At 37.8% G+C, this 264,527-nt stretch overlaps 5 protein-coding genes and 1 long non-coding RNA gene across 8 annotated transcripts; 4 read left to right on the top strand and 2 right to left on the bottom strand.

The window, feature by feature from the left end:
* Nucleotides 1–38,428: 38,428 nt before the first annotated feature.
* On the top strand, nucleotides 38,429–56,254 carry rab4b (RAB4B, member RAS oncogene family). Its single transcript, XM_056262512.1, has 8 exons — nucleotides 38,429–38,608; nucleotides 47,281–47,361; nucleotides 49,176–49,290; nucleotides 49,380–49,442; nucleotides 52,934–53,088; nucleotides 53,561–53,656; nucleotides 55,378–55,555; nucleotides 56,071–56,254. Exons 1-7 carry the CDS (start codon nucleotides 38,593–38,595, stop codon nucleotides 55,491–55,493), a joined length of 642 nt encoding a protein of 213 aa, XP_056118487.1. The 5' UTR covers nucleotides 38,429–38,592; the 3' UTR covers nucleotides 55,494–55,555; nucleotides 56,071–56,254.
* A 5,349-nt stretch (nucleotides 56,255–61,603) lies between these two features.
* On the bottom strand, nucleotides 61,604–70,464 carry ap2s1 (adaptor related protein complex 2 subunit sigma 1). The gene is made up of 5 exons (XM_056262511.1): nucleotides 70,350–70,464; nucleotides 69,693–69,842; nucleotides 69,105–69,218; nucleotides 66,571–66,630; nucleotides 61,604–62,630 (listed from the first exon to the last, which is right to left on the bottom strand). Exons 1-5 carry the CDS (start codon nucleotides 70,350–70,352, stop codon nucleotides 62,529–62,531), a joined length of 429 nt encoding a protein of 142 aa, XP_056118486.1. The 5' UTR covers nucleotides 70,353–70,464; the 3' UTR covers nucleotides 61,604–62,528.
* Nucleotides 70,465–72,818: 2,354 nt separating this feature from the next.
* arhgap35a (Rho GTPase activating protein 35a) lies at nucleotides 72,819–150,322 on the top strand. Its single transcript, XM_056262510.1, has 7 exons — nucleotides 72,819–73,470; nucleotides 124,969–129,071; nucleotides 132,305–132,449; nucleotides 138,464–138,541; nucleotides 144,802–144,933; nucleotides 149,611–149,716; nucleotides 149,807–150,322. Exons 2-7 carry the CDS (start codon nucleotides 125,328–125,330, stop codon nucleotides 150,231–150,233), a joined length of 4,632 nt encoding a protein of 1,543 aa, XP_056118485.1. The 5' UTR covers nucleotides 72,819–73,470; nucleotides 124,969–125,327; the 3' UTR covers nucleotides 150,234–150,322.
* Nucleotides 150,323–150,335: 13 nt separating this feature from the next.
* Nucleotides 150,336–152,900, top strand: LOC130095739 (uncharacterized). The gene is made up of 2 exons (XR_008808156.1): nucleotides 150,336–150,496; nucleotides 150,529–152,900. It is a non-coding gene; the product is annotated as an uncharacterized LOC130095739 (long non-coding RNA).
* A 3,289-nt stretch (nucleotides 152,901–156,189) lies between these two features.
* npas1 (neuronal PAS domain protein 1) lies at nucleotides 156,190–241,150 on the top strand. 3 transcript variants are annotated; one of them, XM_056262508.1, is made up of 14 exons: nucleotides 156,190–156,208; nucleotides 160,176–160,291; nucleotides 189,828–189,968; nucleotides 203,068–203,243; nucleotides 206,710–206,948; nucleotides 220,130–220,197; nucleotides 221,910–221,999; nucleotides 232,788–232,962; nucleotides 234,577–234,689; nucleotides 235,940–236,136; nucleotides 236,777–236,883; nucleotides 237,449–237,596; nucleotides 238,907–239,019; nucleotides 239,111–241,150. In XM_056262508.1, the coding sequence occupies exons 4-14, from the start codon at nucleotides 203,149–203,151 to the stop codon at nucleotides 240,076–240,078; spliced, it is 2,313 nt and encodes a 770-aa protein (XP_056118483.1). In that variant the 5' UTR covers nucleotides 156,190–156,208; nucleotides 160,176–160,291; nucleotides 189,828–189,968; nucleotides 203,068–203,148; the 3' UTR covers nucleotides 240,079–241,150. The 3 variants fall into 3 exon arrangements, with proteins under 3 accessions (XP_056118483.1, XP_056118482.1, XP_056118484.1); XM_056262507.1 differs by lacking the exons at nucleotides 156,190–156,208; nucleotides 160,176–160,291; nucleotides 189,828–189,968 and adding an exon at nucleotides 192,827–193,102; XM_056262509.1 differs by lacking the exons at nucleotides 156,190–156,208; nucleotides 160,176–160,291; nucleotides 189,828–189,968 and adding an exon at nucleotides 193,411–193,539.
* Nucleotides 241,151–253,219: 12,069 nt separating this feature from the next.
* tmem160 (transmembrane protein 160) lies at nucleotides 253,220–256,652 on the bottom strand. Its single transcript, XM_056262539.1, has 4 exons — nucleotides 256,354–256,652; nucleotides 255,980–256,004; nucleotides 253,997–254,089; nucleotides 253,220–253,836 (listed from the first exon to the last, which is right to left on the bottom strand). The coding sequence occupies exons 1-4, from the start codon at nucleotides 256,576–256,578 to the stop codon at nucleotides 253,529–253,531; spliced, it is 651 nt and encodes a 216-aa protein (XP_056118514.1). The 5' UTR covers nucleotides 256,579–256,652; the 3' UTR covers nucleotides 253,220–253,528.
* Between the last annotated feature and the right edge of the window lie 7,875 nt (nucleotides 256,653–264,527).

The following is a 264,527-nucleotide window of genomic DNA, read 5'->3' as shown; positions in this document are numbered from 1 at the left end:
ATGTTGCGGGTCAATTTGACCCGTTTCGATTTTCAAGTTGTTGGAAATACTGGTTAACCTTTGTTTTTTTTCTTGATATTTTGTGACTTTTTCTCATTTATCATGATGAACATGCATGCAAAGTTTCAACATGCTGATGTGTTTTGACATATACAAACAAAATTACTGTTACGTTCGTGATGTTCGCGGGTCAATTTGACCCTCATAGACAGCCATTCTAAAGCAACTGTACAGACACAAAATAAAAACATTTATTTTCTGTATGTCAGGGCACTTCAACTCCAGTTCTAACGTGCAAGTGCATCTAAAAGTGCTCTAACCCTAACCAAACACACTTGAAAAAGCTAAAATTAGTGTTCAGAATTATTTGCAAATTACAGATGAAAATCTTTGTCAGACACAGATAATAAAATAAGCTCTCATTTCAATATTCAAAATATCTAAAATACCTAGCTTTTAACCAAAACTTAGGATTTTCAAAGGCAGCTTCACAGAGCCAAAAAATAAATAAAAAAAACATTTATTTAATGTATGTTTTTATTATGTTTGGTTTCTCACTTCCCAGTGAGTGAATAATGAAACTAGGAAAATAGGTCTTAGGAAACTAGGGAAAGTTAACTTAGGAAAATGAAAAAATTTCATTATACAGGAATTTTTTTTTTGTTCAGTTACGATGTTCAAAGGATAAAATGTAAAAAAAAATGTAAAAAAAAAAATATATGCAAAAAAAATCAGTATACTGTTTATTTTCCAATTTTGTCAAAACAAAACTGTTTTAAAAAAATGTTTTAAAAACATTTTCATAAATCATATTTTCAGATATAATGTTTTTGTAATGTTTGACAAATGTTGATATTAAAAGTTTACAGTTTGTATCTAAATCTTTGTTGTTTTTCATAGTGTGATTTTTGAGGAATTGTATTGAATCCAATTAGGGTCAATTTGACCCGCTCCATAAGGGGTGTACACAGAAATCGAACAGAACACAAGGGTTAAATCTGTCATTGCTTTTGAGAAGCTTTTTGAAAATGAGCCAGACTTGAGTGATTCTGTAGTGACTTAATGCTGATATGATTGTTTGATAAATTGCTCCATAGTTTCATTGGCAGGAGCTTTTGACTTCCTGCCATACAAGAGGCCATAAAAACCCTTTGCCACACAGACTCACACACGCAGGCACAATGTGTTTGTCTCTCACATGAGGCTGCTTTTCCCTGTCTTGTGTCAACACGGCCAGAGGGAGCTTCACATTCAACTTGCATATAGTCAAATTGTCAACGCAAAGGCCACTGCGAGGAAACCTCAATGATGTTTCTCTGCAGGGGCAGTTAAAAAAAAATCCTTCTGTACTATAATGATATAAATAACACACACACAAAAAAAAAATTTCATTTGAGCATTGTTTCCCTGTACAATATAATATTATAATTAGGGCTGTCAAATGATTAATCACGATTAATCACATCCAAAATAAAAGTTTTTTTACATAATATGTGGGTGCACTGTGTATAATTATTTTGTATATATATAAATACACACACATGCATGTATATTTAAGAAAAAAATATAATTTATATATAAAATATTTATATTTATATATAATATAAATTATATATAAATCTATATACAGTAGCTTATATACATGAAAATAGTTCTTAAATATATACAAGCATGTGTGTGTATTTATATATATAAAATAATTATACACAGTGCACCCACATATATTATGTAAAAAAACTTTTATTTTGGATGTGATTAATCACGATTAATCATTTGACAGCCCTAATTAGAATAGAATAGAATAGAATAGAATAGAATAGAATAGAATAGAATAGAATAGAATAGAATAGAATAGAATAGAATAGAATATAAGGTTGCATTCACACTACCACGACTACATTAGTTAATATGAAAATAAACTAACAATGAAAAAAAAAATTTAATCTTAGTTCATGTAAATTGGTTTAGTTTGTTGGGCATTTTCCTGGATTTCTTTGGTAATAACACTTAATTTGATTTGATCTCATGTTCTTTTTACTAAATAATAATATAGAGAAATAAAAATAGATGCTAATGAGAATTGTTGACATAAAGTAAGAATACAAAGCTGTAAAATAGATGTGGAAAGCATAACTCACATTTTTTGCTTTAAGTTTGATGAGAAATGATTGAGATCATATTCAGAACTTCAACTTTTGATCGCAGTCTTTATTTGAAATATTATTAATATCTATCTCTTCTAAAACTCCAGAGAAGACGCATGTATTTTTCTCAGGAGAAACACAAGAGAAGAAGCATTTCTTCTGATCTAATTAGTGTTTGGGAGAAACAAGTGAGATATTGATACAGAGCCCTTAAGGGACATGGTGAAGGAAGAAAATATGAGATGGGAGGAAAAATAATAAATCAATACTTTTGTGCTTTCTCGCAAATGTTTTGCGCTCACCCTTTGTGTTCCCTTGCAATAACTTTTGGTTCGCTCACAAAGAGCTCAAAAGTTTCTCAGTGCAACGCAAATCATTTTCTTTTCCATCACCATGTCATATTTTTCCATCAACATGTCCCTTTAGAGGCTTCGTATACTGAAGATATTTGATTTATGTTTTTTTGGGATAACATACAGCAAACCTAGACCAGTCCTTCTGATTGGCTCAATCAAGACATTATTCAGTTAATATTCAGTAGCCTACTAATACTTTACCTCTCCTTACCTCTCTCTCTCTCTCTCTCTCTCTCTCTCTCTCAGTCAGTTGTTAGTTTTCTTTCTCCATTGTTTGACAGTGCTAGGCTGTCTTTGATGTCCCACGTGATGACTGACAGCACCTCAGCCTCTGCAAAGTTCCCGATGCCCTCGAGACATTCCCCTCTGTTTGTGAAGCAGATAGTCGGGCAACAGGACTGCCTTTGTTGCACAAACCAAACCATTGATCATGTGTTGGTGTATTCTGAAACACGCAAACTAAACATTGACCAGCCACAAGTCCCTTTCTTATCATGGCCCTTTCACCCGAAGTGTGCTGTCACATGCTGGTTCATTCACAAAAGATATAGGCCTAAACTGATGAAAGAGTTACTCGGGATCTTGCGGTTTCAGTGAATCATTGGGTATCTCCCAGGTTTGAATGGGTAAATGTCGACAGCTCAACACTTGATTGAAAAAACGCTGTAATCATTCTACACTTGTAATTCCTCATAGTTTCTTAATTGTGTCCTTCCTAAAGTAAAATGTCCCATGTTAGATGTTTTGTGTACTGTGAGACGAAGACCATCATTGCGAGTGGGTCTGGAACTCTGTGTCCTTGGCACTGAATTACTTAAACGCAGGATTAGCTGTTCTTGATCAGAACCCATGGTTTATGACAAGTTCAGACCACAGTGGACTTTTTGTTACGTAAACGTGGACGTCTCCCTATGTGCGGCTCTTCATGCTGTTCTCGGTAACTGAGATTTATCTGTTTTTGAGATAACGCACGTAGAACTGCTTGACTTCACTCTTCACATCACAACAAGACGCAGATTAAACAAACTGTTGGTACCGGCAACAAGTACACACTTGTAATCTTCTGAGATCGTAGTGAAGTCGTCGTAATTCATTCTCTGTTATTTGTGAATTAAATATTCACAATTTCATATAACTTAATTATAAGTTCAGTAAAAGAATAAAAAAATTAAGAACATTTTCTTTTATTTATTTTAATTTTTTCACTTTTTTTAACATGAACATTGGTTGATATTCTGATGAGAAATATATTTTAAATAAATTCATGCTAAAATATAAGTATTGGTTACACAATAAGGTCAAATTTGGTTGTTTGCTCGTTCGTTCATATACTGTCATGGGTTGGTTTTGACGAGTGATTAAAAGATGGCTAATTCGTACGAATTCGTACGACCTCATTCGTACGAATTTGTATGATTTGTTTAAACCCACGTGATGGGTAGGTTTAGGGGCAGGGTTTAGGGGTAGGTCATTCGTACGAATTCATACGAATTGGGCAACTCGTCAAATATGTACGTTTTAGCAAAAATCGTACTAATTCGTACGACCTCACTCGTACGAATTAGTACGATTTTTGCTAAAACTATTACTATTACTATTACTAAAATTAGCCATCTTTTAATCACTCGTCAAATTCGGACGAATTGGTCGTGAGATAGCGTTGGTTGGTTTCACAATGAAGGAAGTAGAAGACAATTTTGCAGCAGTTTTACTTTATTATATATAAACAAAACACTCTGGCATAAGAAGCCACGGAAGAATTACGCAGGAGTAACACAAACTAACTCTAACTTTGAAGACACAATAAAAAGAGGCCGAAGAAATAAAACATGCGTTTTGACTGCTCATTTACACAATAACGGCATTTTGGTGGGCTGTAAAACGCAAACATTTTTAAAACAGGTTTCAAAGAGCATGTTTTTGAAAACAATGCTGTTTTTGTCTCCATGAAAAAAAAATTTGTGAAAATGGTGACATCATGCACATGCGTATTACGGGTTCAGTCTATAGCCACGAAGTGTTTCTGTGTTAATAGGGGATCATTTTGATAACGTTGTCGTCTGAAAAAACTTTTCTGTTTTTAGTACATCGTTGTCATGTAAACGTACCTTAAGAACTGAACAGAAGGTTTAAATACACAGACCACACGATGGAGTGAAACGAGACACAGGTGAATACAATGGGTTGCTATGGAAACAAATGATAACACATTAGGAAACAAGCGCTCTGTCAGAAACCGAATACTTACAGTACCGTACTATATAGTATGTGAAAAACGGTACACCAGTAGTATGTCTGAATACATAGTATTAAAAAAACAGTAGGAGAAAACTGTCCGGATGACCTACTACTTCCACCAAGATTCTGAAGTGTGCATTCGATGGACACTTTACTATCCCATGAGGCCACCGAAGGGGATTTATGAAAGGAAGTGACACAACTGTTTTAAAGTGACGCTGGTAGGTCACATGACAGTATAACAACATGGCAGATGTAGTACGTCCAGATTACATGCATAGTGCATACTACACACATTCACACTAGAGCGTACTAACGGTCGCAAAGGAAATTCAAATTCAAATGTTGTACCAACGCAATTTTGGACGCAGGGTATAGATCAAACTAAACAGGGACAAGGAACACTAAGGGTATGTTTAGACAACAACAATGTGCTAAAAATGAACAAGATTTTCCTTGGCGTTTTTCATGTATAGATGACAACGTTGTCAAAGTGATCCCCATTCACACGGATCTGTGAAAACGACTAAAAACGCTGTATTCTGCTGCCAGACCATATCGGTGATGTCACTTTGTAAAGAAACACTACGTGCCTCTAGACTGAACAATGAACGATAACGCTTTGCATTTTCAGGCCCCCAAATCTCTGTTTAAATGATTTACCTATAAGTAAACAAAAACATAACATAAATGTGTCACATATGTAGGCCTATTCTGATTTTATACAATATTAGACTTGCTAAGCACTTTTACACCTTTATAAGTAATTTATTGCTCATTATGTCCTGTCCTATCCTGTTACTTAATGTGTTTGTCAAAGTGCTTAGAGAAAAGATCTGATATTGTTCATTCACAGAGCAGTTTCACCAGCTACAAATTACAAGTGTCTTGTAATTTGAACATTCAAATTTCAAATTGTATTTGAATTTGAAAATAGCCTCATTATAGCATCTAATCTCAATATGATGATCTAGTGAAAGAACTACAACTGAAAAACAAAGCTCCTTCCTTGTGCCATCCCTCTTTTGATGCTAATGTGCTTGTCACTCTGTAAGAACTCTTAATTGGCTGTAGCCAGGAGCTCAGGTATGTAGTGAACTCACACTGAGGCCTTGTTTGCTCACATAGGTCAAATGGTAGGTGAACTGTGGTGGTGATTGATGAGGAACTCAATCCATGGTTGTTAAGTCCAATTGTGCTTCTGTGTGCGTGTATAATGTCTCAAATCTTCCATAGCACCCTCCGCAATGATGCTGCCCAACACGTTTTTGCCGTAACACACATCACCCCTCAAATGAGGTAGATAATCGTTTCCACTTTCAGCCCTTTATAGCTGCGGAAGCCATTAGCGCTGTCTGCTTGAGGCTCGGCAGTCTCACTAGGAGTCAGCAGCTAGTGACCCAGGTCCATAACTAGTGTCCTAGCCTTTTAAAACTTAAGAGAGAGGGGCGCTAACCTTTAACCTGCCTGCCTCACCTCCCACGGCCCGAGCTCCCCCCGCTCCAGGACAGGATGTGCCCTCACCGGTTGCATGGTTGGAGGCCCTTGGACGGAGACACTGTCCAGACAGAATGTCTGCTTTAAACATCAAGACTTCGTTAAGGAAAAGCAACAGTTTAGAGAGGTGTTTATGTTTGAACAGAGGATGTGTGAGTTAAAAGAAGATTTACAAGTATTAATAACATATTCATAATTTATGTGGGTCAGTAATGTGCCACTTGTTCATCTATAATTTTATTTCAAAAACTCATCAAAAATGCAATTCATGCATGCATTCATTTCTGTATTAAAATTAATTTCATTTCTTTGTGATTTATATATAGCCTGGGAAAACCCAGACAACTTCCGGCAAATTTATTTGCTCTGAAAGTTAGTCTGGCAAAAAGCTCATTCAAGCTCATTTCCAATCCGCCGAAATCGCAGCACCAATCAGAAACGTTGGGGCGGGCTTTACATGATGACGTCAGCGCTGGGATTTTGAAGCAGATTTTGTAGCCTACATTACAAAGATGGATGCCGCCGTCGAACATCACTCGTTCGAATCAGCTATCGCGTCTGTTTTAAGCGATTTGAACGTTTCCTTTTTGTTAAAAACCGAGCAAAGAACAACACTCGGAGTTCTCCGCCGCTCTGCATACGTCATCTCCTTCATCACTCTTGCTGCGTCCCAATTCGCATACTATCCGTCCTAAATAGTATTCGAAAATAGAATTAGTACGTCCTAAATCGTAGTATGTTGAAATGAGTGTCCCAAAGAGACCCGGATGGTCTACTATATCCGGTCAGAATACGAAGTGCAGATCGTTGCACACTCTAACGGCTGATATTGCCCACAACCCATCGCGCGTTGGACGAGGATTCGGTTAGAACTACAAAAACGAGTGAAAAGTGTTCAAAAACTACAGACATGGAGGACGCGCGAGTCCGACGGTTATGTAGAGACTAGAGAGGTTTAGATAAAGGGGTTTGAGTGATTAATTATCAGTATCTAACCTGACGAAAATGTATTTATTCAATGTTGTCCACATTATATTGCATCTGCAGCAGCATTGTGAACTTTTGCAAAGATACGTTTAGCCGATAACTTTTAAATGCATTAGGCCTATATTCAAATTCCAAACACATCAGAGTCTCGGCATTAAAAGACCCATGACTGGCAGATGAAAGTGCGACAACATTTCTCTCCGAAATGGTAAGTTATATTAGATTGAATGGAGGATTTTAACTGTGACGAGATGATTGACAGGGCAGTTTACGGTGACAGGATGCACGCGACAGATCTCTCCGACCGTTAAAGATGACGAAGTAGTATGTCCCAAAGCTTGCCTACTCTTTTGCTACACACTCAAAAGTATGTACTTTTTCTTCACAAAAAGAGTACATACTTTTAGGGCGTAGTATAAGTAGGCGAATTGGGACGCAGCATCTGATTGGTTTCAGGTCTATCCGCGACGTCCGTTGGTGACGCCCGTCTGGAAATGATTTGTCTATGACGCTTTGCCAGACCGTCCATAACTCAGTTACAACTGAGAATGGTCTGGTTTTAACCAGGCTAATATATATATATATATATATATATATATATATATATATATATATATATATATATATATATATAATTTTTAATCCATTTTAATTCTAGTTAAGGTTTTTGTAATTTTGCTGTGTGTTAAGAAATTTTTCTTTTCTTTTAGTTTATGTTAAATTTAAGTAACAAAACAAAAAAATATATTTTATGGGTTTAACTTTACTTGTTTTAGTAACAACAATTTAGTTAACAATAATAACCCTGGAATGAAATTCTGGAAAAGAAAAATATATTTAGTTGTTTGGCATAGTTTTTTTTTATTTCTTATGGGGAAAAATATGACTGCTTCGCTGCTTATTAATATTTAAAAACTTTTGTCTGCTAAATTAAAGTCATGACCAACATGCAGAAAAAAAATTCAATCCTAAAGAGAACCCCTGCAGACCCTCGTCATAACTGTGTGTAAAGTGCAATAAACTATATATGTGTGTGTGTGTGTGTGTGTGTGTGTGTGTGTTTGTGTGAAGTTGGTTTAGAGAATATGCGGAGTGGACAGAGTTTTAATTTAGTAAAAAGTGTGTTACTTTTGATTGTACAATAGCGTTTTAATAAGTTTACCATTTTTGGGTTATTACATAATTTCCATATACTTCCTTTTATGTTATTTCAGTTCTGATGAATTTACTATTATCTGTGAAATATAGTAGTAAAAAAAAATCAGCATGCGTGTCCAAATGTTTGACTGGAAGTGTACTGTAACTGCTGTAATTTTCAGATTGATGTTCTGTGGTTTGGTTTCTGGTTAGGGTGGACAGAGCAGATGAACAGAGTTGGTATTATTGTTCTGCTATCTCTCGTCCCAGTGCACACACACACAATCTCTCCTCCGCTCTTGAACCCTCCCACGTTCAGTTTCGCCTTTGAATGCTGCTAGTCATTGCCAGTACGGAACATATGAACAAAATCTCTTGTTCTCTTTGTTTGTCCATTATGCAACTGGTCGATGTGAATCCATATAATTCATTTGCTTTTAACTGCTCTCTTCTCTGACTGTTGACAGAGACATTAGTACAGAGAGAGAGAGAGAGAGAGAGAGAGAGAGAGAGAGAGAGAGAGAGAGAGAGAGAGAGAGAGAGAGAGACCTTTTCCATTCTAAGAGTGGGTGAATGTGTTCACATCAAAGAGCTCTACACTGCATTGTGCTCAGCGCTCTAAATGTCCTCTTTATCTTTAAGTTTCTATTGCATTCTTTAAAAGGGTTCCTAGAACATTTTTTTGAATCATTTAAAAGGAAGTACCCTTTTTCAAAGTCTTGATTTTTCTTTTGGGGTCTACTAAAATAGGTTTTCATGCTTAAATGTTCAAAAAAACACATTGTTTTTTCACATAATTTGCAGCACCTCTTGTCCCAGTCTGCCAGTAACGCTCTGTTTAGTTCCTGTCTCTATGAAGCCCCTCCTTCTGAAAAGCACACTGTGCTCTGATTTGTCGACCAGTGTGTTGTGATTGGTCAACCGTTTCGAGAAACGTCATGAAAAAAAATGTCAAATGTTGAAGTCAGACTGAATCACTGTGGATCTGATTAAAAATAACCTTTTTATTTTCAAGTTGCTCTGCAGAGCGGTGGGTGACACCGTCAGAAACAGCTCAATGTTTGATGGACTCTTATCGTTAGTTCTGATATTTAAGAATATATTTTGGGGGTTTTATGACTGATAGATTTTATCATAGGCTACTTACTCAGAAATCACTGATGTGTAAATGTGGGCATTTAATGGTGATTAGATAAAAATAAGAAAAAATAGGAAACTATAAGATTTTTTATATATATAATGTGTCATTACATAAGAGCAGCAAGTATAAATTGTGGAAGAGGTAAATATACACCATATAGTTTAAGTGTTCTGTTGTTTTTGTTGTTTTGTAATTTTGAGTTGAGTTTCTCTTTCTCATTACCCAAACTAATGCTTTTAGGCTGGTCTTATTTGGTGGATTACTTTCATTTCTCTAATTTTTGGAGAATAACGACCGGGTTATAAGGGTCAGGCACAGGGTCAGAGGAGGATCAGCACTAAAGAGAGATGAGGGGGAGGGAGAGAGACAGGCAGAGTTTATCCAATAAAGCAGAGAAAAGCCATTAAATACAGTGGAGGAATGTTTTACTCAGTCTGAGGTGTCTTTCTATGACTGTTTAAAGAGTAAATTCACCAAGAATTCAAATTCCGATATAACTTACTCACACTCTTGTTGTTCCACCCCGGTCTTTCTTCATTTGCAAATGTCCAGAGTGAATATTTTGAAAGGATGCATTGACCACGAGTTGATAGAAACATACATTATGCCTCATAATTGTGACTTTATTTCTTGTAACTTAAGTTTAAATCTTGCAATTGCTTTTTTCTCCATATTTGCGACTTTATAACACACAATGCGACTTACCTTTTGTGTCTTGTTGTGCTAAGTTTGAATATGTGTATGTGCCATTTAAGAACTGGGACAACAGAAAATGTTTAGCTTTTGGTCTGTTCCTTACACAAATCCTTTGTATGGCTTCAGAAGACTTGGAAGAGCACAATACATATTTTTTGTTTTGTTTTTTTTCTTTTGGGAGTTTGACAGAACCTCATAATGTGGTTTCATATGGAAAACAGCAGCATGAACATTCTTCAAAACGTCTTGTAAAAACGCTTGAAAAACGAGTGCGCTTTATTGTACTGAATGTGCACTTGTAGTGTACTTCAAATGTTAAAAGTAGATTTTTTTAAAGTAATTACAGGTAATATAATATTAATGGAATAAAAGACCACTTATTTTCAGGACTATTAAGTACAGATTTTTTTTAAAGCGTGCTTTGTAACAATGTCAAATGTAAAAGTCTTGCTTTAAAGTACATTTTAAATCATTATGTTTTAATAATCCTTGACATGCTTTTAAGAAGTACATATATTTTAATATGTTGACTACCATATTATGTAAAGTACTTAAATATAATTAATAACAGTATAGTGTTATTTGATATTACATTTGAAGTTAATATATTTTAAATGTACCGAAGCGCAACTTCATCATTACAAATGTGTAATTGTAAATATATTTAAATACACGACATAAAAGTTTCAGTGTAAATTAGATTAAAATATATTTAAATTTACCATAAATGATTGTCATGTTCAGCTAATTGCATTTAATATAATTGCATTTCAATTAATTAAAATTAACATGCAAGTAAGCGGCCAAAAATATTACATTAAGTTTTACTTATTTACTTCTTTAAAAGTATGCTAAAATGTACATCTTTTTCACAAGGCTTTCCACAGAAGAAAGTTTTATTTTTGTGTAAACAAACAAAAAAAACCCTGTAAGTTAATGATAGATAATGACAGATAATGATGTTTAAAGTCTTTCCAAACCAAAATTGTGTTTTTTTGCTTTCTCCTCAAAATATAAACCCAAGCACAAAATGTATGATTATAAGTGTTCTTGAATGTTCAGATCAAAGACTGAATTGCAAAATACTTTTAATAATGAGAAAAAAAACCTTCTTTGCTTTAATGTTTCTAATTATTTCTTGCAGGCGGCACTGAAAACATACTTAAGACAAGAACACGAATCCTGACAACATCGACGTGATCAGAGGAGGAATATTCGCCCCTCGTTCAGCTTGATAATTGTGCTCATTAGTGAGGAACTTCCTCATACAAGCACGTCTGGTGACCTTGGCCTCTGAAATGTAAAACAGAGCCCTTTTAAGAACAACTGGCCCCTCTGTCAGGAAAGTGCATCTCTACGTAAGTACGCATACAAGTGAGCTCATCGATACTCCATCTGACGTCAAACCAAACAATTACTAAGTGTCCACCTCACCACTCTCCTAAAAGTGTAAAATCTCAGGTCACCATCGGGCCTGAGCGATTTGACATGCATCCTGCTGTTTTAATAAAGCGCTTGAAGTTCAAGTACAGCAAGCGTGAAGTCAAATGAAAATGGCAGCGTCCTGACAGCAGCTGCAGTTAAAAAAAATCCAGGGTGGCCTGATTCCTCCTCCTGCTGCTGCTGAGTTCTCCAGCTGTCTGTGACTGTATGTTCGTTTTTCTTTAGATTACAGGCTTGCCTGACGGGCACAAACACCGTTTCAACTTTTGCCCTTCATTCTGACCTGACACTTAGTAATGTTAGTTATTTTTAGGAAACTTTAGGAAACTTAGTTATTTTGACATAGGCCTAATTATTATATTATATTATATTATATTATATTATATTATATTATATTATATTATATTATATTATATTATATTATATTATATTATATTATATTATATTATATTATATTATATTATATTATATTTTATTATATTATATTATATTATATTATATTAATTTATTATAATTTATTATAATTAATGACGGGCCATTGAATTATTAAAAAATAATGCAAACCCGAGGTGGTAATGCGGCCACAACGTGAACCGCGAAACACTTATACTATGGTTTTCCCCACCTCAAGGCAATGTTCAGATGATGTATTTCAAGACATTTGTTAGGTTTTGTCCTTAAAGGGGTCATATAATGGTACATGCACTTTTACAAGTTTATTGTACTGAAATGTGTGTTGGCAGTGCCTGTGCACAACCATCATAAAATGATAAAAATCCATCCAGTGTTTTTGTTTTAATCTCCTTATATGTTTTCCCCTGCCTCAAATTGAGCCGTTCGATTTTGTGACGTCACATGGTCGGAAGCCCCTCCCACGATTGTTGATTGACAGCATCGTTTCAACACAGACCCGCCCTCGCTCGTGAGAGCTGTCAATCATAGTCTGCGCGGAGCGGCGCGGTCATTGTTGATATGCTGGAGCACTGTCTATGAGCAGAATGGCGTCTAAGCGATTGTGGTGTTCTGTTCTTGGGTGTAATAACGAACACAGCAGTCGTTTTAATGTTCCAAAATCCGAACCGCTGAAGACGCAGTGGCTGAGTTTGTTTTCGAAGGGAATATTCCCCACGAGCAACGTCAATGCTCTCATGTTTGCGCGAATCATTTCTTACTGCTTTATAAACAAGGGTCAGGATGAGCTGGTTTTGCTAAGAAGCTGCTCATGAAAAAAGGATCGGTACCAGCTATTCGTGTTCCTGCTGAACCTCTAGAAGAACTGAAGTGAGTGTAATGTTTTATTAAACTTTATAAATTATATTTATATTAATCTTTGCAAATCGCCAGCTGCACGCTTCACAATGAATGCGTCTAAGGTTTAGGGTACATTACAGCATGTTTTCTATGTATGATGTTCTCAATATAATTCATAATCCCACGTTTATACTGAACAACGCGTTATGGTTGTTGTGTTACAAACGGTGTACACAGAACAGAGATGCGGGGTGAGCAAAGCTCATTATCATTTAAAGGCATATGCACTGAAACGGCGTGCTGAAAACAGAGCTGTTTTTGACCAGGTAAAATAAGTGTTTTCTTACAATACTAATGAGAATTTTTAATTAAAGTATATTACAAACTTTTAATTTAGACCCTAAAGAATCATACTAGCTTGTACAAAAATGGCATTATATGACCCCTTTAAAACGCTCTTGTGTATAGGAGTAATTCTTATACATATTATCCCACGGCTCTGCTGCTAATTCCAAAACATAATTTTAGAGCTAGTAAAATTGTGCCTCTCGACATTGTTCGACAGCAGCGTCTCTACTAATAGTGAAACTGTAAGTTTATCTGCTTCAAGAACAGCGCCGTTATTACCTCGCTATAAGAAATGTCATGCAGCTTTTATATTGCTAAACTATTTCACTGATAAAATCATCAGAGCAGCGCTGACAACACGTTTCTGTGCGAGTGTGTGTCCGTACTGAATGTGTGTTCGTTTGAGTGGGAGAGAGAGCGGTATGTGTTTTCCGTACATAATGAAACTTTCTTGAAACAATAAGCATTCTTGAAGCATTCAACTGCCCAACAGTATAAATTATATGATCGGACAGTCTATAGACATTGTTGGCAAATGTTTTGCCACTTGATAATGTTATAAAAAAAGTTATACTTTTTTTTACAATATCATTTTTTTGTATTATTATTATATTATGCATTTAAATGTACGTAATGCACTTTTATCATAGTTTCACAAATAATATTGTTGGCTTCTTTATGTTAAATTGCATAAGAATATTCCTCATTTGTAATTGGACAAAAGCATCTGCTAAATAAATAACTGTAGATTACAATAATATATCGTTTATTTTTTACAAAAAGAGGGACAAGTCAAAATTATTGCTTAAGGAATCTCCACAAAATTTTTGAAACTTTTAAAATCTAGTTCTAAATGAAGATGAAGGTGGATTGCGAATTGCTTCATAACTTTGTGCATGTCACAGCCTGAGTCACAGCCTCACCAAATCTACACTCTGTGTTAAATATAGTTGCATAACAGATCATGAGCCTCTACTTGCACATAATAAAGCTATGAGCTATGATACACCCAATAGTATGTGTGTAAAACCTTATGGAAGACATTTGACATCTTAATCATTCTTGTGGCTTGGCTGTTCTGCAGTGATCATGGTTTTGTGTCCCGGTGTAATTTGGTTGAGATTTTGCCCAGTGACTGAGTATATACAATACTTGAGCAGATGTCAGGGACAACCTTTATTTAAACTTCTTTTCTTTCTTTTGAAATGGCTGTTTCTATGTGCTGAAATAGCTTATCCAACAATAGAGGCACACCACTGTACATTTTACAGTTTATATTTAATAATCTGCCTTTCTGCTCCAGAAATATCTCTTCTGCTGTCTGTATGGATTCATTCAATGCTAGTACTGAACCTTTCTAATGCCATAGGGATTTCTATAGGCTACAATTAAACAGAAACCGCATTTTATAGTGATTTTTACCATGGTAAAGAAGATAAAATGACTATAATGCACGGGCCCACATGGTGCAAACATTGCTTGAAAAATAACAGTGTTGAAGCACGAGAATCAACACACACTTTGAATTATGCTTAAATACATAAATATTAAAATCAAATACATTAGAATCAGACACCAGTTGGAAGTGACTGACAAAATGGCTCAGAAAAGTGAAGAAGCCTATGCCACATGGTTTGATATTTTTATGTGGGACACAAGGGTCTAAATATTTTTGGGACCACTGTAAGTGTCCTATAAGTGACATGTGCAAACATTAACAGGTAAAAATAAAATAAAAACCTGCAGTTGGCCCCTATCAAAGGCATAAATGAAGCCCAGACAGAAGTATAGACTCCACACACAAATATAGACACATGTAAAAACAAACAAGGCTCTGAAGATAGAAAGTCTTGCCGACAGTCACAAATATCACAAATCACTCACACCACACCCCAAATTTAGACGCTCAGACATCCGTAGTAATAACTGCACTCTTTCTTTCACTCTCTCTTTAAATGTCTCTCAGGAACACGCAACTCTAACCTTAACCCAAGCCGCTAATATCCCTGCTGTGTACAAGCACTTTAACAGTTCATTTAAGTCTTATACACAAGCTTAACAAACAAAACACTCCGCTGTTTAGCTCCAGAACATTCAATGGACAAACCATGTAATGATCTAGCTGGAAAACAGTGTTTACTTATCAAATAATAAAGAGCTAGCTCTACGCTTGTAAAACCAGTGCTAAAGCAGATCGAAAACAAAAATGTTCTAAATCTCTATAAACACAAACATTAGGAGGAATGTCTAAGGTGCTCTTTACAGTAAAAGCAAGTAGTGAACGAACAAATGCTTCCAAGCTCCAAAAAAAGACACAAAAGCACCATAAAAGTATAAGATAAATAATCAATGTGTCTACTAAATATTAAAGTCTTCTGAAGCCATTCAATACATTTCTGTGATAAACAGACTAAAGTCTTTTTCACTAAAGAAGGGTACATTGGCTTTTTATAGTGCCACCATGTGGCTGATTCTCTCAAAATGTGGTATTGTGTTTCATCTAGACCCTGTATGTATTTGCCAGATTTCATAATGATTGGCCATTCACAATTTAAATTATTAGCTGCTGAAATTTTGATGGCCCTATAGACAGTCTGTTGACTATAAGGAACATTGCACCTACATGTAGACTAAGTGTCATTACAGTATTAGAGGAGTATTGGTAGACTGTATACCTGCTAACACTTTATTTTGATGAAAAATGTGTTGCAATTTGCCATGTGTCCATAGAATGCCATGCCTTTGCCTTAATTTGATTAATCAAAATTCTTTGTACAACTTTTTTGTCATGAGGGTCTCTTATTTCAAAGGGGCAGAACAATTTAGATGAAGAGTTACCTCATAAATCTCTTAAATTTGAGTTTAACATTCCCCTCACATCTCTGACCTGATGTCTTACTCTTCTCCACAACTTCTCCTCTACTACACCTCTACTGAGACTGTTCCAGACAGGACAGCCCTGTGCAGAACGGAGCAGATGTTTCTTTATGACCCCTTGACTCATGGGCCCCATCGGCTGCCAGCTGAGGAGTGACATCATTCAGGGATCTGGGCCCTGTTGATGGAAGCCCCCTTTTTCTTGGACACTTTATCGAGCTTAAGATTTGGGGGAAGGGAAGCTTCATAACTCTTGGCCACTGAAACAGATACATGCCATAAAGGCAGTCTGTCAGGCCTCGTGATAAATATCTGTTTCTCAGAATCAGTCCACTGCACTTTGAAGCACTAGCTGTGTGAGAAATGGAAGGTGGGAGAGGGTAGTGAAAGGGCGGGATATGGGATTAGTTTAGACAGAAGGCTCTTCATCAGCTGATAGCCTTGACTTTGCCCCATCAAACCGCTAAACAATCAGTTGGCTTCAAAGAGCAACAGCCCCATTCTTTATGGCCTGCTGTGGAAGTGGAGGCCTTGGACTTCCATCACCTTGATTGCAGGAGGCCTTTGCAGTGCAGTGTAGGGCAGTTTCGATTGTATTGTTTGGGTTCCAGCGATAAGAGTTTGTACATAATCCCAGCGAGTTAAGTTACAAAGAAGTTTCTATCTCCGTCCGCATTTTATTGTGCCGTTTAGAGTTCTTTCATTACAACTCCAAGGAACAAAGACTTGCAAGAGGAAACTCCACTGAAAAATAAAACGTGAATTATAATTTGTGTAGTTTCCGGACAAACTTCGACACACTCGATGAGCATGTCGGATTTGACTTCAGACTGCCACATGCAAGTCTCATAAACACAAGAAAGATGAGTGTGTGACCGAGAAGTGTGAAGGTGTGGTGGTGGGAAAAGAGGTGTGAGGTGCCACAAAACGAGTGTGAGAATAAACATTGCACTTCAACACTTGTTCTGTCGGCGGGGGACCGAGATCGTTCCTTACCTCACAGCAGAGTTGTCACTATTTTTAGTGGTGCTTGCTAAGGCTATTTCTAAACTTCTAACTTATGGTGTTTAAACTCAGCGTGCACAGATTGTGCTGCGGACATGAATGTTACATCAAATTGAAGGACTTGCTGAAGAAATGTTTGACTGGAAGTTGATAAAAAGTCCAATAGGCTTACACTGAAGTAAGAACCTGAGCCATATTTAGGAACGAGAATATCATAGAGGTTTGGGGTTGGACTCCTTTGAGTGCAGTAAGAACCCACTTAAAAAACCCAAGGATACCCTTGCAACCACATATACCATTGATAAATAGATAGCAAGTATGATTCACTGATAAGCCAAAAGTATATTGACCCCCAAAACAACATCCTTAAAAAGGCAACCAAGGAAGAGAAGCAGCTTCTCTGATCTGAGGTCAGTGTTGTTTTTGGCAGATCACTGAAGCTCTCCGATTTCAGTAGGACATCTGCTGCAGTACACACCATTAGAGACCCGTTGACCTCTTGTACAGTAAACCCTCCTGAACAACAAGTCTCTAACCTTCTGAGATTAGCTAAAGTTGCCCTGCAACCAGTTTCACACTTTGATTTAGTTGATCACTCAGAGACATCTTGGATATGATCTCTGATAACCACAGATTGTTGAGCTTGTAAAACTTGAAAGTGGCATTTTCAAAAGAAGTAGAAAAAATAGCAGAGATTGCATCCACAGGGTAAACAGACCGGAACAGGCATAGTATGTTATGGATTCCTTACTTTTTTTTCTCTTTATGTTGTCAGCCCTTGGCTGCATAGATGGTGACAACAGTCAACATTGATGTATATAGCTCAAACAGTAGAGCATAGTTCTAACAATGAAAGGTTCATGAGTTCAATTCCCAGGGAATGCATAAACTGATACAAAATGAAGTTCTTTCCCAACCCTGTCCCCCTCTCTCCTCTAACAATGCTTCCTGTCTAACCTTGCTCTGTTCTATCAAAATACAGGCAAAACAACCGATACAATGTACGCCCTGAATGCAATGTTGCTTTAGATAAAAGTGTCTGCATGTTAACTCTAGGTAGAGACAGGGAATGTCTTTAGTGGTACTTGCTAAGGATTTAAAACATAACCCTAACTTTAAGTGCTAAACTTCAAAGCATAACTTATCCTACAGCTTATCCAGCAGCACACAAATAAATTATATCTCAAATTGTGCAGCTTATTGAGTAGATGTGCAATTATGTTTCAGACCTCACCTGGAGGATGATACTGTAAGAACAGTGGAAAAACCCTAAAGCCTTATTTAAATAGCGACTAAGTCATTTCCGGAATATCACAGAGGTCTGGAGGTGGACTCTTATGACTTGGAGAACCTAGCAAATCCAACACCCTAGCATTGTGATTGCACGATGATAAAATACCCAAATCTATTTTTAGTATGTAAACAATCTGAATACAAATCAGGTGTCTATCCACTTACTACCCTAGGTAAGACAGAGTCTCACACTAGAGTTGTCTATAGTCAGAAACCTACCCCCTCTCACTTCACTCCCATGTAATTTAATCAACAGCTTTCCACTGTAGGCACACACACGTACAGCCACAAAAGCATACACACACTTACACACACACACACACACACACACACACACACACACACTGATTCCTGGGTTTCTATGAATGGTACACATTGAACCTGCTGTCTTTCCCTCTCTCTTTGAAGTGTGTGTTGAACTGAGCAGGTAAGTGGGTCTGGGTAACCTGATCTCCCCTCCTCTCTCCCAGGGGCTTTTTTTACCGCACCCACACACGGCTTCCATTGTTCGACGGCACGGATTTTTCCACATCCCACTGTTTCCTGGGCCCCTCCGCTACCTGCCGACACATTCCTGCATCCTGCCGTCAGCTTTCCCAGGCATCTCAGCATCTGATGAGACCACAAACATGGGACTGCCTCTATTGTTCACATGCAGACACATACCTAAACATTTTTGGGGAACTTTATTTTAGGAGGCCTTAATAACAATGATATGTTGTGAATGGGACACCAAACTCATCCAAAGCAACTTACACCGCATTAATGGTAGACATTTTAACCCGTTCTTGCACCCCCTGGGAATCAAACCAATGACTTTGGTGTTGCTAGTACAATGCTGTACTGTTTGAATGTCTGGGGCTTCACAAAAGGTCTGCTTTTACTAATTATTTGACATGTCGAATGGAAATGAACCAATGTCTAATCATGTAAGTAATTTGGAGTACCATATAATATCAAATAGTGCCATGGTATACAATGTACCATCTGATACCATAACTGTACCAAATTGTTTTTGAATTATCTTAATGTCTCTGTTAAAGAGTTAAAGAGTGTGTAAATTTCCTTTTATAAACAGTAAAACCTACCATGGGAACCAATTTGTGCACCTGTAACCACATAGCCCTGGAAGTTATGGCTTTCAGCTGAAGTGGAAGTCTCAGGTAATGGAGATTAACTGACAGAAAGCATTGAGTGAAATCCGGCAGCTTTATTAGGGCTCTTGTCGTGCTGTGAGCATTATATGGCAGGTGATAAATAGAGATTTAGAGGTGGTCAGCCGAGATTTACACATCTCAATCCATATCCTTCCTTCCAGCTAACACACTGCACTCCAAAACACCCAGCATAAATGCTCAGCTATAGAAATGAATACGTAAATCATAAAGTTATGTTGCTACTATATTTAATACAATAAAAATAAGATCACAAGGTATTCGCCAGCAGCAGAGTTGCCAGGTCCAAGAAAATTACCTCAAAAGGATTTAAAATAAATGTTTACTTTTAATTTATTCTATGTTTTACATGTTATTTGGTACACATTAAGAAAGGTATCCAGGTATTGGCTTTTGGTTTGCATTTGGTTTGCTTGACTGTACTTGGCCAGAACATAATGCAGTTGCTTTATTTTATTTCCACTTCTAGTAGCATTTACTTTCCACTGAATGAGTTCTAGCTGCTGGTTGTTGAAGGTTTGGTTCACCCCACTCTGACACACTGAACCTGATCTACCCACAGCCATGTAAACGGCCCCCTCTGTAAGGGAAGTAGGGACAGATGTCAGCATTTAGAGTCTGACTGCTTCTCCAACAGCACTTCATGAAGCCAGTGAGATCAATTACTCAGTTTAAGCAAGCAGACATTGTGTCAGTCCAAACCGTTGCTCACATCCACCACTCCCACAACACTAGCTACCCCCTGAAATTGGTCTATTCAGCCATGAGCACTGCACTGCTGATCAAGTCTCTCCCTGAGGCTGGAGGAGGGGTGAAGTTCCCCAGGGGTGCTCCCTTAAGCCAGACAGGGTGGTCCTGTTTAGCCTAACCTCTTTGGGTCTCTCAGGTCAAAGGTTCTGGCAGTGCTGTGTGGGAAACGTGCAGCGACGGTGGTTGTGGGAGGGGAGCTGGCCGCTCTACTTCCCCCATGCAACTGTAGTATGTTGGAGTATGAATGACTGCTGGAGTTTTTAGAAGGAACAAACTGAGACATTCATTGGTTGCTGCTATGGTTGGTGGTTTGGTGATGGTCCAACTGGACTAGCATAGCGATGCTATTCACTAGCAAAAATATTGTTTGTGAAACTGGTAAACCAGCATGGCCTTTTTCAAGCAGGTGGTTGACCAAGGAAGTCTTGCTGGTCAAAGGTTCTGTTTGCAATCTCCTTGGTTGAAATCCAAGGCCTTGAATGAGTAGGAAAAAGTTCAAGTCTAGCACCACTTTTCCTGCATAGCTCAAACAGTAGAACTTTGCATTAGTGATGCCAAGGTGAAGGGTTTGATTCCCAGGCACTGCACCAATGCACACCTTCAATTCAAGTTATTTTGGACAAAAGTGTCTGCCCAATGCATAAATGTGAACTTGAGTTCCCAAAAACTACCTGCATTGCTAATTACCTTACCTTTTTTGTTGTTGACCCTATGCATATACATTCTGCTTATTCACTGTGGCTTTCATTTGAAAAGTTCCAGGTATGGGCCACCTTTGATCACAGATTATTTCACAGTACAATTGGTGAGAAAAGCATGGAGGTCTTCATGAACTCTGGGCAGGTCCTCTGATGCTGGCAGGTGAGGATTTTATAAGGTATCTTTTGTAACATGTACTTACAGCTGCCAATAGGGCCCAATTTGAAGCTTGAACAATCAAAGGCCATGTCCCAAATGGCAGACTTCATGTGGACTTGTGGTTTCTCTACTGTGGACTCATTAGCATTTGTCTGTAAAGTCCACCAGAATATATATTCAAAATATGTGAGAACACACATTTGTACACTCCAGTGGATTTCTACCCATTCGTTTTTGTGGCATCATGTCACATAGATATCATGTGTGGACTCAAGAGTTGAAGATGGGATTTGGGACAGGAAAAAAAAACTACATAGAGGCCTCAGGTCATCCATTGGGAATATTCTGATGCTTCAATATCAGTCCTGTCTTCTCGTTAATGAGTCATCATCTTACTGGTATCAAAGGAGTGCTGAGTGAAGGTTTTCCATATGCTTACAGTATGGGGGGGGGGGGGGGGGGGTGTATCTGTGCTTTGAGTGTTGGCAGTCACCAATGTTGTTTTGTTTTGGGTTTGAGGAGCTAGAAGAACAGGTGAGTAGGCTCTTTGTTCTTGGGCTGATAAAACTTTCAACACATGTTGTAGTACTCCTCTTGCGCCTTAGGCAAGAAGTTTATGAACTGAAAATTAAGGCACAGCAGATGTACCAGGACTCCATTGCTCTCCGTAGTTTGACTTGATCTGTTTATATCAAATAAATCTATTGAATTATTCATTGACAGGACTTGAGAATTTCATGTACAGGTTTTAAGGAATAAACATAACATGACAGCGATTTGTTCTTTTGGTATATGGGTGCAAGTAAAAAAAAAAACTTTATTTTACATTGTCCTTGTTACATATATTACACGTACTGTAGTTATATCCGTAAATTATGCATAATTACATGCAACTACCCCTAAACCAAATCATATTCCCAACCTAACCCTATAAAGTAGTATTCATTAAAATGATTACTTAAATGTATAATTACACTCTAACAAGGACACGTTTAAATAAAGCGTTGTTTTGTGTGTTTTTTTTTTGCGTTTCTGCTTTCAAATCCTCTGGAATGCCTTGGTCCATGGGCGTTCACTGTATGTGCATTACATTAAATTTGTTTATTATTTTCTTTGGTAATCAACAGCATGACATATAGGTGCTATATATTGATTTGTATTGAACCTGAAAAGTTCCTTGAGAGCAAGTTTGATTCCTGTTCCATATTCCAGTTAAGCCCTGCCAACATTTTATGGTGGCGCCAAGGTATTGAACTTACATGGGTTTGTTCACGGGTTCCAAATTGGCCTTATTTTAATTAGGCCTAGTTTTTGTATTGTTCAAGTGACCATAATGTTCCAAATGCACCATTGTACCATTGGGTACATTTTCTTTTATTATAAAACAATGAAACAGACTAAACTTACAACTTGTGAATGTGCACACATGGCTGAGTTACAGTTGGGGGGAGAAGAAAGAGTCTTATTTGACTCTGAAAGGATTTGCTTCACTTCCAAATATCTTAAGACCTAAGACAAACAGATTACCCCAAAACACACACAGAGAAGCAACAAAAGAGAGGCAATGCCAGGCACATGATGACACAGGAACACGTTTTTTATTGCCTTGTTTTCAAGGAAAATGTATTGCTCCCTGTGCAAACAAACTTCCATGACCTCCCACTTTGATCTCAATGATGGAAAAAAGCAGTTTGGCATAGGACTGAGTTTTCCAGTGCTGATGTTGATTTTGTTGCTCACCTGGTGGTGGAGGATGAAGAAGGCACATGGTAAGAAAGGGAACATTGTGTGCATGTGATCAATTGTCAATTGTTTAAATGGGTAAAGTCAAAGAAAGGATGGTTGCAAAAAAATGAAGATGATTGCATGGGTTTGGCTCTCATGCACATCTTCAGGGTGTGGTGAGTTTCTATGAATGGAGGAGAATGAAACAGCAAATCTCAAGTAGAGGAAACTACAAAGAACCAAACGAAGAAGAAGAAAAAAAACAGAAATTCCTCAAATCGACAGCCTGCTTTTGCATCTGATAAAACCTCATGTAACTGGTGTATAGATTAAATGAACTAATTTAATAATTGATGGTCTTTACAATTCAGCTGAACAATGACACTATTTTCTTTTAGAGCTGCTACAGCCAAAATGAACTCATAATTGAATAATTTTCCAGTTATCACTGTGAAGCTGCTTTGAAACAATAAAGCACTGTATAAATAAAGGTGACTTGACTTGACTTGACTAGCTGAAAACCAGGCTCACCTCATCTAGAAATCTTATATACAAGACATCTTTGGTGGTCCATCTTTGCCATGTTCCAAACAAAAAAACATGAAAAATATCCTAGGTGCTGTACTTTCCAAAATATCAAAGTTAGGAATCAGATTTTACTACCGTTAAAAAAGCTTCTATGGCCTGAGGGATAAGCACCATCTGAGATGTATGCATTTAGACATTCCACTGGTAAGACTCAATCTGCTGTGGTCCAGCATGCTGGGGAGGCAAAACACATATAACACGGTGTCAAAATGAATAAAATCACCATTCAAGTGCATGTAGGAAACACATGATACACAACACAGAACATGTTGTGCTGAAAACAACACACTCTAAAAAAAAAACACTGAGTTAAAAATAATCCAAGTTTGGTTGTTTTTTGCCCAAGGGCTGCGTAAATATAGGACAGAACAGATGTTGGGCTAATTGTATCCAGCATAGGTTGATTCATTTTTACTATAATACTAGCTTATTTCTTACTTCATTCATGAATTAGTGTTTACAGATAACTTAAATCCTCGAAATTTTTGTAAATACTGCACACAACCACTGGTTTGGATTATAACTTCCTTTATTTTCGATTATATTTTACAGTATATCATAATTTATATAAATTTTGATATATAGGCTATTGCCCGCATTTAAACTCATTAACAAATATTAGAAGTAAAAATGAAACATTTAGAAGTAATTCAAGTGTGATCGACCGGTCTCAGGTTCAGCTAAAAACATGACTAATAACATTTTAAAATGAAAAAAATGCATCAGTCTGAACTTCAACCCGATTTCATGAGAAAGCGTTACTATTTAATTTTATTTTGAGCTGACAAATTTGTACAATGTGATTTGTAGGGAAATGATTTTTTGGAAAACGCACAAGCATGAGGGTCCAGCTGTAAACCTATTCGCCAGTTAGGCAACAAACTCTACAAACTATCTATATTTTGGTCCCAAAATTGCAAACCCATTTATCCAAAGCACCTTGTATTACATTTTATCAGCTCTTGCATTCCTTGGGAATCAAACCCGTGACCTTGGTGCTGTTGCTCCACATGCTCCACTGTTTAAGCTCGATGGACACAGTAGGCATAGCTTTGGGACTTGAAAGTAAATTATTATTTTTTTAAGGCTATTTTTTGCAAGACCACAGTTATAAGTCCAAAAGCTTAGAAAACTAATAGCACCTTTGAATAAGCCATACAATTTTAGGTCTTTGCACAGTTATGTCATCTCTTAATATGATCGTAATTGCCTTAGGAAGCATCATTATTTACTGTTAAATATTTAGTGGATAAGATCATAAAGCCATCTGTTGACACTTTTCATGGAGGACCATATGTCAGCAAGGGAGTAATTCATTACACATTTCTTTGCATCATACTGTGGATGTGCCTCTAGGGTCTCCATGAGGGTCCATCATGCTCTGCATGGGGTTAAGACTTATTTTGTCCAGCTATTGTGTCTGTCGTGAATGTGTTACAGACAATAGGAGATACTATATCCAACTGCGTGAAACAGTCGGCGAACAACTGTGGATGTAGAAAGAAGAAATTGAGCTAGCATGTGTGCGCCATCCCAAAGTCTGTTAATTATTTTTCCTACTCTCCCCCTTCCATTAGCTTCTGCTGAGTAACCATTCATTGAAGTTGTGTAATTGTGCAGCCTAATGGGCAACTGAGGCCATTTCTTTCATGCGAGCGGACACTAATAGAGATGTTGCAGTGGGTCGGGTTTGCAGTTTAGAGGGTGTGGACATCCACACCTAGCTTAGCCAAGGAGGGTCAGGCGGCAACTCACTCCAGCTCGTGTTCCTAATGATAGGCCTTTGCTTTCCATTGTGTCCCTGTCATCGCTGAAGCCCTCAGGCTGGGAAAACTAATCTAATCCCAGGTTTTCAAGGCCTGTAGCATTTAGCTTTATTAAATGAGGACTTGTTTTGGATTAATTTGTTCAACAATGACGGGAAACTCAAAAGCACATCACAGGAGAGGGGGGAAATATTTCAGCTAAAAAAGGGAGTTATGGCTAATTAAACAAATGGAAGGATGCAAGGCTTTATGCTAATTTTTGTTTGAGAGCACTTATGTCCCTAACTGAACATTTTTAAGGACAAAGTCGATATTAAGTGTTTTTAAAGAGTGTGTTGTTAATGTGTCTGAGTAAACAATACATAATACATCTTTTTTCATACTATTTTAAGTTAATCTGACCAGCGGCACAATCACTATGACCAACGATCACATCACTATGTAACACTATGCAGTATAGAAACGTTCGTAAAGCACCTACTATAAAAGCGAAGCTCACAGAAGACTCAATTGCTTCCAATGAAGTTTGGTGTTAGCATGTTGCTAAACTAACTAGCCTATGCACTCTGATAACAATAAAAATACATTTAGACTGAAATCTTTTATTGACACTTTTTATGCTGCCTCAAGTGTACCTGGGTGGGTAACAAAACAACTTAACAAAACAATTATATTGTGAACAATAAAACCAAATTACTACACCTTAATTCAAAATTATGAAAAATATTTATTTCCATCACTTATTTACATAAAGCAAACAGCACAAGTTAAGTGATTAACTTGCTAAATAATTCACTACAGACTTTCTGCTTACTGTTCTCTATACAGATTATTAGATATTTAATTATCTATTTTATAGATCAATGTTTCCAAAATGTTCAACTTCCCAACTTGGCACCTTTTAGAATTCAGAGTTTCCCAATTTTAGTCATTCATGTTATCCAAACTCGTGATATTTTTGATTCCACGTAATGCTCATCCGCCATCTTAGATTTTTTTAACTGAGTTTGTCACATTTCATACTGGGATTGGCTTCTCAGCGAGTCAGCGATGACACATACAGTATGTGACTTGACTTTCCCATTGGAACAGCCTTTTTGATGTATAGCCTGGCATGCCAGACCTACATCAGGGTGTTAGGTCTGGGTACTCACCATTGACAGGGCTCAATACGAGGGGTGGGATAAACGGTAGTCTTTCAAATTCCCTCTGCACGCAATAGGATAGTGCTACAACCAACCAGGGGTGAGTTTCCCAAAAGCATCGTTGGCCAACTATGATCGCAATTTCCATTGAACTCTATTGGTATCGGTGGAACTTGCGACCATGGTTGGCTTTGGGAAACACACCCCAGAGCAATGAAGAAGGTGACGTAGTCAGAGCGATCTCACACATCTTCACACAGAACACATCTTCCTTTTTTTAAAATGACTCAAGTGCCGTTCTTTGTTCATGTTTCAAAGAAAAGCTTAACTTTAAATCATCCTGAGTCGCGGCCAAAGCCGAATCGAAAAACAGCTGTTCGCCAGCAGCAGCAGCCATTCTGTGTTTTCAAGTAGCAGTGAACCGTCGCATCTCTGTCGTCATTATGTTAAGCCCGCCCGCCGACTCTATACACGATGTGATTGGCCTGACTAGAGTTTGGTTTTTCCAGCTCAAAAGTCAACGGAGAGTTGCTAGACTACACTGGCTGCAAAATAATTTTAGGGGACTCGGTAGGGGGAGTCTAGATTTCTAGGCTATTTTTGATGCCCCTAGTGCCTTAAAGCAACACTAAGTAAGATTTTTTACCTTAAAATAATGTTTCCAAAATCGTTTCCGTGGTTCATTAAGTCGTAACAGGGTGAAAGGCACTTCTGGATTCGCTTTGCGGTCTTATATCTGTTATAACCACGCTATGTAAGATTGCCAGATCGGGTCGCGTTTCTGTAGTTCTATGAGACATAAGAAAACTACAAATTTGACTTGCTTTACGTCAAGCGTTACAATAGTCGTTATTTTGTTTTTCTTCGTTTCTGATGTCGCAATACATCATACTTTCATGAAATCATGCAACATACTCTACCTTGTCTGTGGACATCGTTCATTCCAAAGCCGGTGCTGGATAAACAGCGAGCGTGCGTGCGACAGTAGGTTGCGGTAGGCTAAATTATTTACGACAGCGGTAATGGACAATTCCGCTTCCAACCTGTAGGGCGACCGCAGAGGAAAAGTTACTCGGTGTTGCTTTAAAAAGCTGCCTACCCATATTTTAGGGAACAAAGGTAATGTATTATAGATAACTAAAAGAAGAGGCGGTCAGTTAAAACACAGGTTAAAACATAGGCCTACATGAGGAACAAGCACACAAATGCACAGAAATAATAGGTCTAGCACAATGACACATCTGCAGTCACTATTATGTCTAATAACAGCAACACCACTGAGGCATAAACACAGTCATTGCCCAGAGGAGAAAAGAAGATAAAAAGGGAAGTGGGATAAGGAGGAACCACAAAGTAGACAATGTTCATGTGTCTTTGAATGGATAAGGGGATGTATAGAATAAATGCACAATCCGAGTGGTTAGGGAGGAGAAGGGGAACTACAAACACCACTCAGATTAAGAATAGAGAAGCTGTACTGCAGGTGTGCTGCACCTGGTATTATGTCATCAGTATTGTGTGGACTCAGGCCTCAGGACCTGTGTGAGACCTTTGTGACATAAAGCTTTCTTTCATTAGCCAGAACCTGAAGGGACATTCAGAAAGAGGTCAAGATTGTTGCTGCATTAATGCATGATACAGATGTGTATGTATTTGTCTAAAGTATCCTAAAATAACTTATAAATACAGACATTGGAGAGGTAACTTTTGTTTTATTTTATTCTTTAATTTACAGTACCGGTCAAAAGTTTGGAAACAATACTATTTTTTAATGTTTTTGAAAGAAATCTCTCATACTCATCAAGCCTGCATTAAATATGCATATATAATATGGTGAAATATTATTACAATTTAGAATATTGGTTTTCTATTTTAATATACTTTAAAATATAATTTATTTCTGTGATTAAAGCTGAATTTTCAGTATCATCACTCCAGTCTTCAGTGTCACATGAAATCATTCTAATATTTATTATCAATGTTGGAAACAGTTGTGCTGCTTAATATTTTTTGGAACCTGTTATACTTTTTTCAAGATTCGTTGATGAATAAAAAGTCAAAAAAAGAGAACAGAGAGTATTTATTTAAAAAAAAACTTTAACTCTATGTTTCTCAAAATTGACTTTGCTGACTCTATCGACTTTAAACAGGTGTAGGTCCGTCATTTTTTGTCTGATTAAAACAAATAATTTTGAAGGTGTTGTAATAGAGACAGAACAATAACTAATTTTTGAAAATTTGCAGGTTTCACGAGTCATGACTCATTTTACCAACACGGGTCACAAATAGAAAGAAAAAAAAATTCTATAAGGGTTAATTTTAGGAATATGAGATAAAATATCATTACCTCAGTATAAAAACAACAGAAGTCAAAGGAAAGTCCCACCATGATAGAAACGCAAATGTGTTTGAGTGTGGTGTGTACACGTGTGGAGGTGCAGGAAATGTCTGTGTGGATTAATGGACATCATTCCTCAAAGTCACTGACATCATCCTGACATCACTGAAGGCTATGCTGATTTCATTTGTCCTGATTCATGCTGGGACAAGCTGCAGTGGAGATCCGTGAACAGTGTCTTAGCTGCAGAGTTTCACCCCAAGCAGAAATAACCCAGGTGCATATAAACTAACAAACAGAAACTATATCTAACCGTCCTTCCAGCAAGCATTAGCATAAACAAACGGTGGTGGTCTAGAGCGGATTTTGAACTTTTCCTGTATTTTCTCTCAAAAACACCCCCTCCACTTCCCCCAGTTAACCTTTAGGGAACGTGCAGTTCGCGAGCGTCTGTACACCATGTTGCGCACGTAGCTGTCAGAGCTGTTGAGCAATGTGTTGAGAGATGTCAAATATTAGATTCTACATCACTGTCCATATGAAGACCTATATGGCAGATAATTAATGTTTGAAATGAAAGAAGTGCACTTTACAGTGAACAACACTGCACCCAGACGTGAATGTTAGTCCTGTTTGCTGTCAGCGCTCGGTTTTGATAACTTGCAACACAATCTCTTTCTCGCATGAATTCCGAACATTTCCCAATGACATCATTCACGGATTCCTCAACATGTTGCATCAAGTCGACTTTTCATACCGCCAAAACTTCATATTGCAGAAACGTGACAATTTTGATTGATGAGATTATTTATATAACTGATTTGTGTTGTTTCCAGACAGCATGGCTGACAATTTCCACTGTGCAATTAATATCTTGAAACCTTACTTAAGTGTTTTGAAAAATGTTGAGACTTGGAAGTGAAATTGCTTTATCATAAATCGCTCAGCTGCCTTATAATTTGCAGTTGTTTAATGGTGTGCTCACGTTCCTCTGGGTATTGTTGACTTGTGGAGTCGTTGACAATGCAGGAGAGGACTGATAAGAGAAACGCACTGTCATCAGTCATATCCCTTCCTTTAGTCACGCTCTTCCTCTTCTTTTGTGTTCTCAAGAGTAGTTTGTTTTTAGAACTTTTTTGGCACAAAATACAATGGAAGAAAAAGCATCTCTGTCATTTCCTTACCTTGGTCCAGGGTGTTTTAAAATAAATATTCTGTCATCATCTACTCACCCTTATGTCGCTCCAAACAAAGCTATCATATGTCTTCAACATCACACACATTATTGTTATGTGCAAATTAAAGGTACACTATGGGTGTATTCACACCTGCCTTGTTTGGTTCGAATGAATCGAACTCTAGTTCGTTTCCCCCCTTTGTGCGGACCTTTTGGGCAGGTGTGAATACAGCAATCGAACTCGGGTGCGGACCAAACAGCCGAACCGAGACCCAGCTGAAGAGGTGGTCTCGGTACGGTTCCAAACGAACTCTGGTACGGTTCGTTTACGGTGTGAACATGAACCGACCCAATTGCAAGAAAGCACTGCGCTGTGAACATAGCCCCTCTCTATGAATGAAAACTTTATACCTTATCCGTCTTCTGCGCAGTGCCACTGTCAGCATGTAGGCGCACATGAGAGCATGTTCTCTCTGCCGGAACCGTCTTGCAGCACATCGTCGTCTTCTCAAAATCCGAATTACAACATCGTATAGATGACATTGTGTCATATGATACTCATTAGTTTCTTCATATTGCGTTTGTACAGAATAACACAAAATTAGTAAAATAACAAATATTGCAGTAGGAAATATCTCCATGCTGAGCCTTTTTTGCACTTCCTGATTTCCCTACTTGAGAATCCTTGTCCAATGAATGGACGACCTTAGCACACGTGTGGTTTTGTTTACAAATTTTGGTTCACTTGCAAAAAGAGCAGTGTGAAAGCGAACCGTACCAAAAAAAAAAAAAAAAATTATTTGGTCCGGACCAAAGCAAGTGAACAATCGGACTTTCCTGGTGTGAATACACCCTTAGTAACGTTTGGCCCTTTGGTTAAAAAAACAAAACTGCATGCATTTTGCAGAAGAACATTGTTTTGGTTGTGCTTTGGCTCTGCGTGACTGTGAATGAATATGGTTATCCTACTACTCATAAAACATACACTACTAGACTTAAGAGATTTTAGACTTAATAGACATTACGTAATAGATATACACAGTACTTCCTTGAAAATAAATTCCAGCACAGCGCTACAAGAACCATATTGAAATGACCCTTCACAATAGATCATGCTTTACAATCAACTCTGTTAGAGAGCTACATATGGTAATTTATCTGTTAATTTATATGGTAAAATACCTTACTCAAAATGTCATCTATGGTTTGTTTTGACAACATTTCAAATCCCTCCGTTCTCGCCCATCTCCGAAAAGCCAAGCCGATGTTGATTCTTGTTTTATTACGAGCTCTGTCGTATTCTCTTTTTGCCAGCAGACTCTCCTCTGTTCTGTTTAAAACGATCGATTCCCCGGCGGATGGAGATTTAGATGCTCCATGTCAACCTTTCTTGCTCGTTGTAACAACTAACATCCCTCACACACCATACATCAAAGTAGCCGGAGCAACTTTTCTCTGTTTACGGATATGACGAGACACGCACGGACGAGTGACGTATATGTGCAATTTCCCGCGAAAACGATCCTGCCTGGTCCAAAATATAAACACTTATAATAGGCTTTCCATAGTGAATCTGGGTAAGATAAAAACACGTTTTGGAAAAAGGATTGATGGTGTATTGACTTTTGAACAAAACAAGTTACATTGTGCTCCTTTAATGTCACACTATTTCCCCATTAATTTGCATGTACATTTTTGTATTATTTATAACTTGTAAACTGGGAATTTTCTGAGCGCTTCTTCTTATACCACGTGACAAATTTTAGTCTCTTCGCCTAATTGTATGTATTCTTCCTCTCTTCACCCTTGACTTCTTTTTCATTTGTTTACTATACCAGGAAACCCATGTGAAATAACTCAGAGTGACTTGGCGGCGTGTTTCCAAAGCACTTGAAAAGAGGTAACAAGCAATAGCCAAAACATCTCGCAGGATGTATCTTTATATCCGCTCTTCCACTCTTGCATCCCAAGGCAGTGGAGCATGTCCCGCTGCAGACAGATAGCGCAGAGGAGCATGTGTGTGTATTTGGGGCTCTTGGGGATTTACACAGCTTCCAGCCATTAGCTCAATTCTGCTCACAGAAGGTCAGATAAAGATCAGAACCTGGAAGGGGGTCGATGTGCTCTTTCCAGTGGACATGACTTGGCTTGTTCCTCAGCCCTGACCGATCATCCCAGCTCCTTCAGGGCCCAGTTCACCCTTGTTGGCTTCTCCACACATAAACAATACACACAACGTGACGTTTGATCAGCCTGTTTCAGTTTGTTGAAGCCGAGACCCCTGAAGCTTGGCCATGGGCGTTTGGACATCTGGAGCAACGTCATTTTCCATTTGAAGCAAATTGGCTTCTTGTCAAAGTGAATCTGTAAACAGTTAACAGATAACACCCCATTCTTAAACCTAAACAGGCACATTATTCAGGTTTTATTGACTTCCAATGGCTGCATGACAGAGGGCACAGGAGAGACATAGCCTCCTCAAACATGCATTCAAATAAACTATTTTCTAAATGTAACTTAAAAAATAAACATATTGCAATAAAAGCAACATAATTATCTCATTCTAATCTATAATTTTCTAATTCATGTTACTTATTGATATTTCTTTTCATATTTTATTTGAATTTTTCTATCATGTGCAGTAGGCAAATTGACCCTTTGCTAAGTTTATCAACAACCACTTCCACAGGATAGATAGATAGATAGATAGATAGATAGATAGATAGATAGATAGATAGATAGATAGATAGATAGATAGATAGATAGATAGATAGATAGATAGATAGATAGATAGATAGATAGATAGATAGATAGATAGATAGATAGATAGATAGATAGGCTGATTTACACCAGAGGTATAACTTGAAATCACAATTATCCTTTATCCACCTATTTTTAAAAACATTGACGGATAATTAAAAATAAATCCTGTCATTTACAGATGAAAGATCTATTGTTATCGAATGGGGGTGGGGGGGTCGGGGGGGGGGGGCAGATTAAAAGTGGATGGATAAAAACAGAACATGTCAGTCAAAGTGATGGAAATTGATTTGCATAATCTTCTTCAGAAAGTTCCCTCACAGTGCCACAGTTGACTGTCAGTTCCTTTCTCTTGCTCGCATGCTCTAAATTAACATTCTAATACCACAAAGGCTAATTATGATTATGCTCTTGCATACATTCTAACCCCATTTGTGTTGAACAACACTGCCAACATATGTAACTATGTGCTACCACTGATAGTAATACCACTGATAGAGCCACACATTCATTTTCACGCTGTTTCAGCTTTTAACTGGACAACCAACTATATTATGAATGTTATATCATGCTTTTGTGTTTATTTAAGCCCTAAGGCCTAAAAGGCCTTGGTAAGATAAATGCTTTAAAAAAATTACAAATACATACTGCATTATCTATGGCCTTGTCCTTGAAATACAATGGGTCAAATGCATTTGTGCTATATTTTGCAAGAGAAAACAATTGAATGAAGTGCTTGCGTCAGTCTCCACTGTTGAAATCACTCTTTAAAAAGCATGCTCGTCTCTAAGGATTGTCCAGTCTCAGAAAACTGACCACAGATGGGTTAAAAACAGACACAAGATCCCGAGGAGAGGGTTTATTTATGCTTCTGCACACCATGTCTATTTTAACCCTTCTCTTTATTCTATATTGCAGAGTAGAAGAACATAGGGAGAAAGTGGGGAGAAAATACATTTAAAGAATACTTTGCCTTTTAGGTAATTTCTCCCTCGCAAAACGTGATTATTTTAGTTATTAGCCTGAAGAAGCCTTATAGAGGGAACTACAGCAAAAGCACTCAAAAAAAAAAAAAAAAAAAACTAAGCGACCACATGTTTCTCTACTTTACTATAGCTTAATATGCAGACAACTATAAACTAAAGGTAGGGTAGGCAATTTTGGAGAGGCGAGTGTAACCGATGTAGACCAGTAAGAGCTGTGCGTGTAAACCTCACTCCTCTGGCCTCAAGAGGCAAACTAACGACTGATGCTAGCAGCTGCGGTCTTTAGCGTCCTTGTTAGCATGCCTGTCTCCCACGCCTGAGACCACAGTTTAAATCCCGCTTGGAGCGGATCGAGTAGGACAGGTTACATTTGGTGCCGTGACCCGGGCTGGGAGTGAGGTTTATGGGGTGAGTTTAACGGATGTAGACCAGTAAGAGTTGTGTGTGTAAATCTCACTCCCCTGACCTCAAGAGGTGTGCTATAGCGGCTGCAGTCTTCAATGTCTGGTGTCTTCGATTATTTATTGCTATCAGGATGTGAAGAGAGTTTCAACCAGTATAACAAAAAGTGTTTATCAAAAAAAAAAAATCGCATACCCTCCTTTAAGCCATTTGAGTTTGAGATGAGGATATCTGTTTGGCCAACCAATGGTTGCGTGTTCACAATTAAAATAGTTATGTCCAAGTCTGTTTGATTATGCATATAGCACACTTCAGCTTTAAGAGAAACTTTAATAACTCCATCTAATTGTGTTCATGTAGAGAGAATTTGCTAAACAAAGAATCAGTGTAACCTGACTCTAGAAGGTGACTCGTTATCATGACCTGGAAAGTTTGGTGTTTTCACAGACTCTCAAATGTTGTTCACTGAAGCACTGAGTCCCGGTTTATCATTGACGAGTTTACTGGTAGTACACTTTTGTTTGTTTATTTTTTTTCTTAGATATACTGAATACAGGGGGCTTTTTTTTCCTGAAAATGACATGCTTAGAGGTTCATTTTTAAAAGTCCCGAACTCTGCCCTCCAATGGCCAATAGTGGATTAAATGGGAGATGAGGTTGCTTCAGATGATTTCTGAACTCTGATCTGGAGGGTCCAACCATGATTTTGAATAGATTTAGCCACACCCACAAAATTGTGAATAGAGTGCATTAGTGTCTGTCATAAATCAAGCCAACCATTTACAAGGCGAATCACAACATTACAAATTTGAATTTGTAGCAAAAAAGTGTTTGTACAAAAAGTACAATACGGCTTCAGTGAGGGAAATAACTACAATCCCATAAAGCTTTGCAAATGACATAATCAAATTCTAAATATTGAGAAATATAAAACTATTAATTTAAAGTTGTTGATTATGACAAACAATATATTTTAAGTTTATTGCAAAATATGCATATATATACAAATATTTAGTTTGACAGCATAGCGTGACCTTTACGACCTTTACGTAATTTGCGGTGCTTCAAGGAAATTGATGTTTCCTGCAAGCTCTTTTGCTGTGATTTTCTAGCTCCGATTCTCTAATAGGGTAATTTTCTGTACAGAATCATGAGTAATTTACACCACAAATTCAGATGTTAAACATGATTATTATAAAAAAATATGTTGGAAATAATGCAAACAGATGGTTTCAACAAAAGCATATACCATGGATTAACAACCTCTGAACTCGCCGTAGGTCTTATAAGTCATTGTTATTTCCCTGTATAGAGACAAGTTTTACTTCTGGAACCCGACTGTTGCACTCTATTGGAATTTGAATTGGAATGACAGAAAGAATGTACTGAAGTGCAATTCAAACAAATAACACAGACACACCAGTGGAATTTCATTTTAAAATAGCTGAAATACTTTTTCACATCCTACAGTTCTTCAAAAAAAGAAAAACATAAATTGTATATATATATCTTGCGGTTCCTTGCACAATACTGTTATCACTTCAAAACACATTTACCATATGCATGGTTTGTAAATTAATACAGTTTTACATTTGCATCACATAACCAGCTCCATATGTGTGGCTTTGCATGGTAAACTTTCTCAGTAGCTTGCGATGCAGAGCGCTTGCGTAGTCCCGCAAAACTCAATAAAAAAGCTCAAAGACTTGCACGAAGATTGCAACATAACATCACAAGCAACACAATATCATTAAATGATTAGAAATATGCATTTCAGTATTGGAGTATAGCATCCATATAGCAGAACAAAATGTCCACCACCTTGTTTTCAGATAACAACACAATGAAAATATATATTCTGCAAGCATGACAGGGCAAATCTGTCTCTGCAAAGATGTACAGCTTCTAGGCCTCATACTAAAAACTGGTCAGCTGCCACTAGAGCTCTGTGTCCTAAAAAATGTAAACAGATTATGTGTCTGTGTACGCCATAAAAGCCTTTATAATGTTCAGAGACACTTTTGGAATATTTTTGGAATGTTCTGCCTAATTATTCCATCAAACTAGGAAAAGCACCTTGCTGTCACTGTTTTTTTAACAACATAATTAAAACTAAGAATGCAATTTCACTTCAGAAACCCTCAACCTGACTCTTATCTACCTGAGAAGTACATTTGGGCTCTGCTTATTGCCGCTTGCAGCTATATGCCTAATTTATGTTTGCAGGTTTCACCCTCCCGCACATGTCCTGACATGTCTCTTCATTAACGCACTCAAACGCCAGAACAGGCTGACTGACCTGGTCCTAATCTTGTACTACTAACAGGTTTGTCCAAGGTCACAAACACGGAGAACTCGTAGTCTAAACAATGAAAGTGTTATGGTGTTACGGCCTAGTACGAGTACGGCAGAGCCTTCAGGCCATGAAGCATTGGGGGTCTGAAAAAAGAACCCCCTTTTTCTGCCTCTTTCATTCAAAGTTTAGACAATATTAGGAAAACATCCGTGCTCCATACGGCAGGCTCTCCCTCCTCCCTTTAATCTCTGAGCGAGAAAGACCTTTCAGAAAACATGCTGGGGAATCTGTCATGAGAGAACAAAGGCAGGGAGGAAATCATAGATAGTGGCAGAGGGATCTGTAATTTATCACCTGTGGGCCCTGGGCGGTCTGGCACGACAAGGGCTTTGAAGACGTTTGCATCGGGCCCCTCAAAGTGTGCATGAAGGAATGTGTGGACAGAAGAGAACAGACAATGACAGTCGCTTGTGCTTCAAAAAGAATGTAATCAGTAAAGCCAAAGACTAGCAACCTACACTTTTATTACGTTTTCATCAGAGGAAACTCTTAATACAAAAGTGACGCAAGCATATATCCTTGCTTGATTTATGCAATATGCATAAATTAAAGTATGTACACCGCCCGGCCAAAAAAAAGTTTGGATTTAAAAAGGCAAATGCTTAAGAGTCTATGATTGCAGTGATTGTGTTTTTAGCATGTTATAACATCACAACATTTATTTCCATCAAGAGGTGCATTGATTTTTGGTCAAGCTCTTGTATTGACAATGCAAGAGTCCAGCACTCTGTAAAGTCTCCTCCAGCACATCCCAAAGACTTTCAATGAGTTTAAGGTCTGGACTCAGAGGTGCCAATTCATGTGTGAATATTATTCTTTACGCTCCCTCCCAACCATTCTTTCACAGTTTGAGCCTGATGAATCTTGCCATTGTCATCCTGGAATATGGTCATGATGTGTCTTCCTACATGGTTGTTTAAGAAATTAAAAGCTACACACTCCATCAGTTAGGGTTAGAAGAACTGTTGTCAAACATATAACATGCTAGAAACATAATGATCACAGCAATAATGATACAATCATAGACTCTTAGCATTAAAATCCAAACTTTTTTGGGGGGTTGGCCACTGTCTTTTAAGCATTAATCACCATTTTTACAATTTTTTTTCACCATTTATAACCACATTTTAGCTTTTGTGCAGTTCCATTAAACAGTCTGGTGGTGTGATAAATGAGTTTTTCCACATGTAGTATACATTCACAACTACATGTCAAATTATTATACTAACCCAAAACCAAACCTAACAGTCTAGCCTACTAGAGATAGTTTCTTATAGTTAGCAGAATGTCTAAAGTGGACCATCGAAATGAAGTGAAACCCAATGTTATAGCTTTAGATAAAGTAGGCTATAGCAGCCAAGCATAGATAGCAAGCCACACTACACCATGGATCATCCCTACATACAATTCTCAAACAACATAGCCTACTTCTGACTGGAGTTTGACTGCCACCGTGTGTTCGTAGCCTACTATGAACTCTATTTAGGGTATATTTTGACTAGTATAATCTATTACGTTTTCAGATACTTGGCAATAAGAATAAGTTGGCTATAAGACAAAGTATAATTTACCACCTGGTTATTGCTCTGTTGCAGGTAAGCAGACGATTTTGTGGGACTCGTGGGAGAGCGATAACTTATTATTAAATTATATTGATATTAGATGAAAGGCTTTTTGTTGTATGTATGGTCATATGCTTTAACTCGCAAAAAAGTTTTATAAAATGTTAATTGTGACCGTTGTTCAGGGCACTCAACTTGTCCAGATTCGAGTAGCCTACATTAATTACTATAACACCTACAATTTTTAAATAATAGGCTATTTCCATTATAAAATCGAGTGCTTAACTAAAACTCTTCTTAACTCCGTATTTAACAATTAATTTAACATTTATTTATTTTGGACATGTTGTGGTGAAACATGACAGGTTTTTATATGACAAGGTCACGTCATGACATCACGTCAGTGTCGCGAGCACGTTGTGCACGCGCAGGTTTGTGTGTTGTTAAACAGGAAACGTTGAGAGGCGTTAGCAATTAGCCTGTTGGCTACCACCACTACACACAGAAACTAAAACACAGCAAAGCAGTTATCTGAAGAGGGAATAAAGAGTATCGTCTGCCCGGTTTATTGGTTTTATCGGTGCGACCGACATGTCAGAGACGTACGGTAATGACAGTTCAATTGTGTTGTTGTTGTTGTTGTTGTTAGTGCTTAGAGCTAATGAGTGCTGGCGCGTGCATGCGTGTGTGTTATCAACATTATCATAAGGGAATCGATTTCATACTCCAAACCTTTAATTTTTACGCCAATATTCACTAGTACGCAATATTATCATAGTATAACCTTAGTCTCGCAACTGTATTTCTGGCGTGGTCAGGCTGTGTGTAAATATGTGTTTATTAGTTAATTTAACGTTACACACTGTCAGATGGGCCTGTCAGATCAGCAGCACGCTTGAGGTTGTTGCACTGGTGATAGTGATGTCTAAAATTGTGTGTGTAAAAACTGACAAACTGATTGGATAATTGCTGATAATCCCAACAAAACCACATACACATCGCAGTATTTACTTAGAAGTGCTGTAAGCAATTTTGGGGGGAAATCCACACAATACTACATAAATAATATCCTTACTACCTGACAGATATTCTAGAGAAAAAACACCTGTCTTTGACAGTCTTGGTTCCTGTAAACACCAGTAAGGGTGTGGCACGTCTGATTATGACGAATTATATCAACATATGTGGTTGATCCTGGAACAACATTCCTGTCCGAAAATTTAAACAACCATATCCCAACCCCTAAACCTAACCCTGCTACTCATAAGTTATCCCTAAAATCATAGGGAAATGTTAGGTGAATAACACTGATGTAGAAGCACCTAACCCTTGTTGTAAGCCTAAACTTGACATAAACTGTAAACTTGTCCCTCAAATCTGATTGATAATGGAATAACATTCCATTGATCCAGGAATATGTTGGACTTGGTGAAATCAGGTTCTGCAAAAGTGAGTGGTGTGGTCTGCCATTTTTCTCCCAAACATAAGCATTCTCTGCCTGTTATTCGTTTAAAGTGATATGCTAAAATGGTTTTGTTGCCTGTGATTTTGATTCACTCTAGTGATTCGATTCATCCTTCAAGTATTTTATCATTTCGCAAACAAATTACTCCTTATTCGTACAGTGAAGTTACAACACCATCAGGTGAAAGAGTGAATGGTGAGATCTTTTGTGTTTCACTGAATAATCACTCAACTGATTCATTAAAAATTCTGCAGTGACCCCTCATAAAACCTCAACCCCTTTCTCTTTTTTGTTTTGAATGAGATTCACTGCCAATTTCGTCCAGGCAGTCAGAAAATCTTCGTTCAACATTTATTGTTTGTGTGTGTAGGTTGTTCATTAACGACATGTTTAGTTTGTTCGGTTAGACTAACGTTACTTCATGAACAAGATGTTTTGTTTGTTCAGTTCGTTCAAAAATGAGTCATTGAATAGTAGTAGTGAACAAGAATGATTTGTTCACTGAAAAGATTCGTTTAGAAACACTAATTACCTCACAAACACTCAATCATTTTGAATGTTTGGGTTTGCTGACATGCCTTTTTCAACACTTTATAGCTTGTATATTGTTTTATACAGATATCTTTAGGAGGTCAGATTTTGTAGAGTGTGTGGTCGAGTGTTTGACTTGGTCTGGTGGAAGTTAGCAAAATGGCTTTAATCTCTTAGCAGCTTTAGAAACTTGACATCTGTGGTTTGAGGATAGTCTGAATCTGTGCTGTGCTGACTTCCTTTATCAACAAGATCATGCATCATTGCTCTGCATGAACTGTGTTTAGTTCTGTTTCATTTTTACACACTGGTAGAACATCTCATATTCAAACAAGCACCACTTGTCCTTGTTGTGGTTAGCATTGATTGATCCATTGAAAATGGGAATGTTTACTACAGTAGATGTGTTTTTCTTCTTTAAATCCTAGAGTGTCACTCCACTAATGCTGATTATTTTATTTTATACGAAGGTTTTGCTTATATTTCCTTCTTAATAGACATCTATGCTCTTCTTCTTATCGGATAGTTCACCCAAAAATGGGTCATCATTTATTTACTCAGCCTCATGTTTTTCCAAACCTGTATGATTTCCGTGCTTCTGTGAAAAGAAGATATTTTGAAAAATGTTGTGGTGTTAAATTTGTCCATACAGTACATACTAGTCAATGTAACCAAAATTATTTGGTACCGACATTCTTCAAAATATCTTGTTTTATGTCCTACAGAAAAATGTAAGTCATAGAGGTTTGGAACGACATGAGGGTGAGTAGATTATGACAGAATTTTCATTTTTCGAGTAAACTACCCCTTTAATGATTTATCAGTGCATGATCTTCCAAAGAAAACACGTTTGTTTTTAATCTTCATAATCAATGGGTAATATCTTTTTCCATTTCTAAAAACCTAAAAGCCACCAAGCCTGTCACACCATGTCACAGCATGACCACTTTTTACGAATGGATAAAATCGATGGATAAAATCAAGTGTTGCCCTTTTATTTTTTCCACCATTGAATAGTTTCACTTAGAAATGCATAACATAAGTAAAATGTTTTGTGAAAGCAGTTTCCTGCTGACTTTTTTTGGTGCCCTAAAGTCCGTTTTGGATAGCACAGTGTTCTTTCTATTATCTACAGTATATTATGCACATTGTAATTTAAGCAAAAATTCTGTATATATGAAACGAAAGCAGTATGAAATAGTACTACATTTGCCGAAATAGTACTTCATTTGCCAAAATGTACAGTGTACAATAAAGCATACTACAAGGAATACTTTATCCCAGAATGCAGTGTGTTCCACTTGATTTTCCATTTCCAGTGTAATGAATACACCAGAAGACTTTTAACAGAGCATCACAGTCCCGCCCACAGCCCGAGAGAGCTTTGGTGCCGGAAGTAAATTTCCCATTCATTTCTCCCATTGACGTTTTGGAAAATCCGTATCTAAAGAGTTTTAGAGCATGTCTGAGGATAACCAGCTACGGCTGAACTCATAAGCATTCAACATATCATTTCAAGTGAAAAAAACGAAGAGAAAATCCCAAAAAAGTGAAAGGTACAAGACTGTGTACATATTTTCATTTCCGAGCGAAGGAACTATATTCATCCTATAAACCACCGCGCCTCACTGAAGTCGACATAAGCCACAACCGCGAAAGAGCCTTTTGAGCGACTTCCAAATCTGACGACGGCCACGTGAACTTTTTCCTCCAGTGAATTATATAGTGCATGTACAGGGAAACTCCTTTTCCTCGATTTACTGAAGCTTATATGTAAAACGCATTTGCAGCTGCACAGCTAACACATTGAGCATCTGGCTCGCTCATTGGCTGTGCTGCGGCAACTGCACATCCAATGGCGCGGGCGCCTCTGACGTGCGACCAATGAACTAGCCCTACGTCATTACACCATCTTCAGTCTTCAAAGACCTTCGCGGGGTTTAATACACGACTTCCACCAATCAGATGCATCACTGTGGGATTGTTCAGGATTGTGGGTAATGAAGTACTTATCCAAGACATCACGAATAAAAAGCATTTATCTTAAAACGAGGTTAGTGCCCCATGAACTTTTGCCGTTTATGAGCATATACAATCGCTTAGTACAGCCTTAGCTGGTTTTAAGTCTTCCATGTATGGTTACGTTTTTATGGCTTATACCCCGACTGTCAATGGAGAAATTGTATTGAATTCTTACTTCCGGCACCAGCTGTGGGCGGGACTGTGATGCTCTGTACAGCCTATCTCTTTCTCAACATGAAGATAGGACAGTATTGTGTATACTGTGCGGTATACAATAAGAGATACATTTATACTTTATTGCGAATGTAGCCACAAAGCATGTGTGGCTCCTTTAAATCACTGGTTGAAGACTTCAGAGATGTCTTTTATCTGATAATCGACTGATGTATTTGTGCTGTAGATCATAAAATATTCATGTAGGTAATGTGGATAGTTTCATGTTGCAGAAATCTCCCCCTCACTCACATCTCTCCTTTCTCTCCTCCAACCCCCCCATCAATCGCCTGTGAAACTGAGTCTGCTTCATTGTACTTGGCCTACAAATCACCTTTCCATGCTAATAAAGAAGGAGCATCTTGCCCTGGCACTGTAATTGCTCTTCTATGGCATATTGATATCCTTAGCCAATCTCTAGGGCCACACTTAATGACAATCCATTGCTCGCTCAGGAGACAATATGCAGAGATCTCTACTAGAATACTAGTGACTTCACTGTACCATTTGCCATCAGACCTAGTATGACTCAGCTGTCCCACTGTAACGGATCAAGGCCCAAAGCCACTGAAATGCTCTCTTATATTTCATAGAGTATTGACATTTTTGTCTATAATCTTTTTTAGATGGCATCTGACACGGTGTGTGTTACGCAACAACAACAAAAAACATGCAAAAAAGTAGTATGCTACTCCCTGTATTTAAGAAATTATATAGTAATAGTTTCACTGATATTAATTTATTTTTGTCCAACCATCAAAACCATCAAACTTTTATTTTAACAGAAAACCACAAGGAGTCCTTAAAGCTTCTCTTTTTTCTCATTACAAGTATGGAAACATGGTTGTGTAACACAAAGATGGTTGTGTGTAACAGCTCGTGGACGGATGAGCTGCTTGTGTTTTAAGAACACCGCACCGTGAATATGAATTAAATTGCAGCCATATCATGATTTCGGTTTTATTAAGATTAATTATGCAGCCCTACATGCATTTTGGAGTATGATGTTTCATTATTTCAACAAACTCTTACAGGAAGTGAAATGAGTCATTTGTTAACCAGATTATCTTCTTTGACGTAGTTTGCCTGGTTGCTGAGTATGGAGTTGACAATTACTTTGAAGTACCTTTGACCTGGATTTCATACTAGTGCTGTTCTGCATCTAAACTGGCTATTCATATTTTTAAATTTGGACCTGCTAATCAGTCCTCTTTAATATTTAATATCGCTTTTCAAAACCCTTTCACTTCCCCTAAAGTTCATTAAAGGGAACTGATACATCTTGCACATGACAAGTTCATCATTCAAAAGTATCAAAAATCTGATGTTTTCTGATGCAGGTGCTACTGTATCTGTTCTGTACAGACCGACTGTGAACATTTCGCCAATTGCTTTTCCATGAAGACAAGCTCAAGGTCATGTTGTCAGAGTACACACACTCACACCAGAAATAGCACCCATTAGCTGACTGTCTGAGTTCGGACCACTTCATTAAATATGATTAATTATGCCTAAAGAGTGATTGCAGAAGTCATTTATCCATTGAAGGTCCTTGCATGGTTTACCGTTTTCCGTTATGACTGAATATTCATGATAGATCTGTTCCGAAACCTTTCTGTCCTGTCTAAACATAATTTTAAGGCACTGGCTACGTTTACATGCAACCAAAATAATCTGTTAGTAGGCCTAATCGGATTGACGGCTCAATCGGACTGAAAAGCCTTCATGTACACACCTTAATCGATCCGATTGAGATAGATCCGAACAAAATTTCGATTGGATTGAAAGGGGTGGTTTATTCCTTTTCTAATCCGATCAAGAGAACATGTAGGCTAAACACTTGTTTGGATTGAAAACCGAAACTGAAAGGACTGCGCATGTGCAATGACGTAGAAATAGCGTAATGACGTATGACACGCTGAATGAGCTGTTCTTCCTGTTGAATAAAGTGTGTCATATAAATGAGTGTCCCGTCACCCTAAAATTGTCCTTTCACTGCGTCTGTGAAGTGGAGCAGGACAACGTCCCATCAGTCCTTGTTTCGGATTCTCATCCACAGACGTCTGGTTCTGGCCATTTTTACTGCGTGATAAATATGAACAGAGCGGCACAACCAACGCTATCTCGCGACTAATTCGTACGAATTCGTACGAGTGATTAAAAGGTGGCTAATTCGTACTAATTCATACGACCTCACTCGTACGAATTTGTACGATTTGTCTAAACCCACGTGATGGGTAGGTTTAGGGGCGGGGTCAGGGGTTGGTAATTCGTTCAAATTCATACGAATTTGGTAACTCGTAAAATATGTACGAATTAGCAAAAATCGTACGAATTTGTACGAGTGAGGTCGTATGAATTAGTACGAATTAGCCACCTCGTAAAATTCGTACGAATTGCCGTGAGATCGGGCTGGCACAACCGTTCATATGCTCATTGTCTCCAAATAAATATTAAGTCTGCTGTTCAAAACAAATAAAGAACCAATGTGGGAGAGTAGTTATCATGTGGAAACAGCAGGAAACTCTAAAAAATATATTCCGATTGGAAGCTTGTGACATATAAACGCGCACATCAACCCGATCACATGTTTAGCGTTCATGTAAACACTACATTCAGATTTATCAATCGGACTGAACTCAATCCGATTGAAACAAAAGTTGTGCGTGTAAACATAGCCATTGCGGGATCATGTTGTGAAAACTGTGCCTGAAGTTACACTGCAGCATCTTATATTAGATAGAATACTTTTTCTGTACAATACTGAAAATAATCTATTAAAATTAATCTAATCTACCATTTAAAAATTACATTTTATATTAATTAACTTTTTATTTTTGACTCTTTCCCTGCCATTTTTTTTAAGTTGCCAGTGATGGTTGCGAGTGTTTTTGATAATGTTCACAACTTTCATGGCCCCCAGAATATTTTATAATTTGAACATGCAATGTATCGAAAGAAAGAGCAGAGCAAAAAACAAACAAACAAAAAGACATTTTAGCTTCATGTGTTCTTTTTTATCAACACTTGAATGTGGATACATTTCATTAAAAACTAAAAGCTGAGAAAATGGTTGACTTATTTTGATCAGGAGATTCAATGCTTTCTGAAGATATAATAAATAAATATAATAAGTGATAACAATGAAATGGATTGCCAAAACATTTTGTCAATGGCAGGGAAAGAGTTAAATGTACTTTTAAGGGGCCATTTTGCTTCAGATTTGTGTGCTGCGTATTTTTAATGTACATGTGTTGCATCCAGAGTTTTGTTGACTGTAGACATCTTATTCTTGTAGAAATCAATGATTTTTTATGTCCATGACTATTGTGATGCTTTTGTCGACAGTTGATGTTTGTCCAAAACGCTCTGACATGCTTGTGAGAACATCATCAGTGAGAATATTCATGCTGTTTAGTTATGATTCATTGACATTTCCATACATCCTCCTCCTCTAACACTGAATCCGCTCCTGAAACCCTCCTCTGTTCCAGCTGTTAATCCTGTTATGGCTGTGTGCATGTCATACCCACACATGCAAATAGTTCTTTCTGTGTCCTCTTCCAACACAAAGAGCTTTTAGGACTGTTCTTGTCTCGCACTGATCAGCTCCTGAACCCTGCGGCCGCGGTCGTGACCCACTCTGACCTCGCTGAACTTCTGCACCACGCACACCCTCCGCGCACATTCTCCATTCAAAAAATCTATTGAGATTTGGGGACCTCTCTGATTGGTGGATCTTGGCTCCAGTTGGGTCGTTCAAACAATTCTACCATTATTGGCACTGCAACATATAACCTAACACAAAAGCTTGTGCTTTCTGTTTTTTTGCACGATGATAAATTGTATTAAATAATTAACTCCAAAATCATTAGACCATCAGCGAGAGAGCGACTTGCAACAACACTCATGGAAAGAATGTGTTTTTGTTTGGTTGGTAATTGCAGTCCATGTGTTTCTCTTCGAAACAAATCAGTGACTATGTCTATTGCTATCATGTCAATTGTGTCTTCAGTAAGGATTTGCATGCATTTCTTTGCAATTTAGTTGACACTATTTTATTGACATTGTATTGAACTGATGAATAGCCTATAAAAGCCTATTATGTAATGTAAGATGAGAATGATTTTAGATATAAAGTGATTGTGTTGGAGACGTGGTCAACCAGTATGTTGTTTAATGGCCGATGTCAATATCTAGAGAGCATTTTCCAGGCGGCATGGTGTGGAGTTTGAATGTCCTTGTGTCAGCGTGGGTTTCCTCCGGGTGTTCTGCTGTGGTTTCCCCCACGCAGTCCAAAGATATTCAGGTTTGGTGGATTGCCCAATTGCCGTAGGTGTGTGAGTGTGAGTGCCAAATGCGAGTGTGAGGCATAAAACCTGTGCCAAATCCAGTGTTTGTGTGTGCGGATCATTCCAATGAAGCAGACCCTGCAAATGAGCGGGACTAGCGCTAGGAAATATATTGTTGTCAATGTCCAATATAATTGCGGTATATCTCATATAGGCTAATTATAAATTATTTATGAGGTCAACTGATGTTTTTTTTATTTTTTTGTAGCCAATGCCAATCCAATTTCTAGAGATCAAGGTGGGAGATTATTATAAGTGTTAGACCAATACATTAGCAAAAATAATTCATTGGCCAATATTTGGCCAGTTTAGTATGCCTGTTTGGCTGATTAACAGAAGTCTGGACATGAGTGCACTTTTCTTTTCTTTTTTTGAGTGAAATTGTTTCAAATGCTAATGTTTTAAATCTTGCTTTCTAAAGTTAAGATGACTTTTATCAGATGCAGGTAGTCTCAAGCTAGCCAAATATTGGCCCAACAATACACTACCTATGAACATTACATTTCAAGATGGGTTTAATTGTTTGAAGAATACACGCCTCAATTAGACGGACATAATAATGAAGGAAATATTGAATTAAGGACATCAGGATGGCCCAGCGCTCTGAACGACATCTAAAACAGCCTTTTAAACATGTTCTCAGTGCAACACAACAGTGATATTGATTCTTTCTTTTTCTCCCCCTCTTGGTTTCAGATTTTCTGTTTAAGTTCCTGGTGATTGGCAGCGCTGGGACTGGAAAATCATGCCTCCTTCACCAGTTCATAGAGAACAAGTGTAAGCCCATATTAATGTCTCCCTCTCACAAAGACTTGAATTAAAACATGACCTTTAATTCGCAAAGCATTCAGCAGAGAGAAAGGTGGCCTTGAATGTTAATTCTTTGGAAACCAGAGTAGCTTTACATGCTTTTGAAACGTGGGCATGTTAAGCAATGAATGAAAATCATGTCAGTAAGCTTTAAAATTCCAATGCCAATCTTAATTTACAGAGTAAATGAAGAAAAGAGGCTGAAAAGTATGTCTTTGACATTGAATGAATTATGAATGACCCTGCCTTTAAGTTGTTTTCCAAGCCAGAAACAAGTGCATGTGTTATAATATGAAAATTCAATATTCATTGACTTTAGGAAGTCTACAGGGTTTGTGTCATCAATCAAATCAAATTTGACTTGAAATTATTTTAAGTAAATCTCAATTTGCAATGAAACACTCTGTTTCAGAGCTCATATCTTTTTAGGGATCCAGCAACACTTGTGGTGATGGTAACTTTTGGATCCCTCTTCATTGTTGCTCAATTTATTAAATCCACAAATTAAATTAGAATAATAAGACACAGTCTTAAGACACAGGCTGTTATCAATCAGATTAAATCAGTATCAACAAAATCCATCTTAGTGCTGCATCTGAAGTGGCATTTAGGTATATTTAGCCTACATAGATTGTTTAATGTAGCTCAGAAGTGGCATGAATGTGTTTACACGGCAATTACAGTTGCATAATGTTATTAGATTGTTTTAAATATAAATTTGGGTGATAACTATATGATATGTTACCAATAATCAAGAAATCATGCAGCCAATTGCAGTGTAAAGTGTCACAATTGCGCTGTTTAGATGCATTGTGGGAGTTGTAGTTTTTATTTTGATTGTATCATATCATGGATATCATCGATGCATGCAAGTATGCACCGATATGAACATTTTGGCCGATACGGATAACCGATAATTCTTTATATTTGAAAGCCGATAACAGATATATTGGTCAATAAATCTAAATCCACATTTTTATATAATTTTTGAGAGCCTGATTACAAAAATAAGTCTCACCATTAAAAACCATGTCTGTAGCACACAATTTTTCATTATAATTTTATGTAGCCTATATGACAGACTTGTGCAGCACGTTGCACTTAACTGTATTTTCTTTTTTGAAGTGATTCCAATCATATTTCAAGCAATTCAAAGCATCATGGTGAACAGTGTGCATCTAAAGTGTCTCAGCTGAAGGAAATAATACATTATGTATCGGCCAAATAACAATAACATTAAAAATGAACATATATCGGCTGATTCCGATATGGTGCCCGATATATCGTGCATCCCTACAAAAAAGTTTATTTTTTTCAGTCATGAACGTCGTAAATTTCAGTTGTAAATGCCACTAAAGAGCCCTGCCGTTCTAAACACCAACAAAAATACACAAGGTCGAATTTATTTTTATGACATAATTTCAGTCTAATTATATTAGAGCAGCTCATTTCAGCATGGATCGTTTTGTGAACACAATGTAAAACTGGCTTTTCAAAGAGGCTGTTATTGAAGGATGGGGGCGCTTAAACTATATTTGATCTGACAGCGGTGCAAACCCACAGCCCGTGAGTAAGAGCATGAAAGTGCTGTATCTTATTTCACATGCAAGGAGGACATTTACTTTAAAGTCTTGAAGGCACGACAGAAAACAATGCATTTCTCTTCGAGAAGATGGTCATGAAATATTTAATTCTGGCACAAAAAAATCTGGCATCCAAACTGTATGACCTCTTTAAGCAGTCCGTCAGATCTGCTTCTTACTGAGCATCTTCTGTCACAGTCAAACAGGACTCTAACCACACCATCGGCGTCGAGTTTGGCTCCAGGGTTGTCAACGTTGGCGGAAAAACGGTCAAACTGCAGATCTGGGACACGGCTGGGCAGGAGCGCTTCAGGTACTAACTGTGATTGGTTTGTTAGGATATCCTTACTGCTGTATGCTGACTCTGATTGGTGGAAGTCATTCAAGGCTTGTGTCTTACAGGTCAGTGACCCGCAGTTACTACCGTGGTGCAGCAGGGGCTCTTCTCGTTTATGACATCACAAGGTAAGGCCGTCGAAGCAGCGACACATTTTGTATTGGAATGAAAGGATTTTTAGCTATAGATAATGAACTATGATGATTTCTGCGATGCAGAATCATGGAATCCAGTCATACAAATGGAATTTACTGTATAAGACAAGTCATATCACAAGTATTGTGAATCACATAAATCACAAGGTTGAGCATTTCTTTTCTTTTGTATATTTGTTGTGTGTTTTGTAAGGTTGTTGTGCTTTGTGTTATATAATTCTGTTTGTTTTTAGGACCCCCTTGAAAATGAGATGTTACATCTCAAGGGGCTATCCTTACAATAAATTCAAGTAGGGCTGAACACTTATTCAAATCGCAATATGGAATATGTCTGTGAATATTAAGTCTGCATGGTCTGCGTGTCTCAGTGTGAATGAATGGTGTGGTTTCCGCTTATTTAACATACTCAAGCACACGTGATGCTTGTGATGTTTTCTTGACTTGATTTGAGAATTTGAGAAAAACTATTGTCATATCATCTACACACAGAAACTCAAATTCTGACAGAAATATTTTACTATTGTAAAGTAGAATGTACTTCTTAAAGTAATAATACTGGTACTAATAAAATTATTAACTTAACTAAAAAATAATCACACGTTTTTATTTCCATGTTTTAAATTTTACAATAAAGCTCTGTTGTGCAGCACTTTGATTGCTGAAAAAATAAAAGGTGTTACATTTTTTCATTTGATTACATTTTTAAGATTAATTAAATTGTTAATGTGTTATTATATGCCTTCATTTGATAACCACAATTTTTAACAAATTTGTATTAAATCATCAATCCAGAAAAAATAAAACAGAAAAAATGTCTGGAGGAAAAAAGTATAGGGCTGTAATTTAATAAATTAAGCTTTTATGAATTCAATTGACTAGACATGCTTTTTGACTATTTAAAATCAGTTAAACCATTGAAATGGAATCCTGAAAGGTAAAATGAAAAACACGAAATTTGAAAAAATAAAGGGAAATTTGAGAGGGGAATTTTTTATTATTTAGGGCCCTAATTTTATTTTTGTTGAACTTTTAAAACACTGTTGTTTTTTTTCCGATTGTCAAATATGTGAAAGTGAATGTGTTTTTTTTCTTTTGTCCTTTTTCACCTTTATAATGATCATGTTAGCTGATTAATAACGAGCGATGGGCCCATGTTAGTTTGCGGATCTGTCGGATTTACAGCATGTAAATTCATCCACTTCTCCCGAAACACTTGAAAGTAAATGGCTGGTCAACTGGGAGAAGAATAGAGTAAAATGTATAGTTACCTACACAGTTTGTATCTGATATTAATGAAACGCGTTATCAAATTATAATTGAAATGTATTTAACAAACTATTTTTTGCTGGTACATATGTGTATTTAAATGTCTGAAACATAAAATAAACAAAAACATAAAAACGGCAAAAAAAAATGTATCCAGAAAAATGTAAATGCGAGGGAAAAAATAAAAGAATTTGGTAAAAAATACAACGGAGGCAGATGGAGAGATTGACTATGGCGTAGAATTGGATCATCTCCAGGTTGCTATGCAGCTGTCATGGTAATAGAGACAAAGACAATGGAGTAATAATAAACACTGACAGCACTGTAATAAAATGTCATCTTCTGGCGAGTCCATTTGACGGAGTGTGAGCGCAGTGAGAGAGAGATGAACACAGTGATGGATTGTGTGTTTGATGAGGGTCATCCTTCAGCACTGAACTGCCATCACTGCAGACCGTAGACACTTAAACTGCTTTACACTCAAGCACAGATTTAACACGCTCTCTTTCGCCCGTCGCTGTGGCCACAGGCTAATGGTTGCCCTGGAGACCAGTGACTCAAACAAAACTAGATTCCCTGAAAGCTTGGCGAACGCACAGTAAAGAAATGTGGAGGGCATTATGAGTCATGTTTTGTCTCATCGTTTCTCAAAGCACTCAAAGGTCGTCACAGACATTGACTTCTGAGAAGCGGAGTTGAAGTACAGTGAAGTACGTTAAATCAGTGTTCGCTGTTATTCACTCACAAAGGCAGTTTCTGTGGGACTGATTATAAATGGTGGAAAGCAGGGTAAATATTGAATTAGTAACAGACCTGGCCATTCTCTCAAAGCCAACATGCTTCCTGGTATCTGCACAAATTATCTGTGCAGGTTATAAATATTTCTGTTCATAATTGTTATTAAAAATGTACCTCTGAAACCACTTTCCTTTTCATTGGACGTCACCTAAGCTGCACATGCTATTGGTTAATGTTCATCAATAGCTATTTAAGCATTGCTATAGGTAATAATTAATTTCTGAAATGTTGCCAAAGGTTATCAGTAATTTAATGCCTGGTAATGCAATAAAGATTATGGCAAAAATAGCAAAAAACTATAGATTTGAAAGCAAAGCACCACCATTTGGATACATTTAGCGCAGCCCCACAACAGTCCACTGCAAACTTAAGTGCGTTCACGCCAAGTCGTAATTACCTTAATTAGATTAGATTCCAACTTGTAAAAACTCGTAATAACAGCTTGTAAACTGGGAATTTTCAACTTGTACCAAGTGACCGCTGCAGATTCATTTGGCCATAGTCACACTTAATTCTCAGAACAATTTTTGTTTCACATTCTGATTTAAATTGGCCACTTTTTCACTATCCACCTGTTTCCTCTATCCACCTAACGCAGATTTAAATGTTCCAGTGTAATTTTGTCAAAGATTTAATAGACGGAGGCGAATCGTTATCATTTGGGAATAAGATTGTGTTGGTGTTTGAATTGAGATTGCGATCTTTTAATGATTAATTGTGCAGCTCTACTTTCAGGACTATAGATTTTGTGACTTGTGATATTTTCATTGGTTGACTATAAGCAAAATAACATTATCTTTGTTGCAAATTAGCAGAATTTGCAACAGCAGTGCTGAATAACTCGAATGAAGTAACAAATTATTAATTAATAATAAATCATCCAACTACTACAAGTAAATCAAACATTACCCAGATATATACAGTACACTCATTAAACGGTATGTCCTATATAAAAAATCTCAACTGCTGAATTGTTGTATTGTCAAAAAATGTATTAAAAGTTAGATATATATAGTACATACTACTTTACATGCATACATACAGTATACTCACTTAAAGCTATATAGCAAATTTCATCTGTTTATATTGTTGCAGAAATATAACTTATTTATTGCCCAGCGCTTTATGTAATGTTGTCCAAGTATGTCCAACTTTATCTTCATACATACAGTATGCTAGTGTAGGGCAATACATACTATTTAGCATATCTTAACTGCCTGATTGCTTGTATCATCGCAAAATCTAAACTATATTATCGCTCAGCTCTAATCTGCTAAGGCATGAAGATATTAAGACACTCTACATTAACGTTGACATCATGATTTTCTGTAAAGCTGTTTTTGACAGTGCGTATCTTTATGCGCTACATAATTTTGACACTGTCTTTATCTGTCTTCTAGTCGGGAAACCTACAATGCTCTAACTAACTGGCTGACGGACGCACGGACGCTGGCCAGCCCCAACATCGTCATCATCCTGTGCGGGAATAAGAAGGATCTGGATGCGGACCGTGAGGTCACCTTCCTAGAGGCGTCTCGTTTTGCCCAGGAGAACGGTTAGAGCTGCTCTTCATGCATACCACTTTTGTAACTGGGGTCTGAAAGTATTCATATTTTGCCTGTTTGTGCCTCACAGTGTGCCGCATCAATTTTCACTTGCTTCTGGCACCTGTTTGTCATGTGTCTAGAGAGATCTTGTTATATTCATAATTGTCCAAACAGATGTGCGCCGCTGCAGAGAGTCCGCTTCTCTTCCTCTCTGTTGGTGAGCGTTCAAACAGCAGGGTTTTTATGAGCGGCTCATTTACAAGCCCTTATGTATTGGTCACCGGAGTGCCGTAGAGATGTCTAAAGACCATAAGGTGGTTCTTGCTGATGATGCTGTTTACACTAAAGCACCCTTAATGAAACTGATGCTTAGCAAGCCTGATAACAGCTATCCAAATGGACCTTTACAACACTAAGACTTTTGCCGCATGATCAGAGGGTTGATTTTGATGTGTTCACCTGACTGTGTCCTCCACCCAGAGCTGATGTTTTTGGAGACGAGTGCTTTGACTGGGGAGAACGTAGAGGAAGCCTTTCTCAAATGTGCTCGCAACATCCTCAACAAGATTGAGTCAGGTAAGAGTTAAATGTGCTATTCATTTACTGACAAAATGCTTTTGTAAAGCTTTATTTCTTTCACCGTGAAAGAAATAAAGTTTAACTCTGCAAAGCCTGACATATGAAATAATAATCAGTCATAATATATATATATTTTTAAATTGCATGTGTGTGCAGTGCACTGCAGTTGAACCTCTCTCCTGGAAGTTCTTGATAATCCAGTAAATGGTTATTTGCAGAAATTTCCTTGCATGTGAGCCATTTTGATGCAAAGCGATGATGGCTACTCGTCTTTCTTTGGAGGGAACCATTGCTAACACAACTCAATAATTGGAAGCTCTTCTTCCCTCCTTTTATAGCAATCAGTCTGCACTTATAATCCAATCAGAATGATTGAGTTATTTCACCTGACTAGTACTTGTTCTCACATTCCCATGTGCTGGTCATCTTGAGCCAGGGCCAAAAACAGTGAAATTTGAGTTTTTGTGATAGTTTTTTTTTTTTTTTTTTTTTTTGGCCAATGAAGCTTTTTGCAATTATTTAAAAAGCATCTAATCACTCTACACAACAATCAAAAAATGATGTGAATCAGCACCACAACAACTGAAGTAGTTTTATTCAGAGACACAAACTAAGCAAATATATGCATTTTGATGTAGTTTGTGATATTTATATGACCAAAAAGTACATTCGGATTGTAATGTAAATCATAGCTAGGTTTCAAAAAGTGAAAAGTGAATCTTTTAAAGTTTGTAAAAAAAAAAAAAATAAGTGAATTAAGTGTGTTTCAGGTTGTTCGAGCAGATGATTGTGGTATTGGTAACCTAGTAACCAACAGTAAATAAAACGCCATCAACGGAAATTGCAAATTAGTCGCTTAAGTTTAATGTTCGCTACGTCAGAAATTATACGGCAAATGCGTTTCAATCTCGAATTATTCGCATTAACTCTTTTTTTTTTCTTTTCCGTCAAAAACCCCGTCAAGCAAGCCTAAAAACCTTTTTAAAAAAGGGATTCCAAAACATAATCCAATACAATACAATGATCACTGAAAAATGAACAGATAAAAGTTCCTCAAAGGCCTAATGTATTATATTTGATCTATTTTAACATGATTATTCAAAAAAATTCAGTATAGATAATCAACCAAGTTGCTTCAGTGCTCTTAGTGTTTATCTTGAAATATTACTAACAATATAAAAGTTTATATAAATATAAATTACATTTACTTCATAAAAATAGTAAAGATTACACAGCAAAAAGGCCTGAAGGTGGGCGGCTTTAGGGCCTGCTCACATATCGCGTCTTTTGCGCGCTCAAGTTCGTTATTTCAAATGTAGGCGCGCGGTATGCGCGCTCATAATGGAAGCGACGCGGTCGAGATAAAAACATCTCACCTTTTCAGAATGCCGCAAGCGCACCGTAGGTCACGTGACAAGAACCAACCGGAGCGCAACCGCCCTAGCGCTTTGGAAAACGGAGAACGCGGCGCGACGCGTTTTTTTAGGCGCTATATGTGAATGGCACCTTAGAATTATACTTAAAGGCCTCAAAACTAGTTTTTATGAATCAGATGACAGAAGTCAAGTCAAAATTTATTTATATAGCACCATTTAAACAGACAGGCTGACCAACAGAAGGCATGTACTAGTGTTTTGGGTCTTGTTTATATTTGGGAAGCCTTAGAAATGTGTACAGTAGGCTTTATAGGGTTAAATGTTGTGTTTGTGCCCGTACAGGCGAGTTGGACCCGGAGCGGATGGGTTCTGGGATCCAGTACGGTGACGCGTCCCTGCGGCAGCTCAGACAGCCCCGGGGCTCTGCCGCACAGACCAAGCAGCAGTGTAACTGTTAGGGGCCTGGACACCCTGACCGATACTTGTCATCAGACCATACACACACAACCTCCCCCCTCAGGTCAGTTCAGGGCTTCTGGGATTGGCAAAAAAAAATTTTTGACATGTTCTGACAATCAGTAATCATATGTACAGCAATGCACTTACAATGGAAGTCTATAGAGCAATACATTACACCAGGATAAATGTTAAAACACACACTCTTATGAAATTATTCTTTCAAGATGTAAACATATATGTTCATCAAGATCATCTACCTTAGACAGCTGACCTACAGTTAAAAAGGACTATAATAGAATATAACTGCCGTATATATTATAATACTACAAACGTTATATGTATGTAATACACTACCGTTCAAATGTTTGTGGTTAGTACGATTTTTTTTCACGTTTTTGCGCTTGGCAAGGCTGCATTTATTTAATCAAAAAAAGAGTAATTCAAATTACCGCTAATTCAAATGATAGTCTGGGGTAATTGACCATACATCAATAGAGCTTAAGTTCTGTTCAAATGTAAAAATCAGTGTGGAATGGATTGTACTGTTTTTAAACGTTGATTGACTCCTCCTTTCAGCTCCGGGTGTCTCTGGGTTTGTACGCCCCCACCCCCAAATGTGACCCTTCCACACCCAGACACATCTGGATCATTTGTTATGAAGTCCATCTGCAACCTTTGACCTCTGACCTCAGAAAGCTGTTCACCTAGGACAGATCTCCCTGGCTGCCTAGCGAGGGCCACGGGCAGTAGAGGTGAATCCCACTGTTGCGTGTGTGTGTGTTCTTACACACACACTTCCTTCTTGTGAGGTCAAACAGCCATCATCTAGACTTCACTAGACTGGGATAAACCAATCAACAACAGAAGTAACATCCCTAGGTCTTAAACTAGATATCGCTGAATCATTTTATACATTGTGACATATCAGACCTTTGTTGGATTGGTTCAATTGAATGTCCCCTTTTTGGTTTAGTTTCCATGTTCCCAAAAATGAAAAATGACCATATGTTTGCTCCATGCATGTTAGTCTGTATTTTTAACTGGAAAAATAATAATAATGAAGATTTCTATAATAATTTAGAGCCAAAAATTGGTCTTCTGTGAGAAAGTAAAGCTCATAAAACCCTTTACGCACTCAGATATTTACCCTGTTGCATTGGCCATGCATTTAAAGAGCTTCTGAAAGCTCAAAGAAGGTGAAACATCTGTTCAGATCTTGTAATTCGCTCAACACTATCTGGCGCATATCAGATGTTTACCGCCAACCCGCTCTGGCTTGGGTCGGAGGTTATCGTCTGACTCAACCTCACCCGTCATTTGCAGGGGCCGCTAATGGCTAAATCGTTTATTAAAATGTAGTACTACGACTCAATCAGGCTTTGTCCAAAAATTGCGTACAAATATCAATCATGAAAATGAAAATTTTGGGGTCTGTAATGGTTGAATCTCCCAAAGAACGTGTATGTCATATTTCACCCTGAAGCAAAAAGAAATCAATTAGAAATGGTTACCTAAGGTTACTTTAGGACAATTAAGATTTGGGGCATTTTGACTTCTTTTTTTTTTTGCGTGTCAATTAAGCACATTTTGTTTCCTTACTATAATGTGAAAAAATATATTATTAAATTCTAAAATAAATTATGCTGATTTTAAACCTGAAAAAAGATTTTTATTGCTTGATTATAGTAACGTGAATATGATTTTTAATGCTTAATTTTCAGATATAAATGTTACAGTGCATAAAAACAAAAATCATAATAGCAACATCTTATTTCATGTGATTTTTCGAATGAAACCGCTCCCAGGCACTTCTTTGTGAGATTCATCCCTTTCACTGTTGCGTTCGAGTCGTGTAATAAGTGAAACAAGGTATATTATTAGAACGGAAGACTATTTCAGTGCAGCTGCGACATAATTAATCTTACACTTGAACTAGTGCACATATTTTGGGTTCGCTGTTTGCCCTGGTTACCCATGACAGGGAGATCTAGAGGTGATGACCGGCACGGTGCCCCGTTCCCTCAGTGACATCATCATTATGCACCACAGACAGACCTGTTTTGATCTGTGTTTTAAGAACTGTCTATGTGATGTGTTTTTTTTCTTTCTTTCTTTTTCCCTCTGCAAGTGCACTTTTTTTGACTGTTTATATACTGTACCTATAGAATTGTAAAATTTATAGTAATTTAATGATATTAAATGAGAGAATATTCTTTGAGGAGTGATCATTCCTTACTAAAGAACAACTGAGACTAGTACGACCCCATTTCAGCGGCAAGGAGTCATCAGCTGTGGACAAGAACATGCTTTTAGTTGTAAATGTGGAGTGGGTCATCATATCTCTTAGTACAAACACAGCCTTAACTGACTAACCACATGATTGTTCTACACGATTCACATTTGGTCATGGCCGTCTCGCTCTCATAATTGTCCAAGCTCTTTAAAATGCACTTATTCTGTTACGTCCATTCTTTCCCCAATTTTACCAAAGGTTTTGTCTGATTTAAAACCACTTATATCCAACAAAATTGACTCAAATTAAAGGAATATTCACAGATACAAGTTAAGAGTTACAGGAATGTACTTCGATTCGGTTTGTAAAAAGTGGAAGGTTATGCACCTACAATGGAAGTCTATTTTTTTTCCCGTCTAAATAATTTTCTGATAATCAACACAGAACACAGTATTTGATGCTGTCCACTCAATTTATTTAACCTGGAATATTCATTTTAATATGGTGCCGATATTAGGGAGTACCAAACTGTTTCCTTGAAATTCGCATGCTTTGTATGGTCCCATTGAAATGTAGTACATGGTGTTAAGAAGAGGCGATCACGATAACTCTGAAATTTCGCGGGCAAAATCTGATCTGGAGTTTCATGAAGGGGTGGAAAGGTTCCTCGTGCAGATTTCGCTCGTGTTCAAGCTTTCTGAATTGTTTTGAAAGCGACTTCTGTGTGAGCTGTGCTTCAAAAGTCGCTACACTGTTTAAAATTTTGCAACGTTTTCAAATCGATCACGTACATTTTTAACTGCAAAATTTTGCTAATGTGACCGTACCTTTAAGCAGCTCTCTGTTGGTCATTGTGTCTCTTTTTTTTTTTACCAAATTGAACGATCAAAATCTGCGCGGTATGGAAGCTTGTTTCCGCCATTGAATCAAAAATAAAAAAGGTAATTGCGACTTTTTATCTCACAATTTTTACCTTTTTTTTTCACATCTCGTAATTCGGACTTTTTCTCTCAAAATGTCGTGATTTATAAACTTGTAATCGCGAGTTATATAGTCAAAATTGCGAGATATAAACGTGCAATTCTGACTTTTTTCCACGTAATTACAAGTTTATATCTCACAGTCCTGAGAAAAGAAGTCAAAATTGCAAGGAAAAAAGTCAAATGACAAATTTGTTGGAATTATCTTTTAAATTGTGTCATGGCGGAAACAAGCTTCCGTAGCGTGGCAGACCTTTTCGCCCTCACACAAAATTCCAGACTGGCAAAATTCAATCATTTTAATAGGAATTTGCACAGAGAAAATTTGTCAAGCATATGCAAATGTGATCGCTAAGGTGTGGTCGTGTTTACTAATGTTCAGCACATTTTTTGCAAGCAAAATCCAGTCATTTCAATAGGAATCCACACGATTTTTTTGGTCAATTTGACAATGGGTTCAAGTCGATCATGTGAATTCGGCATGTTGACCAACAGAAAGCTGTTTGGTTTAAAACTAGTGTCAAGAGCTGTGCTTCATACATGCTACACTAATAGTTTTTATTTATTTTTTGCCCACAAAATTTCGCCAAAATTTCACTAATGTGATGCAACTTCACTGTCTGAGCCAGGTGATTTTCGATGGCTTATGTATTGAAATTTGGTTGCATTTCGTAACCAAATATCATTATGGAGTGCATTTGAATAGTAGCTCAAAGTACTGCATATAACCAGTTGTTGCTTAGAAACTTGTGTGATTTGTTCATTCATAAATACTGTATATCTGGATCATGTATGCTGTAAATAAGATTTGAATTTGTCTATCGGAGTGTTTGGGGGGAGGGGTGCTTGTTGGTTTTAAAGATTAAGATTATAATTAAAGTTAGCTTGTTTTTTTATGTTGTGTAAGTTTTTTTTCTATTGTCTCTGTTTTGTGTGGGAGTGTGTGACAATGAGGAAAGTTGTTAGTTCAAATTATCTCTATTTCAAAGGTGACAGATGCATAAAAAGTGACATTCATAGGGAAATAAAATACTTCCAATCTGATCTTGTAAGAAAATGTAATCATTTTATGAGGTGATTTCGTTTGAATTCATACAATGCGATTCGCACCACCACTAATCTAACAGTCAGTAACTTGTAAGATCGTACAAATAACATACGAATTTACCACCAATCCAAATATAAATTGCCAATAGAATGCACTCTTAGAAGAAAAGGTTATATATCGACAGTAGGTTTATTTCAGGTGCTTCATGCAGTATATAGAACATTTTAGGGATTCCCAATCCCATCACCATTTTATGGACTTAGTTTTCAATTTAATTTTAATTCATTTCTGTTTCATTTTAATAAAAATGTTATGAATTAAGCAGCTAGTAAAAATACTTTATCACTAAAGTAAAATCTGAAATAACCCATTCAACTTTATGCAATCATTTTAAACATTTATCCTTATAAAGAACCTTTTTTGGCCTAAAAGGTTCTTTAAAAAAAGAGAGAAATTCCACATTCTCCACAAGACTTTTTTTCTCAGAGTGTTGCATATTCCAGCAGTTCAACAACAGAATCTGGTTTAGAGCATTAAAGACTAGTAAACATCTGGTCCACAATCTAGTTTTGATCAAACTTAAGAGTAAGCTGAAAAAAAAATCCCCCAATATTTAAATGTAATAAATTAGTATGTTTATTAGTGAATTATTTCTATCATTTTTAAATTTGATTTTTGATTTGTTGTACATTACAAATCAGTAGATAAAATAAACAATTGTCTCGTAATTATTATTTGATTATATTCTTGATTTATCTTGTTTTTTTTTAAAATGTTACCATTATTAATTTGACAATTACGTATTCATTTTACAGTTCTCCCATTCTAAGGTGCATTCATTTTCTCTTGAATGGAAATGATTAAATAATGTGGCTACAGTTACTTCACATGATCTTGTGTACAAATAATCCATTATAGAAATCACACAAAACTAAATTAAACACTGTATTTTATGGAGACATTTTAAAAAAAAAAAGATAAAATAAGGAATAAGCAAATAATTTAATAATTCAAAATGCATTATTTTAACAAAAAATTATTGCATATAAATTAAAATAATCATTATTACTTCTTTTATAATTATAGTATATATTATATTTATAAATTATATAAAATCATCTACATAATTTAATTTATATTCTAGGGTTCAATCTCATTGGAACTAAATTTGGTTACACAAAATGCTTCCATTTGTCAACATGAGTTAACAACATTAGTAGCCTAAACATGAACTAAAACGGCACAATACTTCTAAAGCATTTATTAATCGTAAAATCAAAATTTGTATCTGTTAAAAAGGCCGAGTATTTAATGGACCTGAGCCAACATGAACTAATAACATTAAACAGTTGTACTTTTATTAACTAACGTTAAGTAATGGATAATAACAAATGCATTGGTCATTGTTAGCTAATGCGTTAACTAATGGGACCTTATTGTAAAGTGTTACCAGTGAAGTTGCAAACGTAATCCCGCTCTTTTGCTGTCTGCCCTTCATCTCAACCGGAAGGATTGGACACGTCAAGCTCACTTTTTTTTTACCAACATACGCAGGTGTGAGCACGCGGTAATCCGTAGCCCTCGACTAAGTAGTGACCAATGCTCATAACTGTGCTAACTTTATCATTTATTGTATTATATTTATATTACCTGCACATATTCATGCAAGAACTGAACGCCAGTTCGCTTGAGGCAGAAATGCACCATTTCTGTTATCTGTGATGAGCGATGACCTCGTCAAATATTTGCTTAATCGTCAGTATCCGATAGATGGCAGTATAGTACATGCAAAAAAAGGTCTGATCAGCCTTCAACACAAACTCACTATATGTAATACACACATTTGAAGTCATATAAGTTGCTTTATTTCACCTTCATGGATATTTACACTGACAGAAACACACACGTGAGAGTAACACCAACTATCAGCTTTTCACTCTGCAATCTCACAGGGACAAATCGGCAGATCTAGAATACTTTGGACTAAAGCAGAAGGGACAATCAAAGAAACACAATATAAAACACAGGTACAAAATAAAGACGATTCTCCGACTGTAATGGGACGTTTCAAGGCTGAGCAGTTGCCATAGAGCTCTTGGCGAGAGGGAACCAGCGCCACAAAAGGGGAAATTAAAAGTAGACCATCTTTTGTCATTTCCCCCAGAGTTCCATTCTTCCACTCAGCCTTGTTCGCTAATCGCTGGCTCGGGTTCCCACAAAACCAAAAGACTTCAACGCAATTACAAAGAGCGGCGACTGAGACTTAAGATGCCTGGAATGATGGGTTAGTTCATACAATTACACTTAAAATAGATGCATATATAATGTATATGTACACAATACAAACAACCTTCACAGATTTTGACTTGATACACAGGACATTTCATTAATGTTTGGAGAGGGTTTGTTTGATAAAATCTAGTTTTATCATTGCTAGTAGTGCAGCCCATGGATCTTCTTGCAATTATAGAAGCGACGCTTCCGTGCCACGGCAGTTTTTGGCCAACATGATTATGTGTGTTAGTGTTAATGAACGGGCTTGGAGAGGTTGCCAGTCGGACACACTGAGATCTACTGTGCTGTAAAAATGGCTGAAGTATTCAATTCTGACTATGCCAAAGAATAATTAGGTCAATAACCAGGGAGGTTTTACAAATGCATAGCTGCTTTAAAAGTTATAGAACAGAATGGCCACATCCTTCATGGGGGATGTGAGATTTGAAGAAAAGATTTGAGTGAGACAGATAACATGGCTTGGCGATGAGCGAGGTCTTTACTCCAGAGACTGCAGCATGAGCAGCTGCTTCAGCACCTTCGTCTGGCTGGTCTCTCGGATCTCTCCTGCCAGAAACATCTCGTCCACCACCGTATAGACCTGAAACACAACAGCAACATTTAGTCATTCAAAAAAAAAAAGTAACCCTAACCCTCCTAATGCCCGGTCACACATTGTACGATTTTGGGCTGTCCCAGACGAAAGATGACCAATCGTGGCGATTTCTGTTGTACAGTGAAAAGACGACCGTTGTCACAGTGTTGCGACCAAAGACAGTGTCAGAAATTTAGCATGATCATCTCACAGTGTGTTTCCTGCTACACCAATAAAAATGCGTCATGAAATGTCGTATTGGTCAACACGATTCAATAGGTGTCATCGTCGTACAGTCTACATACATGTCATACCCAAATGTATTAGATCCATGTCGTACAGTGTGATTTAATGATCTTATAGGATTGCTGAAATCTGTAGCAGACATTAGGCCTCGAAATGATCAACATGATCAAAACTTTGCTGAAAAACCTGTTGTACACAATCTACTATACGCCTTCTGTTGTCTGATTGATACTTTAACAAGTAAAATTATTTTTACTATTCTAATTCTAATAACGTCCCCCTTCAGGTTGTGGTCAATGTTAGCCTGGGAAAACCCAGACAACTTCCGGAAAATTTAGATTTGCTCTGAAAGTTAGTCTGGCAAAGAGCTCATTCAAGCTCATTTCCAATCCGCCGAAATCGCGGCACCAATCAGAAACGTTGGGGCGGGCTTTACACGATGACGTCAGCGCTGGGATTTTGAAGCAGATTTTGTAGCCTACATTACAAAGATGGATGCCGCCGTCGAACATCACTCGTTCGAATCAGCTATCGCGTCTGTTTTAAGCGATTTGAACGTTTCCTTTTTGTTAAAAACCGAGCAAAGGACAACACTCGGAGTTCTCCGCCGCTCTGCATACGTCATCTCCTTCATCGCTCTGATTGGTTTTAGGTCTATCCGCGACGTCCGTTGGTGACGCCCCTCTGGAAATGATTTGTCTATGACGCTTTGCCAGACCATAACTCAGTTACAACTGAGAATGGTCTGGTTTTAACCAGGCTAGGTCAATGTATCTTTTTGCTCTGAAACCTTTGCTGATTTTTATTAGGTACATGTAAGAATAACTTTTATATTGTTAGGATAGGAATATTTCAAGATGAACACTTTTCCGGTATCCACAATTCATTTTTAGTAAAATTGTTCAAATGCGAGTATCAAATATGATCCATCAGGCTTTTGAGGAACGTTTATTTATCTCTCAATCATTATTGTATTGCATTGCATGATATGTTTTGCCTCTCCAAAAAAATCTACAGAGCTTTGATTATGAAAATCATCAAAAACAGAAAACCTTTTATGTGTTTTGGCCATTATATTACACAACAATGGCGTTTTGTGGGCCTGAAACTTTTGGAAACGGGTTTCAAAATGCAAGTTTTTGAAAATGATACCGTTATCCAGACTCTCACGGAGACTTCAGATGCCCCAACACCTGCGATGAGACGACTCGACGCCTGTGAAGAGACGACTCAACGCCGGCGATATGTTATGCCCTAAATTAATACATGATGATTAACTAACTATATTATTCTATGTACATTTCTGAAATGCACTTTCTGTAAAGCTGCTTTGAAACAATATGTATTGTGAAAAGCGCTATACAAATAAATTTGAATTGAATTGAATTGAATTGAAGTTATCGCATTACGTGTTCAGTCTATATAGGCATGTGCGAGTACTTGATAACCAAAACAACAATGGCGGACTACAGGACTGAAGTTACAGCACTGTAGAAGAATGCATAAGTGTGCAAGCGCAAAGTGTTTAATTACAAAGTGACATCACCAACTACTTAGCCTGGATGCCAGCCTGAACCCCGCCCACAACATTATTTGGTCGGGAAGTTCGGTCTGGACTCGATTCATTGAGGAGTAATTATGATCGGTTCAAAATTAGTCGGGCCAATCAAATTGCCTGGGCGGGCTTTATACGATGATGGACAGATGATCTGCAGGTACGTAATCATCACGTTATCAAAGAGCGCTTGGGTTGAACTGGTTTCCCTCAGAGATGACTGCAGCTGGAGAATTGAGATGTAGAGATCCCGCTATCGCGTCTGTTGTAAAAGAAATCGACAGCGCATTCATTTTAAAAAACGAACATAGAACTGCAATCAAGGCATTTGTCGATCGGAAAGATGTGTTTGCCGTCCTTCCTACGGGATTCAGCAAAAGTTTATTTTATCAGCTGGCTCCGATGGTCACTAAGAAGATGGGACGCAATGAAAACCCTGTGGTCGTTGTGGTTTCTCCTTTGGATGCACACTCGCACTCATGGAGGAGCAAGTAAAAGAAGCAACACTCATTATTTTACTACTACTTCCAGCGTGCGTGCAGTTGAGTTCTGTTGACAATTTGCATAGCTTACTGCTTTGCTCTGATTGGTTGTAGGTCTATCCAATTGAGTGCAGAGTTTTTTTTTTCCTGGTTCGGTTAAGACACGCATCATAATCAAAGCCCTATGGAGCAGTATCAGACTCACATTCTGACTAGAATATGAGTATGACGAAGTCAGGCTAACAACTACTGGCCTGGCAGCAGAATACAAAAGTTTAGTCATTTTCACGGATCTGTGTAATCGGGATCGTTTTGACAACGTTGTCATCTGTACGCGAAACTTCCATTCTTAGTGCATCATTGTTGTGTAAACGTACCCTAAGACAAATTATTGGGAGATAAAGAGTGACAGCTGTAATTTAGATGCATTTTATGCAAGTAATTTTAAATGCTACAAGATCTCATTGATTTACATTACAAGCAAATCATATTCAGAATTTCATCTTACTGCATATTCTTGCTGCTTATTGCATATTCTTGCTCAGTTTGGGCCTCTGAATAAAATTGAGGCTCCATATTCTCCTATATTATACTATATGAGCCATAAAATTGAGTCATATTGTTCCATTCCTGATATTTCTAATTATTATTTCATATGTCAGGCTTTACAGGGTTAAAAAAAATTCATGAGCGTGCCTTTAGTGTGGGTCAAACCGTTCACGCAGTAGGTGGAATTAAAAATACATCAGATAATTAGCTCAGCAGAAATCAAATGCAATTATCCAAGGCAACTTTTTTTTTATAATTACTTCTACTGGTGCTGAATGGATGTGGATGTTCTTAATTGTATGACACTTGTAATTATGCATTAAATAACTGTTGCCATGGAGCTGCATTGCTGCTGAAACGGAGAGCTAATTACATATTTTCCTCACACTAGTTTTTTTCCTGCTTGGGCTGTTTTTCTGCCAGTGAAGCTTCTCTAAATGGTCCTCTTAAAGAAACACTCCATGGATAGATGTAACCAAGCGTTTACCTTAACAATAAGGCCTCTGATTTGTTAAGGCAAGTCATGCTGCATCATGTCAGTCAAATGGTTTTGAAATAAATTAATACTTTTATTCACCAAGGATGCATTCGATTGATCAAAAGTGACTAAGACATTTATAATGTTACAAAAGATTTCTATTTCAAATAATGCGGTCCTTTTGAACTTTCTATTCATCAAAAAAATCGATTCAGAAAATTAAGCAGCAGCACAACTGTTCTTAACATTGATAATAATAATAAATATTTCTTGAGTGGCAAATTAGCATAGAAGAATGATTCCTGAAGGACCATGGGACACTGAAGACTGGAGTAATGATGTTGACAATTCAGCTTTAACATCACAGGAATAAATTACATTTTAAAATATACTGAAATAGCAAACATTTCTTTTAAATTGTAATAATATTTCACATTATTTCTATTTTTGCTCAAATAAATGCAGCTTTGGTGAGAATTAGAGACTTTCAAAAACATTTAAAAAAGCAAACTTTTGAACAGTAGTGAATAATAACATATAACTATGTATTTAAGATGCATTGTTTAAAATTTTTATATTTTTCATTTTTAGCTGTATTAGTGTAGTATTGGAATATTAGGTTAATCCTACACTTACCTTGTAGAAATTGAAGACCAGGTCTAATTCACACACATTGTGGAAATACTCATTCAAAACCTGTGGACGAAGAGAAATACAGATCAGTTCCAATCCAGAATCTACTCAGGATACAGTAAGCGATTTCTGAGAAACGCTGTTGAAAGTCGATGGGACTAGCCAGCACAACACACTTGTAGCCAATCAGCAGTAGGGGGGCGTGTCCACTCATGATGGGGGAGGAAAGAGAGAGAGAGAGAGATTTGAAGAAAGACTGTAGAAAGAGAGATGGCAGAGAGACATTACAAAAGAGAAAAGGCCAGAGGAATATCACTGGGAAAAGAAGAGTTATGATCAGGCAAGAGCTTTAGGACACACGTTTATATTAGAAAAGTTTTCTAGCGCTGGAGAGACTGAAGCTGTAAGACCTGAAAACGGACGCACAGTCGAGTTGTTTCTTCTCCATACATGAGTAACATTGGTTTTGCAGTTTCACAGAACCAAGATATGCTGTTGTTGTAATGTTAGCTGTAGTAACAGGACAGTTTTGAGGGGATCATTGTTTGACTGGAGCTGCTGACGACTAACAACCAACTCGTGCTTGTATATACAACTCATGTTCATTTCTTGTTCCTCCTTGTCGTTCATTCGCCATCTTTGCTTTATTTTTTGCAAAGCATTATTTTGCTTTACTTCAGCTATAATATAGAGACATCCTCTCTTGCATTGTGTGTTTTTTTTGGGGGGCGGAGCAATGAAGGGAGGGGTGTTTGAATGTGTTGGTTTAGGTTGATTTCAGATAATCGCTTAACCACAGCAGTCTCTCGTTCACCTCAATAAGTAGCAGAAAAACCAAGGCTGAGTAGCTGTTGAGTGTTTTAGGTTGGTGACCCAGGCGTTTGTTTGTTCTTAATCCTGTGTTATTCAGCAAAGTGGGCTGGTTTGGGCAGAAGTGATGTGGGGATATGTTGGGGGAGTTGTTTACAGTGAGGGTCAGAGGAAGTCCTAGAATTCCATGTCACAATGTTCTTGAACCCCTGGCCGCTGGTTTCCCTCACGGACACATTCCATTTGTCTCTCACACATGGAAAATTACACCCACAGAAGTGCTGCTCCAGTGCTCCTTTATTTACCTGGTGAGAGGTCTCGCTAAAGCTTGTTTGTGTTTAGTCTAATTATACGTGTGTTACATTAAATTGTATTTAGATTGGAAATGTTTACGGTAGAGGTTAACAGATAGACGTACAATATATTGAATATCATTTTGTTGAATATATAAAATTACATAATACCAATGTTTTTAATGTGCTTTTTAAAGTTACAGGATCGACACAGAATGCACATTTCAAAGTAGAACAACTGGCTGTATAGCATTGTTTTTCAGAGAAACAAGTATGTGAACTTAGCATGTTTCCTAAATATCTGCAAACCGTTCAGTTTCATGCCCACTTATTTGTGAGTGTTGAGATTTTTTTCTGATATAAATATCAACTGCAAAAACTACCAAACTCAAACCATGATGTGTGTCATCACTAGCATTTTAAATGCTATGAAATTTTTGTAAAATAATACCACTTCTGTGTTTATGATGTATTTGGGCACATAAAATGATTGTACCTGGTTTCCAATTAGTAAAAAAACTGTGGGGAAAACAAACATGCTTGATTAGTTTTAACTCAATTTTTTATTAATTTTTCTGCTTGCATTAACCATTTCGAATCCGTTTGAGCACTGTGGCTGTTTAGTCAAAATTATGGTTCTTCTGATTTAGGGGTAAATTACCCGTAAAGCCGTTTCAAAGCATATACATACATAAACAGCAATAATTTTTTTTATAGCTGTAACACCTTGACCTAAATATTTCTTAAGGGTCATGAATTATGAATCCTGTGCAGCATAATGAATTTAATGCTAAGGAAATGTGCTGCTGATTATACCATTTAGATGCTCAATTGAACACTTATTTATTTAAAATGTTATATTTTATTTAGTGGGAGAGGAAAAGGATCATTATATACAGAAGAGGCCAAAAAAATGGGGATATTTGTCTTTAATGAACCTACAAGTTGGATTAAACCAACAAAATATGAGGAAAATATTTTATATTTTTTAAACATTTTAAATATTAGGGAAAAACAAAACTTGGTGTTTATCCGACAAAATTGTTTGGCAAAAAAAGGCAAACAACAGCTACAGGTTTTATTTTACTATGCCAAAAAATGCATAGAAAACCAAAAAGCTCACAGGAAAAAGCATACATTGACAGTTATTAATATTTCGTTGGTTTTCTCTTGTTGTTCATAATGTCTTTGCATGACAGCCTGGCCAAAAATGATGTCCGCACAATTTGGCATGTTTCATTGCATTATCAAAAATAAAACAATTGACTCTAAGCACAACTACGCTATATGCTTACAAAATCTTTAACACATTTTTAATAATGTTTAAATTAAGAGTCAAGATGCAAATTTTTCTAGGCCGGGCATCACGTTTGGCCACCACTACTATATACAAGTTTATTTACAGACATTAAAATTAGCTTCAGTAAGATTTACCTCAACAAAGTTGTGAATAGCTTCCAGGTAAGCCAGGTTATTGTCTGTCACATCCACACAGATGCAGAAGTACAGGCCGGCGTACCGCCTGTAAATGATCTTGAAGTTTCTGAACTGCGGAGGAAAACAATGTATTACTAAGGCCAATAATATATAAACACATTTTGACTAATAATGATTTCAACATTTTCAACATTGATGCCCCTAAAAAATATGATCCCCTTGTGAGGAACTTCCTTTCTAAAGCATTAAGGCAACTATATAATATAGAAATGTAACAAACCTAGTAAGCATGATATCATAAAGACATGTTATTTGCTAAATCAAATAATTGGCTTTTATACTGTCATTTTACCCAAATCCAAAATTAAAGAAATTCTTTCTACCTGAAGAGAAACATTTTACTTAAAATGTATTTTTAACAGATCTTTTCACAGTAAATATTGTCTCAAAGTCATTCTGAAAACCCCTGGATCAGATCACACAGTTCCTTATGCAACATTACACACATTATCTAAATGTAATGGTCAGTAACTCATCTCTGAACCACAGCTAGTGTAAAAAAAACGTTAAAAGTAAGTATTGTACCTCTACAAAGTTGGTGTGTTTGGCATCACGGACTGTCACTACGGCGTGAACCTCTTCAATCAGCTTCTGCTTCTCATCATCATCGAACTGCATGTACCACTTGGCCAGCCTGGTCTTCCCTGCTCGATTCTGGATGAGGATAAAGCGGATCTGCAGAAGAAGAACAGGAGAAACGTTTAGACCTAATTCTCACAAATCATCCAATATCATTCAATAAAACTGAATGAGTCATGAATCTGACATCTAATGCTTGTTCGTATGTTTGTAGGCATAATGACCATGCATTTAAGAATTTTAATAGCTTAAGATGCATGAGTCACCATTATAAACGTATTATGCGTTATATTATTTAAAGGTATATGAGATGACATATAATAGACAGGTTATACAGAGTTTGCATCAAATAACTAGGCATGAGCATTTAGCTTCATTCATTCGGCGTTATTTCTATTCTGGCTCTGATTAGAGTAATGAAAGACTGGTTATTTTTGTCTCTTGGATATTATAGTCCATATATTATGTCTATATAATATGATTTATGACCTTGGTCGTGTTGTTATAATCGGAATATATACTAGCATGTTAGCCGAGAAGAACAGACAGTCAAACTACTCAAAATAATGATTTGAACAAGCAAAAATAGGCATCTGCACTTACCATTGTGCTCTGTATTTATCGTTCACGGTGACCTAAGTAATTTTAATCAATGTTTAATTGATTTAATTACGAGATAAAGCAGCTTCAGTCTGGGTTATGTTCTGTAGCCGCCCGCTATCTTCACCGGACAGGATGCGAGCAGAGGGCCGTTGGTGCTAGGAATGATGGGTAATGTAGTTCTGTCTGTTGGCTGTAAACATACATCGATGCCAAGAGAATGTGCTTGTTATACTACAATTACACTCGTACACCGGGGTTGAACTCTCGATGATGGCACATGACTAAAATTAAACAATTTAAGATGTTTGATAGGACTTTTGCGTTGGGATTAGTTACTAAATAGAGCCTAGGGCGCATGTGAATAATAATAGCGTGACATAATGTAAATGATAGCTTTTATGAACATTAATCGAGGGTGGTTCAAACTTTACAGAACCAGGGGAACCCAATATAAATAGCTAGACATTTTCTTTTAAAAAAGTGTGTAGGCTACCTATTAATGTGGACTACACACATTTTGACATTTGACATATTTCAAACATTTCTGTTTTTTTCATTGTTATTATTTTTAATGCTATATGTTTTTATACATCTAGGCTATTAATGGACCCCCACAGGACTTTCCCATATTCTTGACCTTAGCCAAATATTCTGGAATAAGTACTCATTATAAATACTAATTTTTGATAGAGATAATAGACTATAAGATTTGTTCATGTGAGATTAAAGAAAATGTTCCAAATGAACATTCATGAAGATATCGTTCATCAGACCACATTGATATATTTAGTAAACATAGATAGATAGATAGATAGATAGATAGATAGATAGATAGATAGATAGATAGATAGATAGATAGATAGATAGATAGACTGACAGATAGATTGAGATATTTTTAGTGTATATAGTGCAGTAAAAAATATATATTAAAAATATATAAAACAACATATTTTTCATTTCAGCATTTCTGTTTTCAAAAGCAATTACTTTTAAAGAAATATTTGGCTTTTAACATTTACTTTGTGTGTGTGTCTTACATGAAAAACAATAGCATCTGGACAATGGCCCCATGCAGTGTGAGTTCAGTCTGAACTCACTTCTCATTACTCGTTTCTTGCCATATTTTCTGGATACATCTTTAAAAAATGGAGGATCATATCTGTGTTACATCACCACACTTGTGTTCTGTGCTTCAGCTTGTTAAGGATATAAGTTTGTCTACTGCAGAACATTGTGGACAGGGTCTCTGCACATATTCAGAGGGGGGTTGGGGCTCTGATTGTTCAGAGATTGCACAACTGTGAGAGCGAGGAATGCGGCGGCCCTTGGGACTTAGAAATATTTCAGCTGCAGTCTAGAGGTGGGAGCAGAGACCTTTCACAGTTTCTTCACTTCACCAAAAACAGTTTGTTGTGAAAAGCTGCTGTTTTTTTTTTTTAAAACTAATGAACTGTGTCATGATAAATATACCATTATGAATAACTCCAAAAAAGCTTCTGTTTCTGTCATTTTAGAACCACATTTAGTTTTGTATTTATAAACAACAGAAAGCATGAGAGCTCTTTTATTTAACTTTTTAAGTGACTCTCTCTGATTGGACTCACATATGAATAATGATGGTGATAATAATGACTATTTACAGTGTAAAAACACATATGACAAACAATGTTATTTCAGCATTATTTATGTAGGCTACTATTACAGTTTTTACAAAATTTTTATTAGATTTTGTTGTCTTTCTTTTAAAAATATTTCTATTTAGGTTTAATTATTTTCAGGTTTTAATGTTTCGTTCAGTTACAGTTTTTATTTAATTTATTTTATTTTAATTCGTTTTTATTTATTTTAGTTTTAGTTTTAATTGCAGTGTTAAACTTAAACTTAAACGTATTTCAGTTAGTTACGAAGCCAACATTTTTTTCTCTATGTTGTTCATCTAATATTTATATTTTATTTTATTTTATTTCAGCATTATTTCAATTAACAAAAATGTTTTAAAAGTTGTATTTGTAGTTCAAATCGACAATAATTACCTTGGTGACAACTTGGTGAAAAACACTCTTATCCTGGGAACATAGTTCAGGCCTACATATTCTTGTATAGGCTACAACAGTGAAATTTAAGTTCAGTTTTAATCTTTTATTTAATTATTTATTTATTCATTTATTTTTATAAACCAACATATAACCAGACAAACCACATATTTCTGTATTTAGACATTTGATCCAAAGTTTTAGGTATATTTGCTTTTGACAACTCTCCCCGTACTCTTTTATATAGGCCTATATATAGCGAGAAAATTTGTCAATGACTAGAATATTATTTGTTTAAAAAGAAAAAAAGCAATAATAACACCATTCATAATTGCACTGGACAAGAGTAGTAAGTTACCCAGATTGTGTGTGCTGCGCGTTATCATAGTGTGTGTGAGCGCGCGCGCGCGCGTGTGTTCGGTAATCGTGTCCATGCGCGAGACTACAGAGGAGGGAGGAGAGACCGAGAACGGGAGAAGGGCCGCCATTATTGGGAAGCTGAAAAAACACATTAACACACACATTCACACACGCACCGTCACTGAATTTCGCCTTTATGCTGCGAGAAGTCCTTTTTTTCGCTGGAGACCTGCGCTGTTCTCCACAGACCGCGTGTTGACGGCTGAAAGGTGTGATAAACATGGACAACTCGAGATGTTTTGGACACAACAAAGGAAATTATAAGTGCTCAAAAACAACGTGGTGAACCCAAGGGAAGACACAACGATACAAAGCTGTTTTTCCCTCTCTCAAACTCTCTCTCTCTCCTTCAACGCCCCCAACCTTTCCAACAAGAAACAGTGATCTGATGTTTCATTCTGATTTTTCTTTGATGCTTTTACTTGTCTTTTGTGCTGCATTTGGGAAGAGAAACGCAAATCAGATTGTTGAAAACTTTCAGAATACGATCAGACATTGAACGAAGAGATTGTGCTGCGATCGGACGGCTGAAGAAGGGGAACGCCGATGTTTATGGGACTACTGCTGGACTATTTTTATTGTTATTCCTCATCTTGATGAATTTCTGAGCCGGTTACTGCTGCTGCAGATAAAGGAGTGAAAGAGAAGAGAGAGGGAGGCATGCTGTGGTATGTATGCGCCAGTCCTTTTCTTTTCCTTCATCTAGATTTCCTAATTCCAAGGGATCCTGTAAGCAAACTGGTTTGTGGCTATAAAAACTCTATTCTTTTGGGCTATTTTAATGTGTATAGAGGAAACTAGAGGGCTGTATGTAGATTTTTTTTTTAACTAAAAAGGTGATATTGTGTGATCGATCCGGAGTTTATTACATATTTCATTTGAACATGTTCACATATCAGTGCTCAGATACCAGTCTTACAGCTGTCAAGACAGTATATGTGGCGAATGTCTTTATGTTTTACATCTTTTAAAATAATTTTTATTACATTTAAGATCCACGTTATGATGGATCCGGGTTATGATAACGCCAATAACATCATAATCGTTGCTGGGTTTTATGTAAATCCAGATGGAAATGGTTGAAAGACTGTCTGAATGATGTTTGGCTTTCATATCTGATACACAACAATATTCTGATTTCATGAGAACAGAGTTTGGTCATATTCTGATTATGTAAGAATCATACAAACATTCGCATGAATAAATGGATTAAACCAAATTTAGTTTGAAAAACACATCCAGAATATCCAACATACATTTATAAATGATTTAATTCCTCACATGCCCACAATAATATAATTCCAGGTGATGTCAGATACAGTACCTTTTTACAATTAAAACAGTCTGATTTATATTTTGCAACAATACATTTTGTTACGTTTTTTATTGTTAAGGAAGTAGAATTAATGAGTAGAATACAACGACTGGAATAGGAAATGGAATGTGTAGTATTTCTATTAAAGAATGCACATGACTGCATTATACGAACCCATTTCAGAAAAATGCTTAATTAAAATATGCACTTTTTTTGACATAAGGAAGTATAGTTGAGTATAGATTTTGTCTCATTTTAACTTTTCTTTTTCGCAAGTGCTGGTTCTAAATTACATTTTGTGAAATATACAGTTTGTTTAGGAATATAAGATTTCGTTCGAATAAGCCTCTAGTTGGTGATGTTCCAAAAACAGCTGGTATTGACCAGGCTGGGGACCTGGTAGAGGTCCGACCCTGACCTATTGCACGGTAGTTCAGTTTATGACTTGGGTAGCTAAATACATACTGAAGTTTACATAACAGTGTGAATCTGTTATATTCATTTATCTTATATATCTGCTGAATTTACAGCAAATTGAGTGAGATATAACCCTGTCAGACCCCTGGGGTTTAAAACCCCAGATGTTTGTGTTTTGTCATAGGAACCAATTGCAAATTGTTAGGCATTAATCGGTCAAAATATATATTTACATATTTAATATTTAAAGTATTTATTTGAGTGATTTTGAGTTAGTATTGTCTGAAATAATGCTGCTATCATTCAATTGCATAACATAGCCTACACTTCTTTTAATCAGAAGTGTATATATTTAACAATAAGTGTAACAGTTATTGGCAAATGCAGATTTCATAATTACTATTTTTTTTAATAAATTGGCCTGGCTGATATTCTGAACTGTCAGTACTCATGATTAACTTATTTTAAGATTGCTCTTTATCTAACTTGAGTAAATTCCCCCGCCTAGACTTTATCTGGCACAGTCCACATTATTTGAAATGTTCCAGATTGATGTTTGTGTGCGTGATGAAGGTGTATATTTGTTTTACTGCTCAACTGTCACATGTGTAATAGATTAATCTGTGGCTCCTAGCTGGAACCCCTTCAGTGATGTGTTGCCTTCTTGCATTCAGGGGCATAATTTTTAAGCCCCCTTGACAATGTAATATCAGTTGAATCGGATTGTTATTTCTTCAGGCAAGACATGATTGTAGCACGGAAGATGCACAAGAATATCAGCGAGTGCGCAAGTCAGATGGTGTGGAATTTGTTGACGATGCTTGATTGAGTAAAAATGTGTCGGTGTTCCTCAGATAAAGTCATGCAGATGAAAGTTCATCAAATCAGGAATGAACGATAAGGGTTGGAATGTCTGTTCAGTCAAACCCTGGGGCCGTTTCCCATCGGAGTATTAGCAGAAAGGCTCGTTTCACTTATTATTCTACACTTTAACAAGATGTTTAAAGGGACAGTTCACATAAAATTTAAAATCTGTCATTTACTCGCGCTCGTGTCATTCTAAACCTGTATGACTTACTTACTTCTTTGGAACACAAAACAATATATTTTAGCACACTAATGGCAGGTCTCACTACAAATTTGGCAAATTAGTGGATAATTTGTGTGAAATCATATGATCTGTTTGTGCCTCGCTAACAGGTTCAAGGGTGGACACTGGACAGTCATTCTTTTTTTTTCTAAAAACCACACGTTTCCGTATTAAAATAGTATACATCATAAAATAGTTTGGATTTTTTTTTTTTGGAATGTTTTTTTTTTTTTTTTATCCATACAATGAAAGCCAATTGTATCCTAACATTTTTGGACGCCAGCGCTCTATAAAATAGCATATTTTTGTGTTTTGCAGAAGAAAGTCAGTCATACAGGTTTAGAATGACTTAAAATGAGTAAATTCCAGAATATGCCTATTTATTTTTGGGTGAAATATCCCTTTAAGAACCAGATTGATTAAACAGGGCAAATAAGCGCGAGAGCGCAATTCCAAAAAAGCGCTGATGGCATTGGAAAGATCTGCACGTGATCTAGAACACATTTCCATAATGACCATCACAATCTACCAAGAGCAGCGCAAATTAGCGTCTGGTTTAAGACATGCTTTTTTGGGGCGGTAAATAATGGCGCAAATATCAGTAAATTAACTAGCGCAAACCTAAGTAAATCACCTTGCGTGATTCATTTAAAAACTCTCTTCACATTCATTTTGCATCTGAAATGAAACTCCTACAAATGCATAAGGTCATCTGCAAAAATAACTGTGTCTGTGCCTTTTCAGCGCACATTTTTAACTCTGTCTTTTTAGTAAATCCTGACAGTAGTTGTTTTTTTTAACACCAATAGAGGGTTTGCACTGGAGCAAGCTGTGAGTAGTAAATCTGTCCCTAAGAGGTTTGTGCCAAATGATTTGTACAAATAGTAAGTGAACGAGACATTCTGATAATTTGCCTGATCATTCTGACCACTGTTGCCTGCTTGCCTTGTCCTAGCAACAGTGGTACTGTAAAAGTTCATACCTGTTATACTGCCTTCCTGTTACAAAGTCTGAACTTTAGAGACTCGAAATAGTTCAAGTGAGTGAGGCATGCATTCCTTCCTGTGTACTTTCATTTCTGAACGCAGACCCTGCGACCCCTCCGAGCCCCTTTGCTGAAATGTAGGAGGATTCAATGTAATCAAACTCTTTTGGCTTCGAGCACAACTGCCGTGTTTCTCCTCTGTAGCATGTGCTCTGACTCTGAGTGAAGGTTAATAGTTGAGGTTGTGGATGGTTCCACAATGTGAGTTTTTAAAGGGGTAGATCTCCCAAAAATGACTCATCTGTCATAATTTTCTCACCCTCATGCCTCTGTCCCAAAACCTGTATGACTACATGCTTTTATTTTATGGAAAGAGCAGCTTGGACATTCTGCTAGATAGCTACCACACAAGAATATTTGAAACAACACGAGGGTGTGTAAATGAGTTTTCAACGTGACTGCTTTGGAATTCAGTGCAGAAAAACTGTGATTTGTTGTCATGTCTCGTCTCCGTAATGTTGAACAGGTAGACAGAACTCGGAGAGATGCTGTGATTGCAATCTGTTGTAGGACCGGCTTTGCTTTCCCCGAAATTCACAAACATTTTGAGCCGACCGATGGAAACGCTAGATAAACGTAGTGGGCTTATGAGAGTTTAATCTCTCATTCCTCAGCCCTGTTCACGTTATCTCGCATATATATTTCAGCTGATGTGATCCAGTCACCATGTATGCAGTCCAGTTCTGAGACCATACACCTAAAGTGCTATTTTGGCATGATATTTAGACATGTGTAGTTGACATTAGTATTAGTAGGGACATTTGCTGGACAAGCACACCTCTAAATGCTTTCCACCTTTGCTAATATAAGTGTGATTTGCACAAACAGAGGTGCCTGTGATCCATCTAAGCCCCTTCGCTGCCTTCAGCGCTAGCCACTGTTCATCTGCCAAGTGCCTGGCCCGTAAGACCCGTCCACTTGCCAAATGTTGCAGAAAGGGTGATTGGTAATTTAATCCTCCTCGTTTATTTTTCCAGTTTCATTTTCTCCTTGAATTCAGCATGTCATGACTGAATAATTAGTTGTGCTTGCTAAGGCAAGCATCACTATCAGTATTGCTCATACTTAGGGTTGGGATTTAAACAAACCTCTTGCCTTAGCAACCACCCTGAAACCGTGTTGGGTGTATAGCGTTGCTACAAATAGCGAAGCTACATTTCTCGGCAGTTGCATCATTAGTTTTGAAAGGATGCAGGTTTTTAGTAGAACCCCTATTTTAATAATTAAGTAGTGCGATAGCTTTGATAAACTCATTTTCTCCAACAGTTTTTCCAAAATCAAGCTGTTTGTAATTAGAACAAAATAGTGTGATTCGAGAATGAATAATTTTTTGGGGTTCTTTCAGTTAGTTCTTTTCAACAAATCAAATGATTTTACATTTATGAACAACATATAGTTTAAATGTGCCCTGTGGCTTTTTTTGGATCCAGCTACTTTAAAAGTTAAACTTTTAGCTTAGCTAATTTTCTAGTCCAACGCTGCCCAAAACATCCCAATAACTGCATAGCAACATGCTAACAATGATTCTGAAGGTCTTTGTAATCGAATTACAACACCTTGGTGATAGTGATGCACCAAAATAACTTTTTTATTTTTCTGAAAACTGAAAATAACACTTCGGTAATTTAAATCATTGGGTAATTGAATACAGTATGATGTTCAGGTTGTTGTTCACATGTGATAAACCAGTCGTAGTAAATTTCTTAGGCCCTGTCCACACGGACACGGGTATTTTTATAACCGTGACTTTTTTTACGCGGTTTGGCCGTTCGTCCACACGACAACGCACTGAAACCGAACATTTTTGAAAACCCCTGCCAGGGTGAGGATTTTCAGAAACGCCGGTTACAGTGTTGTCGTGTAGACAGTGAAACCGGGGTTTTTGCCTTGCGACGTCAGAGTGTGCGCCGTTATCCGCTGTGTTTGACAACGTGGCCAACGTGGCTTTACGGTTAAGGTTTATATCGCCGCCTGCTGGCGTGGCATGCTCTTGACCGCGCTTGATAGCGTGTTTTTGCGTTTTCATGTAGACGGAGACCAAGCATGTGTGGACGGGATTTTTTTTTAAACGCTGTAGGAAAAACTCCGGTTATAAAAATACCCGTGTCCGTGTGGACAAGGCCTTAAACAACACAAAAATGTTCTGTATAGCTGTTTAAAATGTTGGTCGCGGTGAAGTGCGTCCACACAGCTGACATTTATACTGGTTGTACCTTATCAATTTTGTGTGTAGACACTGACACAGTCAAGTCGGTCAATGATTTAGGCCCTCAAACTATTTAGGTCGAAACAGAAAATTTAATTTTGTTTGCTTTTTTGGCTGAATATTCTTGCTTACGTTTACTACATGAGAGCCTATACTGCAACACCCTAGCATGTTGGTGGTAAGTTTTGCACGGTCAAGTGCCGCTTTGTAATGTAAAGATTTAGTCATAATACCGTTGATGTCCTTGTGTTACTTTACATTCTTAAATTGTTTATCGTAACCGGTATTCGGTTCAGTCATCTGCTGTCTTACAGAGGAATCTGAGCTTTATTTAGTCTGCCGAGTCTTTGTGTTTGTATGGAAAAACAAGCGGATGGCTTAAATGTGGTCGCTACAAGCATTGACTAACTGTGGCACTGTGACACAGTCTTAGCTTCCACAGTATTATGTTTCCCAGAATGACTTAAAAGTCATATTAATGTAGATAGTCATTGTTTTGAGGCGATTTGCAGGGCCCGGCAAGAATGAAATGTTTTTGAGTAGGTCTTTGTTTGATGTGGGGGGGAAAAGTGAGCATGAATTGAGTTGAGAATTGGGTTGTGTTTGATAAAGTAAAGAGCTAATAATAGCTGGTTTAGCAAGCATTCTCTAGATTACAACACTTCTGCTCTGAATTGCTGCCTTGTTTGAGGCTGGATTACAAGGAAAGGAAACTGGCATTTTCTAATGAGTATCTGAATTTTCATGAGGAAATCTTCTCCGAACACTCCCCCCCTTTGTTATTTTTCACAACATGAGGCATTTGATAGTGGGCAAAAACTAGGGAGTTTTTTTTTTTTACTCAGAAAACCCCAGTCGAGTCTAGATGTACTGGAATTGATAAGAAACTGACTCGCATTGGAAGCTCCATTTGCGAAATGAACACATTTTCGTGGGTTTTGAGGGGGTGGGGACCCTCGCTTCTACAATGGGCAACTATCTATTGTCAGAGAGTTTTGAATCGCCCGCTATAACACTTTGCAACAATGGGCTGTCGCTCTGTTTTAAAGAATAGTGTCCATGGTGATGAAGTTCCTGAATGTTTTTTTGGCATGACCTTTGCAGGGCTGAACACTAAGGATTTTTTCTACTGGCCCAGATGGGCCAGTGGTTCAAGTATTTACTTGCCAAGCCAAACTTTTTACTGGCCCCACCAATAAAAAGTAGTGCTGGGCAAGTTAACGCGTTATTATCGCGTTAACGCATTTATTAATTAATGCCGACAATTTTTTTATCGCGCGTTAACGCAGTTTTTTTTATTATTATTATTTTGAAAGTCCGTTGCTCACTGGCTCTGAATACACATAGGCCTACAGTCAAACCATGATCACAGGAGGGGTGGGATGTTGGTCAGCCAGCAAATAACCCACCCAAACAAGCAGTGGAGAGGCTTTGGCAGGTTCTCTCAGGTGAACAGAAAGGGAGACAGCGCCCCGCGAGTGAATGACAGGCGCTCTATGGATAGTAACCATGCAACGGCTTCTGTGCGCTACGCAGCTGTAGTCTTTTTAACTTAAATTAAAATTATACATAACTTTACCTGATAGGCCTGCGTTTAGTTTAGCGGGGATGCTCTGCCATGTGAATTCCCTCCTGTTGATGTCCTGATAACTATTTAGATTCTGGAAACTCACAAACAGCGAGCCAAGGATCAGTCTCTCTTCCAATGATTTGTGCTGCGCGTCGTGTACAAAAAGTTAGACAATTCAACTTCGGCAACGCGCGGGCGCGTGCGTGAGGCAAGCATGACCGCAACAGTTTCACAGGAACGCACCCGCTTGTCGCTGCACCTGTGCTCGACCACTTCACCTCACTCTAGGCTGATTTATACTTCTGCGTCGGACTTAAGCCGGAGCCTCTACGCTATAGACTACGCGTTGGTTTTCATTTATAAATCTGCGTCGTTGACGCGCAATTACACATGCAGAGGGAGAGTGTGAAACCCGGGGAGCGGTTCTAGCAATCACAGCGCTTGCAGTACGCGTAGAATTGACGTTACATTTTTGGAGAGATGCACGTCAGGGTACGCGCGCTACACAGCTACGGCGTGAGTTCGATGCAGAAGTATAAATTGGGCTTTACCTCTGTTTAATGTAATCTTACGTGGGAAACCATGGCATGCCATGACCAAACCTAAGCTGCTATCAGAGAAGTAACGTTGGTCGACTTATATCTGTAGTAGTGATCATGACCCTTTGACTACATAGACTGTTTCTGCTGCGGCCTGATTCAAGATACCTGTTCAAAAAAAAGAAAAAAAAAGAAAAGAAAACTGGACTCTTTTTAACAAGCTAGATAAAAGGTAATGCCCTGGCAGTGGCAAATAGCTTTGTTTAAATATTTGATTTGATTACGTTAATGTTTAAGTTGAGATTTACAAGAAATATTTTATTGATACTGTGTAAAGGGAATACTGCTGGTATAAAAGCACCTTATTTGTTTAAAGTTTTTGCAAACCACATGTTATTGCACTTTTGTAGCAGTACATTTAAATCAAAAGTGCGCAATACACTACTTTAGAATTCATTATTCAATATTGCGCGTAACAATGCGATTAATCGCGATTAATCGCAAGAAATCATGCGATTAATCGCGATTAAATTTTTTAATCGTTGCCCAGCACTAATAAAAAGTAATAAATAAATAAACTAAAATAGATTTAGTTGTTTTTCCACCGATGCAACATTGTTTTATAATAAATAAGGTTATGAAACCACAATTTTAGAGACCAGTGAAATTTCACAGTCCATACCACACCAAAAACTACTAGCCTAACTAATATAAAGTTTAAAACATTATTACAGACAAGTAAACAGTCAGAACAAATGAGAACAAAGTTAAGCGCTGATAGAACAAAGACGCTCTGAGATATGGCTTTCTGTGCGCGCGAAAAGAAAACCGTGTCAGACAGTGCGCGAGTACCGAACTGAGTTCTCTTTTGCATCTTCATGCACTTGAATGGTTTAAAATTACTTGAATTTTTAAATTTGCAAGACTTAAAAACAAAAGTGCAAATGATAAACTTTCATAACGATGCAGCAATTGCCCAATCGTGACCGTGACAATTCCGTAAACTGTCCCGAGGGTCTTTCACGCTGACCCCGGGTCGTCGAACGGTCGTTTTTGTTGAGCCTGGCTTTGCTATCTGCAGTTCTGCTTCAATTCCCTCACGTAGGCATCAAGAGTGTGTGCTGCAAATGTACAGAAGCTCTCAGGAAATTGTCTAGTAGCATTATACATTCATAAAGGAGCCTCCCAACCCTTTCCCCAGTGCCTGTTCCCAGAAACTGCATTGGCTCGTGCAGATCAGCATTGTACATTCTGTCAATAATCGGTCTCTCTGCGGTCTCCAGCCACTCCTGTGGCCTTGAGTGCAGCTCTCAGTGACTCAGCTTTTTACCTACAGATGAGAGCATCTGGGAAACGAGAGAGATGAACAGAAACCGAGCAAAGATGGCCCACAGGAAGAACTTTCTGTAACATTCAGGAATTTCACCTCCCACAGACATGGCAGACTCCCGCCAAACTGAAGCTATTTCTCCTTGCGTCTGTATTTCTGGGCTTTGGGTATGTGAGTGTTTGGTAGTTTTCCTTCACACCAAGGCAGAGAAATACGAGTGGATCGCCGCCACGGCCTCCTCCCACTCGCCTCAGATTTTGCTTTATGACATGTTTTAGTGTCTAGTGTTTGCTGTTGGTATTATTGGGAAGAAAACAGCTCGGCATATGATTTCCAAAAGAAGACCTCTCCTTCAGACTCCCTCCATTGTTTGATCATTTTTCAGCCTCCGTTTCCTCTGGAGTTGCCCTTGCAGTTTTTGTCGCTACAGTGCGATTGTTGGGATTCCCCGCTTTCCTTCGGCGGCGCTCCGTTTCCTGCAGGATGTCCACCAGAGATGCCCATGGTAGGGGGTAATTGAAAAAACAAGGAGAGGGTTAGTAGACGGCCGTATGAAAGGGCTTAGCTGGATGTCAGGCCTCTCTGTGGGGGATGAACATTATTACATACCACCATTCCTTCGGCTACAATTTGCTACCGGTCAACGGATCATCAAAATTAAAAACGTGTGCTTAGTTCGTTTGGCCACCGTTTCATGGGTCAGCGACGTGATGTTTGTCAGATCTATTAATTTATTCAAAAATATATTAAAATTGCAATTCACACAACCTATGATGACCATGTCGTAGTTATTAATAGCCTATATTATATTTCATAAAATCAAAGTCATTGTGATGCATTGTGATTAAGATATTTTTAAGATTTAACGGTGTCAACAAAAGAATATAATCTTGAAGAACACCTTTACCAAAGTACCAAAAGTAGTTTGGCTTAATTTACATTATTATAATCTCAAAATTTTACAGTATTTACTGTATGAAACTTTTGAACAATACTGTTCTTACTGTAAAACACACACACACACACACACACACACACACACACACACACACACACACACACACACACACACACACACACACACACACACACACACACACACACACACACACACACACATATATATATTTAGATGAGTACATTTACATGTACATGTATTCAGGTGTAAGGAAAATGTTATTGCATTCTCTCAAAAATAACCAATATTAAGATTACATTTATAAGAACGAACTTCTACGAAAACTAGATTTTTAAACGATTTTTCCTCTAGTACTTCATCGATCCTAATGAATGTGTGGTAGTAGTGCTCCAAACAGCACAGCAGGTGCTCGCAAGTGAACCGTGGCTGATTATGACTTCATCAGATAAAAAGAAATTACATTACATTTACCTTTTGGAAACTCTTTTATATCTTCGATTATGACTTGCGTTTCCACCTGCCAGGCAGAAATGGAGGGAGAGAGTCGTTGGAGTGTAACGTATAATTAGATATAGCAGGTTTAATCCCTGGAAGATGAGCAGTCATGAGAGAAGGGGGTTTAAAAATGCCAAAATGTGTGAACGAGTGAAGGCATGATGCTATCATGAGTTCTTGCTCTGGCCCTCTAATCTCGCTCCCCTCTTCCCACCTCTTTACGTCAGTGCTTAAACATCGGCGGGCGCCCAGGGTGCTAGAAGGCCAGCACCTTGTCAGAAGCTGTTAGATGAGGCTGTCTGCTCGCAGAAACTTCGTTACCACCGCAGTGGCCTTTAACACTGCCCAGCACTTACTGAGGGAATTCAGTCACCACAAGGGTGGAGTGAAGCAATTGGCCGTCTTGAAATGACCTCGGAGGCAGACAGTGTTTGAATGGAATTAGGGCTGGAAAGAGAAATGGCAGACACAACTGTTGCACACGTAAGTTACCAGTAACAACATTATATTAGTCAGCCCTTCATTAACTGACATATATTTAACGATGAAAATATGTGTAGAACTATTATATTCCTCACAAATCAATAAAGTTAATTTGTTACAATACTGGTTTCAGCTGTGGTGCAATAAAGGAATAGGTCACCCAAAACAACATTTCTCTCTCATTATGTACTTCCTCTCACGCCATTCCAAATCTGAAATGCTATTTTTTTTTCAGTGCTTAAATTTTTTGAGTGCTGAAGCATATTATCAATGAGTAATGTTTTTATATATATATATATATATATATATATATATATATATATATATATATATATATATAATAGGATGTGTGTGTGTGTGTATATATATATATATATATATATATATAGCAACACTAGTCAAATGGCATGACGACAGTGTGTCAAAGAGTTACTAGCTTAGGTCACTATCATTGGACATTCCTGTTTGAGGCGTGTCTTGCTGCGTTATGACAAACACATCTCCTTACATCATGCGATAAGAGAACCATCTGGGACCTTATTTTACTGGCCAGCTCTTTCCTTATCTGGCAACTGTGCCGGCCGCTCGCTCATGAGTAAGTGCTGCGATGCTTAAAGGTGCTGCGCCTGGTGTTATCGAGCGCCCCTGCAACGGCTTGTCATCTTGGTCACACTTAGCTAATGATGCCCGTGCTATCGCCGGCAAGGAGCTATAAAACAAGCAGCGTCATGGCTGGGAAGATGGATGAGATTCATATGAGACAGCGAGTCAAGTGCTTCTCAGGCTGGCGGAGAAGGGCCTTCACTTTATTTCAGCACTTCCATATGGCTTCTCACAAGAGGAAATAGATTTGTGTTTATTTAGTTCTACTTCCATATGTAATCTGTGCAATCTGGCTAGAAATGGAACCCTCCAGAGCTTTCGTATCATTACACAGCATAGTTTTTCGAAATGTTAGATGCTTTTGTACAGCAAAAGGTTGATTGGTTGCCTCTTTGGGGATCCGTCCCTGATACTTTTATCTCTAGCTCCACGTATAGCATTTAAAAAACGATTGTAGTCGGCCTCGGTGTCAAGCAGATGGCTTGTCAGGATCCAAGGCGACGCACAGGAACGTCACGACCTTTGCTTCAGGGACTACTAGAGCTCGAAGAACAATTACTTCAAATGTCAGGAGCACTCTCAACATCACTCCTACTGTAATAATAGTTATTAACTTTAAGACATGTGACGAGAGAGTTATTGCACCTTTTGTAAATCTATACGTAACTTGAATCAATTTTTAGGGCCTCGTTTTATGTTGGCTTGTAGGGATTGATCTTTATCTTGAGAATCAACTGAAGTGCGAGCAAAATTAAAAACGGTTCAGGGGGGAAATGAGTGTATATAAACCAAATAATTGCCCTAAGGCAAGATCCTGTTTTAGCGAAATCCAATATGAGAGTTAATGATTTGACATCCTGATCTTATGTTTATTCGAAATATACATTGATTTGAGTCATACTATGATTACTTCTTGTAATTTAACATTTATTTTTGGAGGGGCATAAGCCTAAAAATTTCAGGATGATACAAATGTCCTGATATAATGGAAAAAAACAACCTAAAAATAGGAACAAGGGTATAATAGGAAATTATACCATAAAAAACATGTAGGGTGTATGTCTAAGTCTTTTAAAATATTAAAAAATTATTTTTATGGCAAGGCAAGGTTTATTCAGGTTTTATAATGTCATGTGGTGCAACTCCCTAGAAGCAAAATGATATTTATGAATGAATATTTCATTATATTTGCAAAAAATATATTTAAAAAATTTAATTTGAAAATAATGATTCACTTGTATGGAAAATGTTAATACTTTATTTGGTGGTTACTAAGCTTTTATTTAGCTTTAATTTATATTTATTTCAGTTTTAGTAAAGCAATTTAACTTATTTTATTTGTTAGTTGCCAAGCCAGTTATTTTATTTCATGATTTTATTTCAGCTTTATTTCACAATTAATGAAAACGATATTTAATGGTTTTAGTTGTAGTTTTTTTTTTACTGGCGCCTGGCGGTTACACCACATTGCGTTAATGGTCAATTAATTGAAACTGATGTATGAAAATAGTTTTTTTTTAAACCATATGAATCCAACATGAATGCCTGTGTTGTAAGTTCGATTTCTAATCATTGACACTCTAATCTTTGACGCTCATTAACCCTAGAACTCAAAATATGGTCAGGATTTGCGGAGCAACATACTAGTTTGGTTATATGCTGTTGCCTGTTGTCAAGAGGCGCTATCTAAAAACGAAGAATGATAGTTTTTGTGGTTTTGATGGAACACCATGCTGAATTTCAGGGAAATGCAGGTACCATGTCAGGTTAAAGCGCATTAGCGGAGGAATGCTGTTGGTCCGGTACTGCCCTGCTCTTGTTGTTTTTCTACGCTGCATGTATGATATGAGAACTGAAATACGAGGGCACTGCAGAAGAGGGACGCCTGCTTTTTCTGTTGACATAACCGATCCAGATTGGATGAGTCACGATATGAACACTCTGAGACATGTTGTCAACATGCATTTCTCCTTATTACGTTTGTAACTAGCCTCCATGTAAGCCAAATAAACGAGGAAGTTTCAGAGAGAGAGCAAAAACACACTGTAATCTCGCATTTCCTGCAGTGTCCCATGGAGCAGGCTTCGTGCAAATCTACCCAAGCAAATCCAAGACCCCTGTTCTCTCTCTCTCTCTCTCTCCATCTCTCCCTCCATAGGGTCAGGGGTAAGAGGAACCCTGATCTGGCCCTCAGTGAGTAAGGGGTCCTTGGGAGAATTGAGTCTGCGTTGGGTTATTTGCAGTCCAGGAGGAAACTGGTCCTGGTGTTGTGTTTTTGTTTGTTGTTTTAAAAAAAAAAGACAGACACAGGATCTCTGCAGTTTTGCTTTGAGATCCTGTCTGGGCCCGGGGGGAGCGTGGGGCTTTTGTTTGTTAATCATTCCCTTTGGTGTGGGCATAGCTTGCAAAAATGTACCTTTGGCTTTGCTGCGATGCCTTGACCTTTGGAATGTCGACTGTAGCCGTCGTGCCAGATCTGGAAATCACCGCCCTGTGATGTCATCGCTCTGTTCCTCTGGCTGTGCAGCTGTTCTACACCCCACTTTGCCAATTATTAGTGGTATTTGCTAAGGCAAGCATCACTGTTTCTATTGCCCATACGCTAAGTGAAGATATAAGCATTGAAAACTTAGTCTCTCACCTCTGCCAATTTGAATCAATGATTCATGAGCTTCTTATCAGATTTTTTGTCCAATCAAATGCTCTCTAGAATCTGAAGCGTCCCGCCCCCTACATTATAAATAGAAGCTGCAGCTAAAATCAGTCACTTATTCACACATGTACTATTTTTTTATGTGGTGAATGGCACATAGTGCACTATATAGGGGATAGGGGATGATTTAGACAGTGTAAATATGCTTTCCATTGGGGCGAATGAAGTCTGGTTTCACGTTAGTGTCACGCAAACCGCCGTAGCAAGACACGATAGCACAGAGCGGATCATATGCGCGAGTCAGCCTAGACCACAAAACGTATCGGACCCATCTGAATTCTGCACAGAATGCTGTAATTTAAAGCAATATTGTGGAGATTGGGAGGAGAAACGGGCATTAGAAACAGCACTGACAAGTTGAGGAAATAACATCGATGCCATGCATCAACATAAATTGAAAGAAAATTAATAAATTATAAATGAAAAAACTCTACAAAATGGATAACAGAATCTGAATACGTTGTGATTGAGCTGTTTGATGATTCAGACGTAATCACTAACTTATTGAGAGTCTGATTAATCTCTGCCTCTTTCTTATTTATCTCTACTTATTTAGATTTTCTTCCATCCAATCAACAGCCAGTGAATAGAACCCCCTTTTTTTCAATAATCCGTTTACTCAGATGTCCATTAAAATATGGATCTGTTGGTACTTGTTACATCGCGACTTTAATCAGTAAAAACCTGAAAAACTACATATTTTAAAAACTAGCAGAGCTAACATCTTGCTATTTATTAATGTAATAAACTACTAGCTTCAAATTTTGCAGCAATGCTATCGCCTAACACTACCAGCTAGCAATTTAGCAACACGCTATTGATCACATAACACTGTAGCATCATGGCACTGAGCTGCGTGTGCAAGCGCCACTCACATTTACTTCACTTATTGGAGAATATATCCAAAGGCCTGGTTTCTGGTTGTTTTTTTTTTGTTAGAAACGACATGTCCAGATCTGTTTGTCAATGAGCGACTCTCTGCCCCAGGAAGAATTTGACATTGACTGGGGGAAAAAAAGAGAGGTAATCTCATGTATGCAGCGAGACAGAAATCCTGCACGCAGAGAGGATTGTGGAGACAGTTTTGACGGGCATTATGGGTACTTGACTACCTGCAGGGTGGAACAAGGAAACCAAACAAAGCAACGAACGTAAACGGGATCAAAAGAGGAAGAGGTGCGAGCGCAAGCGATTACAAACGGCAGATCTTCAGATCACACACTCAACAGTCTGGTGCTTTCCTGGAGGGAAACGCGAGAATAATGGTGTTCAGTTTAATCTCATCAGGTTTTTTTCGAGTTTGAATAGAAGAGGTAGCAGAGAGGCGGCCTGCGATTGGCCGTGTGAAAGCCGGGCACTGTCTAATCTCGCACAGATCTGGACTGATGGGCTTCAGGAGAATCGGTTTGGTAAATTACTGTTGCAGGGTAGGATAAATCCCCTCTTATCTGATGCTCTCTCTCTCCTTCTGTTTGGTTCTCGTGTCGTCAGTGCTGTGTTTTGCAGATGTGCTGCTTTTTTGAACAGGTTGACTAAAGGCCTGGCGGAGTGTGCGAGTCTTGCTTGGCGCTGGGAGCTGTGTCTTCATTGGCATAGGGCGAGGTTGATGAACTGTGCTCAGCGTCCATCCAGTGATCTGACAAATTGGCATAAGCCCTGATGCATGAATACTTGCAAATTATTACAGATCCTGTTTGCTTTCTCTTCTCCCCTCCCTTCCTCAATCTATTCCTACTCGTCCATCATCTCAAACACTTGTTTGCTCAGTATCTGGTGTCTTGTGATTTGTTGAGGGAGTCAATAAAATTAAGCTACTTTTTTTAAATGAATGAATTAATGAAAAAAAGTGAAAATGTCAGGGTGGTGTTAGTTTCAGCCTCAGGTGTGCTCTCACAACGTTGGATGAACATCTGATGCACAAAATGGGAAACACTTTGAGATTTTCTAAGTCGTGATCTTATTAGTTGAATTCTACAGGATTTCCGGGAGACGGGTGTCGCGTTCTTAAACGGTCCACCTGGAAACAAGTCTTTGTTACGTCAAACCCCCTAATTAAAGAAGAAAGCCATCGTGCTTTAAACTGTGACAATGTGTGCTTATCAGTATCAACTAAACGCTGGATGTGAAGTATGTGAAGTTCGCGGCGCCATTGTTGCGGTAAACATGCACAACGTTCTTAAATGAATAATTGATTAGCTGGACGGCGGTCTGTTATCGTAGGGACATCGAATCTACATTTTCAGGCCCCTAAACATGGGATGGTTGTTTTACATGTCAGTCAGACATCCTCTTGGGTGGTCTTTGGCCACTGAAAGCTGCGACGTTAATAATAATTATTAATATTTGAGAAATATTTGTCTTCTAAAGTCATGTGGTGTGACCAATATGGAATATAGACATCATAGAAAGGAACCAGGTGTCAAGGTTAACTGTCTTTTTAAAAAATCAGGTGATTTTAATATTGGACATTTGTCCATTGTTATGGGCAATACTCGTATATAGACGCAGACGGTGCAGTCATACACACAAAAACAAAACATAATGCAAATAATGCAATAAACATGAGCTAAATAACAGAAAATGTGCGAAAAAACAGTCTAATATACATTACTGATTACAAAAATAAGAAACCCAGTTATTCAGATAAAATATAATCATATGTGGTTTTTCACGCAGTGACTCTAATAATTATACAGGTTTTCTGTAAAAATTACAAACATGTTTTTCGTGTGTATTTTGTATATAAATGTTTTCACCACATGACATTTTATGAGCCATTCAATTTTAAATTTTCTTGAAATTGTCTTTAAAAACCCTATTAAAACCAACATGAACATTTTTAAGAACTAAAGATTTAAAATAAAGTTGAACATTTTTCCTTTTCTTTATCATGGGCACTCTTGTATGGCGTTGACTTGAAAATGTTTTTAGCTTATTTTAGTTCACACTGTGACTCCCCATCAGATTAAATGGGGGAAAACAGAGAGAATACTGAGTATAGGAAGTCTTTCAAATTTTTTGTGGATGAACCGGACAGACCGGTTTACAGGAAGCAGCTACTCCTGGTTTCAGCAGGGCTGGGTGATGTCAACAGTTATCGTCCAACTGTGAAACACTATGGGTTTTGCATTTGGGGGGGTCTCTGCATGCCTCGCCTCGCCTTGCCCCGCCTCAGAGCGAGGAATCTCACCTAGCGCTGCAAACGGGCTCCAAACCGATGACGAAGCACTGTCAATGAACATCAGCCGAGGCACAAAAATGCCATGCTTATGAGTCTGGGTTAAACTACGACAACTGGCGCAAGAGACGCCCCGTGCTTTCCCGCCTCTGCTGTCGCAAGGTGCACCTTTTACTGCCTCCCATTTAATTGCTCTAATTACAGACCTACTCTGCCTTGGGTCTTTTGAATTCACCTGTTGTTGTGTGTAAATACCACCTCAGTCTAGCGTTGCCATTAGTGCTCTGTGACGTCTTTGATACGTTAACTTCATTCAATACTGAAATGGCTGTGCGGCTCACGTACTCCAGGGCTCTATGATTTCCGCAATGCAGAAAACACAGACGTATTTGTGGAATCCAGTCATACAAATGGTATTACTGTGTAAGGCTGAGTCACTTCACCAGCATTTCATTATTTAATTTGATAAAACTATCATCATATCAATCTGGTGCTTTTTGAGAGTTTAAATTTAAGAGCTCCAACCCATATTCAGTGTACAAATAGAACAGAGTAAAACGATTTTTGTATTGAGTATAAAGTGGACTTTTTGAAGCGTCAAAGTAGTTGGTAGTTGCGTAGCTGTCAATGGAGGGACAGAAATCTCTAAAATTTCATCAAAAAGATCTTAATTGGTGTTTTGAAGATGAACAAAAGACTTAAGGGTTTGAAATGACATGAGGGCGAGTACATGGCAGAATTTTCATTTTTGGGTGAACAAACCCTTTAACTTGAAATATATTACTATTGTACAGTAGAATATGCTTTTCAAAGTAATAATAATACAGCTTTTTAAAACATTATTTATTTTTTCCAGAGGAAATATTACTGCTGAAATTGGTAAACTATAAAATGGAATTTGGTGGATAAATGTATCTTATTTGTTAAATTTAATAACTGTTATTGATTAGATTCAATTAAATGGTAAAATGGAATCCAGACAAATTCAAATGGGAAACATGAAAAAAACAAAAACCGATTTCTTAGGTCCCCACTAGTCTCTCAGCCAAGCGGCTTGATTCCTTGTTCTCTTTCTTTCTTAACACAGCATATCATAGCATAGAGGAGAACCTCCGGCACACAATGCGGCTCACATCTCCGCCTCGGAGGCACAAGCGTTCAGCCAAGTTGCGGCGTCCATTCCAGCTGGTTGTGTTGCGTGTGTCAAGCTAATCTTTGTGCAACAAAGGATGCGGAGAGGAGGAATTTGTGTCGTGCGCGGTAAGGGAAGAAAAGATTACGGGAGTGAAATCTTTTTAGCGTGTTGACAGATAAGGCTCATCCTTTCTGTGTAGTGGTGTTTAAGCCACTGTAAGCTGATTAATTAGTCATAATCTACGGGCCCCAGACTGAGGCGTAATGAAGTTAAGCGCCCAAATCACATCCCACTATTTCCCTGCGTGGAATTGGATGATGATGGAAGCGATAGATGGACAGTCTTTGAGAGTGTCTGGCCGATGGAGAGGATGTGCAGAATGAACGGAGCATGTGGGTGAAGTGCAGACAATTAGGAGGTATGAGCTTTGTTTCAGAGTGGAGTGTAGGAGGTCTGTGATTTCTCCTCGTTTTGGAAGGCATTAGTGATGCGCTAGCTCTCACAGTGCGGGACTGTTTGGCAATGGCAGGGCAGAGGGCCATGTTTTCCCAGACACTTCACCAGGGCTTTGCATGCATATTAACAATTTGTGTGTGAGAAGACAAATTTTAACCCTTAAAATGCACTTCATTGCTAGTTACTGGCATTTGGAAAATCAGCTGAGAGTGTTGGACCTGCAGAAGGACTGCAACGTCTAAAAAAAACTTCCATTTTAATTTATATTTGTCTTAAGAAATGCGCCAGTGAAGTATCTTAAAATAAAGATTAGAATGAATTTGTAAATGAAACATTTAAATAAAATGAAACAGTAAACAATAGCATTCTTAAGTTTTTATTTGAAATTTCTTCAATTGATATTTTGTTTTATTTTTTTAATTTTAATTTCATATTTACTTACAAGCATCATCTTATTTAAAAAAAAAATGTTTTTCTTCTGTTAAATTTTCAGTTTTTTTGGGTCACTAAACTTGAAAGCACTGTTTTCTACATAAAAAAAAAAACATAAGGCCCTTTTAGGACTGACATGGCATTAAAATTAATAATAATAATAAATTATATACATAAACATACATTGCTTAATAAAAGTATAGACTTCTAAAAAGAAAATCTTACTGACCCCAAACTTGTCAGAAAGCAACAACAACAATAAAAAGTTCTCCGCATTGTTCATTGGAAACATAATCGTCAGTATCGGCATTGGTCCTAAAGCAATATCAGTCAATTTCTAGACGCAATTTTCTAGCTGGAAAGTTTTTCCCTGCAGCAAGTGTTCTGTAAGTGCTTCAAGAGCTTCGTCTTTTACTGAATAAACTGCTAATAAACATTTCTAAATTCCTGAATTACTGATAAACAAGTAGCCTATCTGTTAATCCGTGGAAACTTTCACACCACCTTTAAGTTGCTGATCACAGCGAATAGATGTTTTTCTCAACGACCCCTGCGTGAACTGCAGCCAGTATCTGTTTCACCAGATTCCCTTCTTGGTTTCCTATTGTGCTTTTTATTCCTACTTTCCCTGTTCGTATCTCTCCCTCTCTATTTTCCTCTTTCGCTGACACACTATTGCTCCAGTTAGCTGCAGTTGACCCATCCCCCCTGAATTTTACCCACATTCCTCAGTTCCTGCAGCCTGGAGCCATCCCAGTGCCCTTGTATGTGCATAACCCTAGACTATGTGCTCGCTCACTGAGCAGTGGGGTGTGTGTATATGTGTAGATGTTCCACCCCTGAGACCCCAGGGTGATTTTTGTGCTTCTGGAATGCTCAGTCTCATGTAATGACATATACCAGGCCTATCAAATACTCTCCAGATCACTTAGAAAGTGTTATAGTGTGAATCCAGATTCTTTATTGGCTCACGCCTTTTGCAAACACCCGTATTTAGATGTGCTTGCTAAGGCAAGTGTCACTACTGCTATTGCTCATACTTATGGTTTTTAATATGATGACCATGTTTTTAATTTCTCAATTAAAATTCAATTTGCGATATTTTTGGTGATATATAAAAAAAAAATGATACCACAAAAGTTGTTTTACCCTGATATCAAATGTCAGGGTAAAACAACTTTTTAGATTTTATAATCAAGATTTATTTTTAAATTCTTATTAATATTTAAAATACTTTCTCCGCTAAATCAAAGTCATGTGGTACAACCGAAGAAAAAAAACATAAAAAAGGAAATTATATATATTATAGACTGGGCTCATGATGACTCGGTAAATCTCTTAAAATATCAGATAATCTGACTAGTTGCAAGTAATTATAGACCATTTTTAGTAATTACTATAGTAACTATGAAATGTGTAACAAGGACACTAAAATAAAGTGTTACCCAAAATTCTTATAGTTTTAGAATGACACAAGGGCGAGTGAGTGATGACAGAATTTTAATTTTTGGGCTCACTATCCTTCTAAATGAAGTTGTGTACACTAACATGTATTCAAGGTAAATTCAACTTTTTTTCTTTTCTTGGTTACACCACTTGACATTTTTATTATTATATAAACATTTCTTGAAAATAGTGTAAAAGTAATAAATTGCCACTTTTACAAGATTAAGATATTTATTTTTCTTTATCGTAGACACTCTTATTTACCATGACCCACAAAACTTTTGTCTGATTGGATGATAAAACAGGCATAGTCATAAAAATATTCATGATGCGTCATTACACACTGCTTTGCTTTTCGAAGTAATGGATAATTACATGCACCACAATTACGCTGTGCCATGTTAATCCCTGCACTGCGTTGTTTAATTATCTTACAACTCCTCTGTTATCAAGTTCATCTCCCTCAAGTTTCACAGGCTAATTTAGTAGAAGCAACAGACAAAGAAATGGTCTACGCGATCAGTGATGCTCAAAGTTCTTGTGTTATTGCAACCCCGGGTGGTTCAGTGAGGCAGGCCGTTTAATCGATAGGCCGCTGTAGGTTAGATGATGCCTTAATTCAGAACGTAAGTGGCCTTGGTTAATTGCAGCCATCCGTTTGGTTGTTACATCAGGGTCGTGCTCGGGCAAAGTGTTTGCTAAAGGTAAAATGAGCTCTTAATGTTAATGGCTCCTCTCTCCCCCGCTACTTCCTTCCTTTTCCTGAAACCTCAAATCACCAGCTTCGCTCTCTTTAACGGTCTGTCTGCTTTCTGTTGTGCTCTTTCTCACCTGAAGCTTTTGTTTGCAAGCCTGTCTGTCTCTTCAACCTGTTTCTTCTCTTTCCTACCCAAAGTTTCTTTGTGCCTGTTTTACTACAGGGAGTCTGGAAGTGTGATGGCTGGGTGGAAGTTGTTGATTAGACTCCAGAGTGCTCAGGGCTGTTTTTTTTGGCCGCGAATGGACTGCGGGCTTGGGAAGAGTCGTGGTTCAAAGAGAGCTTGGAGAAAGTGACCTCTTGTCTTGTCTCACAGAGCTTGAGGAATGAGCTGAATTTCCAAACGTCAAAACCGTATCATCCAGAAACAGAGCACCACGGTTCAAAATCAAAATAAAATTGTGTTTCTAAAAAAATGGTTTTATGTTTTTTTCTCATAAAGAATTCCTCAAACGTTACAGTCTGATTATGCCGGAGGAGTCATACTGTGTGTGTTTACAGTGCAGTTTTTGAAATATTAATATCAAAAAATGTTCTATTGCGATTAGAGTCCTGTCATCTCTCAGCGGTGTTCATGACCCTGAATGCCCTGTTTAATCAGAATTACAACATGTTTACTTGTCGCCCTGACCGCCGGCTCAGGTTAATATGTATTAGCTGGATCTACCCGCATGTGTGTGTGTGGGTTGGCCTTGACCAATTCGATCAAATATTCTCAGAGCAAACTTTGTGCAACACTGCAGCTCACATGCTAGCTAGTGCACTTTCATCTCAGCTGGGTTTTTAGAACGCGTGTCATGCTTGAGACCAAATAAATGCAAAAGACAAGTGCAATGGTCAAACACGACCATATAGGGCAGGGGTGTCCAATTTTGTTCCTGGAGACATATCTATGTGCAGTTCAAATCCAATCCTGATCCAACACACCTGTCTTTAAAGGGGAACTTGGCAACTATTTCAACTTAATAAAACCGTTTAGAAATCATTTGGGATGGTTAAATAACCTGTTCTGGAGAGAATGGTGACTTTCCCCGCTCCCCCCAGCATTCCCAGGCGGAAAACCAACCTTGCAAGTGCAACATGGGGACTAACGTCCCGGTAAGTTGGAAATAGGAAGTCTCGTGAGAAGCGAGAACGAGCGAGAAACACGAACTGCTTTATGGCAATTCTACATAATTCTATGATACTGTGTATGATGTATTACCCACCTCGGTAGACATAGCTCCACACGATAAAGTTGGCCGGCTCCGATAATAACAAATGCACATGAGCAGCGGTAGAAAGCGGGAAGAGGGTGCCGCAAGTGAGTTTTTTTTACAAGTATTGTGAAATATACGCCGCACAGCTGTAGGGGGAGCTCGATGAGAAAACATGCGACAACAAAAGTGAAAATGAGTGAAGAAATGGCTAAGGTTGCCAAGTGCTCCTGTAGATCTTAATTTGCCTTTGGCTAAGCCCCGCCCCCCTTAGTTACTGTTGCTATGTCCGACAAACAAACTTCATCTGGGCCCTGGTATCAACATGGCTTATGCTGTGACAGCTCTTCCTGCTGAAATTTTATCAAACTTTTATAAAGTGTAAAGTGTCCGATAGAAGTAGGCAAATAAAGTGTCCGATAGAAGTAGGCAAAAGGGGCTGCAATATACGTTCGAAGGCTATATTCACGACATACAGGTGAAACGCAAGGAACAACAAGGCATCCAAATAGAGGCCAAAGCATCAGAGTCAAAAAATGAACCACCGCAGATATCCTACTAATCGAGACGGAGGCTGGGACTAACAATATCAAGGAGCAACACTGTTCATGCAAAGCTGGGTAGGTCTCTATTCACTTCTATAATCGTTATTACAAAGCAAACGGACTACGCGAGTATAACGTTGTATTTATTAGCAGCGTGTGCTAGACGACACTTCGGTTTGGGAAGGGAAAAAAACAGACACCCCCCTCCAACCTCTCTGGGAAACGCGTATCTGTGTTACAAATGCCCCAGACACAACGTTTAACCATATTTTAGATAAAACTACGACGGTAATAGCCTGCCGAGACCAAAAATATGAGACGCCTGTGTTAAAGTCAATGGAGCGCTGTGAAAAAGTGTCGGACCTCTGTGGGAGCTCGTTCTTGGCTACGCTGTGATTGGTCAATCTACATTCTAGGGTGTGGCTTAGCCAAAGGCGAATTAGCTGGTTCAGTTGTGTTTGATCAGGGTTGGAGCAGGAAGGTAGGTCTCCAGGATCAGGATTGTTGGGCACCCCTGATCTAGAGCATGCTTACATATAAAAACAATCCAAAAGCGGTGCAATATAATGCAACGACGCAAGACGCAGGGCAGTGAAATTGATTTTTTTTTTTTAATAAGAGGTAGAGGAGCTAGCAGTGCCTCTGGGCCAAGGGAAACTCAAAAACGAGTAATTTAATTTGCACACTTTTAGGCCAAGAAATCGAGAAATTCAAGAAATCGCTTTTAGAACGCTGTGTCACTCCTGAGACGCTACAGAAGAAACGAGACAAGCACAATGGTCAACATGTCACATGTCCATCTAGAGCATGCTTGCATTGAAAACTATGGGAATGCAGTGCAGTGGAATGCATCAGCATGAGATGCAGGGCAGAGAAATGGAAAAAGTGCAAGGAAGAGACGCTGCACTTTAAAAATGCTGTGTCACTCCTGAGATGCTACAAAAGATGTGAGCACAAGGTGTAGAGACGACGAACTTTTAGAACGCATCGTTTCCCTGTGTGTTCATTTAATTGGGCTTCAAGTTACCAATGTTTACCATTTAATCCATTTTACAAGGTATAAATCCAAAATTTTACCTCCAAAATGAGCATTTCTGTACCTGGACGATGAACGTTGGATGACCAACGTTCAGACACTGTATCAGAATGGGACAGATCTACCAAAGTTTTGTTGGCCTAAAAGTGTGCAAATTAAATTACTCGTTTTTGAGTTTCCCTTGGCCCAGAGGTACTGCTAGCTCCTCTACCTCTTCTTCAATTCTCCCTTAACGTATCCCATCATCCCCTGGATTACTGTCCCTCGCCCAGACTCACTTAAAGACCACTACAAATCCCGCTAGCTCTGCTAAGCTGTACTTACCGTGTCTAGATTGTTTTTGCCCCACAGAACCTTCCCTGAACCGAGCCAAGATCAGCGCGGCGTCTCAGTCTGTACTCCTCCTCTATCCTCCCTAGATCTCCAGCTCTGTCCCAGAAATTGAATGGTGCTGCCGTTCATCGTTGCTGAGAACGATACGATGAATTGCCGTTTTGTCCCTACTACTCTCAATAGCTGTTGGCTCTAGCAGCAGACTTGGCAGGAGAAATCGTACCCTATTTTGATTATGGATGACAGTAAAAGACAAGCATAATGCATTAGCGCAGTTCCTTAAGGATCCCTTGAGGTCTCTTTTGCAGTTTTCTGTGCAGTTCATTTCCTGTTGAAATTAGAAGCGGGGTAGTTTTTTTGTTTTAAATTGCTAATAGCCTTTAGTTATGTGCACAACTTTATTACCAAAGCTAAAATGGTCAAATGAAACATTTGCCTTGTATTAAGCGGACTAGCATAACGTTAACTGGTTTAGAAAAGCTCTTTTTATTAAGTAGAACAAGATTTTTTTAAATGACAAAAAATATTTCATAACCAAATGCTAAAATGGTTCCGTTTACTACTAGTCTACTAGCTTATCATAGCATTAACTGCTTCAGGAAAGCTCATTTGACTATCTAGAAAACATCACATTATATTAACAGAGCTAAATGGTCTTATTATGCGTTTCCCTTTTTGTTTTCAGTTGGCCTTTTGATTAGCAGGCTAACAGCTTAGACTACTAACATAACATAGTGTTACCAGTTTCTAAAAAGCTCTTTTGATTAGCTAGAAAATTAATTATCACATCATATTACCAAAGCCTAACGGTCAATTTAAATATTTGCCTTTTGTATTTTCAATTGGGCTTCGGTCGGCAAGCTTACAGCCTGTTTAGCATAGTGGTATTTGGTTAAGCAAAGCACTTTTGATTAGCTAGAACAAGCTTTTTAAATTACATATTACATTATAATATTAAAATGTTCAAATTAAACATTTCTCTTTCTTAGTGTTGTCAATTAGCCTTCAGCTAACAAGCTAACAGCTCTGCCTACTAGCTTAAAGCTGCAGTCTGTAGCTTGTCCTCTTTGTCGCCATCTCTCTGTTCGAAATCTGTAACTGCAGTGATTCGCGGAATTATCATCTTTACGTGGGTTGTAAATCGGCATGAAACAGCGCGGATGAACACAGTGCTTTGAGGCGAGTGCTGCTGTCAGTCACCGCGCTGTGTGGATACTGTCATACAGAATCACAGATTCACTTTTTGAAAGTTTGACCAACATAAGAATTTTCATAAGAAAATGTCTTCTGAACAAGTAAGTAAAATCCATTTTTGTTCTGACCAACTAAGGGGGAAAAAGCATTCGACATGATAAGCTTCGTTAGATTTAATCAACGCGATCAACAGCAACCGTGCAAATTATAGCCTACTTTGTTCTCAAACTGTTCATGTTAACAACATCAGCATTGCGTGACTAATGTTAAATTTAATGTGTTTTATGGTTACCTGTGTAGTTCAGAATTCATATTCTCCATAATAGCAAAACGAGAAAGGCACAACAAAGGAAACTCCATAACTGTGTGAATTAAGAAAACGTACTGTTACACGATTGAACTATTGAAATGTCTTACTTGTTCAGCAGAAAAAAGCCGTCTCTTCTTCCGTTTTGAACCCCTTCAAAACACGGAGTTCACGCACTTTTCAAAAGCCCCGCCGATGTTTAAATCCTTGTGTTCGCATGAGACGGTTTCTTTCTCTTTCTCTAGCCACCTTAAATCCGAAGTACGAAGTCTTTTGGGTTTTATAACTGCTGAATCTCCAGTTGACACTGATGATTGTTGTTTGGATCTTTCTGGATGCCATAAGTTTAATCATGTAAAGTGCTGCGAGAAAAGCCTATACATCTAAACATCTCGTCACGCGCAGTATAGCCGGCTAGCCGAAACTCCTTCTTTATGTGTACAGGTGTGACGTCATGACGCAAAGACATGCTCGAATTTCCCGCGGAAACCCACCAGTACCACTGGAATTAAAATCATTATTACAAGCTTACCGTTTTGAATCTAGCTATGGCAAGCAGATAGTTTTGACCACTGGCACAATAAGTTTTTTTTAATATAATTATTTTGGATTATTTTTAACTTAAAAAAGTTACGGACTGAAGCTTTAACATAGTGGAAACAGGTTAAGAAAAGCTCTTTTGATTTGCCAGGGAAAGATATCACAATAGTGTGCTATGTTTTTTTTTAGCAGGCATTGAGGAAGTGAGATAGGATCTTGCCATAATGCATCACAGCTTTATAATTTGTTACATACTAGTCAGGAATTACCAGGAGGGACTTTTTCAATCTAGAGCATTTGATTGGACAAATATTTGTGCAGTGCAGAATGAGTCTTTAATATTGTTGGTGTTTTCCTGAAAGAAAGAAAAAAACTGTTTACTGAAGCGTTTAGTTGCTTAATGCTAATTTTGTCAACTTTTAGATGTATACCTATATAGCATGGATGTTTTCAAACTATCAGACAATGACTGAATGTCACAGAACTACAATTTTGATTTCTTTGAGCGCAATTTGTGAACGGCTGCAAGAAAATGTATGTCTTGCATTCGCTTTGGTCACTTAGCCGCAGAGCACAGCTTTGATATTTATGCTGCTTAGCTTTTGTCCGCGTCAGTCGCAGAACTGCTTTGTGCATCCTAGCTCCTGACGCGCGCGCGCGCGCACACACACACACACGTCCAATGATTGCCTACAGCGACGCGTCCTTTGCTATGCCCGAAACGCATCTCTCTTCTCTCATTCTGTCTCTTTTTCTGTCACTCACATACACATAGTTGAAAGAAAGAAGCCCTTATCTTCCTCACCAGAGACACTTCGTTCATGTGCCTGCATGCAAATGAATATATATTCAGTGTCCGCTCCGCTCACTTCCTCTCTCTCTCTCTCGCGCGCACACACACTCAGCCGGATAGAAAAGCATTAATGTCTGTGTGTGAGGAGGGAGGTGCTGTCAGGCAGACATGCCATGGCTGATAAATGCCGCGGCTGTGTTGTCACTGCAGTCAGGTTTGAGTTCTTTTGTGCTCGGCGTGTAGCGCCCGCACTTCACACAAAACAGACGCCCAGAACGCCGTGTGTGTGTGTGTGTGTGTTTGTGTTTTCCTCCGCACGTATTTGTTTATTTATGCCTGGGCAAGACCGTTTAGACAGAGCAATCATTCCGTCCTCCACCTCTAGCCACATTTCGCTCGATCAGATAAGACGTAAGGTTCATTTGCCTGTGAAAGTTTTTCCTTCCTCCACTTCCCTCCCTTTTCTTACTTCACACAACATTGAGATGTGAGGGCTCAGTTGTTCATAAAGCATGAAACACATTGTCTGCCTGTATTGTTCGGCGCGCTTCACTAGGTGATTTTTGTGATTATCTTTGGATGAGGTTATGAATCTGTAATTGTTTTGAGTCTTGTCTCGTTTGCAATATGTGAGGTTTGCATGTTAACGCAAGTACTTGCTGAATGCTTATTTTATTTTATGGAGAAGAAAGTGGGTCAATAAATAATTTTGCTGTTGCAAGATTTTGCTGAAGTATAGAAGGCTTTTTAATGTAAAGATTAAGTGTTTTGCTGTGACAACAACAAAGCTGCAGATGGATCTGTTTGGTGTTATGAGCGTTGCTATAGAAACAAATAATTTCTGAGTCTGAGGACGTGATCAGCCGAATCTCCATTCTGTCATCTTATGATTATGGTCATTCGCACACAGCATGAACTGTGGTACGCCTTAGAAATGTTTCACTCTCTCGTTAGTTTTAATCGAAAAATTATTTTTTTGTTTTTTTATGTGTGTATAAATAAATATACAGTGCAAAAGTTCAGAGTTCAAAAGTTTGAGGTCAGTAGGCCTACTTAAAAATAAAAAAACTTTTATTCCGCAAAGGTGCATTCAATTGATAAGAAAACTAGTAATGTTAACTGAATAATGTTTCATTTCCATTTAAAATAAATGCTGTTCTTTTGAACTTTCGCTTCATCAAAGAATCACCGTTTCCACAAAAATATTAAGCAGGACGACTGTTTTCAACATTGATAATAATAAGAAATGTTTCATGAGTAATCAACATATTAGAATGATTTCTGAAAGATCACGTGACACTGAAGAGGAAGACTGGAGTAATGATGCTGAAAATCCAGCTTTGACATCACTTTGAGGAAATAAAAAAACATTTCAAATTGTAATGGTATTTCACAATATCACTTTTTTGTGTATTTTTGATCAAATAAATGCAGCCTTGGTGAGAATAAGAGACTTTAAAAACTTTTGAGCAGCATTTTGTTTAAAAAAAAATGTTTTTAAAGATTTATTTTCTTAGGTTTTGCCTTTTAGAGAGAGAGAGACGGGATCAGGGAATAAAAGGTTTTCGAGGATACCACAAGGCTATCGTCGCCAACATATGTTTATTTTATTTAATAATTTTTAATTTCTTTATTTTATTTTATTGTTTGTCTGACAGACAAAAGTCTGATCACTTAAAAGCAAATCTGTCATCAACAAACAGCTTGCATTTAGTGATCATTTATGTTTCTACGTTTTATACTTAAGGCCCTTGCACACGGAGTCCGAAACTTTCGTCCGTCATAAAAAAAATTAGCCTAGAAATCTAGACGCACCCTAGCGGCAGCAAAAATTATTTTGCAGCAAAGTGTGGTCTAGCAACTCTCCATAGACTTTTGAGCTGGAAAAACCAAAAACTGGTCAGGCCAATCACATCGTGTATAGAGTCGGCGGGCGGGCTTAACATAATGACGACAGAGTTGTGACGGTTCCGCGTGATTTCCATAGGTACTTGAAAACAAAGAAGATGCTGCTGGCGAACAGCGGTCTTTCGAATCGGCTTTGGCCGCGACTCTGGATGATTTGGAGTTAAGAGAACGTCACTTAAGTCATTCTTAAAAAAGGAAGATGTGTTCAGAGTTTTGACGACCGGATACAGCAAAAGTTTAATATATCAACTAGCTCCGCTGGTGGGAAAACGCATGGGACTCACTCATCCACAGCCGTTCGTTGCTCTGGTTGGTTGTAGCGCTATCCTATTGCGTGCCGAGGGAATTTGAAAGACAACAGTTTATCCCGCCCCTCGGATTGAGGTATGCCAATTGTGAGTTCCCAGACCTAACATCTTGATGTAGGTCTGGCTTGCCGAGTAGGAGGTGTCTGCGGAACAAAAGTGGGTGTTTCTAAATTTGTGGGTGTTTTCACACTGGTGGGTGTTTATAAATCATGCAATGAAAATGATGCCCTTCTCCCGACCCCACCCCTAAGACCTACCCACACTGTGACGTGGGCAAATCAGGTAACGCGGTTGAAAACGCCCCTCTGTTTATGGCCTCGCCCCCTGATCTGGTAACTCCTATTACTGTCTGCAGAGACCTCTATTTGGGCTTGCCAGGCTAAAAAAAAATCGGATCGGGTTCGATTTTCTGCGTTTTTCGCATCTGTAGCAAGCAGTTTGAATGGTGTTTTGACAAGGCGCCTTTAGTCTCACAGGTTTAAAAAAAAGTATGATCATCAACAGTATTTTAACAGTGATGCTTTCCTTGGCAAACAGCATGTGTTGTTATTTGTACAAAATTTGTTTTTGAAAGTTTATATCTTGGAAATATAGATTTTGGTGTAATTCACCCTGGAAAGGTAATATTTAACTCAGGATTTCAGAAGACGCTGTGTTTTCACAATAATATTGTTATTGATATATAGCTCTCAAAAAATCCATATAGGTCGGACCCGTTTACACGTGTAGTTTAAGATTGATATGTGCCAACAACCACCATGATGGCGAAATAGGAGCAGGTATGTACACGCACATTTGAGTTGAGCGGTCGAACAGGATCAGCTGTGTGAAAATGGAGAAGCCCCTGAGGTATTCCTTACATCTCTCAGGAACACAGCAATGCTTGTGCTTTAGCCTTACAAACAGAGAGACTCTTCACTGAATCCTCTAGTTCCGCTTCACTAAACCACAAACACTGCAGAACACTGATAATGATAAACCATTGGCGGGCGTTTAAGAGGACTATTTCGGCGGATGCTGTTGTCTGTCTCACACAATTAGCTGAGTAATAGGGTGTGTTCTTGGGGCACGATAGGGTCACCTGAGTCAGATTAAGCTTGCACAGCAGCAGCAGAATCTGTAATGTGGATTTACTGATTCATAAAGAAAAATAACAGGCCTTCTTTTTGCAGTCACGAACATATGCAGTCACGTTTTTTTATTGCGATGTATAAATTCCGGACCATGGCACCTTCTAGTTAGCCATCTCGCTGCATACCGCCTACTAAAGTTTCAGTTCCCATTTTCAAAACTGTCTAGTCGGTGAGTTGTATGAACGACTAGGCCTAGTTGACTAATCGGCCTTAAGGGTGTCCTGTATAATCAGACTGTTTTTAGGTTGAGCTTATCGTGATCAGACACGTTTTTAGGGTGTGTTCACAACTTCACATACACTACCGTTGTGACTAGGAATGGTCTCGTGTTCATTAAGGCTTCATTTAGTTGATCAAAAATACAGTAAGAACAGTAATATTGTGTATATTTTAAAATGTAATTTATTCCTGTGATGGTAATTTTCAGCATTACTTCAGTGTCACTTGATCCTTCAGAAATCGTTCTAAATATGCTGATTTGCTGCTCAAGAAACATTGTTTATTATTATTATTATCAATGTTGAAAACAGTTGTGCTGCTTCATATTTCTGTGGAAATCGTGTTACTTTTGATCAATTTAATGCATCCCGGCTAAAAAAAATAAATTAATTTGTCCAAAAGAAAAAGAAAAAAAAGAAATCTTATTGATCCCAAACTTGTGATGTGTTCTTGTCTTCAAAAAAAGCTAGACATGGTGCAATGAAATGATAAAAATTAGACCTACTTCATGTTAAAAATGCATAGAGAAAGTTTAACAATGCAAACTGTCTAATAGCTTAAGCTCAGAACGCTAATTAAAATGCAGATGGTAAATATATATTTTTTAAAACAATGAATATACATAGGACACAAATATTTTAGTAGAAAAGGCAGCTTATTTTACATGAGTTATGCATATATTTATAATCTGTCTTTCACATCTTCCTCCATCTTTTTTAAAAATTTTAATATGAGCTCATTATAATGCATTATTGGGATATGTACTGTACAGTAATGCTATTGCGTATTATTTTGGCCAAACAATTTATCCTAAAAGGCAGCATAAGGTTGTCTTTTCGGTCTGTTTCCTTTAATTTAACCTTTGACTGTATTCCTCAGTAGAAAGTGTCTTACCTACCAAGCAGAGCTGTAAATGATAGGTGAGGCATTCATGATTTAATTGCATTTGTAAAACCTGTGTAAAAATGTCCTTGGCTTGTACCCTGAAATGCTATACAGGCCAGGGTGATGGAAAACCCTTCTTCCGCTTTACTGTAGTTTTATGGCATGAGTCAGTGTGCAGTCTTTTCAGACCACCAGAGTTTTTAAGTAAAGTGATGTTGAATAGAGTAATTACAGTTAGCTTGAGAAGCAAAAAGAAGCTTATCAGAGTATGTGGAGGAGTAGAATTGTTAATCAAGATTGAGTCTGCTGCTATATTCATAGAGCGTTTGAGTGGATAAATTGGACAAGCTCATAGGGGATAGATGGGCATTTGTTCAAAGAGATGTCTAAACATCAAGTGCTGCGTATTTAGTAGTGCTTTTATAAATGCAGACATCATTCATTTCCTCAAAGCCCTTAATCTTAACCCCTTCGCTGTCACCCCCCTTTTTGAGAATGGGGGTTAAAATGCACTATTCAAACTTAAATTGTTTGTAATTCAAGGATGCTTTGGAATATAGACCTAAGTTTTGTCTTGTTTTAAAGGAAACACTCATTCGTGAAAACACTTCAAAAAATTAAAGTATGAAAAGGTTATGGAAGTTTAAATTTACAGTAAATCAAATATACTGTACTATATATTTTTTATTTTATAAAAAATATATTGTACAAAATATTTTTTACTCTAAAATTACTATAAAATCAAAGCCATATATCTAACCAAGTTGTGTTCCAAATTTGAAGTTGATATCACAAAAATGGAAGTTCCCATGAAATTTTGTTTAGGCGTAGTACCAAAAATAGCCACCGGGTGACATGCATTCCGTTGAATTTAGTTGTATACATTCTGCCTTAACAAATTAATACATTTCTGTCCAAATATCAATTCTGTCACAAAATTTTGAATCTTGAGACTTAGACCTTTCTGACAATATGTGTTTTGTCAGGATTAGAAAAGGTTTTGATACATAAATTATGAAATATAATGATGCCCAAAAGGGGAGGTAAAATAATTTAGAGTACCGTTTCTATGGTAACGCAACGTTCAATTTCAAAACGAGTTTGTAAGCTTTCAAATGATACCTAATTTATGATAACTACTAAAATATGTGATGTAATAACAAAGGCGATAAAAAAAAGATATTATATTTTAGAGGATAATATATATTATACTTTTTAATTAAGAGGATAATATTATATTATAATTTTTTATTGAAAAGTACTAGATTATATGTTTTATTATGAACTTTTAGCATGAAACCAAAGTTTTCAATTTTTAAAGGTGTGTGCGTCAACTTCTTGTGACAAAGGTCAGAATTCCTGTTATGATGCAGATTTTTTTGAGGTGCACTCTTGTCAAAAATTCGTCGGTTTCTCTTCCTACATAATTTGTAGCAAAAAACAGCAGTAAAATATCTATTTAGGAGTCTTAGACCTTTCCAACCATATATAGTTTGTCATAATTAGATTAGGATTTAATAGTAATATAGGGAAGTAAAGTTAGGCGTCCCGTACACGGGACGGTGACAGTTATTAAGTATTAATAGTAGCGTAACTCGTCCCACACAGATTGCGCTATTAATACATCAAGTCAACCGACTTGTTGAAAAGAAGTGTGATGTTACTTGTGACCAGGCGATAAAACAATCCAGAATATTGAATAACTGTATTTAACCCATGGTAAAGACCTTAGCGACTGCATAGCCCACCCAAAACACTTTGCGTATTTTGCGCAGCCAAGCACTACTAATGTTTTCTTTTTGTCTGATTAATATGTGTAAAATACACTGGAAAAAAATGATGTAGGATTTACTTAAATCTTTTTTTTTTTTTTTTTTACTCAGGAATTGCTAGTAAATTTCCCAAATAATTACAAAAAAAAACGGTGTGTAAAACTGAAATTGCGAAGTAGAGAGACTAAATTTGTATTTTCTTGTAAAATGCACTCCAATAATTTTTGTTATATAAAAAAAAAAAAAAAAGAAGTTTTTACAGTGTGCCTGGCCATGAGAGAAATATTGTCAGTTATAAATCCCTCATAAAAAAATCACTCATTGATCATAGTTAGAGTTTTTCTTCATACATACTTCACAGGTCTGAGAAAACGTCATTCATTCACTACTTGTAGTCTTTTTGTGTTTTTTTTTATTCTTCCGGTGTAGCTTATTGATCGGATGCTCTTTTAAAAACCTGACTCAGTGGTTTTTCTTAATTTTAAACTCATGGATCGAACCGCTGAGAACAATTTCTGACTCAAAATATTGAACTGTACATTTGGAGATTTGGTTCTGAGAAATTCCTCTCTGTGGAAGCCTATATTTTGTCCATTTCCTTTAACCTTCACATTATTGTTGTGCCGTTTCTCTAAAGTTCCTCATTTGTGCAGCTGGATGCAGTAATGGATGAAAGTGCACTTAGGGCTCTGCTGCTCTTGTTCTCTACCCATTTCTGACATATTGTTTGCTCACAAAGTGCAGTCAGAGCGGTGGGTTATCTGGCCTAATTCGTTTATTCCTTTCTCTCCAGCCCTTACTTTTTTCTCCCTCGTCTGAGAGTAGATTTTTATCCAAGTCCACTCCATTCCTCTCTGGTGTACTGGGCATTATGAATTAACCCAGTTGAAGGTCGTTTTTGTCAGCTTGCCTTCCTGAGTCTCAAGAGCTTGAGTGTAATTTACGTTATCTCGCAGGAAAATCTAAGACCTGTCAAGTCGCCCTTTTGCCTCTTGTCAAAGCTTGTGTTAAATGCTTATATAGCACTCAAATATATCTCCATGATGAAAAAACTCAGCTGAATCAGTCAACAGATCACATGTGGGAATCAATAGATGTTAGGCGGGCTGAGGGAGAGGAAGACGGGGTATTGTTGGTTAACAAATGAAACCAGATTAATAGATTCATATCTAACATATCCAACAACAATGTTGGGCTGTCTTCACACTGAAATTTTAATTGATGGCCCCGATGCCGAAGACATTTTTCTCAATTCTCTAAATCTGTTTCAATGCCACAGCCAAAACTAGTATACTATTGAACATACTTCTTGTACCCTTCAGTCAGTAATAAAGAACAAAGAAATAAATTACAAGCAATAGATCAAGTTGGCAAGTAGAAAAAGCTATTTTAAAAGTTGAATAATATAAATGTAAATATACTTTATGTATGATAATACTTTTATCATACAACAAATTAAATTAAATCAATTGCGTGAAGCCTTCAGTGTGTAGTAAAAAAAGAGAAAAGAAACAAATTACAAGTAATAGATCAAAAAAGTTTATAAACCATACAACAAAGTTAAATTAAAGTAAAGCTTTCAGGTGATTATTCAAGACAAGTAAACAGTCTGTAATAAAATACAGGGGAAGAGTAAGATGCAAATAAAGTAAACAGTTCTTGAAGTTTTTGCAGGTATCTAACAGCAGTATTGGATGAAAGCGGTGTCTGTTTTTCAATGAAATTACTGTAACATTTGTAATAAGCAAACACTAATATTTTCAAAAGTGACCACATTCTTGTATCTGATTCGGTTCTTCTGTTACTACAGTGGACTACAGCCTACACTCTTAAAAATAAAGCTTCTTTATGGTTCTATGATTTTTAATCATACAATTACTATTGGTTTGCATTAATAAGGGCAGTAACTAATATTATTACATGTTTATTTATTAAAAAAATGCGCATTTGACAGTTAAGCACTGAGCTTGAGTTGAGATGCAGATCAAATTAACTTTTCTCGGCAACCGGAACAAGTACCCTAATTTTTATAGGGAAAAATGTAAATATAATTTTTAATGACTTTTTTTGGTCATAACATTTAAACTGGATAATATTTAGATATTTGAAGTGCTGGAAAAAAGTGTGAATAAATCATTTAAAAACATTCAATAGCTTTGTTATAATTAGCGTTACTACATTAAATCCAATGGTGAATGTTGGTGATTTGTAGACTGAAAAGCCTTTTATAGCTTCATGGCACAATGTTTCTCTTTTCCACTTCAGCGCAGAGAATCTATGGTTTATAACAGAGAATTCTGCACTGAATTTGAATGCTTCTCACTAGATCTTGCAGAGATGATATTAATACAAACGCTTTCTCAGTGGATCTCTCGCCGCTGTGTAGTAACATGTCGCGTGATCGAGACCAACCTGTTCTGAGCTCGCTCTGTGCCGTCTATTATTGCTCTGAGCTGATAAACTCTCCGCGCTGCGCAGCTTAAATGAGAAACGCGGTTTTGTTCCGCTTTCGTTTAATTTGCAGTTTTGATGTTTTTCATATGCAACAGAAATGACCGCTCTATCAGTTGCGCCAGTGCGACCTCTAACAAAATTTAGGCGTACCGGCAAGAAAAAAGGTTGCAAATGTGACCATGTGGTCGCAGTCTGGAGCCCTGGTGTAGTGAGTGATCATCTGAGGGTGGGAAAGATGTCTCAAATGCTCGTTGAATGAAGATTGGTTGTAAAGTGGCGGGAGGTGTGGTCAAGCTCGAGCCTGAGAGAGCCTGGGAAAAAAGTGTTGGCAGTGAGAGGCTGTGCCAGTCATGAGGTTGTGAAAATGCACATTGTGTGGGGGTGGAGATGAAAGCGGAGGATATCAGGAGCATGTTGAAGCAGAGCGAAGAAATTCAAACGGGAGAGCATCAGATTAACACAAGCTAAAGGTTGTCATTTACCTTTTTCGAACAGTCATATGCATGTGTGTTTGACGACTCCTCGTAGAACTACTCTGTCAGACGCCTCCGAGGTCCCTTCACAATCTGGCCAGCGGAGCCCGCGCTAACACTTTCAGCCTCCGTAGCCCTTCAAGCTGCTGTTTATTCTTCTGCTTGGCTGCACTGTTGGCAGAGGGTACCACTGTGCTGTGAATGTGTGAGGTTTTCTTGCGGACAGATAGTTTATTCTGCTGCTTTCATGCTGTTTGGGACTGGAACAGAACATTAGAGACATGTGGCCGTGTCCCCACCACCTGCAGTGAATCGGATGGTAATAGTCCACTACCTTGGATGAGGGATCGTGGGGTGCTTCAGTTTCTTGCAGAGTGTCTTAAATTGAACTCTAGTGGATTTTGACACCTTATGGTCGTGCAAACACTTCAGCACTTGACACTCATTTAGCCTACTGAAAATCTCGACATCCACCCTAGATCTCCTTTGTAAAACAAGTTGCGATGAACTATTCATGAATGCGTACTTTTTTTTGAGTCAAATCTTTTAAAATTAATTCAACTGACTCAATGATTAAAGGTATAGGCTAGTTCACCAAAACATTAAAATGCTGTGATCATTTACTCACCCACATGTCGATTCAAACCCATAAGTATATTTAGGCCTAGGCCTGAAACAGCCAATGAGGTTTTCTTTTTGCGTGTCACGCAAACACATTTGATCTTCAATTAAAACCAATGAGGTTTATTCTTGTGTGTCAAGCAGCTAACACTTTTAACAGCTCACTATATCAGACGATTATCAGTTTAAAGGGGGGAAAGTTTAGTATTTTTAGGTTGGTTTATGGTACTTTTCCTTTTGAAACTTAAAATCTACCATTTGCATTTTTCATTTTTAGGAAACTGTTCCCTAAATCTGCATAGTGTCATCAGAACCAAACCGAACAACTTGTCAGTGCTAAATTATATTTTCAGCTCGTGATTGCCTGTAAATATTTTAGTAGTTCTGTGATACTTAATGTGAAAATGATGGATTTCAGAGGAACTACTCTTAAGATCCCTGGGAATGCTAACAGATAGCCACATGTTGTTTGGTGTTGCTAGTGGCACTCTAAATTTAAATGTGTTGTTGGTGTAAATAGGCGTTTGGTTCTTCAGGTATATCCGATAGGCCCTTCACATTAAGTGCAAGGTTGGACATCTGCTGATCTGCTGTTCTGAGGAGTCTGAGGTTTCTGCCGCCCATGGCTGAGTCAGTGCAGGCAGGATGGGGCTAATGGCATTCCCCGTCTGAATGCCCATTTAAAATGGACGAGCAAGCACAAAACCCTCCAACCTCTGGCTGCCTCAGGGCTGTTTTTGCAACTGCCAAAGCAGAGGCGAGTCTGACCAAGGAAGAAAAACACACACATATTCCCTCTCTTGTTTGTGAACTCACTCACTCACATATACACTCTCTCTCTCTCTCTGTCTTTTTTGGCAATTAACTGTTTCCTTGGGTAACTGGTTTTGGCAAAACAGAAAGTGATGTATTACAGAAATGAATGAAAAAAAAAGAATGTTCCAAACATGTGAATTTCTTTCTTCTGTGTAACACAAAAGGAGAACTTTTGAACACTGTACAGGTCGTTCTTTTCAATGAAATAATAAATTCGGACCAAAGCTTTCAAGCTTCAGAAAGGATGCAAAAAAATATTTTTGAAATCTACTGAAGTCGTACAATAGGTTTTTGATTAACAGACTGAAACTTAAAGGGATAGTTCACCCATAAATGAAAATTCTTTCATTAATTATTCTCCCGCATGTCGTTCCAAACCCGTAAGACCTTTGTTCCTCTTCGGAACACAAATTAAGATATTTTTGATGAAATCCAAGAGCTTCCTGACCCCTCAATAGACTGAAATGTTATTACCACTTTCAAGGGCCAGAAAGGAAGTAAAGACATCGTTAAAATAGTCCATGTGACTAGTGGTTCAACCTGAATGTTATGAAGCGTTGAACAACTTTATTCAACAATTTAAACAATTTATTCTCTTCCTCTGATGCTCTTCACATGGTAATCACAGTGCAGCGCTTCCAGGTTCTACGTCAGAACGCCGCCTCAGTATTGGACCACGTGAACAGTGTCAGAGACTGACACTATTAATGACAGATTTTTCATTTTTGGGTGGACTAACCCTTTAAGTCGTTATTTTGACCTTGTAATTTGTAATCAAAATGCATAACCCAATCTTCCAATAAATCAACAGACTTCTTTCTGGTGACATATGCCGGACTTCACCAATCATTAAGTCTGCTTAACTTCTCTTCGACTGCAAGCTCGCATTCAGACCTACCTCTATCCGTTCAACAACTGATGCAGAGAACCAAGTCCCTCCCCACCCTACTTTTTATTTCTATTATCCGCTACACTTGGATGTACGTCACAATACTGATGATAAATATCTTGTTACTTGTTACTTTTCAATCTGTTCCTCACACAATGCTGACATATAGCTTCAGAAGACTTTGTTGCACATCAGCTTTTGGAGCTTGAAACCCTCAGAGCCTGTAATTGATGTAAAAGAATGACCAGTACATTCTTCAGTATTTTTCCTTTTTTGTTCCACAAAGGAAAGTCAGTCGTATGGAATTTGGAACAACATGTGAATGGAACAGAATTGAATTTTCATTTTAGAGTGAACTAATCCTTTAAAGAGACTGAAAGTATTTGATTGTTTTGGTCTTTTTTTGAGTTGCCCTTTCTGAACAAAACAAGCAGAAGAAAAATTTCACATCCATCCGCCACTGCTGCAAGCGCTAGTTACTGTGGCAACAAGTAAAAAGTCATTATCTCTAATTGACACCATGGCAGGTTCAGGTGTTTTCATAGTTTGCTTTCACTCTCTAGAGACTGAGTCAGATGGCTTGTGTTCGTTCGCTTAGCATTTGGTTTCCTTCTTGCTCCCTTCTACTTACTCTTGTCTTATCCTCTGCCTTGAGTTTGTTTTGTTAGTATTTAATGATTTTTTTCTGTCCTCTAATTCTCATGGGGAACTTCCGCCCCATGTTTTCCACAGTGTAATTAACCAGAAGGGGAAAGTGCACCATCATCTCCTGTTTTAGGTGCTAGCAGCATGTCTGGGCTTATATGAGAATTTTACAATGCTCTTTAAGTGAACATGCCCCATGAGTTAACCACTGTTGCTACCAAACCCAGTTAAGTCCCTGTCAGATCATTGTATTGTTCTTCTGTATAGTCCTTTCTCTCTTACTTTGTCTTGTTGGTTCACGTTGGTTGTGTCAGGATTGGAATTTATAGGTTTATTGCAATGCCATTAAAATGTAGATTACAATATTTAAGGCTCCTCTCTCTCTGGTTATCAGCAGAACTGCCAACTGACAGGAAGTACAAACTAAAACTGTAGCTTGAAAATGTGGTTGATAGTGTGCTTTAACAGGGCCTTGTCAGTCCGGGGAATAACAAGAAAACAATTGGTTTTTTTTTTTGTCAGTAATCATTTAAGAAATATTTCTCACACACACACAAAATGGCAATATTAGCTGTATGTCATCCAAAGGTTTTAGATCCAGTTACTGTCGTCTACTAAAGCTGCTCAGTTTTGTGGTCTGTGCGTGACCCAAATGCTGCTGTTTGCTATATATATATAAATATATAAACCTGTGGGTTAGTTATAAAACGATCCATTCGCCATGTTTATTAACTTTAGTCAGTCTTCAAGGTTACAGGCATTATTCATGACTATCGTGAGAATAGAAGAGATGCTTGACATTGGTTAGTCATTCATACAGATTATATTCTGTTCCTATAAAATGTTATATAAGAGTCACACCTGTTATTAAATACAGTTGTAAATCCCAAACACTAGCTGCATTTACACTCACCGGCCACTTTATTAGGTACACCTGTCCAACTGCTCGTTAACACTTAATTTCTAAGCAGCCAATCACATGGCGGCAACTCAGTGCATTTAGGCATGTAGACATGGTCAAGACAATCTCCTGCATTTCAAACCGAGCATCAGTATGGGGAAGAAAGTTGATTTGAGTGACTTTGAACGTGGCATGATTGTTGGTGCCAGAAGGGCTGGTCTGAGTATTTCAGAAACTGCTAATCTACTGGGATTTTCACGCACAACCATCTCTAGGGTTTACAGAGAATGGTCCGAAAAAGAAAAAACATCCAGTGAGCGGCAGTTCTGTGGGCGGAAATGCCTTGTTGATGCCAGAGGTCAGAGGAGAATGGCCAGACTGGTTCGAGCTGATAGAAGGGCAACAGTGACTGAAATAACCACTCGTTACAACCGAGGTATGCAGCAAAGCATTTGTGAAGCCACAACACGCACAACCTTGAGGCGGATGGGCTACAACAGCAGAAGACTCCACCGGGTACCACTCATCTCCACTACAAATAGGAAAAAGAGGCTACAATTTGCAAGAGCTCACCAAAATTGAACAGTTGAAGACTGGAAAAATGTTGCCTGGTCTGATGAGTCTCGATTTCTGTTGAGACATTCAGATGTTAGAGTCAGAATTTGGCGTAAACAGAATGAGAACATGGCACCATCATGCCTTGTTACCACTGTGCAGGCTGGTGGTGTAATGGTGTGGGGGATGTTTTCCTGGCACACTTTAGGCCCCTTAGTGCCAATTGGGCATCGTTTAAATGCCACGGCCTACCTGAGCATTGTTTCTGACCATGTCCATCCCTTTATGGCCACCATGTACCCATCCTCTGATGGCTACTTCCACCATGTCACAAAGCTCTAATCATTTCAAATTGGTTTCTTGAACATGACAATGAGTTCACTGTACTAAAATGGCCTCCACAGTCACCAGATCTCAACCCAATAGAGCATCTTTGGGATGTGGTGGAACGGGAGATTCGCATCATGGATGTGCAGCCGACAAATCTGCGGCAACTGTGTGATGCCATCATGTCAATATGGACCAAACTCCCTGAGGAATGCTTCCAGCACCTTGTTGAATCTATGCCACGAAGAATTGAGGCAGTTCTGAAGGCAAAAGGGGGTCCAACCCGTTACTAGCATGGGGTACCTAATAAAGTGGCCGGTGAGTGTACATGGACCCTAATAATCTGATTGTTATGGGACAAATAGCACAGTCAGAAAAAAATGTCTATGTAACCACGACAATCGGAATTAATTGGCTTAATCCGATTAAACATCATTTGGATTGTAAGGGGTGATTTAAACCTTTTCTAATCCGATCGAGAGGACATGTAAACACTTGATCGGATTGAAAACCGAAACTGGAAAGTACTGTGTGCATGTGCAATGATATAGAAATGTTGCAATGGTGTAATGACATAGAAATGTTGTAATGACATATGGCGTGTGGAACAAGCTTGTAGTTTTTGAATGAAGTGTGATAAACGACTGTCGTGTCATTCTAAAATTCTTCTTCCACTCATCGTCTGTGAAATGGAGCATGCAGGACAACATCCCACCAATCCTTGTTTCGGACTCTCATCCACAGACACCTTGTTTTGGGGACGCAGAAAGGGGCATTTTACTGCTTTATTAATCTAAGCAGCACGGCACAAAGCTTCATGTGCTCATCATTTCCTAATTAGGAACCGAAATAGATTAATATTATGTCTGCTCTTTAAAACAAAGAAAAGAAGCAATGTAGGAGAATGGTCAGTATGCGCAAACAGCGGGAAACTGTATTCTTGTGCATTAGTGCATGCATTGTGCGCATGCCAAAAAGTCAATTCCAATTTAAAGCTTGTGACATATAAATGCGCACATCGTCCCGATCACTTTATTTAGCGTTCATGTAAACACTATGATTCATCAATCAGAATTAATTCATTCCGATTGAAACAAAAGCTGACCATATAAATGTAGCTACTGGCTGTGAATGTAGCCATAGAAATGTAGGATTTCACACTTGAAGCTCTCACACAGCGGTCTTGTCATTTGTTTTAATTGGTGTCATAATCCAGCAGTGCAAGAACATATTTCTTGCCTACATCAAAGAAGAAAGTGTTTTATGTTATAGATTAATTTGAAGAGACCAGACTGGTTAATGAGTGAGTGCATATGTGTGTGTGTGTGTGTGTGTATTAGAGACTTTGACACTCACTATCATTGCAAGAGCAGATGGTACATTATAAGTGTAGCGTATGTGTGTGTAAGAACCATCTGTTTGAAATAGAGTAACCCTTCTGTGCTGGTCTCCCATAGGTTATGGTGTTTACATATTGCATAACACATATACAATATATCATTACACATGAACCAACAGGGTTCCCATGGTTATGGAAAATATCAGGGACTTTCAAGGCCTGGAAAAGTCATGGAATTAATTTCTTAGAGTATTTGAAGTCATGGAATCTCTGTAGACATTTCAATTAATCAGTCAAACCGGTTGACGAATCAGACCAGATTCAGCTAATCACTCTCAATTGGAATGATTCTTAAAATCCTTATCCAGTACTCACGAACAACTAGAAAGGTCATGGAGAAGTCGTGGAAATTCATTAGTCAAGAAGTGTGAAACAGGGTGCTACAACATGGATTCAGGTTTGACAGAGATTGTATCTAGGCTCTAGTTATGCAACATTAGATTTTTAACAAAACTAGTTTCAGTCAAGCAAAGTATCTGTCTTTGGTTCATGGTTTGAGAGTGATAAGGACTTTCATGGCTTGGCTGCCTCTTTTTGTAGCACCAGCCCCCAACACCTGTGCCTTAGCACAATTAACTAGCCAATTAGCCTGTAAATCTCTGCTGTTAGTGGGATAGATTGGCAGCTGGGAAGGGAGTGTTCAGCCCTGGAGGAAGGAGGCATTGTGTAATTACAATTGCCTCTTTGTGTGGTAGCGTTGTGTACATTTGCACCTGCCTGTTTATGCGAGTACTGAGGGTGTGTCTGTAGTACACATTTTAGTGTTTGAATGGATACAGTATAGTGTATATATTTTATTAGTCTTGGGGTATTAAATCCTGCTCCTGGAGGGTCACCTTTCTGTACACTTCAGCTGCAACCTGCTTTAACACACCTGGAAGTTTTTAGTAATCCTGAAGACCTTGATTAGCTGGTTCAGGTATGTTTAATAAAGGTTGGAGATTCTTCAGATTGATTACTCCTGGTCTTAAGGGGGCATTCACATTGCCAGCAGTAATACAAGTGACTGGAAGTGATTCATTTTCATTTGAGAGCACTAGATAAAGGTTTCGTGTTCCCTCTCAAGTGAGGGAAGCCACACAAATATACCCAAAAAGAACCAGTCCCCAACCAACACTGCCCATCTTAAACACCTGCTACAGCATCCTCAAGTTCAGATTTGGTCTTGCCAGAATTTTTTGGCCTGTTGGCAACTGTCCCAAAATGTAGGAAGAGAAGGCAAGAGTAAAATCATATTTAGAAGAGTGACTCCATGAGGGACTTTCAAATGAAGGTCGTCTGTTTTTGCGAAGGCTGCACAGTAGGTGTTGTGGACTGTGGAGGTTGGCGTGGACTACAGTGTCTGTCTGTGTGGCTGAAAAGAGGGAGCCCCTATCGCTGTCAAACCTGCCACCATGCCTGCTGATGTGAGGAATTAATAGCTGTCATCACGCGCGGCTCCCTGATGAGAAATATTTAGTCTTTATCGTGAGAGTCATGGTGTTAGAAAAGAGTTACAGCAGCTAACCTCAACTATTTCTCATTGCTCTACACTTTTTCCAATTTTTTCTCTGTTTTGTTGTTTTCCTTTCTCTTCAACCCTTCTTTTCTGACACTCGGACACATTCTTTCTTTATTTCTTTCTTCTCCCTACTAAGGGAAGCTGTCATTGGACATGATCACAATCTAGCTTCAATAAGAAATCCCCTGCTCACCTTGCCATTACAAGATTCTAGCACAAGCAAAACTCTGCAGCCAAAAGGTCATTTTTTTTAAAGTTGAGCAGAGGAGGATGATATTTGATGTGGTTAAACGAATTTTGACAGTGAAACCAGGCAGTGATAAGATCTAGGTCAGAGGTTTTATGGTTTCAATGGTTACTTTTTGTGTGTGTATATGTGGATGTGGTTAACTTCATTATATCATGCCTGAAAAGCTAGCAATCCTGGATGTGATGTAAAGATGCAAAGAGTGCTCTATTAATCCAGAGTAATCCAGTGTGCTTTGCATCCAAACCCTTGCCAGCCAGGGTGAGATTATAATCTTGGGTAGTGGCCTGGCTGTTTATGATGTACGAGCTTTGATTCATGGGCTTATCTGTGTTTCTGTTACTACAGTAGTGGTCAACTGACAAGTACTGACACAAAGGTGAACTGCCACTTTTGTTAATCAACAAAGTTGTATAGTATAGTTCAGACAAGAGGTTTTCAAACTATCCCTTGAGCGTCCTCCGCACTGCACGTTTTGGATGTCCCCCTTATTTAACCAGCTGAATTAGCTCATCTGCTGATTAGTAGAGTATCCATGACCTGAGCTGCGTGTGTCCAAAAAAAAAAATGCCGTGGAGCCTCTAGGTTTGAAATCCCTGGTTTAGACCAGGGGTAGCTAACCCTGCTCCTGGAGGGCTACCTTCCTGCAGACTTCAGTTCCAACTCTGCTCCAACACACCTGGCTGCCGTTTTCAAATAATCCCGAAGACCTTGATTATCTGGTTCTGACGTGTTTGATTAAGGTTGGAAAATGATCAAATATTAAATTGCCTGATGGGTGTATTGGTGTAACTAATGCACTGTGTATGTGATTGAAGCTGGTACATTTACGTTTAATGGGATTCATATGTATGACATGTCTTTTGCTTTTTGACATCCTGGTTGGTGTGCATTATGCCTATTGGATCACCTGTTTTATAGTAGCTGAGCAACATTTATTTTAGCCTCTCTGTTCTGGATATGGAGAATACGGTCTCTCCCTCTCCCTGGCCATTCTAGCTTAATATTTTACACATCTTCATTCCCCTTTGTTCATCCTCCCACCCTTGTATGAATCTCTCTCTTGCTCTCTCCACTGCAGCATTAGACTCTCTCCCCAAGCTGGAAGTGTTGTCCGTGCAAAGGCTCTGTTCCTCAGCGCCCCAGGCAGTGCTCTAATGGAGTCCAGGTCTCGAGAGGGATCAGGGTGGGGGGGAAATGGATGAGTAGACTATCTGCTCTTACGACCATATTAGTGGCGATTCGGTTGGAGGAATGAGTTTGCGGGGTGCATCAGTCAAACTAAACTGTGTTTACTCTGCTTTTGCCTTGATTTGTCACTTTTGCCAGCTCTGTCCGCCATAATTCTTTTATGAAGTGTGGCATTGACGAGGACATGTCGGAAATGGAAAGGGCCTGGGCACCAGCCCTGTGGGATACCGTATGAATGACCTCTCATTTTCTATGCTGCGTGGCTACAGTAAAGATAACACGCTAGAGAAGTGGAATGCTGTTTCATATAAATCTAATGCTGGACCAATATTTCTTCTCATAAATTTAGCGCTGTGGTACGTCATTAAGAATAATAAAAACACCAGCACCTTATTATTGCATGGTAATACTCTCTCAACAATAACCAACAAACAATATATCTCTGATTTACTGATGTTCAGCAACGTTTTCAATCTTGGCTTCTTTTGAAGGGAATATAAAAGTCCAATTGATCTATGAGAGTGTGTGTAAGTGGATGTTTACAGCTTGTCGGCCTAATTATGTGTGTGACTGTCTGTTTAGACAGGCTTCTTCAAAGTAGTTTGACAGGAAACAAATTGTAGTTTTCATTTCTGTTGGTATTAATTATAGTCTTTGAAATGGCTTTTGTCTGCTGCATTTTACTGTCCTAAGACACATTCAGAAGGGCTGTATTGTTCTCGAGTTTGATTGTGTTGACTATGGAGTTTTTCATTACTAGAGGCTGATGGGACTTAAACAATCAGTTAACAATGGGCTTTTTTTTCTTCAGAAATGGATGTTCTGGCTTCATCCAACATTCTAGTCTGTATTTTCATTGTCTTTTTAGTCTTGCTAACATATCAAAAGTCAGGGGGCTGAAAGTCAAAAAGCCTTTGTAGCACTCAAAAAATCATAAAGGTGTACTAAAAAATGTCTAGTCACTTCTCTTAAAACAGCGTGTTCTTATCTGATGCAACCATAACCTTAAGATCAGAAAGAAACAGTCATGCAAAGCTTTACAGTACATCTATTAGACTTTATTGTATGGATTCCTCCCTGTGATCAGTTTGGCTCCTGCCATTTTAACAGGATTCTTAGCTTATGTGCAGGTCAGGCCCAAGGCCAGAGGAATGTGATCTATTTTTAACAGTAGCCTAAAGCTCAGAAAACTTGTGGGGTTTAAACCTTAACTGTCCCTTAAAAGACTAAACTACTCTTTAAACAAGCTTTGGAATGCCCTGATCCCTTATTGTTGCCCCTGTCATTTAGTTAGCGGCAACCCACCGTTAACAGCAAGTGCGAACTTCGCACCCTTTTCACCCTACATGCTGTTTTTGGTTTAGTTAACGACCATCTCTCAGATGATCTTTCTTACGCCTGCCAGCCGGACCCCCTTCTCCCTTTTTCACACTTCTACTCTTTTATAGGCCATGTTTGAGGACAAGTCCAGGCATATCCTCATCTATTAGTGACTGTGTCCCAACATGAAAGATAGGGTGAAGTCCTCAAGCCTGCAGGCTACATGCTAGCCAAGCTTTGGCTTGATGGACCATATCATGTCTTATCCAAACATGGCAATGGATATGATTGTATCTAACCTCTGAGTGGTGGATTCTGGAACATCTGTCTTTGCCTTCTGCTAGATGATACTTTAGCATAGTGGTTCCCAATTATATGCAGACTTGCTATGGTTGTCTATAAGATTGTAGGGTGTTCCATTTTTATAAAAAAAAAAAAAAAAAAATTCAGAAGGCCACTATGTGCCCTCGATGCACACTTTTTTGAATTCACACTGATGCAGACTCATAGCGAGCAAAGGTGCAAGTATAGTACATTTTTATTAGACATTTAAGATATGTTTGTAGAATAGTCTGCACAATGATATGAGTGAAACCATGATATTAGGCCTCTGTGATTCACATTCGGTCTTATTAATTTCAGCTGAACTTGCCATGAGCTTGCACCTGCATAATGATAAAATGTTTCTTTATAAAAATAGACCAACTTGGTGGCACACCACCTATTAAAAAGAAGCCAAAAAAGATAAGGAATTAATTAAACCAGACCAAGGAGGATGGGTTAATAAAAATGAAAGATAAGCCAATGAATGTTTAAGAAATGCTTAGACTGTATAAGATTGAGAATTTTGAACAAGAAGGTTAGATGTTCTGCATGCGTCTTTGTTGTCTCCACCAATAAAGTCTAAGCTTTGGCATCTGGTACTCCGTGACTCGAGTGACTTTCTTGTAAAGAAGAGAAGACTTTTTCCACGACTCAAGTAGGAGGAGCATTATCACATTTTTATTGCTATGGTAGCCAAATCCAACTTGCATGTGAACATTTTCACTTTGGTTTCCTTTCTATTATAAATTGTAATTATTGCCAAATTTGAAGAGCAGAGCAATTGTTCGACAACTGTGCATTGACAGGAACAATTATTTAGTGCTTGAATGTCTGCTTGAAGTGCTTGAATGTTTATTAGTTGATTTTGTATCAACTATACTAGCCATCTGTTTTCATGTTTATGATGTCTATGATTTGTTTGTTGCTGCATTAGTCCATCAGTGGAAAAACACAGGCTGATTTGGCTCTCATCTTTAGTTGTTCTAATTTTATCTCGTTCACAGCACTAATAGCATGCTGAACATGGAAAGACAAAGCAATGCACAGAATTACACAGCTGGGACAGATCAGATGTGGCTCTTGTGCTGGCGGCAAAGTGAGTGTTTCAGAGAGCCAGGTCCTGAAGAGCTGAGGAATAATGAGCACTTTCTTAATTAGACTAATGACTTTTACAATTGGTCTTGAACCAGCAAGCATGGCATCACTTGTCATGTTGGTGACCCAACAGAATAGATGTACTGATATTTTTCTTTTGGTCCCAGAAGCCTGGAGTCACCACCTGGTTGTGCATGTGTATGTGTGTCTGTCAATGACACATGGGTCATTGCTGATCTGTATCCAGGCAGCTGTCATTGTTTTGTACTTGAGAGCTCTCAAGTGTTCCTCTGGTAAAATGAATTTTCAAGCATTCTCCACCACAAAATGCATTCTCGTATCTTCCTCGTTGTTACATCTTGGATATTTAATACGGAAAGCATTACCATGGGTCCCACTTATGGCAACCTGTTCTTGAGCATGATTACATGATTACCTGCCCTCTATCAGCATGGATGATATAATTATATGATATAATTACTCCCTCATAGCCTACTAACTGATAACTACATCTGATGGTCTCAGCGATGTCCTCATGATTCTGATTGGCTACAGAAAACTACAAAAAATAGAACAATTTAAGTCTCGTTGCATTGGATGAATATAATGACTAAAATCTAAAGACTATACAGAATACATTGTCAATGGCGATTTTCATTACTGTACTGCAGTGTATTTTTTTTTTACTTTTTGTTTTTATACATTAAAATAGTGTAATAATGTAAGTTATCATCATTTAATGGTAGTATAAGATTGTTTTCAGGAAATGGAAAAAACTTCTTGGAAAAAAATGGAAGAAAATCTTTTTAACAATTAAACGCTGTTGTTAAAGTTGATATTGTGGCTTTATATATGGTCAGACACTTGTATGTGTCATTAATATATTAACATTTTACCAAAATCAAGCTTAAATGGAGTTAAGAGGTTTTTGACCAGTCGATGTTGGACATATTTTGTCTGTCATTTAAAACGGTTGTATTTGAGATAGTAAGTGCATCGCATAACATTTTCATCATCTTACAGGTTATAACGTTTATTGTAACTATGTGGGTGCTCAGTTTTTTCTGTCATTTGGCAAAAATGTTGTTATAAAAGATGAAGTCTATGCACTGGCTATTTATGACAGTACTGGCTGTGACTTGACAACATGTTTAGTCACAAACTCTTTTTTTTAATCATTTTATATTTGTTAAATATAATATATAATGCAAACCCCACAGACAGACGCAAAGGGTGACAAGAAGTAATGATTTATAAAATAAAATATGAAATATGAAGATACAAGGTTTCTGCCCAACAGCAAGGATAATGCTATTATGTATTTTATAAAATATATCATTTTTTAGTAAATTATTTTCTATTAATTATGGTCTTGAATGATCTTTTGGGGTTCTGTGAGATTCTTGGGTCTTCCTCTGTGAGATACCTGGGTCCTGAGCAGTGCAAGTGTAATATTTAACATATAAAATCGAAATGATGTTTCCGAGCTGTTGTGTTAGGGGAGCTGGTCAGTGTTTAAACAAATGTTACACTGCCACACCCACAGCACTACATTGCTCAGTGGCTCTCCACCTTGTTTTTTACTGTAGTGGTGGAGTACAATGACAAATCCATCCTTGACATTTCAAACCCCTTTCTCTGGGTAAGCCAGCGTACCTCACTTTTGTGTTTGCTCTGTTGCAAGTGTCTATTGATTGCTGGCTAATCGTACTGAAGCAAAAGCTGAAAATGTTTCTGAGAGATGATCATGATTCCACTGGTCTTATCACCAATCCTACATTGAACGACATGCTAAGGCTCAAACTTTGATACCTTTTTCCATTCTATGAAATGTCATAAATTCAAATGCAGTGGTATAACTTGTACGTCTTGTGATTTCAAGAATGCTGGGCCAGTATAGAAGCTATTTCGCCAGAGCAAATGCACCACAGCAGAATCATTACATTTGGCCCAGACTGTGACAGTGACATCTGCAACTGCAATCATGTGTCACTTGTGATTGCTAGATGTAGTGCTTGAAGAGCTGTCGTCAGCACATTTACCTAGTCTTGCCTCCCAGGTGCTGCTGTTGATCTGGGAGATGGAGGTCTGTGGCACCTCTTCTGTAGTGCCTTGCCATGGCGTAGTTTTTAGATGACTCCCACTATGACAATCCGGTTATGTTCCAACTGAAGTGCCTTGATCTAAAAAGACAAATATATATATATATATATAAATATGTATAAATAATGATTGTATTTTCTAAACTAAAAGAAAAATAACTATTAACAGGTTGAGGATACTTTTTACACTTAACTCCATTTTGTGGAGTTCCATTCCATTATAGCCACGTCTTTTTTGGTTTGTCTCTGCATTTGGCAGGTTATTGGGGCTCTGAATTTCAAGAACAGTGTATTGTCATCTATTGTCCAGAGGGTTCTGTTCTCTTTCGTAGATTTCTACAGGCCTTGACTTAATTTGTTTTGGTATCCACAAGGTTTCACCCTGTTAATGGAGTTGTTAAAGTCTTTTTAAAAATTATTTTTGAGACTTTTTGAGATGATTTTTGTAAAGCAGCCAATATCCAGTGCTTCCTATTAAGGACGATTTGTGTTTCCCTGGTTGCCTAATTAAAACTGTATCTCTGAAGCACTTACAACAGCTTTCATCTATGTGTGTGTAAGTGTATATGTTCAGGGATTAGAATGTGATGCCTTATAGGGTTGAATCAATACAAAAAGTTTGACTTTGATATGTTACCAGCCTCTCTTATTCCTTGGAATTGATACCTTTATCATAACACATAAACAACCCTGTGCAACTTCTGAAATGAAATGGGGATGGGTTGTGCCATATTAATCAAATACTTTGTAACTTTTGCAGTCACACATCCCTTACTGTACTGTAGTTAATTTCCAACAGCCAATACAAAGTCATTCATTTTGATGCAAAAACGTATAGATTTATAGTCATATTTGATCAAACTTGAACAATATTCTTAGATGTTTCATAGATGAAAATGTAGTGGATTCATTGTTACTTTTTTCTTTATTTAAAGTATTTCTCTTGTAGTTATTTATTTGTTTATTTTTTTCAAAATCTAATTGTAATGTCTGTTTTATTTTTTGCAGGGTCAGATCCAGGCTGGGCAAACCTGAAACCTACAATATTTCTGTGTCAAAGTGCCCCTGAAGAGAGGAGATGGGCTGGAATATTACCACCTGCAGCACACCTGCCTAAGGGACTCCTCTCCCCCACCCTCAAACCCCAAGCCTCTGCCAAAATCATGAATGGCCAGATGACTGTGGATTTATAGTTTGATCAAGGGGATTGGACATACTGACCCTACATGGAAAAAAAACCCTAAAGCAACTTTCAGGATCGTTAGAAATAAATTATTTTCCAGGCCTGAAATCATTTGAATGGAACCTCAGCCCAGCAGCTTTCAAACTAGAGCTTCTGGGAATGGCAAGATGAGCGCTGTCATTCGATGATGATGGCAAAAAAACAAGATGCACGGGCACCAACCTACAACCTTGTTGTGGTAGGTTTGTCCGGAACTGAAAAGGAGAAGGGGCAATGTGGGGTAGGCAAGTCCTGCCTTTGTAATCGCTTTGTTCGCCCCAGTGCTGATGACTTTTATTTGGACCACACATCTGTTTTAAGCACAAGTGACTTTGGTGGTAGAGTGGTAAACAATGACCACTTCCTGTTTTGGGGCGAGGCGGTACGAATGTTGGAGGAGGGCGCTGAGTGTCGAATGCATGTGGTGGAACAGACGGAGTTTATTGATGACCAAACGTTCCAGCCACATCGAAGTACTGCCTTACAGCCCTATATCAAGCGGGCAGCTTCCAACAAACTGGCCTCTGCTGAGAAGCTTATGTATTTCTGCACAGATCAACTTGGACTAGAGCAAGACTTTGAGCAAAAGCAAATGCCTGAAGGCAAGCTTTTAGTGGATGGATTCTTACTCTGTGTAGATGTGAGCAGGGGTATGAACCGGAACTTTGATGACCAGATGAAGTTCGTCACCAATCTATATAACCAGCTAGCTAAGACCAAGAAGCCAGTTGTACTTGTGTTGAGCAAGTGTGATGAAGGGGTTGAGCGGTACATTAAAGACTCTCACACCTTTGCCTTGGCCAAGAAGAATTTGCAGGTTGTTGAGACTTCAGCACGCTCTAACGTCAATGTTGACCTTGCTTTCCTTACCTTGGTGCAGTTGATAGATAAGAGTAGAGGGAAGCCCAAGATCATTCCTTACTTTGAAGCCCTCAAGCAGCAGAGTCAGCAAATAGCATCCGCTAAGGACCGCTATGAGTGGCTGGTTAGCCGCATTGTGAAGAACCATAATGAAACATGGCCCAACACCAATCGTAGAATGCAGACATCACCTGAATACAAAGAGTATGTTTTCCTTGAGGGTACTTCCAAGGCCAAGAAACTATTCCAGCAACATGTACACAGACTCAAGCAAGAGCACATAGAAAAGCGGCGTAAAATATATCTTAGCACACTCCCACAGGCTCTCAACTCATTGGTTCCATGCCTGGAAGAGATTGATCACCTAAGCTGGTCAGGAGTACAGAAAGTTCTCGAGAATAAGCGGGAATTCTCCCACTGGTTTGTCATATTGGATGACACACCATGGGAAATAACACCACACATTGACAACATGGAGGATGAACGCATTCCCCAGGACCTTTTGGAAACCCCTGCAGCAGAGGCAATCTATGAGAGTCACTTAGAACACCTGCGCAACGAGCGAAAGAGAGCAGAAATGCGTTGGGAGTTCAAAGAGAAACTTGCGTCTTCGCCATTTGTTACACCTGGCAAACCCTGGGAGGAAGCTCGTAGCTTTATCATGAACGAGGAGTTTTATCAGTGGCTGGAGGAGTGTGAGTACCTTGATATCTATAACAAATACCAGAAGATTATTATTGATCAAGCCAAAGAGGACTTCCAAGAACTTTTACTGGAGTACTCTGAATTGTTCTATGAGCTTGAAGTTGATGCTAAGCCCAGTAAAGAAAAAATGGGTGCCATCCAAGAGGTTCTTGGAGAGGAGCAGAGGTTCAAGGCCCTCCAAAAGCTTCAGGCTGAGAGAGATGCCCTGGTGCTCAAGCATATCCATTTTGTATACCACCCAACTAAGGAAACCTGTCCTTGTAGTCCACATTGTGTGGATGGCAAAATTGAGCAACACTTAGCCCTTCGTTTTCCCACTCGATATTCCTTTGATGGGAGCTCAAAATCACAGTTTGGTGAGGGAAAGGTAGATAGAATTAATCTTGTAATTCTTGGCAAAGATGGACTTGCAAGAGAGTTAGCTAATGAGATCAGAGCACTGTGCACCAACGATGAACGGTACGTTCTAGATGGAAGGACATATGAACTGGCTCTTCGACCTATAGAAGGAAATGTACGCCTTCCAGTAAACTCCTTCCATACCCCCACTTTCACCCCACATGGTTGCATCTGCCTCTACAACTCAAAGGAATCCTTATCCTATGTTGTTGACAGTATTGAGAAATTACGAGAATCAACCATAGGCAGAAGGGACACTAATCTAGGTCAGCTTCCCTTGTCTCTCCTGTTGGTCACCAAAAGAGGTGTTGGTTCAATTTCTGACATTGGGGGTGAAACAGCACAAAGCCTCATCCAACACGGTCAACAAGTGGCTAGCAAATTTCAGTGCAGTTATTTAGAGCCTGCTTCCCCAGGTGTGGGCTATAGTCGCAATATAAATGAAAAACATTTAAACCAGATCCTCAAAGGTCTGTTAGACACACGAAGACCGTCAGTTAGTCTTGGCAGTAGCTCCCCACCCTTGTTGCCTGCACTTGCAGGTTTCAGAGACTCTCAGCAGAGCACAGAGGCTGACTTACGAATTGTAATGTGTCTAATGTGTGGAGATCCTTATGATGTTGACCAGCTTCTTTCCCCATTCTTTCTGCCCCAGCACTGTCGGCCCTCTTCCAATTTATCCAGTGGAACATCAGTTTTGTTGGATTTATCTATTGGTGGCCAAAGGCAAAGCATTGATCTTGCTGTTCTATCTTACCACTCATCTTTTTCCTTACGTAAAAGCAAATTGGTGCATGGTTACATAGCAGTGTACTCAGCCAAACGGAAGGCTTCCATGGAAACCCTTTGTGCCTTCCTTTGTGAGGTCCAAGACATTATCCCAGTACAGTTGCTTGCTGTTGCAGAGACTCAATCGGAACTCGCAGACTCTGAGGTTGTCCGAGAGCAGCTTGCCCAAGGGGAGGAACTGGCCCATGAAATTGATGCACGTTTCAGCTCTGTGATCTGTGGACCTGGTGGTGTGGTGGGAGGCTTGCATCGGATAGACCACTTCCAGCCATTCTTTAAGGAGGTATTGGAGAAAAAAACCATTGTAGAGGCAACACATATGTATGACAATGTTGCAGAGAATGTCACCAGTGAAAATGTTTCTTCACCTCGGTGTGGCTCTCCAAGCACCACGTTGCTGGATTCAGAGGATGACATTGAGCCCTCCCCACCTTATCCCACATTACGGGATGATGGCACCTTGACCCATGGTGGAGGTTTCAAGCTCCCTGATTTGGAGGGTGATGCCTTCTCGCTCATCTCTGACATCAACACTTTTGAAAACAAGCTTAACAACAAAGTCCCACCTCAGGTGCGACCAAAGCCCAATGTCACCTTTGACATTCCCAAATCCCAAAACATCAGTTCATACATGGACCTGGGCCTACATGGACCTAACAGGCGCTCATTAGTCACCTGGCCACCAGGAACTGAAGGTGGTTATGATCCATCTGACTATGCTGAGCCCATGGATGCAGTATCAAAGCCTCGTCCCACAGAGGAGGAGAATATTTATTCTGTACCACATGACAGCACACAGGGCAAGATCATCACTATTCGCAATGCAAACAAGAGTCATTCTAATGGTGCAGGAAATGGATCAGACAGCGAGGCTGATAGCAGTTCATTAGAGCGTAGACGAAAGCTGTCTGCTCTTGGAGTTAAACCTAGGCTGTATCGTGATCGCTCCAAACGACTTGGAAAGTTTAGCAGCTTCCGCACAAGCTTTATTGGCAGTGATGATGAGCTTGGAGGTCTCCCCAAGACTAAAGAGGATGAGCTTGGTGCACAGAAAGGGGACAGTTCCTTAAATGAAGAAGGCGAGGACCCAAAGAGGAGGAATATATTGAGAAGTCTTGGTAGAAGAACTACAAAGGTAAATTTTATGGTATTATTTTAAAACATATATTTTGGAATTATACTTCATGGTCTCATATATTGTAAAGATCACATTTACAGGCTAACTTTATACTTTAAGATGATCTCAATTGATTTAATTGATTCAAAATATTTGTTTATTAAATACATCATATTTTAAAAGTCAGTTTGGGCCCAACTACACTTTACACTGGATGTGAACTCAAGTATTGTGAGTGATTATCATAGCAATTGGTATTTTTAACTTTACCTTATTTCAGTGGTTGTTTTTCCACTTCTTTAGTAGAAACCGTGTGTTTTTAGATGAGATGAGCAAGATTTCCTGAGACACTACAATAGGCTACTAATAATTCATTAATAAAGGCTGTTTTCTTGTACAAAATTAAATATTTAAATATAAGTTAAATGTACAGTGTAAGACATGTAAAAAAGACAAGAGGCTAACAATGTCAAGATCAATATTTGTGCAGCCTGGCACGGTTTTTCACACTGCACGCGGATGCGGTCCGGCGATCCGTTCCAGGAGTGATGCGTATACAGCAGTGCAGAGATCGTTTAGCCACACACCGAGTCTATTTCTGCTGTGCTAACACAGATTGACATGGCAATGAATTTCATCATAAATGCATTTAATTAAATGAAATGTAGTAATCTCACCATAAATGCATTTAATTAAATACTACTATTTTTCTCAGTCATCTTTTTACTTTAAGACCGGGGTGTGTGTGAAATGGGTGTGTCACGTCTCTGGCATAGACTACAGTATTTAAAATAGCATGCATATGTATTAGTTATATTCTCAATTTAATTTACAGAGCAATCCCTGCAAAGTTTAGAGACTAAGATTAGTGTGTGTCTGGGTGGGGGGCGTGGCATCACGATGGTGGCTCTCCATCGTGATGTCGGTCAGCCATCATGATGGACGATGATATCGTCCATCGGCACAACCCTAATCCAGATACTTCCATATGAAATTAAAATGAACTCACAATACATACTTTAACTCTTAATGTCTTGAGAAATGCATTTTTGTGCTCACAACCCTTTAAATTGATTGTTCAGGTAAGATTTGAAATTTGAAAGATTATTTTACATTTTGAGGTATGGTGGTATGCATTGTTTCTTTTCTTGTTGAAAAGTCTTTGCTTAGCGAAAGACTTTGACCCATGCTCTAAATGCAAATTACAGGCTTGGTGCAGTAGCCTGATAGGCTGTGTTTTACTTAATTTTCAGAAAGTAAATCCACAGAGAGAAGACCCAGTTGTTTTATTTAATGTTTCATGGTTGCACAGACTTTGATCCTTTAGTTTATCTGGATGCCTGTGTGCCAAGCTTTGGTCAAGGTTGTTTTTTGGTTATACTGTGGTGCATGTCCATTAAATAGTGGTTTCTTTTAAAGAGTTTAAGTAAGACAAAGCAAAGAAATTAAGTCAAGTCAAACACTTTTTTTTAATGGCGGTTGAGTGCTGTTCACTTTATAGTTCCATCTACAGCATGGCCTTAACAATGCCTTGTAGGTTGCTTGCTTTCGATTTTAGAATTTTTGCTGGGAATACGACTAACGCCGTCACTCCCATAATACACTGTATTCACACAAGCAGAAATTTTAGTGACTGCTGTTCTCTTTGAGCATGTGACAGCCTAAGGGCATATGAAAGCATTGAGCCACCAGTTCTTCTCATTGAACAGCAGTGTCTTTATTATTTCGGTAGGGTTAGAATGAGGCCATTGGGTTAAATCACCTTGCTTGCATTAATTGCCTTATGGGACTGATCCATAAAGGAACCCATAAAAAAGCAGTAGCCTAGTAGCCCCAGGGATCTGTACTGGTTTAAGCTCTGTCCAACAAAGACTGTCCCTTTTTTGATGTTAAAGGAGTTAGAATAAGCCTTTCCTGTCTACTTTTTGTCTACTATGCCATCCGCACTTTTCTCTCTCTTTCTTAGTATGTTGGACTGCGAGGCCGGAAATGTTAACTCAGCCTTTTAAAATCTCCTCACCCAACAAGTGGAATGTTTTAAATTCCTGCGTCACCTAGTTCCATTTCTAATGCCCCCGTGACTTTGCACCAGTATCTGCAAAGCGAATGGTTACATGGTAGAGATACTAGGGGACTGGTTGCAATGAGAAGTTTCCCAAAACTGAATACTTTGTGCTCAGGTTAGTGAGGCATAAAACATAGTTAAACATTGTATCCATTCAAATTGTAACAGTGAAGTATCCTGTCATGTCTGAAGTTGCAAATGGGTGGAGTAGCAGTTATTAACATGATGTAACTGGTTTGCTTTGTGCGCCTTAGTCTGGGTTGCTGTGTGACCTGCATTGCAGGGTGAACGCATTACTTTTGCATAACATTGCCATCCCAGTAATACTCTCTGTGAACTGTAATTGGAGCACAGATTCTTTACAGAGAGCTTGGAGAGGGGAGGGTGGTAATTATGTAAACGTCTATTGAGAGGAGCCAGTAGGGATTTAGGTGAAATCTGAAAATGAGGAGAGGAGTGGGGAATGTAAGGAGATGTAAAAAAAAAAAAAAAAAGAGGGAGGCAAATGTGGCATGGTTCCTGAATGTGTGAAAAGCAGAGCTTTGACCTGCGGATGTACCAGGAAGCTGGGATGCCTTTTAGCTATGGAGCAGACAGACTTGGGCCTAATAATCGTCAGACACACTTGCCAACAAGCCATGATGCCCTGCTGCAGAGCATTATGGGAAGGCAGGAGTCGGGGAGGGAGGAATGAGCAGTGTGTTCACCTGCAGAACTCTAAACTCAAAAGTCAAATTCAAAGACATATACAATGTCACATTGCTGGAATAACGTGAATGATTTGACCATGTCTACGGTGGTCTTATGCACCCTGTCCCCAGTAAATATTTGGACACTTGTATGGCACTTAAAAACAAATGAATTTCATTGCATGAGTTACAAAATATAAAACCAAGTGGAAACTAATGATGGTAGACCTTTTCTCAAAACTAGTCATTTCACTTTTAATGAACTGGTATCAAGGTGATTTTAGCGGATATATGAAGTCAGTTCTCCTCAAGTTCAGAGTAACTACGTGTAACTACGTGAACTATGAACATGTTCCATTAACATTTGACAACCACGTTAAGATGTTAAAATACATTTTGTATGCAATTATGTGTGGCTCAAGTATGCGTGCATTGCACCTAGCTTAGCTCTTGTCATTTTACTACAAAACAAAATGTGTTCCTCTCCTGTCTTGCAGAAAACGCGGCCAAAGGGTCGTCAGTCATCATTGTCCAAACCTCCGGAGAGTAACTACTTTGGAGTTCCCTTGGCCAACGTTGTCTCGGCTGAGCGGCCCATTCCACTCTTTATCGAAAAGTGTATCCGTTACATTGAGATTACAGGTAAGTGGCACATAGGCAACATTTTGATGTTTTATCTTTACATCGGAGTGAGGTATTGGAATTAGCTAGATGCTAACTCTTGCATGCAAACATAAACAGTGTGACCCATTTTTATGAAATGGTAGTTGTGAACTGACAGCTGGTGAACTGTCTTCAACTCAAAATAATGTGCTTTCCCACTAACAGTGGAGTACATACATTTTACATTTGCACAAAATGTGTACAGATAGATAAACCTGCTTAAGAGTAATGGTAACAACAAATTATATGTACATTTCTGAAGCTAGTGGCTGTGGTCTTTAGCCTGCTTGTTAGTGTGCCTGCCTCCCATGCCTGTTGACGCTGGTTCAAATCCCACTCGGCATCCGGGTCAAGGCACCACTGCAAGTTATCCTAATAGCACAGTTGTAATGGTGCCATGACCTGGATGGGAGTGAGGTTTGCTGAGTTGAGTGTAATGAAGGCAAGCTAGTATGAGCTATGTGAGTAAACCTCACTCCCCTGTCCTCAAGAGGTGTGCTAGTAACTGATGCTAGAGGCTGACGTTAAATCCAACTCTGAGCAGTGTAAGTAGAAATCTTAGCTGATTTAATTTGATCTAGCTGGTGTCCCAGCTTGACTAGAAACCCCTTCGAAAACCAGCAAACCAAACCAGTCTAGCCAGACTGGGAGACCTATTAAGACCAACCTTAGGCTGGTTTGATGTTTTTGTCAACAGGGTATATACCTAACCTGTATGTTAAAATGAATTAATTTTAACATATTAAATGATCCCACAGAGCTTAGTATGCGAATAAGAGCCTCTTATATCTAGCATTATGGTAATGCTATGCATGTATGGAGGTATGTGCGCTTGTTAAGAGCGTAACTACGCAGCTGTGATTTGGGTCGGTAGCATTAGCGCCATTAGCTTCCAGGGATTAAGCTCATCAACTGAGAGCAAGTGCATGTGCTCCGGCCGTGTTTTCTGTAATGCTGAGTGTCGGAAAACACATCAGTATTCCCTCTGGGATGCATCAGTCCATCTGTAGTTTAGATAAACTCAACACTGCGCAACCTAGAAAACGTGACAAAAATGTGTTTCCTATCATTCTCTGTGGCAGCCCAAAATTAAAAAAATTCATAGCTATAGAATCCACTACATGCTCTTATGTATTATTACATGCATACTACTTGAAGTGTATGCATTTCAGAGCCCTGACCCTTGAAGAGAGCACTCGACCCCACCCTTTGGATCATGTGTGTGAACCACTAGGGGCAGAGTGGAGTCAATGGACCTGTCATTAATAGTTTTCTCAAGTCAGCTCCTGATCTTTGTTCCTCATTTCCTTTTCACCCCGCCCCTCTCCCACCTTTTTCATGTTCTGTTGTGTATGTGTGTAAGTTGCCAAGCCCCTTGCGGTAATTTTCTGCCTGATAACTCCCTCATTGAGATCGATATCACATAGCAGAAATGGTGAACAATCTTTCAGGCTCAGCTCTTTTTTTGTGCTCTGTGGGTGGAACTGCCTTTTACAACAGCCTACAGCGTGATTTGCTGATAGTACTCTCAGTGTGAACACAAGAGAATATGCACTCGCTCACTCAAAGTACCTTACCCATCAAAACAATACAACCTCACAACCTTATCAGAATCACACCGAATTGCTTTTACAAAGATTTTTGTAGAAAAATGTCAGTTTGACATGTCAAGCAAGTCCCTGCTAACAGCAGCGCTTAAGATCTGCTTAGTCATGCCGGCTCAGTCTTGTACATATAGCAACACTGTGTCTTTCACTGCTTCGTAAAATCTAAAATTACATTTAGCTGTATAAATTAGGGATGGGTCACGCCACGGTGGTCATGTAAAAACCAACTAGTTGGTTTATAAGGTCAGCTATTTAGATTGTTTGTTTATATATTAGTTTATAAACCGTATTAGTTTATAGCTTCAAGCATCATCAAATAAGTACAAATATTAATTAAATCACAAGTGGAAGGCTATGTGAAGATGAGTTATGTGAATGACATGCAAATTCTGATGAGCTTTTTGTGGATGTCTGCAAGTTCAGATTGCTTGGGAGCCTGGACTTGCCTAAAACAACATGCCTAATTATATAGGTTTACTTAAAGGGATAGTTCACCCAAAATGAAAATTTTGTCATCATTAACTCACCCTCAAGTTGTTCCAAACCTGTATGAATTTCTTTCGTCTGCTGAACACAAAATAAGACATTTTAAAGAATGTTTGTAACTAAACCGTTGTGGGGCACCATTGACTTCCATAGTATTGGGAAAAAAAAGTCAATGGTGCTCCACAGCTGTTCGGTTAGTTACTGGCATTCTTCAAAATATCGTATTTTGTGTTCAGCAGAAGAAATTAAGTATATAGACAGGCTGGAACAACTTGAGGGTGAGTAAATGATGACAGAATTGTCATTTTTGGGCGAACTATCCCTTTAAGAACGACTAGCTGTTCAAACCAATGTTGACTAACCAATTATCAAAGAACACTTTTCAGAATTTTGGGATTGGTTGTCTCTTATGCTCACCAAGGCTGCATTTATTTAATCAAAATCACTGCAAAATTTGTTAATAAATTAACTCAGGAATAAATAACATTTTAAAATGTGTTAATAGTTATCAAAGCTGAATTTCAAGCATCTTTACTCCAGTCTTCAGTCACATAATCCTTCAGAAATTATTCTAATATTGCTAATTTGCTGCTCAAGAAACATTTCTTCTTCTTATCAATGTTGACAACAGTTGTGCTGCTTAATATTTTTGTGGAAATGTTGATACACTTTTTCAGGATTCTTTGATGAATAGAAAGTTCAAAAGAACAGCATTTATTTGAAATGGAAATCTTTTATTATATTATCAATGTTTTTACTGTCACTTTTGATCAGTTCAATGCATCCTTGCTGAATAAAAGAAATAATGTCTTTGGAAAAACTAGTGCATGCCTAGTCTAAATCACTTATTTTTTTCAAAGCATAGTTCATCCAAAAACCATCCACTAATTCTGCATTATTTATTCACCCTCATATCGTTTCAAACCTGTTTTTCATTCTTTGTAACAAAGAAGGGGAGTTTTTGAAGAATATCCGACCCACTCTTTTCAGTATTATAAAGTGTACGGCTGGGTTGTCAAGTTCTAAAATGACCAAGTTTATTTATTTATGGAGAAGGATTCACATCCTTTTCTCCTATTTCTTCTTGTGTTTGATGGGGCAGAAATGAATGCACAGTCACAGCCTGTTACATAACCTCACTTTTATATAGTTTCTATAGGGATCCAATTTCTGTCCTTTCCGTTCTGCCCTCTGGACCAAAAATACTTGCATTCCTCTATTGTTCCTCTCATTTCCTGTTCATTCTTCTAGGTAAATCTGTCTCTCACTTACATCTCAACATTTAACTTCTCTTTCCTCTTTATCTCTTCTATCCTTCTCTTATCTGTCAGTCCTTTTCTCACTGTTGCAATGGGATGGTATGCAAAATGAGTGTTGGGTGTTTAAGGACCATGAGGTTTACCACAAAAACCTGAGCGTTGACAGCACCCGTTCCAGAATTAGTCCAGATAGAGTATAGGAACAGGAAATACAGTATATAGTCTCAGCCCACAGGTAACTTAGGAGACCCTATTTTTAATATAATTCTCATTATGTACAGTAGAAATAGTTGTAGTTCTAGAGAGGGAATATAGCAGGGAATGTGACAGCCGTTGGAGGAGGAGAAATGCTGAATTGGCTGAAACTGGCCCCCGGAGGATATGCTGAAGATGATGGCAGGAAGCGGCAGGAGTTTGTTTGGACATGTTGCGGGGTTAGCTGTGCATTAGTAGGGCTTGAAGCAAAAAGGTCATGGTGAGTCTCAGTTAGAGAAGCCCATGAGGCTCAAAGTGCTCTCCGTTTCTTAAAATGTCTTAACATGATGCTCTCTTTGACGTTGCTAATGGACTGGATGTTCAGTACGAAGGCCAAAAGATTGAGAGGGATGGACATTTAAAGGCATGAGAAAAATTATATAATAAACTGGAAATATGGTGACTTCCTTGTATTGTCCTTGACTGTCCTTCAGAGGATGTTTCCTTTCTCCCTCAAATATTCCTGTGGCTTCTGTTATGTATGGATACTTGGAAAGCTCATCTGAATGTAGTTTGGTCATTTTGATCAACTTGCCCTTAAATCATCGAAACATGCGAGTTTCTATTCTTGCAAGTTGTGAAGCACATAGATACATTAGCCTACTGGTAATAAAAAGCACATTCAGGGCTTTTCAATAAGGTTGATCTAGTAGCCTGGGGACAGAGTGAGAATTTCAGACCAGCTGATGAAACTGTCACTTGCCATTAATGGGCCACTTTTATGTTGTCACAAAATTTAACATGTATGTGTGCTTCATGCCTTGTGAATGGTTTTCTCTCATGTTAAACTGTTGTTGTAACAGTCTCTCTATATATTTTGATTTTAGTTGTATATCACAATTTCTTTTGTTTTCCTTAAATAGGCCTTGGAATGATTGGTAGACCAGCAGTGGGTTTATAAATTAGTGCATTTATAAGTTCTTTCTTAAATTGTAACGTAGAGTCCACACCCTAGAGGCTTAGTAACTTCTATCTAGATTGTAAATAACTGTACTTTATTCGATTGCACCATTTGTTCTTAATGCAGAGCGTAGGTCGTAAACTCTTCTTAAAGTAATGTGTTGTAAATGACGTTTACCCTTAGCGATCCAATAGCAGCCTTTAAGTTGTGTTGAAATGCCTTGAATTTCAGTTTATCCTTCATTCTAACTACTTTTGCCTCACATAAGTAAAAATAAGTTTCCATTAAATATAATGCATACCTAATCAGGATTTTCGTATTTTATATTTTTGTATATAAATGACATACAGAAACTGTATTTGAAATTTAATAAGGATCAATAAATATTAAATCCTGATATACAGTCAGGATTTAATATTGATTAAATCCTGATACAATTACATTTATTTATTATGATTTTATTTGACAAGCACAACCCGGACGATTGCACACAGCGGCGCTCTGTTTAGACGGGTTCGTGTTGAAGAGCCACTAACAAAGTAATATATTCACATGATATTCTCTCTCTTAAAATGTAAGCGAGTGTAAATGCCAGCAGCATTATCATACATGTCTAAATTATTGAAGTCTGTCAGGTAAAACAAGAGCTTATTGATGCAGTTCAGTCAGTCTGCTATTTTATTCCAACCGTTACTCCTGATGGGAGGATTTCGTAAATATTTAGTTTATACGCAGTATGCTTCAACTAAGTTTAATGGTGTAAAAAAACGGTGCAATATTTATTAGTGCGTAAGTTGTAACTTAGTGCCCATTTTCGTCAAAACTAGGCTACTTGCAACCAGTCCCAGGTGCATTGCGGCATTTTTAGATGTAAAAAGTAGAATTTTGTGATCAGCAAAAATCTATAACATAGTATGAAAGTTGATCTTTCATGAGTTTTACGGCCCTTTTCTCGCCTCTTTTCTTTTCCCCCCATGTTCTCATATTCTGCCGTAAACACACCCTTCCCTCTTTACACACATTTCCCTTCTTGCAGCTCTACAGAAAAGCTTTTATGGATAATTGATCGGGAGAGGTGAGGCAATCAATGCGGTCTGCCTCGGCAACGCGCCGACTCATTTCCGAGAGTGTCTCTCTGCGTCTCGCGCTGTCTTACTCTTTATCGATGTACTTGTTTTCTCTCTGCTTGTGTGAGATGGGCCAAGCTGAGCCGTCCTCTGGCATCTGCGGGGCACAAGACACAAGCTCCTCTCTGCCCGTGGCAGCGCTCATTCTTTATGTATGACTGATAAGTCAAAGAGTGAAGATCTGACAGTCGGAGTGTGGTTGCACAATTAGCAACCTCAGATATAAATTAAATATGTGAAATTCATTGTACATTCTGAGCTGGAGATAACGCCATTGTGGCTCTTATCAAACTCTGAGACTGTGTAAATTGAATGGAGTGCAAAACTCATTTATTAATGTCAACTCTCTCTCCCACAGGGTTGAGCACAGAGGGAATCTACAGGGTTAGTGGAAATAAGGCGGAGATGGAAAGCATGCAGCGGCAGTTTGACCAGGGTGAGTCACATGACTTGTCTCTTTAACTTTTTCTTTCAATCTCTCTTTTTTTCAGTTTGTGTTTAGTGTGCTTTGTTGGCATGACAAATATATATAAATAGCACAAAACTTAATTCTTTTATAAAAAAAAAAAAAAAAAATTGCCACCTCCAGCAATTTTGATAATTTTCACAAAAATGTCATGGGCCCCGAGAATATTTTGTATGAATATCTGAATATGCATAATATCAAAAGAAAGAACAGACCCTCTGCTTTTACACAACAGCAAAAAACATTTTATTCTAGCTTAATGCATTCTTGTTTTATCAATACTTGAATGTGGGCAGGTTTCATAAAAAACATTTTAAGCAAAAAGCTGATAAAAAAACATTTTTGTCAAAGACTACGTCTGGATGGGATTCAGAACTACGATCAAAACATAGATGGAGTAGATCGAGTCCATCAACACCCTCAAAGCTTCACAGTCCTATAGCTCATCCTGGGTCGACATTTCATTCAGTAACATTAGACAGTTTTGATTTAAATGTGGTTTAATGTTGATGATCACGTTATTTTACTTATGCATCTGCTTACATGTTTTTGCTTGTTTCTGCTTCTTTGCTTGTCTTTTAATTCTGTACTCTAGATTCTGTATTCTTTCAGAAGATGTGTAATAGCGTTCCCTATCGTACAACAGTGAAAACACAGAAAGCCGCAAATTTCCGTCAATGGCGGGGAAAGAGTTATTACTGTATGTGATAACATCGTAAATAATCCAGCACCAGTAACTATGTGATTGAAACTCCAAAACAGTAGGTGGCAGTGTTGCACCTTAAAGCTGGTTGATACCCGCCATAAAACAAAAAAAAGAAGAATGCCTACTTCCGTACTATATAGTAGGTGAAAAATGAGTATGTCAGAATTTCGAAGTAAGCATTCGATGAACTCTTTACTATGTGGAGAGGAGAAGTGAATAGCAAAGCGACACAACTGATGCCGTTGGCCACATGACAGCTACAACATAACGAATGTAGTCATTGCGAATTTCATTAATAGTGTATAGGATATACTCTTTTTTTTTTTTTTTTTTTTTTTTTTTTTTTTTTTAATGTATAATGGTCACAAAGCAAATTTCAAACCAAATGTAGTACCAACTATACAGCGTGTTTTCGGAGCTGTGTTTTTGTTGTATGCCGTGGGTTTCGTGATAACAGAAGTGGAATGTAGATGTAGAAGTTATGTGATTAAAAGAGCAAAAAGGAGGGCTAAGATACAAAATATCCTTGCAGTGCTACATATCATCGAGGCTAAGAACAAAATGTGCCAGGACTTCCTGTCCACTCTCCACTATACTAATCTAATAAGTATGGAAGCTTGTTTCTGCCACGGAATTAAAAAATAAGACTTTTTTTTCCCTCTAAATTTAGTGTTTATATCTTGCAATCTGTACTTTTATAACTTGCATGTGTGAGTTTATATCACACAATTCTGAGAAAATCTGTTGCTTGGTTACCATCTCATGGGCACTCAGTTCCACATAAAAGTCTTTTTGAGTTTTGTGTAATACTAGAGGGTAATACTATGTTTCTTTGATGTATAATGTGATATTACATCATAATATGTATGATTTACACAGTACATCAAAATAATATGGTACATGTCCATAAACCATTGTAATACCATGGTGCTGTTTGATACTTTCATTGTTACTGCAAAGAAAGTGCTCAAATGACTCAAAATTGCTTCGCTAACTTAAATCTAGTGAAGCTAAGAACATTACCAAACTATAATCAATGACACCCTCCACCTTCCTTCTCTCTTTCCCTCTCTTTTTCTGCTTGTCTGGCCCCCATTAACATCCACACTCTCACATTACCCTGCTGTTGTAGCAGCATAATCTAAAGACATCTCATGGATATCATAGTACATGCAGAACTCTGTTACTCATATTTGCCTTGGGGAAAAGTTTGAGTGCGACCAGTCATTGTAGACCCGACTGACCTCGCTGCTTTCAAAGAAATGGCTGCTATTCCTCGGTGCATGGATCACATTTCCGTCAATGAGCGCATTGTAGAGCAGATAAGCTCAATTAACCAGGACTGATCCACAGCTATTGATCCTGCAGTGCCCACCGAGGGCCATTACGAAAGCATAATGTCAGAGCGCATAGAGTATGCTTGTATTATGTGCATACTTGAGAAGAGGCAGCACAGCGTCTGTTTTTGCTTGTTAAGTCGTGGCTTGTGTATATATATATATATATATATGTGTGTGTGTGTGTAATATACTATAATAGAACAATGTAATGTCATGTACAATATATACTACCATTTTAAAAGTTTGGAGTCAATAGACGCGTTTCCACTGCCGGGCCAGGGCCGAGCCGTGCTAGTGCGTGCCAGAGCCAGTCGCGTTTCCACTGTCACTTCCGGGGCTTGATCGGGGCCTACTCGGGGCCTACTCGTCGAATACCTTGGGCCAAAGCGGGCCAGCTCGGGCTAGAGGCGTGGTCAAGGTAAAAGGCGGAGTTTATCGGTGTTATGGAACGTTATGATCTGAAGCAAGATGCACATTTTACTTTTTTTATATCGCGCAAAATAATCGCTGCTCGAAATGGTGAATCGCCTGTACTGGTCTGTCGAAGATACCAAAGCTCTTCTGAGCATTTGGGCAGAAGAAAGGGTTCAACGTCAATTTGATGGTGTGTGAAGAAACGAAGACGTTATAAAATACATCGATGCTGAACTTTCTAAGCTAAGCATTCAGCGAGCAACGCTTCAAGTTCAGGAAAAAAAAAAGTTGCGGGCGCAGTATTGTACAAAGCGATTCAAACGCACAATGGACAAAGCGGAGCTCAGAAAAGGACCTTTCCAAATTCCATGGTTCGACTTGATGGACAGTGTGCTGGGTCACCGTCCCTCTGTTAGTGGCGACTCGCGAGACAATCTGGACACTATTGCAGCCACGGCCGGTGAGTTAATATACATGCGATCTTCCTACCTTAAAAAATAAATAAATTCATAATACCCGCTGAAATGGGACGTTTGATCCAGAAAGGCGTGTTAGGGGCGGGGTTTAGGGTAGCGCTGCGGGGCTACTGGCCCGGCAGTGGAAACGCAAGCCCGGTGCTTGAGGCCCGAGGCCACTGGCTCGGCTCAGCTCGCTGTTAGCCCTGGCCCGGCCCTGGCCCGGCAGTGGAAACGCGGCTAATGATTATAAATTTAGGGTCCTATTCTCACTATTAACTATGACTTTTGCCTCAAACTCCTAATTACTGCTTATTAATAGTTATTAAGGAAGTAGTTACGTTTAGGTATTAGGTAAGATTAAGGGATGTAGAATGTTCATGCAGAATAAGGCGTTAATATGTGCTTTATAAGCACTGATAAACAGCCAATATACTAGTAATATGCATGCTAATAAGCAACTAGTTATAGTGAGAATTGAACCCTAAACTAAAGGGTTACCTAATACTTTTATTCAGGACACATTACATTGATCAAAAGGGACAGTAAAGACATTTATAATGTTACAAAAGATTTCTATTTCAAATAAATGCTGTTCGTTTGAACTTTCTATTCATCAAAGAATCCTGAAATCCATGATATTTAATTATCATCAACGTTTTTTGGACCGCAAATCAGCATATTACAATGATTTCTGAAAGATCACGTGACACTGAAGACTGGAGTAATGATGCTAAAAATTCAGCTTTGCTTCACAAGAGTAAATTACATTTTAAAATATTGTAATAGATTTTAAAATAATATTTAAAATATAGATTTTACAATAGAACACAGTAATATGGATATAATATAATATATTAATTTATTAATTTTTATAAATACTTTATTTTTAGAAGGTTATTTCTTTTTTTTAAAAGCTAATAGACATAGACAAATCTCTTGATTGTGGATGCATGTCGGTGTGTGTGTCACTACAGGACATCGTGTGTGTGTGTGTGTGTGTTTGGGTGTTTGCGCCGGAAGAGAAGGTCAGTTAATTACCAGCAGATTGGTTTGGGTAATGAACCGCGAGCGCACACGCTCCACTGATCTGGTCGGGCCCGGTTCGGATCGGCATGAGCTAATAGAAGGCGAAGGCTCGTGTCTAATCGATCAGAACCCCGCACAGCCAGGTGACAATACAATTACAGTGGAAATTACTGTGCAGGTATGTGCTCGACAGCATCTCAGACAACTCCAGTGAGCAGGTGGAGAAATGTCAGACGCTTCACAATCAGGGGCTACGCAGCCATTATCGATCTCTGATAAAATACAATCAGGATGTATAGAGTAACTGATCTGGGGTCAACTGGATTTAACACGCTAGACTGAAAGATTACAATAGTAATGCGCATGAGTGAAACGGGGAATGTTTTATAGCTTTATCTCTTCATCATATTGGTCTAAATTGTTTTGTTGTTTTAATCATCGCTTGTTTTGTTTGAATCTCATAACCTCTCACCCTCTCCCATGCACCAATTTCGCACCTGCACGCTAAGCACATATTCTCCAATGAGATACCCAGGATCAGCCGAGAGATTAAAAGATGCTTCCAGACAGCAAGAGTGATTTTAGGGACAGAAGATTTCAGGAAGACGCGTTGTGTGAATGACGGAGCTGCATTTTGGAAGAAGCTGACTGTAAAAGATGCTCATATGGTCCTGTGTCCTTGATCCCTCTGATTTTAAGAAACAGACTGTTTACATTTAATTCAGATCAAGTACTTTTATAATACCTAGAGAAATGTGTCCATTTGCCTTTACATTCATCTCAATGGCAGTTACTTGGCTGGGACGCATGGGCTTCGCTAGAGTTGGAAAAGATGGGACTGATTCCTGGGACTTTGAGTCCATAATGTATCTCGGGCTCAGAGTGACTCAAAATGATGGTGCTGGTCACATCTATAAATATATGAGTGTTTCTTCAAATATTGGCACTTTTGGCCCTGATAACTTTTTTGTTAGACGTTTTCCCATTTTCATAAGTTTTTTTGATAGTAATAAAATCCAAATCTATTGTTAAAATGCATTCTGTGATTGAAATGCCACTATAATTTTTTTTGGAAGAAAATGACTCCTTTGTCTTTCTAAGGCTAATTTAATAGCTAGCATTTAATTATAAATAAACACAATTAAAAACATTCACATTTTTTTTTTGCATAACTTGCATAGCTTAATTGGAAATGATGCACAACATTCTGCACCAATGACATTCATCTTGATTGCTAATATTCATCTCAAGCTGTTCACTGATGCTGTTTTTCTCCCTGCTAGGCAAATAAACTGCAAGTTTACAAACTGTTTTACCTAATAAACCATACCAAGTCAATTATACATATTATACACATGCAGTTTTTTCCCGTAATACTTTTATTTAGCAAGGATACATTATATTAATCAAAAGTGATGATAAAATTTGTACTGTACTGATGAAAATCAATACTGTTCTTTAGAACCTTCTTTTCATCAAAGAATCCTGATCAAAATCAAAATGTTTCCACAAAAATACTGTTTTCAACATTGATACGTTTCTTGAGCAGCAAATCAGCAGATGTATATGATTCCTGAAGGATCATGTGACACTGAAGACTGGAGTAATGATGCTGAAAATCCAGCTTTGAACACATGAAAAAAAATACATTTTGAAATATAGAAAACATTTATTTTAAATTGCAATAATATTTCATATTATTACGGTTTTTACTGTATGTTTGATCAAATAAATGCAGTCTTGAAGAGCATATGAGACTACTTTCAAAATACTTTAATAATATATATGATTGGTAGCTTTTGAATGGTAGTGTAAATCACACAGTGAATATTGAAAAGATTGGTTTATTACACTTTTTCTTTAAATTATCATAGTTTAACTGATAATTTATGTCTGATTAGCACAGTTTTTGACTGAATGTCTGGTACAAGGATAAAACAATAAAATCTGTGTGAAGTGTGAAAAGTAACAAAAACATTCACGTGGCTTTTATGCATAGGTATATAAGATGTTTAATGTGATCATATAACACACTGAAAGAAAAACCGCTGAAATCTGTTAGTTTTAATAAAAATCGACCCCTGGCACATAAAAAAGAAACACCCATATGAGAGATAATGTTCACTTAGCTGGTCACACCCTGAGAATGATCAGGGTGGACTTTTTTTTTTAGCTTGACTGTAATTTAACTACTTTAAATTGCAAGTAACTTGAGAAGCTGCAGTGATTCACCAAGTTCCATTTGAAAGTCTAACCAAAGTCTCTCTTTGTTTCTCTACATTATAGACCCTAACATTGACCTGATCGAGAAGGACTTGTCTGTGAACACAGTGGCTGGAGCAATGAAGAGCTTCTTCTCGGAGCTGCCCGATCCTCTGGTACCCTACAGTATGCAGGTGGAGCTGGTGGAGGCCTTCAGTGAGTATCAACACGAGAGAGAGCAGATAAAAGTGAAAGTGACATGACATTAAGGCCAAGTATGGTAACCCATGCTTGGAATTTGTCCTCTGCATTTAACCCATCCAAGTTAGTGCATACACATTAGGAGCTGTGAGTAATGAACACACACACACACACTGCAAACCGTGGACACACACACCCAGAACTGACTGTGGGCAGACATTTTTAGGTGCCTTGCTCAAGGTCACCTCAGTCATTTCCTGCCGGTATTGAGAATCGAACCCGCAACCTTCGGCTAATCTAACTAGAGATTAACTAACCAGTCTCTTGCTCTCTAACCATTAGGCCACGACTTCACCCTTCATAGGTCTGTACATGTAGACTCTCACAATCAATGCAAACACTGATACAGGGAAGATTTTCCATGGCCAGATGTTTACTGTCAGAAAACAATATGCTTGGTTGTAGTCCTCGGAGGTTAGTGTGCTCTGGAGATCTCCTCTGGTGAACCCGCTGTGAGTAGAAAGCTCTTGTTAGAGGGAGAAAAAGAAAAACAAGGGATAAACCAGTGAGTAGAATAGGATCTACTCTAAGAAACATGCTGGCAGAAATGGACTGAGTGCGTTTTCCTGTTGCGGCATTTTAGACTACTTTACACAAACACACTCACTCTCTCAGTGTGAAGTTCATACATTGTCTACTCCGGGCATTGCTCCAACCCAAAGTGACGAGACTTAAGCATAAGATTGCCGTTAGTCTTACACTCCAGACTGTTTCTCAATAAACAAGCCCTCTCAAGTACTACCATGCTTTAAATAGTTTCACAAACGGCTGGCCTGAATCAGCAGAAAACTAATCGCACCACCCAAACCTGCACTGGTGTAGTATAACACAAAAGATACATTTAGTATCCAATCATGATGTCGTGTCACTCAATTTGCAAGTGATATTTTGGTATGTAATTAAAAGATTGGTTTAGAAATTTGGTATACATAGAAAATAATCATAGTCAGTTGCATTTTTTTGTGTGTGTGTGTGTGTGTGTGTGTGTGTGTGTGTGCATTGAATCTGTCAAATGCCAACATAATTAGAGACCAAAATTCGAGCCGCAAAGAATTATACTTTTTTTTTTGATTTGTACGTTTTCTGATGAAAATATGAGGGGATAATTGCGTAATGCTATGGAGTGTTGTGGATGATTGCCTAAACGTTGCTGTTTGGTTGCTAATGTGATCTAACTGGTTTTTGATGTGCTGGACATGTTAAATGCCAAAGATTAAAGGGATATTTCCCCCAAAATTAAAAATGTCAGGGTTTGTTTTGTCTATACAACGGAAGACAATGGTAACCAAAACTTTTTCTTCAAAATCCTAATCCTATATCCAAAATCCTATATTTTATGTTCTGCAGAAGATGAGGGTGAGCAAATGATAACGAACCTTCATTTTTAGGTGGGGTTCGTTCAGTGGATTTGAACAAACTCCTAAACATACAATAAATACTTGCAATATTCAGTAATAGTGATGCTTTCCTTAGCAAACTCCTTTTAAGTAGTTTAAGCCCAAACTATAAGATTGGTTTAATGCAGGAACATTGAGAGTAAGAGTGAGGAGGGAGAGGACAGACGGCAGGTCACATGACTGCCGTGTCACTCTCCACAGGTGGTGGGCGGGGCTTTGCTCTTGTCCGTCTGTCACTGGACGCCGTGGCAACAGCCCAACAGGCTTGTTCTGTTTTAGTCTCTAAAGCACAGGAAGCACCTGCACTTCTTTAAGGCCTTCTGAATATTCTTTTGCTTTGTTGTTCTGCCATCTATTATACGTCTCGACGGGATATTGAATTAATGCTTTTTTTGATTGCCAGTGGCTTCGGATATTTATTCTGATTGATTAGATGATATTTGCATATTCAGTCTCAAATCAACAACGTCTAGGTAGGTTTTAATACTGATGTTTCGACATCACTGCACCTACTGCTAGTACTTGACGTCAAGATTTTGTTCAAATACCTAATGCTGAGTATTAAGCCCAAAGTTTACTTCAGTTTTGATGGGAGCACTTAGCATATGCGTACAGCTAAAAGCATAGCCTTATAAAGTAGGGATGCACCGATGTATCGGCCAATAATCTGTATCGGCTGATTAAAAGCAATTATTTTCACCATTGATTGTTTAAAAACAGCCATTGATCATGGCAGATTATATCCTTGGAGCAGAAAAACTGCAACTCGTACTGTGTGAAGGAAATTTCTCTTGTGTTGAATTTAGTGCTGTCAAAGTTAAAGCAAAATTAACACATTAACAGTTAAAAAAAATAGTGACGTTAAAGCAGGCTCTATGAATCACCCGTAGTTTGCCAGGTCCATTATTTGTAGAACGCCTCCCATCCACTAATCGCAAAGAGCGTTGTGGTTTACTTCTGATAAGAAACAGTCTTAGCTTTCAAATTATGTCAATTTTTATCACTAAATCCAAACAATAAATGGCGTTTTGACACTCTTAAATGTGACTTGACAGATTGCTGTAGGGCCTCAGTTCAAGTGGCAGCATGGAGCGAGTCTTTTCTTCCACTTTACTACGTTATAGCATGAAAAAACAGGCATGAACATTAAAAGTTATTAATGTGTGTCGAAAGATACAGGACAACTTGCTGAAAAGGATCATGTCTCATGTAATCGCTCAATCTGTGTTTCAACTCCGGAAAGACGCCAATAACAATGTCGCTTAACGTTGCATTTATCTCAGGAGAGTTTTCCAGTGTTCACCGTTTGTTAGTTACCTATAAATAGAGAGGAGCTTGTATAGTGTTAATTATAAATGTATCTTTGTATAAGTTTGTCACGAAGACAAGCGTTTATGAAAACTACCTTATCTATGTGCAACTGAGTTGTTTACAAACATTTGAGTTTTTATTTGAGTGTGTAATTATTATATCTGAAAAATAAATAGCAGTTGAATTGAATAGTTTGGGCTCTGTTGTTAATTTTAACCTCTAATATTATCATAATGTACCAAATGAGATGGTTCTCTTTATAGTTTACCGCATTAGTTGGGAGAGATTTTCTTTCTTAAGAAAATCAAACTAGCGGCATCGATAGATATCATTCTGAATAATCGGTCTTCATTGTGGACCAACTAATTAATGCATAATAATTCAAGGCGCATGCACAAACTGAGCATACAGATTTATAATGCATTTATAAAAATGTAAGTATGCATTTACTATGTCCGTCAGTTTTACTGCTTTTTAATGGTGCCCTCTTTGAACCGGTTTGGATGTATAGTCTATATATAAAAGAGTATTTTTATGTAAATCTTATTAATCAACATTAGTAATCGCAATTATAATATCAAGGGAAATAATCGACAATTATGATCGTCATAATCGTGCTGCCCTAATTTGCATTCACAAAAAAGTCTTGAGAGTAAATATAATTTTTAAGCTTGTTTTCGTAATTTTTTAAATATTTTATTCTGTTTGGAATCTATTCTAGAATTATTAATTCTTTCCAAAAATAGAGCTATTCAAGTCATCGAGTGAAATGTTTTTTTTTGTTTTTTTTTTGTGCAGCCTTATTAGCAACCATATAGCAACGCTCTGGCATCATGGTGGTTTTGCACATTTTCCTTGTAGTTACTGCAGTAATTCTGCATCTGGGGCCACAATGCATAATGCTGATGTGTGAGAGTGTGTAATGCTGACATCAGAGTGTGTGTGTGACCAGGGAGGAACACATCTGCCGTAGTGGTCACATGTTCTAACACAGGGCTCACAGCGTTAAGGGCTGATGTAAGCCGTTCTGACTCACCGCAACCATCAAGCTCGCTGCACCCAGGGTGTGTGTGTGTCTGTGTGTGACTGCACACACTACACAATTATTTCTGTACATGTACTGTTTGTGTGTGTGACACACTGTGCTTCATTTAACAATCCCTCAGTCACCCCAGATGAGACTGATGGGAAGTCTAGTACACACACACACACACACACACACACACACACACACCTTTTCACTGTTACTCCTCCCTAGAGTTGTTGTTTATTGATTTAGGTGGAGCATGTTGCTTCCTTTGTGCATATTAGAACTCATTATTCCTGAATTACTTCCTCAAGCATTGCTTCTAAGCAATCTGAGGTCCCAAAGCCAAATGTAGACAGTGTTTTAGGAAACAGCTTGGCGAATGCTGTGAAATCTGCAATTTGTGTAAAAATGTTGAAAATGAAATATGCTTTTTTACTTATATTCCCGGCCGCCATGCCATAGAAAGGGTCTTAATTGTTGATTCCAAAATGCATAAAATGTAATGAAACTAAAAGCTTCATTAGTGGAAATATTATGGAAACTGGGATGAAATCGTTAGTGTGTGACATGGCTAGATATGTTTATGGTCAATTGTTAATAATTCAAAACATATCTACTCATTCTTTCTCTAAAAAACATGGGATTTGTGCCTTTATTGCCTTACAGAAACTAATAGGAGATGATGTTTGCAATTGTTCCAGAAAGAACATTAAACAGACTGTTCTGGTCTTGATGGTCTTTAAACATTAAAGCCATTGTCAAGACTAACTCGTGTGTGTGTGTCTCGTCGCCCTCAAACTATTTGTGTGTTGTGGGACAAGTGAACACCTGTGAAGCATGAAGAAAATAAATGTGTTTGTGTCTCATTCTGTGTTCCCTCTCGGCCCCCTGCAGAAATCAATGATCGAGAGCATCGTCTCCACACCATGAAGGACGTGCTCCGCAGATTCCCTCGAGAAAACTACGACCTCTTCAAATACGTCATCACTCACCTGAACAAGTGAGAATGGGAGCCATCCCTAGGGCAACACACGATCAAACTCGCTCGCACAAACGTTTTCCATTCTCACCGTTTCTCTCTGTCTTTCAGGGTGAGTCAAAACCACCGCCTGAACCTGATGACCAGCGAGAATTTGTCCATCTGTTTCTGGCCGACGCTAATGCGGCCCGATTTCACCACCATGGACGCGCTGACGGCCACACGCACCTACCAGACAATCATCGAGACCTTTATCCACCAGTGTGCTTTCTTCCTCTACAATCAAGCCTTGGCCGACACACCCAGCGGCCTCCCCGGACAGCCCGCCTCTCCTAGCACCACCTTGTCTTCTGCCTCGTCCATACCAAGCTCTGCCTACTCCGCCTGTTACGCCCCACTACACCCCATAGCTCCACCCTTCAGCCACGGCCAACAGTCCCCGCCTCATTCCCCACCACACACCCCTCAATCCCCAATCCAGAGCCTGCTCCCTCCACTCCACCCGCATCACACCCCTACGGAACAACACACGCTGTGAACCTGCAGACGAGGAGGAGAACTTGGGGAGCACTGAATGAGATTAATTGAATGGGAGAAATTTTCGAGGAGATTGCACGGCTGTGCCTGACTTAGGAGAGGTCAAGAGTCCATGAGCTGCGTCGACCACACTTCCTCGCCCCCTTTCTGCATCATGCTTCTCCATAAATTGCAGCGGCGCTCTGTCCCTTTATGCTCCTCACACACACACATAACTGCACATGAAGTGTGGTACCCCCAAACTCCGATTTCTTATGGGTCCATGTGACGTAGATGGCGCACTCTTGCTGGTTCAGCGTTGTTTTTGTCAGCCAATGGGTTGCATGAACAAACTGGCTGAACCCCACCTCGTATTCGGGTGACCACTGTACGCAACCTAGTATGATTAAGGTTAAGCGGGCCAACAGGGTGGCCTATATATTCATTCAGCTTTCGACCATTGTTACTATCAAATTACGAAATAGAAATGCTTTTTTCTGATGCAGCAACACAACCACATTCCTACCCCTTATTTATCTCGTTTCGCTTGTAACAACCTTTTACAGTGGGACAAAAATCAAGACAAAACTAGAACTTGACTAACTGGATCTAGTTTTGCTGGGATGGATGTGTGTGGAATGCTTTTGCACAGCATTCTGGGATTTGAAGTCTTTTCCTCGCCTGTATCTCTTGTCACATGAGCGTCCAGAACATGCTGGAAGACTAATGCTTCTTTTATTGCAGAGTGTCCTCACAACCCTCGATTTCCTGTTCCACGGGGGTCTTCGACTTTGTTCAGTGTCTGTTCATTTGGGAGCTGTGTTATTTTTCTTATTACACGTTTGCAGGAAGTCCCTCCCTTCTAGCTCATGTTAGATTTGTGGACTATTTTTGTGCAAATGAATTGAGCGGTGACTTTTAAGGATGGGTTAGGTTGTGGTCCACCTGCATTTGGAGGGGAGGTATGCACTAAATCAAGAGTTACCTCACAATGTGAGTTATGGAAGGTAAAGGAAAGTTTGCACTAGAGGAGACGCTGTCTATCTGTACCTATTCAGATGGCAGCGTGTCAGTGAACTGGAAGCCTAGAGGAGGAAGATAGAGACGATAGTGGTATAGCTGGATGGAAATAATTGCTTTCAGGAAAGATAAAGTCTTTAGTGTTTGATATCAGAGAGGCCGATTTTATGCTGAATATGAGCTTGCAGTTTGTGGCTTTTTCAAGACTAACTAAATATCTGTACTTCTGAGTTGACCTCGGAAGGATGACATTGTTTATAAAATCCCCAAAGTTTTAAAAAGAAAGATTAGCGGAAGAAAACGCGGACATGGAAACAGGAAAGTTAACGTTGGTGGCTTGTGACTAGACTTTTCCCTTTGTCGGCTCTTGGAGCACAACACTACCACCCAGTGGACAAAGCAGGTATTGCATCGTAAATCTCAGCTCGTTTTCGTTCTAATGCTACATTTTTGTTTGTTTTACTAGAAAATGCTGGATGCATTTAAAGTCACAGATTCACTATGTAGCAAAAGAAAGACTAAAAAAAAGCAGAAATCAGTTGGCATTCAAGGAATGGTTTCTAACAATATTCCTCTGCACTTATACCTTGTTTACTCGCTCCAAATTAGATCATTTTCTATGACTTTTGTGTTGATTTGAACATGGTTTTCAAGTGGAACAGACATTGTGAAACTGTGAATCAGTCACGTTTATGGAGATAAACGAATGTATCCCACTACAGATTTCACTTCATTTTTGTGCATATCTCTCCCTGTAATACATGTTAACTCTCACCAACCAGTAAGTGAACCACAACTGCCCTGACCCCTTTTAACTTGTCAGTCAACATCTACGCTGACTTCTGATTGGCTGTGATGAGAAACTCTGCTTAAACACTACATCTTTTGCCCTCAGAGAGCAGAAGTAACGGTATATTTTGGGAAATCGGGAGCTGTGTGGCCTATACGCCCCTGGTACTTTGTGTATGAATGCTGCATTCTCTGTGTATTTTCAATGTATATTCTTTCAGAGGCAACTGTCCTTCGCAGCCAAAGACTGCAAAAAAAAAAGAAAAAAGAAAAAAAAAAGATGAATAAAAAAGGGCAGGGGAGACCTGAAAAACGAAAAGCGACATGACAAACGTGTATTAAAAATGTGATATTGGTTCAGCAATCAGATTTGGCTGCATCACTTTATTTTTTGTTTCATGTTATTTTTTCAACAATGGTGACAGATTGTCTGTTAAGTTAAAGGAGAAAGGAGCAAAACTATATTCAGAATGGTTTATTTGTACGTTAGGGGGTCTGACACTTTGCCCTATAGTCAATGGTGATAGAAAAGATTTTCTTTTTATGTTTTCTTTTAATAATTAAAAAATGAGACAAAACATTTTTTAACCGTTTTTTTTTTTTTTTGTGAATGGTGTAAAGGCCACAATGATGTAGTGCATGATTCAAGACCAGGTCAGGGAGAGGGCTCTACCACTCTCAGTATTATAAAAGGAAGAAAAAAATGAACAAAGAAAAAAAAATAGAATTGAAAAAATAATGAAATAAATGAAGTTAGATCAACAACAAAAAAACGTCATTATTTGCCAAGGAGTTGGTAATTGGTCTCAATGGGAATGGTGTATAAACAGTAAAGGCCTTCTGTGACCTGTATTATAGTTAATAAATCAATCTTGTAAAATCTGTCTCATGTCTTTATTTAATAGTTGCTGAATGTGCATAAATTCCATTACATCTGTGCTTTTTGGCCGCAAAACTTTCTCGTACTATAATGATCTATACACCAGAAGTTGGTGTACACATGTCAATCGTTTTCACTAATGTCTACAGAGAGAGAAACTTTATTCCGCAAGGATGCATTAAATTGATCAAATATGCATAAATATTAGGGATGCCAGCATTAACTCATGCAATTAATTCAAAATCCTTAATGTGTAATTTAATAGAAATAAATGACTAAAGCATGTATATATATATATATAGAGAGAGAGAGTAAAACTAATGTACGCGTTCCACGTTAATTGAACGTTAACGAAAGGGGCAGGGGCTCAAGATCCCTAATATATCCTCTAAGTTTGGTCTTTTCTTCTTCCCAATGTAACAAACTACTCACATTTTGATTGTTTAATAGAACCTGAAGTATCATTAAAAGCAAATATTGTACAAATATCCCCTCCGGTCATCACTTTTGGCCACTACTGTAAGCTATATACATATGTTTTTACCGTTATTATTTATGTGCGTCTTACCCTACTATTGTTATATCTTATTTATGCAGTCTGAATTTGTGATGTTGGTGCATTTGAGGAAGAATAATAAAATATGCATAATAAAATGTTTTTAAATGGTTTGTTAAATTTTGTTTAGCTGGACACTGATATCAATGCCTGACATAAATCACCCATAGCCCCATTGACTACTTTCTTTCCAGAGTATGTTGATCAACGTCTCACTTCAGAACAATATGGTCGTCCATACAGGGTTATACAAATGTCATTGGGAATCTGAGCTGTAAAGAATGAGTTCCCCAAGAAGAGTATGTAGTATTTCAGGGTAACCCTGTTATAACCTTTAAAGAGTGTGTTTATCAGACAGTTGAAATAGTTTATCTTTGAGGCTATTTCAACTTCTTAAAAGAGAAGTACACTTTTCTTCTTTTACAATAATAACTAGTAAAATCTTTAAAAGTTTCCTAAATGAATGAATGCAGTAGCCTATATTAGTTGAAAAGAATAGTCAAAATCATGACGTCAAAGGATTTATGTAAAAAACAAACAAAAAAAACAGGCCTAATCGGTGTTTAGATCTAGCTACTTTTCATCCTTGGTTAATTTTTATGATAGATAATATTTTATCTAATAATATAATAGTTTATTTAATAAGATCTCTCACAATAAAAGTAAGCTATGACATTTGCATTTGACATTTTTATTATTTACATCATCATTTTAAACAGTAGTTGCGTGTGGAGTTTCAGATGCAATGACAGAAACTGACCACTAGGTGTCTCGCTTGTTGAACTTTCAATACTGGACCTTTGACATTCTGTCCATTTGAATCATTCGGACCTCTGACTCACACCAACACCTGTAAACGCTGATGAGTAATTTTCATTAGAGATGCATATTCATCCTTTAATGTTCCAGCTCATTTTTGAGTTTTTAAAAGAATAAATGCTATGTAGGTTACACACATGCTGTGTAGAAATAATGTATGCAATTACTAAACACTTCATGTAAACGTCCTTATGTGATAGGCCTACGTGTGCTCATTTTTAGGATATAGAAAGATTCATTGTTTGATTATTATTTTGTCTCGGTAGATCAGAATTCTCGCCTACCACTTTCCGGAAAGTTTCAAAGTCTGAAGGTAAATATGTCCGGTTCGTCTTATGATCAGTCGAGGCACGTATCGCTGCTCATCCGTGTCTTTCCGAGTGTTGAATTCAGATGCGTCCGAATCCAAACGATTCATACCGCCACAGGTGGAGCATCGAAATCAACATACCAGCATCCCAAACACACCTCTAACTAGCATCCTAATTCTTACTTTATCCGTAATACTGCAAACAATAACGTTTGATTAGATACAAAAACAACAACAACAACCAAAAAAAAAAAAAAAAAAAAAAAATGCTTATTTGGATTTATCTGATGGTTTTAAACATCTAAGTTCAGTCTTAAATTTGAATACTGTGATTTTCCTTTTCCAAATTTCTAATAAATTCTAAAATCATCTTTCTCTCTAATGGTCAAGGTAGATTTTAAATCTGAAAGTTTTAACTGGGGGGACAAAAAATTGTGTTCATAAATATAAAATGTCCATACAAATAAAATATTTTTTATATATATTTGTTTTCCGTTTTATTAACTCCGTTTCATAATTGAATTAGTTAAACAATTCTGAAACAATAAATATAAAAACGTTGTTTTGGCCAACAGTGATGAATAGTAAAATGTGTGAAAACAACTAGGCTACTAACCCCTGGCTATCTCTCTTATTTCCAGAACAGCCAGGATAAGTCTGATTCCTCAGGTCCATGTTTGTCCTTAGACTACACATCGATTGTCCGGGTCACTGTGGGTGTTTCGATTCTGATACCTCGATTGATGGCAGGGCTGGGAGTAAGGATGCTGCTATTGATCATCTGATGGTCAAATTGATGAATCCCGCTGTAAATGGTGCTGGCACTATCAGCTGAAAACAGTCAAATTCAGCTAGCAACACCCAAGACTTGGATTCGTTTTTCTATTTTGCTTTCCAGTTACTGCATATAATTCCCTTTTTTAATTTTGTTTCCTTCTTCTTTCAAGCACACCAACTTTCATTTGGCATTTGTGGAAATTGTTATTATATTTTCAGTGTCCCCAAAATGTATTTGGACACCTTAAGGTGCATTCAACAGTTTAGAGCTCATTTAAAAAAAATACTTAGGAATATATTTTGTTTTTGAGAAGAATCATCTGAATGGTAGCCTTTAGATGAGATGAAGACTGCTGTAATTAGCCCTAGCACTTTAATACTAATGAGCTCATAGGCTATAGCTCAAAATAGTTGTCTTTAAAATGTTTTTTTTTTTTTAATTACTCGGTCGTTATTTCGCCATGTTATAACTTGTAATTAAGTTTTTATTTTTTACTTGTAATTACGTGAGCCGCGCGCGGCGTTTTACTAAACGTCAGAGAGAATCCTAAAGCTCATTGGCTGTAGTCTGTAGTCTTTAGGCGCGCTACGCTAGTAGCGAAGTGTTTTTGATGATGCGAAAATTAGACAAACGAAACACACTTATTATATTATGCTTCACCTGCGGAGACAACGGGAGAATCTGTACCTGTACGTCCGAAGAAGCAGAAAATGTCTGAAGCAAGAAAGAAAGACCGACGAACACAAAACAGGAGCGTAAACATCGGTATGAAGGTCGGTTGAAAGAACCGATGACGGAGAAAACCCTCAGTTGGAATGACCACGTTGCTTCTTTTTGATTGACAGGTAGGTTAATTAATTACTAGTAAGCTGTCTATAACTCATTATCATAAATTAAACAAAACTGAGACGATTCTGATCAGCGTCTATTGTGGACATTGTGGTATCGGTAACTTAAGCCTACTTAAAGTAGAACCGATGCTAGTTAGCCTACATGAGACAATAGCATTTATTTGAAAGAATGATGTAAACTGTAAATGTAGGCCTACTAGTCAAGTAAAAAAAAATGTCACAAAAAGACTTTTAAATACATATTGTGGTAGTTAAATGTTTGTGGAAAACGTTCTTACTAGGTAATGTGAAGAACTAAGTTAGCTAAGTTACACCTGTGGTTGATCTGAACTTGAGGAGAACATCATTTATCCATTAAAACTAACCTTGAAACCATTTGGTTTAAAGAAAAGCTTATAAAAGTGACATTAATACTGATTTTGAACTTTTGAACTTCGTTAGGCAAACAAAAAAGTGCAGAGTGCTGCTAGTTTGATTTGTTGTTCATTGGGTTTTGATATAAAACTTGGTAAAATGATTTCAGTGTGTGTATCAGTACTTTTTAAACATACATTTCCAGCACATATGAATAATACTGTGATATTGATAACCGTTATCATTTTGGTCACCATAATGGTGATATTAAACCGTTTCATCTCTTCTTAATATGTTTGTGGAAACCATGATACATTTTTACTTTGGATTCTTCAATGAATAGAAAGTTCAAAAGAACAGCATTTATTGGAAAACGGAAACCTTTTTTAACATTATAAATGTATTTACTATCACTTTTTAAAGTAGAGGTCTAATTTCTTTTTTAAAAAGTCTTTTAAAAAGTCCAAATCATTTGAATGGTATAGCTAATTTTTTAACCATTCAAATATTTTTTTGTGACCACTGTAAATTGTGTAATTTGGTTCCTGTTCTGATTAGGGAAAATAAGACAACTTATATATTTTTTACCTCTTGGAAATCAACTTTCTCTGATAGATTTAGTGCTCATGTCATGTGTTCAGTTCACTGGTTTTTGGCACTGAAGGCCAGACAGACTACAGGCAGACGGCTGATGCAGATTAGTTAGTCAGTTCATGGTTGAACTGATTGCATTTTCTGATGTGGAAAAGAAATGCAATTATTATTAAGTTTATTAGCAATGTGGTTGTTTTTTCCCCCTCTCTTGCTGTCTTTTTTCCGCTATGATTAATTATGCTGTTTAATTCTGAGATTCACCATAGCTCTCCTGTAATTTCCCCATGGTCTTCTTGTGCGCATGTGTTTTTTTCAGTCTCGTTTTGTAATGAGTCGTGAATTCAAGCGTCGAGTTCGGTTTCACCCCGGGGAGCGCGGAGTGAAGATGATTGCATTGACCATTCAGAATCAATATGGATGCCTGGCATGATCCTATAGCAAGTAGCGAGAAGTGAGTTAAGCACATCCAGTCTTCTCAGAGGCTGCTTTTTTTTCTTCTTCTCCAAGTTCAAACTTTGAGTAGCTCCGTCTTCCATAGAATATTGAATAAGGTTGCCATGGCATGGTGAGCACGCGCGAGCGGCTCCGTGCATTGAAGCGGCCCCTGCGAATCTTCCTGCCTGGCTTTCAGAAGCCCTTCATGCGCACTTGACAGTTCCAGGTTAGCTCCTCGCCTCTCCACTTGCGCTCCCAACGTTCCCCTAGAGGATAACGCCGAGATCCAGGCCTTTGAGCCCAAAACCCAGCCTTAATCCCTACCATCGATTGCCCTGAGAATTTCCTCCAGAGCACAGCGGGCATCCCAGCGCTCCAGCCCCGCTGCGGCCCAGTCAGCCTCCTCTCACACTCTGTCCATCTTCACCGGCGGAGTCTTGCTTGCTGTGACGGCTGAGCTAATTTCCTCTCTTTTCAGAGGTTAAAGAGGAAACCGGATTAACAGACCATAATGTGATCATTAGAAATCAGCATGATGATGGCGAGTGTCTAATATAAAGAAAAGGATTAAAAAAAAAGTGAATTGCATGTGGAAATGCACTATTCATGTTCATGTTGGTTTTCTAATGTAAAAAAAAAAAAAAACTTTATAGAATTTTCGCAAAAGTTTAAATTTGACGAGTCCAAAGATGTCATTTGTTTTAAGTTGTAAAAAAAAAGACTTCAAAAACATGAAAAGAAAACCTTTTGGGTATTAGTGTACATGTATAAACATGCATGTAATTTAAATAAAGCTATGGTTAGTTTTTGCTTGTTTATAAAATACATAAATATGCATTCAAATAGAAAAGAGTTAATGGGTTAGTTCACCCAAAAATGAAAACTATGTCATTAATGACTCACCCTCATGCCGTTCCAAGCCCGTAAGACCTTCGGAACACAGTTTAAGATATTTTACATTTAGTCCTGTCTCTCCATTGAAAATGTATACATGGTATACTGTCCTTGTCCAGAAAGGAAATAAAGACATCATCAAAGTAGTCCATGTGACATCAAGCATCAAAAATACATTTTGGTCCAAAAATAACAAAAACTACGACTTTATTCAGCATTGTATTCTCTTCCGGTTCTGTTGTCAATCCGCTTCAGTGACGCTGCTGACGTAAGACGCTGCTGACGTGTATCTGGTGCGTCCGTGGATTCGGGTTCAAATAAATATGGCTGGGCAAAAAAATGCAAGTCTTCCTCTGTGTCGAAATCCTTAGACATGTTTGCGAAGATTGTTTTGTTTACAGCGTGCGTCTCCCTCAGACTGTAAACGAAGCTCGGGCGCACCAGATAACACGTCAGCAGCGTCACTGAAGCGGATTGACAACAGAATATGCTGAATATAGTCGTAGTTTTTGTTATTTTTGGACCAAAATGTATTTTCGATGCTTCAAAACATTCTAACTAACCCACTGATGTCACATGGACTACTTTGATGAACGGAGGTCTTACGGGCTTGGAACGACATGAGGGTGAGTCATTAATGACACAATTTTCATTTTTGGGTGAACTAACCCTTTAATAGGTGTTGTATACATGGATTTCTCGGCAACGTCATCATTGCTTGCGCACGCAACCGGGAGGCAGAAAAAAGACGTGTTTCGTGTAGTAGGCTAGTAGCATAGTGGTTGTGTCTGTAACGTAAACAAGAGTAACGTAACTTATATAAAAGCAAATGCGGGCTTTCTTTACTGCTAACATTGGCTATTACATTACTAGCCTAACATGATAACATGATAATAAATACATATATCACAGTAACACTGCAAAATTAAAGACAGACAAACAGATCCAACTAAACAGATCCACGTTTTATTGAGTCAGCAGTTATTTACAAACAATAAGGAAAGCTTCAATACTTTAGGTTGTTGCAGTAGCGGACCAACTCACCAATCTGGGCACCCTGTCATGTTTGTAAACAGGAAACCCGTGTGTGTGAATCTTGAAACATCAAAAAAGTACTAATAAATTAGTACTTATTTAGGAGTCACACCACATAACTTGTATAACCTGAACTAACCCTGGCATGTCACAAAAAGGCCAAATTATTAAGATATTTTAAGAGACTTAATTGACCTTTACACACAGTCATGAAGGTCTGCAAGGTCTCTTAATGATATCATTTCCTTTTTTCTCTACATGTTTCTGCATGGTGGTTGCACCACATGACTTTGACTTAGTAGACAAATTTGTTTCCAAATGTTTATAATATTTTAACGAAACTTCTTCACTGCTTTTTTTGGTGTTCATCAGCTGACAAAAGCCACCATAAGAACCTATAAGACTAGTACAGTTCACACTTAGGTAGACTGTTTCTCTGATTTAATTTGATCTGAGTTTAGATAAGCTTATCGTAAAAGCATCTGTTGCACTAAACAAACACATTCAAACACATTTGTTTCCGGAATATCTACAATATTTTTATACACTTAAATTTGGCCCATGTGACTGTACCTTGCCCTAATTAAGTGTGCTCTCTACCGCACCCTCTCCTATAGCTGCCTTATTAATTTATGGTGCTGTTATGCAGGCTGCGTGGTGCTACTAATGAAGGCTTGTATGCAGATGAGGGGCTGAGGTCGTCTCTAGAGCAACGCTGCGCTGTCTAACCTGGTGACCTCTACCATGGCTTTCTGACTGCTACAGGTCAGTGGCAGCTGTCAATCACTCCACAGCAGACACACATGTAACGGTGGGGTCATGCAACAAACACCCTTAGATTTAAACTCTGGAGGCAACGTACAGCTGCAGATGAAAATGACAAACACGCACCTAATGATTTGATGAATAATAATAATTTAAAAAAAACACACACATACAAAACATGAACAAAAAATGCTAATGATAAGCACTTAAACACATTAACCATATGACACAACTACAAGGCCATCACTTGATGTCACAGGATCTGGGACAAAATCTTTATGGACCTGATGAGTACATAAATGTCTTTTTGTAAATAGTGCAAAGAAATTATACAATTTTTCAAGGTTATTATTATTTTTTACAAATATCATACATTTATAATGTAGCTCAAACAGTAATGCACAACAACAATAACAACGCCAAGGCCATGGGTTGATTCACATGGAAAGCAAGAACTGATAAAAATGTATACCTCAAATGCAATGTAAGTCGCTTTGGATAAAAATGTAAATACCATTAATAAATATTATTAATTAGAATTTATTAAGTCATCATTTTTGGGGAGTCACATCACATGACATTTTATAACCGGAACTAATCTTGCCTTGTGATAAAAAGGTCAATTTAGCTTATATTTTAAGAGACTTGATGATCTTGACTAAAAAAAAAGAAAAAAAAAAAGAAGCTTTTTTGGCAGCAAACACTTAATATGGGTTTGGTTCATACAGGGATAAAAAAGTAGGCCTACCCCATGTGTAAAATGAAATACTTTGCTGTATCTTTAATGCTGTGGGCCTAATTTTCTGCCAGATGTCCTGGACATTTTGTTCAGATACATGGCATCATGGATTCGATCAAATACCAACAGATAAAAAATCAAAACCTGACAACCTCTGCTAGAAATCTTGGTTTCACTTTATTTGGATGGTCTCTTCACATTCACTTGACTATAAGTAACATTGCACCTACATCTCTACTAACTCTCACTAGAGTGTTAGTAGAGTATTAGCAGTCTGGTAGGGTTATTGATAGAATAAGTTGACATGTAGTTGCAAAGTTACTTATAGTCAGTAGATTGTCTGTTGGAGGAGCATGATCACAATAAAGAGTTGGCAGATATTAAGCAGACAGTCTACTAATACTCTAATGAGAGTTAGTTGACATGTAGTTGCAAAGTTACTTATAGTCAACAGGATGTTCAAAAGGGACCATCAAAATAAAGTGTTACCGAAATCTTATAACGGGCCATGTTTGGATCTTCCAACAGGACAGTGATCCAAAAACAAACATCAAAATCAAAACAAAAATGGGTCACTGAGCACAAAACCAAGCATCTGCAATGGCCATCCCAGTCCCAGACCTGAACCCTATAGAAAATGAGTGGGGTGAACTGAAGAGAAGAAGCACAAACATGGATCTGGGAATCTGAAGGATCTAGAGAGATTCTGTATGGAGGAATGGTCTCTGATCTCTTGTCAGGTGTTCTCCAAACATCAGGTATTATAGGAGAAGACTCTGAGCTGTTATCTTGGAAAAAGAAGGATGCAAAAGTATTTGATAAAATGGGGCAAATAATTGTTCCCAACGTGTTTTGGAGAAAAACATTTATTTCATAATGCGATTTTCCCCCACTTTCAATTATTTTACTTCATTTAAAAAAATATATATATCAAAAGGATAAACAATGCAGATTTATTTTTTACAGCCATCTTTGATCATATTTACCAAGGGGGCAAATAATTCTGACCAGCACTGTGTATATATATATATATATATATATATATATATATATATATATATATATATATATATATATATATATATATATATATATATATATATCAGTATCTCACAAAAGTGAGTACACCCATCACGTTTCGGCAAACATTTATATCTTCTCAATGAACAATACTATAGAAATGAAACTTGGATATATTTTATAGTCAATGTGCTGCTTGTATAGCAGTATATATTTACTGTCCTCTGAAAATAACTCAACATACAGCCATTATTGTAAAAATAGCTGGCAACAAAAGTGAGTACACCCTACAAGGGCGAGAAAATGAAATATATATATATATATATATATATATATATAATTTTCTCATATCACATTAGTGCAGTTGTATCACCCTGACATTTTTATTGTATTCCCCGAAAAAATATCAAAATGAACATGATCATAGAAGAGGTGTATTTGAGTCATAGTACACATTGCATTTTACAAAAATAATTGTGACCCTTGTAATAATGTATATTCCCTGTATAAGCAATATTACTAGAAATTAGAATAATACATCCACTTTCAACCACTTCTGTCCTGATTTGTTCGAGTGGAGGGTCTATGGGCAAGTTTTTTTTTTTTTTTCAGATCTTTCGAACTAATGGACAAAATAAGCTTGCGCAATTTACATAAGAATGTGCCCAGAGACGACAGAAAACACATGGAGAGCAGTAGCTTTCGTTTCTGCTCTGACAGTCGCAAGACCAGCCGAACACAGTGAGTGTGTGTTAGAAATCAGGAATGGCGAGAGAACATTGTGCTTGGTTTGTTTTTCGACTTCAAACTAAACTTGGGTTTTCAGCCGACAAAGTTTAAATCTCGTCTGGCTAGCGCGTGTCCCATAATGTTTAAGCATTAGGTCAGTAGGCGGAGAGCAGGCTGTCTTTTGTGGCTGTTCGAACACATTCGACTACATGAGCGTTTACACTATGAAAGCAATGCGTTTTCGACTACCTCTGGAAGTGGTAGAAAGTGGACAAGGTCAAAACGTTTTAGACCCAGTTTACACCTGTATTTAGTGTCATCATCTTAAAACCAGATGTAAACAGGGCCAGAAACACTTTCACACTTCTAAAGTAACTCACCGTATACCTCTAACAGGCCACCATAGTACGTTGTGCATTTAATAGTGTGCATATGTGGTCTGTAATTTCTGTCAGTATATTTTTATAACTCGTCCAGTATGGTAAGTAAATGTGCATTTGTGTGTAAAATATGCATAAATGTTTGCGTGTCTGTTTATATCAGTCTCCATATCTCTATTAGCAGTGAAGTAGTACTGCACCCCTCATCTACAGCTCATATCTATGCAAAGCCGGGGTCCTGCCAATCAGTTGCCCTGGTGACACGGGGCTCCACCTCTCCAATTAGACCTGACAGGGCAGGATTAGGTGCTGGGCGGGCGCGCGGCGACCTGCCTGCGTGTCAATCACGCGCAAGGCATCCGCTCGGCTGTTTACTGTCAGATCCCATCTATGTCTGTCAGGCCGAGTGAGACGCCAGGGGAAGTGGAGGGAGAGAGAGATCTGATCAGAATTAACTATGCTTCCCCCTGCAGACTGTTCTTTTAATTCATGAAAGGGGGTGAGGAGAGAGAGGGGGGAGGAGAGCGCTTAAATCCTCGAGTTGCCCGCCTTCTCTATGTTAAGAGGTTCTGTATGATTGTGCAGTCTGTTTCGTTTCATTTTGACAGTCAACACAACACAAGAAACACACAGTCTTGATGTGTGATGCAAGCATTGCGGCACAAATATTAATTATCTACTGTATATATATATATATATATATATATATATATATATATATACAGAAAGATGTTTTTGACAGAAGAATGTACAAAAAGAATGTATTGTCGTCTGGTTTGTAGTGGTAAACTAAACACACACACACACACACACACACACACATACATATACACTCACCGGCCACTTTATTAGGTACACCTGTCCAACTGCTCGTTAACACTTAATTTCTAAGCAGCCAATCACATGGCGGCAACTCAGTGCATTTAGGCATGTAGACATGGTCAAGACAATCTCCTGCAGTTCAAACCGAGCATCAGTATGGGGAAGAAAGTTGATTTGAGTGACTTTGAACGTGGCATGATTGTTGGTGCCAGAAGGGCTGGTCTGAGTATTTCAGAAACTGCTAATCTACTGGGATTTTCACGCACAACCATCTCTAGGGTTTACAGAGAATGGTCCGAAAAAGAAAAAACATCCAGTGAGCGGCAGTTCTGTGGGCGGAAATGCCTTGTTGATGCCAGAGGTCAGAGGAGAATGGCCAGACTGGTTCGAGCTGATAGAAGGGCAACAGTGACTGAAATAACCACTCGTTACAACCGAGGTATGCAGCAAAGCATTTGTGAAGCCACAACACGCACAACCTTGAGGCGGATGGGCTACAACAGCAGAAGACTCCACCGGGTACCACTCATCTCCACTACAAATAGGAAAAAGAGGCTACAATTTGCAAGAGCTCACCAAAATTGAACAGTTGAAGACTGGAAAAATGTTGCCTGGTCTGATGAGTCTCGATTTCTGTTGAGACATTCAGATGTTAGAGTCAGAATTTGGCGTAAACAGAATGAGAACATGGAACCATCATGCCTTGTTACCACTGTGCAGGCTGGTGGTGGTGGTGTAATGGTGTGGGGGATGTTTTCCTGGCACACTTTAGGCCCCTTAGTGCCAATTGGGCATCGTTTAAATGCCACGGCCTACCTGAGCATTGTTTCTGACCATGTCCATCCCTTTATGGCCACCATGTACCCATCCTCTGATGGCTACTTCCACCATGTCACAAAGCTCTAATCATTTCAAATTGGTTTCTTGAACATGACAATGAGTTCACTGTACTAAAATGGCCTCCACAGTCACCAGATCTCAACCCAATAGAGCATCTTTGGGATGTGGTGGAACGGGAGATTCGCATCATGGATGTGCAGCCGACAAATCTGCGGCAACTGTGTGATGCCATCATGTCAATATGGACCAAACTCCCTGAGGAATGCTTCCAGCACCTTGTTGAATCTATGCCACGAAGAATTGAGGCAGTTCTGAAGGCAAAAGGGGGTCCAACCCGTTACTAGCATGGGGTACCTAATAAAGTGGCCGGTGAGTGTATACACACGTATGTGTGTGTGTATTACTATTTTATATTATATATTTTATAAACAAGTAAAACCTAACCATTGCTTTTTTTTTAAATTACATGCATATTTAAACATGTATGATGTAAAAAATGTATGTATTGATTAAAAAAAATGCAGTAAAAACAGTTAAATATTACAATTAAACTATTTTCTATGTGAATGAATATATTTTAAAATGTTTTATTTATTTCTGTGATGGGAAAGTTTAATTTTCTGCATCATCACATGATACTTCAGAAATCATTCACATCTGCTAATTTGCTGCTTAAAAACATTTCTTATTATTATCAATTTTGAAAACCATTGTGCTGCTTACATTTTTCAGGATTTTTGATGAATAGAAAGTTCAAAATGAACAGCATTTATTTGAAATGGAAATCTAACATAAAATATATATTTACTGTCACTTTTGAGCAGTTAAAAGCATCTTTAATGAGTATTATTAAAAAATAAAATATATAACATATCTTACTCACCCCAAACTTTTGAACAGTCTTGTACATTTTCTTGCAAAACTTTGAGATCAGAACAAACTACTTTAGATTGGCCATCACATGAAAAATATTTTACATAAGCTAAACCTTGTACCTCTTCTCACCAAAAAGCTAAATGTATCAATCGCAAACAGTGTTGAATGAGTTACGTGCCATTGGTGCCAAAGTTTAATACTTAAGGTTCAGAGTTTGTTCAAGTGAACAATAATAATAATTATGATGTTTGCCTTAACGAGTACCGTTAATAATGTCTTGCCTGCATATCCTTTCAGTCAACTTCTCAGAATTCCTGTCTCAGCATATATTTCTGAGCTTCCTCTCTCTGGAGGGAACGGCCAGCTGCCCCAGAGATGTGGTCCCGTGCCCCCCTAATCCCAGCGCTAGACCCAGGCAGACCCCCATCAGTGAGGATTAGAGACTGATCAGTGAGAGGGCAAACCCCGGGGCAACTGACACCATCACAGCAACCAATGAGAGCCACTAGGGAGCGTTGACACTGTAACCTGAAACGAACATGAAGAGAAAGACCTGCAAATACACACACATAGGATGGGACAGAGTGAAAGAATGAACTGGTTATTGACAAAAAAGATTGAAAGGCCCGAAGCGCATTTCTCCCAAGAATGTGAACGTACAATCCATTCCACACAAGCTCGATTTCACACATTATTGCATTCTTAAATTTGTCAGAATGCAATTCATTACGTATGTGTTGCAATGTCAGTGTTGACACAAGGGGCGCTAGTGGGAATTAACGTAAACCCATTATGTTCTCTGTGCTGTTCACATCCTCGGACTTGGAATTGTGCGTTTCTATGCCAAAACTATTAACGCCAAAATGTATCTGTATAATTTGAGTAATCAATAGGGAAAACCACTATATAACAAGTAACAATGGTTATGTAAATGCCTTATTAATAAAGTCAAGTCAAGTCATCTTCATTTTATATAGCGCTTTTAACAATGGATTGTTTCAAAGCAGCTTTACAGAGATAAACATATCATTTAAGGTAACAGATTGTTTTGGCGTTATAGCGGTTCTTGAATAATGTTACTTCCAGCTAAAGTTAACTTTGATTGATTCACCTCCGTCGAAATGATCAGACTTTAAACGCGAACCTGTGATTAACGCAGACGGCGTTCACATGCTCATTCAGAATTCTATAGTTATGTGCTTTTTAAAATATGTGCGCTGTGCGCAGGTTTGTAATTCATACAACCCAGCCTAAACAAACTACTTTTCTTGCCTAAAAATTTTGATACAGAATTTTGTTTTATTTTATCACTTCGGGGTACGCGAGCCGGAATTCACAACGCTTTATCTGTAGAGTGGGAAAGGGATCCTCCATAGGGAGAGGATAGTGGATACTTCAGCACTGCATTGTCATCGGGTCCAGGCAAAGCTCCCTCGTCAGATCTGGACACGGCCTGGATCCGGCAGGCTGCGGGAAAACCTCGGGATAAACAAAGACACTAATATTAGCGTAGATGCCATTCTTATGATGTAGCGAGTACATCAAGATTTAAGGGAAGTGTTCCCAGTTCCGGCTGACCTAATCTATGCAGCCTAACATTGAATTTATAGAAGTCTATAATGTATTATGTGTATGCTAGGTCAAAGAGATGTGTTTTTAGTCTAGCTTTGAACTGACAGAGTGTGTCTGCTTCCCGGACAATGGTAGGAAGACTGTTCCAAAGTTTTGGTGCTAAATAGGAAAAGGATCTACCGCCTGCAGTCGATTTAGATATTCTAGGTATTATCAACTGGCTGGAATTTTGAGATCGCAATAGATGTGAAGGACTATAATGCGTTAAGAGCTCGCTCAAGTACTGCGGAGCTAAACCATTTAGTGCTTTGTAGGTAATCAACAATATTTTAAAATTTATACGATGTTTAATAGGGAGCCAATGCAGTGTTGACAGAACCGGGCTAATATGGTCATATTTCCTGGTTCTGGTAAGAACTCGAGCTGCGGCGTTTTGAACTAGCTGTAGTTTGTTTATTAAGCGTGCAGGGCAACCACCCAGTAGAGCAGTACAATAATCTAGCCTTGAGGTCATGAACGCATGGACTAATTGTTCCGCATTTCCCAATGAGAGCATATGGCGTATTTTTGACAATAAACAATATTTATTTAGCAGAACATCAGAATTTTGTTCTAGGCACAATAATCTGTATTGTATGTCTTTCTTATTATTCTTGCATTATTAAGACGTTAACAAAAGTCAATTATAGAAATGATTAAACTGAATCTCTGAAAATCCAGAGATTACACAAAGTTGGAATCTTGTAGTTGTGGAAATTACGACATGGCGGGAACGCACCTTTTTAATACTATGTACTTGTAGGAAAGTAGTAGGAATGTCACTGTAGTATAAATGTCACTTACATTTATACGCAATCAAATAGATATAGAATATTTTTTTCCCACATTTGAAATGTGGTTTTCAGTCTAGCCAAAGTCATGAGCTTGGCGAGTGAGTCAGAAAGCGCATGCGGCAGGTTTTATCCCTCGGGATGTTCTGTTCGCTCCCATCTCCTGTTTGTTCAACGTTTGTTTGTCGGCCCCTTCCCTATCTAGCAATGTGTTTTGCATGTAATTGTTGGCTCCCAGTATGGCATATTTTCTCAGGCTTTCATTCAACAAAACAACTGTGGGTTGTGTCTGTTTCTTGGCCAGATATGTGATATTGTGGGCTCAAAGCCCCACTGCGGAGATTGTTTTTCATCCATCTCCCTAAACATAGTGTCATTTACTGCCGTTGGTGTGTGAATGGGTGAATGTGAGGCAATATGTAAAGCGCTTTGGTGGCCATTGGGTCTGTGAAAGCGATATATATATATATGCAGTCCATTTACCATTTAAAGTCTGTAGTTTTTTTTTTAGATGATAATAAATGAAAAGTGCATAGAATAACGTAAGCCAATTGAAGAGTGAATACCTCTGTGGTGTTTTCAAATATTGCTCTTTTTTTTTAGAACAATATGCCAAATTCTGTCTGAATCAATGCGTTTGTTGGGAGCAGGACTCCCTTTTTATAGAACATTGGAAGACATAGGAGTTTGGGCAGAAGTGTATATTAGAGTTTTTGGTCTCGGCAACTATTTTAACCAAGCAACCACCTATCAGGAACAATGGGTGCGTTTTCCGTACACTTTAAAAAAAAAAAAAAAAAAAAAAAAAATGGTGAAATTTATGTTAAGAACTGGCAGCTGTGATTGCCAGAACATTAGCAGAAAAATAAAAATACAGTAGCAACATTTTAGATTTAACGGATTTAACTTAATTTGACAGTTTAATTTTTTTTTTAGAAATGTATATAATTGAAGTGCTAAAATTAATTTTGTACCTTTATAATACACTGACAACCACCAAAAACACATGATGAATCAAAGTTAAATTCAGATTCAGACTCAGATTACTTTATTAGTCCCCAGGGGGGCAATTCAGTTTTACAGCCAACCCATCCATTAAGGGTTAAAGTTAAAAAGTACATTAGCACACAATGTATTTAATATAATGAAAAAAAATCATAATAAAATAAAATAAACAATAAATAAGTACTGCAGCAGTCATACATCCCCCTGTGTACAGATGCTTTCCATAACATCCACACATTTACACATGACCCAATCATTACACACACACACACACACACACACATTCACCTGCCAGTGACGAAGCAGAGCAGCCGAGTGCGAGAACCAGTTTTGTTGTAGTTATGTGTTTTCATTTAACCGTCTTGTATGTTGTTCATTTAACATAGCAGAGGGAATTAATTAGTTGGCATAGTGGTTAATTTTCCGTATTGGCACATAATACCGCCGACCTGACTGCATGGTAACAATTCCATTACTGAGTACATGATCTGGTTGGCACAATATCCTGTCTGCTTTCAGGACAACTCGTGTTTTCTAGAGAAAACAGAGATCTCTTAACTGGGTACCAGTGATTTTTGAGCATACCTTCTCAAAGTCGCCCAGGATCTTTTTGTCTTTCACAGATAGTCCATTAAACCAACACAGGAAAGAAAATGTTACTAGGCTCTCAATAAAACAATTCTTTTACAGACCCCAAAGCGTTAAGCTTCCTCAGTAGGTGTATTCTTTGGTTTGCTCGCTTAATAATGCTATCAGTGTTCTCACTGAATTTCAGTTGCGAGTCAAACACTGTGCCTAAGTACTTACACGTTTGGACTATTTGAACATTTTCATTATGTATTACACTCGGTTTTGTTTCGTCACTGTGCTTCCTAAAGTCTATGATTAATTCTTTAGTTTTTGACACATTTAAATCAAGGAAGCTATAATCACACCATCTGACAAATTCCGTAAGGGCACTGTTATGATCAGATGAAAGGTACAATCTGTTATTTTTTCGCCGTCAGAGGTCGCATTTTCCAAAACAATAACAAAGACGTAGCTCGATGACGCTATGAAGGAGAGTAGAACGATGGGAGATGTCGTTTACACCATCCAGAGATGTATGGAATTCACGAATCATATAAATTATATATCAGCTAATAAATGAGTTTTTGTATTACTTGTACGTTTGATCAAACTATTTTATGTCATCGTAATGAATGAGCTGCAAGGAACGTGAAATGTAATGCTATGAGCCTGTTTCTAATATGTGACTATTTGTCAAATGATTTGGTGGGTGCTGCGCAGATTTACACGTTTAACAAAATCGTACTAAAAGTACGTTTGAACAAACCCACAGTATTTGCAAATAATGGCTAAATATTTTTGTGCAGCACATACTCTATTTAATTTCACTGCCATAGACGTGGTCAACAGACTTGATAAAAAGCGTTACTGAAGTACAAACAAAGTGCAATATAACTGTATGTGTGCAATAAATAATATATATTTGCTTACCACCAGTCTATTAAAACACATGCGAGAGCAGAGTCTCTGTCAAGTCCAAGTTTGTCGCGAAGCTCTCTCCATCTCGGAAATGCCATGCCGATATTGATCCTTGTTTTATTTGTCCATTTGTCCCAAAGCCTGCTTGCCTCAGTTGATCTACGTTTACGTTTTTTTTGGGATTTTCTGTACTCGCCAACGCCAATCAATAATCGTGAACCATGATGACTGAACGACACAACAGCGGCGTATTGTATCATAGATATGTATACGTAGATCGCTCATTAGCGGCTTACGTATTGAAACGGACGTTAATGAGTCATCTATGTAGTAATGTATGGTTTCTACAAGCGGAAACCGAGGATAGCGCGGATATTACGTCATTGAAATGCGACAAGGACAAGGGACAAGCCATTATTTAAAACTGGAATTTCTCTGGATTTATAAATACTTGGGAACTTTAGGGATAATGTAAGTACATAACTGCATTAAATATATCACACTGTGCAAGTGTTTTTTGAATATTTTATTACAAAAATCTTACATATTGTACCTTTAATCACAAGTTGCTTTTCCACAAGCTCAGGTAAATGGTAATATATAGAAGGTGCACACAAACACCATCATGATACCATATACATAATACTAAAATCATCCAATAAACATTAATTTAACAACTTAATTTGTAACATAAAAACCTGATGAACTGGTAAAAAGAACAAAAACGATGGCATTAACAGGCTTTAACCGTTGCATTTGTACAGTCTTATACCGCTAAAATTACAAAAAAATTTTTACATGATGCATCATTGGAGAAATTAACAAGCTAGTCATGACTGTTTCCTGAAACGTGATAACTTTGTTGCATATCCGTCATTCAAACCACATTCGTTCGACAACATAGAACAGTCATTATTGACGTAATGCTGTTGGTGAACTAATAACTTCTGCTTATTAATCAGTGTGAGATCGAAATAATGTCAGAGTATTGCAGTAAATAACAAAAATGGCATCCGAGGACTACTTTCCTTCTGTTGACTTAACTAAAAGATGAAGAATTAAATTTGTATATAGAATGGAAGATGTAGCCTGCTTTACCGTATTTTGCTCAAGAGCATGATCTATGTAAGTCCACATGCCATACTAACAAGAACCTACTTGCCACAGGTTTGCGATGCTGTGTGTTTGTAAATGTTTGTTGGTAAGATAATTTTTAGTACATTTTACAAGAACATAGTCAGTCTTTCTACTTTCATGTGTAATTCAATGTGTTGCTTGACATTTTTTTTTAAATAATTTGAAACTTAGCAATTTCGGAAAATTGAAACAATTTTGAAAATTGTTTCAAAGTAAATCCTACAGAACATTTGTTGTCAGTGAAGTACTGTAGATGCACAGGGATGCCCTGGCAAACACCCACAACACCATAGCATCATGCCAGCAAGGAAACACACAGGAAATAACACTAATATTTTCTTCAAAAGTCTTTTTTTTTTGTTGCAGTTTGGTTCTGATAATGCCAACTTAAAAAGACACTTTAATAGTCCACACATTCATTTCAGTGATTCAAACTGTCCATGCATTTCCTATCCTTACAGATTGACAAAGCACAGCAAAATTGACTGGCCAGCATTTGTCTCCTGCTAACTGTTCTTTCCGGCACTCATATAGCTTTAGCTTTAGCTGAGCGTCTGATGCCGTATTTCTTTGTGTCTTCATTCTCTCACTCGGGCTGGTAGCGTTAGTCTGAGATAGGGCAATCAAGTTAATTGCCTTGTATATTGCTGAGCAGTCAGCCATGTCAATGCACATTCACAGCATATTACACATAACTGGCAATCACAGCTCATTCCCAACACAATACGGAGGGCACCGCTAATAATGACTCGAGCTGCGTCCTGTGCCCCATGCCATTTGCCCTGATAGCATGTGTTTATGGCAGAAAATATGAGCCTGGAAAGACTTGAGTATACATTTTGTATGCTTTGGAGTATCAATATGTGTGTGTGTGTGTGTATGTCTATGTGTCCAAAGCGCTCTGTGTGTTATGTGAAAATTTAAATGAACAATATTTTTAAGGTATTTGTTTTTGTTTTTTCTTGCTCAAGACACATGAGAGAATGTATTTAGAAAAAAATCTTTAATTGCATTTACATTCATTATTCAAATCTTAGGAAATTATGTTATGATTTAAATTGAATCATTCTGAATTTGCAAAAAAAAAAAATGCTTCTGAAATTCACTCAAAAGAGCCATTTGATCATGAATCAGACTTTTAAAACCCAATTTCATAAGACAAAGCAACTATTTTGGTGGCGTATTCATAAAATCTGTTTTGTAAGCATGCTTTTTAGAAAATAAAGAAAGAATGAAGGTTTTGTGAAAATGAATGTACAAATGAGATTGTAGGAACTCGCCACCAATACACCAAACCTTGAAATGATTGCGAATTTCCATGAGAGATTGTTAGGCATTATGACTTTTTTCATGAAATCAATATTTTGAGTGAATAACAACTTAAATGTCTATTTCTCAAACTAAGCTGTTGTTTGGCTTCAGAAGGTTTGAAATATTGTGCATGACTAATATAGGCCACTTTAAAATAAAACTTAAAAAAAAAATCTCTATTTGTGTTCCACAGAAGAAAGTAGGCCTAAGTTGTAAGGGTTTGTAACAAAAATAATTTTTGGATTATGATGGTGAGCACGCACACGCAGTCAAACTACGAAAGCGTCTCTGGTTTCGGTATGGTGGGACGGACACGAGACTGAGGAGATTCTTATTCGTCCGAGCATTTTGATGCCTTTAGTTTAATGGCTTTGGCACAGGAGGGGAAATCTGGGGGAAGTTGTCATCCATCATGATTTCAGATGTACTCTTTCTGATGATGCTGTGGTGCTGTGATTGATGTGCATCTGGAGAGAGAGAGAGATGAAAAGAACTGAGGTGTTTAATGGCGTTTCTGGCAGGTTAAGTTGTTTACTCTGATGTGCCGATGCTTGTGGCATTGATTAGTAGTGTTTGCTAAAGCCAGCATCACTATTACTGTTGCTCATACCTAAGGTCAGGAATTTTTCAGCCTAAGAGTGTTTTGTAAAAATTGTGGGTCAATGGCAAATAAGAGTCTATGTTAAAGAGAAGGAAAACTCGTTTAAAGAGGACCAATTATGATTTTTACAACAGCACTGATGAGCAAAAGCAGTGATGAGTCTAAAATCACTCCAAAGCTCCTTACATGATCTTGTACATTTATCTACCAAGGGCCTAGTTGATCGACTAGTCCAGGTAAAGAGGACTTGGGGGAACCGAAAATCAAAACTTCAGTTTTGCTCTCATTTAACTGTAAGAAGTTGTCTGCTAGCCAATACCTCATGTCAGCAAAGCAATTTGCTCCAAGCATACTGGAAAATAAAATTGTCAGCATTACAATAACACATGCCATATCTCTGACTGATTGAGCCCAGTGGAAGCATATACACAGAGAATAGCAAGGGTCCTAAAATCGACCCTTGAGGGACCCCACATAATCAAGGAGCTGATGTAGAGGAAAAATATTCCTAGATTAACAGAAAATGTCCTATCTTTTAGACAGGAGGCAGACCGCTGGAGGGTCGTGTCCTGAATGCCAACCATACACTGCAGACAATCTAAAATAATTTTGTGATCAATGGTGGGGAATGCGCAGCTGAGATCTAATAAAACTAAAACAACATGATCCTGAAAAGAAAAGATACAAAGACGCAAAAGATCCAAGAAAAGAAACATTTAATTATTTACCTTTAAAAATGCATATTTATATATAATAAAATTGAGTAAAACCTATTGTTCTTGAATTTCATTAAACACATTTGTGTACACAATTTAACGAATATCATGAATTATAAATATATCTTTGTCTTGTCATGAATTTTAACAGACTTATTGAGCTAAAATAAAACATTGTCAGACTACTGTTTTTCCTTAATTTCATTCTTTTATTTCTTCATTTGATACACAATTGAATCACCCAGACATTTTTACCCAAAAATGAATAATTATAATAAAAAAAATATATGAATTAATCATATTTATGTTTTTCACCTGGTGGATGATAAAACAGGCAAAAAAGTGCCATATACTTCAGAAAATGTGGAAAATCTTGCTTTAAATTCCTCCAATAACAGTCTTTTGTTGTTTTAAACCATTTGCATTACCTGAAGGTTTGATGTGTAACAGTCAGACAGCTCTGAGCTCTCCATAAAATTATCTGTGTGAGGGTTTTTTTTAAATGGAAAAGGATGAAGTCTTGATGAAGTCCCCCCGTGAGCTCATGTTTATGCTGTGGTGTGTAAGTTTGCTCATGGGTGAGCTCTTGTAATTGTGTCTGTGAGAGTACATTCATTTGTCTATGTCACTCTCCTCCCCTTAAGCGTGAAGATACACCCAATCCCATTCTTCAATTAACATGCTCTAGATATTCAAACGAGATTGGAGGGCCTTGACAATCAATGTCCAATTAGAAAGGGCCTTTCCATGTGTGTAGGACGGAGTGGGGTTTTAGGATAGAGTCATTAATTCACAGCAAATCACTGATTGTAGATGACTTTGGGACATCCTGATCAGAGATCCATGTGCGTGTTTCTTTCCATGCATGCTTTTGTGTTTCTAGATGTGCTTTTGAGATCAGTTGATCACTGGTGACTCGGCCAATTGCTCATTTTCCACCTTTAAAGGGATAGTTCAGTCCAAACCCATAAGATGTTTTTTCCATGGAACAATAAAGAAAATTCATAAAATGTCATACAATGACTTCAATACACATTCTATGATGAGCATGTTTTTAATTTCCAATTTTATTTTAATTCATTTTCATTTTGTTTTTGTGGGGCATAAATTTGCAAACACATGATTGAGACGTTGACAGTAGTTTGACAGTCTTATTACTAGGGGTGTAACGATACCCTTATGTCATGATTCGATACATATCATGATACGGTATTATTGCGATATTCCAAGACATATTAGCCTGGTTAAAACCAGACCATTCTCAGTTGTAACTGAGTTATGGTCTGGCAAAGCATCATAGACAAATCATTTCCAGAGGGGCGTCACCAACGGACGTCGCGGATAGACCTGAAACCAATCAGAGCGATGAAGGAGATGACGCAGAGCGGCGGAGAAACATCTCCGAATATTGTTCTTTGCTCAGTTTTTAACAAAAAGGAAACGTTCAAATCGCTTAAAACAGACGCGATAGCTGATTCGAACGAGTGTTGTTCGACGGCGGCATCCATCTTTGTAATGTAGGCTACAAAATCTGCTTCAAAATCCCAGCGCTGACGTCATCGTGTAAAGCCCGCCCCAACGTTTCTGATTGGTGCCTCGATTTCGACGGATTGGAAATGGGCTTGAATGAGCTCTTTGCCAGACTAACTTTCAGAGCAAATCTAAATTTGCCGGAAGTTGTCTGGGTTTTCCCAGGCTAAAGACATATAGTAAAAGGTTAAAGGGGTCATATAATGCCATTTTTGTACAAGCTAGTATGATTCTTTAGGGTGTAAATTAAAAGTTTGTAATATACTTTAATTAAAAATTGTCGCTCATTAGTATTGTAAGAAAACACTTATTTTACTTGGTCAAAAACAGCTCGCGTGTTTTCAGCACGCCGTTTCAGTGCATATGACTTTAAATGATAATGAGCTTTGCTCACCCCACCTCTCTGTTCTGTGTGTACACCGTTTGTAACACAATAACACAATAACCATAACGCTTTGTTCAGTATAAACGTGGGATTATGAATTATATTGAGAACATCATACATAGAAAACATGCCGTAATGTAGCCTACCCTAAGTGTAAACCTTAGACGCATTCATTGTGAAGCGTGCAGCTAGCGATTTGCAAAGATTAATGTAAATAAATATTAATATAAAGTTTAATAAAACGTTACAATCACTTCAGTTGTTCTAGAGGTTCAGCAGGAACACGAATAGCTGGTACCGATCCTTTTTTCATGAGCAGCTGCTTAGCAAAACCAGCTTTATACTGACCCTCGTTTATAAAGCAGTGAGAAATGATTCGCGCAAACATTAGAGCATTGACGTTGCTCGTGGGGAATATTCCCTTCGAAAACAAACTCAGCCACTGCGTCTTCAGCGGTTCGGATTTAGGAACATTAAAATGACTGCTGTGTTCGTTATTACACCCAAGAACAGAACACCACAATCGCTTAGACGCCATTCTGCGCATAGACAGTGCTCCAGCATATCAACAATGACCGCGCCGCTCCGCGCAGACTATGATTGACAGATCGCTCACGAGCGAGGGCGGGTCTGTGTTGAAACGCTGCTGTCAATCAACAATCGCGGGAGGGGCGTGCGACCTTGTGACGTCACACGCTCGAACGGCTCGATTTGAGACGGGAAAACATACAAGGAGATTAAAACAAAACCACTGGATGGATTTTTATCATTATAGGATGGTTGTGTACAGGCACTGCCAACACACATTTCAATCAACTTGTAAAAGTGCATGTACCATTATATGACCCCTTTAACAAAAAATGTACTGTTGATTTAAAATCCTAAATTTGGTATAACATTGAATAGAATGGTAAAGTAAATTAATAGGCTTGGACTTGGACAATGCACAGGACAATGGTGACACCAGAAAAAAGTATTCATGATTCTTAAGCTGAAAATACAGAATTATTTTAGACGAATATGCTTGCACTCTGTCACTGACTAGATCAATTTAAAATAATGTAGGCCACTTTTAACTGGTAACATAAGACATTTGGCATTATCAGGACCCAAAAATATTCCCCCATTGCATTATTATACATTATATTCAACATTTACAGACACTAAAACTCTGAAAACATGACTTGATAAACAATACATATTGTCACTATCCACGATACATATTGTTGCATTTTTGTATTGCGATATATTGTTACACACCTACTTATTACTATTGATTAGAAAGATAATATTTTTACAACTATTAATGTTATCATATCACAATCTTTACAAGTGCTCTCTAACTTTTGGACCATACTATACATTTGTCTTTGTATTGCTGTGTCTGACAGCAACAGAGGTGGGTAGAGTATCCAAAAACTGTACTCAAGTAAAAGTACAAGTACTTATAGAAATATTTACTCAAAGTAAAAGTAAAAGTAATAATCTTAAAAGTTACTTGAGTAAGAGTAAAAAAGTATCCAATGAAAAAACTACTCAAGTAGTTAGTTACTAGTTACTTTGGATCACATAGGCCTATATATATATATATATATATATATACTGTATATATAACATGATATTATTTAGATTTTTTTTTTTTCATTTAAATGACTATTATTATCATAATTAGATAAGCAATCTCTGCAACAAAAACAGAAGAGACAAACATTATTTCTGTATATCTGTATATTATATCTGTAGCCTGAAAACCATTGCCTGTCCTTTGGTTTGTATTATAGTAACTTATACAATTACATTTGGATTATTAGACAATGTCGGAATAAAGTGACTCTATGGAGTTTTGCATTCATATGTAAGGGGTGGGAACCATTGACACAGATTAGAAAGAGTTAAAACTCTTCACATGTGCTCGCAGTCATGTCATGCCCAACACAACCAACGATCAAATGCACGGATCTTCTTCTGTCTGTTCTCCAAAATGTATTTAAATGTAGGCTATATTTATGAAAGCATCTTTAAACTGGTTAACTGAGTCTAATAAGGCAGGCAAAGGCATTCGTTTTCAAGTCGAGTTCGCACGCCACTGCGCAATACACACACATTGTGTGTGTACAAACATTCATAAACTGGACGATGATAGCTTATTTAATGTATAACTATAAAGTAATGTATATGTCCAAAAAAAGGGTAATGTCATACTTTGTAGTAGTGCTATATGGCGTAATAATCTGTTTGGTTGTAAAATGTATTACCTGAATGAAATCGAATGTATCGTCGTGTGGAATAATTCATTCACAGACAGCTTACGAAGTAACATACGAAGATGTTCAACTAATAAAGATCTTCATCGCTGGCAAAAAATATGATGCATTTGCAGATTTACTTTCTAGACTGTACTGTAGACTGTGGACCGCCACTTCATTCAACGCTCTTGATGTTCTTAAATCTTCCTGTTACGACTCCGAGACGATTCAGTGCGTGAGGAAACTGAACAAATCATTCAAACTGATTCGCGAACCGATTTAGACAGATCTGCCCAACTTGTTTGATGAAGTCTTTGAACAGAATCGACTCAAAAGAGTGATTCATTTGTGAATTGAGCATCGCTCATGCCCAGAAAAAAGAGAGAGCGCGCGCTTAGAATAAACTACGCTTTTAGCTTTTAACAACATATTGCATTAAAATAAAGTAACGAGAGGAACGTCGCCCAACGTAACGAAGTAAAAGTACAGTTTTTTTCATTAGAAATGTACTCGAGTTATAGTAAAAGTACCCACAATTAAATCTACTCTTAAAAGTAAAAGTTTTCCAAAAAAATACTCAAGTAAATGTAACGAAGTAAATGTACTTTGTTACTACCCACCTCTGGACAGCAATCTTAGGTTTACTGGTAATTTGCCTATTTGTCGTTATCATCCTCCATAATGCCACCTCATTCACCCAGAGCTGCTCTGCTGAAATGACACGGGCTGAGACAGAGAGCTGGAAAGGGAGACAGAAGAAGGGAAAAGAGAGAGAAAGACAGAAAGCCCCTCTCACCGCTGCCAGGGGGCACACAGACAGTCCCTGCGTTACGGGAATGCTAATTATTTTGATTCGGCTTCCATTTTTTTATGGCTGTCTGGGAAGTTGACACGATCATTGGATATGGCATAGGCCCTGATGACTCGGGCACTGGCACATACAGCACAATGTGTGTGTGTTGGTGTGTGACCATCCCCTCCCCCTAGCAACACCCTCTTATAATAGATGACATCACATATGTTTGTGAGTCAGTTGCCATGGTTATAGCCTTGTTGCCCAGAGAAGGTCAGCGAGGGGCAGACATGGGTGACCTTTGTGACCTTTGCCGTCTGTGTTACTGCCATTCACCTCTAACGTTGCGCATCAACCTCTCCCTTCCCACTGGAGTTACCGACTATTATATATCTTACCTCTAATGTGATTGCACAAAATAAATGAATGAGATATTGTCAATCATCTTCAGTATATGCTGTATAAAAACTGATCCAGGCCTTTCGGGTCCAGCATCTCTGGCTCTTTGGTCATGCTGTATATGGACAGAAATGACTGCAGGGCCAAAAGGGTTGAAGTGTGATCTATTTAGATAACTTGCCCTTTTCTTTCCTTCGTCTGAAAGTCAGGGCTGATAAGCTTGAATGACAGTAAGTTAATATTTTATGTTTACAGTGGCCTTGGTTAAAAACCATTCTATTACCATTTAAATGTTTAGATGTGAAAAAAAAAAAAAAGTGTATAGCTTAATTCCAAAAAACATTATGGCCCTGCCCCTGCTTTAAAATGCTGTCTTGGTAGGCAGTTCACAATGTTGTTTGCATAATATGTATATTATATTATTATTATTTGAATATATTAGATATATCAGATTCAGTCTGGTTGAGTAGTGGCACTTTTTACTGTTTGCATCTCTTCTCCTGTCTGTTTGATCCAGACAGTCTGTGCATTAATGGTGGGTATTTTTTAGTGACTCTTTCTGCTAGTTACATTATTGGTGGCAAGTGACTATATAAATTAAATATTTGAATCATTTAGTCAAACGGATTTGTTCCAAAGAGCTGATTCGTTCAGGACTTAAACAGTTGACCAACTTTAAGAATGAGTCATTGAATAATTTACTCAACCAATTTCTTTTAAAACACTGAATCAATCAGAAACAAAAAAAAATACTTTTTTTATTAGTGAGTCACTGAATCCTTCACTTGATTCATTTAGGAATGACACAAGTGACTGACTAATGCCGAGTTCACAGTGCATGATTTTAGGCCCGATTTTCACTTTCACTTCCTTGCTGCTCCCCAATCATTTCCTCCTCCATATTTTCTTTTCTTTTTCTCCTTTTAAGCGCACAGACAATTTGGATCGCAAGCTTCTTGCGGGCTATCATTTCTAATAAAGCCTCAGTCTCAGGCACGCGTGATAGCGTTATTTCCTTATCACTTCTCATGTGTTTGGTTGTGAAACATAGTTTGCGGACCAGACAGTTGTCTGCGATTCTTCCTATTGTAAAGTCATGCAGTGTGAAACCCCCTGTCGGCGATCCATCGTGCAGTGTGCACACACACAGCAGAAACTGAATGCTACCCCAGATAATCATGCAGTGTGAAAAGAACAGTGATCTGACGAGTTTGAAAATCTTGCAGTGTGAACTCTGCATTAATGAATGAGGCATTGAAGATGAGTCATCTGGAGATTCAGTAGTCTTTCAGAAGATGCGTAACAGCGCCCCTTACCATATAACAGTGAAAACATGAGTAGAGATGTTCAATTTTATAATACAACCACAGATGATTACAAGAGAGCCCAACTACTAAGAATGATAAAGTTTCTACCTATTGATACTTACATTTTAAGTGTTTTAAATTATACTCACTCAGTCAAATGTATAATTATCAAATTATATACTTTATTTTTCAGAACGGGAGTAGTGTTTTAGGGCACAAATAATGGTGATTTTAACTAGGAAGAGCTGCTTTTTGAAAAGCTACTGAGAAATTGACTTAAGTTACGCCCCAACAAGAGGATAAGTTAAATCAGTCACTTACAGTCAATCAATTTTCTAGATGCATGTTATTGATCCTTGTATAATTTTCATTTAAAAAATAAAATTGATCTCATAATTTTTAATAAAAATGTCATTTTGCGGTGAAACAACTTTTCCAATCATTTAGTCCACTTAAACCCCACCCCTTTCTTACAATCGACTGCAAACTCGCGTTCAGATCTTCCTTCAACCAATCAACCATCGATGAATAGAAGTCCCCGATGTACAATTTTTTCTTTCCTTTTTGATAATTTGTTAACTCAGAGGTACATTACAATACATAAGAAAAGATCTGTTGCTACTTCCAGTTCATGGCGACTCCTTTTGAGGCAGGATTCCACCTTAATAGGCAACTGTCTCAGGAGTAAAACGAGGCAGCTCATTTTGAAACCACTTTAATGCTTATACAATTGCATGAATCTTGAAATCTGATATGATTGGTTTGGTGTTTCTCATCTCCCCAAACAAATGTTTTAAATTTAGTTACTGTTTCTTTGCAAAATGTGGAAAGGGCCATTTCTGTCTCTACCGCTTATTTAATTAAAATATTTTGTTGAATGTTTCTGATTCTCCTTTGCAATCCACACACAAGCCATTTATTAGTAATTCCAGTCTTGTTTATCCATGTCTCTCTCTTCGTTTCTCTCGGCCCGTGTCTCCTTGCTCATTCCTGTCTCCTCTTATCTGTTTTCTTTTCTTCCCCGTTTTCCTTTCACCCCCACCTTTTCCCTCAATCTCTCTCCCTCTCTCTCATTCATTCTCTTGCGCCTCTCCCTGTCCCTCTGTGGCTCACCGTGTCGTGTCCCTAATTTATTTATAATTAGTGCTCTTTGTCAGAATGCAGGGAGAATGTTAAAGTACAAGATGCTCTGGTCTGGGTACAAATGGGCCAGTGTCTTCCCTCTCTCTCTCTCTCTCTCTCTCTCTCTCTCTCTCTCTCTCTCTCTCTCTCTCTCTCTCTCTCTCTCTCTCTCTCTCTCTCTCTCTCTCTATCCACATCTCTGTTCTTCTTTTAAACTCTTCATCATTAGCCATATGAAGAAAGTCAGAGACTCATTCAAACAAAACATCTAAATACCTACTAAATGGAGTATTGTAATGTACACATTGTCAAATTAAAAGTGATAATTATTTACTCACCCTCATGTTGTCTGTATGATTTTTCCATGAGAGTAGATAGTGACCAGAAATCTGCCCAGCTGAAAAGGACCAAAAAAAAAAAATGCAGTTTTGGTGACTTTTCTGTGCATGTAGAATTTGAGACTGGAGCATTCAAGCTTCCAAAAAGATGCACAACCTTAATAAAGGTGTCATAGTGGTCCATACACTATATTACAAGTCTTCTCAGGCCAAACGATAGCTTTGTGGGACAAATTTAGGTCTCCTCAAAGCTGTTGACTGCTGTGAATAATGCTTCCAAAAAAGGCCTATATATTTAAGATTTATGTATTTTAATTGCATATAAAATTTCTATCCATTTAGATTACACAGGTTTAACATACACTAAATTTTGATGTAATGCAAATTTGTAAGAATGAAATTTATGTAGTTGTACTTATAAACCAAATGTGTTTTTAATGCACAATAACCAGGTGTATATTTATCATCAATAAGTCCAATTTATTATATGTAAACCATATACATTTTTACTAATTAATTCTTGCTTGTTCCACAGCTACCATGTTCATACTTTAATAACTGATTCAATTGAATTGTTTTCACAATGAATTAACAGATTTATGCGGATTCTAGGGAATTAAAATAAAGACATTTTAAAAATATTATTATTTAAATAAAATCAAAGAGATGCAAATACTTAATACTTACACAATCATTATTATTTTTTTTTAACGTTGAGTCAATAAATGTGAAAACGGAATTGAAAACGGAATTGAAAAGATTTTTTTGACTCAAATGGATGCTTTATTTATTAATTAGCCATTTTTAATGAACTCTCATGAATGTGTTGGAGAAAGCTAAGGCAGATGTCTGATCACACAAATTGCAAAAGTCTTGGAATATAGCACATGATTCGTATTGACCACTTTTATGATACATTATGGTGCCTTTTTTGAAGCTTGAAAGTTTTAGTCTGTATTCATATTTAATGGCATGAAAACATGAAACCGAGTTTTGACCTGAGTAAATAATGAATAATGACAATTTTCATTTTTGTGTAACCTAGTGCTTTAAAGTGCCCCTATTATGCTATTTTAAAGTTTCCTGTTGTTTTGGAGTCTCCTACAACAGTTTTACATGCATCAAAAGCATCGAGCAGAACGTTTCTCAGTGATACACTACTCAGTTTGAGGTACATTATGAGATGTTGCAACTATAATTCCTCACCATCAGCATTAACAAGTGCATGTCCATCTACAAACCGATTATTTTACTTGTAAGTTACTTATTTATTTACCGAGTATGTTTCAAATTTATTGCGGTGAACATGTGGAAACTGTATCAATAACAGTGCATTAGCCGGGCTCTAGCGTGAATGACTGATGTAACGGAAACGTTGGTAAAACAAATCTTGCTCCATGCTTAAACTTTCCTCAAAGTAGTGAGAACGACAGACAATCTGCATTGATAGACACAGTTTTAGCTAATAGTGGCCCACAACTGATTAGTAGAAGTATTTCAGTAAGACAGTAATAATGTGAGTTAGCCAGTTAGCAGGAGACCAACACAATATAAAACTCAAAACTAAGTATTTTGAACACCATCTTTCAAGAGCAAGCGGTTTGCACATCCTGCATTGAACTCAGAGATCTGAGAAGTCGTCAGTAAAATAAAGGGAACACAGCAAAAGTTTAGGATTATACTGCTGTGATATCTTGATAAAGATTAATTTTAACCACTGATTCTTCACATGCTCGTCCTTGGGCAGTGAAAAAAAAACTGGCTTTACCCTCACATTGTAGAGCACAGCGTCTTCTCGACATGATGCTGTCCAGTATCCACAGGAATCAGCTGCCGGTTTGAGGTTCAAGTTTTCCCTGGTGTCTGCGCGCGCAATAAGTGGGCGGGCAATATGCTAATGTTTCGTCTTGACGTCACAACGATACGGCTTATGACCTGTTTGAAAAAAGATTAATTTCATTGAATCAAGAGTCGACTCTTACTTTTGAAAGACAATAACTTTATATACGGTGCACTTTCAGAGTCAAAACTTCGCAGGATGTTTTCATTCACTTAGAGCTATGTTAAACACTACATGAAAGGTCATTTTCAACAATCCATAATAGGGGCACTTTAAGTAATTATACGAACAAGTGTTTCTTATGTTAGTGGAGAGTGAAAATGAAGACCCACTGTAGGTGGACATTTTTCAGGGAACATGTTTGGATGACCTTAACTTGCTGCACTAGCTTAGCTGACCTGATCTTGCCATTTTTTTGTCCTTGGACTGAGAGATCACTTGTACGAACTCCCTTCCCTCGTTCTGTGATCTTTCCATTTCCACCCGAGTGCCATATTCCCTGTCTATCCATCTCTTCCTCTAGCCCTTCTCCTCAATCCCCTCATCCCTCTCTCCCGCTCTCCGCTGCCCAAGGCAATGCCGTCCTGCAGGCTTTGATCACAGGGCCAGGGAGGAAATGGGAAGTGGGTCAGAAAGTTGTGCTGGAGACTGCAGGGAAACAAGGCTGGAATATCGAGTAGGTGAGCAGGGAGAGAGAGAGAGAGAGAGAGAGAGAGAGAGCGCTAGGAAGAGAGAGATAGAGACTGGGGAAGGGAGAGGGAGGAGGAGGACAGGAGACGTAGAGGACTCCGATCATGGAATCAAGAATTTAATCAACAGGAGAGGTGAGCCATTGCAGAAAAGGCAATGTCAACTTTAAAGTCCAAATGGACCCTGTTTACTCGTTCATACTCATTTCTGGTTTATTGTCCATCGTTTGTCTAGGCGTTAATTCCCAAAAATATGGTTTCATCAAAATGTAATTGGGTGTTTCTTCAGCTATTGGCATTTTGGCCCTGTGCACTTTTAGAAAATAAACTTTCTTAAAGGGGTATTCACCGCTGGCAAGATGATAAAAACATCAACACCCATAATGCACTTTTAATGTAGGCGCCCCTCTGTTGATCCGACTGTCCATTGCGGAAGTTTGATATGTACACTCTAAAAAATGCTGGGTTGTTTCAATCAACACATGTTTGGGTCAAATATGGACAAACCCAACCATTGGGTTTAGAAATGTAATTAAAAAATGTAATCCAATGGTTGGGTTTGCCCATATTTGACCCAAACATGGGTTGAAACATCCCAGATTTTTGATTTTTGATTTTTGGAGTGTAGTTTTAACAAAAGCCCAGGAGCTGTCAAACATCTGTTGGATGTTGCCAACAAATAAACAGGGATATCTGGGTGCAGGTAACACACATTACTAAATCATAATTCACACTTAAAAAAAATAAATAAAAAAAAATACAATTACATTTTAGTGGCAAATTATGCACTGGTGAAATATTGTGTGCATATTCATAATGAATATTATATTATGAATTAATATTCATAACTAAGCAATTAAATAGTATTAATTTTGTAGTTAATTAAATTAGTAATTAATATTTATCTAGATTTTTCATCAAGGTAAACCAAGATCACTGCAACTTTATTAAGGGTATAATTATGTGTTGCGTGTCATTAAAAAAAAATGAAGAAAATGTAAATAAATATTGAAAGGGTTTAAAAATGTATTTCACTCAAAGATAAAAAGCTTGAAAGAATATAGTATTTTAGGGTATTTTCAGATTCAAAATGTGGGTCTAGGAATAAAATCTATAAATAAAAGCCATTTGAAAAGTAAATATGTACCTGTATTTAAAAAAAAAACTTGATTTTCAATAAAATCAACCCCTAACACAGAAGTACCAAAAGTTGTGGAAACATAGAATAATTTACTCCACTTCTTCAACAATTTTCCTTTTTCCAAAAGCCATTTATTTATTAAATCAAGTTTTATTTAATTTTATTTCTAATCAATGAATATTCTGTTTCTGTTACATAAGCTAAATGTTTTATTCTTTTTTTTAAGAGTCCAAAATACAGTTGCTCAATCTATAACATTGAGGCTGTCCATGTTTTAGACGGGATCAGACATTCATGCATTTTTCCACCTCATTGAATTGCTCATATTATTAGTATTCTAAACAGCTAATTAATATTCCAGTATATCATTAAGCACTCCTGATGTCGTCAGCTCACCTGGGACGAGGATTGGGAGGAGGGGAAGGGTAGAGGAGGTCTGGCTGGTCAGGGAGAGGTACAGCAGGGCGTCCCACATGGGAGAGAGGGATTTGGGGATGAGTGAAAACTGAAGAGGCTTGGAGGATGAGGAAGGGAGGATGGAAGTAATTGGACCAAGGGGAGGCTACATTCAGACAAACACATTGCATTCCACATGAACACGCATTTAAATGCAAATACAAACACACATTAATGCATTCTCATATTCCACCCACAAAAGAGTGTTTCCACACACACATTTACACAGTGACATTTTTGCTGACACGGTTACTAACACACACACACACACACACACACACACACACACACACACACAGAACGAGACATGTTCTATAAGTGGACAAGGTAAATTAGAGAGGTAATTACTTTTTGTGCTGTCAGAGCTGAGAAAGGTTGAGAAATGCTGTATAAGACAGCTGTGGCTCACTGCTGAATAGAGAATGAGACTAAGACAGACAGATGGACAAGCTGATGGACAGGTCAGGTCAGAGTTGATCGGAATAAAATACTATCCAAATCACATTGGTTAAATGTTATAGGGGGTTGTTTTACAGACTCAAGTGTAATTAACATTTTAAATCTCACTTAAAAAAAAAAATCATTTTTGAAAAATTAAATTACACATATATAACACTATACTTTTTTGTTATATGACCTTGGCATTTAATTACAAAAATGTTTCTAATACAACAGCTGAGGGAATGATGGTCTATTTAACTTCTCTCTTCTGACTCCTCTAGTTAGTTTCTTATGGAAGCTTGATTCCGCCACAGAATAAAAAATAAAAAAAGTAATTGTGACTTTTTATCTCACAATTCTGACTTTTTTTCTCACAATTGCGTTATATAAACTCGCAACTGCAAGTTAGAAAGTCATAATTGCGTGATATAAACTGCAATTCAGAGATTAAAGTCCGTCTTTTTTCCGCTCAGAATTGGACTTTATAACTCGCAATTCCGGCAAAAGAAGTCAGAATTGTGAGATACGATTTTAATAATTAATTTCAATTCAATTCACATTTATTTGTATAGCGCTTTTCACAATACATATTGTTTCAAAGCAGCTTTACAGAAAATGCATGTCTACATTACAATTTGGAGTGATCTGTTATAAGAGGTGACTGTTTCCAAGTTACGTATTTCAGAAGTGTACATACACAAATCACACAGTTAGCTAATCATTTCACAATAATAATTTCATTTCATAATAAAAATATACATCACACATTTATTTTTGTTATTTTATTTAATCTTTGTTATTAAAAATAAGATGAGAGGCAAATTACGAACAACAAAACTAATGCAGGAACGGTACAAATGTAACAAACAGTGCTTTCAATTTTCAGGTAGAGTATGTCTATTTAACGTTATTTGTATTTGCATGTAAGAAATCAATTAATTGTAAAACTAAAACATTGCATTGTGTTCTCTGTATGAATTAAAAATACACGGATTATTATGAAAGCTACTAAGTTTATTCCGTCAAGTACGTGATTCTCTTTTTGTTTTGCTCTATCCTCTGCGCTTCCTTGTTCATCAATACGTCATGGGTCGGGTCAGGGGTCACTCTTCTGCCGGAACTCGACTTGCGTACGGCCATTGTCGGAAGCCATTGATTATAGTTTATAAAGTTGTAAATCTGGATATTTTTATTCACTTCAAAAGGCCTTTAGTAACCCCCTGGAGTAGTATGGATTACTTTTATAATGGATGGATGAGCTTTTTTTTAGCTTCAAAATCTAAGTTACTATTCACTTCCATTATAAAGCTTGGAAAAGCCTTGGAAAAAAGATTGTGTTTGGCTGAAAGACGAAAGTCATACACCTAGGATGGCTTGAGGGTGAGTAAATGATGGGATTTTTGGATGAACTAACCCTTTAAGGACATGGACCACAGCAGGTACATTATGCTGCTGGCACGTTGGGTGTGTTCACACTTGGCAAGTTTGATTGTATTAAAACGAACTCTGGTGTCATTGATCTGTTAGTTCTGTTCATTTGAATACTCTAAGTGTGAACGCTGCCATCCGAACCTTTTCAGGGGGTCTCGATCCATTTCCAAATGAACTTTGTTGATGTTCAACTAAAATATGAATGCAACATGGACCAAAGACATCTAAACGAACCAAAGACAGGACATGATGTTGCAAGATGCAACCCTAAAAAGCAGAGAATGCTCAAGGATACCTGGTTCCTCTCGTCATTGGAGCTACATTGCCCATTACAGTTCAGTACAGGTGTCAGAACTGCATCTTTTTGTAGCAGATCTTCATTTGTGCGTAACGGAGGAATTCTTGCCACTGTTTTGACACCTTTACACCATTCAGACATTTTAATGGATGCAGCATTTTTGAGCACAGGGGATTTAATATTTCATATTTTAATGGCATTTAAACACTTGCATCATGAGGCATTTTTGTGCTGGATATAGTGCTTCTGGTAGTTGAATGATGTTGAACTACATCAGATATACAGTATTCATGTGGGGGGAATAAAGATGATTTCTGTCATGCTGATGCCTAGACGTATACCCTCCTGAAGCATTTAATGCCTTATCAGTTCATCGCTAGTACCCACACCAGCTATAAATGCATGGCTTTGAGTCAGAGAATTCAAAGGCTCGTTCATCTGATGCTCCACATTTGAAAAATATTATCTGATAGAGCAGTAAGGTTCAAGATATAAAGCAGCTTCACATCAGAAAAAAACATCATAACTTAATCCCTTCATCTCAGTCTTTCAGGGGTGAACTGGGGTAAACTGTGTAAAACTTGCATTAACTACACCTGTTGGTCCTCTAATAGGACGGTGATTCTCAACTGGTTTGGCCATGGGACCCACTATTTCCCATGGTCATTAAGCCGCAACCCAAATTTTTAGGCATTTGAACCAAGCAAATGTATTTCTCTAAAATGATTAACACACACCTGTCCCACTTTACTTAACATTCACATACGTGTAAGAATTTCACTAACACTATAAGGATATTAAATAGCAGTCCCAAAATAGTTAGTAAGTTGGCACAATCCACCACTTTTATCAAAAATATAGATTTTGTGGTGTTTTGGGGTAAGGTTACAGAAACTACAGATACCATGGTAAATACACAATACTAATATGAACTGTTAATAAAATATATGGACAGTGATCCTGATGCATATACAGTGTGCTATATATATATTCTATATAATTAACATAATACTGTGTGTGTGTATATTTATATATATAATTTTTTTCTGTCCAGGTCATTTATCATGGATCAGTAATGGTGACGCACAGTTGTTCTATAGCAGAAGCCGATGCTAATACAGTGAGTGAATACTGGGCCTGTGCCAGGACTGAAATGGTCCAGGTGAGGACATCAGGAGAGGACACTGCACTGTGTGTGAGTATGTGTGGGTGTGAAATCATACAGACAATAACGCTCTCTGCGTTATAACACTGTCCGAATCTTTGCTTCAAGGACACTGGACAGTGGGTTTAGCTACTAACTCCTTAACACTGCTGTAGACTTTCTCTTTTACACTATTGGCTACAGTTTTCTGCTCATATCGTTTTTTTCATTCTCTCCTTTTGTTTTTCTAATAATAATCACGTCTGCGGACTGGGGTTTTGTTGTCTTGTGTATATGTCCTTAGCCACACTTAAAAAAAATTGTCTTCAGGGATGTCCTCAAAGGGAAAAATAAAGTAAAATTAAAGTTGGTCGGTATTAAAAAAAATATATTCTAAAACTGCACAAAAAAATTAGGCTTAGCATATTGTCATTACTATGCTTCGAAGGGAGTCTCAAGAGAACGCAGGTTATCCCGGTAAATATTGATATGAAAAATCGGGTACATTTAGTAATATAGCAGGTGAATTATGTATATGATGTATATTACGATGTTATGGTGAACTATATGCCTTTCTCCAATGACCTTCTAATTAGTTCAAAGCGTTTCTAAGGATGCTGAGTTTTAGAAGGAAACTGTCTGACTCTGAGATGGCGAACGGGAACATGGTTTGTGTAACATTAGCAACACACTTTTAGCTGTTTGATTACGTAGTCAAGCCAAAGGCTAATCATATCAATTACCGTTATGTGTCCAACATTGTACAAAACGCATCACTATTCTGATACATCGACTCGTAGAAGAGCCTGTATAATTCACTCTTCTTCTGAATCAGTTTCTGGTTCAAACATACAGTATACGGCTGAATTAAACCAATATTTCCACTTGCTATTTTGCAGCGTTTACTCCAGTAAAGTTGACTGAGTGGATCAGGTATTCTGAGCTGGTGTGATTGAATTTTGGTGATCAAAGATGGGTTTTAAGGGATAAAATCATTGATGACAGGGGGACTTTAAAAAATAAATAAAATTATATTTAGCTTAAAAAGATGAAGATCATTTTTTGACATTTGATATTGTCATGACATATTTCTTAAGAAAAATACTTTTGGGGTACAAAAATAGTGACAATCTAATGATAACAATGAGATTTATAAAAAAAACTCAAAAGTAAATGTTCCAGAAGTCATGAGATTGGGGTATAAAAATAATTTCTTATTTATTTTGATTTTGTGGTGAAATATGAACATGTTTTAATGAAATTTACCTTTATGATCAGATCTAACGGATTGCCAACTGGTGGTGAGTGATGCAATACCAAAAAAATGTATCAAATAAAATGTCATTTTGATAGTTTCAAGCCAATCATTTATTACAAAGGTCTAGGTCGTTTTTTTCTTTTTATCGTGCTTGTCAGGTTAGAAGCATTTTATTATTTGCATTTAGTACTGTTTTTAGGACACACAACCTTTAGGGGGGGGGGGGGGGGGGGATCCAATTTTTTTTTAAATGTTCTTCACAGTAAGAAAAAAAATGGTTCTTTTAAGAACTGTTCACTGAAAACTTATTTGGGGTACAAAAAAACAAAGTTCTTTTATGGCATCCCTGTAAAAAAAAAAACTTTTGGAACTTAATTTTATTTTAAGATTTCACAACAGAACAGACTTCTGATCTGACCCACCATTTGAGCCTTACTGGTCTATGGTCTGTCCTCATTCAGATAGCTGGCTAAATGTGTGTGTTTCTGTGACTGGATGTGTGTTTGACAACTTTTCAGTCGGCTGTTTAAACTTCTTCAATCTTCAATGATCTGGACTGTCCCACTGTCCTTTATTTCTCTCCCTCGCTCAGTCTTTCTCTGTCCCTCTCACTGACAATAGCAAATGTAAGAGTTCGCTTACTCATTTATTACGCACTTCTTTGTTTTCTTATTATCCTGTCGCCTCCGCATCAGTTTCTGCGTTTACAGCCGCACACATTCTTTTCTCCTCCTTCCGGAGCACTTACGCCAATTTCTGGCTTGACATAATCTGAAATGGTGCTTAAGTGAATTTATGTTGTGCTCAGTGCATTAACTTCTGCCGTTTTTGCCTTTATGTTACGGAGAGCTTTTGTGCAAGCGCACGGAGGAAAGCGAGAGAGAATGAGAATTTGAAACCCAGACCACGGACTAGACAGCCTATCAGTATTCAGCAGAGAAAGTGAGTGATGGAGAGAGAGAAACGGAGGAAAGAAAAGAGGAGGGGGTGATGTATCAATATTCTGAGTAGTGTTTGAGGGCAAGAAGAACGAACCGGGAAGGGGTGGGAGAGGGGCGCGGGTGCGCGAAACAGTCCGAGCAGGTTTATTCGCTTAGTGTTTGTTAGTGCGAGATGATATCGGTAGAGCAGTTACCTTGAGGACGGAAACTCAAGTGTGTGTTTGTCTGAGAGAAGTGGTGTTCAAGTCGAATGTGACGGAATCTTAGTCGAACGCTAGCCATAACTCCACTCTCCCTCTCTCTTTTTTACTCTGTGTGCTAATCAGCATTTGAAAGGCAGCTTTGACAGTGAGAAAGAAAAGTGAGGGCAGTGGGGAGGAGGGAGTGTAAACGAGAAAGGAACGAGAGAGAGACAGAGAGTGGTAGGGTCCGTACAAGCATTTCTTTTATATTTACCAGCGATTGAGGAGAGAGAGAGAGCGAGAGAGGGGGAGCGAGTGAAGAGACGACCGGTGCGTGCAGCTTTCCCAAGAGGAAATGAAAAGAAAAGAAGCTCAACGAGGAAAGAGAGAGAGCCAAAGCGGGGAGCACGCCAGAGAAGGAAACAGACCCGCATCCTCTAACTCCAGTCATATCTGAGACGATCCCGGTCGGAAAGTGAGGGAGGAGAGAGAGCGAGAGCACGGACGCTGCCGCCGTGCTCCCACAAACACACACACACACACACGCTCTTGCGGCAGCAGACCGCTTGTGTTCGCCTGCTCTTTTGTGCCAGCAGCTGGGATTGTTCTTGGCCCCGTCTGACCCCCTTGTCACCCCCCGAGTGAGTGTTTGTATGTGTGTGTGGGAGTGCGAGGGGTCCTGGAACGTGGACTGAGCGGAGGGGAGGGTCGCGGTTCGGACGGGTCCGAGACAACTGAAGAAGAAGAGGAGGAGGGATACATCTGCCCTCGAAACAGCTGCTCAGAGGTGGACATGCACATCAGGTGAGTCACGCAACTGCTCTTGACACACACATGTCAGACTGTCACATGTCTGACAGTTTTAAGATCCGAGCGGAGGGTTTCTCCTTTCCCCTCAAACTTGTTGATGGCTTCATGCAAGGAGGCTTGGCTTCCTGGGAAACTTTTCGGGAAAGACACTTTGCTCATAAGTACACTCGTCTTTTCCCCTTAATGACGGAGGTATTGGGAGCGGAGTGGGGGGAACGCTGGGGTTAATTGTGCGGACCACCTTGGCTCCTTCTCAAACATCATCTCTCACTTAATTAGTGGATTTTACAAGATTAGTGCGCTTTGCATTGACGGCGTGTTCTGTGGAAGGTAGTGAATGGTAGCGGCGAGGCGCTTGTGTTCTGTTATCTGATGTCTTTGGATTTAACAGCTTCTTCTAAATGACTGGATTTGTATTAGAAATGAAAGGGGTGGGTAAATATTAACCTTTTCCTTCATCAGTCAGTTTGGGCTTAGCATGGGGATTATTAAAGAAACGAAATTGCTATTGTAATGTGTTTTAATTCAGTTCTGCTTGTTTTTTTAAATGATAGTGCTAAGTAAAAAAAAATTATAATTAATATTGTAACAACAAATGTTATTATAATGATCATTTTAATAAGGATGATACAAATTTGTCACAATGCGATTCCTAATTTGTCGCACATCCTTGGATTCTTTTAATATTGGCAACATTACAATGTTAATGTTATACATTGCATGTGGATATAATTAAATATTACAGTAATAATAATGACAAAGTGTATTTTCAAGTAGGTCCAGAAAATAATTTCACTTTAAATGTGTAAATTATTATTACTCAGTAGTTACCGTGTACTTACTTAAGTGTAACATATTGTTTTTCAGCTAGATTCCTTCATGAACAGAAAGTTCATACTGTTAGTGTGTCGCATGGCTATGCTGGACAATTGGAATTATAGGACAGGAATTATTTTGACACTTTCACACTTACTATGGCAGCCTAACCAGGAAGAAAATCAAAAAGTGAGTGAAAAACTTTCCTGGGACTTTAGTTTTAAAAGGTGGTGGAAGTTTGTTTGCCGTTTCCTTCTCATCGTTTTGCTTTGGTTGAGTGTTTTCGATCAAAAGCTTCATATTAGTCTGGAAATCTACCTGTTGCTCATCAAATGTATTTGTTTTTGAACACAAGTGAAAATGAGCAGTTGTTGAAGCTTTAAGCAGCTTTAGGTCTACCTGACCTGCCTGTTAAAAAATACTTTCATTGGTGCAATGTAATAGTCAGAATGATTCAGCCATAATATATTTTTCACTTAAATAAAAGTAGTTTATTTAGATGTTACTACATATCGCAATTTGGTTACCTTTTTTTTTTTATTGCTTATCCTGACGAGGATAAATTTGTTGTAGTTTTGACTCTGGCTGGACAGTGTTTTCTGAAGAAAACGTTACGTTACAGTGTTAGTATAATTTAACAGTTAGTGTGATAGTATTAATCAAAGACACAAAAATGGCCATTTTATTGAAAGCGAGCCGCCCTGTTAGTAAAGCATGCACATCCAAAGGCTATATCCGCATATGCGCAAGACATTTGGGGCATCTTGGAAATGAGCGTGAATTGAAATTTGATAGAAGTTATGCAGGTATGTACAAGAGAGCTATAGGACCATAAAAGCCGTCACACACAAACACACACACACACACACACACACACACGCACTCTCAGAGCGGGACAGACAGGCCTGGTGACAGACAGTGTCAGGAAGGTGTCAGTGAGAAGCTGTTGGTGTCACACTTGGTTGACCTGATCTGTGGTCAGGCTGTCCACTGCAGCCCGTTGTGACTCCTTACATAACCACTTCCTGCCACTCACACCCAGCTCTGCAGGGACGCGCTCGGATATTTATATACTCAACATACAGACACACACACATCAATATGGCCTTATAAACACACACACACACAGACAGACACACAAACAAACAAGCAAGAGCCCCTGTCGATATACAGACCCTTCAGTCTTCTGCAGGCAGAGAGATATGATCTTATTCACTGATTTTGACCTTCTGCATCCTTAAAATTTTCTCTTACCATCCATAATCTGTACACAAGCATCACACAAGTGTCAGAGATTGTCTAACGACAGTCATGTATTGTCGATATATTTGAAACTAAATGAGTGAATCTCATGAAAACACTTTTAGGCCATTTTTCACCTCAAAATAAATAAGAATAAAATAAAATAAAAAATAATCAATATAAAATGGTTTATAAATATATATTACAGTACAGTAAACTTCTGCATCAAAGTACCAAGAGTTTTGGGGATATGTGATTTAAGATTATTTTCACCACAAAAAAAAAAGTGTTTTTACAATAATTTACATCAGCAATAATTAAAGTACAACAAATCATGTATACACAATTATGTATATATTATATTTGCATTGCAGTAACCTTGGGGAAATATGATTAATTGCAGTTAAAATATTGCATCATTTCAATAATTGTATCTTATAATAAAGAGAATATCATTTCTTACTTTTTTCTTTTAATTTTAGGATGAAATATGACCCAGACATGTTCATGAAAGGTTTTATGCGATTCACACTCACATCCTGCAGTTGTCTGTGTCGAAAAAAGCAAGAAACATGCATAGACTATATACATTTTATATACATATCATTAAATATATCCTGCATAGTGCAAAATTCTTACTAGTGTGCAAATGGTGTTGTACTTTGCCAATGAAATGGGATGTTTTAATGCTCTGATGTGTCTGCACATCTACTAGACTTCTCTCTGACACTCTCTCTGTGGATATTTGACCCTGTGTGTTTTCAGGACCTGTTCCCTGCCTGAGGGGTGAATACTGTGCGTTTCAGATATACATTGTGTATTTTTTTTTAGCAGTATTCAGTTATTCTGAAATGCATTTTTTTCCCATTCATTTGAAAAGTTATAGAACTGTGCACATCCACCCCGAGTTAATCAAATCTAGATTATTTAGTCAGGTTCTTATTGAAATCTCTCGACATATGCTGTCATATCTAGAAACTCTGGAAGAGACACGTGATGATTACTGGAGTCGTTTGTCACTGTTGAATGATTGCTTAGTTGGTCCTTGAGAAAAGCAAACCAATTATTGATGTTTTGCTCTCAATCTTTTAATCCCTTATAGTCACTATTTTTCCATTTAAAAACGAAACGCAACATTTCTCTTCATGCGAGATGCAAGATCTCAGGGGCCATTACAGTATCCTTTACGCTTTCCGTTTTACCGTTGCAGGTCAGAGGCGGGTAGGGTCAGTTTGATCTAATCAAATGGGGTATTGATTCCATTTGATAATTAATGGGCTAGGTGAAGATGAAGATGCAGCCTCCAGCTCTGAGGATTTGAGAAGAACCTTGGACTGGGAGTGATGGGAAGCCGCCAAGGTCAGCGGCAAACCACAAGAGTGCAGAGCAAGAGAGGTCCAGTTAAATGAGATAGGGAGAGAGAAATGCTGTTGACCAGAGCTGATTTATCAGCGTTCGAAGAAAATGAGACAACATCAGACTTCCTAATGCTGAACTTCAAATGCAGAGAGATGTGAAGAGAAATTAGTATTCTGCTGAAACAGCTCCATATATTGATGGAAAACTACATGCAGTATAGATGTTGCAGTATAGACAGCACTTCAAAGATGGTGTGTTAATAATTCTAAAAGCAAATATAATTGCATGTTACATGCTACAACATCATTTTTGCAGTTATCCCTATTAAACGGTCATTTGAAATGCTCTTTATAGGTTCATCAAAGACAGGGAGGAGGTAAATTATGGACATTTTCTTTTATGCTTGACTCCAGGTTAATCTTTTAAAGTCGACTTTGGTTCTCAGATGTATTTTAGTGGCACATGGCTGACGTTGTCTTTGCAACTTTTGCAACCCTTCCAGAAATAAAGTGTTTTGGCAAACGTCTGGTGAAGATTGCTGCAAATTTGCCACTAATCAAGTCCAAGTTCACCGGAAAATAAACAAGTTTTTACTAAAGAACAAACTGGACGCATTGAAAACCAACACATTGAACTATTTAAAGAAGTGAAATTGGATGTTTGGGTAACATGACGCTGTCAACATTAAGTAAATGAAATACAGAAGGTATCAATTCTCTTTTCATATTGCTTTTGTAGAATAAAATGCATCCTAGGTGCACTCAAAGGACAGGAAGACAGCATATGAGCAAAAACAACATTAGAAAACAATTGAAAATGAATATTCTAAGTTTAAAAACAACCATATAAAATGGCTACTTTAGTCTCTGGATGAAAAAATATGTAGTAACTGCTATGCTATGAAACGGCTGTTCACCAGCTACTGCGTTTATCAGACGTTTTTGACCAGGAATGGTAAGTAAAGCTATTGGTGCACAAAATGGAAATGAACATATCGTAAACGTAATTTCGAGTCAATAATTGCAACTTTAAACAACTACATAACTAAAGTAAAACTTACTGAAATGTACTTTAAATAATGACAATTTTCTCATCACCTTTAGATCGTTACAAGCCGTATCACTTTCTTTCCACTGAGAAACATAAAAGCAGAAATTTTGAACATTTTATGAATTGTTTTCCATGCATTTACAATAAAATTAGATGTTTGAAATGGATGAAAGTTTTCCAACTTTGAAAAAAGACGCAAAAGTCTTTTGAAGCCATTCAACAAATGATTCTCACATGAAAGCTGTCATATGGCTTGAGAAGACTTTTGACTTAAGGCACAAGTTGTCTGGATTTATTATAATTTTTTTGATCCATTTATTGTGCTTTTTTGAAGCATGAAAGCTTCAGTCACCATTCATCGTAATTGCATGGAAAAGAATGACCAGTCCATTATTCATAATTTCTCCTTTTGTGTTCTACAGTAGAAAGTAATTCATTTGTAATGACGTGAGGCAAGTAATGACCAAACTGTCAGTTTTGGGTAGTGCTAGTACTTTGAAATTTTATCGTCAATTGTCAATCCCTTAGTGTCCGATTAAAGTCTGGAAATCTGTGTGACGTGACCGGCCCCACCACAGCTGTTTGCTGTTTAGATTTATTAAGAGAAAAAGAGGGAAAGGAAACGGGTGCCAGGAAAGTGAGAGAGAAAGTGCCCGATGGCCACATACAGGAATTGTTTTCTTCTTCTGTCAAAGGCATTCAAAGGTCAAAGTCACCAGAGTCACCCTGCATTACAAAAAATGAATAATCCAGAATGTTCCAGAGGTCCTTCACGCATCCTCATACCACTGCATGTGACATTTAAAACGGAATGGCAGTGTTATATCTGGCCTGGAAATGTGGGACCAATAAATGTTGTGCGAGAGAAAAGAGAGGGAGTTTGTGTGTGCATGAAAGAGAGTTGGTAATAGACGTGGTGTATTGTCTCCGTGCAGATTGGCTTAAATGTGCTCATTTTCCCCATTTGGCAGCTCCATAGGGAGGGGCGGAGTGCACTAACGAACCTCTGACAGCTGGAGGCCCTAATTAACGATCCCCTCTGAAAACAAACAGCCACAGGCTCCGCCAAACACACACCCAGGCTTGGTTTGCTCCCGCACCCCGGCCTGAGCCAAATCCCACCGCATACAAGCCATACATGCAGTTAGGATGCACGTCATTGTTGCTATTGGAACAACATTAGTATTAAAAAGTGAAAATTCTGTAATTTTACTCATCCTGTCATTCCAAAACATTGTTATCGTTAATTAAAAACTATTTTCTAAACATCGGTAATTTATATAAAGTTGAAATAAAATAAAATATTAGCTGAATGAAAAACTGAATAATCCATTTCTATTTCAGTTTTTTTCTATTCGGAATACAGAATTTCTTAAACTTAGTATTAAAATTACTAAAACTGAAACAAAAATATTTTTACTTTTTTTTCTCACAATTGCGATATATAAAATCACAATTGCGAGTTATAAAGTCAGAATTGCGAGATATAAACTCACAATTGCGAGTTATAAAGTCAGAATTGCGAGATATAAAGTCACAATTGCGAGTTATAAAGTCAGAATTGCGAGATATAAAGTCACAATTGCGAGTTATAAAGTCAGAATTGCGAGATATAAAGTCACAATTGCGAGTTATAAAGTCAGAATTGCGAGATATAAAGTCACAATTGCGAGTTATAAAGTCAGAACTGTGAGATATAAAGTCACAATTGCGAGTTATAAAGTCAGAATTGCGAGATATAAAGTCACAATTGCGAGTTATAAAGTCAGAATTGCGAGATATAAAGTCACAATTGCGAGTTATAAAGTCAGAATTGCGAGATATAAAGTCACAATTGCGAGTTATAAAGTCAGAATTGCGAGATATAAAGTCACAATTGCGAGTTATAAAGTCAGAATTGCGAGATATAAAGTCACAATTGCGAGTTATAAAGTCAGAACTGTGAGATATAAAGTCGCAATTTTGAGAAAAAAAGTCAGAATTGCGAGATAAAATATTGCAATTACCTTTTATATTTTTTATTCTGTGGCGGAAACAAGCTTCCATAGTAACGGCATACATTGCATTCTTCGTATACGTATATATTACTTATACAGTTCATGCATTCCCAGAGAAGCAAAGCGATGACCTTGGTGTTGCTAGCATTGTTAAAACTGCTGTACTGTTTGAGCTATAGGAAACTGTTTTAGACCAGCTTTCAAGGCACAATAGTAATCTTGGCAATGAACAGCGAATGTCTCTCGTTCTCAGTCTAGTAGATGTGATGCTCTTTACTTTATAGTTGACTTTCAGAGCAGAACGAGACCTTCTCTGATGCCATTGTACGTTTGCGAAGGGCATGAATGCCGGCACACCTCACATCAAGGTTACGGAGTTAATTGAACAATTACGGTGGACAGGACCTCCATTATGTGTGTAGAGATAGTGAGGATGCTGAGCGAGATCCTGCACGCGATTAGATGAAGCATGATAGGCTAAAGACCAGCAATCACTATGTGTGTGTGGTACAGTTGCTAATGCTAATTGCACTCTTTCACTTGTAAACGTTTTGTTTGTCCATGTGTGCTTCTGATATGTGGCAAATTTTGAGCAAATGATGTATTACATACAATTTATCAGCCATTTTTAGTTCACACGCTTCATTTAGGTATCAACTTTGTCTCAAAAATGTTTTTTAAGAACTATAAATAAATATGGAACATGCTCGGGTCAGATTGGTGAGAAATGCTTGTGTTTGAGGTTGGTATCTTGCAAATCTAAACACATTTTCAGACCTTGTTGTGATCTTATCTGAAACACTACACTGTAATAAGTTATGTTTTAAAGGTGGTGAATAAAACATGATTGGAAAATGTTTTACAAGAAAATACTATTTTAGTCTTTTTACTTAAGCATTTCATGTTTAATTTGATGTTACTTTCCCTTTCTTTGTAATTGTTTGTTACATTTACTAGAAATTTTTGAGTGATAATTGTTTGTACACCAATTGTTTTTCACTGTACGATTTATTCTGAAACAATTTTCACTAGTAAATTTAAAAAATAATTACAAAAAGCAAGTAACAGTGAAATTTTAAAGTAGAAAGACTGAAATAGTGTTTTCTTAAATTTTGAACATAATTTTTTTACAGTGTACACCTATTTTTTTTTCCAGTGTGTAGAGGAGACATATCGATTGGGAAGCGGGAGACAAAAGTCTTGCAAAAGTCTCCATTTGCTCTCCATTATATCTCATTTAAACAATTTAGACATTGAAGAGATGTCATGTGATTTTTCTTTCCTATGGGCAACAGAACATGTTCAAAGTGATGTATGATGGCTGTTAGCACATTAAAGCACATCTCATACAGTCTCGCCAGCGCATGACTAAGCTGTTGTGAGCCATGATGATGTTGCTAGTGCCTGTCATGGGATCACCTGAAATTAACGGGGCTTTATACAAGTTCGTGTCATGTCAGAGGTGGCATCGACCCATATGATGAATCCGCTGATGTTGTGCTTGTTGTGTGAGTGTGTGTACCGTGCCAGGTCAGGTCAGAGGGGAAGTGTAGGGCTGTGGCATGTAGCCAGTATGACTGTGTTGTGATTTACTCAGAGCTGGCCAGCGGGCATCTCACGCCTGTGGGTATGGCATCATGCTGCTGGAGGGCAAGCTGGCCCTTTAAATGTCATAGAGATGGGGCCAGGACAAGCACTGCGGCCAAACAGCCCTGGAAACTCATGGAATTGTGTGTGTGTGTGTGTGTGTTTGTTAATTGGGTTTTGCTGTACGGCCATGTTGGATTTAAAGAGAGAAAGTTGTTGTTGCTCTACATTTTGGAACATTAATAACATTGTATATCCAACCTAACCCGGATATATACAGTACAGGTAACTGACGTTAAGCGGTATGTACTATATAGCGTATCTCAACTACCTGATTGCTTGTATTGTTGTAAAATGTAAATTATATTATCTCCCAGTTCTAATCTGCTTAAATGCAACTATAAGGCATGTATAAAAGAAATATATTTGGTGTTATTTGATAAACCATCGCAAATACACAAATCTCAGTGGCTGTTTGAAAACACTTTCTTTATTCTCCATGACAAGTTGGGGGTCAGAAACGGAAAGTTCGGCAGAGCTTTGTTTGCCGAAGAAACCGGGGAATACCGATTAAGCACCATCTACTGCCAGAGAGTAAATTTGCATTTTGATTCAGCACGTTTTAAAAAAAATTTACACATTGGTTTACGAACAGACAAATCACATGCAAAAATCAGACAAAAGTTTCATTAATAACATACATGCTTGTGTGAAGAGGTCTTCAGTCTTGAGTAACTGACAATATTGGGTCTCATTCATGAAACACGAGCAGAACGAATTTTTGTGTAAATCGTGTGTAAAGTGGTTCTGGCGTAAATTTTCGGATTCATTAAAATGTTCGTATTTTCCAAATGTTAGTTGGTACACAAGAAATCTACACCTGCTCCCAGCCACGCGTAAATAGTGCGCTTAACACCCGAACGTTTTGCTCATTAATAAGGCTGCATTTTAATTCACCTTAATCGGGTACATATTTGCACAGCATTTTGAAAAAATATTATATATAGTAATTACATACGGTTTTTCTTATTATGAGAGCCAGTAATTGCATATGCGATGGTGGTCCTTCTCCAGTTTGAATACTATTTTTCCGAAGTGAACTAATTTGTTTTTTGCTCTCAAGCTTAATGTCGAACCATTTTCTTCTCACTTCTGGGAATGTTGGATTAACAGATGAAACTCCATTAACTGCATCTGTAATATGCTGCCAAGCTTCCTTTTTTTTAGGACCCGATACGCCACTATGTACGCTTGAAAATAAAATGTGGCGTTTTGAATCAACTTCTGATAATAAAACTTCAATTTCTGCATCTGAGAATTTTTTTTTTCATTCGTATTCATGTCATAATATGATGCCCATATAGTTGTCAGTCGGATTTAATGGGCGGGATTTATGGTAATTGAGAATGAACGTGCACGCGCATCCCATTTACGACTGATTGGAATTCATTAACACACACACACATTTCACTATCACATCTGACGTTTACGAAGTATTTGTGAATCAGGAGAAGAGTTTTCGGGAAGGTCTCTTTACGCGCAAATCACTCGGATATTTACTCGTATATTTACAAATGTTTCATGAATGAGACCCATTGTGTTTAAAATGTAAGTTAATTAATAATAAAATCGTCTGAAGCTTATTTTGAAATGACACTCTTGCATGAGATATTGCGTAAATATGTAATGTACTAAATGTCAGTGAAGTATAGGCCTATACTCTAATGTATTTATTATAATAATAGTAAACAGTGTTTTTTCAACCACCAACCACCCAGATTACTGTGCTAAAAAACACTCCGAACACATTAGTATTATCATATCTTCACACTGAAACAAATCATGTCATCTAGTTAGCATCATTATAGTTTATTTCAATACTTATTTGACTGTTCTTTTGTCTTTCAGCTCTTCTGTTGGGGGTCTCGGACTGACATAGCCTCGGCCAATCATAGCCTGAGTTAGAGGTGGCGGCCCATAGGGGGCGTGATGGCGGCCATGCCGTTCGTCAGCGAGGGAAAGTGTGTGAGTGTGGAGTGGGATTTCTTACAGGGACTACTCGCCAAACCACCCACCTTACCCTGGTGAGGATAAACAAACACACACACTCACACACCTTGATGAAGAATTTTCCTGAACACACAGCTAACAATCAATTTCTCTTTCAAGCTTTTGCTTTTGCCACGGCTCAATGTAAGCCCTTGGTTTGGATCTATTAGCATGAGATTAACTAAATTTTAGTAGAATTATTAATGTCCGCTCAGCTGTGGAGGATATAAAACTAAACAGAATCAATGGCTCCGTATTGATTGAACCCTCCAGGGTCGTTTTACTACAACGATGAGATGTTCTAGCTTGGAGAAATTTTACTTGGAACAATACGGTTTATACACCAATAAATCTCACAGGGCCAAAACACTGATCGAATGACTTAACATGACACATTCAGTATAGTGATATTCTGTAGACCTGGGGCCTATACCATGAAGCCGGTTCAGGTGGCTAGCCCGATGTGTTTCAGTTTAGTTTGCACCAACCCTGGGTTTTAGGCACCATGAAAGTGGTTTGGCTTTTAGCAGTGTTCATCGCCATAGTAACTTACGCTCCACGGCTAACCTGGTCCGGGGCAGGTTATGTTCCAGGTAAAAGGGTTGCAAACCGTACTTGGATCAATCAGCTGTGAGCAAAGTGACACATGTCTGATGATGCGATAAAGTCACTCCACCTGTTTCCACTCCAAAGTAAAGATCACTACACAGCAATTGATTTTTAAAGACAAAATCGTCCGGCTTTTAGTAATGCTTATTTAGAATAATAATTTTGTATGATTTAGATATTATTTATGTAATTATTGTACCCTTAATCGATCACACATGTACAATTTTAGTTTAACAATTATTATTACGCACAGTTTAATTGAATAAATATTTAAAGGTAGTATAAATACGCTTTAGAATCAATAGATAAATCTATAAAATGACTACATGTGTGAGCTTAAATGTTACATTTTCTCTACCTTTATCAAATGTATAAACTAACTTCACAACTTTTACTTGCACTGATATAGCAAGCCTTTTTATTTTAGTTGTCCTCTTTCATAGACAGCTATTTTCTTCTTGCTGTGTAAATTGTTTAAATTTTTTATATTTTTCAATCTCGTAATATTCTGTAGTGAATTCTCTTGCGAGAAATTAATCTCAGTTTCACTCTTTCTCAGCTTGTGATTGGTTGTTCGCTACTGATGTCACACCTAAACTCCTAAACTCAGGATCTAAGCCTGAGTTGACAGAGAAAGTTGATGATCAGCATCATGGTACCAACAAAGCCTGGTTGGATTGGTTTAGTTTTGTCAACTCAAAACTAATCCTGTAACCCTGAGTTTGTTCAACTACCATCATGGTACAGGCCCCAGGAGTTCAAACTCAAGCTTTAAACTTTTCCAATCCTTGAGCTTTTATTTTCGATAGAATACTGCTGAATAGCTGTGAACTTCTGCCCACAAAAATGTTGGAAATTATACAAATATGTAAGTAGAGTGAACCTAGAGCAGGTTTGCGTTCCCCAAATGCACATGCAGAGATGGACTTCGCTGCATTTACTGTGCCGGGATGCTCTCAGACGATGAATAAACCAGATCATGTTTATTTGCATGCCGCCCTTCGCTTTGAAACACGCAGCGCATCAGACTATACAGTCATTTAATTAAATCGCAGCCTTTGATTTGATAATCACACTAAGCTCTATCGAGATTATCGTGCAACCCCATTATTTAAATTTTACATTGGATATAATTTTTATTCGTTTTTATCAATTCTCAAACCCTCTGCCGTTCCCTCGCACACACATATAGGTCATAAACTATTGTTAAAAAGCTGAATCAAATAAGTTTGCTGATTTACACACTCCTTCCCTTAAAACACAACACAGTCTTGTCTAAACAAATAAATTAGTGCTTTTTCAATTTGAGGAACTGACTCTTTTGTGTGCGCTTTTTGGCAGTTCCCTTTTATTCTGTGGGTCCCCCTCTTCACACAAACACACACACACATTTTTCCACGCCATCCCTCGCTCCCGTGCTGATGCTGCCCTGCATCTGCAGGATGAATGAGAATCAATGTCACAGACACAGAAAGAGAGCGAGCGAGGCGCGTTCGGCTCAGTCTTTCAGTGCAGTCACAAATTGTAGAGTCGCCGTGACAACATAATTCCTCCACTCAGGCCCCATTGAGAGCGAGTCGATATCCAATCAGAGCGACAGCTACCTGGGCCTGTCTCCGCGACAGCCCCTCCCTCCATTGATCCCTCAATCAAGACTGGGGCTCACCACCCAGGAGGGAGCCTGGGAAAGAGACGCAGCGACTGGATTTGGGATGGACGCTGGTGCATGACTTCTGATGTAAGATCAGGCCTCCTACCGGCTACAGTGAACCTGATCATAGGTCAGTCATCACACTCTGAGGCGCTTGGAAAAAGTGAGGAGCGCAGCTGATGGAATCAGAAAAGATCCAGAGTGACACCTTGTTGCTTATTGTCGATCTCCAGTGAGGTTTCTGCTGGAAATGACATCACACGACCTTAATAAAGTTGGCATGAAATGAAAATCTATTTTCTAAATGCTTGTTAGTAATCAAAAAGATGTGACTTCGATCTTCCGGATAAAACAACAGACTTCTTTATGGTGACGTATGCGGGACTTCTCCAATCATTTAGTCCACTTAAACTCCACCCCTTTTCTTACACTCGAACGCAAGCTCGCATTCAGATCTGCCTTCATCCAATCAACCGATGTCTTTTGAAGAGGATTGTAGATACTAAATCTCTTTTGAAATGACATTTTAATGATATTTATATATTGTTATTATTGTATGTTAATATTTTCTTCTTTCTTAGTCTCCACTTTTGACTATCCATGTGTAAGACTGCCCTTGTGTACCTTCTTTCCATTATGATATGTCCACACCATGGACGCATCTAGACAAATCAAGGACCTGGCCTTGGACACACTTATACACTAAATTTGAATATCAAAACTCTCTTACTCATTCTTATATTTCTAATATGCCATATATGAGTACTTGAGTTCTATGATTGGATGGACTGGACCTTGTGGATGATTTTGCTTTATCTTGTCTTTAAATATGACCCTCTATTCCTTAATGAACTTGAGAATGTTATGGTATTACACTGGCGCTGTGTCTACTTGATAATTCTCCTGAGATATCTTGCTTTCAACTGATGACTGATAGCTTTAGATAGTCTACCTAAAAACGAATCTAACATTGTAATCAATATTTATCACTATATATTGCTTTTATAAAATCTGAGTTTCTTATTTTTGGTTAATGCCTGCAACCGTATCGCACCCTTGATGTTATGCGCAATAAAACATACTGTAGTTGAACAACACTAACTTGCCTTCACCACCCTGTACATTATCATACTGTAGTTGAACAACACTAACTTGCCTTCACCACCCTGTACATTATCATTGTGTATTGACTGTCTTCTTTCTCCTTCTCTTCCTCTCTGTCCTGTCTTGTTTTTCACCAGCTTGCAGAATTTGAGGAAGGAGAAGTCTCGCAATGCAGCTCGTTCTCGGCGGGGTAAAGAGAACTTTGAGTTCTTCGAGCTGGCGAAGATGCTTCCCCTCCCCGGGGCGATTACCAGCCAGCTGGACAAGGCCTCCATCATCCGCCTCACCATCAGTTACCTGCACATGAGACACTTTGCCAGCCAGGGAGACCCACCCTGGAGCCCTCTAATGGAGGGAGAGAACAACTGCAACAAGGGTAAGCGTGATCATTACACCTAGAGAATGTGAAAGTTTAGATTGGCTACTTAATATGCCAAAGAAATTAGTATGGACAAACAGGTTTGAGTTTTTCAATCCTGTTACCAGAATTTGGGACATATATAGGTTGAAATATATTTTATTTTTTTTATTTTTTTTTATTAATAATTTAATAATGAATTAATATAGTAATATATATATATATATATAAAAACAGTAACAAGGTTATAACCCAAATTAATCTCAGTATTGGCAGTATTGTTTTTTGTAGTTGTTAAACTTGTATGATAAAACGTATAATGCTAACTTATATTTCACATAAATGACACACAATATTGCAATATTGGCAATTTTTCAATATTGCTTCATAAACATACAGATTTAAATGATAAAATACCTGTTTATGAAGCGATATTGAAAAAAAATGACCACAAATATTTTTCTTTAATTTATGTTAAACATAATCTCATAATTTTAATCATGCAAGTTATTTTATAATTATTTATTATTTCTAATTCATATTTTTTGTAATTATTTTATATATTTAATAATTATATATTTTATAATATAAAATTAATCTATCAGTATTGGCAACTAGTTTGGGACCGGTTGTTGGTTTGTGTTTGTTAAACTTTGTATGACAATTATTTATTTCTTTTAAATTAGGCCTACAATTTCACATAACTTTAAGAAAAATACTTTTGGTCATTTTTTCCAGTTTTGCTTCGTAAACGGGTGTTTTCCTTTTTTAGAATATTTGAAACCACAGGCCTGATTGTCTCAGAGACCCCAGGTACACAAAAAAGATGAGCGATGAGAAACTGTAAGATCCTCACTACATCTCACATATTTTGAGGTTGAGATATATGAGGCTTTCATCGACAGCATGAACCCTGACGGCGATTTGTATTTGAGGTGCCATTAACAGAGGAGATGACTTGGAGTGAACCACAACAAAACTCAATTCGAACATGACAGTGGCGGCCTGTCGATGAATACAAATGCGTTATTAATTTAAATGATGAATTTAAATGGAATAGGCTATTATTGTCTTATAGGTCGCTTGTGTACGTCACTTGGGACACTCGCGTCGAAAACTGCCGGAGAAGCAGAGAGAGCGCTTACACATGCACACACAGAACGACACACACACAGAAAAGTAATTGAGATTGCGCCACAAGAGTAATCACTCGCAGTCATGCGGAGTTAAACACGGCTCATCTGAAATAATGCGTTTGCTAGTTCACTGCCAACTTATTGCAGCATACAAACTGTATACGGATTGTAGGAGCAAAATCCACTGTCAAAGGCGTCATCGAGATACATATTCCTTTCTTATGTCTCTTTTCTGAGGGAGGCTCGCTCTGTCATTTGAGTTTTATTTGAGAGCAGGGTCATTTGGCTTCTCAAATACGCTCAGTCATTCATTACGTCCTCTGATAGGTTCATCTCAATTGTGAAGTGAACAATAGATCTAACAGCCAATTAGCCGCTGCCTGTGTGGAAGCCGGCGGGGATGAACAAAAGAGCCAGAGCCAGAGCTGAAGCTTGTTAACAAGTGGCCAGACCAAGGAAGTCTGTTTCTGAGAGATGGTCCTTTTGTAGCCCGCCTGCGAGCCTCATTATACCTGCCGCATCAAAGCGATTCGGTCCTGTTAAAATACCTGGGCGAATGTCTCTCTCTCTGCTTGCTGTTTTTGTCTGTCGGTCTCTATATTCAGTTTCAAAGCCTAGTGAGAAGCTTTGCTGTCTGCTGTCTACTGTGACTTACTAGGAGCGTGCAACAGTCAATCCTTTAAAAATGTAGTAAACTACCACCAAAATGTGGTTAATTACACTATTTAAGGGAGATTTTGATTTTTTCAAATGTATATTACCACTAATTGACATAAACTATATAATCTGATTATATATTAATAGCAGGGTTATCTGATAACAGATGAATTTATAATTAAAATATCAAAACTAGCAAACGGACTAATTAATATTAACGAGTACACTGCTGCTCAAAGGCCAGTACGATTTTATTTGGAAGAAATTAGTACTTTTATTCAGCAAGGACGTATTAAATAGATCAAAAGTGACAGAAAAGACATTTGTAATGTTACATAATATGTATATTTCAAATAAATGCTGTTCTTCGAACTTTGTTCATCAAAGAATCTTGAAAAATAAGAAGTAGTAAAAGTGTTTTCCACATTGATGATGATCAGAAATGTTTCTTGAGCATCAAATCAGCATTAGAATGATTTCTGAAGGATCATGTGACACTGAAGACTGGAGTAATAATGCTGAAAATTGTTTGCTCACAGGAGTAAATTACATTTTTAAAGTGTATTTAAAAAATTCAGCTTTGCCATCTCATAAATAAATTACATTTATAAATGTAGAAAAAATTTCAGCTTTGCCATCACAGGAATAAATTACATTTTAAATATATATTTGAATAGAAAACCTTTATTTTAAATGGTAATAATATTTCACAATATTACCGTTTTTACTGAATTTCTGATCAAATAAATGCAGAAGAGACTTCTTTCAAAAAAATTTAAAAAAAACTTACAGACCCCAAATTTGTGTAAATATAGTAATGAATAGCATATTTTTTTTATATAAATATTTTACTGCACGCAAAATAAAAAAGCTGCGGAAGGAACTGGATTGTTTATTGTGTTCCAAACCAGGATCATTTCCATGTTGGCCCAGGCTGGTTTATACTGGTTAGAGCAGCTAAACTAGTCAGCTGGTCCACCAGCACTCCCACTTCCCATGCTACCAGCATCCCTTGCTGGTCCCAGCATGCAAAACATACCTTATGCTGGATTTTTCTAAAAATGTAGCATCATTTCACACCAGCACTGTGTTCAATATAGACAGCAACTCATGTGACAAACACATAGAGCTCAATCCTCACGAGAAATGCACGGTGAGTTCACAAGAGGTTCGTGTGATGCCTTAAAGTGCTGTCTAGATAGGCAGCTCAGTAGATTTTGGAACAGAGCTAATGTCCCTCACACACCCACTCAATCAAATGCTTAGTATAACAGGATAGAAAGAAAAAACACACAAAGGGTAGAAGAAATTATCTGTGTGATTTGTAATTACAGAAATTAACTATATAACGAGGAGAGTGTAATTACAAGGGTTGTCTAATTGCTATTATTACTGAAGGGAAACAACTAGGCTACAATTAGGTGTGTGGATGTGTGTGTATTTGTGTTTGTGTAGTAGATAAACATACCTATGAGGAAGTGAACAGGGCCAGACTGATATAGGTGTGTGTGGTAGTGTGTAGACACAAATGCCACCTGAGAGTTGATGAATGTATGAGAAACCAAAGTATATGATACAGACAAGAGTCTCACATGATCGTCACACTTATCTACTGCAACAGATTGCTGAAGTAAGGCAAACCGTCCTTTTATAATACATTAGCCCACAATCAGGAACTAAAGTTCTGTTTTAAAAGAAATAAATGTCTTTAGAAACTACATGCCGTACAGTCAGCTGTAGTATAAAGGTTATTTGTGAATACCCACCACAGTATTAATAAAAAAACTGTACAGGATGATTTACTGTACAGGGCAGGGTTACTATAGTTAACTAAAACTATTAAAATTAATTTAAATAAAATAAACAAATATATATATTAGAAAAAAAAAACAGAAATGTTACTTTGGCAACTAACTGAAATAAAATAAGTTAAAGTACTAAAATTACTAAAACTAATATAAAAATAAATGAAAGCTAAATAGAAATAAAAAAAAACAAAAATTATTAAAAATGACAAAAGCACATGAACTTAAACTAAAATAATTGAATAAATGTCTTAATGTTAGTAAAAAGTAGAAAAATAAATGCTCATCTTTGCTCGCTTTTTTGACAGTATTTTGAGTAAAACGGCTCTATATTTAGCGAAGCACATACAAAAGACCTGAATATAAAATATCAATTTACAGAATATGGAAGTTTGTTGCACATAACCCTCATTGATATGGCCAGTCAAGCCAAAGAAGGCAGGCTTTACTGTTCACATAAACAGCGCAAATTCAAGTGCAACGGTTTTAACGGTGAAAGATGCGTTGAAGGATTATATGTTTGTTTCGGAGCATTTTATTTAGTAAACGAGGCACAGTGTAACGGAGGTTTCACAAAGAAACGTTTGTTGACCTGACAGCACCTGCATCAAAAACCATAGTAAATGATTTCATAATGCTTAGTCTGTAAATGGCGGTTTTATATGGATAATGTTTTCAAAACACTTACTCACATGCGATAGCGAGTGGCCGTTGATACTGTTTCCTATGCAATGATGTTAGCCAATCATAACAGTGGCCTTTTACTGACAAGCTTTAAACTGATCATTTCAGACAAGAGGGTATCTGTTTTATTTTTAAATTATTTTATTAGCATTATAAGTGAACCTCAAGGTACATATTCAAATAAAATAAAAAAATACATGTCATGTCCCCTTTGAAAAATATATATTATTTGCCAATAGTTCAAATATATTACTTAATGAATTCTAGTTCTTTTACTGTTCACTTTCTTTCTCTTTACTCCCTTAAAACACTTTAAACCCTTTAATCATTTAATTCCTTTAGACATACTTACAGCTTAGAGTTTTTTAAATAAGCCACAATAATAATAAACTTAATTTACGTAGCCATTTGCACTAAAAAGAAAGACAATATTGTAAATTAAAAATAGCAAAATGCTATTTTAGCACATTCAGCTCCTGTTTAAAATGAGTGGGTACGACGCAGGTTTTCACACTGAAATAGCGGCAGCTGTTCAGTGAATGTGTCCTGGTGACGCCGTTTGCTGGAATGAGCTGAGCCGGTACGGCCATGATGCATATCTCAAACTGCAGTGCAGGAATGTGAGTCCGGGTCGGGCTCCTCTCAGGGCGGACGCTGACGGCGGGTGCGAGTGCCGTGAAGCGGGGGAGGGGAGGCTGTGCGCGCTGGTGGGGGGGTGGTATGGCTTTTGTCTGCTTCCCACGTTTCAAAACCAGGACTGAAAAATGAATAGACAGAGGAAAATCAATTGCATGACCTTCACACAGGGCGAGAGTGAAAGAGGGAGGAAGAGAGAGGGAAAGAGACGGGGAGGGCGAGACGAGGAGTAATGGAGGGACGATGAGGGACAAGAGGAAAAGTAAAATGGCTGTGACACAAAAAAAGTGATATTTTATCTCTCTTTATGAGCTTGTGCGTATGCATGTGTTGTGTGTGTGTGTGTGTGTATGTGCGTGTGAGTGTGTAGTTGTACAGGATCTGCAGGGGAATGACAGTCTTTATGGATAATGGGGTGATTAAACCTTTTATGTCTGACCGTCAGACCTATGGCCCTTAAAAGGATACATGCACATATATTATCCCGCAGTGCATGCGGATCAGCAGATCAAGTACAAAACAAGCGGCTCCAGTTCCAAACTGTTTTTGCACCGTTTGTTATTAGTTAGTGGCATTTGCTAAGTCAAGCATGACTATTACTGTTGCTCATATTTAGGGTCAACCTTAAGTATTAAACTCTGGTGCATAACTCATCCATAACCATTTGTTCTGCAGACCTGAATGATATCTCGCATCATCCAGCTTATTGAAGACAGTCCATTTTGGTGCATCCCTAATGCCTGCTACAGACTGTGCGATTTCGGCAATCCTATAGTATAAGATCATTACAAATCACACTGTTTGACATGGATCTAATAAACTTGGGTACGACATGTATGTAGACTGAGGAATAAAACATCATCAGCATGAGCTACTGTAGTGGTAAACAAATAGAGCAAGATGAATCACACTGTGGCTATTGTGTTTTTTTTATGTGCGCTGAAAAATAGAGAAGGAAAACGAAAGAGGAGAATATGGATGCGGTCATGGCTAGGGGCTAGTCATCTTTGGGCCGTGACAACAGCCGTCTTTGAACTTATCTCACTGTACGACGTACGACCACTGTTTAGGAGCCACGACCACAGAAATCGCCACGATTGGTCATCTTTCGTTTGGGACAGCACAAAATCTTACAACGTGTACCGGGCATAAGAGGGGGATAACATTGGAATATGTGTAGGTGGAAGACTGACATATGCCGAAGACACGACATTACTGCCTGAAACAAAGGAAGATATGGAAGTCAGAGATGGGACTAGAACTAAACATGAAAACCAAGATCATGCCAACTGATAACATTGATAAATTTGAGCTTGACAGAGAAGAAATCCAGATTGTTTCGAGTATGAACCTTTTAGGTGCCCTTGTGACCACTGATTTAGTCGAAGATTGACTTATTCGAAATATGGTGCTGGAGAACAATCCTGCATGAGCCTTGGACAGCAAGACGGACCAACAAGTCAATCATAGAGGAAATGCTCCAACCAGAAATGCCACTCGAAGTATAAACGATGAAACCGTGTCTGTCGTACTTTGGTCACACATTTCGAAGGGAAAGATCACTGGAAAAGGATATCATGATTGGAAAGAGCGAGGGTTCAAGGTGCAGAGGAAAACTGTTTACACCCTGGTTTTGGTCGATTGGATCACAAGTGGACGAGGGAAACATTCTCGTTTACACCTGGTGTTTTTAACCTGTCTCTTTTGTCCACTTTCAACCACTTCTGTCCTGATTTTTTCAAGGGGAGGGTCTATGGGTGGGTAAATGTATGGACTTTTTCAGATCGTTCGATCTAATTGACGGAATAACCTCGACGCGACCAGAGACGACGGAAAACACACGTAGAGCAGCAGCTTTGGTTTCTGCTCTGACAGCCGCAAGGCCAGCCGAACACAGTGAGTGTGTGTTATAAATCAGGAATGGTGAGAGAACATTGTGCTTGATACATTTTTAGTCCTTAAACCAATTTTGGGTCTTCAGTTGACAAAGTTTAAATCTCGTCTGGCTAGCGCGTGTCCCATAATGTTTAAGCATTAGGTCAGCAGGCAGTCTTTTGTTAACCTGGCCCTAGCCAGATGAATTTCGCTCCGCCTAGCTTCACTCACATCCATCTGGAACCTCTTCCATTGAGAGTGATTTCTCCAACCAACTTTATGGTTTAGCCAATCAGGACGCAGGGCGGGAGTTTCATAGATGTGACGTAGTGGAGAAGCGACCGTGAGACTGTTTTGATTCAGACAACAATGGCGGCTCGCATCGAGGAAACAAGCGTTAACATTGATGCTGCTATTTCATCCGTGTTGTCCAATCTACCTAATATTGTTTCATTAAAAGAACATCAGAGAACGGCTCTTAAGGCTTTTTTTTTTCACGGGTTGGCTTCCGTGTGAGTGGTTGAAATAGCACGTCGATAAAGATGACAGACAAGTGGCTTATCCAATCATATGCAAGGATTTTTGATAAGGCCCAGCCTTCTGAAACGCCATTTCAATGGATCGGTTCCAGATGGATGAGTGAAGCTAGGTGGAGCGAAATTCATCTGGCTAGGGCCAGGTTAGTCTTTTGTGGCTGTTCGAATGCATTCAACTACAAGAGCGTTGCAACTCCTAGTGGTCTAACCCTACCCCAGACCTAAACCTACCCATAACTATATTGATGCTAAAGGGTGCCATGTGCGTTGGATTTAGACGAAATGTCAAAAGTGTCAGTTTATGACGCCTTGGGATGAGAATGCATTGGTATTTAGCGTCTTCCTCTTCCACTGATCCGATCGACCAAAATGCATCTTAATACCAGGTGTAAACCGAGTCAAAGACGTGGATGGATGCGATTACAACAACTACAGGACGGACGCTGGAGGATTTCGTCAGACTAGCACAAAACCAAATCATTTTTAATTATTTCGATTATTAAGTCACCAAGACTCGAATCCGAGCTGATGGGACATAACCAATATTTTAAATACAATTTAATTAGTTTTTTTTAAAAACAAGAATAAACTTAATTAATTTAACATTATTATATTACACATATTTGTTTTTCAATTAAAATGATCATGTCAGTCACACCAGCAAAGATAGGATTGTGGGCTTGCTTTCCAGTAAAAATGTCTAAACATCGTTAAAACAAGATTCATTTACTTAAAATGTTCTTGTTTTAAATGAAATAAAATAAATAAATAAAAAATAATTTAATATAGTTTTAAATACATTTTGGGAGTTTTATTATTAAAAGAAGAAAGACTCTTTTGATATTTTATTTGCATGTTCTTTTGATATATTCTTTGTTGTATTATATTTCACAATTTTGCTTCTCGTGTACATGTATCATATTTTAAAGATGTTTGGATGTTTTTAATGTGAAACAAGACAAAAGCAAAAGCTTTTTATGATTCAATAATGTGGTGCTGAGTTTTGGCAAGCACCGATCACATTGTCTTCAGATATTGTAAAAATGCAGCTATTATTGTAACTGTAAAGATGAAATGTTGTCAGCTTAGATCAGCGCTGCAATGTTTATACAGTTTTGGAATTCAGATTAAGTTCTGACTCACACACATTTCCTTTTGTCCAGGTCTCGCACTCTCTGTGACACAGTCTTTTTTTTTACTTTCACAGCGTCTCTCTCTTTCTCCTTTTCACTCGTTTCTCTTACTCTCCCTCCTGCCAGCTCTCTATGTCTGTCTGTCTCTCCTATTTTCAAGCATTTAAAGCACTGAGGGCTTTTAAAGGACGTTAATTGCACTCAAATTATGTTCGACCGTGCTAGGAGAGGTAACAGCTTAGAAAGAGGGAGAGCGAGAGAGGGAGGGATGGCAGAGTGAAATGATAATTGCAGCGGAGAGGGACATTGCGACTGGAGACGCGTTCTCTGCCTCTTTTCGTCTGTCTGAGAGTCATTCCTCCTGTCTCATACGTGAGGTTAGAGGTGGGGGAGCACAGAACGCTTTACATCCACAGCCCTGTAAAAAAGTTGCTAGGCGATCGGCCTACGATTCCCATCAGCCAACTGGACTGAGCAAGCGAACATGGAATGAAAGGCCAACCTTGCAGTTTCCATAGTAACCTTCGAACTTTGTTAAAAGGTTGTCAGCTTGAAGGAGGGGGAGAAGGAAAAGAGGAAATAAATGAAAGAGTCAAAATGAGCTGAGTGTGGAGGAGAAGAAAGTCAAATGACTTTAGTTATTTCATTCATTATTGTGCTTCAACGTCCCAAAGACCCTCAAAGCTGACCCACGAGTCAAGCTGGAATTAACATGAACCTGTTATCACGCAGAGATTTCTCATTCTCAGTTAGGATTCATGTTTAAAAACTTGCTCTGAAATGTTTCTCTAAAAATTCCATAAGGAAAATAAAAATGTACTAAATGAGATGAAAGCTGACAGAATTGAAGAAATAGAAGAAAATGATTTGCCTTGTTTTCTAGTCAAAATTATTGACATTATTGTGTAAGATGATAAAACATTTGTTCAAATTAAATATTGAGAATCTTTCATATTTAATGTAACACAATTTTGAGAGGTTTATGCTTAAAACAATTTAGAACAAAGTTTAAATCAATAAATGCCTTGAAAACAAGTATTTCCTAAAGTTGTAAATTGTAATTGTTTATAATTGTAATATTTAAATCTTGTCTTATTAATTGCAAGATTTAATTTGTGTGTGTGTATATGTATGTATATATATATACAAGATATTTTATATATATATATATATATATACATAAGTTAAATATATAATATTTTAAATAAATATAAATAAATGTTATATATGTTGAAAGATACATCCTACGGATGCGCTGGGACGCATCATCAGTGAAACTCTAGATGGCGCAGGCAACTTTTTTGGTAGCGATCACATGAGCTGCAGCTCAACATTCAAATACCGGTAGTGTTGCTGTTAACAGTCTGCAGCGCGCTTCCAGACACCCTCCACCTTCCCCAGCTCCACCTGTATAGATCTGATACGGGGGTTAATTCCTGTATGTTACATGTGCAGTAGCAGCAGCATGTCTTACTTGCTCACAGCAATCTCTGTGAATGTAATGGCAGTAGCAAGTCTCGGTACTTGCACTGCAGCAGCGTAGCAGATCTATTCCCCCCAAGACCAAATACATTAACATTGCCATATCCATTACCATGCCAATCTCTATTACCATGCCAATCTCTCAGAGAGTTGTCATGACAGAATTGTAATCATTAAAATATACACATGAAAAAAGACAAATCATTTAAGTATCCAATACCAACAGATTTGCTTTATCAAATAGATCCTCTGGACCCCCAGTCTGAGGAACATCACCATCATTCTCATCCTCTGCCCTATTGGGCCCGGTTCGACTTCGCATTAGCCTCTGCTGTTGCGACTGACTTTGGGAAATGAGGGCCGACTATTGTCCATCCATCAGGCAGTATGGCTTCTGTCAGGCCCTGCCCTATAACTCGACTGCATCACTCACAGCCCTGTGGGAAGACCCACGGTGTTTGGATGAGGGGGGTTGCTTAACTATTCAGTCGTCAACACGCATGTGACCCCCAAAGACGAACAAGCAGTGCTCTGTGTACCCACAAGTACTGAGTGGTGATCCCGCTTTCTGCGCCAGACCCCCTTTTCAGGCCTCTGAATGGGACAGACTCATTGATATTCCTGTGAGGGGACCCCATTCTTAAAGTGCCACTGAGTGTTGGGGTGTGTAGTTTGGGTGCAGGGACTCATCTATGTGTGATATTTTCAGTGAGTTCTAATGTTTAAAGAATTGTTACCAAAAAATAAATAACTAAAACGGTCATAATTGATTCACATTTATGTCATTATACACTTTTATTTTTCTTCAGTGGAAGTCAAAAGGAGCTATTTTGTGAAATGTTCTGGCTGCTCTTTTTCCACATGAAAATAAAAGGGGACAAGGGCTGTTTCAAAAATGACAAAAAAGCACCATAATAAGTATCATAAAAGTGGTCCATATAACTATATTAAATTATATTAAATTGTGATTGCGTTTTTTGCGTATTAAGGAGTTACAAAAGAGAGGAAGATTATCAAATGAGTAATAATGACAGTCATACAGATTTGGATTCCCTTGTGAAAGAGAAGTGTGCTTAATTTTATTGAATGTGCACTTGTAGTGCACAATTTAAAAAGTGCACTTTACATCAAATGCAAAGTTTTACTTTAAAGTACGTTTTAAATATTTTTTTTAATATTTTGTTGTGCTTAAAAGAAGTCCACTGATTTTGATGTGTTGACTAACATACTAAAGCACAATTACTTGATTTGAATTTGATCTATAGTGTGTTATAATTCAAAATTAATTTATTGTAAATGTATTGGAATTGCAACATTAGCCCCTCCCTTTTTCAGCACTGCGCAGTTTGTATTTCCACAGCATGAAGGTAAGATCTTACGGATTTATGAATGAACCACTCGTTTTAAAAACTTCCCGGTCTACTAATTTTTATTTTGACATCTGCTTCAAACATATCAAACAATACTTTGTTAACTCGACAATAAGTAAACCCACCAGCTAATTACTCTTCGACAGCGATGCCATACAAAGCTTCTGCAAAAAAACAGAAGGTCAAAACACAACATTCGAAAGATTTTGCGTGTTTGTTTCTCTGGCACATAAGGTCTATAAATGTGTCATTACAGATATTTTTAAATAATTAACATACAAGTTTACATAGAACATTAAAGTTTATTTTAGTTGACCATAAATGTTTATCAGTACATTTGACAGTAAACACATTTCAACGATCAAAGAAATAATTATTAAATTATATGAAAAGATGTACTTAAGTCCTACTTAAGCAAGTAAAAAAAGCACTTTAAAGTTAAGTTAATTGCATTTAATACAAATTTAAACTATAATACATTGCACGTAACTTGCAGTTGATTGTCCGGAAGGGTAAAATTTACGGTTATTTTCATCAGTTACGGCTACAGTTAGATCTAACATTCTGTCCGCTTTAAATCAGACACAGAGATAAAGTAGTGCGTAAGATTACATTTATTTGAATTAATTATTGAAAAAGGGAGAGAGAGATTCACACATCCATCTGTTCAGCATCTCTCTCTCTATTAGGCTAGAAAACAAAGCTGTGATTTTAATTACTTCCATATAGTGATGTAACCCCCTCGTTGCTAAGAAATATAATGTAGTGATTCAGTAGCGAAGCTATTATTACTGAAAGTTAAACTGAATTGGAACTACCTGTGCATTAAACTGTATTATTGCACACCTTCCAGCCAATCAGAATCCAGTATTCATACAGACCATGGTATAATTCATATTATTTCATAGTATTTCATTTCAGTAGTAATTACTCTTTCTAAGAGGCTAATTCTTTGAGTGTGTTAAAGTGCACCTGTTTTTCACAAGGGTTGACAAGAGGGTGAAAGTGGCATTTTAGGTGTAAAAGACCTTTCATTTCAGTATCTGTTCACGTCGCTTTTCTGAAGGTGTGTATTTTGTCAGGCGAACACTTGTATTGTGGCAGGAGTACCACGGGAAAAAGGTTTATAGAAGTGAGCTCACAGTCCGTCTTCCGTTTAGTAGCAACTCAGACAAACGCTGTCATCCTCTCAAAACACTTATTGATTGCCACAAGCATCCCAGCCGCGCACACACACACACACACACACACGTCCTGCTGTGAGTGCAGGGAATTTCAACTGGGCTTCCACAGCGGAAGATCAGAGCGAGGCATGTTTAAAATGCACCACGAATGTCATTTGTGTGATTTGTAAATTTGTTTGTTTTGTGATGACAGGCGGCCCAGGATGCAGTTGTGCGCTGAGGATGAATTAGCATGTCTCTGTCTGTGTTATCAGCCCAATAAACCTCAGCGGCTCTGACGCTCGCTGTCTTTGATAGTCTCTCTGAAATACCAGTAAAGAACTGGAAGGGTGTATTAACAGCTGCTTAATGCTATTATCAGCTGTTTCCTCCTGTAGTAACCAAAGAGTGTGACTGTCAAGATGTGTTTGAGAATATTGTTCTGCTTTGTTTTGTTAAAGAGCTTGGAACTCTTCTTTATGCTTATGAATATGTTTGAGAATATCATCACAGTAATACCATTTAAAAGTTACATTTAAGACTAAATTAAGTGATTTATTGATCTGTTTCAAGTTGTTGTGGGTGTCATTGTATTAATATAGATAATATTATTTTGTAGTTCATTGTACATTTATCCTGTTTTTAGAAATGGCAGACGATTGGCTTTAAACAGCTTCTAAAACACGTGATTGCATGTTTTTGTTTTTGTTTTTTTTACGCAGTACGAAGAACAAGTCATTCGTTGGTCACTGACATATTTGAACAGCACATGGGAGCTCATCTACTGCAGGTAAATATGACTCATTTAAATAAAATAAATATGTAAATATGAGTTTCATTTATGTGCGTTTACAGATATCAATGTTTTCATCTTTTTACAGTATGTTACAATTAAATTATTATTTGCTGCTTAATATTTTTGTGGAAACTGTTTACAACACTATTCAAATAAATGCTGAAATTTTCATTTGATTTTATGATCAGCATATTAGAATGATTTCTGAAGGAACATGTGACACTGAAGACTGGAGTAATGATGCTGAAAATTCAGCTTTACCATCACAGGAATAAATTACTTTTTAAAACATATTTTAAATGGTAATAATATTTCACAATATTACAGTTTTTACAGTATCTAATGCTGCATTTCCTAATGCAACTCCATTCATGCATGCATAAATGTCTTGTTGTGTCAGAACTGGTTTGAGGTCGCTTTTGTAAATATGTCTTGTTTAAAATTATGAGCAATATGCCATCAGTAATGGAATTTGGCTGTCTGACTTTAAAAAAAGAAGAAGAAAAAGAGACTTTTTTTATTATTATTAGAAGGGTTACCTTGAGAAAAAAGTCAAATGTTCAAAGAGGGGCGGCGCTGATAGAAATCAAATTAAAACTTCTAAAAATCCTTATGATTCTTTGTCTCGTCCTCTGTCAGTAATAACTAGATAATTGCGCTTTATTTCCGCCATTCCCGTCATTCCGGTCCACTCTCATTTGCATAGTGAACTCGTCACTTGCATAAATTACCGCTGCAACAACATCCGTCGTTCTCAACTAAAGTGCCCACTCTGCCTCACTCGTGCCTGTGTGTGATTACAATTAATATTATTCTTTAAATTAGTCCTTTAATTGGGTGACTGTATGCTTTTTATCTGTCAAGCGCTGTTCTGGTGTACCAGTTTATTTTGAAGTCAGGGGAAGCTGTTGTGGTTTCTGTCTAAATCAATTTGATACTTCCCTTATGTCTACAGCCATAGACTTGATTCCATAAAAATCTTGAGATTTGTTCAGCAGTATTGATTCTGTTGGTTCAGGGTTTATTTGTTGGTTAGTTTTAGTTTAAGTTTGAAGTGTTACACCACTGAAGTGTTAAACGACATCTCAAACAGCATTCACAACCAATTTTACATCCGTAAGGTGACATTTCTAAGTGAAAGATGATAACTAAAGAGGGGAAAAAACTTGATTTTATCCTTTAGGCATTGCATCATGAAAAGTGGTGTCTATATGTAAAAAATAATAAAATAAATTTAAAATAAGTGGGTCTGATGACATCAGCTGAAGAAGAAAGTCATTTCAACTTGATTGATTTCATATTAAACATCAGATATTCTGACTGGCTGTGATTGTGTAGTGTTGTGCAAAACTTACTTTTAGGTAGGACAGTCAATCCTTGTGAAAAAGTAGTTTGCTTAATTGTATTGCATGTGGACTTATAGTGTACTTCAAATCTTAAAAGCATTTTTTTTTTTGAAAATCTATAAATGCAGATAATACAATATTAATAAAATAAGTTCACTTAAGTGTACTTAGAGTACATTTTCATGACTTAACACACTTGAGTGCACTGTGTAATAATGTCAAATTAAGTTTTATAGTACATTTTAAATGTTTGAATAATCTTTTGTCAGGCTTTAAAGAAGTACACTTATTTTGATGTGTTGAGTAACATACTAAAGTACATGTAAAGTTTCAGCTACAGATGTGTTTTTCTCTTTGCAGTCTCTGGATGGATTTGTGTTCGTGGTCAGTCAAGAAGGCAGATTTCTGTATATCTCAGAGACTGTGTCCATCTACCTTGGCCTTTCACAGGTGAGACGGAAATGCTTACACATTGTAGCGTTCTTTATGCTTGGGCTGTTCATTTAATGTGTTCATTTAGTGCAACTAATTATTTTGGTAACACTTCAATGTCGTTTATGTCTATGTGGGTTTTAAAAAAAAATGCTTTTAAGACAAACCATGTGAAAATAAATAAACTGTCTGCACACTTGAATCCTTTAAAGCAATTTTAATCGCCAAGCTTTCGGTCACAAGACCATCCTCAGGGCCTCCAAACGCCTTTAAAAGACAAACCATGTGCAAATTCATAAGTCAACACCATTGCTGAGTATTTTCTCCTTAAAACAGCAGTGGACCAAAGACAGTCTCAAAAACATTGTTTCCTACCGCCACAAACATGTAATTAATCTCGTCAACGTGCGGAGTGGGGCTTTTCCACAGTGAGCACAAGAACATCTTTAAGAAGGGACAAATCGGGTACATTTAGCAATATAGCAGGTGAATTATATATAAGATGTATATTTCGATGTTATGATGAACTACATGCTTTTCTCCACCGACGTTCAGTTGTTCAAAGCATTTTAAGGATGCTGATTTTTAGAAGGCAGCTGATTGATTCTGAGATGGCGAACGGGAACATGGTTTGTGTAACATTAGCAACACACTTTTAGCTGTTTCATAATGTAGTCAAGCCAAAGGCTAATCATGTCAATTACCGTTATGTGTCCGACGTATAGAGCAATACATAAAACACATTAACATTCTGATACATCGACTTACAGACGAGTCTGTATAATTCACTCTTCCATTTCTTCTTCTGAATCAGCTTCTTGTTCAAACATATACGGCTGAATCAAACCAATATTTCCACTTGGCACTTTGTGTCGGTACAACAGACCGAGTGGATCAGGTATTCTGAGCTGCTTTGAGCGGAGGCGGGGACTAATATGCATATTCATTGATCCATGTACTATATGAAGCAAGGGTACAAGAGTTGCATTCAAGCTATTTTAAGCCATGTCATTTTGATTATCGAAGATTAGTTTTAAGGGATACAATTATTGACTGCAGGGGGACTTTAAAAATGAATATACATAATACATTTTAGTATTGTTTTTTTGTAAAAATAGATGAGGCGCTTTTTGTGTGAAAGATCAATATGCATCTAACTTGGACAAATATTGAATATGCAGTTATTGTTATAACTATTGTGTAACTAATTCGATTGAAAACGGAAATCGGTTGACAGCCCTAGTTTATGCTATTAAACCCCAGCGATATACTTTCATCTGTGTTCATCTATGGTTGTGTTTTTTGCGTATTGTGAATTTCCCTGTGTCCCTGTGCTCATTTCTCCCGCTCTCTTCCTCTCTCTCGCCTCTCCAGGTGCTTTCTCTCTGTTGATTGCCTGTGGCCTCTTGTACAGGGAATGTTAAGTCCTGCCATTTCACCCAGATGCATAAATAATAACAGTAATTACTCGCACAGCAATCAAAGCGTCGCTCCAGCGAGCCGGGGTCTGTCTCGGGAACAAATCGATAGACATCTTAAAAGCCCCATTGATTGTGTGGCAAAAAAGAATACACACACACAAACACACTTTCGGATGGGTCTGAGGGGGGATGGGAAGACAGATAGTGAGTTTAGGAGGGAAAATAGATGTGAATGAGTTTGGTTGGTTGAGGAAAACAAGTGGAATTGTGAGTGGTCAACCCTTTTATGGGCGTCTTGCTGTTTCATTATTGACGAATTCTGATTCCTGAATACCTGCACAAGCAGGAGGCATAGTTTTCAATGCTCACTGCTTACAAGGAACTACCTTCTAAAGGTGCATCACATTAGCATATTTTTAGTGAAATTTCACAGGCAAAAAAAGGTCCATTGTCTAATGTCAACAGTGTAGCGATGTATGAAGCACAGCTCACACAGAAGTCTCTTTTAAACCAAGCAGTTTTCTGTTGGTCAACACACCGAATGCATCTGAAACTTTCAGCCTCACACCTTTAGGCAGCGTCCAAATTGAAAAAATTAATTCATACATGACTTATTTTGGAACAGTTCACAGAAAAAAAAAAAACCAATGCCACACAAAATACTAGTACTACAATGTGATACTTACATGAAGCGCACAAGACATGCAACTCTTTGACGATAGCTATCGATGTAAAACGCATAAAAAATACATAGCAGACAAAAGTAATGTATATAGTAGGGGTGTGACGGAATACCGAAGTCACGGTTTTTGGGGTCACGGTTCGATACGAGTTCAGTACAACAGGAAAAATCTTTTAATAATAATAATAATAAACTTTATTTTATATAGTGCCTTTAAAAGTAGCATTCTCAAAGCACATAAAAATAATGAAATTAGAAAGATACACAACAGTCTAGGCAGTAAAAACTAAACAAGCAATAAAAATAGAAGGCCGATATAATAACAAACACAGCAATCACACGAATCACATAAAAGCCACCCTAAAAAAGTAAGTTTTAAGGGACGATTTAAAAACTCTAAGGGATACTGCATTCCTAATCTCAGAGGGCAGGGAATTCCACAATTTAGGAGCCAAAGAAGAAAAAGCCCGATCACCCATAGTTTTTAGCCGTGTTGTTTGGACAGTTAAAAGACCAGCTTCAGAAGATCGTAAAGCACGTGTAGGACTGTAGGGGGTTAAGAGCTCACACAAATATTGAGGGGCCAAGTTATTCAAGGCCTTATAGGTGAGCATGAGAATTTTAAAATCAATACGAGAACTAACAGGAAGCCAGTGCAATTTTTCCAGGATTGGTGTAATGTCCTCCCTTGCACTGGTCCCAGTCAGAACTTTTCATTTATTCTGACCAGACAGTAGTGCAAATTACAGTTTGTTCCACCTAGCGGCATTTAGTCCCCTCTGAGGTAGTTGGTACAGTACAGCCTCCTTTAGTGTATTAAGGACTAAAAATAAAATAAGGAATTGTTGATTTGTTACTCTAATTGATAGATTGACCAGTGATGCACGGTAAAATGCAACAGCTGTTTTTAAACGTATTCAAAATGTAAAAAAAAATGTAAGCATAAGGTCAAAAGGTGTTTAAAATCACGAGAAACATCAATTCAGTCAAGTGTGCTTTTACGTGTCTTAAAAAAGGTGGTTGCTAACAAGTGTTTGAGACATTAAATGCCATCAGCCAAACAGGTAAACTTATCTACTCACTAGTCTGCACTCTTGCAAACTATTACTGCTCAAACTTTTAGTGAAAATGTGTTTTTATATATATATTTTTTTTTTAAATAGAGACTGAAAGAGTTGTCGGAAGCTTAGTGGTATTGACGTTGAAGTCGAGCAACCGCGGTATAGTTTGTTTATAGTCTTAAGCCTTATTTCTGGCAGTTGTATTTAGGCTTAATTTGTATATATTTTATTAAATTGATTTTTGGGAGCAGCAGTGGCAATGTTGGCAAAAGGATTTTTGTTGATTCTTTAGTGTAGTTCTTTATCTGATCATGCACCTGCTTAAAGTTTTTGGATGTGCGTATATTATTATTTAGAATTCATTTGCGAAAATTGTCTTGATGGACAAAACGTGTCAGTATCATAAACTTTTGTTGATCACAGAGCTTCTTTTTTTGCGATAATCCTAAAGCAATAGAAAAATCCTATTGGGTTGCTGTCGAGGGAACCAGTGTGATGCTAACTTCCAGGTTGGTCTACAAAAATATGCCATCACTGCAGCACTCTATTGTTGTCTGGTCGAGTTTACACGGCCACGGTCCTTCACACCGGCCTCTGTCTGGGTCTCTAAAGGTCAACACAGGAGGAAATACATTAACTGTAAGCACAAGACCCCACTTGTTACCTTGTGTCAGAGGTCATGACACGCCATCATAGATAGAGCCATCCATTCTGGTTAATCCTTGTGACCTCTTGAAAAGACAGTAGGGTTCCTTAGGCGGATTACCAGGGTCAGGAACCTTGAAAGCGGTATGATACGCCTGCCTCCAGACTGCTTGCCCTACAGAAGCCAAAGCTTCAGGCCTAGATGGAGGTCTAGGAGCTTAGCCTCTCGTCTCCTCTCCACGGCCAGAGCCACAGCATCTGGGAAATATTGAGGGGCGTATGGGGTGGGAAATTGATCCTAGGCTGATTAGTATGCAGACCCATCACCTTGCCTCCTCCCCATCTCTTCCTCCTCCTCGTCCTCTTCTCTTGCTCCTCTCCCATCAGTCAGGAGCAGACTGAGAGAGTGTTGTGGACAACTGCCCGGACGCCTCATACATATTAAATCCCAGCTATTATTTATATCATGTCTTTTCTCTTGCTCTTTCCCACTCTCTCTCTCTCTCTCTCCCTCTCTCTCTTCTTAACCCTCTTCTTAACACTTACCAACAACCTTTTCTCACTTCTTCTATTTCTCATTCCTCTTTCAACATCCCTCTGGTTCTTTGAGGAGCCTTTCTACTGATGTCTGATTTTCAAACAAATTCTTTTGGGTTCTTGTTATGGTTGTTAGGATGTTAATTTTATACAGGTAATTATGAAATGATCAAATATAAGGATCTATATAAAAAATACACACACACACACACACACACACACACACACACACACACACACACACACACACATATATATATATATATATATATATATATATTAACTCTTTCCCCGCCAGCATTTTGATCATTTTCACAAGTTTAATGGCCCCCAGAATATTTTGTTGTATGAATATCAAAACATGCAATATATCAAAAGAAAGAGCCTCTTCTTATTAACAAAAAAAAGCCCTGTTTTATTCTAGCTTCATGGGTTCTTTTTTATCAACACTTGAATGTGGGTAAGTTTCATAAAAAAGGAACATTTTGAGCAAAAAGCTGAGAAAATCATAGACCACGTCTAGATTGTATTCAGAACGATAATCAAAACTGATGGAGTAGATCGAGTCTATCAACACCCTCAAAGCTTAAACAGTCCTATATCTCATCCTGGGTCGACACTTCATTCAGTAACATTGTTTTGCCGTTTTGATTTATAGGCTGTTTAATGTTGATGATTGCATTATTTTACATATGCATCTGCATATGCTATCGCTTGTTTCTGCTTCTTCACGTGTTTTGATCTGGAGTTGGGCTTCCTTGCCGCTGGTTGATTTTTGGGCTATTTTTGATTGGCCATTGGGCTAGTTTTGTTGCGCAGACCTGGCAAATCTGGTCATTGTACAGTACATCGACATGACAATAAGTGCGTCCTACTTGCCATATATCATTAGAAAATGTCATCTGGACAAGCAAGTAATACATCTGCCGCAATTGTTCTGACCAAATGAAAACGTAAATGTTTTAAAATAAAGCACTTTACTGACGTTTAGATCTAACTGCTCAGTCAGATCAGATCACACATTGCAAGTTATCTAGCTACCTATTGAGCCCCTGAAATGTCTTACCTGTTCAGCAGAAAAAGCCATCTCTGCATCAGTCTTCAATCCCTTCAGATCTATGACGTTTTATATATTATATTTTTACATATTATTATTATTATTATTATATATATTTCTGTGTTGTACCATGAGCACGACTGTGTCAAGATAAACACAGTTACGCTTAAAAGTCACATGCATTCTAGTCCATTTCTCTGCATCTAGCTGATTTTGAATGCAAGAACGTGTCCAGTGAGCGGCCCCTGACACGCTACTACAGGCCACCACACAGGCAACAGCACAGAATAAGCAAGGAGCCGTTCACACAGGACGTGTTTTTGTTTTCAAAAACAGCAAGATGGAGAGCAACAAAATGGAATATAATGCAGGTGTCTTGAGATTTACTTTTTCAAGCTTCACTGTTTTGACATGACATAACCTCTTAAAAATGCAATGAAATGGATACCATGGGCCATTTTAAATGAATTCAAATTAAAAGATACATTTTGAAATAAAATAAAATCTCAGTAAGATGGACAATGTTTTTATATATAAAAAGAAATATACAGTCGTGCTCAGAATTAATGGCACCCCTGGTAAATATGATCAAAACTGGCTGTAAAAAATAAATCTGCGTCGTTTATCCTTTTGATCTTTCATTAAAAAAATTGCCAAAAATCTAACCTTTCAGTGAAGTAAAAGAATTGAAAGTGGGCGGGAAATCACATTATGAAATAAATGTTTTTCTCCAAAACACGTTGGCCACACTTATTGGCACCCTTTTATACTTTTTGCGATCTCCTTTTGACAAGATAACAGCTCTGAATTTTCTCCTATAATGCCTGATGAGTTTGGAGAAAATCTGACAAGAGATCAGAGACCATTCCTCCATACAGAATCTCTCCAGATCCTGCAGATTCCCAGATCCATGTTAGTGGTGCTGCTTTTCTTCAGTTCACTCCACTCATCAGGTCAGGCCAGGGAACTGGGGCCGTCATGGCAAAAGCTTCATTTTGTGCTCTATAACAAATTTTTGTGTTGATTTTGATGTTTGTTTTGGATCGTTGTCCTGATGGAAGATCCAACCACGGCCCATTATAAGATTTCTAGCAGAAGGCGTCAGGTTTTGATTTTTTATCTGTTGATATTTGATAGAATCCACGATGCCATGTATCTGAACAAGAAGTCCAGGACCTCCAGCAGAAAAATATGCCCACAGCATTAAAGATCCTACGGTTTATTAAATTGTACACATGGGGTACTTTTTATCCTTGTGTGCACCAAACCCATCTAGCGTGTTTGCTGCCAAAAAGCTCTTTTTTTAGCTTCATCTGACCACAGAAGCCTGTGCCGTTTGAAGTTCCAGTCGTGTCTGACAACTGAATTTGCTGGAGTTTGTTCTTGGATGAGCGAGGAGGATTTTTCTCGAAACCCTCCCAAACAACATGTGGTGATGTAGGGGTTGTTTGATTTTTTTTTTTTTTTAATAGGCTTTCTGACCCCCAAGACTCAACTAATCTCTGCAATTCTCCATCTGTGATCCTTGAAGAGTCTTTGGCCACTCAAACTTTCCTCCTCACAGTGCATTAAGACAATATAGACACGCGTCCTCTTCCTGGCAGATTCGTAACGTCTTTAGTTGATTGGAACTTCCTAATTATTGCCCTGATGGTCAAAATGGGGATTTTCAACTCTTTAGCTATTTTCTTACAGCCACTTTCTTTTTTTTTTGATGCTCAAAAATCTTTTGCTGCACATATTACACTATATTCTTTGGTTTTACTCATTGTAGTGGATGATTAAGGGAATTTGGCCTCAGTGTTTCCTCATATTTAAACTCCTGTGAAACAAGAAGTCATGGCTGGACAATTTCATGTTCCTAGTCCTCCTGGTGTGCTTAAAAAGGTAAATATTAATGGGAATATACTTCAGAGATATTTTACGCGTAAAAAATTCTAGGGGTACCAATAATTGTGGCCAACGTGTTTTGGAGAAAAACATTTATTTCATAATGTGATTTTCCCCCCCACTTTCAATTATTTTACTTCACTTTTTTCAGATTTTTGGCCATTTTTTGACGGAAAGATCAGAAGGATAAACTATGCAGATTTATTTTTTACAGCCAGTTTTGATCATATTTACCAGGGGTACCATTAATTCTGAGCACGACTGTATCAATGAATATTGCAGGTTAAATTCAAGAGAATTTTGGGACAGTGTTGACAGTGAAAGTGTTTTTAAAAAACTGGTTCCTTGAAACTAATTGTCCAAATGACCAGATTAATTGCAGTAAATAAGACTTGGCAATGCTATTCTAGTCCCGCTATAATCTATAGTGCATGCTTTTTCCACAGTTACATTCATTCTTACAGACCCAGTGTCCTCCAGTGGATCATTTTAACTGAGATTTCCCAAAAGCTCCCTCATGCACCTTTGGTGTCTACTTGCTTCCAAAAATCTGAGATCCCATCAGCGCCACTCCAACAAGCTAAACAACCCTCTCCAAGGCATTGTGGACCAGATTAAGTTCTCCAAGCCAGACCACCTGTCTGCTGGATTTACCTCCACCTTTACCTCTCAATTAGCCGACACAGGCTTAAAACCCCAGACTCTTCTCAATTCATCCCTCAACTGATCCCCAATTACACAGCCCCGCTTTTCATCCACCGTCTCCTTTCTGCTCTTCCCTCTGTTTGCATGCAACCTGCCTTGCACACACACATTAGTGTCCTTGACGGCCAGCGGAAAATCCTTTAAAATCCCTCCGTAAATGGATCTAATCCCATAATAAATGGCTGTGTCCCACAGACAAGGGTGTGAGGGAGAAACCGGCCTTTTATCAGGATACTGTAGAATGAAATCTGACCCACACAGATGACTTTTTTTAATAGATCCAGGAGTCGCAGAAATGCAAATTACACAATTTTTAACCCTTACTAGTTAAGTAAGGTGTTAAAGGAATACTGTAAAAAACTGTTATCTTGTACTCATCTTCTGAATCCAATCTTGTATGCCATTTTCTTTTGTGCAACACAAAATGATCTGTTTTGCAGAATGTCCAGGCTGCTCTTTTTTTAAACAAAGAAAGGTCCCCCCCCCCCCAAAAGTAACAGAAGTCCATATAATCCTTCCTATATTCTTCTAAAGCCTTACATTTAAAATAAATGTTTTTTAAACATTTTAAATAAATTCATATACATTTTTTTTTTCTGTCACTGCTGTCAAATCTTCTTCATGCTTGCAATAATAATAATTAAAAAATCACATTATGTAGTATAGGACAGTGATTCTCAACTAGGGGGCCTCAGCAAACTTCCAAAGCGTGCCTCTAAATAACTTGATTTAAAAAAATGTAATTTATTCTACCTGCTGCTTTTTACAAATTGTATAAGAAACTCAAAACAGTTGAGCTTCATAAAACTTAAGACACCAACCATGTATAGATTTAACAATGTTATAGAAATTAAATGATATAGTGATTCAAATCCATTTTCCTCTTTCTGTGGAACACAAAAGCATGTCCAAGCTGCTCTTTAACATGCTAGCAAAAGTTGAAAGGGGACCAAGATGGTTCAAAAAGTCCAATGGAAAAAGAGAGGCATTGAAATAAGTTAAAGCAAATACAAATCAAGATATTTCTTAGTTTTTCTTTGAAGAGCCAGGATTCCTACTTTCTTGGAAAACCTGGATAATGGATATATTATGTAGCCTAATTTTAAAAGTGTGATTTCTAGACCTGGTGAATTAATACAATCTTAAAAATCCATGGGCATTTTTATAATGAATATTTATTTTTCGAGTTAAGTCAAACTCTAAGCATTTTAGCATGTAGAAATTGACTAAAGGTATATTTTAAAATCCTCATCCTTAGATGTTATCCATTAAATCATGAACAACTGGAAGAGCTGTGCAAATTCGTTGTTTTAAAAAGAGTGGGAAGCTTAACCCTTTCACACGTAAGTTTAAAATATTCTAACTGACCCCCCAGCGTGAGTTTTTCAAGGCGACCGTTATTTAGAACCTGTCACTTTAATGTTTCCATGGTGACGCGTCATTTCTTGTCACGTGACACAGCGCAATCACAACACAGAGCTGAATGAGTGATGATCTGCTTTTATGTCTTTTTTCCTTTTCTATTCAAAATATTCACAAATGTATTAGCTACAGCATGACACACTGATATTCCGATTGTCAAATATGTGCAAGTGGATGTGTTTTGTTGTTTAAACATATTTATAACGATCGCGTTAGTTGAGCTGTATGCACGATGGGCGGCGCCATGTTAGTTTGTTTCACAGTTCAGAGAATCGGACCTGTTGTTTCTCACGAAATACATGAAAGTAAGTGGCCGGTGAACTAGGAGAAGAATAGGGTAAAATGTAAAGCTACTTACACAATGTGTATCTGATATGAATAAAACGTTTTGTCTTATTATAATGGAAATGATTATTGTTGCCGTTTCCATAGACATCAGTGTCTATTTTACTAATTCAAAATCACTGTTTTGCTAGTACTTATGTGTATTTAAATGTCTGAAACCTAAAATAAACATTATGTGGTTTAAAATACTCAATAGTTGTGATATATGACAGCACTGAGTGCGTCTGTCTCTGGCTCAGCGCCAGCCAACGCGCGAAAGCACGTTTGAATTTAGCAGTTGATCACGTGATGCACTGACCGTTCTAATCACACCGGTGTGATCGTACGCTCCAGGGACCAGCCAAGACTGATCACACCGGTGTGATCGTACGCGTCAAAGGGAATGAAAAATTATTCTGTAAATTAGGAATGTTGGGCCCTTAAATATTGTAGTGAACAATGGGGGGCCTTGGAGTCAAAAAGATCTTGACCATCTTGTTCCCTTTTCCACTTTTATTTGCATGGTAAAGAGCAGCTTGGACATGCTTTTGTGTTCCACGGGAGAAGGAAAACGGATTTGAATGACATGAGGGTGAATAAATGATGACAGAACTTCTTTTTTTTTTTGTCTCTCAACTATTCCTTTAAGAATGATTTGTAGGTTTTTCTTTTGTTCATTTTTATAACATTAAGTCTATTCATGGTTGGTGATTTAAGTTTTATGAAGCTCGCCAGTTTTGAGTTTCTTATATGTTCTGTAAAATGCACCAGGTAGAATATTCATTCGAGGTTATGGTACACTATAATTAATGTTTTATGTGTAGCGTTGCTTTTATCTCTCTCTGATGTTTGCTTCCCCAGTGTAAGGGTTTAGGAATATGTGTGTGCTTTATACTTGCGCATTACATATGTAGGAATAGCTATAGACGATCTTTTTTCTTTTTTTCAAGGTCTTATTGGTTGTTAGCCAATATGTTGTGATCTATGTCATGTTTCTTAAATGAATGTTACTCTGTATTGATCTGTGTGCATGTGTATGTACGTGTGTATCTGCCTGCTCAGGTGGAGTTGACTGGCAGTAGCGTGTTCGATTACATCCACCCTGCGGATCATGTCGAGATGGCAGAACGTCTTGGCATTAGGCCACACCTCCGAGCCGAGGCAGGCTGTCAAACGTCCCATGAGAGTGCTTCAAGCTCCGCCTCCGCATCCTCACTGGCTGGCACTCCAGAACCAGGTAACCCTCCTTTAGAGGTCTAGCTTTATTTAACTTACATTTTTCCTCAATAGTTTGGCATTTATGGAGACTCTTAAAGTATACGGTAACTTTCAGAACTCAAATCATGCAATGAAAAATGCGCAGCAGTAACTTTTTGTCGTCAATAAGATACATACATTTTAACACATGATCACCCACATACACTATTCAGTGTTGGCACACCAAAACCCATCAGATCTTGTGCTGATCCTGGGTAGAAGACCAGCTGTTCTGCAGCAGAGTGCTGTTTCTCATTGTCAAGAGGGTATTTGCATAGAAGGCTTAAAGCGTAGCAGCAAAAAACACTTATTTAATTCTAAGGGTCAGAGAGAGGGTGGAAAAGGACCATGAAAAACTAAAATATCACTGCTTTGGGTGCTAAAAACCTTGACAAACATTATAAGTGGACCACAGGAAAAAATAAAATTATAGTTCTTTCCTGCATATTTATCAACATTGGTTGTTCTGAGCTTCACCAAGATGAACTCATGAAAAAACATAACTGATTATGTTTTGGCAAATTCATATAAATTTGTACGAATTGAGTTATTTTAACACTAAAAATATACATTTTTTAAATAGAAGAAAAAAAAAACTAATCATGAAGGTCCACCCCTAACCTTAAAAGGGTTAGTTCATCCAAAAATGATGTCATTAATTTCTCACCCTCATGTCGTTCCAAACCTGTAAGACTTTCGTTCATCTTCAGTACACAAATAAAGATCTTTTTAATGAAATCTGAGAGTTTCCTGTCCCTCCATTGACAGCTACGCAACTACCACTTTGACGCTTCAAAAAGTTCATAAAGAGATCGTTAAACTAACCCATATGAATTGAGCGGTTTAGTCACTTTCTGAAGAGAATCAATTGCTTTATATGATGAACAGATTTAATTTAGGCTTTCAGTCACATATAAATATTCATCAACTCGCACATCAGTTGTGGTAAACGGCAGCATGTTTGCTTAGAAGTGCGAGAACCAATGAGGTTCATTCTCGTGTTACGCAGCACGTTTGAGCTTCAGCAAGAACCAATGAGGTTCATTCTCGCGCGTCAAGAATGTTCGGTTGCGCTTCTCTTTATGTTTGCTGATCAATGTTTATATGTGAAAAAAAGACTAAATTAAACCTGTTCATCTTATAAAGCGATCGAGTCTCTTCAGAAAATTTGGACTAAACCACTCAATTCATATGGATTAGTTTTACGATCTATGAGCTTTTTGAAGCTTCAAAATATTAGTTGCGTAGCTGTCAATGGAGGGACAGAAAGCTCTCAGATTTCATTAAAAAGATCTTTATTTGTGTTCTGAAGATGAATGAAAGTCTTACAGGTTTGGAATGACATGAGGGTGAGTACATGATTACAATTTTCATATTTGGGTGAACTAACACTTTAACCCTCACTGGAGCATAAGCAGGTCGTACAAATAAGATCGTAAAAATGAAAACAAATTCGCCAAAACATAGACTAGTTAGGATTTGACATGAGAGTGTGCTGGCTGTCCAGCTGCTAATTGTTGTTGTCATATCAGATCTGTGGACTGTGAAATATTGTTCAAAGGTTCATCTTTGTGTTGTGTGTTTTCCCCTGTAGCTCCATCCAGCCCCTGTTCTCCAGTTAGAGAGTTTTCAGAACGTGGCTTCTTCATCCGGATGAAATCCACCCTCACCAAGCGTGGCCTCCATGTTAAATCCTCAGGCTATAAAGTGAGTCCTTCATGTGGAACATGTTACATTTGTAAAATGTACAACAAAAGGATTTTCTTGTGTAGTCTTAAGGCCTGTTCACACCAAGACTAATGTTTTGTGCGAAAATTCAGTGCGATTAAACATCTCAATTGGAATAAACGACTGTTAATGCGTCTGTTCAGAATGGTGCGAACATTCGCATCCCATCAAAGCGAGAGGATTTTTTTACAAAGAGGCGTTCTAATATCTTTTCCATCGCACTTTGAAACTGGAAAAACTGGACAACCAATAAGATTTGTGCTTTTGGTCACATGCCCAGAGCTGCTGCTGTTGCTTAAAACTATGGCTGTCTGAAATCGCCCCTTATACCCTCATTCACTATTCCCCACATTACTCCACTAAAATAGACTACTTGATGGAGTGAATGAAAAAGAGTGAGTGAATTCGGATACTGAATGCCGGAAGGGCTGCCGCTTTTGCATAGTTTGTGCTTGCTGTTTAATAATCAGTTGAAACTTAGCAAACTGGAAGCTCCAGTAGTAATGAAAACATTTATATTGAACTCTGTTATGGTAACTAACTATGTATAAAACGTAATTAAACAATTTAATAATCAATAAAAGAAGGAATTGGATGCATGGATGATTCAGCTGCGGCGCCAACTTTTGGTCAGAACCGGGAAGTCATTCGCCGCACGACTCTCACAGTGCATTATGGGTATTTTCTAGCTGTTGAGTGTACATCGGTTGTACACTCGTTATTGCGGTGCATTGTTGGATTAAATGAGTGCACTCGATAACGTCCACTATGGTTTCGGACACCACTACAAATGGGTGTCCCTTCAAATAGTGCCCTATTAAAGTTTATAGGGGGCAATTTCGGACACAGCCTATGACTTTTGTACCATATTTTACATATATAAAGTCGCACGGGTCAAAATTGCATTGTTAAAAGAAAAAAAGTACAGATAAGTCACAACGGTGTTTGTCACATTTTAAAATCAAATTTAAGTTCCCCTTAACTCATGAATATATTTTTTATTCTTGTTCTGTATACCGTTAAATATAAAATGTTAAGTATAAAATAAAAATTATAGTGGCATTCAAACAACATATATTATAAACACCAAACCTAAACGAATTTAAAGCGAAACTGAATGTGAGGAGAGAAACAACACTGTTTGATTAGAATATTAGCATTTAATACTTTTTATGAGTGTTTGAATGATTTCATAAACTGAACTGCTCATTTAATTCCGGTGAATTCAGGTGATTCATGTGACAGGTCGGATTCGGTGTCGGCCAGCCCTGGTGCCAGGCTCCCCCCGCCCCTTGCATCGGCCAATGGGATTGGTTGCCCTGGCGCACACGCTTCCGCCCTCCACGCTGAATGAGGTGCGCATGGAAAGTAACATGTTTGTCTTCCGCGTCAACATGGACCTGCAGATCAGCTACTGCGAGAACAGGTAACCTCCCAGCATGCCTTTCAGTCTCAATTACATTATCTCTAGCTAGTAGCTACCTTTGCCAGAGTGTTTTGCCCAAAATTATTGTAAATAATAATATGTACCATATTTTATTGCATTAACACTGTGTCCCAAGCCTGTGGAATAGAATTGCACTACATTGCCGAAAGTATGTTTGAAAATAAAAATGTGCACTCAAAATTCAACTTTTTCAGTGTCTGTGAAGCAAGCTGACATTTAATACAGTAAACGATAGCACTTTATTTTACAGTCCTGTTCCGCATTATTATAGTAATTGCAATAACTGGGTAATAACTAGGTACTAACCCTGAACCCATGTAGTTACCTTATATTACCCTGTACTTTGGAGTAAGTACACGTGCTGTAAAATAAGGTGAAACAAAGGAAACATTTAATAAATCTGCCATAATAAATGTAAGTAAGTGTTGCAAAGGCCAATTCACATTGACATCAACTGTTGGCGTCTGTCCGAGCTTGTTTTCGCTGTTTGGACATGTTGAATCGTCACTTGTCGGGTCGTGGAATGTCTGAGAAGTGACGTACTGTATTGAGGTATGGTCGGTGTCTGTCGGTGCAGTGTGAATTGGCCTTTATATGTGTCCTTGTGTGGGTTTTGTAGGATTTCAGAGTATATGGACCTGAGCCCAGCTGAGGTGGTTGGCCAAACCTGCTACAACTTTATCCATGCGGAAGACCTGGACACCATCAGACTGAGCCATGAAGACTGTAAGCCTTCAAGCCTTCGGATTTGTGCTAGCTTTTTTTCACCTCCCAATCCAGCAAATATTTATATTTGCAATCCTGGGTTTGATCTTGATAAACTAAAATAGCTTATTACACAGCTCTCTCAAATTTCTTTTCTTTTCATCATTTTCTTTTATATTTATTTTATTATAATTTGTAAGTACGCATTTCATGTCATGAACTTGATCACGCTTTTGGGTTTTATCTTGTGAATATGACCAACAAACTGTTATCCTTTACCTGTAATGTACTGTAGGACAATAAGGAAATATGAAGATCTTTTGTGAGGGTGGCAGCATAAAATGAATGGAGAAAGAAAATAATGTTTGTTTGAACAGGTCAACATTTAAAGAACAGTTGTATCTGTTTTGACAGTTTAAGAGCCTGAAGCTGTTGTTTACATTTTGACAACATCGCCCCCTAGCCAAATAAACAAATTGTGTAACTCTTCTCCACTTCCAGGTTTAAGAAATGTATTGTGGTTTTTAGATATTCAAACCTAATATTTAATGTGACTCCTTTACTAACTCTTTTCCTTCTCTCTTAGTGCTGCGGAAAGGGCAGGTTGTGACGGGGTATTATCGGTGGCTGCAGAAGAGAGGAGGCTATCTGTGGATTCAGTCCTGTGCCACCGTGTCCATTAACCACAAAGCGCCCCATGAGCGTAACGTCATCTGGGTCAACTATGTGCTCAGGTCAGCTTCCTAGTGACCTTATGTGTTTGTGTTTTTGAGTGTTGCGGTTCAGTATAAAAAATATGTTAATGTAATGAGAGTTTCCACAGTGGCTCTTGTAAACGCTCTTCCTCTCCATCTGTCTACAGTAATCTTCATCACACAAGTGCACACACGTTCAAAGAAGTCAGACAAAAACAAGAAAAAAATTGGCTGAATTTCAGTGATAATTGGACTGGTGATATATAATTACACCAAATGGATGTCAAAATTTTCTGGCTGAATGGTGTTTTAGTTAATTAGCTTTGTAATTACGATAGCTAATTAACTTCTATAGCACCCTGCTGGAGTCATGTTCAGAAGGGCTTTTCTGGTGTGTGTGTGTGTGTGCGCGTGTTGGAAGCGTTATCACGAGTGAGTACCTCTCATTCCACGCTGTTATTCTCTGTGAGGAGGAAACTCTATTATAGTTATGTTCCAAAATCTTCCTAACCGTCATGAAACCTGTGACTGATTTGGAACTTTCTACATAGTGAGCAAAGGTCATTTATTGGCACAAAACCAAGTTCTCATGCACAGCACGAGACTCGGTTATGTTTACAATTTATCCCAATAGATTTTTGCATAAGCATATGTTCCTAAGCCAACAATGATTTAAGTATAAAATACAAAACACAAATTTTGGGTCAAATACAACTATTTTATATTTATCTGTCTGCCATCTTGGATAATTTTTTCACTGATTTTGTTGCAAAACATTTTCGGATTCCCTTCTCAATATCACTGTCATATTTACAGAGCACAATTAAAAACAACAGTTGACCAATTGTGCTGTATGATGATTTCAAAAAAGGAAGACAAATGCTGGACCATACATAAACTACAACAAGATGAGGAAAAAAATACAACATATAAACACACTGTGTAACAGGTTGATACATGAGATGCTGTCTTAGAATTTGACAAACAAGTCATTTTAAAGTTGGAGAAAAAAAATGAAATGTATGCATGCATGGGTGAATCATTCACAATAAGATCATGTCATGCCTAGTTTAATACTGTTGCCTGTCTGTTGGAAAAGCCTTTGTGTCGGGAGTGTCTATATGATGCCTTAAAGCGCTGCCTAGGTAGGCAGCTAACCTACATTTTGGAACAGGCACTATATAAGGTACCAGTACCTCATATAGTGCAACCTCCTGTTGTGTGATTCAGCCATACTAAATGATTGGAGAATCACTGTTAACCTGTGGCACAGGGTTTAGCATTTAGACTGTCAAATGTGTAAAGCTCCCTAAGGTAAACTGCTTGCACTCTTTTATCTGTATTTTCAGTCGAACAGAGCTGGCAGACATGCCTCTGGACTTATCACAACTCCCAGAAAGCCTGAGGGCAGAACGGCTTCAAGCAAGCTCCTCCCCACGTGACACCTCTCCAAAGGCACAAGGTATGCCCTTAGCCCCACACACAATTATCTATCCATACACTGGTAAAAAGCAACTCAACAGCCCGAATCAGCAGACTTGTGTTTTCTCCAGGCTCCACGGCGACACAGCCATTGAAAGGCAGGTCCGAGACAGACCACAAAGGGAAGGAACCCTTTTCGCACACTGCTGCCAGCCAATCAGAGAGCACCAGGAAGAGATCGCACCAGTCTGACCCTGAAAGTGGTCCTCCCGAGGCGAGGAGGCGGATTGAAGTGTTTCGTCAGAGAGAAGACAGCCCATGTACCTCCTCGGACCAAGCCAGCGACAGCGAAGTGGAAGAGGACGATGAGAGAGTGAGCGAGTGGGACCACAACCCCACCAGCAAACGGGTGAAGAGCGAAGAGGGGGCACTGAAACAAGGCAATGGGGCCAACGGAGCAGGAAAGATCCACAACGGCCGCGCTGTGATCCAGCATCTTAAGAGCGTGGTGGCCAGTTCTGGGTCGAATATTAAGACTGAACAAGAAGTGATAGGAACAACTCTAGGTGCAGGTTCTGGGAGGCGCTGGAGCCAACCTCAGCACAGCAGTGTAGGAACCAATGGGAGCAGTCCACCTTCCCAACCTCCAAACTCCACCCCGACAGAAGCTCCACCCAAGGGTCTGTTCAACCCCCCGTCCCCGACTCTGTCTCCACCCATCTTAGCCTCGTCCCTGCCGAGAGATGAACGGTCCATCCACGGGGGGCGCGCTCCAGACTTCGAGCTCCTGCAGAGACTGACTGCGAGTGGGGCTGCGGGACGTGTGCTCTTTCACCCCCTGGCTCTTGGCCCACAGGGGCCTCAGAGTCTCTACGCTCCCAGCACCATCCGCTACGCCCCACCTGAGATGCCTACAGCTCACGCTGACGGGCACCACTCGGACCACGTGGTCAAAACTCCCGCTTTCTTTCCCCACCTGCAAAGGATCGCGTCTCTGCCTCCTTTTAGCGGCTTTTCTCCAGCCGAACCCACCTTTCCTCCAACTCTGCCATTCTGTATGAACGGACTGAGGGGGGCGGCAGGAACAGACGAGGATTGAGGGAGAAAGACAGAAAAAAATATGTAAAGGAGAGGCGGAAGAGATTGTAAAGGACGGCACAACATTGAGAGAGGAACTACAGAAGAACTTGAGGTTTGTCAAACAGTCTTCCCAGAATCCTCTCCGGACTTTCCTGCTACTTTGTTAGTGTGTCTTCCTCTCTCTGGACAAGCAGTCAAAGCCATACTGAACATATGAAGGACATCATGCAACTTACACAGAGGGGCCATCATTGAGGCCCGAACCATTGGGAATATACAGGACCGTCATTGGGTAGGAGGCTCTTTGATGCGGAGCGCGTTGCTCGTACTACTAACCTTTTTGGCCCCCAGGACATGGGCCCACCTATATATATATTTTCCAAGTCCCAATGAATTTAAGAAACCACACAGGAATATGCAAGTATGGACTAAAGTAGCATGGCGGAAATTCCCAAATAAGACATTCCTAAGGAAACAATACATAAGAAAGCACAGTCCACAGGTCCTTGACTGACAGAGGGATCGCAGTGAAAATAAAGATTAGAACTTTTGAACAGTGTAGAATTTTCATTTTTGTAAAAAAAAAAAGAATTGTCTTTAAACATCTAAAAAGAATCACTTGAAAAAATGATAAATTCAAGGTCATAGCCATATATAGACAACACCGAGTTGAAAGACTTCATACGTGCAAAGGCCCCAAAAGATGTTTTTTTTTCTTTTCCCACAAGTCATGAGCAAATATCATGGCCTAATCTTCCTATAAGAAATTTGGGGGCTTTTGGGGGGTTGTGGGCGGGGTGGGTGTGGTTAAGTGTGTCTATTTGTCATGTATCATGTCCAAGCACTTATAGTATATTGTTGCATACACGTAGCACTTCATCCATGGCCAGACATTCTAGTTCTAAACCCACAGGAATTACGTTTACAGCTTTTGTGGCAGAAATGTGAAGATTCTGGGAACCGAAGTGTGTAGAACATTGCCTGTTATATAAAGGTGTAATGTTTTATTTAAAAAAAAAAAAGTAAAATGCTGATTGGAAGAATATCACAAACCCTATTAAACCCAAGTCACATTTCACTCAAAAAAAAAAGAAATTATATTTTGCTTGACATGATTTTGTGACATTTTAATGTGAATTAAGCATATTCTCATTACTGTAGTGCAAAAAAGTATAATTTTTTTTACTGTAATACAGTAAAAATTTGTATTACAGTAATGATAAACTAATGAAAATCACCAATGAGAATAATGAAAATTACAAATTATCATTCCCTCGGGTCATTTTGACCCCAAAATCATTTAAAAAATGTTTTTACAATTGAGTGTTCATTGGAGGGATCCACTTGAACCATGAATGCACACAAAAAAATTATTCGAGGAGTTTGTGGTTGTAACAAAAAAAGAGTAACAAATCCTTCCCTCGCAGGTCAATTCGAACCCCTTAGGAATGAATGGAATGCGAGGAATGCTCCAGTATACATAGAAAAACTTAAAAAATGCTCAAAATTAAAACTAAATGCTAAAACGTTTCCAAAAATGATTTAATAATGTCTACATTTGAAAGCATTCTGAAGAGATACACTCAAGAACTGACTTTAGGACCCAGCGGAACAGCTCATTTGCTCCATATAGTGATATAAGGCCGTCGAGTTGCTAAGAGTCATGAAATATCATGTTATATAATATATTTTTTTCCACAAGTGGTCAGCAAAGACACCAAAATTGACCCAATGTGAGATATTTTGAGCTGATCTGAGTTTATGCATGTTTTTAAAAAAAAGTTATTTTCAATTTAAGTTGAAAGAATGCGAAGAATGTACTTAAATATATTATTTATTGATAAAAACCTAATTTAAATGTACATCAAATAAAAAATCTCCCAAAAACAATTCTTTAAAAAATAAAATAAGCTTTCTGGACAAAAAAAAAGGTATAATTTTAGGGCTTCGGGTCATTTTGACCCGCGAGGGAAGGATTTGTTACAGAATGCGCGGAGAGGATAATACCGCAAGGAACGTGTTCCTAAAAATAGGCTTTGTAATAAAACCTAATGAAATATGCTAATTTTCTACTTGCAAAATATACTTTTTTTTTTGTCTTTTGAGTTTGGGATTAAATGTGACCTGGACATTGTAGGATTTTCCCCTCTATGTAAAGCTGAGGCACAGGAGCTCTGTTCCCAAATCTAGTAGCATTGCAATGCATCTTACGGGCTCCTCATGTGAGGCTGTTCCATAGACAGTAAAACTAAGATACCTTATTTTGACCAGATTCTAAGATAGCGTCTCATTTCATTGTGGATCCCAGAATACATTGCAGCAATATTTGTGCATACAGTATATACTGTATGTGTTATTTGTACCCATTAAAGAACTGTTTGCAACATGCAAACATCAAATTATTGGAATCAATGTCGAGGCAGTTCACTAGATAATGGAACAGAGTCAGGGTGCCAAACTACGGAAGCGTTTTGCATTCACTTGAGGGGAAAAAAATTTACTCTGTTTTTTCTGAATTAACGAGTTAATTATCTTAGAATTATGAGATAATTTTTCATGGAAAAAAGTTTTTGCTCTGTTTTTCTGAATTAACGAGTTAATTATCTCAGAATTACGAGATATTTTTTCATGAAAAAAAGTTTTTGCTCTGTTTTTCTGAATTAACGAGTTAATATCTCAGAATTATGAGATACATTTTTCTTGAAAAACATTTTTTTTTCACTCTGTTTTTATGAATTAATGAGTTACTCATAATTTTGAGATAATTAAGTCATTAATTCAGAAAAACAGAGCAAAATCCTTTTTCCATTAAAAATTATCTCGTAATTCTGAGATAATTAACTCGTTAATTCAGAAAAACAGAGCAAAAACTTTTTTCCATGAAAAAATATCTTGTAATTCTGAGATAATTAACTCGTTAATTCAGAAAAACAGAGTAGATTTTTTTCCTCAAGTGAATGCAATACCAAACAACAAGGTCTATGTACTTTACAGGCATAATTATAATATCCTAATTAAAAAAAATAAAAAATTAAACCGATTTAGTACTTTATAAACCCATAATATGCCTGTTTAATTTTTACAAAAATGTGACTAAAGATCCATTTCACAAGGAAGGATAGATTTCAGTTCCTTTCAGATTGCAGTCACTAAAATTGTTTAATGAAGAAAAATATGGATGTTGTAAGTGGACCACAAAAACAATATCAAGTTCTGGTAACTCATGAAACCACACCGAAGATAACTAATTACAAGAGGGCAGATACAAGCTTCACCATGTGAACATTTTTCTTGGTTTTTCAATTTCTTGTGTATGCGGGTTTCTCTGCCCATGCAGTATTCCCAGATATGATGATTTTCAGTAGCATTAAATGATATGAAATGGTTTTTATTTGTATTTGTGATTGTGTATGAATGTGTAAATAGTTGAGAGTGAGAATCAGTCGTGAAACATCAGCACATGAGTTGGTGTTTCTTTAACCTTTGCCATCACTGTGACTCTAACTTCTTTATGATCAAATGTTTGTGAAAATACAGCGCCATGAGCATTGAATGAAAATGATACACTGTAAAAAAAATGATTATTATGATAATCCAAACCACAATAATAAACTCTATTCCAATAATGGAGCATTTCTCTGTGCCATGTCATTTTGTTCTCTGCATATTTGAACCCGACCCGTCAATATGCGTCAAGTTTGATGTCAATGTCACCAAATGCCAGTGGTTCATGAATAAAGAAATTAAAAGGGGGTTGGGACGACACGAGGGTGAATAAATGATGGCAGTTGAAACAAAAAGTCAAATTCTGTTATTATTTACTGATGTTCCAAATTCATGACTCCTTTTCATTACACAAAAGGATCATTTGTGACAAATTTGTACTGGTTGCTCAATTTCCATATTTTGGTCACTCTTTTTACAATGAAGGGGGACTAAGACATCCAAGCTTCAAAAAAGCACCACAAAGGTCATAAAGTGTTCCAGTTTCGTGAACCAGATCAAACAATTCATTAAAAAAATATTTGACTCAAAAGAATCATTTGTTCACAACTCATACATCACTATTTTTGCACCAAGGAGAAGGATTTTAAGAGTTTTAGAGAACAACCACAACCTAAATTTCACTCTGATTCTTACACAAAGCAATCATATAGCTTCAGAAGACTGGGAATATAGTACTTTAGTCATGGACCACTTTCATGGTACTTTTACATTCTTTTTGAAGCTTTGAAAGTCCTTATTCACTGTAAATGAATAAAAAAGTTCCACTAGCTTAGGCCTACTGTTCAAAATGTAAGCTTTTGTGTTTCAAAAAAAGAAAGTAAGTACAGGTTTAGAACGACATAAAATGATGAATTCTTTTCCGAGAGAAATATCCCTTTTAAGGCTGTCCCACTTGGCATGTTTGGTTCAATTAAAACAAACTCTGGTGTGATTACTCTGTTTGTGTGGTTCATTTGAATAACTGAACGCTGAAATATGAGCCTTGGTCCACTTTCAAACGAACTCTTCTGCGGTTGAACTGAAATATGAATACAACAGACTAAATGTAACCTCTCCAGTTCTACTCGGTGCGTTTCCCAAAAGCATCCTAAGCCAACTATGGTCGCAAGTTCCATTGATCTCCGTTGGTAACTTGCGACCAGCTGCTTTTGGGAAACGCACAGCAGAGAGGGATTCGAACTGGAGTTTCTGGCATGGGAAGCGAGCGCACTAACAAGGATGCTAAAGACTGCAGTGTCGGTCACTAGTGCGCCTCTCGGGGCCAAGGGAGTGAGGTTTACCCGCACAGCTCTTACTAACTGGCCTCCAATACACTCAACTCCCATATGGGTCACGGCACCAATGTATAGTGATGGGCGCTTCTGAAACGCTGCTCCATGAAGCTTCGAAACGTATCAAACTGCCAAAGTCACGTGATTTCAATAAACGAGGCTTCATTGTCATAACTGGTTCGAAACGTTTCGAAATTTCAATGGTTCACCCGTGGGGTTAGGTGGAGTGATCTCTGTGAACCCATGAATCATGCGGATTCACTGAGATCGCCTCCCTCCCAGTGGCGAACCATTGAAATACTCTATGGTTTTTACATGATGATCAGTTTTATACATTTGTTCATTTTAATGAGATATTTGGATAATTAAAAGGAATAATAGTAGTTAATAGTCTCTTACTGGCCAATTTAGCCAAGACACTTATATTTAATGATATAAGATGATTAGTTAATTGCATTTGAAAAAATATATTTTTAATCAAACATTTGCAAATGGTTGGTAAAAGCTGTTTTTATGCATATTTTGGTCTGAATTGTAATTGTAAAAGTTTTAATTGTAAATAAATTTTATGGTTAGAAAATTGTATATTTGAATGTTTTGTATTATACTCTGCCAAGGGACTACGGGCGGAAAATAGCACTTGTGCTACAACCTGGCACAATGCATCTCTCTTTGTTTTTAAACAAGGTTAATGTTAACTTGTGCATTGTCCCTATTTAAATAAAATGAATCTGAAAATGAATCTGAATTTTTGTTGCATTTACACTGTTTTGACCAGCAGGCGTCACCAGCATTGTGGTGTTTGGAACGCTTCGAAACAGTGAATCATTTTGCGAAGTAATTGTTTAAATTGTCTCAAAGCTTCGAAAAGCTTCATCGTTTCTCCCATCACTACCAATATAACCCCTCCGGTTCTTCTCGCACCGCTCCAAGCGGGATTAGAACCGACGTTTCCGGCATGGGAGGCGGGCCCACTAACAAGGATGCTAAAGACCGCAGCCTCTAGCATCAGTTGCTAACGCACCTGTTGAGATCAGGGGAGTGAGGTTTACCTGCACAGCTCTTACTAAAGCTGGCCAACGTTACACTCACCCCCCTAAACCTCACTCCCACCCGGGTCACGGCACCAATGTAACCCCTCCGGTTCTACTCGCCCCAAGCCCCACTCGTGTCTCCGGCATGGGAGGCAGGCGCACTATCAAGGACGCTAAAGACCGCAGTCTGTATGCGTTAGACGCAGTGTGAACACACCCTAAGAATAGCATGAAAAATACAATAGCGAAAAAAGTACACCAGTTGCATGCTTGGAAACTTTCAAATATTTGAAGTCTCTGTCTTGAATGACGTGAAGGGGGTTGCTTTTGGATTTGAAAAGTGAACATTCAAAAGGGATTAACAATCGGCTATTATCTTGTGTAAATTTTGTAATCCACACCGGTCCATGTTAACAAGTTCAAAAGAAGAGGAAAAGAAAGGAAAGATGAAAGAACATGGATCGGATTGATGTGATAAGCTGCTTTAACAACAGCTCCCTCTGGGAGCACATGTAAGCTACCCAACTCTGTCAACTCTTCCGCTCCGCTCACAATAAAGCCTTTTGATTGGCGTTCATCATAATCCGTGTACAGATTCATAACTCTGGCTCCGTGTCTTTGAAGCGGAGTCGGTGAGCGGCCCGCTGTCAGAGTAATAGGCCGGAGGGTCGAGACAAAGGCAGACGCTGTGATTGAAACGTGGAGCGTGCTGGTGTTAGCGATGGTGTTGTGTTGTTTCAAGAAACCCCAGGGAGGGGCTCTGACATTGAAGACGGGTTAAAACCTGTTTTACATTCAAGTGGCAGGCCTCAGTTCATTAGTGTGAGGATCATTCCCTCTTGACGACTAAAGGAATTGCATACTAAAGAAGCCGAGTTGTTGGGAAGAAAAGGCGAATGGCCGGGCCGTGTGCGTGCGCATACGATAACTCGACTGTGACCCGAAGTTTCTCCTCTAAAATATCCTCCACGGCCATCTCTTAAGAGCAGACGGACGTATAAACAGGAATTAGTTCTCTTTTATGGGTCATTTTGGCAATAAATAGGGGGAACTTTGCGGTTTTCGGTGATCTTGTGTTGCAAATGGACATGTTAAGACAATAACAAATGAAGTTCGATTTAACACACCGGTTCCACATGATGGAGATGCAGCTCTGTGCGATTATGAACTCAGTTCGTGTAACGCAGGTGTGTGAAGTCTGGCTTGTGGGGATGTGTTTGGGCGCTGTGCCCTTTAGCCGTGTGGCGGCCCCTGTAGATGCCCTGAATGTGAAGCAGAGCTGCGTGCGCTGAGGGAGAGACAGACAGACCGCGGGCCAACTGCACTGAAACACGCACGGAATCAGTAACTAACGAACTGCACCAAAACACCAGAGAACGAGGACGAGTTGGAGAATAGGCAAGAAAAACATGGACTACGTCAGACATACTTCATTTGTTCTTGAGCCCTCAATGTTGGGGAGTAAATAACTAAATGCAGTCACACAACAAGTGTGACTACATTTATTAGTAGTCTTATAGTAGCGCAGCGGCTTTCTAAACAGCTTTTTGATTAAAGCATGAAACTGAAGTTGCGAGAGTGTTTTCTTCTCTATTTTGACGTATATGTGATTGAAATGGCTTCTTAAGTGACATAAATGTAGGGCGGGACTTGATTTTGTCCATGGGCAACTGATTAGATGGTTGTGGTTTGCTATTGGTCGATCTCATGTGAGTGACAGGTTGCCCCGCCCTCTCGCCAGTAAACACATCTATCTATCTATCTATCATCTATCTATCTATCTATCTATCTATCTATCTATCTATCTATCTATCTATCTATCTATCTATCTATCTATCCATTTATCTATCTATCTTTCATCTATCTACTTATCATCCATCCATCCATCTATCGATCTCTCTATCTATCTACCTATCATCTATCTATCTATCTATCTATCTATCTATCTATCTATCTATCTATCTATCTATCTATCTATCTATCTATCTATCATCTATCTATCTATCTACCTATCATCCATCTATCTATCTATCTATCATCCATTTATCTATCTATCTTTGATCTATCTATCTACCTATCATCCATCCATTCATCAATCTATCTCTCTATCTATCTACCTATCATCTATCTATCTATCTACCTATCATCTATCTATCTATCTATCTATCTATCTATCTATCTATCTACCTATCATCTATCTATCTATCTATCATCCATTTATCTATCTATCTATCTATCTATAGTATCTATCTATATACAGTATCTATATATCTATCTATCTATCTATCTACCTATCATCTATCTATCATCCATTTATCTATCTATCTATCTTTCATCTATCTATCATCTATCTATCTATCTAACTACCTATCATCTATCTATCTATCTATCTATCTATCTATCTATCTATCTATCTATCTATCTATCTATCTATCTATCTATCTATCTATCTATCATCTACACTATATAGCCAAAAGTATTGGGACATCTGCCTTTACATGCACATGAAATTTAATAAAATCTGCAATTGCTGTTATTCGCGGAATTATCAACTTTACGTGGGTTGTGCCTCGGCACAGCGCAGATGAACACAATGTTTGAGGACAGTGCGGCTGTCAATCACCGCGCCGGTGTGGATACTGGCATTCAAAATCACAGATTATTCTTTTTGGAAGTATGACCAACATAATAATTTTCACCGGAAAAGTAACATGATTAAGTCTAGTTAACAATGATTAAATCTAACAATCGCTTATCATATCACATAAAACCGTGCAAATTATACTTTGTTCTTAAATTGTTAATGTTAACAACATCAGCATTGCGTGACTACATTTAATGGCCTTTCGATATTTATCCTCGTTTTCGCATGGGTCCGGTTGCAGTCTCTTTTTTTCTTTAGCCACTCCGAAGTCTTTTGCATTTTACAGCGGGTGAATCTCTAGTTGTCACTGGTGATTGTCGTTCGAACCTTTCTGGATCCGCCATCAAATTGATAAGTTTAATTATCGAGTGCTGTGAGAAAAGACTATAAATCTCCACCTCCAGCATCCTCACACGCAATGTAGCCTACTAGCCGAGACTCTTCTTTATGTGTACAGATGTGACGTAATGACTCAATATAGCCTACTAGCCGAGACTCTTCTTTATGTGTACAGATGTGACGTAATGACTCAATATAGCCTACTAGCCGAGACTCTTCTTTATGTGTACAGATGTGACGTAATGACTCAATATAGCCTACTAGGCGAGACTCCTTCTTTATGTGTACAGATGTGACGTAATGACGCAAAGACATGCTCGAATTTCCCGCGTAAATCCACCAGTACCACTGGAATTAAAAAACATCATTACAAGCTTACCGCTTTGAATCGAGCTAAGGCAAGCAGATAGTGTTGAACACTGCTGGTTATGTAGTTGCTCAAAGATTTATTTTGGATCATTTTTAATCCAAAAAAGCTACGGACTGCACCTTTAAAAATGATATGTTTGTTTTGCTGGTAATTGTCATTTACCTACAGAAACAATTTCTTTAAAATAGTTGCTGGACTGTAAACTATACTTTAAATAGTGTGTCGATAAAGCTACAGCTTCTGCAACACTGTCAGCTTGTTAACCTCTAAAGGCCACTAACATGACATTTCCACCTTGTGCAGCACTGAATTCACGCCACCTTAAGCATCAAACCTGTCCTTCTCAGAAATTGCGGGAGACAAATGTGCTTGCATAGTCCCCGTTTATGTACATATTCATAGACTAATTATGTACTGTAAATAGCACTGAAGGTCATGCATAAACAAATAGTCTGTAACCAGTGATAAACACTCCCAATCAACATACAATGAATGTCATTGGTTTTTAAGGTGCACATTTATAGAATGTTCTGCATTTCACATTAACATAAATATGCATTAAAAAAAAACACTGGTGAAAAACAGCAGAAATGCACGACAGAGGGGGAATTATGAACATCAGCCAATCAGGCTTCAGGTTCAAAGCCACATAGAAAAGACAATCTACCTGATAGCCTACTAAAAACCTCAATAAAACGAAAACCTGACAAAATTCTAAATGTTTTCCGAAAATTACAAAACACGACCATGCAGCAACAATACTTATATGCCGACAGATAATTAAGTGCCATAATTTCTCTGAGGACTCATACAAGGTCTTTGATAACAACAACAGCCACAGTGACAAGAAATCAACAACGACAAAAAAAAAAAAAAAAAAACTTTTTGGATGACAATAATGAAATTATATAATTAAATAAATGCGCATCCCTTTGAAGATGTACAAACAGAAGTGGAACGACTAATGAAAGAAGCAGCGCACATGTTTCCGAGTCCCCGGCGCCATTAACAAACCGCACACGCGTGCAGATCAACACGTCTGTCTGTTTACCGTGAATCCCTTCCTCCAGAGACGCCACCTGCCCTTGATATCGCACACAACCTCCACTCACGTTTTGTTTGAACTTTTTACCATTTAACAACTTTTTGTCATTACAATTTCACAGTTGTAATTAATTAACCCCTAGCGTGATGGAAGTCTACGGGGCAAAACACTCAATACAATAAACATTAGGCTAAACACATTGTACAAAAAAAAACAAAAAAAAAGTTAATGCCTTAAATCTTTAAGTAGCCTACAATCAAATTGGCTGTATAAGTCATTTACACTAAAATTTCATCTAACTGACTCAAAAAATTTAAAATTGCTTAACTTATTACTTATTAGTTAAAGTGATGTAATTTTGTCCATTGATCATGATTTTTTTTTTTTAAGAGTAGGCTACTGTTTGAAAAGAATAACCACAAAACTTAAACATTATACAGTATATCAAATAATTTACTAACATTATCTGTGCAATATGGAATATTTAATCTCCTGTCAAAACCATGTGGACATTTTTGTGGACATTCATGTGGACAAATTCAATATGCGATTCTTTCACTCTAGTGTCATGTTTAGAAAATTTATATTTACGTTTTATGCGATTGTATTTCAAAATTGTGTATTTTAGTGTTTATATTAGTTAAGTGTCTTGCCCCACTAGAGCTGCTAATGTTGTCTACAACTATTAATAGTTTATTTTTTTTAATTGAAATAAAGCTGAAATAAAATAAAATATAAATATTGGTAACACTTTACAATAAGGTCTCATTTGTTAACATTAAGCATGAACTAACATGAACTAATGAGCAATACATTTTTGCAGTATTTATTAACCTTTGTTAATATTAGGCCTACGCTATAAAAATTTTCATGTTAGTTCACAGTACATTAATGTTAAGAGATACAATCTCTGTTTAAAATTGTATTAGTAAATTTTGAGGTTACGTTTACACGACAACAATGTAGCCTACTAAAAATGAAAACGTTTTTTTCCCATTTTTCACTTAGGCCTAGCCTACAGACGTTGTTGTCAAAACGATCCCCGTTCACATGGATCTGCGAAAACAACTAAAAACGCTGTATTCTGCTGCCAGACCAGTAGTTGGCGATATCACCTTGTAAAGAAACACTACGAGCCGGCTAGACTAAACACGTAGGCTATTACGCATGCGCATGATGTTATCTTTTTCACAAATGTGTGTTTTTGGAGGTTTACATGGAGACAATACGTTATCATTTTCCCAAAATGTCGTTGTCATGTAAATAAACAGGCAAAGTTTTCAGTTTTCAGTCAAAAACGATGTCGTGTAAATGGCCCCTAACTTTGCGGGTTTTTTTTTTTGCGAACAGACGACAATGTTGTCACAATGATCTGTGAAAATTATTAAAAACGCTGTATTTTGCTGCCAGACCAGTAGTTGTCGATGTCACTTCGTAAAAAAACACTACGCGCCTCTAGATTGAGCATGTAATGGTAATACGCATGTGCATGACACCATCGTTTACACAAATTCTGTAGTTTACACGGAGACGACTATCGTTTAAAAAACCTTCCGTTTTCAGGTCCCCAAAACACCACTGTCGTGTAAATGAATGGCCAAAACACATAAAACGTTTTCCGTTTTTAGTCGAAAACAGTGTCGTGTAAATAGCCTCTAAAAATAATAAAAAATTTGAAAGGCTGTTCTGGCAACTAACTGAAATAAGATTAAAGTACCTAAAATGGAAATATAAGTTAAATAGAAATATTTAAAAACAAACAATTAAAAAATTACAAAACCACATAATGGATCTACTAAAACTTAAACAATAAATCAATAAATATGAAAAAGCTCATTCAAAATATGATTAAATAGTAATAGTTTATAAATAATACGAAAATAACACTGCTCCATAGACTTCTATTGTAAATACATTACTGAAGAAGTGCAATTTACAGTACTTTTAATTTAACTAGTTTTGACCTGAATCACTCCTTTAGCACCACTAATAGTTTATCCAAAATAACAGACAAGAAAAATTACCAATTGACAACAATTTAATCTGCTATAGGACATTTTGGATGACATTGTTGAATTATTCCTTGAAGGTAAGATGTGTACATTTGCTTTTAACATGAAAAAAAAAAACCTGGATTTAAACATATAGAGTTGACTGATTCTAAGTGTGCGCCGATTAAATGTACAGTAAACATACACACTCCAGTAGAGTGAATCTCTATATATGAGCACGTGTGGTCCACACACACACACCTGACAGTGACAACACATCTCACCTCATCGGATTATCGACGCACCAAAGACAGGAACTGCTAATAACAGTATATACTTTGGATTCATGCATAATAAAAGAAAAGTCGTGCTTTCATCTCCATTGAGAGAAAGCCATGCGTTGGAAGATGAAGTCTAGAAGTTCTTGTCAAATCTACAAGGAGTGATTTTATTGAGTAAGACTAAAGCAGGAAATCTGAAGGGAATTGTGAGAGACGTCAGGTAATCATTTTCAAATAAATCTCAAAGAATACAATGGAAAAATGCAGCATAATAAAAAAAAACTGCCATGTACCATGAAAAAAACAGCTCTTATATTCTAAAAGCTGGAATACTTTACAGTAAGGTTCAGTTTGATAGCATTATTTAATGCAAAAATTGAACAATATTGTCACAGCATTTATTAACCTTGATTAATGTTACAAATACATTTTTAAAGTCAAAATTATAGATATTTATATTTAAATTATAGATATAAATGAAAACATTGTAATTGTTATACATTATAAATGAACATGAACTAATGTATTATCAAAAAGAACAATAGAATATTTATAAACGAATGCTGTATAGTTATCATCAGTCGCTTAATGCATTAACTAATGCTAGAAAATCAAACCTTATTGTAAAGTGTTACCAAACAAATATCAGAACTTTTATTTCTAAATTACATCACTATATAATATAGTGAAGATGCCGATTTATTACAGTTGAACAACCAAGATGCTGAACTAGTTGTCCGGTAAGTGCTAGTTAAGAAATTAACTTTTATTTTAATGTTCCAGCACTCATAACCAACAAAAATATTACAGAGGAAAAATGTGAATTTATGTCCCTTTGTAAGCAGTGGGTCAATAACGTTGGTCGAAGCCACGACTCCACACCGACCTGAACCCAGTGTTGCCTTTTGTCTTAAAGCAGTTTATGAATACAGAACTCTGGCTCTGGGTCAGTGTAAAAGGCATTTCAACTCAAAGTCTCCTCTCATCTCACTTGTCTTTGCCTTTTTCTTCAGGACCTCGTCTCTCGCTCCGGGCTCTGCACTCGGAGCACTCCACGCCTTCATCTCCCCCGTGCTCTTCCTCTTCCTCATCCTCGTCGTGAATGATCTCCACCTCCAGGCGGCCGATGTAGAGCGATACGGCACACAGCCAGAAGAGGGCAGCGCTGGACACCACAGCCGTGTGGAGCAGCACAGCGGGCAGAGAGAGGAGCATGATCCTCCTCAGAGTCAGAAGACTGACCACGTATGACGCTCCACCGAACGACACACACACTCCGCCCAGGATGAAGAACGCTGCGGGACAAAAGGGACAAACCTTTCAGAACAGGAAAAGGATTTAGGTCTGAGTCAGACAAGATGTTACTCACACTCGCACACAAACAGAGAGGGGAAAGACTGAGAGCATGCATAAACACAACAAAACAGAGGGACTGAGAAGAAAGAGATGTAGTACCATATCCAGCCTCTCGGCCCACATCACTCTGTACAAACGCAATAACGCCGATCCCTGTTGACAGGAGACCATTCCGGAACCAGGACAGAAATCCTGCAAAAAGTAAATGAATAAAATTGCTTATCTGCCTAGATGCCTAAATATCTAAAACATTCATTCAACACTTTTGTATAGAGTCAAACATTCAGGTTCTAGAAGTAAAAATCTCCCATTCATTTTTTTTTTCTCAACAGAACAACAGATTTTTAACGATAACTCCCTAAATGTTAAAGACAGATCTACTGTGAGCTATGAGGTTGTTATTTTCAATGGTATATGCTTTTGTTGAAACCATCAGCCCGCATTATAGAGCTGCACGATTCTGGACAAAATGAGAATCACCAATTTTTTATTTTTTTCAAATAGACAACTAAACAAAATAACATGTAATTTACTGGGGTTCTGACATAATATTAATTGCTGTAGTCTATTTAAAAACGTTTCATTTATTTGAATGAAATTATTTTATTTACTTGAATAAAAATCGGTTTGAATAAATGTTCCAACGACTCACTCGTAAAGACTTGATTCATTACAGGATGAATCAGTGTTTTTGAATGAATCTCTTGAATGACTGATTCACTGACAAGAAACACAACAGTCTGTCGCCACTTACTCGCAAAACATGTAATCAATACAATCGTTATTTGAAGCATCAAGTTACTTTCAAAAGGTGACTAGCTCTATTTTGATTTTGATTATTTACATCAGTGTATATATCTGAATTATAAACTTTTATCCCGGTACTTCTGTCATAATAATGATACGGTGTTGTTGAAAAGACTGTTTCTGAAGCTTTTTCACACCTAAACATGATAACTGCTCTCTCTGGCAGCGCCAACACAGATCTGATGTTCCGGTGTGGTTTTGACACAGGAACATTAATTGTCAGATCGCATGGGTGTTTGAATCGAGATCGCAATTCGCAATCTTTTAACTACGGAAGTCCTGGTAAAAAGCTATATTACCCATGATTCTGCAGAGAAATCTCCACTAATTAGAGAATTAGAGAGTGCAACAGTCAGGTTCCAGAAGTAAAAACTTAATTCTTCGCATATGCATATTTTGCAATAAACATATATATATATATATATTGCTTCAAATAAAAGTATGTAATGTTATGTCCTTGTAGGGAAAGTAAGGAAGACTTTTTTTTTTAATCCCTATGGGAAAAACACTTCCAGAACCAAGGTCTCTGAAAAAGTGGTCAGGCACTGTTGCACTTTATAACAACAGCACAAATTTTGGTTGGTAAAGGAATAGTTTACCCAAAAAATGAACGTTCTTGCATCATTTACTCACCCTCATGTCATTCCAAAACCGTATGTCTGTCTGTGTCTTCCATTCAACGCAAAATGAAAAATATAAATAATCTGCTTGCTGCTGTTTTCCATGAAATTACAATGAATTGAAAACCTCACGCTTCAAAAAAGGATGCAAAAAAATACCATACAAGTATAAGAAGTCTAAATGACTTCAGAAGACTTGGAATAAATTGCACTAGAGCTTTGTGTGAGAAAATACCAAATTTTAACATGTTATTCACTGATGAACTTTTTATCTTTTTCTTGATCATTGAATCAGTGAGTTGAACATCATGGTTTTATGAAATGGATCAAGCAATTAATTAGAAAAAGACCTGACTCTAAATAATGATTTGTTCGCAAATAGGACGTAAAATGACATTGAAAAGAACTTGTCCATCACAACAAGTTATCAGGCAACTTCAGAAGATCAAGTATAATGCAGACTTTATTCACACTTTTTGTTATTTTGGAGCTTAGCAGTCCCGAGTGCACTAATAGTACAGTTCAACATTAATAATAGCCAAACTATTCTACTAAAAAGTCGCACAGAAGAGAACAGTCATATTTAGTAAAATCATGAGGGTGAGTAAATGGATTATTTTCTGTCAATGGGCCTAATTTGGACAGATGATCTCACCTGTTTCATGAGACTTCCGCAGCATCTAGAAAATAAAATAAAGTAATATAAGAGTTTATACACAGATCATTCGGTATTTATGCCAATAAAAATAAGACATTTTATAAAATATGGTATTATAATGTAACATTAAACCAAGGTAATGCCATGGTTTTTGGACACGACACCATGTTTAATAACACGATTTTGTACGAGTACCATTGTAGAACCATATTCTTTGGATTAGCATGTGAATAAAATGGTGCATTAATAACATCATTGTATACTACTTCTAGTGTACCAGAGTACCACCAGTACTTTTCGTAATTAGTAATATATAAATTAAACGTCTAAAGTGAGAGCATCAGGAGGAGTGAGTGAGTGTTAGTGTTTACCAGCGCGTCGGCTTTATCTAGTTCAGTGATGATGTACTGTTGCTGTTGCTCCACTGCTCGTGTTCTGTTCAGCGGGGGTTTCTCCATCGCACGGCGCGCGCTCCCCCGGTGAAGCGCGCGCGCTGGAGTCCACGCGTACTGAAGCAGCGGCCGCCGCGCGACCTGCGAGAACGGGCACACAAGACGGGACAACCGCTTGCACGTTAACCAACTTATGGAAGCCATCGTTTACAATGGACTGGGAAAACCCAAAACACGACCTTTACGCAACCTCTGAACTCTGACACTGCCGGTGAGTGTGTGTAAAGACTCAAGCCTCGTGCTCGCAGGAGTGCGCGTGGAATTCAGTGGCGCCATCTATCATTACTTCCTCGTCATATGATGTTATTTATGTATTATAATGAGTTCGTATTTAATGTCCCTGATTCGTTTAGTTACATCTCTTTGTTACGCAGTACTATATTTTAAAATGTATATTTTTAAGGGGTTTTAAAGGTAAAATCGTAGGAAGATGCAGTTGATGTTGTGTCCACAAGATGGCGGCAAAACACAACAAATCTTGTGCTGTTCTTCATGTCATAAGTATGACTTTTTTATTTATTTATCATAGTTTCCCCTTTTTATCTCATAATTATGATTTACCAAAGCATGATTTTTTCTTATGTGGCGGAAATGCGCTTCCATGGTATTTTGACCAGTAACAAACTCAAAGTTGTCCAAAATGGCATATATATATATATATATACATACACCAAGCACTGTAGCCTATATATATATATATATATATATATATATATATATATATAGGCTACAGTGCTTGGTAGATTACTTACAAATTGTAATCCATTACTAAATACAAATTACATGGTGAAAACTGTAGTTAGTAAAGTAATCATTACCGTACACATTTTAAGTAATATAATCTGACTACTTTTTGATTACTTTTAGACTACTTTTGACCTTACTTTTAGCCTTAACTTGTTTATCACATAGATGGAAATGGGATAAAACAAAGAGAGAGAAAAAATATGTTAAACATTTGTCATCCACAAAATTAAGTGCATTAAACAATACATTACACCAGTTTCCCTAACTGGGGTTTGTGAAGGAACGGCAGGAGGTTCGTGATTTGATGAAAAGGTGATAATTAATTAAATCATAAGTAAAATCTTAAAATAAAAACAATCAAAGTAAAGCACAAACAAGTTTTATTTTGTATGCTGTGTAGCCTTTAACTTGTGTACTTACACAAAACTGTAAGACTCTCTGAACATAAAAAAGCAATAGGCTGTTTAAGAAATTACCATTTAAAAGATGAAAAAGAAGAATTAGTGAATCAGTAAATTCTGACTAATTTACTGTCATATTGTTAATAATAAGTAATCATGTAATCAGTAAAAATGTTACTGTGTTCTGATTTAAAAAAATGAATATAATTTCATTACAAATAAATAATTTTTGGAATCTGATTAGATTACATATAATCCGTTACTACCCAGCATCTCTATATTTTGGTGGAAACTTAAGAGATTTTTGCAAATAACTAGCAAACAAAGTCTTGCAAAATGTTTTGCTTACATAAGTCACACTTAAAATATGTATAAAATTGGAGAATCCAGGTTGTATAATGTAAAAAATGATGATCAATAAGTTATGACAACATATGTTTTGACACTGCTTTACTTTTCATTTTAGTCGGTTTAATGTAATTTAAGTTGAAATGACTTAAACATCCAAGCTAATTGCACTTAAATATGTAAGTCAGCATTTTATTTTTACACTGATAGCAACTTGGTAGCTAGTTTCCTGTTGGTCTTTTCCTGTTGGTGTTTTATTAGCTATAGTTAACCAATCAACCACACAATACCTGTTTGACCACCTTAAGATGGTATAACTAGCTGGTAGAAACTACGTAAGTTTAGTTGTGGCAAAACGCTTTTTAAAATTCAAAATACTTTCTAAGCGAGGCCACTGTATTGTCCTGATTTGATAGTAAGTGTAAGTGTATAAAGTCATTTAAAGTGTGTGCTGCTGTTGTTTATAGCACATGTATGCTTGTGTTTGAGTGGCCTCTTCCGGCCTCCTCTCTCCCAGCGCAGAGGCCTTTTGTCTTGATGTGATCCTCTGGGATCGTGCGTCGCCACGCCTCAACAACCTGATGGTCATATAGCGTGAGGAGCGCAGAGAGGAAGGAGGGGGTCAGAGGAAAGACGGGACGGTGTGTGTATTTGTATGGACGTGTGTGAAGAATGCCTTAAGGAAAGGGCCGCCTTTGATATAAACAGTAACTAAGCTCGCGTTGTCACGCTATGATGCTGTTCCTCATGAAGACTGCAGACTTTTTCTTGTCAAGGCATGTTTTATTATGGCTGGCAATTTAATATGTTCATTAAGTGTGCATGTGCACACGGACCGACATTTAAACAATGATCTGAGTGCTAAAACTCAATTGCAAAGTAGATTGACTTCTAAAGGCATTCAATGCTTCATCTTCCTCAGTAATGTATACTTTGCATTTTCTTCATTTGAGGGCTTTTCTCAGTTATTGTTGTACAGTCATTAAAGGGATAGTTCACCCAAAAATGTTCCAAACCTGTAAAAATGTCTATGTTCTGCTGAACACACACATTCTTCAAAATATCTTCCTTTGTGTTCAGCTGAATTATTTATTTATTTATTTATTTTTACAAGTTTGGAACAACTTGAGGGTGAGTAAATGATGATTTTTGGGTGAACTACCTTTAAATGGTTAATAAATGTAACATTAATAACATAAAAGTTTGAAATGTTTGGATCATCAAATTTTTTTCACTTTATTCAGCAAGGGCACATTAAATTGATCAAAAGTGTCAGAAAAGACATGTATTATGTTCTATTTTAAAAGTGATTTTAGTTTTGATCTTTCTATTCATCAGATAATCCTGGGAAAAAAATCCACAAATATATGAAGCAGCACAATAATTTTCAACAATGTTTCTTGAGCAGCAAATCATCATATTAGAATGATTTCTGAAGGATCATGTGACTCTGAAGACTGGAGTAATGATGCCTAAAAGTTAGCTTTACATCACAGGAATAAATTACTTTTCACATTTCATAACATATTCATCAATAAAAAAGTTATTTAAAAATTTTAATAATATTTAATTCACAATATTACTGTATAATACTTGTTTCAAAAATCGTACCGACCCCATACTTTTGAATGGTATACAGTCTATGTGCCATAACTGCTGTATTACTTATGTCATTATGCATTAAAAAGTGTTATATTATTATAATAAATTACATTGTTTATAATATATATTTAATTGTATATTGAACTCTATTAGGTTATAATGACTAGACATGTGAAAATAATATATAAGCAAATAGCCAGCAAAAACCAAAAGTATATTATATAAGGTCATCATTTAAAAAAAAAAAAAAACTTATTAACAAAAAATTGTATGTAAAATAATTATAGGTAACACTTTATTTTAAGGTGACGTAGTTCCGTTACTACATGTACTTATAGAAATAACAATAAATAACAAATAACAATAAATTATGCATAATTACAAGTAATTAACCAAACCCTAATTGTATCTCTATAGTAAGTACAGTACAGTAAGTAGTTCATTAATATTACTCAGTACTTATTTAAGTACTACGTCACCTGAAAATAAAGTGTAACCTAATTATAATAATAAAACGATTCGAAAAATGGTAGATGTTCAGTTAATCTCGTCTGGAGGCATATGTCCTCATTGTGTCCCTGTGTTTGTTTAATCTTTTTTTCCTTTGAGTTGCTGTTATCTCTCCAGATGTGTTAACCCAGACCGCCCTGGTTTAGCTGGAGGTCAGTCTGAGCACTAGAAAGACGAACCGCTCTAGTAATCTGAGGTAGATCCAAGAGCAAAGGCCGCATTGATGAACACACTCACACACAGGGGCAGATGATTAAATTGAATGAGCAGGAGGAGGTTTCCACTCAATCAGAGCCCGGGCCGGATAAGGAAAAACACTTCCTGTTTGTCGACACATTCCAGGACTAATATCTCCCCTGCAGCTGAGATGACACTGATCTGGGGCCAGTTCCTCTTTAAAAACACAGATACTTATCAACGTGACATCAATCGCTTCTCAGCGTTATCAAGCCAGTGTGCAAGTTAAAAGTTCAAGTAATAGTAATATTAGTAGGTTACACGTGTATCCAAAAGACTGGGATGTATTGATTTTTTTTTCTTCCTGTATTTACATAGAGACAAAAATAAATTCTCCTTCTCAGTTAACAATCCCATTATTGTGTCCCAGTGACGTAAGTTTGTAAAAAAATACTTAACTTTTCAGTGTAATGCAAACACTTTTTTAAATCAGAAAATCAGCCACTTTTAATGTCCTCGTACATCACCACGTGACAGTCATCAATGTTTTCCGAGCTTATAATTTAGAAATAGAAAAAAAAAAATTAGAATACATTTGTATATCTATAAATGTTGTTAGTTTTAATAATAATAATAATTTATTAAGGATTATTAGACCCTAATAGATTATTATACTCATAATTAAATGTGTAATTTTAATATAATTTAAATATAAGTTATAGTCAGTTTATAGTACTTTAGTCAGTATTATTTTAGTTTAGGTTTTAGTCATTTTGTTGTGCTTTTGTGAATCTTATATATTTCCATCTAGCTTTATTTTTAAGTTTTATTTTTATTTTATTTCAGTTATTTGCCTAGGCTATGTTGTAAGTTTGTGTATATATTATTGTGTACGTATTTTCCCAAAGCGATTTTAAAGAGAAAAAGAACACAGTGGTCAGCTGTACAAAATCTGACATTTTAATTAAATACTGGCAAACTCAGAAAGGTTAAGCGAACATCTTTTTGTTCTCAGTTGATTTAAGTTTCATACTGTTACACGGCACAAAGCATTTTCTTTCTGTAGCTTCTCATTCAAACATCACACATATGATAAAGTGCTTTACCGTTTTACTTATCTGGCACTCAAACACAGAACAAAACTACACTCCCTCTATAGAGTATAAACCGCTGCTCTGTGCTGACTGAGACTATGTTCAGAATAGCACACTACTGTACTGTTTCTATAGTATGTATACTGTGCATACTATGCAAATGTTTACATGGAATAATGACAAAATGTGTAGTGTAGTATACAACCAAAACACACTGGACGGACCACTGCCCCCACAATGCTTTGTGCTTGACTTGACCTTCTGTTTTCAGAGTGACGAAATGGGCCATATCAGGTCCATTTTAATACATTTACAAATGTCAAAATATATATTTATTCATATTTAATATACATTTTACTTGACATTGTTTTACAAACTGAATTAAAAATGCCTTTTTGTAAATATTTCCTTATTTTTATCTTGTTGACATGATAATGAGCTAATTAGTTTAACATACTACTGTTGAAAACATTTAGCCCTCTGTTGCCTTTGCATACTGTTTTATAAATAGTAAGCAGTCTACAGTGTACACCGTGCAGTATGCTAGTGTTTCATTCTGAACATAGCCTCTTATAAGCATCTGATCAACTTGCAATGCCCTCTGGGAAATGTAGGCACAAGGCAAGAGTAGTGCATGTGTGGACACCTGATAGAATGAGGCGCTTGTGTTTTCCAGGTCACATATCCACCTTATATTTCAACGCGCATGTAAGCTATTATTTTCTGTGAATGTGCGGAGACTTCTGATTAATTTGCCCTTATATGTAAGAAACTGGAAGAATAACAAAATGCTGTAAATGGTCAAATAATTAGCGTTACAAACCAGTGTGTTTATGATTTTCATATACTACATTAAAATCATATGATAACGAGTAACCGTTTGCAATAGCAAGCAGCATAACACACTGTTTATGTACAGGTAAAATAACTGGAATGCATCTGCTCAGATGCTTTTAAGTTACAACGGCCCGCTAAGAATAAGGTGGATAAGTGCAGTTGCCATCACTTGTGGAGAGCCTCATATTGAGCTCTTGTGTTGTGCAGCGCCTCTCTGAGGCAGGAAGGAGATTGTCAGATCTCAGGTTAAAGTCCCCATGAATTCAAAATTGACCATACTTACTTTGTTTGCCTAAATTGATCGTTTTGTGGTGAACAATTCATCCATGCAAGTCAATCCACACACAAAAATTTTTTGGCTTCGTAATCTTTAGTCAAAATCTGAAATTTCCCCTCCCCTCTGCGTTGGAGGACCTTGCCTGATGACGTAGGTTTCACGGTTTGGGCGTCTTCTTAACATCCGTAATCACGCCCCTCCAACTGACAGTAGACAGGCTGAATGAAAACACCTACTTTTCTAGATCCAATCAGGTGCTAGTTGGGAAAAAAAGCCACGCCCACCATTTTGCCTCATTTAGTATTCCGTTTCTCTCGGAAATACGTCACAACACTGGAGAAAAGTCGTCCGCAACTTCCGGTTCACGGGGACTTTAAGTGCATCTCTAGAGAAAGACACTTAAAGACAAGATAGCATGCAGCAGGATTAGCCTAATGCTCACATATATTAAAAAAGGTCGCAAGCAGCACCCTGTTTGACCTTTTGTTACAGAACATACATTCTGCAGATTGCAAATTGAGTTGGTGCTAATTGGTTGTGTATTATAAGCTGGAAACGTCACTTGCACTAGGCTACTTTAGCACAAGGCTAGCTGCTCATATAGGCCAATTTATTCATGTTCTACGTGTGCTGGTATGCCATTGTGCCATGCACATTAAAACGACGGCCTTGTCATTATTTTCTAGGCAAACATTCAGTCTTTCTATGCAAATGAGGCTGTAGAATTTGCCAGATTCATATGTACCATGTGGCCGCGCACTTAACGTGCACACTATTGCCATCTATGAAAAGCAGGTGAACTGAGTTTTATTTAAAAATTATTTAAAAGGCAGTATTTCATCAAATGTGGATGAGGAGCATTAAAATCCGGTATATATCCAGAGATAGAGCAGTCCGGAGCATGTTTAGCTGATTCAGATGAATGGATTTCAGTAGTGAAGCGATGCTGCAAAATATTTATATCAAATGTCAATCCGTTTAAAACAAACTAATAAACTTAAATTTATGCATATTAAAAAGCAGGTACGATTTTTATTTATTTTTATAATATTATATATTATTATTGGATTTTATGTTAAGAATCATGTTCTCAAAATGCTTAGAATAAGCAATAATCTGTTCATTGTGAGAATTAAATTTATTCAGTTAAAAAGTATGGTTAAAATATGGCTAGCTGTGGAACATTCAGTTAGTTAAAATATATGAGATTTAAATCAGTTGGATTCATTGATGATAAATATGTAAACCTGGTTATTGTTTATTTAAAGCCCATTCAGTTTATTAGTACTATTACAGAAATCTTACCGGTTTCATTTACGTATGACTGACAAATATGCATCACATTTAGTTTATTAGTTTATTGTTAAAACTGTAATCCAAAATAGATGGAATTTGTAATGCAATTTTTTTTTCTTCAATTGTCACAGTTTGGAATGTACAATATATCGGTGTCATATCAGGTTCCGGCATTTAATTTATCGACATTAGATGTTTACTTGTGCAGCTCATTTTCTGTACTTTTACATTTAATTATATTTGTTGCAACACTTAAACTTCTTTAAAAACACAAAAATTGTATAACTGTTATCAAATATTTATCAAATATCAAATTTTAATATTGTCAATTTATCAGTTATCGCCTATAACATAAAATAATATTTAGACGTTAATTCTCGCTTATCATTATCGGCCAGAATTTTAATATCGGCACATCCCAAAGTACAATACAGTCCCAGAAAACCATTAGAAATGAAGGTTGGGGCTCTTCACACAGAACATGTTCTGGATGCATTTATCAAAGTTGAATTACATTTAACTTGATGCAGCATCTTACAAAAGCGGCTCCCGTGGATTGAAATAAAAATAAAAACTCAGAGATGTGATGCAACAGCAAAGACAATTTAAAAAAACAGCGCAGACAAACCGCAAGAACGCATACTACGTGAACGGCCCTAAAGTCTCCTGAAAACTGGGGAACTGCAGCATTCAAATTAGCTTTCCGCACAATATGTTTGGTTGCTACCAGATTCGCATAATTATTGCAGCAAAGCCAGCCGTGAAAATTGACACCTTCAGAGGACGCTGTTCATTCTGAGTGAA

This window comes from Rhinichthys klamathensis, unplaced genomic scaffold, assembly GCF_029890125.1.
Source record: "Rhinichthys klamathensis goyatoka isolate OS25496 unplaced genomic scaffold, OSU_Roscu_1.1 h1tg000192l_1, whole genome shotgun sequence".
NCBI classification, from domain to species: Eukaryota; Metazoa; Chordata; class Actinopteri; order Cypriniformes; family Leuciscidae; genus Rhinichthys; species Rhinichthys klamathensis.
The sequence above is the reverse complement of the archived record's forward strand: the minus strand, read 5'-3'. Positions and strand labels throughout refer to the sequence as shown.

Coding starts and splice junctions, on each gene's coding strand:
- rab4b (XM_056262512.1), top strand. Junction 49,443..52,933: donor CTCGTTTATGACATCACAAG/GTAAGGCCGTCG, acceptor TCTGTCTTCTAG/TCGGGAAACCTACAATGCTC. Junction 53,089..53,560: donor TCGTTTTGCCCAGGAGAACG/GTTAGAGCTGCT, acceptor TCCTCCACCCAG/AGCTGATGTTTTTGGAGACG.
- ap2s1 (XM_056262511.1), bottom strand. Junction 69,219..69,692: donor AACACACCAACTTTGTAGAG/GTACAATACTTA, acceptor TTTCCTCCGCAG/TTCAGAAACTTCAAGATCAT. Junction 62,631..66,570: donor TGGTCTTCAATTTCTACAAG/GTAAGTGTAGGA, acceptor GTTGTGTTTCAG/GTCTATACGGTGGTGGACGA.
- arhgap35a (XM_056262510.1), top strand. CDS start 125,328: ATGATGATGGCAAAAAAACAAGATGCACGGGCACCAACCTACAACCTT. Junction 138,542..144,801: donor GCAGCGGCAGTTTGACCAGG/GTGAGTCACATG, acceptor TCTACATTATAG/ACCCTAACATTGACCTGATC. Junction 149,717..149,806: donor GTCATCACTCACCTGAACAA/GTGAGAATGGGA, acceptor TCTGTCTTTCAG/GGTGAGTCAAAACCACCGCC.
- npas1 (XM_056262508.1), top strand. CDS start 203,149: ATGGCGGCCATGCCGTTCGTCAGCGAGGGAAAGTGTGTGAGTGTGGAG. Junction 206,949..220,129: donor AGAGAACAACTGCAACAAGG/GTAAGCGTGATC, acceptor TTTTTTACGCAG/TACGAAGAACAAGTCATTCG. Junction 236,137..236,776: donor ATCAGCTACTGCGAGAACAG/GTAACCTCCCAG, acceptor TGGGTTTTGTAG/GATTTCAGAGTATATGGACC.
- tmem160 (XM_056262539.1), bottom strand. CDS start 256,578: ATGGCTTCCATAAGTTGGTTAACGTGCAAGCGGTTGTCCCGTCTTGTG. Junction 254,090..255,979: donor GCGGAAGTCTCATGAAACAG/GTGAGATCATCT, acceptor TACTTTTTGCAG/GATTTCTGTCCTGGTTCCGG. Junction 253,837..253,996: donor GGGCCGAGAGGCTGGATATG/GTACTACATCTC, acceptor TTTGTCCCGCAG/CGTTCTTCATCCTGGGCGGA.